Below are 288,358 nucleotides of genomic sequence, written 5' to 3'. Positions count from 1 at the left end.
TTATTTTGCATGTTTTTTCTCCTGTGTCGACTGTCTTGTCCTACTCTCCCAAACTTGTCCCAATTCATTTCTGACTGAAATGTCGTTTTTATTTTCTCTAAGGTTTTAATTCGTTTCCTACTTTGTTGTGTTGATCTCAGGATGCTGCAGAGGAAAATGGAGTCCAGCAGGCTGCTCACATCAGGTACCAACACTGAGCTTTGACGTTCAAAATACAGTTGTGGTGTGAAAACGAATAGATGTCCAATCATTGCTCCATTAGATGCATGTGTGTGGAGGTGTGGAGATCTAATACAGTAATTATGCTCTCCTGCTGCTTATTATTAATGTCTATGGATCAAGAGACTTTAATTGCATGTTGCATAATATATACTTTCATAAGTATAAGCAGGCTTTTAAAATGGTCTGCTAAATATTACACAATATCTGAATTTGTAGTAACAAATTATACACTAGACCCTATGTGTCTGCACTCTGGCACGCAAAATGTCTTTTTCAATAGAACATCTGATGCATGTGAACATAATACTTATATGACTAGATTGCATATTTAGAGATAGAAGGACTCCTGTTTAACTGTTCCTGTATTTCCAAATGCTCCAGCCAAGTCATACGTCTACTGGAAAGGGATACAAGAGAATACAGGAGGGAACAGCACCATCCTGTATTTATTTGGTTACAATCACCATTCCCGATGCAGAAAATGTTATATACTGTTAAGGGTGTATATGTCTGTGTACAAACCAACAGATACTTCACTGTGTTGAAATATATACAAGAAGGATATATCTAGATTACAAACTGTTTAAGGATGATGCTACGAGGAAAGTGCAGCCCTGAGTAGCAATCCTCAGTGTGGTCATAAGACACACTTAAGCAATATCATGTAAAATGCACATGCACATGTTTTTGGCTATATTCATAGATGCAGGTGTTTGAATCCACCGATATATTGTTTATCACACAAAGTGGCGTTATGTGTGTCCTTCAGCTGGAAAACAAAAAGGACAACTAGTATTTTTATTTTTCAAACAAAAAAAGCTTTAAAAAATGGGCTTTTAGGTGCCACAAAGGATCATCTGCCCTCTGACTAAACAGACAATCTGAAAGAAAATGTCTTCCTTTTACATTTTAGCATCTCCTCTTTGTCTGGCTATCTTTCTTGATACTTGTTTTATAAGAAATCACATAGGCCTCTGTGAAAGAAACTGAATTTCTCTTTCCTCCTCCATAAAAAACGTACTCGGACAGATGGACAGAACAAGACAGAAAGAACCCTTTCCCCTGTGTTTTTGCTTTCATTGACATTCTTTTTTATGAGGGCAGCCTAAGTGTCAGAGAGACAAAGAGACAGTATTTTCTCTACTTTCTTGAATTTGACATTTCTTTTTTTTCTCATGAGGGCAGCAGGCGGGAAGTGAGAGATAGAGAGAAACAAAGACAGTATTTCACTGGTGCTGCTCAGTCAAGCTCAGCTGGCACTCAGTATTTACAACCTACTGCAATGCAGCAGGGAGTGAGTGTGTGTGTGTGTGTGTGTGTGTGTGTGTGTGTGTGTGTGTGTGTGTGTGTGTGTTTATGGGCCAATGTGTGTGAGAGAAAGAAACAAAAGAAAGAGACAAAAGCAGACAGTGACGCAGAGAATGAGACAAACATTAGATTAAACCCAGAGACAGACAGAAAGACATAAGACAGACAGAGCCTGAGAAAGAGACAGAAAGACACAAACCTACATAGAGATAGATGCATTTGTGTGTCAGTAAATTACAAAAAAATGCCCGCTCTCTGTCCCTGCAGGATGGTGCAAAGACTTGATATGCAGCCGCACATTTACAAAGAAGAAAACAACTTGCAGGTTTGTCCTGAGAGCCTGATTTCACTGTTTTTTCCTGAACAAACCAGATCATTGATAATAATCATTTTCAGTAAAGGGGCCTTTCTGTCACGGCTTGTCTTTGATGTTTGTCCACGGACATTTCACTTTTTCTTTCTTCTTTTTTTTTCCAGAACTCACGCAGCTGGAGCAGTTTATCTGAAGTGAAGCAGTTGATGCAGGTAACAAAAAAAGGATACGGGCAAACAATAACCAAAAGCTATTTAATGTTTTAGTCAACAGTGATTCCAATTGGTAATGACTTTTGTAGCATATAAAAAGACACATGTTTAACATATAGTCAAGTCATTTTCTATTGGATTAAACACTAAGATTATAACAAATGTAGCTGTTTGAGATATGTTGTGTCACATAGTACCATTTTTTTTGCGTGGCTTTGGTTAAACTGTTGATGGACGTCCACTTACTTGTATCCTATTTAAAATTGTTGCCACAAGTGCTATTATTATAATGAGCCACCAGAGGGAGGCAACAGTGAAGAATGAGATGATACACAGAGCAGTGGTACATGCTGGCAAAGGAAACAAAAGGCACTAACCTCCATTAAAGCGGCACACTTCTCTTAATTTGCTACATGAACTTTAAAAAAAATGATTACAGTTTGTTTTTTTGGAAACATGCATCATGAATGCAGATCTTCATGAAATAAATTATAAAAACAAAACAAAAAAACATGCATCATGAATGCAGATTTTCATGAAACAGATTAAATCAAAAACTATGGATCAATCAGACGAATACCTGCTGAAAGCTCCTCGTACTAATGCTGCTACATCATCCTTATCCATCACTAAAATCTTAATAAGTAGTAGGCCTACAAACGTCTTTAGATCTGCTGCTGCAGCAGCCTTCCTTGGCTCCCCACAGGCTGGAGCTGGCGCTGCTGCTGCTGCGTCTTTTAAACACTAGATGGCGCTACAGATTGTGTTTGCTCCAACAGCATCAGTATTCAGTGTTCACACTCGGCGATAACGTCACCATCTCCCCCTCACCCTCCGCTTCATTCAACCCGGAGGTCATGAGAATTCTCTTCTCCCAGTTACCTTGAATGCACCTCGATGGGGGCGACTTCATCCGCTCTGCTGTCCCGGGACATTTTTTGGCTTGGCCTGGACGCGATTTTATTCATGCTACAGCTGCTAGGAGGCGTTATTAGGCAGGACGCCAAGCCGAGGCGCTATAAATCAGGGACACAAGTGGGCTGTGGTCTAAAAACGGCGCTGACACTTTGTCAATTAAAGTAAACGGGTTCTTTTCCACTGCACTTCTTCAATCACTGAACATCTTGTGCACTGTGTCGTAACCTGTGCATTATTAATAATGTAATCCAGTGTTACAGGCCACGGTTGCTGAACGTTTTTGGGTATATTTTTTAAAATTTACTGAAAACGACACGAATAAATATATAGCCTAACAAAATAAAAAAATAAAATAAAACGATTTGGAAAAGATAATAAATGATTTGAATGTTTTTTTCGCTGCACATGATTAGACAGCGTTAATAAAATGTGCGTTACTTTCCAGACAGATGGCTTTTCCAATTTAGTTTGGCATTATTGTTATTATTATTATTATTATTATTATTAGGCTACTGTGCCTTTTATTTTAAACTTATCATTAAGTAGGTCTAATTATTTTTAAGATATTTATATGTAACTTTTGGTTTAATGTATTGTTTTGACACTTGAGCAGCCGCAGAGGTGCTGAGGACACACAGCCACACACACAGACACGCGGAGTGTTTTCACAGAGCCAGTTTATGGCTTTATTGCTCCCCATTTACGGAAATCAAAGCAGGAAACAAATGCTCCAAACAGCATTCCAGGAACATCCGGAAAAATGCAAACAGCGTTTAGTGTCTGCTTGTTTTGGAGGAAAGGACTGCAGTGGGGGTCTCAACAAAGGTTTACGCACACGAAATATAATACGTACGCACGGATTTTTACACCATTCACAAATGTCCAACATTATTTCTTCGAGGAACATGGGTTGCCTTCCAGTATTATAGCAACAAAAAGCCCCAGTTACACCAAAGAAGGCAAATAATTCGATTTTAAACACCAGAAACACAAAGAATAATTATTTTCTTTGGTATCTTAAAAAAAAAGAGAGAGAAGAGAACCCGTATTCAGAAATAGGCTAAAAATAGAATTGGAAAGAGGAAACAAATACATTGAAACCACTCAAACTACTCTCTGCAAGTTCAAAAGACCACAAAACCTAGGATTGCTTTATCTCTAATAGCACAACACAACCCCAGAGATTAAAGCGGGTTTTTTTTTAAGCGCCATTATCGAATAAAGAGGCTCTCTGTGCAGGGCCTAATAATTTATGAACCCGCGTGGGAGCAGCAAAAAAGAAAAGAAAAAAAAAAGAAGCTGAGCACGTGACGGTAATAAAGTGTGTTTTATTGCCGGCGGTTTGACAAGCCCCAAAATATAACTCAGAGAGAATAGCCGACAGGCGGCCAGATGGGATTGGTAGCCGATATTTGTCCGAAATCAACAGAATGCTCTTTGTGTCGCAGAGAGAAACTACGGAGACGGTTCCAATAATCAGTTTCGATGCGCTCCGACGGGATTTTGCAGAAACGAACATCGTGTTTTAGCGCGAGATTAGAACAGAACAAGTAAGTGGGGTTTTGTTTTCATATTTGGCATAGATATGAAGTTATGACTGTATGGGGCAGGGGGCAGATGGAGGTGTGTGTGTGTGTGTGTGTGTGTGTGTGTGTGTGTGTGTGTGTGTGTGGGGGGGGTGTTCCCCGAATTAAAGCTGTGGTCCAGGGACCCCCCAAAGGCCCAAGTGAGTGAGGGGGGTCCAAAGATCCACCTGTAGTCAACATATAATCTAATTATCTCACTCCAGAGGTGATAGTTTGGGCAGAAAGGGCACTCATATTCTCTCGGACATTCGGACATCAAATTCGATCTCTTTCAAGGCCTCGTTTGGGTGTAATTCAAGACGTGTTTCAGTGGTAAGACCGGACATTGGTTCACATGAGATATTTTGTTGATGCTGTTTTTTTTTTTAATTCATTTGTAATCTTGAGCTTTTAAAGTCAAATGATAATTTCAAATAATGCTGCTACATCAAAACAACTAAATACAAGATACAACTCTCAGGGAAGCGGGGGTATTACATCATTTTAGTGCTATTTTAAGATGCTTAAATATCCACACCTGAGGTCCATCATTCCGTTTTCAAACGCGTTCTAAAATATTTAAATATAACAAAAAAAGATTTCCCTTTTTTTTAAGGAGGACTGATCAGGATCATAGTTTAATATTGCTGTGTGCCCTCACAGTGAAGAAAACTGATCCTATTTGTTTAAACATATATATTTGTTTAAACATATATATATATTTAAACATATATATATATATATATATATATATATATATATATATATATATATATATATATATATATATTTTTTTTTTTTTTTTAAGTCAACAGAGGTCTGTGTTTTAACACATTTTGTAGGAAGACCTGAGCATTAAACAGCATATGTATGTGTGTGTGTGTGTGTGTGTGTGTGTGTGTGTGCGCACAATTTCCGCAGCATGTGTGTTCTTGAGTGGGCAGTACATCCTTTACTTTCTGTTGCGGCAAAACCTTATTCCATATGTAGAGGATTATCAGGTTTAGGATTTTGACATCATGATCTCCCATTTAGGGACAACAAAGGCTAATAATAAAGATGATTGTAAATAAGGCTGAATGGTTACTAATCGCCATTGAAACGAAGCTTTAACTATATTAAGCCCATTTTAGATTTTGTTTATGTCTGCAGGCTGGATGATTGGAAGTTTGAGGAACTTCAGCAATATGTAACCAGCCGTTAGACTGAAGGCAGTGCAAAAATGATTTCTTATTCTGCTCGCATTGGTGTTTGTGTGTGTATGTAAACACAGCTTGAGTTATGGCACTTTAAGATGTTAACATTTTACGACTATCTCTGCTCACACCATGCCTCATAAAAACAGGAGCGAAAAGAAAACTCTACACCAGCAGTTTATATGGAGAACATTTTGGGGGACTTGGTTCCATGAGCGCGAGACAGGCAAAAACACAGTGACGTTAGTCTTTGAAATAACATTTAACTAAATAAGGTTCAGGATTGTAGAATACGTTTGGTACTAGTAGTATACAGTTACATTAGTATACAGGATAATTTTATCTTATAGATTGTACACAAACAGCTACATATTCTGTAGACTGGCGGTTGAAAGATTTGTATTTTACTTTACACAACCAATTTTATTTAATGTATTATAATGGCAGAAAACGGTAACCAATTGTATTTAGTAATATAATATTCAGCAGCCTTCAGCAGGCTCTGTGATACAGACAGTCCAGACTTTTTCTTCATAACATGTGCTACTGCTTTTGGTATTTGTAGTTATCTAGCTTATATGATTTGTGCAATGTAGTCCACAATGTGTTGGAAATTAGGCCTAATAAATAAATAATTCAACGTCTAATTTAAGACTACTTCCTAACTCGATTATATTCATTTTAAGATTTCTAAATGTAGGCCTATATTAGTGTATGAAACTAATTTGGATTATCATTTGCAGTTATGTTATTTGGCTAATTCCTTTTAATTTCAGAGCCATTACATTATTATGATTAAATTGTAATCACAATTCACTTGTGCGTAAAGAAACGACGATTCCCACAGATTGCGTTGGCATAACAAATTCTAAAATTCTGCAATCTTGAGTCTTAACACAATGCGGTCAGCGTGTGTGTGTGTGTGTGTGTGTGTGTGTGTGTGTGTGTGTGTGTGTGCTGTGTCTTAATTTACAGTCATAATCTGCGGCTACTACTTGTTGGCTGGTCAGTCCGAGACGGTGCATGTGTTCCCACCAGGGCTGGAGGTCGCAGTTAATGTCTAAACCGGGTTAAAGCTGCTCTCAGCTCGGCTTTGACCCGGCAGCGGGCCGGGGGCGGAGGGGTGAGCCGGCGGTCAGCCTGTCTAAGATGAAAAAGTGAAACGACCCCAAGAAAGAAAAGCCACATCTGAATGGCTTTATATCACAGACCCAACTCATAGTTGGAATATATACAAGAAATTGTCTAAAAGGCTGTTTATGTGATAATCTGCTTTAGACTGAGCCGTTTGTGGTTAGGCCTCGGCTATTTGACCCGTTGAAATCAGAACTGTGGTCTGTATGTAACATTATACATTAAAAAAAAATAATATATAAAGTAAAAAATCAGGCCAGTCATAACAGAAATGCTGTAAGACAGCATATTCGGCTATAGGCTAACATACAGTGAATAGAGAACCATTCGTCAGCCTAGGCTACAAGCTCACGTTAATCAATACGTTACCAATAATTGAAAAAGGATAATTAAACGGCAGCTACAGGCTACACTACAGGGTTAATTATATATGTTGCAGACAAAAAATCTTTAAAAATGTAATTTCTGATCATCCCATCTGTTAAAATGAAATGCGGGGACAATGTTTTGATATATATTTCTCACACTTTAACCCTTCGATTTCCAACTGCCTTTGCACAACAATAATCCATCCAGAGAGAGAGAGAGAGAGAGAGACCAGTGAAACAATGGGCTCGCGACTCCCGCAGGCCGCGTGAACTCTGGATGGTCCCCAGCTAGCGCGAGCCCCTGCCTGCATGGCCCTGTCCAGCGCGAGGACTAATGAAACGGTGAACCAGCGGTCAACGCTTCTGATTGACCCTCTCGCGACCTGATGGCAGCTAGGCTACATTCTTAAAGAAGAATGCGCTTTCAAAAACCGAAACATCACTCCGTTGTTGTTGTTGCCTCTAAAAGGAGTCCGCCAAAGTTCAGAGCTAGGGAACGCCATTCAAAAGGTGTAAGCTAATGATTCCAGTATTCAAGCCCCTATTCAGCAGGAGAGCTTGGGCTGGAATCATTGTGAAAAATGAAAGTTTTAGGTCAAAGTCCTTTTTTTAGTCAAGGCATGGATTAATAGTTCTAAACTGAATGGATTTTTTAAACCATTTGTAGGCCTACTTTTATCTGCAAATAGGTGCTCTGAACTCAACATTTCATACTTTTCCTATGGTTTAATATGAAACCGATCTTGCTTTACATTATACGTTTTGCTGATCTTCTCATTTCATGTAACCCAAGCTTTTTGCTTGGCAACAAATGGTTCAGGCCAGATTTTTTACCAGCCCCTCACTCAAACGGCCATGGGAATTTAGTAAATGTAAACAGCACAAATGAGTCCCTGCCAGAGCACAGAAAAATGCCCAAAGCAAGAACTGGAAACAGACAATCTCTGTGGCATCGAGACCAAAACATACAGTAAATACACACGCTCAGCACCTCATTTTGAGAAGTAAATGCAAGTAAATGTCAGTGATACTTCTAATAATATATTACCATGTGTGAATAAAGACATAGGGAATAGATGATGATGTTGCCGTTGAGCCTGGGCATTGATATGTACAAAGTGGGATAAAGATCAATACATAATGTTTATATTTTTACCCTTAATTTAATATTTAACAAAGATAAACAGCGTACAAAAGACAAGAACGATAACAACACCAACTATGTCTGTGATATCAGTCATGTTGGTGAATGTGCCTTTCATTGCAGATTGCCTAATTTAAACTCAATCATCCTTGGATATATAAAGCTTTTGGTGCTTCCAGTGGCCAGCAGATGACAGATGTTGATTATAAAACATCTATAGGGGCTGAGGCATCATAAATGTATTTCAGCTGCATATCAATGAGAAATTTAGACTTGCCCTCAGGGCCATGTTCTTCCAAAGATTGTCATTTTTTATTTTAGTCCAATCTGAGGTCCAGGCCAAGTTCGTAAATTGCCATTAGCCACCACCTCAATGCTGGACACGTTTGCACTGCGGCTGCTAGCTTGTAAACAAGCTGGTGGCTTGTTGACCAACTTTGGCAGGTGACCAATTATTCTGTCCTCAAAACCGAGGTGGCTTGTGAAGTCGTGAAAAAGGTGGATTTACCAACTGCCGTGGCCTTGACTGTTTTCCTGGTTGTTATCAAATGTTGAAAATTAAAAAACGAAATATATACAAGGCTTGTTCAAACAAAATGAGGGGATCAGTAACACACTGTATTTTAATGCATGTTTCTCTTCTATGGAAGCAAATCATTAATTTCCACAGTTTTTACAGGTCTATTAATATTCACGTCACTTTTTCCAATCCAGTATACCTCAATGAAAGAGCTATAGGTGCTTAGATACCACCAAGGTCACACATACTTAGAAATGCTCTTGCAATGCTGAACTGAATGATGTATTATGATGGAGAGTGTTCAAGATACTGTCATTCAGCAAAACACAGAAACCTAAAGCATGAACGAAATTACAAGCATGGCTCCTTTTAAAAACAGATTCAAACAGGGTAATAGATAGAGCTCTATGAATAGATATAAAAACAGAATACATAATTTCCTGCAGAATATTTGTCCGTACGACTATGTGATGTATTGCACTTGTAAATGAATAAAGAGTATTGCACATTTGCATAGTAAAGCACATTTTAGTGGTGTTTGAACATCAAAGTATATCTGATACCTCTCTATAAATACAAAGACGTGAGACTGTGGCTGGGACAAACTTATCCATTGGTGTTTATCAAAGGTAAATACCTTATTCTTTCATTGGCATTTCACTTGTTACACCATGTGCCATTACTATAAACCTTTAACTTCCTTTCCAGTGGAAGAGCAGCCATTTCTCCTGCTAATTTAGTTCTGTAAATCTCTCTTCCACTGAGCTACAAGACCGATTTCATGCACATATCCCAACCCAATGTCCGCCTCGTCCACAGTGCACTGTCGCAGGCGGTTCTCATGAATCATTGGTACATATCGCTAGAAAAGCAATGCACTGTAATTTGTATGTATTCCACGTATTTATCGCTGTATGCACCACAGTAACTGTTTGATGTATAAGACTGCTGTGGTCCGTGTAGGGAGGAGGTCGGTGTGGATGGTTGGGTCATAAAACACTGCGTTTTCAAGCAGGGGGAGCGGATTTCGTGTCCCGGGGAAAACACAAGACGTTCACCCAGGAAACGTGGGTTCATGTCCCGGGAGTATACTACCCACAATCTTTTGTTTCTAATGTTAACTAGTCGTTTTGGTGGCTAAACTTAACCGTCGTCACCGCATGACTGTAACTTTTTGTCGGCTAAACTTAACTGCATCAGCCGTTGAAAGGACCGTCTGTACCCGGCTGACAGCCACCTTTTGTCGGCTAAATGTAACTGTAAACTCAACTGTCATGTGACCGGTCGTCACGTGACGTGACGGTCACCTATTTCATAGGATATCATACAAATTTTTGCGCATAACCTTTCGTACATATATCATACGAACCTGTTCATGAGAATGCATTGACTATTGAGGCTGCCAGTCCTCTAGATAACGGACTTTCTTCCTTACAGTAATTGCACTTATGTATCAGAATTAATGTGGTGTACCTTAAGGAGTTATTGATGTCAAAAAGCTACATGCTACAAGCCCCATTAATGGTTTCAATAAATTATACAATGACACTGACACATCATGTGCAACAGTGAAAACATGCACATCGTAAAAATGAAGGGACGCGTTGAATGATGAGTCACGGCAAATACAACTACAGAAATCTCTGTGGGAACATGTGAGTGTAAATCTCTGTCAGCAACAAAAAGAAGTCATCAGCAGCCAGCTGTGAAGTGAACCTTCGCCTATACATACCCTGTAGAACCGAATGTGTGTGGAGCTGCCTCAGTCACAGATTGGGTTCTAGGGGAGTCTATGGGTGATGACTAACCATCTATCAAAATCGAAGGAAGAGAAATGAAAAACTGACGACTGTTAACGGTGCTTTTGCTTTTGTGGTCCTGCTCTCTTTCACATTCTAATTCACATCTTCCCAGAGGCTGTGGCAGTTGTCTAAGCATCAAGTAACTCCAATGAGGTGATGGGGAAGTACGGTCATGTCATCCTTTGCTATTTGCATCCAAACTGATCACCACATTGAGTGCGATGGTTTGCACATGCCAGGTTTACAAAGGATACGATGTGATTACACCACTGGATCTCATTCCCTGGTAGCATTAATGTCCGCTCAGTTGAGTTTTGATTAAGAAATCGATTAGGTCGCAGCACAAAGCTTTGAACACAGAAAAAAGTAAACAACATGGCTTGCTGCCTCAATGATGTATGTATAAATGGGTGTAGCTAAGTATTTAGTCACTCTTTGTTTAATTTTTCACTAGACACACACATCCACATTTACACGACTGATGACACTGACAACACACCTAAAACCCAAAGTTACCTTTCAGTTTATTTTCTTACAATACATTTTTTTTGCCATTTGCGTGTCTGTTTCCCAATTGTTGTCATTGACAGCTCACAGTTGGTTTATCTTGCTGCCATATGTCTGATAATGACGCTTTAAATAATATATAAGTGGCTGAAAATCCTCCTGTGAAATGAAAAAAGTATTTTTTTCTTCTAATACAAGCAGTCATTGGCGATTTTAGAACCCCTAAAAATTAAAATAATAAAAAACATTTAAAAATCAATTTTAGTGCTTCAAGTTAGAGTTTGTGAACTCGTCTGTTAGTGACAGAGGACAAACAATTACAGGTCCAAAGGGCTTGAAACAGGTTTAATATCCTGTGTCGCTGTCGCCAATGCTACGCACCTGTAACCCAGTCAATGAAAGGCTTAACAGAAACGTGGTGTTGGCCAATCGGAGGTGGTTGTGCCAGACTCCCGCCTTTGGCTGAGTCTCTATCTAATCTGTCAGAGGGAGAGCAGGAGACGGTTGTAAAGTTTAACGTTGGTAGTCCCCAGAGAAGAAGTTGGTAACTTCATGGCGCAGATTAGAACCCGAATTGAAACGTAAACAACTAAAATTGCTGAATGTTAGAACATTGTGTCAAATTGGTCGTTATTACTGTGACTTATAAAGTGTCAGGTTTAGTTCTATCATAGTGTTAATAGTGTCAAAAAAACGTTAGCTGACGTTATTGTTCAGTAGCTGAAATTACTGATTTAGCATGGGGGTGCGAACACTTTTGCAAGGCACTGTATCCGTGTCACATTCTCATTAGGGGCTGAGCCCCCCTAAAGGTCTAAACCTAGAATCGCCCCTGCAAGCAGTTAATGTGCACTCAGACTTCCCATTGCAGCATTGCAAATGGTGCTTTGCTCAGTTGCATCTCAGTGGAAGTTAGTAAGGAGGAGCAAGGGACTCACTCATAACCTAGGTTGTAATGTTAAAAGGCTTTGTGCCTATGAAACAGAAGGACATTTTTCTTGACATATAAGTGAGATTTAGCCACTTTATCGCCTATCTGGTAGCATATCAGTCATTTTATGTGATTCATTATGAGCTTTTCGGAACAAATGACTCATTAGATTAGATAGATTAAGCCCAGATAATCTTTAGTTAACTTGTACTGTACGCTGTCGGCCATGCCAACATCTTCAAACCATTTACACCCTCCGCCTGAGCTCCTTTAATGCCTCAGCCAAGCAAAAACATTTTCTTCCTCCTCTCTTTATTCGAGTTTTATTACAGGGTATATTAGGCAGAAGTAATACATCGCAGAGCTTATTAAGAGTTTTTGGCTGCGTATCAGAGCTCCATCATCCTTAGAGTGCAGCTGCAGCCAAAGCAGAAATCCTCATGAAATCCTGAAGGCTATAAAACGGTTTTATGGTCTACTCTTCACTGCAAAGTTTATTTTTTTTAGACCATGGTGGTTGTGATTCAGCATAAACGATTTCATTTTAGAGAAAGACCAGATATTTACGCATGAGCTGCGCACAGAATACAAAACACCCTCATTTAACTTTGTCTCAGTGGGATGGCCTAAATTTAGCATATTCTCACTTATCTCTTTCACGTTTTTGGTTTTTGGCTTCAGCTTAATTCGCTTTCATTTTTCAGCCCTGTCGCATTACTCTCTCGTTCGGCTGACTTTCGCATCATTTTTTAAGCCAAGCAATGCATTTAAAAGCCGAGTACGTGGTGGTGAACGGGACACCTCGGGCTGACCCCGGCCTAACAAAGCCAACTACTAGTCACTGTCTGGGAACCTTTTATCTCATTCTTTTATTGGAGACCTTTCTGACCGGCTATGTTTTGTTGTCCGTCCTTTGACTCGCCACAAGGCCAAATATGGCCCCGCAGTCCCTCAATATGGGCGAGATTAATTTTTCAGCTCCGGCCATCTGTGTGGGGGTAAAAGTCAGTCAGCTAAAAGTCATAAATCTACAGTCCGTGCGTTTTCAATAGGTGCTGTGTGTGGGAGGGGGTGGGGAGTGCCTGGCAGATAAAGACACACGATTAGATAGGCTAGAAAAATTAGATAGATAGATAGATAGATAGATAGATAGATAGATAGATAGATAGATAGATAATTAGATAGATAGATAAGATAGATAGATAAGATAAGATAAGATAGATAGATAGATAGATAGATAATTAGATAGATAGATAAGATAGATAGATAAGATAAGATAAGATAGATAGATAGATAGATAGATAGATAGATAGATAGATAGATAGATAATCGCTGGAGAATAATCTATCAAATACATTTGAGTGATAATTAGGCCTATCTCATGGCAGATAACGTTATTTTTCCAGTCCACAAACATCTATTCTTAACCATTTTTCCCCGCCAGCAAAACTTCATTAGTCCTATAATGAACAGTCTTTTTCCTTCAAATTATCCCATTACGTCTGACATAAACAACCCCAAGTGTCTCTCATTGGCTGGTCGCAGGGTCACGTGGCCCGCGCGGCCGTCCGTCTATTTGACAGCCGCAGGATGGCTTGATGCCAGAGGGGGAAAAAGAGACAGAGAGAGGGGAGAGAAAGAAAAATTAGTATTCTCCTACCAGCTTCGCTATAAATCAATCATGGAGTCCTACGTGGTGAGCTGTAAATATGCTGAGCCGCAGTTCCCGCCTTGTGAAGAAGATTACAGTAATTTTAGTGACCAAGGGGGGTTTTACAACAACCCCCAGGACAGTGGTAGTTATGGAAGGGGCTATCAGCCCGTGCAGCCCCCTCCGCCTCCATACACACCACAACAAACCGACTATCACTCTTTGCAGGGCCACCACCGGGAGGATGGAGAGGACCACTCGCAGCACCAAGGTACTCCCTTCCCCGGATACAGAGAGACAAATGCCACCGGTAAGGAGTCGAGGTTCTCCGTCGGTGACCTGCAGTGCCAGGCCTGGATGACCTGTGCAAAGCCCGCTCAGGTGCAGAGGAAAACGGCCTGCCAGGGAAAAGACAAGCCGCCTATTGTTGTCTACCCGTGGATGAAGAAAGTGCACATCGCTCATGGTGAGATAGAAAGATAAAAATCTCATCTCGAATTCACACTCTCTCAATTTCATTTCTGCATCATTTCAGTTTGTCTGATTCCCATGTTTACGTTTTCTTGTCTGCTCTTAGGCTACTCTCACTTCTTTCTGTCTTTCTTTCTTTCTTTCTTTCTCTTTCCAGTGTTGTGTCCATTTGTGCGCATCGTTTTTGTTGTCGAGTTATTTATGATCTCAGTGAGAGTCAGGGAGAATTACAACCCCTATAAAGTTTTATGGCCCTGCCATTGTGTGTGTGTGTGTGTGTGTGTGTGTGTGTGTCTGTAGCGTGTGCGTGCATGTGTGTGTGTGTGTGTGTGTGTGTGTGTGTGTGTGAAATTGTTTGTCTCTGGTGTGCAACGCTGCGGTTAAACAAAAATCTGTAAGTAAAAGTAAAGTAAAAATGGTTTATTCGACCTCTTCCCGGTCAACCACAAATGAAGACAACATTAACACTAAAAATGACCAAATGATAACTGCAATCATGTTTCATTACAATTTTAAAATGCAAGTCTGCCGGCTAATTCAATTTCATGTATAGGCTATTATAGGCTCATCCTCGGAATAATACTAATATTAGCCTAATAATTGAAAATAAAACGAGTAAATCGAAATCAAAAGCATAGGCTGAATGTAATTTCTTTTCTTTTTTTGAACAGTTAATCCGAACCACGTGGGCCCGGAGCCAAAGCGACTACGGACGGCCTACACGCGCCAGCAGGTTCTGGAGCTAGAGAAGGAGTTCCATTTTAGCCGCTACCTCACGCGCCGCCGCCGGGTCGAGGTGGCCCACACGCTCTGCCTATCCGAGCGGCAGGTGAAGGTGTGGTTCCAGAACCGACGCATGCGCTGGAAGAAAGACAACAAGCTGCCGAACACCAAAGGAAGGAGCAAAAACAAGAAGGCAACGGACAACAATAACAACAACAGCAGCAGCAGCAGCAGCAGCAGCAGCAGCAGCGATAGTAACGCCGAGGCTGCGATAACTGTCTGAAAACAGAAGAGTTTGGCCGTCAGAGGCAGCCATGTTAGCACCTTCACTCTCCAAATCTGATGGTGCTAAACTGATCCAGGGTGACTGAAACTATTCTAAACTGCTTTAAAATTACAGGCTATCCATCTATAGGCCTAAATAAGGTTTAACATTCGTTAATGTATTTTGCCTTATATTTTAACTTTGAAGTGTTTATAATTGTTTCTGTAAAATGGGAAAATTAGGTAATTCTGGGAAATTAGGTAATTGTTTCACATTTAGACATCGGATATTAAGGGAGCATGCCTATTTGGATGGGCGGATTGTGTGTTTTGGAGAAAAAAAAAACAGGGTTTTATTTCTACAGGGTAAACTTTATACAGGGTTTTATAATAGCTACCTAAAAATTAAATTAGCCTAACTTATGAATATGCACATTACCAAAATGTTGTGTCCACAAACTGGCGCTTAACGGGGCAAAAGAATAAACAGAAGACCAGACACGACGAATTGCTCGGCGGCTGACTTGTTGACGTTTTAGCTTTTATTTTGTACATAGAGGAGCATCCAAAAACAATACGCATTTAGGATAAGTAGCCATCTCCAAAAAGTGAGGAATTTTTCATTAATTTAGGGGAAAGTTTTACATTTTTACACACGAGGAAATAGATAAATAGTAAAAGAATTAAAAAAACAGCCAAATTGGAGGTACAGGTTTTTAATGCACGACGCTGACTGTAAATCCAACGTATTTTCTCAGGGTTACAGGGTTTAAACGAACATAACTTTCTGAAACGTTTGTTGTTTGATTTAGCACCGAGATGTTTAAAATAGCCTCTCTGAAACAGCATATTGTTGCATGTTCAAAGAATATGTTCTCTCTTTGATTCCAGTTTAATATGCTATTGATTTCTATTATAGCCTACGCCAGTACTTATTTTGTATTATTATTTAGAATAAGCATTTTATTCTTTGTAGCAAGCATCTCTTCTTTTGTACGTGTTAATCTTTGAAAAAAAGAAGAACAACTCTTTGTGTAAGAATTTTATATGTGGAAATGTTTTGATAAAATACTTTAAAAAAAAAACTTGTTTCAAACTGCGATTATTCTCACACACACACACACACACACACACACACACACACACACACACACACACAGAACATGTTTTATGAATAAAAGACGATAATTCATAATCTTCATCTTCAAACAAAGAATCAAACAGCTATGCATAAAAGAAGCTCATTTTACTGCTATTATATCAATACATGTGCATGTGTACATTGTTACTATAAACGTTAATAGAGCGATCATCTGTAACATAGACGATCTTTGTTATACACTCGTAATTTAACGGAGCGTCAAGCCACTTGAGGTGAGTCAAGATAAATATCTGGTACGTGATACATGTGAAGATCCCCCCCCCCCCCATGAGGATTAATAATGTTCACTGAATTATTCTGCGGATAAACGGTGATCCTTAACGTTTAATCATTAGAGCGATCATTAGATTTGTTTTAACGGCTCTCTGCCTTTAGCCAAGACAGAGAGCAGCCTAAAAGGGCTTTAAACATGGTAGACATTGTAGCATTTCGCATAGGCTATCAGCCTTTCTATACGTTTTAAAGTCATTATTAGCCAGGCGGAGGATCTTATGCAGTCTTGTGACTTGTATGCGCATTTTACGCATTGATTACGCACAGCGCAGGGCTCAGTTTAAGGTGAAAGAAATCCTGTGTGCGCGCGCACGCGCGCGCGCGTGTGTGTGTTTGTGTGTGTGCGTGTGTGGGATGTGAGGAAATGAGCACTGAGCCATTAATTGGTGGCTTCCGGTCGAGACGCGGTAAAATGTGTAGGAAAGGCACAACGGGGCAAAATGGAATATATCACATGCTGGAGATCCTCCACATAGCTGAGAAGCCAACAAAAGTCAAAATATTCACTCATAAACGAAAAGCTTCGGATGGTCTGCATGTCTGTAATTTGAGACAGCAGCAAAAGGTAACTGAGAGCTACTTCACTTTTGCTCCACTGTGGGAAATTCAGACCTGGCATCAATTCCATGTTGTGCATATATTTGGTTGATCAGGCTATATTTTGTGATAGCCTTTTTATAAAAGTTTCCAGAAACAGTAAAAAAAACATTTATGCCTATTAACAATATGTACATTTTACCATTTATGCCTATTAACAATATGTACATTTTATTTAAATTCAAATGGACAAAAATCATGAAAAATAAACTTGACAACAGTGCATATTGCCAGTGTGCAAAGTAGGCTATATTTCCTTTGAATATAATTCAAACTGTATATTGTATTATTAATTGTGTACCGTTCTTGTACTCTCTGTATTGTAAACATCTCTGATCATATTTTGTAATGGCAGTAATGCATGTGTTTGCGCTTGGTGGACGTTATTCATGTAGGCTGGTGTATATCACACCAACCTTCGTTTCTGCAGTCAGACTGTGGTGAAGCAAGAACGTCCCCGGCTGGTTGCACTACGTACTGCAGCCTGGAAGAGAAATAAACAAAGACCATGTAAGAAAAGCTCTATCTTTCAGACTGACATCTTCTCTGTTAGGGAAAACAAATACACCATTTAGATAGGCTACATAGGCTATTTGGGATTAGTTATAGGCCTACAGTCCCCTGGATTAGGGAAACGTGGGATGTAATTTAGATGATTAACATTAATTGCATTAGTGTCAGGATTGATAATAAAATAACAACCTGTGCATAATTATTCAAACAAACCAGTAATACCCACTACTGTTTCCAAACACTCCATTATGGGGTGTTTCTGTTATTTTTTCTGTTCAACATTGTCACCACACCACAGACTGTTGAGAAATATTATTATAACAGAGAATTGTATTATATATATATATATATATATATATATATATATATATATATATATATATGTATATGTATATATGTACACACACACACACACACACACACACACACACACACACACACACACACACACACACACACACACACACACAGTAACTGTTGTCTCCAGCTCAGGCGTAAAGCGGAACTAAATCGTTGTTACATTTACTTCTCGGGACATTAATCGCGGGCGGACTAGTCGTTGACTGCTGCAGAACAAGCACTTGCCCTTAAACTTCCATGTAGTGGAATTGACCTCATCTGTCATTATAATTAATTATTATTTAGCGATACGGATATATCAACATCACAATGTCTCTTGCGGCAGAGGCTTTCGTGTCGCAGATGGCAGGTAATGTGTTGACTTTACACAGTGCTTCTGTTATTGACTGTTAAGCTAGCTTTAGCCAGCTAACATCAGCTAACGTTTACAGCTTCTAGCTAGCTAAGTTAGCAGTTTACTTGCATTAGTTAATTACATTTAAGTGACCGTTGTCGTTTAACATAGCAGGACTGTTCAACCATTACTGCAAATGTCTTCTCTTGTCCACCGTTATCTGTTTATGAAGCAAAGACTAACGTTAGCTCGGTTAGCCTTGCTCCCATACAGGACTGTAACGTTAACGATACATTAACTAACGTTACGCGTCCTGTATGGCTAACCGAGTGTAGCACTTTAGGAATATAATGCGAATAAAGTCGTTTATTGGATTAATGTGAAAAATACAAACCCAATGGAGGACTGAGAATTTAGGCACGAACAATTCAGGGGGGGTTCACGTCATTGACAGCCTTGTGTCGAGTTACAAAAACACGACCCACTCCAATGAAGTGCGACCATAGACCGTAAAAGAATGGACACAATTGGCTAGTTCGAGATGAGCTGCGCCTCGCCTGTAAAGTGGACGAGAGCAGGCGTCAGCAGCCGGGGGCGGTGACAAAAATCCGCTGTCAAGGCTGAACAGGAAGTGACAGAAACACTGTGGTCCAATTCCGATTTATTAAAATGTTATCAGACCCATATATCAGCTTTTACACAGTCTCCAGTTGTTTTAATTATGACAGAGTAGCTCTCAAAATGCTCTACATGTGATCTGTTGCCGATGTTAATAAACAACAGACTGTAGATGATCTGTAATCTGAACAGATTTAGTCTCTCTGACTTCTAAACGTCACTATCAGCCACACAACATGTGGTTTGTACAGAATAAACTTTTAAATCAGACAAATAGAAGTTAAAATCCCTCCAATTCAAAATCAATAAAAAGTTTATATAAAACGTCATCATGTTGAGTCGATTTTGAACCAATCAGCTGTTAGATTAGCTGAGAGGCCGGCGTTTCCCAACATGCCCTGTGTCTCCCTGGGTCTTGCAGTCGGTGAAAAGCGTTTTTCCGAGTGAAAACGTCATCATTCACGTCCCTTCCTGTGGGAATCAGAGGTGGGAAACTCGGGCCAGATTTTGCTAACCGAGTTTCCCTGTTGGTGATGCGTTGTTGACAACTGACGTTTGATGTAGGCGAATTTGGTTCACTGAACATATTTCAATGACAATAAACTTATTTAGTGTGGACAAACGCCTCTGCTGAGAAACATACACAGACATAACATGTTTCAAATTATTCATAAATAGGCCTATATATAAAAAAAACCCCCAACACCTTATCCGTGTCCTTTCCCGTTCGTTGTCCTGCAGATAACACAAACACCTGACGATGTGCTGTTTGTATGCTCGCATAAGAAAACAGCAGCAAATTATTGTGGCCTCCATGTTTTCACCAGGTTTTCACACACCTGATGCTCTAGGCTACGGCCAACAGTTGGTGGCAGTCATGCAACAAGTTGTTATGCCAAACGGCAATATAATAGAAGAAGAAGAACACGCATCCTGACCATCCTAACCATGTGAACGCTGGTAGTCGGAAAAACAACGTAATCACAGGGGCGGTCCCTGTTATTCCGAGGTGGCATGAACGTGCCATTAGTCTTCTGGTAGCTGTGCCAAGAGAAATCTCAATCATACCCCCCCGTTAGCATTCCAGTGACTGCCATTCATTTTGACGTCACTTTGACAGCGAATAACTTTACATCTGAAGCGTTTAAAAACTCTATTTGTCCATTGTTTATTTCTAAAGAAACACGACAATGTATAAAAGGCTCCATTACCTTGTACCTCACGTTATGGCTCCGTAGCAGACGTTTTTGTAAAAATAGGCTAACGATTGTGTCATAACCACGGGACTTACTGTCGCATAGTAGAGGAATTACCGTATAGTACAGGAGAAGCTCACAAGCAGTTTCGACTTACATTAGCTGTTTAAGTTTAATTACTAATGTTAACTAGCATTTTAGTTAGCAATAATTAGCCTGTGCCCATGTTATCTCCTTACATATACCTACGCTCTCCGTCTCTGCAAGATTGGGAATGATTGAGATTTCTCTTGGCACAGCTACCAGAAGACTTCCAACTTTCAGACAGGTTGCTCACGTCACGCTCAGTTGGAGGCTGCGCAGTAACGCTCAGCCATCACCGGAAAAGTGCTTCTAATATCCTTCACTGGTCTCCGTCCAGAGCAACGGGATCTGTTGGTCCAGTTTATATACTGTCTATGGGATCAAGTCGGACACAAATCTAACCGCCATGCATTGGGCGGCGATCGCCGGTGATCGATTCTGCGCAGACCTGGCTCATCTCGAACGAGCCTAGCGACGCCATATATTTCGACGTAGACCAGTGAAGTCCCTTTTCTGGTGATGGCTGAGCGTACTGCGCAACCTCAAACTGAGCTTGACGACATAGATGTGACGTGAGCAACCTGTCTGAAAGCTGTAAGTCTTCTGGTAGTTGTGCCAAGAGAAATCTAAATCATTCCCAATCTTGCAGAGACAGAGAGCGTAGGTATATGTAAGGAGATAACATGGACACAGGCTAATTACTGCTAACTAATGCTAGTTAACATTAGTAATTAAACTTAAACCGCTAATGTAAGTCGAAACTGCCTGCGAGCTTCTCATGTACTATACGGTAATTTATCTACTGTGCGACAGAAAGTCAGAAAGTCGCGTGGTTATGACACAATCGTTAGCTTATTTTTACAAGGACGTCGGCTATGGGGGCATAACATGAGGTACAAGGTAATGGAGCCTTTTATACATTGTTGTCTTTCTTTAGAAATAAACAATGGACAAATAGTCTTTAACGCTTCAGATGTAAAGTTTTTCGCTGTCAAAGTGACGCCAAAATGAATGGCAGTCAATGGGATTCTAACGGGAGGTGATGGCTTGTTAGCCTACAATCTCCCAATAGGAGGTACGCTTTGCAGATGCTCGCTTACCCCCTTGAGTGCGGCTAAATTATTAATTTCAACCACTAACGTGAGATCCAAGATGGCAATAACTTCTTCCTCGCTCTACCTGGAGCGGTGCTCGGCACTGGTGTGCTCAGTGCTGCCACTGGTGGCTGGAAGCTACACTGCAACAACAATGATTTAGAATCACAAAACAATAGGCTGTTTTAATGTTATTTCCCAGCTGTCAGCTGCAGCAGTGAGCGCAGTGCTGCATTGCAGTGCAATCCATTTGGGGTGAAAAGAAATAATGTGCTGTCTTGGATTTTTACATTGGTTGTATAGAGTTAAATGAAATTTGCCTGCACTCCATTGGTGTAAATCGTGTTTTTGTAACTATATACACGCCCGGCCCCTCCTGAACTGTTGCTGAGAAGACAACCTGCTGTCGGAAGGATTTGCATCATCAACATTCGTCCGATGAGCATGTTTATTAACGTTGAAAGACTGAAATGCACCGGCATCTAAGCAGAGCTAAACATGGGGATATGCACTATTGTCTGTGTGTCTATGGGGGCGTGTCTGTTATCGTAGGGCTAGATTTTAATCAACGTGACATAGCTTTAACTTAGAATGCATTACAAAATTAAATATACAAATGCTAACTGTTAAACTCATCCGCAAAACAGTTAAACCAACTTAGCACCTTATAATTGTGTGTATGTCTTTCTCTCTTTGTGTGTGTGTGTGTGTGTGTGTGTGTGTGTGTGTGTGTGTGTGTGTGTGTGTGCATTGACATTGACAGCTGCTGAGCCTTGGCCTGAATCTGCCACCTTGTACCAACCGCTGAAGGGTGAGTCAGAGTTTGTCTGAAATGAAGAAACAACAGTTTTATTATTTTAACAACAACTGTTGCTATAGAGGCTATTAGTCTAGTTGTTTACATTACTTTGGTGTCGTTTTTTCCAGAGGATCAGATTTTGCTGTCAGACTGCGCCTCATCTCTTGCAGTTCAGGTGACGTTCTGTTCCGTTTGTGTGTTCTCAACAAATATATCAGAACATATGTGTATCATATTTTGCAGGGATTTTTGTTTCTGCATGGAAAAAAAAATCTAAGTTCCAGCGCACACCAGGATACTAGGATTGACACATTAATTGACCCTTTCGTGTTTTTCTTCTGTACAGACCTACCTCAGGATGTGCGGTCTACCAGTGCAGGTGGTTTGCAGAGCAAATGCTGAATACATGTCACCCTCTGGTTAGTACACATGCTGCTGCAGAGGTGAATTTACTCTTGCCATGCTGTGATTGTCAGCATGCAATCTTTGTGGTATAATCTATCTTACTGAAAAGTTGACAATATTAACTTTGTATCTTCCAGTTCAGAGCAATCAGGACATTTTCAAATCCAGTATCATGTATCCACATATAACCAGAAGTTGAAACAGATCTTATCCTTGTTTTGGTTTTATTTGGTACTTATTAGCTGTGATATCACATAGGCTAATATGTCAAAATCTCTATACTGTAGCTGGTTAAAACATGGTCGGCTACTCAGCTTGTTTTTTTTTTTGGAAGTTCAGTAATATAACCTCTATATGCCTCTCATGTCTTTGTAGCCTGGTTTGTCCCGCTACTTTGTATCCAGGTTGTGTCTAGATGCAGATGTAAGGTAGTAGCCTTAGGTAGGCCACTAGGCGGCGCTGTTGCCATTGCTATAACAGATGCAGTTCAGCAATTTTTACTTTTTTGTACCTTACGATACGCCGTAGTTTACACTTGATCTGTGTAGGCCGCCATGTTCGTTGAAAATTGTATGTCCTACGTTAAGGGAGACGAAACCAGCCTTCTCTGCGACAATAAATCCTGATGGTCTCAGCCACAATCTTCAACCCAGCATCCTGTGCCTCCTTCTCTCTGCACTTCACCCCTAACATCTAACACAACACAACGCAGAGTATCGCAGCAGTGCCGAGGGGTACCTTCAGGCGGCAGACGCACAGAGGGAGTGGGTGCCGAGCTCTTGGCCTTTTGGGTTTTGTGGTTATAGGCGTTGGGGTTGCTCCTTTTTAAAAGTGACTTGTAATGATTTTTTTACGGTCTGCCTTTCTCTCCCTCTCTCTGTTTTCTATGTGTGTCTCTGTAGGTAAGATTCCCTTTATCCACGTCGGGAACCAGGTGGTGTCAGAACTGGGGCCGATAGTGCAGTTCACCAAAGCTAAGGTGTGTAACACAGATGCTGAAGTTTTATCACAGCTTGTTTTACTCACAGAGACACGCTAAGAGATTTTATCACCGGAAGTTGTCATTGATGTCATTTTTAGAGCCCGACCGATAAAGGATTTTTAAGGCCGATATCGATACATATATTTGGTGATTTAAAAATCTGATATTCCGATATATCGGCCAATATATATATATATATATATATATAGATATATAGATATATAGATTTTTTAAAATCCAGAAACGCGTAACAAAACAAACAGATTTCCCTAACATTAGTTATTTGTAGTTATTCTCCAGTCCTCACTAAAATAATGTGATAATGCAGTTTAAAAATATTATTGTCACAACAGAACAGAGGAACATCAAAAAGTTCTGATAAATAAAATGTATAAAAGTCCTTTGAACAAAAACACAATAACAACAAAAAAATCAAAGAGTGTTGCCAACAGGGACGTTGTAAAGCGCCCCCTGGTGGACAAACTATGCAACTCCAACACTCAGAACATGGTTGAAGGCTGTTTCATCCGTTTTTATTTTATTTTTTAAATATTCATTTATATTATACATGCCGATACCGATAGTTTGGAAAATACCTAATATCGGCCTGCCGATATATCGGTCAGGCTCTAGTAATCTTCTAGGAATATTACTCATGTCAGGAGATCACTTGTAGTTTCCTAAACTGTTTTATGTGTTCGTAAAATGAGAAGAAACATAATTTTTTTGGCTTCCCAGGGTAATTCTCTGAGCGAAGGCTTAGACGATGTTCAGAGAGCTGAAATGAAAGCGTACATGGAGCTGGTCAACAACATGCTGCTTACTGCTGAGGTACACACATGCGTACACTCGCTGCCATGCAACAAAACATACACAGCCGAAATAATATGCTGATATTATTTGTTGTATTTATCAATATTACTGGATAATATCTTCTCATTCAAGTCTCCTCTCCTCCCTACAGTTGTACATCCAGTGGTGTGATGACCCTACAGCTGCTGAGGTGTGTATAATTGTCTTTAGATAAAAAAAAAATCAGATGCGGCAGTTATTATTCATTGCCTGATAATCCCACGTGTGTGTTTTGTGTAGATCACACGTCCCAGATACAGCAGTCCTTACTCGTGGCCTCTCAGTAACATCCTCGCCTATCAGAAGCAGTGGGAGGTTCGCAGGAAGATGAACGCCATCGGCTGGGGAGGGAAAACCCTGGAGCAGGTTAGCAACCACACAACAATGAATGTCTGATGTTGTACATGTTTCACAATTGTTTTAATTCAATTAAGGCTTTGGTAGTCACATATAAAAACACAAATAGTATCTTGACATGATTAAAACACTTTTTGTCTTCTCCTGTGTTTCAAGGTTTATGAGGACGTGAGTCAGTGCTGCCAGGCTCTCTCCCAGAGGCTGGGAACTCAAGCATACTTTTTTAATAAACAGTATGTATCTCTCTGTCTCTGTATGTCTGTCTGTCTGTCTGTCGGATGTCTCTTGTTTTTCTCTGTTAGTCATAGCAGCTAGATAACAGATCATGGCATACGCCCATGCAGATAATGCTCTTTAGCTGACTTTATAGTGGTCAAAGCCAAAAAGAAAAGAGTTTGAAGCATCTTACAGCTTTTTGGTTAGCACCACCCTGTGGTGTAATATTGTAATGACCTCCCAATTCCTTTTTTCTAAACCATGTATTAATGCCTTTAAAACAGATACAAATTCTGCCACTTTTTGTAATGTACAGTATGTCAACATCATGGCTTCTTTTAACCCTTCAATTCAGAATTCTCATCACATTTCTTGATTGTTAGAAGCAAGGAAGTCACAGTAGAAGCAGAGATGCTATGGTGCATCACTGGTACAGGTTTTAACTGTATACATTTTAAATATAAATAATGACCAGACTTGGCTTACCACATAACTCAAAGTTGAATTAAAAGCTTTGTTTCAGCAATAACTAACAAACTGTGCGTGTCTGTGTTGCAGGCCTACGGAACTGGATGCGTTGGTGTTTGGTCACCTCTTCACCATACTGACCACCAGACTGACCAGCACTGAGCTGGCAGAGCGGATCAAGAGCTACAGCAACCTGTTGTCCTTCTGCAGACGCATCGAACAGACCTACTTTGAAGACAAGAGCTCTTGAAGGAATGAAACCTCTCCGTATTATCTCATCTTGTACATTCGGCCCATCCTTCTCTCATTCCCTCACTGTAGCACCAAGAAGCTAAAAACTGCTTATATTCACATACCCTTCCCTTTGTGATTCTTGCTTTCCTTTTCCCTTTTGCTTGGTACCTGTACATAGTTGCATGCTGCTGATAGGAGTAAAGAGGAACCAGTATTAGGATTAGTCCACTGCACATAGATAAGAATACGTGAAAGTACCCTAAAATCACAGTAAAGATCATTCTTAAGGGTATTACTAACCCAGGTATACCATCTAAAAAGATGTTTCCAAGTTAAACACAGAATATAGTATAATGACGTTCACAAGAAAACACTGTCTGATCTGCCCAACTCTTTTAGTTGAAGGGCTTCAGAAAGCCACTAAATGAGTTTTCAACAGACCATGGAGCCTTTACATTTCCAGCATTATGGGAATTAAATAAGAATACTTATGACAGTAATGCAGCTCTTCACGGATCCCAGGAGGTCAGAAGTCAGGGTTAGCTGCAGATGATCTGACAGAGATTCAGTGTCAGACTCACGGACACCTGAGTAGTAAGGATGCTTCCCAAAACGGGCCTAATTTATATGCTCTTATTGTTGTCGTTGATGCTCTCTGTTACACAGAAACTCTGTCTACTATGACATGTATCATAGTACATTTACAAATACCAACAGACTCAGAGCGGTTGGATTTCACAGCTGTGTGACATGGCTGCCTTTCAGAAGGCAGACTGAGACTTGAACTGGGTTTGAGATCAAACGGCTTGTTTTTTTTTTTCCTTCCAAGAAATTTAGAAGCTTGTAAGAAATGTGAGGCAGCGTTGGCATACTTGTTTTTCTTCTGTACAAAAAAGACATGAACATAATGATGAAGATGTGACTTAATCCTTCGTTTTTCCACCATTTGTTTTCTTTGTGTGAATTGAAAGTGCCTACAGAATAAAAGTCATCTCAAAATCATTTAACATACTGAGTTTCTTGTTTATTTCCCCAATATAAAGCGTTGACTTGAGCATGGAGTTTCATTTTTGTTTCATGTTTTAATGTTTATAAGTTAAAAAAAAAATTACACCAATTGAAAAGCGACACATTCTATCCTGTGTTTGACATTTGTATGTGTAATAATCTTTTATTGATTTTATTGAAAGAGAAATGCCAGAAGCATACTGTTATTAAATAATCCTTACTTAAAAGGCAGTCACACGCTCGGCTCTTTTCATTTATCATTGAACCGTTGCTGAAACTTTCTCACCATCTGAAATATTTTACTCGTTAAAAAAATATTTTACTCGTTAAAAAAGGCTGCAAAATGAAAGACACGGAAAACATACCAAATAAGTTTTAATTAAGGAAAGAGCACAGCTTCAGTCTATAGGGAAATCTCTTAAAGTCCAGTTTTTGTCCTAATATGTGGCTAGGTTCACACACTCGACTGCATGTTTCTGCCTCCAGGTCTCAGACAAGCTCAATGGTAATGTCTGATCACCTCTGATTGCCCTCTAGTTGAGCAGTTTGTGTGTGTGTGTGTGTGTGTGTGTGTGGGTGTGACAGACGGAGCGAGTGTCTGTCTTCCAGGTTTCCTGTGAGGTCAGAGTGTGACCTATGAACTTCCGGGAGCTGTGACATCATGAGTGATGTCCTGCAGTGGCTGACCACTGCACAGTTAGAGGTCATCAGACAGCTGGCGGACAGACGGAGAGAAATAAACGGAGATGGAAAGGTGCATCTTATTGAAGAAGTTCAGTTAAGTCCACAACCATTTGTGGATATTAAGTTATAGATACATTTTTAATTTTGACTCTCAAAAACACGTATTCTTAAAAACATGCTTGAGGATTTATCATATTTTTCATATTCTGGAAGATAAACATAGATGATGTGGAGTCATGCTGAGATATTGTCAATGCAGCTACAATGTGTTTTGGTCAGTGGAAGAAGTATTCAGATCTTCTACTTAAGTAAAAGCAGCAATACTACAGTGTAAAAATGATCTGTTACAAGTCCTACATTCAAAATCACATAATTACTGGCATCAAAATATACTTCAAATACCAAAGTAAAAGGACTCATTATGCAGATTTGCTCATTTTAGAGTCATACGTATTATATTACTGGATAATAAATAGTGATGCATTCATGTGTTCATCAATTTAATGCAGTGTTGTAATGTAACGAAGTACAAATACTTCACTACTGTACTTAAGGTGGCTGGTGGGAACTCTCCTGGTTCCCACCAGCTAAGTAGGGGCATTTACACTTTTTGTTAAACCAATCAGATTCAGTTACTGTCTCTTTCAGCCAGTCATATTCATGCTGTCGATATTTAAACATGCTCACAAGCCCTCTTCTTATCCATCTTCCAGAATTCAGCATCATCTTCATTCAAACTCAAGGCCCGAGGGCCAAATCCGGCCCTTTGCAGATTTTGGTCCGGCCGGCATTTCAATATAGGTTCACAATAAAAATGTGTATGATGCAGAACTAGAGACTGGCAGTGCGACATTGGCTTAGCAGCCATATGTAGCAGCCAGTCAAAGCATTCGAGCAGGATCTTTCCCTGATTGCCCTCATCTCAGCTCTCCTGCAGGGAGAGACCACAGGAAGCAGGGACGCCTGCAGACAGAGAGCCATGACAACTCATCCGGTGGTCCTCTGACCTTTTCTGTTATCTTAGTCATGCAGCTACTACATGTCCCTTCTTTCAGGAGAGATAGCTGCAATGCCCTTCATGTTCTCTCCAAACTCTTGTTTTGATAGACCTCCTTCTTTTATCAAGGCTAGATTACAGGTAACGGTCCCGGGGCCTCAGGCCATCAGGGGACTGAAGATTCTAGGTTCAACATGTGGCGATTACTTTGAGGTATTTTTATTAAATGCATTTGCTTCTTAATACTGTATCCATGACTTATAGATTATAAAAAACTGAAATGATTAGATTTTGTGGCTAAAACAGTATTATTACCTAATCTTTAAAGGACTTTATTATTACAGTATGTATTGTATTTAAAAGGTGCATTTCACAAAAACACCTTTGTACTTAATACAGTTTACAAAAAGTAATTACTAAGACAAAAGCAGAGAAATTGTAACGAGAAACTTATATTTATTTTTGAAACAAAGTACTGGGCACAGATTGACTCAGCCTCAGATTGTAATGACAGACTCTTCTCCAGGAGGGGGCAGCATGGGGATAGAAAATGAACCTGCTGCTGCAGAGAGTTTAGTGGCCTGCTGATTGAGGCAAAATTGCACAAGGAAAAACTAAAAAGAATTAAACAAATCAACATGCATAGGCTATAGAACATTCATTTATTTTTAAATTGCGTTGCAGTTTTGGGAAAATCTCACCTGACAACATTTGTACACAGTGACAGAAGCTGCGACAGTAAACATTTAAACTGTTGTTGGTTTAATTTCTTTCATTATTTGCTTTAAATGTCGCTTATTTTATGGGAGCAGCCTATGTAATGGGCAGATTGGCTTCTGCTCTATTTTCATTGCACCACGCACCAGTATGGAACACAGGTTGCAAAAAAGAACATTGACTAGTTCAAATGTTTGTAACTGAAGAGCCTGAATGCACTCACATTTCAATTACTCATTAGTCAGTGTTAGGTAACAACAAATGGAATGTGCAGATGTGCTTTCTTTCCATTTGACAGTTCAGCCTTTTTCATTATAGAGAAAAGGCTAAATTAAAATTTGTAAATCATAATCAAAAGTGGTGTTGGAACAAAGCCCAAGATATAGTGAAATAATTCTGTAATAAAAGGAAATTCAATGTGTGATAAGAAAGACATAATACTTAATACTATTTCCAGCTATACATTCTGACAGAGATTTAGACTTTAGTTTCATTATCCCTCTCAGGTACGTGTTCAGAGAAGGCTTGTAGTCGATGAAAAATCCTTGTAAGAGGATGTTTGTGTGTGAGAGAAAGAGGGGGAGGTGGGTGCTAAAATGCATTAAAAAAAAAGAATTTCTGTGTTCATGAGTGTGATTGTGCATATGCGTATGCTGTGATGTGAAGTGTCAGATTAGACAGTACGACTGGAGGTTGATAATTACACAGCTTGATTATCAAAGTGAGTCATGATACATAATCTGGACTTTCTGGGAGACAGAGAGAGAGAGAGAGAGAGAGAGAGAGAGAGAAAGTGTTTTGAGATAATTTATGTTCGCGTTGTAGTGTAGCCTATATTTTTTTATTTGATATTAGAAATTCAATATATCATCTCTGGTGCTGTGACCCAGTATATCTCTAATCTTGTTCACATAAACAGGATCAGCATGGTGTCTCAGGTGTCGAAACACAGGGACGGTTTAAGTGATTTGGAGGCCGCAGGCAGGCGGAGACTGAGCTGACGGCCTGCATAAGATTTAGGCTTTTTAACCTAGAAAAAAGTATTTCATCAAGGTTGAGCGGCTGACATGACACAATCCCCCACATTCACTGTGATTTACTGCCACCCTGCCAAGGCTCGGCGCAGCGACAGCGCTGCAGGAAACCCCTGCCCTTCCCCACCTCGCATTACACACTACGCAAGAAAACAAAAACTATTTGCAGGCAACTTTCAGTAAAAAAAGCCAAATGAGTCGTCTCACTGAAGGGGTTTGAATGCTTGCTAAATGCCCTTCACTCAGTTAGACGAAGACAATGAGGCAAGAACATGAATGCAAATTAAGCATCTTAAAAATGACACACATTTATAATTTTGTGAATCTAAAGCCAAGCACAATCGTTATAGCAGACTAAATGTCTTCATTAGAAGAATTACTGCATTATTCATTTGTTCCAACACAAAAACCTGTTATAATGTTTTCCAGACATGCAGCCTCTTGTGATTGCGCGAATAATTACTGACTTGTAAAATTAGCAACAACAGAATTAGCATGATGTCGTTATAGCGTTGCAAAATCCTCTTAAGTTGTGTTCAAACTGAATGTGAGGTAAAATTAAATTTTTAGTCTCATATTCTTTGCATATAAAGCTAAAGGGGCAGTCCGCTGATTTTACACATGAAGTTCAGTTTATTTGTAATGAGGAGCACCACTCATCCTTTGGAAGCCGTTGCAAAATGTCTGCTGTGGCTCTGGTGGGAGCTGAGAAAACAACCCTGATGCCATCAGGAAATGAAAGATGCTATAGAGCTGCATTATTAATAATACATTATTATGGGAAATCTTAACCCATTCTAAGCACTAAAAGTCAGGTCACCTCCATCTCTTAAGATCTGTCTCTTGTAAGTCCCCCAACTGTATGAAAGTGCAACACTAAATCCCTTTGGATTTGACTTGGACATGTATGATGCTAGTAGCTTAGTTTCTACAGCCAACCTGAATGCACCTTTGGGTGTCAGTAAAACATGCTATTGACTTCAGAGAACACAGTTCATGTCTCATCTCCTAAAAACTTTTCTTGTATCCATGACAGCGAACAACCTTAACCATACAGGTAAGGTAAGCAGACAGATTTGTGCCAAAATAACAAAGCAGCACACAACAGGAGCACAAACAGCGAGGAGAAAGAAGCCATGCTAATGCATCTGTCGGTTCTGTGTAGCTTGCAGTAGAAGTTTGCAAATAATCATCATCATCCAAACCGCCGAACTATGGTCCACTTATATCAAGGCATGTATGTTTGTGTTTGTTTCTTTGCCTTTGTGGTTTGCTTGTGTGTGTAAGTAGCCATTTGTACCTGTAAGCATGTGTTTCCTTCATCATGGACTTGTGTGTGCATGTGTCGGCACTCTAAGGGTGTTAGGAAGTGTTTTTTTTTTTTTTAAAGGCGATGTAGATTTGAGTGGAATAAAGAGATTAGCTGTGTGTTGATAATCCTTTCCCCTTGTCACGCACACACGCACGCACGCACGCACGCACGCACGCACGCACACACACACACACACACACACACACACACACACACACACACACACACATACATTTCAACATATTGCTACTTCCCTCCTTCATGATTTTCACTTCTTTTCTAATGGGCCGTGTTGTTTCCTGTAGTCGTGTTCAGCCTCATCCTTCACAGTTTACGCTGATAAACTTGCTTTGCTGCAGCACACTTACTTTACATGTTGAAAAAACACAAGTCAGATTTGTCTCAGGAAAGGTTGCTGTTTACTCTAAAATGCTTAGAAATTCAAAGGTTTTAGACTCTCATTTTCTCCTACTTAATTTACAGCAATTCACAGTTTAACATACAGATCACCTGGTAGTTTATTCTCACTCTGGTGTTGTAGGCGTCATCCATTTAGAAGAAATACTAAATGTTCTCTGCTCCCACACAAGTAGCTGTCAAGGAGTTCTTAGGCAAAGCATGTTAAAGGAACGTGCATCTCAGTGCTCTTAATGTGCATTCAGCTAGATAGGAATGTAGCAACTAATCAGGTGTAGGAAGGGTTCATATTGATGCCTTAGAGAGAGAGGGAGAGAAAGAGAGACGGAGAGGGACAGAAGGAGAGAGATAGAGAGAGTGTAAAGTACACATTTAAATGTTTATTTAATAAAGTAAAACAAGATTGGAAGCCATCCAGGCTGCACGTGCCAGCCCTCACTTACCTGAATATAAATGTGTCTGTTCAAATTAGGTACAAAAAAAAGACAAACATGTTGGATCTGAGCCCAGACTCTGTGTTGGAAATAGCCATAACCATAGCTGAAGGGCTTCATTCCAAAACCCTTCAAATCCATTTTGTAAGTAAGCTTTTATCTGATGATTTCTGCCAGTGCTTAACAAACTATAATGTTACTGTTTTGTAAATCAGTCAGTAACTCCAGGGATGATTTAAGATGAGTTTTGTGGTCAAGACAAGCAATTATTTTGCTTGTTTCAAAGAAGAATCTTGTTGTCATTTAGAGTCAGTATGGCCCATTTACATCTGTCTGTGTGTAGTTTACAGTACAATCAGTGACGGAGCTGCAGGGTCATGCATGTAAACCAAGATGAATGCATGCATTTAGCCAAATTCCAGCAAAAATGTACAAAAACATGCGGATAACTGGCGGAGGAGTGGATTATGCTGTATGAGTGGTTTTGATACTTTCTCCAGTATGGAAGTTTGTCATTATTGGAATCCATTTTAACCACTGTCATCTAAAACTGATCCCAGGCAGGGTGGAGCATCATTTTAAATGAAAAGTCAATGTTGTAGTACTCTGTAAAGTATGTAGAAATCTTTTATATTTTTTCCCAACCTGTGTGCCATAAGTTCTGTCTGCATACCACCACAAATTGATGAATATTAAGAATGTTAGTATCCTATCAGATTCAGATCTTTCATTTTTTCTTTCTTACAAGCCCATAGAGGAGGCACACAGGTGCTGCTCTTCTCCCATTGTTTGCGATGTGATGTGTGACTTTATTTAGCCGCACAGAGAGAAACTTTGATTTTGGAGAGACAATATCTGCTGACATGATCAGCGGTGAGAGTCGTCTTGCCTACTCCTTTTAAAGTCCACATGATACAAGCCTTCCATGATCGCGCGTCACCCCCATCCCTCCTCCACGCAGTTGCAAGTAACCAAGGAGGACACGGAGGATTAAAAAAACATGATGGACTCTTCAGAAAAGGTAATTATCTTCACTCAATGTTTTGCGCGTGAAAACGACACCAGTTTCTGAACATAGCCAAACTGAGAAATACAGAGAGAGTTTTGGGGAGCTGGTAGTCTTAATTAGCTTTGTAGAAACTCATTTGGCAACGGCTTGAATGTAACGGACGTTCATTAATATCAAAAAGTTATGCACTAAAGCTTTAAGGCTGTATGCTGTGCACACACCTTTTTCAGTTCAAACACTGCATTGATGTAACAATACAGATTGTGAGGCAAAATCCATTTTTTAAAGATGATTTCCTGGTGGAGAACTCCTTTTGTAATGTTGAGTGATTGACAGAAAGCACAGAGCAACTCGATGCATGTAAACACTCAACAGAAACTTCTGTGTTTACTATGGTGGTTTACTTAACTCTGAAACTTTTTAATGACTTTAATATTAAACAGCAACAGATGGCTTCTTCTGAAGGGAGGAAAAAAAGTCTTGATATGCTGAGTGTGTGCAGACAATAACCTCTTCACAAGGAATGTGAAGAGGTAAAACTACAGAAACTGCACAAATAATGATAAAGAATTGTAGAATTAAACCCGGAGAGAAAGTCCTGGGTGTTCTCCGAGAGACATTTTCACACTCTGCTGTTTGTGTTTAAAGCGACCGAGAGAAGAAGGAAAGGTTTCAATCGAGAAACACACGCTCTGATGGAGAGAGGGCGAGTCATGCGAAGCCACATGTTTTAAATGTAATGTAAATGTAATCTGAGGTGTGTTTCATTTCCTGAAGCTGTCACTCTTTCTCCAATGACCTCACTCCAAGTGTGTGTGTGTGTGTGGAGGCCCCTATATGACCATGGGGCTTTAGTGGCCTCAGAGACCCCTGCACCATGTAATCACACACACATATGTGCCTTGAAATTGAATGATCCTGTGAAACATGAAGAATGTGTGTGTGTGTCATACTACATACATGTGTGTGTAGACTAAACACTGACCTACATTGCTATTTTTACTGATTAGAGGTTGTTTATAATGAGACCTATTAACATCAGACCTTAAATACACACACACAATACACACACACACATGCACTCACGCATGCACGCACACACACACACACACACACACACACACACACACACACACACACACACACACACACACATACACATATACACACACACACACACACACACACACACTCACACACACACACACACACACACACACACACACACACATACACACACACGCACACACACCTCAATGGTCCATGTATAACTCAGATCCAGTCTGCACAACGACACAGAACATTCTCTTTGTTTGGTAAAAAGCTGTGGGTGAAACTGTGTTTATTAGAAAGTTAAGTGAGTTTCCTTTCATTCACTTTTACTTTCTTTCACCTTTCCTTAGTCTCTTCTACTTGTTCACCTGAGACACACACACACACACACACACACACACACACACACACACACACACACACACACACCAACCCAGTCTCACGGCAGTTCGTGTAAACGTCACGTTATTTTTAATCTATTGATACGTGTTCACGGGCACATTTTTCTCGTTTTTTACATGTAAATGTCACGTTATTTTTACGTGTTCACGGGGGCTGCACACACACACACACACACACACACACACACACACACACACACACACACACACACACACACACAGTATGAACACAAAAGCACAGACTAAGTATTTGATTCTCACACACACACACACACACACACACACACACACACACACACACACACACACACACACACACACACACACACACACACACTGCATTGAATTAGCCTACTGTGATATCGTAATTGTGATATGAAATTACCCATATCGGGATAGAAGATTTTTGCCATATAGCCCAGCCCTATTTTACATCTTGATACATCAGACACTTTATCTGGTCTTCTTTAATTTCTAGTTTCTGGCTTTTGGATGCATGCACACAAATATGAAAATTACAAAGGGATTACCCTGTATTTTAGAGGAAACGGACGCTGTGCCTTCTTTTAGTGGTATGCATGTGCGTGTGCTGTGTGTGTTTTTCTTTATGTTATACGGCACAGCTGGAACAACATTGTGTGTGTGACACACAGAGAGAGTGATGTTTACTGGAAACATGAGAGCATAAAGTGAAAGTGTGTGTACTCGGGTGTGGACAAATGTGTTTCTCATGTACTTGTCATGACCATATACTTTACAGCACACTGACATCTGCATTTAAGTGGTCCTCTGTTTTACTTTTTATTTTTCTCTTTCTTTTTGTTCAATCTTCTCTTCCTCTTCACTGCTTCTATCTCAGTGTTTCAAGCTAAAACATCTTTGCTGTCAGTGATGTGGATCATTTATGGTGGTGTGTGCATTTCTTATTTCCACACATAACTGGCCAAAATAATAATAATGTAATGTTATATTGAGGTACATCCAGTGCATCTACACTGGAGTCTTATAGTTTTATTTTTTATTTTATTTAGTCATCTAAAAGAACAATGACAACTGTCAGGTTAAGTGTCAGTGACTCAACATCAAAGAGCAGAGCCTTTTCCTAGAGCTGCTATTTTGCATGAATGTGTTCAACTCACACAGAAAGAGTCATGCTCCAGAGATCTGGATTAACTCATGTGCAAACGTTTGTTAGAAAAAAGTCTACACCCAGTGGGCTGGCCATCGTTAACTAAAACCATACATTGTGCAGAGAACTTGTTTGTAACCTGAACAGAAAACCAAACATTGGAGCTGCACACAAACCATTAGGGATTTTGTCAACCTTAACTTTTAACAAATCTGGTAGGTACTGTATGGGCCTGAAAGTAGGACATAGAGGCAGGTAAGGTGAACAGGTAAGGTAAAAAGAGCAGTTTACTTAATTCAGAAAAACGGTCGGCAAAAGGTCAGCAGTCAGTGAAAGTCCAAAAACAAAGTGGGAAGGTCATCAAAACCAAAAATCATCTGGCATCATTAGCAGGAAGACATGCAAACATTGGACACAAAGGGTGAGAAACACAATAAACAATGTGAGCTACTGGTGGATCGGTATATAAATTATATTAGCTGGCTGATTGGGTTATTAGGGGCAGGTGTGCACTGCAGGCAGGTGATAAGAACTGGGACTACTGGTGGCTGGTGAGGGAGTAACAGTGCAGTGACAGAAAATGTTAGAGCAGAAAGGTATGGGAAATGGTAGACAGGATACAAAAATAGTCATCATAACCTTAAAACTGAGTTCTATCCCCCAAATAAATGATTTATCTTCTGGTGGCAGAACATTTTGTTAGGAGGTAAGGTCCAGGTTCCCACAATGTGACTGTGTTTTGGGTTAACACGTTTGTCTCCCTAGTATGATTTCACACACATACTACACATAGATTTTTATTGACACAATGCATTTGGCGGGCCTTATCCTAACCTTTAGCAAAACCTAATTCTAATTCTAAACCTAGACGTCAAACTTACCTTTAGAGAAGTGAGGGGGAAAGAATTCCTAAGCCTTGAGGTAAAAAATTCAAATTAGTCCTCACAAAGAAACAACACAAACAATAATTGACATTAAACAACTCTGGCTAGAAATAGATGTCAAAGAAAATGATGCTTGTATCAAATTTTATACCAGACATTAAACACATTTATTTGTCAGCGGGTTTGAAATGATCCATGAAAGATCATTAAAACCGACGTTGAACCAGCAATTACGGACTAATTGTGATGCCTCGATCGAACATACAGTAGTTAACATTTTCAGCAACACTTTCAACAGACTTCAAACACTCAACTATCACAGGCGTTCTTGCCAATGCCTTGTGGCTGATCTGAGAAACTTCTCTCTCTCTCACACACACACACACACACACACACACACACAAAGTGGGCAGTGGTCTAGAAAAACCCAAATGATGCTAACTACCGAGATCCTCTTAATGATGCTAATGTCATTATTTCTATGGAAGATTAATGAGAGCTATTTATAGCTCATTAATCCATATTGAGTAGGACTGCAGATTAATTTGTAAATCACACATCAAATACAACAGCTGCCCCCAGCCACTGACTAAAGCCTTATCCCTCTGGGCGTGTGTGTGTGTGTCTATGTGTTACTGCTAGTGCCCATGTGCACCAGATATCCCTACCTCCAGCTCTTGTTTCTCTCTCTTTGACTTTTAATTTTTTTTAACTGTCTACCTTCTCATCATGCCTGACTGATTGTCTCCTGTGCCCGATTAGCCTTTAGCCCAGAGCCACTAGCCCCGAGACACTAGGCCTGGGCGCTGAAATCCAATCCTTCCGCCTCTGTTGTGAGCCGCTTTGCCAAAAATAGCGACTAGGTGAACTCGTCGTCAGGCTTTTGTATGCTAAGTGAACGTTGCCTTTTGGCATTGGTGCTTCTCCTCGTTCTAGTAGCTCTGTTTCATTTGTTGCTAACCTTTATTTATGTGACCGAGCAGCAGTCAGGCTCTTTTTCAGCATCGAAAAACACTTTGTATTGTGACAGAATGTACACGGTTGTGTCTGTATCTGCTAAAGAGTGAATAGAGTAGTTTTTTAGTGCTGTACTTTCTATGGTTGGAGGATAAAGTGGGGGAATTTGGCATACCGTACAAAGCTCTTTCTTATGGTATCTCTTATCCTCTGAGTCAGTGTTTGTTTTATTTGATGACAGTAGAGAGGCAGACAGGAAACAAGGGGTATGACATGCAACAAATGTTCCCGGTTAGAAATTAACTGCCACATTTACTTTATTATTGGTATTGATTATTATTGATTGGATGTTGAATTAAAATATCTGCAGGTCATCAGGTGCCTAAACACAGAAGCAAGAACATTTGGATTAAGGAAGCACCAGCGCATTCAAGTGTTGTTTTGTCAGAAAAATTAACCTGGAAGATAAATGATGCATTTCACCAACATGTGAAAGCACCTCTTCTTACAAATGATCGTCCATGATGTTAATGTTGTGGAAAAAAACGGAAATGTAACATTAATGTAACGCTGAGTAGAAAACCAAAGTCTGGGAGTGTATATCTCTGATGGATCACTGACCTCAAAAATGTTCATACCATACATATTGCATGGTATGCTTTGGGAGTAAAGTACATGTTGGTTCTAGTATTTGGGCTGAAATATTACTAAAAAATGGCTTGCAAGAATTTGTTTTTGCCAAACTTACTTTCACTGTTTAACACACATTACTTTGAAAAGTCTGCAGGTCTCTGATTTGTTTAAAAGTATAGGGTGACCTATACCTGCAGTATAAAGTATCTTTGACAAAAAATAAAATTGAGCACAGCACTACAGATTTTCAGAAATTTTCAAGTTGTATTATAAAAATATGATGTGATACACACTGTAAGCTTGAACAAAAATAAAAGCTGGAATTGTCCTTTAAAATCTCTTTACTCTTGTAGTTTTATGAATCCCTTGTCTATAGATGATGAAAAACAGAGCGCAGGTCTTACGGCTCGTGCAGCACTTTATTATAATCCCATTCCTTTGGATGGGGAGGGTTTTTTGTGTGCTTGGACATTAGCACTGGTTTAACCCTATCACAATAATTTTTCTGTTGCTTTCTGGAAAACGCTGCTTATGCTGCAATATTAGGAGGGGTGGAGGAAGATAGATGGGGTGAGTGGGAGCACGGATTCCAAATCCAGAGAGAGACATTGAGAGACAATCATGGAGACAGAGAGGGATTTCCCGTCCCTTTCCAGAAAATCTGACTGGTGTTCCTAACAACAAGCTTAAACCCACCCCCTTCACTCCTCTCTCCTTGTGGTGGATATGAGGACAGATCATCCCATGGCGCTTTAAACACACACTCTGCTCAGATTAACACACACACACACACACACACACACACACACACACACACACACCAGATGCTGTTGTTGCCTGGGGTAAAGCCGATGTCAGCCCCCCCACCGTCTCCTTTGTTTTTGACTGGACATCATTGTCTTCTACCTGCAGGCTTTTTCTGACCTTTTCATGGTGGTGGTGACTGAGGATGGTGACACTCTCTGCACAGGCTTTGAATTAATGCAGCAACATGGATAACAAAAAAAAAACTACCTGAGAAACTTTAGGAAATGTCACTTGAGGGCCAAAAAGCGTGAACACTGTAAACCTGAAACCACAACAGTAAAGGTCTACAGCATACTAGCAGCTCTGGGAGACTGTACCTAGGCACAGTAAGGCTTTGCGCTAAATGCTAACATCAGCATGCTAACATGCTGACAGTAACAGTGCTAACATGCTGATGTTTGGCAGGTATAATGCTCACCATGTTCACCATCTTTGTTTAGCTGTTAGCACTCGTTCAACATTTACTAATTAGAACTAAACACAATGAATGTCATTAGTTAATTAGGGGCAGCGGTAGCTCAGTCTGTTGGGGCTTAGCTCGGGAACCAGAGGGTTGCTGGTTCAAGTCCCCATACAGACCAAGGAGTGGAATGGCAGCTGAAGAGGTGCCAGTTTGCCTCCTGAACAAGGCACCGAAGCCCCAGACTGCGTCCATGGGTGTATAAAGATAAGTAAGATACATTTCAACTGCTTACTACATGTACCGTGGATTGACAAATAATGCTCTCTCTAGTTTGCAAGTATTATAAGTCATAAGCCAAAGACAAATTGTGCTAGATAGAAAGTTAATCAATTCATCATCAACAGAACTAGTATTTTCATGTTAACAGCATCAACTGAAACATTGATTTATAAAACGGCAAACAGAACAATACAAAATCAAAATTTTAGAGGTAACCCGCCTAAGGTATTTAATTTTCTGCCATCTCCATGTTTCTGTTTGCTTTTGGAAAGTGAAACTCGAGTGAGGTGGGTGGTTCAGAGGTGACTCTTGACCTGTGCCAATCACTTGCTAAATGCCCTTTGGGACACACTAAGCCCACCCACTGTCAAAACCAAAAGGAAAAGAAAAAAAAATGCTACTGAAAATAATGTTAAAGAAACAAAGCACAGAATTTAAGAACAAAACTACTTTCTTAATGCACCAAATTCTATCACTCTTGCCTATAGTCAGTTTGGCCTAAATTCATTATTAAATAGGCCTACATTGAAGGCGTGTGATGCTTTCTTTGCATCGTATCAGCAAAACATTTTACTTCTGTGGAATCCAGCAAACCTTGACAAGCACACATGAACACAAGACGACCTTTCACCTCTCACACCTCCATCTGGACGCACCCTTTGGACACAAATAGAATCGTGCCTGCTCGGTCAGCGTCGTGGCCAGAATGCGTAGTTGTCATAACAGAACTCTGCTGTTGGTGATGGGACTCTCGGGTTGTTGTTTTGCTGTTTTTCACACACACAGATGTGAGGAGGAGGAAGGATTGTTCGCTCTGACTGAAACTTTGTGGACTTTTTTATTTTTTATTTTTTTTACTTTGTACAACTGGGGCAGTTCACAAGATATTAGTTCAGTTTTCTTCTTTCAGAATGCAGTAATCCCTGTGGTGCACCAGATAAACATTTGAGTATATTATTTATATACAAGATTCTGAGAACTTTCCACTTCATATTTTATATCACTAGATCACAGCCTGTAAACCTGCCTGCTGGCTACTTATCTAACAAAAAATACAAAAAGCCCACTGAACTGACTTTAACCAAAGCTACAACTCTGACTGCTTCATACTTTTATGGCTGGTTTGTTATATATTTACAATTGTTTGTGCAACAAATTCCCCAGTGGATTGTCATGACTGCATAAATGCAAAGCCTCTTTAAAGTATAATAAAAGTATTAACTGTGGGGGGACAAAGAGCAAAAAAGGAGATAGAGGAAGAGGATTTGTAGAATGTAAAAGTTTGGCTTGAAAGCTGTATCGCCCCTCTCAGCTCTTAGTGAATCTGTTCAGAGAATCAAAATCAGATAATCTGTTTTGGGACAGAAAGTCCACATAATGGAGTCTCACTGCTGAATATCAGGAGAGGAAAGAGAGCAGAGGAGTTCAACGTGTGTGGGCAGTGTCCATCATTATTTATTAGTTTTGGAGAATCACAATACAACAGAATGATCCACTGATACCAAAGCAGCAAACTGAGCTGAGCTGAACAAATAAAGGAAGGGTCAGCCAAAATTAATAATGTGAACATGAGAGTATACAATTAACTGAAATAAAAAAAATAAATCATGAAAGCTGAAGAGAATTTGTAACACAATCAGACAGTCTTAAGGAAGAACCCTCCCTACAGTCACGAGGGACAGAAAGTCAGGAAATGTGCATCTCGGCTTGGCATATCAGGAAAAGGTGTAACATGCAGTAGGTGTAACTAATAACATTAACGACAGCTCTGTTCCATTAGAGGGGGCAGGAAGCCATGTCAGTAAAGCTAATGTGTTTACTTTGACAGTGATTATTAGGACATTATTTACATTATTTGAGCATCCTATAGTGGAATCGCCTGACAAGCCAGACCCACATGAAGATGTTGGGTCTGGGAACTCACCATTGGCAGGGCTCAATCCGAGGGGCGGGATAAACAGTTGTCTTTCAAATTCCCTCTGCACGCAATAGGATAGCACTACAACCAACCAGAGCAACGAAGAAGGTAGCGGAGCTAGTTGATAGATTAAACTTTTGCTGTATCCGGTCGGCAAAACTCCGAACACATCTTCCTTTTTTAAGAATGACTTCAGTGCCGTTCTTTGTTCTTTTCTCAAAGAAAAGATTAACTCCAAGTCTTCCAGAGTCGCGGCCAAAGCTGACTCGAAAGACAGCTGTTTGCCAGCAGCAGCAGCCATCGTCTTTGTTTTCAAGTAGCAGGGAATTCACACGGAACCGTCGCAACTCTGCCGTCATTTGCTGCCGCTAGGGTGCTCTAGATTTCTAGGCTAATAGTGGAACAGAACACATCTACATCTATTGAAACTTGACCTGATGATGGTGCTAGATGAAACGTCAGGAGATAAAGTTTTATTACAGTTCACCCTGAGGGGAACATGAGTGTATGTACTAAATTTCATGACAATCCTTCTAATAGCTGTTGAGATATTTCATTATAAAAAAAGTCAACCTAAATGGTGGCACTAGAGGAAAACTAAGGACTACAAAAGTCAGAAGGATTCATCCTCTGGGGAACATGTATTTCTGTAGAAAATGTCATGGCAATCCATCCAACAGCTGTTTTCAGTCTGGATCAAAGTGGTGGACTTAACAACAGACTGACGATCATGCAGCCATGACACTAACTATGGCCTAAAAATAAACATTAGGTGCAGAATTTAACAAAAGGAGAGAAAAGAAGAATGGGATTAAGAGAGAAATGTGCATCTGACTTCAGACAGATCAGAGATGTTCTTAATAGATTTTGCAGTGTGAAACTGAAAGGAGCTTCCAAATCTACTGTCTGTGTAATCCTGTTGGTCCACTGGTCAGTCATGCATGGCTGGCTCTGTTCCTCTGGCTGAATTACATTACGGAATAACCTGTACATGAAAATACATTGAGAGAGATTTTATTAGAGAAAGCTGCCATCCACTTAATGGATTTCGGTTTTATCCATTAAAGTCTAGTCTTCTATTGTATTCTGTTGTATTCTGTTGAATTCAATTCTATTTCATCCTGTTTTATCAGGTGATTTGGGAGAGTGTGGGAATACAGTCACTGAAAGAGAAAACTCAGCGTTTCTGGTTATATTCATCAAGTTCACTGAATAAAGAAGAGAAACTGCAAGCGATATGAAACCGACATGTGGAGAGAGAGAAAGCGAGAGAGTAACAAGAGGGATAATGCATGTCACAAGGCCACTGAAGGACAATGGAGAGAGACAGATAGAGAGAAAGTGAGATAAGAAATTAGTTTTTTATTCAGACTCACTCACAGCATTTTGTTCCTCACTCAATTTGTGTATTAGGGCCATTTCTTTTTTATCATTTTCATGGTAATTTTATTTAATCATAAAATAATTATACTACTGGATCACATCTTAGTAATTCAATTCTAAATTTATATTAGTAACACTTACTTAATATTTGACTTAATACAAAGCAGCAGCAGCCCTGTTATATGCTCTCTTTTCCTCTCTGTTCATCTCGTCCCCGCGCCTTACAATAGAAACACACAGGGCTCTCCTTAGATCCCCAACCCTCCCTAAACTTCCTGTCTGCACTAGGCCTACTGGACAAATTTTTAGATGGAAAACCAGGAACACTCAAACCTTCTCTAAACCGGTTATCACTAACCCGATTTTGCGCAACAAATCTCTCACCAAACACAGATTTATGAGTGAGAACATACTCATCAGCAAGAGCTGCAGCATCAGACAACTTTACAGGTTTCTGCTCATTCAAATAAGTGGTGACTCTCTCTGGTTAGCAGTTTTTAAATTCCTCTATCAGCATCAAAGCTTTAAGATCACCTAAAGTTTTCACTCCTTGCGCTACACACCATTGATCAAATAACAACTCCTTTTCACGAGCAAACTCTACATACGTTAAAGACTCCGGCTTCCTATACCCGCGAAACTTCTGGCGATAAGCCTCCGGCACAAGCTCATATGCCCTCAAAATACCAGCTTTGACCTGCTCATAATCAAGGCTACTTTCAGGAGACAGCGCTGCGTAAACCTCCTGAGCTTTACCAGTAAGTACGCACTGCAATAACAGTGTCCACACATTTACAGGCCACTTTAAAGTTGTTGCTACACGCTCGAAAAGAATGAAATACTTATCGACATCTTCCTCTCGAAATATTGGAACAAGGCGAATGCATTTACTCAGAAATGTTAAACAAGCTTGATTCTCACTTAGCTCACTTGCCTGACACTGATATTGTGGACCTGATTTTGTCACATAGGTCATTGTTTTCGGACGTACCTTCATGCACGACTATCTTGCAACATGACATTGATATAGGTGATTCAGCACCGATTAAGCAACATGCATATCGTGTTAATCCTGATAAGCGTAGACGTTTTAAGAGAGAGGTTGAGTACATGCTTGACCATGGTATTGTTGAGCCCAGTTTGAGCTCGTGGAGTTCTCCCTGCTTGTTGGTTGACAAATCTGATAAATCTGACTGCTTTTGCACAGATTTTCGAAAAGTGAATGCCGTGACAAAAACCTGATTGCTATCCTTTGCCTAGGATGGAGGATTGTGTTGACCATGTTGACGGTGCTTCAAATGTAACTAAGCTTGATCTACTAAAAGGGTACTGGCAAGTTCCACTAACTGACCAAGCTAAAGAGATTTCCGCTTTTGTAACACCTGATGATTTTTTGCCGTATGCCAGTGATGGCTTTCGGGATGCGTAATGCGCCCGCGACTTTTCAGAGGCTGGTTAATACTGTATTGTCTGGTCTCTCTGGCTGTGAAGCTTATTTGGATGACTTGATAATATACTCAAATTCTTGGCAAAGTCATATTCATCAACTAGAGAAAGTGTTTGAGAGGCTAAACAAAGCGAACCTGACGCTTAACCTGGCAAAGTGTGACTTTGGTCAAGCAACTGTGGTCTGTCTGGGAAAAATTGTGGGCCGAGGTGAAATGCGTCCGGTCCAGTCCAAGGTGGAGTCGATTTTGGCTTTTCCAGTTCCTGGTTCCAGATGAGACCTGAGACGTTTCCTTGGGATGGCTGGATATTACAGGGGGTTCTGTAAAAACTTTTATGCTGTAGCTGCACCATTAACTGACCTGCTGAGCCCAAAAGTTCGATTTGTGTGGTCTGACAGATGTAACTATGCTTTTCAACAGATTAAAGCCCTGATGACTGATGCTCCTGCGCTTGCGGCGCCTAATTTTGATCAGCGATTTAAACTGGCAATTGATGCGAGCGAATTGGGGGCGGGAGCTGTGCTGCTCCAAGATAGTGCTGATGGAGTGGAACATCCAGTGTCCTACTTCTCCAAAAAGGTCAATCGTCATCAGCGCGTGTACTCTACGATCGAGAAAGAGGCTCTTGCGATGGTTCTGGCTTTAAACCATTTTGAGGTGTATGTTGGGTCATCTAATGTTCCCGTCACCGTTTTTACTGATCATAATCCTCTCGTGTTTTTGCAGACAATGCGTAACACAAATCAAAGGCTGGAGCTTTTTCATGCAAGCCTTCAATGTAGACGTTAAACACATCCGTGGCAGGGATAATGTTGTGGCTGACGCATTGTCCAACCCAGTCTCACGGCAGTTTGTGTAAATGCCACGTTATTTTTAATCTATTAATACGTGTTCACAAGGACGTTTTTCTCGTTTTTTTATGTGGTGGCCAGCACGAAATACCCTACGGGGAAAGGACGCCTCACATGCCGGGAGACGGCCGAAAAGGACGCCTCACACGCCCGGGAGACGGCCGCGGGGGACGCGCGACAATAACGGGTTGGCGGAGGTTGGGTTTAGGAAAAACACTACGGGGAAAGGGCGCCTCACACGCCGGGAGACGGCCGCTGGGGACGCGCGACAATAACGGGACGGTTGTGATTAGGAAGACTACGGGAAACAAAACGCCACACGCCACATTTTTCTTACAAAAAATAAATAAAAGTAATAGTCACTAATTTATGGTGGGGGTGTTATGTGCTCCCCGCCCTGCTCTCTTTTCCTCTCTGTTCATCTCAGGTATTCCTGATCTCTGATTGAGGGTGGCCCCGCCCCTGGATATAAGAGGCTGGGAGACAGGAATGCCTGAGGCAGTGACTGAAGCAGCTTGGATCGCCCTTGTTCCTTTTGTTATCTACTTTTGTCTTTCTTTTGTGTTTTGATTGCTTTGAGGATGGAGGTCTGGTAGTCTAGTTTTCGCGGCTTTGTTTCTGTTAGTTAGTTACTACTTTTTAGTTAAGGGGTTCTGGGTCCGACGGCACTTGATGGCTTGGCTCGGGCTTTTTCTGTTCTTTTGTTCTTTTTAGCCAGACCTCCAGACTCCCATAGTTTTGGTTTAATTAACTGTAGTTAAGTTGTAAATAAACTTTGATTTACTTTAATTATTCCTCGGGTTTAGTGTTGTTCAATATGTTGACGGTCACATTTAGCCTAAGTTGTGTTTGTTTGCTCTAGCCGTAACAGCCCCTATATAATATAAAATTAAACTTTACTTACTAACTTACTTACTATGAAAGTTAAATCAACAAGTGAGGTTTATTGGGGAAAAATGGAAAAAGCCTCAGGAGGGATCCCTCTCCCAGGACGGACAGACATTCAATAGATGTCGTGAGTACTGTACAGTGACAAACAATGTGTACCAAGCTGCTATAGAGAGAGCGTTATAAGGTCGAACTTAGTGGCAAAAAAAGAGCGAGAGAGATGTGCACGGATCTCTGCTACAGAAATACATTAAATATGTGAGCTTGTAACATCTGATGGATATTGTCTTTGCATGTTTCCCTCCCCGTTTCTAATGCTTCTGCTTTCCCACCATATCTGCGTGGGTCCCTTGTTTGGTCTGTGAAAGTTTGATCTCCTCCAGCTCTTTGCTTTAAGGCAGCATTCTTCTCACCTAGAATCAAGTGGAATGAATCACTCGCTCATTTTTCTCTTATGAATCACACACAATGGCCTACAGGACAGTAAGTGTGAGTACATCACAACTCAACAAAGTGAGCAGGGTGAAAATTTTTTTTTTTTTGCAGCTGTGCAGGGTCACACTGACTTCCTCCTATTGAAACAGTAGCAGCATGTAATACACACACATACACAGAGCACTGTGAAACCCTGTAACCTCTGCCTTCCTGTTGAGCCAATGGAAACTTGTGACCTGTCCACAGCTGGACAACAATGATTTAAACTCTACAATGTCGCAAGTACTTCGCTTCAGTACTCTGGCTGTTGCAGAAACAAGTTGGATGACCAACTCTACTCAAGTGTTAAAGTTAGAATAGATCAGTTGATTATTGTTTTTATTTACACTCAACAGTTACAAAATCAGCTGCAGATATGTGTGATCCACAGAGGATGAAGCTTCACGTTTTTAGAAATCCCACACTCTCTCTCTCTCACACACACACACACACACACACACACACACACACACACACACACACACACACACACGCACACATACACACGAGCAGGAGGAAATCCTCAGTGGAACTAACGTTGTGTGCTAAAGATAACTGAAGGCCAGCTGACCAGTCTATGAACGTGTTCAGGTCTGCATCAGATGTGTGACCCATTTCCTTTTGTCAACAATGAAGTGACCTCACTTGTAAGCTCAAAGTGTAATTTGAACAACCAAAGCTTCCAGCTAAGCTTTCAAGTAAGTTTTTTTTTCAGTTAGTGGCCATGGATTGAGAGATGTTTGTCTGTCAGTGTCAGTCTGACGCTTCAGAAACTCAACCTGCCTTACACGAAATCTGCTGTAGATAGAAATTGTTCGCAGAAGATAACTCCTGATGTTTTTAGAGATGACCTGCCCTTTCCTCAAGGTCCTCAAACTACCCATTTTGTACAAAACAAACGCCAAACGTTGAAGTGCAGATTGCACAAAACTACTGAGTACATTTATGCTCCCAAGAGGATAAACCCTTCTTGTTAGTACTACCACTGGGTTAAAACATCACATTTGCACACTAGCGATATCTAATATTCTTAAGAGGCAGATTGCCACAAAAGTCATATTCACACATACATTGTAATTCAACTGATTTGCTGATTGTTTTATGTGAGATATATTTCTGTTTTGTGATATAAAAAGCCCCCCCCAAAAAACTAAAATGAAATAATAATAATATTGTCCTTCACTATTTAGTTCATTCCAAAAATACTGGTGCAACTAGTGGAATAATAGTCATGATGTGTGCCTGGCTTGTAATTTGACAATGACTAATGGCACAGATACCTGTATAATTGTCTAAAATAAAACATTTTGGCATTGCATCCACAGAGTTGAGACTTGAATATTGTCCACCAGGAGATCCAGATTGTTCTGTGCATAAAAACTGGAGTGAAAGGACTCATTTAGCCACAGATATGACTGCTCATGGTAACTCTGATCTTCTGTTTAAACAACCCACTTTTGGAGGTGTAACACTCAACACAAGGATTTTTCACTGGAAAGACCTGCCAGTTGATGAGATCTGGCAAACGGATGAATCAAAGTTGTGCTAGAATTAGTCAAAGCAAGAAGTGACTAAAGATAGATTTGTATTTCAATGAAATATATTTCTTTACTTGCATTTGGCTAGTGAAATAAGAATGAATGGGTGTGATATTTTGAAATACTATTCTGAAACCCAGAGGACCATCCAGGAGTATTTAGTGATGGTACCTGCATGTCAATTTGGTTGAATATATGCATGTTTGGGTGAAGTATTTAGTTGCAGCCGGAGGGAGAACACTGAGCTCGAAACACATTACCTGCCTATTTGAATGTTCTTTTGCAGTCATTTTTATCTCCCTCCTGTGCTCTGTGCACTTTTGTGGATTTCTGTGCATCAGGCGCTTCAATAAATATTTTCTTCGCTCTTAGCAAACAAGAAACTTCCAATTTTCTTTTTGTTGTTTCTCTTTCAGAGCCCCTTTTTCTCTAACCGTTTTTGACATGGGTGTGTTGATAGAAACCCTGAATAATAAGGTTCTGGTGGCATGTTAGCATGAGCTTGCGTGTGTGCTAGCATATCTCTGTGTGTTTGGCAGGAGGCAACAAGGGCAGTAGGAGCAGAGTGGGGTTTCATGATGAAATTCAGTGGCAATTTGAAGTCTCCAATCATTGAACCAGAAAGTGAGAAACATAGGGGAAAGGGAGAGAGGAGGAACAAGGGAAATAGATGGAAACAGAGAGAGAAAGAAAGAAGGGTAAGAGATTGCAAGAAAGAGGCATAAAGTAAAGAGAGAGAAAGATAGAGAGAGAATTAATGGCTTCATCATACAGTAAACTGAGAGACAACATGAAAGCATCGCCTCGGTCTATTTATCATAAAAAAAACACTGTGTGTGTGTTTGTGTCTCTGATTGCGCTGTTGCATCTCTTGCAAGCTTTTTGTTTGTGTTTATGTCTGTCAGTCTGTGTAATTACTCTCATTCCTCCCCTCACAACAGCTATAGCTGCAGGTTTTGCCAAGTTGACATTCAAGCGCTTGTGATAAACAACTCAGTCAGATTTGTTTGGCCCACTCAGCACTCCACGTGCTTCTAGGGAGGGCATTTGAATTGCATGCAGAGGAGAAAAAACACTCATAAAGAAGAAGAAAAAACAAGAAAAGGCATGTGGGAGGCGGTCCCAGAGTCTGGGTACTAGTTAGCACCGTTTGGCAAGGAGTGAGGAGAGGTTGCATCACCAGAGAGACGGAAAGACGGAGATCACCTACTGAAAACATAAAAAACAGTTTAACCTTGATGCTCTCCGTATCATAGCTGCATAACGGTGTCAAAGAAAACCTCACAGTATGGTGATCTTGGAAATGAAATTATTTACATTTAAGTTACAGTTTTAACACATTTCGAAGATGTTCTAATTAAAAGGGACATACCGTGATCCCAACAGCACGGTTCCTAGATAGTGGAAACTACAATATTCCTGTGCCTGTAGACAAATGATTAAAAAGAGAATAAATACGTTAAGCAGTAAGTTAGAAGGGAGCGCACACAAAGCATCTCTGAATATAAAATGAGACAAAGCAATCATTGCGTTTCAAATTTGGGTGTGGATGTTAAATAATACAATGCTGTATCTGAAACAATGAAGACATACTTCATTTATATTGGTTTCTCTATAAATCTAAAATGTCCCAGTGATGTAGAATTCCTCTAAAGATGCTCCATTTTCAAACCAAAAGAGAGGGAGGAATAACAAAAGGAAGCGTGCAGAGCATGTTTATTTCTCCCTTTCTGCCTCAGGCAGTTTAAACTGAACACATTTTTCTGTTTCTGCTCTGTGAGTTCATTTGAATTTCAGTCATTTGAAAAGATAAAGACTTTTTGTCACTTTTTTTCTGTATTTAAAGTCGGGAGCTCATTCTTTTCACCTTGTTTGCTGAGCGCGGCCCGAAATACAAACAAGGGGGAATAAAACGCATGCCAGTTTCACGGTTTTGCATTTTAATGGTATTTGCTGCAATGTGAGTTGGTTTTCTATTGCCTCATTTTAGAAGTCAGGCATTACTGCCTTTGCCTGTAAACAAAGTGTTGAACTGCGCTGCTTACTGGTGCAGCTGTAAGATGCTGAAAGTGCCACGTAGAGAATTTAAACATCTGTACATTGATAGTAGAAATGATTGGCATCTAACATCATTGTTAGTACTTGTGATTTAAAAAAAAAAATATGACCACATTTCCTATAAACTGTGGTTTTCTGTTACACAGATAATGTTTTCATTAGGAAAACCTCTGAAAGGCACTGGTGTATTATGGGAGTTGATACCGGAATCCAAGGAGGCGGCCATTCATTCCAAGAAAAATAACTCATACAGTACATATGCTGAACAAGCTCATTTCTCCACCTGATTTACTTCTAAATTGTGTTGCCAACTGGACACATAGCCAAATAGTGGGCCATGGGCTTTATGATTAATGTCAAGGCAAGATTTGACCCTTCCTGATTTATAAATGATTTATACAGAGTAATAACTGACCATGTTTGTCATTCAAGGTGTCTAGTTAACGGGAGGTCTATAGGTAAAAAGTTTTTGGGCCATGTTTTTGTTGCAGTACCATAGTTGGCCACTGGTAGAAAATGACTCACTTCGTCAAATTCACCTCTCTTGATAAAGCCATGCTCTTTTCTCCATTTGCACCACAGTTTGTTTTGGTGTCGTAAAGTCATCCTGCAGATTCACGTGTCTGTAGTTCGTATCTGATTTGTTGGCACTGTTTGAGGATGGGAAGTCAGTGAGGGATCACATCCTTGTAACTACTGCAGGTTGGTGGGATCTTGGATCTCCACTCATTGTCATGACCTCTTGGGGAATCTCAGCAGTGGCAGGTGAAGAGCAGTGGCTGACACCATTGTGTGTATCAGAGGAAGCACATCTGGTTCCTCCCCCCGCCAAAAGTGGAGTTACACTGCTCAGGAAATTGGACAGCCTGCTTCTTTAGCTGCAATTTGAAGACCTTCCGGATCACATGCGCAGCTCTTCTAACCTCTTTGATAGCCAGTCAGCTAGTTTATTTTTTCTTTTATTTAACAGGAAAGTCTCTTGTGTATCAGTGTATCTTTTTTTAGCTAGTCCTGGCAAACATACATGCTACCAACAATTAAAAATGGCACAGCAGAAACAGAGAAAACAGCGAAGAGACCATTTGATTAGATGGTATGGACTAATAAATAAAAAAAAAGATCAAAAGCTCTGCTCTTCTGCACCTCTTTCTTATCCAGCTTATATGTTTGCATGTATCTGTCAGTATATGTTTCTGTGAGTATCTTTGCATGTCTTTGTCTCTCTATGTATGCGCTGTGGTTTGGTACAAGTCTGTCTATGTGGTTCTGCCTCTGCCCAAATTTGTGTATACTGTATGTGCGAGCCTCTCCAACCCTGCTATTTTCTCCAGTTTGATGTGAATGAGGAGTGACTGTGTTAAAAGCATTAACATTATCAAACCCTGAATCACTAATGGGGATGTTGTTGGGGAGGAGAGGCATTCGGCAGAACGCTGCATTATTTAGCATCCACTAGTTAGCATCCTCAAAGAAACACACACACACACACACACACACACACACACACACACGTGTTTTTTCACACTTTTTGATGTATGAAATACTGAGATGAGAGCAAGGCAGAGCACATTAAACCACACAATCACAAAATGTCTGCATAATGAGGAAGAAATACATATAGGTACATATGTGCAAACACACACATTTTATCTCCATCCAAAGACACGCAGAGATACCCTCAGACGTCTCGTCATTGATTCAACCTCTGACAGGTTCTGGCCACAGAGTGGAGGGAGTGATGAAAGACAGAAGCAATAAGAGACAGACAGGTGGGAGAGACAAGGAGAGAAGGGGGAGTGAAACAAGACGAGGCAGCAGGGAGGACAGTCAGTTTGGCAGAATTTTGTAGGTCGTTTCGTATCTCTGGATTTTAATCGGGGCGTTGCATATTAATTGTGTGTGTATGTGTGTGTGTGTGTGTGTGTGTGTGTGTGTGTGAGCGTGCATGACTAACAGAGTTTCCTCTATCCTTCAGCGCCTCCCTCCTTTTCTTACCCCCCCTACTTACTTCTTCTCTACCTTCATATTTCTCTGGAATGTTCTACACCTACTATACTCCTTTCTAATAAAAGCTTAAAACTGCCTTTTAGACTACATTCATCTGCCTAAGTGTAATACAACCTGATTTTTAGCCATGCTAATGGAATGGATGGCAAATCTCGATCTGTCAGTCCACCACTTTGGTCTAGACTTAAATATCTCAATAACTATTTGATGTATTGCCATGCAATTTTGAACGCTCATTCATGGTTCCCAGAGGGTGAAGCCTGCTGATTTTGGTGATGCCCTAACCTTTCCTCTAGCGCCAATATGAGGTTGACGTTTGTGTTTATTTGTAAAATGTCACAACTATTGAATGCATTGCCATATTTCATATGCACATCCATTGTCCCCTCAGGATTAATTGTATTAATGTAGCTGTTCTCTTAACTTAACTTTTCATCTAGCGCCACCATCAAGTCAAATGTTTCCAATACAATTTTTCATCCAGCCAAAGCAGTAGCTTCTTTTCATACCTCTGAATCAATGCCCACTTCTCAAACACTTCGATATGTCTTAGCATTTGAAGTAAAGGTGTTTATTTGCAAGCATGCATGATACCAGGGCACTGGAACTAGATCATCTAAATGAAATGCAGCCATCGTCAGTGTTATTAATTACACCTGTGTGCTATATGTTGAAAGAGCCGCTGTGAAAATGCTTAATCTTATTTAAACACAGCCTGATGTGGAAATCTTTGAGTTTACCTAATCTATTCTTTTCCTTTATCATGACACCTTGTTGTGGATTTTTTACAAAAGGTACATTTTCTGAAAACAGCCTTGCGTTTAAAGAATGCAAGGGGTTTGAAAGTTTATCAGAAACCCAAAACATTGCACAGCTGTTTATAATGCTCACAAACAGGATTTTGCTGTTCTGGAAAGTTGTCATGGCGGCAATCATTTTATCTTTATTAAACAGTTAACAAAAGTTGAGCCAGGTTCGACCGGACTCAACTGTGTTTTTTTTTTTTTTGATTGTCAAAATTGTGTGTTTCAGAAAGTTAAAAAAATTGTGGGAACTTCAACTCTCTTTATTTGAACATTGATAAGGGATTCCCAGAAACTGTAAGAGCCCCCAAAAGTCCAGAAAAGCACTTTGCTATAGCAAAATGAGGCCTTTAGTGTTGACATTATATGAGAGCCGTTGAATCCATCAGTCAGTAGTGACATGTGAGGGCAAAATCATCTCCTGCATCCACAAAATGTAGCAAACAAGAACACTGAATAAAGATGGGGTAACTAAATGGCCATTCAGTCTGAATATTAGGTCAGCAAAACATGCATGTTTACTTAGTTCCCGAAAATACAAGATCATAATATGGTAATAGTGAAATGGTTAATGTTAAATACTGTAAATGTTGATATTTGTTTTATACTGCTCCTTTGTTTCATCATCTTCCTCTTGTATTACCCCCAACCCCCTCTTTCTCTTTCTCTCTCTCTTTTTCTGTGTGTCACCCTGAGGCGGTATTTCACATTACCATGTTCTGTCATAGGAGCTCTGGTTAAATGCACCTCATACCTCTATGCAGACACACATTTATTTGTACACACACACACACACACACACACACACACACACACACACACACACACACACACACACACACACACGCACACACACAGACAGGTCATGTAGAGCTCAGTCATGCAGACGACAGATCCTAATAGCTGTTACTTGTCTACGCAAACACACACACACATAGTGGAGGAAGGGTTGTGCTCCAAACACACACAATAGTGCACACATAGATCATGGTGGCATGTAGGGGCGTACACGCACACACATAAACACACACACACACACACACACACACACACACACACACACACACACACACACACACACACACACACAGAAACAGAAAGCTCATCCAAAGCTGAGTAAAGTTGACAGCGACCCTGCTATTTTTAAAGGGCACACTTCACAAGATATCATCTCCTCATCATTTGTCCTCAGGGATCTTTGTCTATTTACACACACACACACACACACACACACACACACACACACACACACACACACACAAAGTATAGTCACACAAAAGTATTCACACACATATGCACACAGTAGGGGTTAATGTCCCATCTCTCCGGATCTGTGTGTCGTAATAATTGAAGCTAGTAAAAACTGAAATTACGTTCTTTTTTAGCCAAGGTCATGGGAGAGTTAGGCGTTTTTCTTTGTTCGCGATGACTCGATTTTCACAACAGTTTTAGAGCGCAAAGTGCTCTGAATGTGTCAGAATTTAGTTACTAGGACAAAAAACAACATACTGTGTTAAATCAGCCACCAGCATCAGAACATTTGGTTTATTTTTGCTGTTATTTATAGACTTTGATGCAATAAATAAGACCAACCAGTGGACAGATATACTCTTACTTATAATAAATTGTACAAGCGCAGGTAAACAGGTGCTGAATAGCAACAGCAGAGACAGGCTTTAGCTGCATCGTTGATTCTTAGCTGAAACTATTCATTAGATCATATTTGTTATACAGGCTTTGACAAATATACTTTAGCAAACTATACTTACATGTGTCACTCCATTACTCTTGATTACAGCTTATCAAAAGCAGAAGGAACCAATGACTTTGGAGAGCTTTAGAACTCACAGTGAACTTCTAGATTTAGCTGACTGACAGCATAAGGGAAAGCAAAAGCAAACACTAAATCACCTGCAACTCAGTCTGATCTGTTGTAAATTGTTTGTTGTGATGAAGCAGGGTAGCCACAGCTTGCCTGAGGCAGCAAGGCTTCTGTTAGGCTCTCTTTTAGTAGCTGATACACCAGAGATCTTTCCCTCCTGTGGATGGTGCATCCTTGGCCAAAACATTTTAAAGGTATTTTGTTGATCTTTCAAGTCTTACAAGTAAGCTGTAAGCTGGTTTCTGACTCTTTATTGTGGTCTGTGCATTTTTAACTGAGAAAAAGATCTCGACCAAATCTATATTAGACTGATGTTGTTAGCTGTTGCTTAGTCCCAATTGTTTGGACGCTCCCAGCAAAACTCTGACTACATTACTCTGCATCGTTTCTCAAATCATGATGCAGCTCACAGTGTTGCTTATGGAGGACTACCTTTTGCTGTGAGTCAGTTGTCTGTTCCGTCAAAAACGTTACAAATCACTGTAAAAACAAAAACATTATGATGTAACAACTCTATGGGTAAGGTTTTGTTAGGATAAGGCACAAAATACACATACATAGTTAGGGAAAGTTTGAGTTAAAGAGACTACTTCCCTAAGTTTAGGAGAGCTTTGTCATCATGGTTACAATAGTAAACACTTGGTTAAGGTTTGGGAACGATTATGGTCATGATTAAAAGAAACCAACGTTGACTGTTGGTTGGAACAACCCGGTCTCACGCCAGTTTGTAAAATGGTCACGTTATTTTAATTTATTGATTCCTGTACAGGTCACGATTTTCTCGTTTATTTTGTGTACAGGTCACGATTTTCGACAACAACGACAGCGACAACAACGGGACGGACCGCCACACACGGGACGCGATCCCTGGCGCAGGGACACGATCCGCGGTCTCTGAGGCACGCAACAACGGGGACATGAAATGCCACACGCCGGCCACAACAACGGGACAGCTGCGGTTAGGAAAAGAAGAACAGGGAAAGGTTGTGGTTAGGAAAAGAATAACGGGGAAAGGAACCGTCACACGCAGGAGATGCCGACAACAACGGGACGGTTGTGGTTAGGAAGAGAATAACGCGGAAAGGAACTGCAACACGTGGGACGCGATCCCCGATCTCCGGGAGGAAAGTCCTGTGTTGTTTGACCCATCCACCACCCCGACCAACCTCCCTGCACGGATTTTCGCCTTATCAATACTACTCGTTACCATAACCGTTCTGTGATCACGAAATATGCTTCCCATTGAAATACATTACTTTAAAATTCGTGAAAATAACATTAACGTGTTCAGTACACAAATCAATAGATTCAATAACGTGACCATTTCACGAACTGCCATGAGACTGGGCTGGGTCGGAAACGAGAAACGAACAGCAGCCTCCTGTGTTAAAGTACAAGGCTTTGTTGTCTGATCATTTTCCATCACCACAATTGGACCCATGAAGATGAGACAACTAACGCCAGCTTAGTCTATATCCTTAACGTTCCACTTCCGGGATTGCCCCGTTGCCGCCGGAAAATCCGCCGGATTTCACCCATTTAGGCCGGATATCCGTTGCCTTGGGCTTCCTTTGTGTTTGCATTTTAAACTCCGGACGATTTATGAGGACTATGGTTAACTGCTCCTCAGATCTCTGCAGGGTAAATCCAGACAGCTAGCTAGACTATCTGTCCAATCTGAGTTTTCTGTTGCACGACTAAAACAACTTTTAAACGTACACATGTTCCACCAAAACAAGTTCCTTCCGAGCCTATTTTGCAGCGCACTGCGGCTTTTCTCCGGTGCTTAGCACCGTCCAAGACAATTGTGATTGGTTTAAAGAAATGCCAATAAACCTGAGCACGTTTTCCTCCCATCCCCAAATGCTATATGGAGCAGCCAGACCGTCCTGCAGCACGCTTTGGAGGAAGTCTGGCAAAGCGAGACTAACGCGAGCTAGATCCCCCTTTGTGAGTTTCAATGTGGGACATAAAGTAACGCCTAACTGAAATCACTCGGAAAGTGGAAGCTAATAAGTCTTACTTGCTAGCATTCATTTCCCGAGTGGAATATAAAAGTTAAAGCGTTAAGAGTCCTCTAATCACATGCATGATATTGGATATTTTAATACATCTGCTCAAATGTATACATTTAATTTGATATATAATCCCATGTTTGACACAAATGTACAACAACTGCTAAGGATGAGGTAAAACTAAAGAAACGCAGCTCTTCACTGGAAATGAATGATGCGTCTGATGCATCAACACAGTGAGGAAGTCTGTAAAAACCATTAAACCATTGAAATCACTGTGCCTGAAATTTACTGACTGACATTTACATAAAGCTTTTCTAACAGCCTTTTATGTGATAGTGAGGCGATTAACAAATGTGCTGCAGCGCGACTAATGAATCATGACTTAAAATACATGCTGAATTTATTCACTGATTGGCTTGTACACTAAAAAGCTTTGAAAGATTGTTTATAGGCATATGAGGTGGGTGTAGAGTATTCTAAAGTTAAGCTTCTTCTGTCTGTTAATGTAACAGTTCAGCAGAGTCTTTCATGCAGAAAGTGTAATATGTGAAATAATAATTCTGAAAGTCTGGATATAGTGCATTTTAAAGGCTAATGGTTTTAAAGCAGCCATATTATGCTCATTTTCAGGTTCATAATTGTATTTTAAGGTTGTACCAGAATAGGTTTACATGGTTTAATTTTCAAAAAACACCATATTTTTGTACCGCACCGCTCTCTCTCACTGCTGCAGATCCTCTTTTCAGCTGGTCTCTGTTTTAGCTACAGAGTGAGACCTCTTTTCTTCTTCCTCTTCTGTACTATCTTTGATTGCACTTGCACATGCGCAGTAGCTCAGATGTAGATCATATCAGCTAGCTAGCTCCATAGACAGTAAAAGAAAGGCTGTTTCTACAACTTCGGTCAGTTACAAGGCAGGATTAGCTGGGAGACTTCTAAATGAGGGCGCACATGTAAGTAGTTCTTTTGTAGATTATGGTGAACTTGTGTGTGTTGTAGCAGTGCTTTGCTATTGAGAACGAGGTATCATGCTAGCGTTAGTATTAGCGTTAGCATGCTAACGCTAATGGTACGAGCTAATGGTTCCGGTTAGCCTGCTCGTTTCGGCTTGTGACGTCACAAGCCGTGCCGATTTTGAACAGCTCACCCAGAGACTGAAGGCAGGACACATTCAGAAACCGTATCTCATTCTAAACACCATGGATGGATTTTTTTCAAAGTTTGTATGTGTGTGGAAGCACCAGAGACACAACATAACACCCCAAATCCCAGAAAAAGTGTTTTTTTCATAATATGGGCACTTTAAGGTGAAAACATTTACAAACCCATTTATCCAGTTTGTAATAAGAGGTTTAACCTTGGATTCAAGATGTAGAATCCAAGCAGGGCAAGTTTCTTTGTAGGTTATAGCACCTTTCAACAGCAAGGGAAATAAAAGTGCTTTACATATGACATGAAAGGCATTCAGAAATAAACACAATATCAAAAGACACATTTAAACAGGATTTAAAATAAAACAAAAAATGAAATAGAATATAAAAAATATAACAGATAAAACAAGAGAGTAAAAGATATGAAATTTGATTTGTCAGTGGCAAACAGAAAAGTTTTAAACACTGATTTAAAAGAGCTGAAAGTTGAAGCAGAAGCAAGTTTTCTGGGAGTTTGTTCCAGCTACTTGCTGCTTCTCTGTGTTTAGTTTTTACTCCGGGGACAGTAAGCAGACCTGTCCCAGAGGACCTGAAAGGTCTGGATAGTTCATAATGTAGAAGCAGATCAGAAACCCCCTTACATAACCAGTTATTTTCCTAATAATAATAGGTTTATCCTTGGATTCATGAAGTAGCATCTAGACACGGCGAGTGCCGTTGTATAGTACCTTTCAACAACAAGGGAATTCAAAGCTTCACATATGCAAAGTCTCATTTTTTTGATGTCATAATGAAGCTGGAGATTTGTCTTTAGCCACCTGTGTTCAGCTTTTCTGCACTCTCTTTTTTCAATATTTACCAGTGTGGCATTTCTCCATGGTGCTTTACACAGAATTTCCACAAGACATCTGTTTGCATTGGAAAAAATGATTAAACTAAAGTTGAAAGGGGTTGACTCAAAAAGAACTGCTGCACTGCTGTATTTCTCTAATTAAGTTTCAATTCAGTTTTCAATCTGGTCATCTTTATCTTTTTCAATAACAAAATAGTTTCTACCTTCCTTTTGATTTGTGTAATTCCAATTTTGAATTTGCTAAGGACACATGGAGAAAAGGTGCCTCTTCTCATCATTTAAGGAACTACTTCACAGTTTTTCAACCATATATTTGCTTTTGTCATATTATGACATGCCTTTATACTCCACTGCACTACTTGCAATACTCTGTATTTCATTGGCAGGCTCTGTTAACCACCCAAAGTCCTACAACTGATGATGCAAGCACTCGCCAAACAGCAGCAAGAAAGACTCATTTTAGCCCCGAGACCTGTAATCGTTCTCTTTACCAGATAAGTAAAAAAGGAGATAAAGAAAGATTTTAAAACCAGGAAAGCTTTTTTCTTTACTATTCCTCATCCTCCGACTGTCTGATCAGATAAAGGCTTATGGGGAAAGAAATATATGACAATAGTCGCTAATTTTACTGGTGTATGTTGTCTTTTATTAGTCAATGGGAAATTGATTGAGATACAGTAAAACTGCGCCGTGGTCCTTTAACATGTAGGTTGACCAGCCCGTCTGTGTTTCTTTAAAGCTCTTTGTGATAATTAGGGATAATACCAATGTCCATCCATGCACTGGATGGACAGAAGGTCAGATTTCACAACTGCAGTCTGTTGCTCTTCTTGATTACACAAGTAGGCCTATGTGTTGTCTGGTGCTTGCAGATAACAATGTGTGGAATGGTAATCGTTGCAATTAAAGGTAGCATGGAGTTAGCATGTTGTGACCAAAGGTTAAAGGGGATGAAACATAATGCTGGCCTCAAGACCTAAGGACAACAGGCAGCCATTTATTTCCAATCTCCAAAAAATTATGAGAAAAGGAAAAAACATGGAGGGAAAAACTTTCAATATAATTAGAAAAAGAAGAAACTCGCCTAATGAAAGTCAATTCAGCACTGTGTTGGTGCTGCTTTTTAAACCAGTCTAACCAATTTACGAAGAGGCTTTGGAGCCCATGCATAGCTGCAGTAGGTAGAAGTAACTACAATTTCCTGACAGTTCTAAAGGATTTTCAATTAGGGTTAATGCTTTGTTACATCCTGCAGACATCAATTATAATACTTGTGTGATGGCCCAGAGCCTGTTGCCTTGTGCCTGTGTACTGTTGTTTTTCTTGTGCACTTGCAGGTCTGTGGCTGAGGTGCGGTTTGTTAATATTAAGTTTGCTGTGCATGTCCCTCTTTTATTGTGGCCAGTGAGCCGGTCATAACATGTTGGGGGCTCGTCCGGGATCCCATATGACCGGCTCACAGGCCACAACAAAAGAGGGGGATGCACAGCAAACTTAATATTAACAAACTGCCATTTATTAAATGAAAATGCAAACAATAAACAATGTGTGGTGCATGTTGTCAGTGTCTAACAAAGGAAATAACCAAACAAAGGTGAACTCATACTGGTGCTGGGTGAAGGGATTGCTGCACACTGGCCTCTGAGCAGGTGGCATTAAGTAGACTGGGAGGACTGGCTAGGTGCTCCCAGTTACGTTGTTAGCACCTCAGCCACAGAGCTGCAAGTGCACAAGAAAAAGAACAGTACACAGGCACAAGGCAACAGGCTCTGGGCCGTCACAACTTGTAAAACTAAAAAGACAATATTTTACTTTAAATAAGTAATCAAACATAGATTTAAATAAAATTTGTGACCACTGTTTGGAAAGTGGGAAAATATGTGTTGTTGTTTTTTGGGTGAACTTGCCCTTTAAAATCAGAAACTCTGCTTTATATATAGACAAAATAAGCTTGTGGGAAAGGACTTTATATATTATTGTCTATAAAATAGCTCCGTCAATCAATCACTTTGATATGTGGGTTTTCAGAGCAATGTAAACATTGCTCCAACCCAATATCACCCACCTCTGTAGCAGTGCTTGCGGTGGTGATTTGGGTGTTCCATGTTTTTTTTTGTCAACCGTCTAAATATGCTTATAAAAAATATAAAAGCACTTCAGATGTTAATGATGAAAGCGGCCTCTTTAGGCAGATATAGCACCGTTAAAAAAGATCTGGCATGTCAGACATTTTCCTCTCTCTCTCTCTCTCTCTCTATCTCTCTCTCTCAGTCCTCCAGTCCTTGATGTTCGACTCCCAGAGGTCTTCTTCCAGTCAAACCACCAGTGTGGGATATCACCCGTTTCCTTACATGTCATGAGCTGAGCGAGGATGCAATTTTTAGTGCCAAAGTGATTTTTTCTCTAGGAAAGTAGGCCAAGAGCATGAGGATTTTTGAAAAGACAGAATGACAGAGAGACGCAGAGGAGGAGAGGAAAAGAGATGTGTAAAACAAGAGAGTTTCCATCATATTTGTGACGTTTTGTTTGCTTGCTTGTGGGACAACCATCACTCGTGTACATGTCAAAAGAAAACAGACAGCCGGCATGAGGAAAAACTCTTTCTGTTTGTTATTTCCTCTCTTGTTCTTTTCTCTACATACATAGGCTACATCACTGTCTCTGCCCAATTCAGTTTGATCACATTTAACTACATTTAAAGGTGATTTAAAGGCATGGTTTTCAAAAATGATCAATACTTACAAAGCTGTTTATGTTAAGTAACATGTACATAACATTACATTACATGACATTACATTACAAATGCAGATACATAAACCACATAAACTAGATTAGAATAAAGTTGGTTGATAGATTTAAAAAATATATTTTCAGACACTTTCCTCCAGGCCTTTTCTTTCTCTCTGGTGTGTAACTGTCATCAAAGTCACTAGTCTCTCCCTTATCTGTCTAAATTGACAGTCACACACACACACACACACACACACACACACACACACACACACACACACACACACACACACACACACACACACACACACACACACACAGAGTGAAGTTAGATGTTAGTTCTTCTTTGTAAAAAACAAGACACTTAGAAAAGTGTATTTCATCGGGGAAACAAAAAGAAAGAGGGGTTATATAAATTATCCAAATTTTATTTGAATACAAGCTAATGCAGAAAGCTGCAAACACAAGTGAAAGAGTCATAGCATGTTGCTGTAACATTGCAAGCAGATGCTCAGACGATACAGTGACAATGTGTTGCTTCGGGTACCATAAGATGATAAAATACAATCCAAGAAGAATGGTTTTACTAAAAGATCCATGAGTTTGAAGATGGGTAAACAAAGGATGTGACTTTGACACTGTACAATGCTTGTCGTGTCCCGTTACATTCCACTAGTCACCATTGGTTTCTTTTAATCTTGTTTGGTTTATCATCAGCAAAAGTTGGGGATTGTACCTGGTACCTTTTTGGTACCATCTTGGTCCAGGTTCCAAGCGTGCTGAGCAGATACTAGAAGGTGGAGTTAGAACACTACAGACCACTGATTGGGCAGTGCAGGTCCATGTCATTAGCGCGACAAGGGACATCCTGCATAAACCCGCCAATTTTAAATAGCCAAGACACCGTCAGTAGCGACTGCAGTTTTTTCATTTACTTGCCCCAGATTGAAAAAGGTGGCAGCCCGTAAAACTGCGCTGTTTAATGCGTACACTACGCTGTACAATTGACGAAGTGCAGACATTCCTCTTCACTTGACATCTAACTTCACTCGCTTCACTCTTTCAGACTCTGTCAAGTCAAGCAGAGCTGCACCATACGGTGGAAACACGGCATTAGTGGCTAAAACTGTTCCCTAAAGGTGGCTGATTTGTAACAGTTTTGTGACAAACAATCTTTTTTGTCCTTCAGTATGTAGAACTTGTTGAAAAAACACACATACATTTACTATTAGAGAGATACTTTACATGAACAGCTACTGCAATAAAGGAAGAGGATTCAGAGTAAATGTTGAGTTTTGTGATGTTGATAATCGACAGTACTGCTCCCAGTTGTAATGAAAATATTGTATGTAGAGTGGAACTGAAACTCCAAACAGGAGAGCGAGCAAACAGAGAGAGTGAGAAAGAGAGGGAGAGGGATGGAAGTGAAAAAGAAAGAGGACTGCTGTTGCCACGGGAGAGGTTTCAAGTAAAAACACACAGCCGGCTTTCCTGTCCAATCCACCAAATTACTGACGACCAACTCCCCCCTGAAGAGAAGATGAGGGGAGTGAAATAGATGGCGATGGTGTGTGTGTGTGTGTGTGTGTGTGTGTGTGTGTGTGGCGGGGAATCCGACTCATCTCATTAACCGGCTTAGACAAGATCTCTCTGTCAGATACACTAACACACACACTCACCCGCCGAAGTCAGCCCCGTGAAATATTTACTAGCCTCATGTGGGGAAATCTCTAAGGATTATCCCCAATAACCTGTTTAACTTAATCCTTATCTCACACACATGAATAATAAATTTCTCCCCCACTCTCCGTCTCTCTCTTTCTTTCTGAGAAAGACTGAGAAGTAACGCCTCTCCCACCTTATTCTCCCTCCCTTCTTTCTCTCTCACACACTCTCTCACTCCATCTGCTTCATGAACATGAGCCGGCTGCTTTCTGTGGCTCTGCGAGCGTCTTTGAGCTGCTTTGACATATGCGCTCCCTCTCTGCTTCTCTCTTTTTTTCTGTCTTTCCAACACTCCCATACCTCTCCATACCTCTCTCTCTCACTGTTTCCCCCTCCAGGACAGGAAAAGGAGCGGTAGCAGGGAGCTCTAGCAAAGAAGACTGACCACAATAACAGGAAGAGGAAGTGGGCAGTGACCTGTATGAGACGGGACTGTGGTCAGACAGCTGTGGTTCAACACTTTTGGCCGCTGGATGAGAAAACCACATCAGAGGCGGCAGGAGGAAAAAAAAAAAGAGCAAGAGAGCCTCAAAACCTGTTGGACTCCTGCGGAAAAACCTTGTGAACTCTGTTTTTTTTTCCTAAACATTTGTTGGTCCAATAATGTTGGTATTTGGAAATCCAACTCTGGAATTCATTCTCATTTAAGAGGAATCCACCCATACTTCATCACAGACTTATCTTATTATCTGGTTCACAGTCCAGACAAGGATTTGTACAGAAACCTGGTGAAAATCTAGCCGAGAGAGAAATCCCTGCCTGAACAACAACACCTGCTGCTCTCTTTCAACATCAGAAAAACCAGAAGACGGAGAGAAGAGAGCGAGGAAAAGACGTAGTGGAGGTGGTATTACTCCCTGTTGAGAATACGACCACCTACCAGCCACTATTTTCAACAACCTGCCACATCAATAAAGCATAATCCCAGTTTGATTGAGGAAGAGAGCACCTTAAAGGATTTGGGCTTCATTTTGTACCAACGTAAAGCTCTGATCAACAGTTCTTGGCTTGGACCTTCAGTCTGTGTGGTAAGGTTGTTTTTTTTTATATCTTGGTTTGGAAAAAATTGAAAAGGAAATATTGATTACACAGGTGTCTTATGTGTGTGTGTATGTACCTTAGATAACAAGTACTGTATGTGAGAAAGGTGCTAAACTAAAGACGAAACAAATGTACAGGTAGGTGCATCCAGAGCTTTCCTGTTCAGCAAATGGGAGTGTGAATTACATTTCCTTCTGATTGAAAAGCAGTGTAAAGCAGCATTGCCCTAAAATGTAACCCAGATCCTTTGAAAAACGCTCCGGGCTACTTTCCCAGTCACACCAGGGTGAAACGTTCATGAATGCTGGTCAAATTGTCGAAAAGAAGGTACCAAAATAACTTGATATGATGGTTATAACCCCTTTAAGGACAGGCTGTCGGCCACCGTCACTGTTCACATATGGTATGCCTATGATCTCGGACAGCTCGGTGTGGATTTGAATGCTGTAATTGAGCGCTGTTTCCCCCCAGAAGCTGGACTGTCATACCCGAAGACAGACGGCTGTGACCATTAAGGCGATACAGGATGATCTGTGGACAGAGCAGGATTTTTTTTTTTTTTAAAGCAAACTAAATCCACTAGGAGGTCTTCAGCTGTTAATTTCAAGGAGTTCTACTGTAGAAAAAACTTCAACTTCAACTTGATGTCAAGTTGGTGTGGCTATAAAGTATTAATAAAACCATTTAATATTCCCAAAGCTGCAAAGCTCTTGTCAGTTGAGTGATGTCATTTTGTCAGCTGTAGCATTCCCTGCTATACAACTTGTGTAATATATCACCCTTCAACAATTTATGCCAAGCAGTTACTTGAAGAGGTGGACAAAATAACATGGACTCTCATTAAAAGCACTTATTTTTGTTGAGACGCTGTTTGAGAAGCTATTTCTGATGCTGTAGTTGGTGGTGTAGTTGTCCTGGATTCCAATACAAGGTGAACTGTTTCTGTTATTCTGTTATTTTGTCTACCCTGTGTGTGTGAGAATAGCTCCTCAGTAGTGATGTTTTTTCTTTGTGGATCTGGATCCATGGCCCAGAGGGACAGAGGTGATTTGATTTGGTTGTTAGGTCGAAAGCCATTGATGCAACTAAACCCAGTGGTCTAATTCCTGGAGGGGGAACTATCAGTGAAAATCCTTTGGGTGCCATCTGGGAGACTTCACCCTCACACACACACACACACACACACACACACACACACACACACACACACACACACACACACACACAATTCATGATTAGAGCCATTCATTCAGATATATGTCAGAGTGGTTGACAAGCTGTCCAGCTGTGGCGATGTTAGCTCAGCTGAAGTCGCTGATTACAACTGAAAGACCCAGTTACGGTTTTATTTTCAGTGACTGACCTGTATTCTGCATTGTACATAATAAAACCACATGTTACCGGCACCAGACCTAGGGGAAATCTGGACCGGCAGCAATGGCTACACAGGCTAGGAAGCACTGCATAGCTTAAGAAAACTGGGAACTGTGAATCAATAGATAGAGAGCACAATGTTAGCGTGTTGCTCACGGCAAAGCTCATTTGTTTCTGAACAATTGCATACAGTTCCCATACATTCAAATTGTCTCTACTGTATTCGCTCTCTGATAAAAGTGCATGTAAAATGATAATAAAACATTAAAAAAATAAAATTGATGTAACCAAACTGATGATAAATAATATGAAACTAAATAATAAAATAAATGCACATAAACTAAAACGATTTAACACATAATACACACACAAGACTTAATTTAAAATACTAAAAGATACCAAAATAATATAACTTCACTTCACATTCACTGGACTTGGACACCTACAGTCTTTCACATATAACCAATGATATCCTGCTAACACAAATGTAACCGTAGCATAATACACACCCATACATACAACATTCTTACACATCATGTTCTCTCATACACGTGCACTTAATATTAGCGCTTGACAAGATGGCGTCGCCATGTTACTGAATGAATGTAAAACTAGCTCAAAACAGTATTTCTCATCACCATTTCCTCACTGCTGGCTGGCTAATACTCTGAACAAAATATAGAACATGTTTTCTTATGTTACAGGATGCTAATGTCAGTAACTTACACTTACAAACTACTATGAAAAACTACATTGTAAAACCGAAGTTTATAAGAACTACTCAGCATGCTGACACTGGTCGGAACAACTAGCTTCAAAGTTACGCTTTTTACTCTTAACACGAACACCTCAAAGTCAGCTCACAACATCACACGATTTCTATAACATGTAGATAATCTGCTGATACAAGCAGTATGAGAATACAATATACAATACAATATGAAAAAGTGAGTTTTTCAATACCTCTGAATCAATAGATAGAGAGCACAATGTTAGCGTGTTGGTCACGGCAAAGCTCGTTTATTTCTGAGATGCGCATGAGCAGAGCTAAGAGCTACGGTCTCCCTAATGGATCCACAGCAGTGCCATCTACTGACTGGAAGTGTAATAGCTTCAATAAGTCTGTGTAAGGATTAGTTAAAATGGTTCAAACATTAACAAAAATTTGGATCAATAGGGACATACAATCGAAAAAATGTCTGACATCAGACATTACATATGGCAGTGCATTTAACAAGATGAAAATGTTTCAAAACATGTTCCAGTAATAGGAACATTGAATTAAACATACTAAAAATGTATGGGAAATCATCGAATGTACTTTAAGGTTGACTGATTAGTTCATAGCTCCAGCTCAGTTCAATATGGAGAATGTGAGGCTTTCAAATGCTGCAAACTGACCTGATTGGACAGATTTTTCACCACCTGCAGTTGTGATGTGATGGTTAAAGATGGAGGCTATAACAAAAGACAATCGGCTTCAAATGTAACAACTTTTAAGAACATGAATTATATGATTGTTTAGGTTCAGATCATTCAGTATGTGCAGTTTGGACAGGAACATTTTAGTCCCTTGTGGTTGGGCTCCTTCAACATTTTACTTCTAGGAGGTGCCATAGTTGGGAAATTTCGCCTTCAGCAGAGACAGGGGCTGACAGCTGAGCCAAAACCAATATGGATAACACGCTAGGCTCTAAATTATTTTCAGATGACTGTTGGTCATTACTGGCAGTTTTAAAGCTGGCCCACATCATTCGTAACAGGCTCGCTGTAATAACATCTGATTTGTCTGATTGTGAAAGAAAATAGAATTAACTAGAAGGCGCTTCAACACCAATCAGAGCATGAATATACTCTGTGACGTGACAGTGTCAGGACACCGTGTGTGTGTGTGTGTGTGTGTGTGTGAGTGAGTGAGTGAGTGAGTGAGTGAGTGAGTGAGTGAGTGTGTGTGTGTGTGTGTGTGTGTGTGTAGTAGCGGTTCCTGGTGGGACTTGCTGGCAGACAGATTGTTAGAGGCTGCTCTGTGATTAAACCTGTTTTAATCTCAAACACACTACAGTATTTAGCAATTGGAAATCACAGATTTAAGGCTGTGAAATCATTTCCTGTGCCACATACACACAAATAAAAAGAAAATCCTGATTTTAGGGTGGTAGTAAGCCACACTGTGTCAAAGACATCATTTTGATTCAGATTTCTACAGTATGTAACACGACTTTTAGACTGGAGCTCCTCTAGTGCTCATACAGGCTGATGTGCTCAAAAGAAATCATTATGATGTTGAGCCTTACTACTGTAGCAGCAGGCTAAAATAAGTCCAATTTGACCCCAGGATGGCTCTATAGAACAGGTTCTTCCACTGGGGAGTATAAGCAAATGTCATGGCAGTCAGCCTGTTCCATTATGCAGCAGGCTATCTTGTGTGCATAGTACAAATTTCCATGTAAGGGTGGTTCTAGAGAAAAGGTAATGTGATCATCAATGTCAACAGGGTTCATCCTCTGGGGACCACGAGAAGCCTTAACAAACTTCATGGCAATCCAGTGATTTTACTCTATTCAGTCAGTAGCGAGTGATGTATGTTTCTCATCAACGACATTTTCAATCAACACTTGGAACCCATTTTTTATTTCAATCAAAGAAATATGTCCATTTAAGAGTTTGTATTTCTGTAAGTCAACTTACAACAACAATTATAGATGCATCAATCAATTCATGCTTGTTGCCATATTTCTGGCTCTGGTGTGGGAAGATGAGGACCCCAATCTTTATTTTTGTCTACAAAACTCTTATCGACTTGTTTTCAAATTTGATTTGAGCACAACACCAGACCTATTTACGATGGAGGCAGCAGGTCTGGAGTCAGGCTCTTCTTGTACACTCAAACTCTTATTATTTTGGAGTCGGCTATTGCCACTGCTTGGGGTTCGGATTAGGGAATGTCAGATGATAATATGACCCACTGGGCAGAGGTGCCACCTGTATTTGAATGTCATATATTTATCATTTAAGAAAATAAAGAAATACATTGGATATCTCACTTTCTGTAAAAGTTGTACTGGAGCAGTAAAGAGAAAATCATGTCTGTTACTCCAGTTTATAGGTGCCATTCACCAGTGTCCAAGATATGATTAATGCCTTACAGACAATCACAGATGGACAAAAGACACATACATCCCTTGTCCCTGCTCAGATTTCATCATTGAGGACAGAGCTGAATTGTATTTCTTTGCATGAACTTCAACAACCCCTCAGCGACCGCCAGGATTATGAAGTCTTGTTGACTCGTTTCTATGCTTTAGCCTTTGGTTGAGTGAAACTAGGTCAGACCTGTCTGCCAGTCACAAAACATCCCGGAGAATGACAACTGTATCTCTGCGTCTGTCTGTTTCTGCTCCTCCTTTCTGCTAGTCAATCTCACGCACACTCCCTTGCCTGCGGACAATGTACAGATGTAATTACAGATATTCCTGGGTGTTATTTATTCTTCATACCTCAGAAACATACCTTTGATAAACGATGCCATAAATAACTTTGTATAATCCTGAAGTGAGATTTGCATGCATGGCACTCACAGTTGGAGGAAAATTAAAAAGGTGGTTATCATTATTTACAACTAACAGCATAAATAGATAATGACAGGTACAAACAACTGTATGAACAAAAATCTAAACTTTATGTAAATCTTCTTGCTCATATTCCAGACTCCTCTCACATTTCATACATCAGTCTGTATCGATCTACTGTTTTAGTAACAGTAAGGGATTTGAAAGTGAACTGGACTTTTAATTGTGACTAAAAAGTTGCTAAATTGGTGTGTTTGTCCTCCATACCATCTTTTAAGGTGCTAAATCTGCTTTTAAGGTGAGGTAAAAAAGAGTGATGGGGTGAAAAAAAAGGTGAGGAAGAAAAGGTGAGAAAAGGAAAAAGGTGGAATGATAGACAGGACACAGAAATAGACTGTGTGAAAAACAAGATGCAGTTTTCACCTTGAGAGATTCAACCGGAGAGAATAGGAGCCATTTAAGAGGAAAGAAATGATTGAAAGAATGGGCAAGAAAGAACAAGTGGAAGGAAGACAGAAGTGTGACACAGCGAGAGGCAGTGACGCAGAGAAACTAACACCATGAATGAGAAAAAGACAAAGTGTGACACAGACAGAAACAAAGTGAGACAGCAGAACCAAGAGAGAGAGAGACAGACATGCAGTCATCAGCAGCAGATGAATACCAGGAAGGGTGTGTCCACTCACTAATGATGACCCTTCATTAACAGACCCTACATCATTTCCCAGAAGGCATTGTGTTTATACTTCCTGCTGCTGATAAAAGAGAAGGAGTAATACACCGCCCTCTGAAGACGGAAATGCAGTTTAAAAAAAAATGCCTTTTTAGGGAAAATGCCCCCAATGGATTTGTCATCACAGAAATAACTGTGTTTGTGTGTGTGTGTGTGTGTGTGTGTGTGTGTGTGTATAGGATGTTGTTGTATATGTGTGAGCAACATGTTAAATGTGATGGCGAGGAAAAGTCTAGTTGGGTTTTAAGTCAAGCAAGTGTTTAGTATCCCAGGACAGCTAAAGCTCCAATTTGTTAAAACATTATGTACTTTTATCCAATAAAATTAATATTATAGCAACCTAAAAGTTCTGGTTTGGAAATGTTATTTTTTGTTAACATTATGTTGTCGATACAATCTCAAATTTTCAGTGTCCAGTGGTGTTACGTAAAATCAATACAGTTTAGTTGAGTTTTTTCGACTTATAGTTTGAACATCCCATTGGCTTTAGTCAACAACCAACAACATGAACAGCAGTACAGCTAAAGACAGACACACAGCAAAGCTCACTCACTAATTCACTTCAAAGTACTGATCAAATGAACAACTGATCCATGAATGTATCCATCATTCACACACTCACAACATTCATGTTTGAGTTCTGAGTTTGATAAACCTCTCATCCTTTGTTGTTCTTATGTGGTTAAGCAAGTAATCTTAAATACACCTAAATGGGTTAACCAATTCTAAAAAAAATATATATATATATAAAATAAAATCTATTTGACAAAATCATATCTTTGAGACAAAATGTTTATATTTGATGATTTAAAAAGTTCTTCATGCTCAAGTTTAGTCAGCTAAACAAGCTTCAGTTGTTACAGTAAACTTTGTTACTTATTTATCCACAGTTTGCATTCTTACATTCTTCATTTTAAAGCAACACTATGTAACTTTTAGCTGCAGCTGTAGTTCCAATGAGACAACCTATAGGGGGATCGAAGCGGGAAAAGTTGCATAGTGTTCCGTTATAGGTCACATACTCTGCTTGTTTGATTTTTTTTTTTCCCTGAGAGTCATTTCAGGACTCCTGTGCTCATGTTTGTGGAAGCTGCGTGAGAACATACATGTGCCGTGCATGGTGTGATTGCTTAGTTTGTCCAGAACATGTTGAGAGGAAGGATATGGGGTGACGCACAGTAAAAGCTAAGAGATAAGTCTAAGAGACTGCAGGACACAGTCAGGAAACATGCTTGGTCTTTAACAGTAGCCAAAAACATATTCACTCTTTTGCTATCAATGTCTGTAATGTGGGCAAATGTTTTTGAAAAAATGTATGCACTGAACCTAACTGAACAAAAGTTAAAGCAGCATGAGAGCTAAACTGAACTCAACTGAACTTGAGCAAACCACACTAATCAAAAGCAACACAAACAGAAGATATGGTCATGAAAGATATCTTCATTTGAGGAAGTATTAGGGGAGATTAAAGACAGTAAACTGAGCTTTCGAAGAAAATGATTTATCAGTTTTATTTATGTGAAATGTAATATTTTATTTATATAAGTTACAAAGGGAAAACCAGCTTTTCATTGCCCTCCTCCTTTCTTACATCCTAATTTTCCTCTTGGTGTGATGGTTAAGACTTTTTCATTTTTCCATTAATGGTGGTTGATGGTAGAGGCAACTCAGCAACACATCTCTCACTCCATCAAAAAGCATTGCTTGGTCAGATGCCTTTGGCATTTGTTACTGACGCAAAAAGTCTCCTTTAGCATCTTAGTCAGACGCAGTGTGGCTTTCAACCAATACACGCTTGGTCGGAACTCTTGGCGGGACTTTTTGACACTCTGGGTTGGGACCGATTTAACTGACATGCGGCACAAGAACGGGACAGTTAGGTTTAGGATAAGATTGTGGGTGGGGTTACAAATGGGTTAGGGTTAGGGGTTGGGGTTTGGTGATGGGTTAGGGTCACTCTTAATACAATGCCATCTTACAGCGCAGCAGTGGAGCTACTGCAATGCCCGGTGCGTCCCATCCAGACGCTAAAGGATGATTTTTGCGTCGCTATCTGACGCTGAGAGCCACTGACCAAGCGACAGTATTTGACGAGTTGGTTGGACATAGACAAGTACCCAAGGTTGTCAGTACATTGGGAACGCACAGAGAATGGGAACAAAATCACTTGGCAGGCCCTTGTTCTCAGAGTCATGTCACAAATATGAACACACACACACACACACACACACACACACACACACACACACACACACACACACACACACACACACACACACACACACAAATCCGTTTTGAAATGATTCTGACCTCATCTCACATTCATTGTTCAGATGTTTTCTACAGTATTGACAGTCATCCAGTCAGTCATATTTTTTCATACACTCATCAGATTTTCCCATCAAAATGGTTAAATAAGAGTTCACCTAAGGCACCAAAACCCCTTACCGCTACTGTTTTAATAGCATTTTAGGTTCAAGCGGTGTTTCTGAGGTGTTTTATATGATAGTAGAAAAGATAGATGGGATGGCAAGATTGAGACATGCATTAACATATTAGGAGCTCAGAGCGAACTGATAAATGGCATCAATTTGTTGAGTTAATTAGGTGTATGCCAGAAGAATTGCTTTAAAAATATTGAAACTCTAAATTTTAACTACATATAAAATGGAAAAACATCAGTGCTTTTGAAGTTATTAAGTAAGAAGAAGTGTTAAGTGAGCATGTTAGTGGCAAGTGAGATTATGCATTAAAAGGCTAAGTACTTTGGATTCAGTAGACGCTTATTGGCACTGCACATACATGCACACTTCTATTCAGTCCACATTAAATTGCATTAAAAGATGATGCACTTCTGTTTAATTAATTTAGTCCTGAAAGGAAACTAAACAAAGAAAAACACAAGAGGAAAAATAAAACCCAAACAAAAGGATGTGAACTAAAGTCCAAAAACCACTGTTGAGTTTTTGTTTGAGCTGATTTGTGGGGAGCCGTGTGAAGAGGTCAGCGGAGGTCAGCAGAATGCGAGATTAGGCCATTAGAGGGAGAAGACTTTGTGCCGATATAATCCCCTCATCATAATCTCCCTCCATGCTGCTAATGGCTGGAAGACAATAAGATGCACTAATCTGTCTACTGGGATGGCACAGGGCTACGCTGAGATATCTACTGGAGTGCAGAGTACATACAGACTGAAATGTTTTGAAGATTATTTCCCTGGCATTTCTGCTTTACTAGATAGAGCCTAGTGGTGGGAGGAAGGGACCATGGGGAGACAGAGAGGCAGACAGAGAGGTTGAGATCGTAAGAAAGAATGAGAGGAACAGCTAAAGTTTACTAGACTGCTGGTGTTTGTGTGCCCTATACATTTTGATTTTGATTAAATAGTGCTAAAATGACTTGCAGGCAGGAACAAGTGATACAAGTCAGTGAAACATCTTACTCGTTATCAGTCAAAAGCCATACATCAGATGAGCTGCCAGTTTGGTTTGGATTTTAAAGGTGATTCCACCAAATTTCAGCTTCAATATTAGTTCTCAAGTTGGTTTGAAACATACAGTATTTTTGGCTTGTCATTGTTGGGTTCCAAGATTGTGCGAACAAATACAGTTGAGTACATTTCTGTCATGACATCGCTTTTATTTTGTGTGTTGGTCAGTGGGATGACCACTTCAGTCCAGATTGAAATATCTTAACAAGTACGAGGTGGATTGCCATGGAAGTTTGTACATACATACATTCTGTTCTCCAGATGATGAAACCTAATGACTTTGGTGATTCTGTGACTCTTCCTATAGCGCCAACAGCTCGTTGAAATTTGTGATTTTTTTTATTTGGGCATTTCTGCCTTTATTGGACAGGAAAGCTGAGATATGAAAGGGAAGAGAGAGGGGGGGAAGACATGCAGGAAAACCATCACAGGTCGGATTTGAACCCGAGGAACAAACCTCTGCACATGTGTGCCTGCTCTACCAACTGAGCTAAACGGCCACGAAATTTGTGATTTTGAGTGTTTGTCTCTACAACAGTTACTCTTGTTCTTTGTTCAAAATTCAAAATTCTATTTGTTGAATACTTTGGTTCATCTCTGTAACAGTTTGGATTTCTTTATAGCTTCACAGAGATGCTAAAGTGGCTCAATTATTTCGCTGCACGCCATTCAGACCAGAAATAGCCTTAAAAAAACAAACGGTCTGTGTTAATTCAGACAATTTGCTGTAGGGGAAGGAGACAAAATACACTTTAAATACAAATCCATGAGTTTGAAGGATTATCTGATGCCAAAACACTGCACAGCGGTTTATAGTACGATAAGGACTTTATAACTAAATTCCTTCTCGATGATCTCAAGGTAAACAGTAGAATTGGGGCGTTTCTGTAATGAACTACCAGGAATGCATGCTGCTTGTTTATTTGTTTTGGCCAATGCAGTGCAATCTGTAGCCAGATGAATTTGCATTACCCCACGGCAATGTTTGCGGAACAGCAGCATGTGTTTGATTTGCCGGAGCCCTCTGTGTTAACCCCCTTGACCTTGTAGCTAATGTCTGACTCATAACACACTCGTATTTGACTGAAAATGAATGTGCAAATTTGATTCATCCTTCTCTTATAATCCTAGTTTTGAATCAAGAACTGGTGTCAGCAACAAAGCACACAGTGGGCCCTATTTTAACGATCTGAAACGCGAAACGCAAGTAGCTTTGTGGGCGGATCTAGGACGCTGTTGCTATTATACCGGCGGGATAAGTGACTCTTGCGCCCGACGCAAATCTAAAATGGGTTGGTCTGAAGTAGCTACATTACTCATAGGTGTGGTTTGGGCGTAACATGCAATAAACCAATCAGAGTGTCATCTCACATTCCCTTTAAAAGCAGGCGCGCTTGTTCCATGGCGGATTGCTATTATAATGGCGGATTTTCCAGGTGCACGCCAGGAGCGGGTCACAGCCGAGGAGACCGACGTTCTCGTCAGGGCTGGAGCAGGAGCTGTCCGGGATGCGGCAAAGTATAAATGCCCGTCTTGACCGGGTGGCGATGTTGCTGTTTAAATCTTTTTAACTTTTCATTTTCCGTTTGTATTTTTTTTTGTTCAGTTACAGTTTGCTATTGATTTTTCTTTTTGACAAAATGTAAATAAAGAAATGTCACAAAGACATACTTTCCGATGTTTTGGGCTCACCCTCACTGAATCTCGAGGTTATGAATGCATGGTGGTATTTTTGTGTGTGTAGTGTAACATTAGACCGAGATTACTTTGCTTACCTCACTATGACGATGCAGCTCTTCTGTCTCCCTCTCCCGTGCTGCTGCTGGGGCATTTGGGTTAAGTGGCATTGGCACATGCAGTTCAACATCACGTCTCCTTAAGTCCTTTAACATTTCCTCATTTATATCATCAACACATCCATGATTCATGGAAATGTTGTGTGAAACACAACAAGCCACAAAGAATGCTGCGACTTTTTGAGCACTGTACTGTAAAGTGCCTCTTGACCTATCCAAACACCTGAAGCGCATTTTCAGTAATATTTTCCTTGTAATTATGTATGGTTTGCAAAAATGGGAACTGCTGCATCCATGTAGATGAGAGAAGCAAAGTGTATGCGCGTTGTTCACACGCTACGTTACGGCCAAGCATGCGCCTCTAAAATAGCATCTGAATAACGCGCCACTGACTTTAGACTAGGTTTTTCCTGGTCTGTGGCAAAATAGCACTAGGGAACGTTTGCGCCTGGACACTCCTCTTTTCGCTGAACCGCCCCCGGGAGAGGAGTTCATTCCCTAATTTACCGACGTGCGTCTGTAGAGGAGATAAGTCCGCTGTGCGTCGGGTGCAAAACAGGAATGATACATGCGTCGGTGTACAAAGTCAATTGCGCTGGGTGCAAGATAGGGCCCAGTGTGTTGTAATGAAACTCTTTCTTTCCCCCACAATTTGATGTATTTGTGCTGTGAAAAAAAGAAATACCCATCAAAAATTTAAAATGTCAAACTCCCTTTATGGAAAATGGCCTTTCTAATGGCTGATAAAGACAGACATCCTAAGTGATTTTAATATCAGCTCCTCTCCTTCTGTCTGTCTGTCTAGCTATCGCTTTCTGTTCCTGTCTCTCTCTCGTGCTACACCAGTGGGTCAGGACCTAAAATGGGTCACAAGCCTATGTTTAATAGATCCCCATACGACCACATTAGTGATATGCCTCAGCCCAGGTCCCATGATGAGAGGCTAAATGTTTCATTTGGGTCCCAAGCTGAAAAGGTTTAAGAGCCCTGGTCTTAAATGATAGCTAGACCTCGGGCTCTGCGGCAAACTGTAAGGGGACAGCGAGTCCTTGGCCTTCACTCTGAGTCTCACCCTGGCACAGTGAAGGGGTCTGTCCACAGCTGATAAGTGGTTTAAATGCAATCTCCTCTCTCTTCTTTTTTACTCCCCCTCTCCTCTCACATTTCCTCTGCCTCCATATTCCTCTTTGCATCCTCACATCACTCTTATTCATTATTGTACGCCTCTCTACTCCCTCTTTTCCCTCATCCCTCCTTCCTCTTGTCCCTATCCCTTTCTGTCCTAGATGATGGCTTTGCTCCAGCTGAGGACTATGGGGCTTGTGGCCATGATGGCCTTGTCCGTCTCTCTCGCTGAAGATTCTGTCCTACCAGTGGTGGAAGCAGAGCAGCGAGGCCCTGTCGAGATTGTAAAAAAGGAGTCCCATCCTGTCCTGTTCAGGCAGAAGAGAGAGTGGATCTGGAACTCTCTCTACGTGGTAGAGGAGCAACCTGCACCCATCGCCTACAAGATAGGACAGGTAGCTCAGAACTAAAACAAGAATCCTGGTCATGTTTCTGGTCTACTTCCTACTGCTCTACAGTTTAGGCTTTAAACGTTCAGTAATGTACTTGCCATGGCAAATGTGTATTTCTGTCACATCCATTCAGTTTTAATGCTGTAGCATGCCAAGAATCTGGGGCATTTACTTGTTGCTAACCAGCACTTTGATGAATATCTGAGTGATTTTGCTAGAATACTCAGTTTATTTGAAGATCATTTGCTTGAAGGTTGTTGAATTGAGTCCTCACTCCAGCTGGGGAAAAAACTGAATGCTGACAACTACGAGACAGTCAACCGTATTATTTATCTTTTCTTTCACAGCTAAAGTCGAGCCAGAGGGCAGAGGTGAAGAAATTTAAAATAGACGGTGAAGGAGCAAACACCATCTTCACTGTGGATCATAAAGGAGACCTGTTTGTCACCAGAATTCTGGACAGAGAGGAGAAGAACGCGTACCATTTGACCGCCAGGATGTATGATGGGAACAACAAGTTGATAGAGGATTCTGGAGACTTTGTTGTCCAGGTGACGGATATCAATGACAACACCCCAGTTTTCCCCAAAACATATAATGGATCCATTATGGAAAGGTCCACCATAGGTGAGTAGAGTTACTGTCAAAAAAGATCATCAGCAGGTGATAGTAGGTTAAAAAATTAATCACAGTTTTTGTTTTTCAACGTGTGATGGAAGAGGGAGATGAGAGTCAAATGAGGTTTATTTGTGCTCTATATTATGATGCTTTAAATCGGCTTTAGATGTAGAATGTATATATTTTGTTCGGGATTACATTTGTTTTTGATGTATCACAAATACTAATCAAAGCCTGCGTTCATAGTCTACGTAGGGAGGAGGTCAGGGTGGATGGATGGGTCAAACAAACACGGGACTTTCACAAGGAGTCCGCTGTTTGTGTCCCGTGTGAAACCAGAAGTCAACGTTGACTTATTTTAACGTCACATACATAACTAACTAACTTAAGTTACATAACAAATGCACTTATATTAACCCAAAACATGATCTTTTCCAAAACCTAACCAAGTAGTTTTGTTACGTTAACCACATCTTCACAGTTTCACAACGTGCACCTGTCGCTGGTACAAGGACGTGTAATCCAGGAGAAAATATGTTTCCTTCAAAATGTAGTTGAAAATGCAGTTTAAATCTATGGAAACCTAATTCTTTAGAAGGAGACAGGTTGGCCGACAACATCAATGTATTCCAACCAGTCCAATATGATGCAGACTATGTCTCCAGACCATACATGAAGCAAGTTTTAGCAGGACAATATTTCTATTGCAGCAAGTATGTTTTTGACATTTATCATCCAGTGATAGTTTAGATTGAAAATAGACTGGACTGTGAAAAGTCTGGGGAAAATAATTAAACATAATGTCAATACCTGTCACAATCATTAGCACATCCTTCTGTGCTAAAAGGCACATTGGTGACTTCTATAACACAATCTTAGCACATAATCATAATGTATTAATCAGTTCAACAGCAATGATGCTCAATGCAAGAACATTTGGGTTGGACATTTTTGCAAAACAGCACGATGCCTTATTGATGATACATTTGTGTTCTTCATCTAGGAACTAAAGTAGTTGAAGTGAGAGCAACCGATGCTGACGACCCTACCACTGCTAACGGAGAGCTCAGGTACTCTTTAGCCCAAGATCAAGACCTGTCTATCCTTTCTGGCTTTGAAATCGACAGCATCACAGGTAGGTTCGCTTCACTGACGTCCAACATGATTGTTTTCGTGCATTACTGTCTTTTTCTTCCTTAATAAGTCAATGAAGGGGAGGTGCAGATGTACAAGCTATTTTTACTTGAATATGAGTCAGAGCTGACCTCAAAGATAACACCCTCTGTGTCCGTCTGTCTCTCTCTCACACCGTCTCTCTGCAGGTATGATCAGCTGCAAGACAAACACTCTGGACCGGGAAACCAAGAGTCAGTATGTAGTGGTGGTAAAAGCTCAGGACATGAGAGGAATGGCCACTGGCAGCACGTCCACCACCTCTGTCACCATCACCATCACCGACACCAACGACAACATAGCTTCTTTCACCCGAAGTAAGGAATATTTTAGAAGAGAAAGGTTCTAATCAGTTGCTCTTCTGAAAACTTTGTTCTTGTTTTTTTCAAATCAGGGTTATTCATATGATCATTTTTACTGTAACTGTTATATTCACAGCGATGTCTGTTTTCTGTCTGCAGACACATATGAACTGCACGTTCCAGAGGATCACAAGTTGAATGAGAAGATAGGCACTCTAGAGTTGGAGGACAGAGATCAGATTCAGAACAAAGAGCCAATCTTCAACATTCTAAATGGAAACAGCAAAGTTTTTAACATTGAACTCAGCCCGAACAAGGATGGCAACCTCATGCTCAAACAGGTAGGAGGCTCATGTAGAATCAAGTTAATATGATATTATGTAAATCAGCTTATATTCCTTGTTTTTGGTGAGTCAAGTGGATTTTTTTTCAATGTTTGCCATCTGCAATTTGTGATTAAGTTGAGCAGCGGTTGCCACAGTGCCATGACTTCAAGTATGCATGTATTGACATTATTGGTTTTTGGTTATGACTCCCTACACACGGCCACCAATTACATAAAAAAAATTGATATTTTTGCACGACAATGATGTATACCACAGACTTCAAACCCTAAAGTGCTGGCCTCTTTCTGCTTAGGAGAGCTATTTATGTGTGCAGGAATTCTTGCAGGTTTACTTCACTGGATTCTGCTGTTCAGATAAAGTATTAAGGACATCAGAGAGCTGAAAATGTATTCTAATGAAATGAGCTCTGTTATAGCTTGTACCAACACTGGAATCGAATGGCACCAACATCTTCTCTCTGCTTAACTCGCCCCTCAGCTCTGTAGCCCTTCTCATCTTTCTCACCGGGCTGTGTTTACACGTACATTATAAGCCAGCTATCGGCCACACTGCGGTTAAGGTCTTATTTGTGTTAAGCTGTTTACACATGTCTTTGATACCCTGCGACTGAGTATCCCTTTTACCATGAATAATCCAGTTAACAGAATATTCCTGCCTACCTGTGGTGTCCCATCCACAGATAAAACAGCCCGCCAGAAACAACATTTAACTGAACAGTAGGCTGTTGCTTATACAGGGGAAAGAAATGCTAAGCAGAAATGTGACAGTAAGCAGTGCTTGCTGCTATATTTGTTGACATGAAAGTGTATTTGTGACACTATAGTTTGTGCAGACGGTCAAAAAGTGAAAGGAATAAGGTATTTTCATGCATGATAACATGTTTAACATGAAGGAAATAGATGGCACTTTACTGTGTTTCTTAAATCCAAAGTATGAGCGTAACAAGGTTATTTCAGATGAGTTGTGACATTTAGAACCTTTTTACACCTGGCATCGACAGTGTGAATGCACTGAGGATGAAGATAGGGGAGGCATTTGAGAACGTAAAAAATAAAGTGCAAATGGACTTTATTGCGTCCTCAGTCTAAAAATAAGAGCAATACATGTGAGAATATATACATCTGAGGATGAATCCAAATATGGAGCGCCTTAACCTGCATTTAAGTAAAAGAAAAGAGCAATTTAAGATTTCCAGCTTTAGCATCAATGGGGGTTCATTTTTGTCACCATAGGAACAACACTTCTTGGCCAATCATAGCCAATATAAGGTTGAGAAGAGCTCATAATAGGATGTGCTCAATATTAACTCAAATCCTGATTTAATAAGTGTTTATTTTTTTACTCTTTCTGGGATCCCCATCAGGCTCTGGACTACGAGACAACAAACAGCTACACTTTCACTGTCCAAGTGCGAGAAAACCTGAGAAACCTGCATTTTCCCGCTGACAACGATGGCAGTGCCGTCACCACAGCCAAGGTAAATATCAGACAGGCCATCTGTAGACTCTAAGCCGCCCTTCAGGTGATGTTATCACCCCGCTTTTCATTAATTTTCTGTTAAAAAAGGAGAGAAGGCAAAGTAGTAGGTCTCAGTTACTTCAGTCCAACAATTCTACTCCATTTAAATCTTTAACCAAATGTGCACATATACAAGTCAAGGATGTCTTTCAACTGTTCTGAATGAATATAAATTGACAGGTAAACATCAAGGTGCAGGATGTAGACGAGGCACCGGTCTTCTCCCAGCCCATCTACACTTTCAATGTGACGGAAGAACGTATTGTGAGCAACATAGGAACAGTCATAGCCAGAGATCCTGACAGAGCCAACAAGAGAATACGGTACGATGCTGTGCAAACCTCTAAAAAAGAACAAATTACTAACTACTAAGTTACTAATTCTGCATAGTGGCTGTTACACCCATCTCTTGCTCGTTCTGTTTAGGTACTCCATCTTAGACAAGGACTGTCCTATTAGTATCAACCCGCTCACAGGTCAGCTGTCCACCCTGAGGATGCTGGACAGAGAGCTGGAGCCCACCCACATGTTTCAAGTAAAAGCACAGGAGGAGCCAAGTGGTACGTGTCTCTCTCTCTCTCACACACACACACACACACACACACACACACACACACACACACACACACACACATTTTATTAATCCTTTTTCCTTTAAAACAATAGAACCTCAGCTAAAGAATTAAAACCATGTGTTTTCTCTAACAACGGTAATGTGTATACAGGGAGGGAGTTCTCTTGTTGTTCACTGAGCTGCTCTTCTGGATTTATTGAGGGATGGGAACACATTAACAGGGAATTTTATAGATTCAACATATTGCCTCAACACCTGGTCGACCCACACGGGAAGGAGAGAGTAGGCAGGAAAATCACATCAGTGGGTATCTTTGTTCACTTGCAGCTTCCAAACTAAACTATATATTTTTAGAACCAGCAATGAATGAAATACAGACATCTATTTTAGTGGCTTGTCACGATGTTTAAGAAACACAATGGTCCCCTGAGCTTGACAAGGTCCTCGATATATAGTACATGTACTGTACTAAAGATAGTTTCAAAATCTCAGTACAAGGGGCCCACATTTATCAAAAGACGAATATTCAAAACAAGTGTAAAAGCCGCTTTAATGTGACAAAATACAACAACCTGCCAAACAAAAAGCTCACAAATAGAAATCCTTTTTCAGGCACTTGACCTTAATCAGTTCAATCAAAGACAGAGATACACACACCTGATCAGTATCATGGGTAATCACTGTCAGATCTGGCTGTTAAGGTAAATGACAAATAAGTGTGAAGTGAGCTGAGACAAAGAAGTCAAGTAAACAAAAATCCTACAAAACACTTTAAAGCTGAAAGTTTCGGAGACTTGTAATGTAGATGGATTTTTAAATATATTTCACATGTGATCTTCTCTGTGGGATGTTTAAAAAAAAAAGAAGAAAAAAAAGGAAATGGAGCGACCACCAAAAAAAAAAAAAACTAATGAAGAATTGATTATTTCAAGTGTAATTGTTTTTCCTGTTGGCACACCTGTTTCCTACAACCTCTGTGCTAACAAGATGATTTATTTTCCCTCCACGTTAAATGAGATTATATTACATCATAAGAGTTACATGAAAGGATTTTTTTTTATCCTCCTGCATACGTTTGCTCTGAAGAATCCCTGCAGGCAGCTCAATGAAATGTCTATTTCCATTTCTATGTCATCACACTGTGAGATAGTTAAGACAGGCTAAGTCAGTGCTACAAATGACGAAATAAGCCAATGCAACAAACATCCATTATTACACTGCAGTTAATCACGTGCTGTTGTCTGTCCTCTGTAGGTTTGGAGTCATTTGTGAAAGTCAACATCATAGTTAAGGACATCAATGACAACAAGCCTGAACTGACTGTGGATGAGATCTTCGTATGTGAGAACGACCTCACTAATATGGTAAGAAAAAGACGGTATTTACAGCAGGTTTTCACTTGATTTGAATAATTCTACAAGAGTGATGTTCACAAAATGTCTTTGTTTGTCTACAGACTCCTGTATCAGCCTCAGATCTGATAGTCACTTAATAAAACATTGGGTTTAGTCTTTTTTAATACCTGACCTTATTTGTTTTAAGTTGCGTTTTTCTTGTAACAGGAGCCTCACTAACATTTGTGTCACAACCTGTTGACCACGGTGGCAAAAAAAAAAAAAAAAAAGACAGTATTGAGCCCTGTTTTATGAAATTTTGTGAAATCACACACAAACACAAATTCATGCCAGGTCTACCTGCCATTCAAAGTACTGGCCTCCTCAGTTTGGTGTTTAGAGTCTTAAGATGCTGCAATGTATTTCTCCTATTTTTACAGCATGAAAGATGCAACTAGAGTAGGTGGAAGTTAAAGGTGTGAATGATGCAGCTCACATTGCATAGAACTGCATTCAATTTCATACATATATCTATCTATCTATCTAGTGAAGTGTTCATTTTATGTAAAAGGTTCAAACCCAGCCTCAAAGTCTAACCCCAATCTATACCTAACCTAATGTTTTATAACTTGCCAATACTTAACAGTTAGCTGCATGATAAATTACCTCTAAATCTCATATGCAATGTAATCTACGCCCGATCTTTAAAAGATGGAGAAATGTAATTAGAATATATATGTCAACAATACGTGCCTGAAACTGCATTTAAGTAATCGTGCTAATTTCCCAAAGGCCATATATGCTGCAAACATTTAGACTGCATTGGGTATAAAAAAAGTTTGTGTCCAGGATAGATTAATTCGATAGTTTCGTCTTTCCTCAGGTAATTGGAACCTTGAGAGCCACAGATAAAGACGACCAGCCAGCTTCCTTCAGTTTCAGCCTGGCCAGTGAGAGCTCCAACTTCTCCATCAAAGACTATGGCAGTGAGTATTTGTGTGCACTGAGCATATATTTACCTTTATCTTCCTGCTTGTTGCTCTAAACAGTGCTCGCAAGAAGCGCTGGCCCTGGCACTTGTTGCTATGCAACGATTGAAAACTCCATTTGAGGCTCAGTGCTTCGTTGCTGAAAGTTGAAATTATTCTAACTTCGCAAAGTATGCTTTGGTTCTCGCAGCCATATGGGGGATTTAAAAAGCCTGTCTGGGACCATAAGTGCTGTCTGGAATGCACAACAGCAGCAAATATTGAAAATAATGAGTGAAAGTGGCCCAGTGGACTTGTAGATGACTCTCTATGTATTCTAAACTCATCGCAGCTAAGGATGGTAAAGAAACATGCCACACACAGTGCTACTGTGGTGCATTTTACAGTAAAATCATGGAGAAAAGAGTACAGGAGAAACTACACCAAGAGGCATGAGAGGATGCATGTTTTGATTATATTATTTTAATAATTATAGGGCTTTTCAAAAAATATTCTAAGACAAAATAGAACTTTAATCAGCTTAAATGTATTCAAGCTTTATTGATCAAAGAAACACCACAGTCAGTCATCTGGGAACCACGAATGAGCCAATCCATCTGGTAGGTGTTGAAATATTACTAAATATCACTGAATAATAGAATTAAATAATTGATTTTGACCTGCTTGGTGTGATAGATGAAAAGTCAGAGGATCACAAAGTCATAGTAATCTTCTGGGCACCATGGACATCTCTGTCAAGTTTCATGGCAATCCACTTTAAAAATACAATTATTTCACAATTATTTCGGACCAAAGCGGTGGACTGACGGACAGTCAGACAGACAGACAGAAATTATGACCACATTTTCATAATTTCATATAATGTGATGTGATTTTAAAAGAATGCTAAGGGACCTGCTATTACACCACTCAATGTAGTTAGTTATATTACAGTTGACCCACTTGTATTCTACTCTTTGCCACAGTAGCTGCTCCTTCATACTCAACATAAAAAGAGAGCTTTTTGTTACCAAAAGATTATTTTAAATTCAAAGCAGCATCTACAGTCAGTAATCCGGTGCCATTTGTGAGTATAAATGGGTAGTATAAATGAAAATGTCAGCTTGAAAAAACATATCTATGACTGTGACATAGATGATGGTGAAGCTCTACGGAGACATTTGCTTTGATCCAGACATTGATATTTAGGCAAAGGTTGGTACTCTGTTACGTCAGATTTCCAATGCCTATTTGGGTTATTCAGCTTAGGACACAAATGGCACAAGTAAAACAGTTTTCATCATTTTTAATCATCACATACACATATAAAACATGAAAGCCCGAGGAAAAGTGGTACCAACTGTTCCAGTCAAATATTAAAAGTCTGAATAGATGAAAGCCTTAGGTAGTCAGATGAAAGATTTAAGTGTTACTGTTTAATTTAAGTGAAACTTCACATACTGAAAGGAAGATAAACAGAGGGAAAAAAGGCATGAACTTGCCTCATCCAATTCTTCTCCGCTTGTGCCTAGAGGGGTTGACGTGTTGAACTGATTGAGAAAGGGAAGTGGAAGATGGAGGAGAGCAAAAGGAAAGACAGATGAGGCAGAGGTGGAGGAAAAGATGAAAGGAGGTGAGAGGAAGGGATCGGGATTAAGGGAGGCGGGTAATATCAAAGTGAGAGCGTGTAAAAATGAGGAAAGGAGGCAAATATAAAAGAGGAGAAAACAATAAAGAGGGACAAACAAGAGGATAACTAGTTAGGGAAACAGAAGAAAGATGATATGAATGAGTGGAAAGTGGAGTATAATGAAAACTATTTAATAAGGAGAAAACAGGACAATCAAAAACGAAAGGAAAGATGGAAGGATGGAAAGAAAGGACCGTAGAAGATGAGAAAGGGGGAGGGAAAAAAAGAACAAAACAGGGTTAGGAGAACAAATGGGAGAAAACAAATGAGGGGAGAGGGAAAAACTAGGCTAAAGTGAAAAGGAGTTAATGAAGAATTGAGGATAACGAGGAGGAGCTGAGGACATGATAAAAAAGGAAAGATGACATCAAAAACATCAAATGTTTAAATGAAAAGGGGTAAGAGGAGTGCAGGAGTCAATAGATGAGAAGAGGAATGTGAACTACCAAGAATGAGGGAAAAATGATGAGAGGAAAAAGACAGAAAGGACAAGAGAGGAGAGGAGGTGGATAGTTGTTTGATAAGTGGTTGTCAGTGTAAACCTCTGTTCTCCCCTGTGCCCCCCAAAAAAGCATCTGACAGCACCTCACCTCACGCCACTTAACACTGCTAACACAAAAAACACACACACACACACACACACACACACACACGCAACAAGAGCTGCAAAGGGAAGGCTTTTAAAATATTTATCGACTACCAGCTCTTTAAAACTTGCAGAAAACAACCGTGCTTTGATTACGGGACTGTGCAGCTACACTGACTCCGACAGTCAGTGTAGCTGCACAGTGAAGTGACAGCAATCGGTGTTAAAACCAGGCGGCTACACCAGGCTCACTGCATTAATACCAGGCAGACAAGAGAGAAGAGCAGGAAAGGAAAACAAAGAGATGAAGAGAGCGTAATGAGATGCAGGAAGAGAGAGATGGAGAGAACAAACGAAATATAGAGAGGACAGTGAGAAGTATACAGAAATCCAGAGGGACAGGGAAGAGACAAATTCAAACAAAGAAGGAGCAGGAGACGAGACGGAGAAGAGGGATGAGATGAGAGGGAGGACAGAAGCTGTTTTCATCTTTTATTCAGTTTGTTAGAGATTCTTCTGTACCCATGTCCTCCCGCACACACACCTTCAGTGACTACATGTTAGACAACAATGGAAACTTGATCACATGAGGGGGTTGTATAAACTGTATTTTAATGGGTAAGTTTACTTACATTAAGTATAATGTTGCCATGCAACTAGGTTGAGAAGAGGATTTGAGATATACATCTGGGAACATTTTTGGCATAGTATGACCGAGCTAATGAGCTTGCTGACTGGCAGAGTTCATTTTAAAAATATCTCAGGTGGGATAAAATTCTTTAGCCAAGTGATTTACTTACTCCTTTCACAAGACCGACATAATTTGTATTCAACATCCAATATGTGCAAATGTCAGCAACACCCAGGTTGTTTTTATTTAAGCTTGCCCTTAAACCAGAGATATACTGTAGGTTACTTTGTCTGATAGTTAAACAGTGTGTGTCTAGGTATATTTAAGTGGGTTGCAAGGGTCTTTCCTGCCATTGTGTTCGCTGAAATTCCTCCAGTGAAGGGATATTGTGGAGAAAAGCTCTCCCCATCGTCTCAGCAGGAAACTTCAGCCTGCCGGGTATTTGACTAATGGCTGTATTGTTGGTCAGGCCTGCAGAGGAGACCTTAAACTCTTCTCAACATGTTCTGTTCTATTCTTTTTTTTTTTCTATTCCCTTTTGGTGCTTTTAAACTTTTAGTTCATTGTTTTTTTTTACTTTCAGAACCTGTCTGGCCACCAATTCACCACATTACATTCAAATGATTAGAGTCTATATTGTCACAACATCTGCAAACAAGATAACAGTACGTTGATGCATGTATTTGAGAAGTTACAAAATGTTTAGCCTCATATAGGGCTCGGTTTTAGGTTTTTAAGGTGCTGTCACTATCTATAATCCTAAATGACTCAAATCCTAAATGCACCAAACTGACACATAATCACAAATGATCTGTCTGCCTTTATGTAACGACTCTCTTCTTGTTCTTATATCTCTGCGGAACAGACGCTAGCTGTATAAATAGACTTTAAAGACTCCATGTACAGAGCAGGTGAACATTAGATCCGCTTTAGTGAGACAAAGTGATGACTCAGACAAATTAGATATGGAGTTTGCAAAAAAGGAAAGGTAAATTTGTGTAGAAGGTGAAGGTGGTTGTCATTTTGTACACTCACTGTGTGTATTTATATGTTTCTTTTTTAAGACAACACAGCAGACGTCATGGTGAAACAGGGGCCGTTCAGCCTGGATGACCCCAAGGATTACAGCATGGATGTGCGCATCAGTGACGGAGGGCGACCCATCCAGACCAGCATCACCAAACTGGCAATCAAGGTCTGTGTGTGTGTGTGTGTGTGTGTGTGTGTGTGTGGGGTTGTGATGTACTAAACTGTTTAGGATTATTTCAGAAACATTTAAATAATTGCACGGCTGAATTCAAAAAAATGTAATCATCTTTTGATTAGTCAAAATCACCAGATTTAATACAGTAAAACTCAGAATATCTTATCACATCCAGTGTATATAGCCATATACAGTTAATGAACACTGCAAGAAAATCAATTCATTTCAGTACTGTACTGATTGAGTGTTTGTCGTGCCTGTAGTTGTGTAGGTGTGATGCCAGGCGGATTCCTACGCAGTGCAAAGCCGGTGCTCGGAGGATGGGAGTGAGTGTTCATGCCCTGATAGCCATTCTGCTCTGCATACTGACCATACTGGGTAAGTTTAAGTTTTTTTCTTTTCTTCTCTTTCTTTCTCTCCTTTCATACTCTTCATCTTTGGTGGAAACGCTCATCGCTGCACTGCACAGCACTTCTCAGAGATCATCTGTCAAGGTTTTCATCAGGGTGGAGATAATCCTTTTTTCTTGCCATTTCCTAGAGTGCCTGAAGAACTTTTCTTTTCGGTGACCATCTTTTCATCTTCAAGAGAACCTTAAAGGGGAACTCTAACAATTGTACACATCAAAGTCTCTTTACAGGTGTTGAAGGGAGTAATATTGCGTATGTGAAAAAAAAAAATGTTTTATGAAGCCTTTTTGTGTTAAAGCTTATAATTGCCTCAAGTGATGTCACTTGAGTCCACGTCAGTTGGGGCTGAAGACTACCAGTTTGAAAAAGAAGAAAATCTGGGAGTTAAAAAGAAGTGAGCAGATGGGAGCCCTCTGTAGCCTGCTCTTAATCTCAGCTTGAGGCTGTATTAGTCGGTACTAGCATAACACGTACACACCTGAATCTCAGACAGGCATGTCAGTGGTCGAGTTGCATTGTGGGTGATGCAGGCGCCAGGTTTTGACAAGGAATAAGAGTGCACGGAATAAGAAACACGGTATCTCTGGTTATTCTTCATCATATTTTTAAACTGTCCATTGTAGTCTATAGGACTGCAATGCTAAATCGGTGCAGTAATCTTTTATTGGTCCCAGGATTTACTGCATGTGAAACTGTTTGAAGAATTGGCCTTTTTGAAGAATTGGATTTTTTTGTATGCTAAGCATCAGAGTCTCTGATCATTGAGCACAGCTTCACATCCTGTCTTACAGAAGGGATACTCCTTGTTTTTTTTTTCACACCAAACCAACCAAGACCAAACTGTTTTTGCTGTGTAAACATAGCCAAACCATAACAATAATGCTGAGTTGTAACAGTATGTTGACTAATTCAGAAGGCTCAAAATTAAACTTAACAAGCAGCTGAAAATCCCCTCATTCCCACCTTCAGTGAGAAGGTGATGGGTGTCCACACCTGGCATGGTTTTAAGTTACTGTTGCCCAATTGAAAGTGTTTTTAAGTATTATTTCCTGTTTATTGTGTGGATGAACATCTTTATTTAATCTCATGTGTAATTGGGGTTTGAGACCTTCTCTGAGCTTGGACTGTCTTATATTTTTGTAGTTGGAAGTAGGAATGCAGTGGCTCGATGTTTGTTTAAGTTTTATCAAACACTAATATGCGGCCATTTGTAAAATTGTAGTTTGAATCAGTGATAGAGAGCCGAAAAACAGACGTTTCTGAGAAAATGTTGCAAAAGTACCTTCCTAAACCCACACAGATGTATTCTCTGAGAGGAATTAGATGGCATCAACGATGGATGCAATACGCCAGCACCAGAGTGATTGGGGCATGTGCACAGATTCACTTGCCCTTGCTTTGCGATAAATAAGGTTGGTGTTTTTGTGGGGAGCTTTCTCCCCTCCCTTTTGTTGTTGGTTTTATGAATAATGCAGCGACGGATGTGGGAATAATGCCTGTGGTTGTGAGCTCAATATTCTCTTTGATACCTTCGCCCCCTGCTCCTTTTTTTCTGGGGAAAAAGAGACACTTGTCATGTTTGATGAGAGGCACGTCAGAGATAGTTGGCCAAACAAGAGGGATCTAGGATGAAAAGTGCTGAGGAAGAAAGGCAAGAAGAACTTAAGATTGAGGGAAGAAGGAGGAGTGACAGATGGAATAAAAAAAACTTATATCTAGACTTAGATATGGGAGGTGGGGAGGGGTGAAACGGCAGACAGACGAGAGGCGAGTGAGACAGGGAACTGATGTGGAATGAGACGGACTGAATGACAGAGCGAGACAGAAAGGGGTTAGAGAAGAGAGATGCCGAAGAGAATTGTGGGAAAAGCAGCAGAAGAATAGGAGTGGTAATGAGGAGAGTTTATCAGCTCTTTAGGTGCCGTCTGCTTATCAAACACCGCCAAACACTCAACCTATTAACTATTAATACACTCCTTCACTATCGCGCCTTTTCCCCTCCATTTTTTTTCTTCATCTCTCTCTTCCTCTTTCCCTTTCCCTCTGGGTCTCTCTGTCTCTCTCTTTGCCTCCCTCTCTTCCCCTTTCTGTCTCTCTTTCTCTTTATCAAACACACCCAACGCAGGCCAGATTAACTATTTAATGCACTTGTCATTATCTGCCAGGGCCCAAAGTAATTTACCGCGCTCCCTTTTCACAGACGCTTTTTCTCACAAGAAGTCTGGTTTGACACACGGAAAGAAATTTTTCACAGTCATTTTTTTGTAAAAAGAAAGGGCTTCTTATTCTTTTTTTGTCTCTTTCGTCTCCCCTCTAAGTCTGATATCTCCTGAGCTTATTAAACTGCAGAGCATGTGTTGTAAAAGATTAATCTGTTGGTTTCCCAGGCAATCTTAAATTAGTCCCGCTCGCGCTCAACTAAAAGGCATGGCTAATGCTGCCCGTCCGCTGAGAAAGAAAGAGGTTCATATCGGGACCGAGGCTCTGGGCCTAATCTAATGTCAAATGTATCCTTCTTCTCCTCATCTGTCCTCACTCTTGATTTCCTTAGCCACAACTTCTCCCATTTATTCCACTTCCTCCTTCCCTCATTCATTGATGCTCTCCGTATTTGTTTCTCTTTTCCTTTAATTCTTTCTCTTCCTCTTTCTCCTGCTTCGTTGTCCCGATTCTCTTATTTCAATGGCAACTGAAATTCAGGGTGTAAGCAAGACAAAACAAAAAAATTACTTTGTTTCTTTTACCCTTATTTCTTAACTTGGTCAGTAAGTTTAGACAAAATAAATGTACAAATTAACAAAGGCATTGCCATCAACTGTTTGAACCAGGTTTACTGTCTTCACATAACCTGTAAAAGTCTATATTCTATGCCCCTGTTAGTTTCAAAATCTCTGGTGTTCCTTTGACTTTGTCTTTTGGTGCAATGTCACAATTTTCTTTAAGCTTTAAATTGATTGCTGGGCCTATTATAGCTAGCATTGTGGCATTACGACTGATCCGACCAAAGGCAGACAGAATTCCAGTGTGTTGACAACCAGGAGATAAATTCAGACAGAGTCTGGTGTTCAAGGGTTGCTGCCTGTCTTTCTCAATAAGATTCATTTAAACACGTTTAACCTTTATAACTTTGACTGTTCATATGCACAGTGGGAGAAGGTTTTAAACTTGAAAGTCCTTGATGCCAACATCACTTTATGTCTCACCTTTTTATGCAAGAACGTCAACATGTTCTCCACATGTTATGACCGCATACATCATTTGTAACTGCCAACAGCTGACACAACACACGTTTTCTGATCTATCGACAGGACTCACTTTTACAGTACTAATACAAAAGTTTAGTTTTCTGATCTGACATGGTTAAGGTATGGTTAGCCTTAGGCACAAACTAACTTGATTAGAGTTAGGGAAAGATCACGTTTTGGGTTAGAAACCACTGTCGACTGGAAACAGGAGGCGAACAGTGGTCTCCGTTGACCCGTCCAACTACCAAGACCTTTTTCCTCTGCAGTCTTTGCAGCTACACGGACAAGAGTCATAATTCCTGCAGCTGCTTGTCACTTGAACATGAGCAAATGTCGGTGTTGGGCATTTACATTTTTTTTAAACTCTTATCCTTCTATTCTTGTCTACTCTTTTACTTCCTTTCCTCTGTTTCCCCTCTCTTCACCCCCTTTTCTCTCTTTCTCAATTGTTTATTTCTTCATCATCTGCCAGGTCCAACTTTCCTTCCTTTTCCTTTCTTTCTCATCCCCCTTCACTTTGTTTTCTCAAACTCATTTCCACTTCCCCTCTTGTATTTACTGAATCTCTTTTTCTGTTTCTAACGCTCCCCTCTCTTTTCTTCCCTTCTGTTTGTCTCTGGCTGAGTAGATTCATCTAAGGTTTTCATGCTCGAGGCGAACGTCTCAGACACCTAAAACCATCCGCTCCTCATTTACTCCCCGCATTCTTGCTCTGTTTTCTAGACTCAATCCCTCGTTAGTGTTCCACTTTCCCCACTTGTTTCTTGCCCCCATTCTTTTTCATATTTCGGTTTTCCGGGCATAATTTTCTCTCATGTTGTCATATTCATAGAACGGTTGGTCCGCCAGGAAAGATGGCAGGACAATCTGTGTTCTACTGTGGATGTCTTTCATTTTGTTACCAATATAGACTCATATCTTTAACAGAGGAGACATCTTTTATATATGGCCCACATACATTTATTTATTTTCATGTTCATTTCATGTTCTAAAAGACGTTTTCCTCTGCTGCTTTTCAGTCATAGTGATTCTGTTTGTGATGAGGAAGCGCTACCAGAAGGATTCTCTGGCCAGTATGAAGAACAGCGGGGAGATTCACGAGCAGCTGGTCACGTACGATGAGGAGGGAGGAGGAGAGATGGACACTAATGGGTATGTAGATGAAAAAAAAACAAAAAAAACACACTTTTATCCTAAAGGCTGAAATGTGCTGACACAGTTTATCAGTACCCTTTCTCCACATGTTCCCATTCTTTTTCTTTCTTGGACTTCTCACAAAATACTGAAAGTTTCAAAGATTTTTAACCTTTTAAACAAAACAATCAACTACAGTATAATCAATAAATGAAATATCTGATGATGAAACAAGGACGTGATTTGTTGTACAGTAGATCGAAATATTGTTCACCTTCATATTTCTGTTCAAACTGCATGCATCTTGATAGTTATATTTAAAATAATTAACAAATATATTCATTTTATACCTTCCTGTATAAATGTTTTTTTTTATACTGTATTAATGTTCCTATTGATGTTTTACTTTTTATTATTTTGCTCTTTAAACATCATACACTCTATCAACTCTCTCCATTTGCAATATTTATTTTCTTTGATGTATCTGTCAATTTGATGACCCAGTTTGCCCGAAAGAAATTATTAAAGTTTAATCAATTGGAATCTAATCTACATTTTAAAAGTATTAAACCCATACATAATCCCTAAACGCTATCCATAATATCTGTACCATGCCGTATGCTGTCAAAAAGACATTTTGGCTTGGGCAAAGTAGAGAACATAAGCACATTGCAGGAGGTAGAACTGAGTCAAGAATGGATAAGACAAGCAGAGGGAAATTATTATATGACATTTCTCCCCTCATACTATACTAGAAATTCATGCTAGATTGAAGACTTTCTGAATGACCTATGTTTTGAAAAGATGAAATATTATACTTCCTAGTTGTGAAATAGGATTGAATTTTATATCATATAATCTTAGGTTATGTTTTTATTCCCTCTAATAGCACTTTTTCACTGTGTTTTTGACAATGGACATTACATGGTTGATATGACTTTAACTCCCATGATCCCATTCTTAAATTAGTTAACCAGCTCTTAGTAAGTTAACAAGTATTCATCTTTCTTTTAGCTACGATGTTTCAATCCTCACTTCCGCTTGCCATGATGGCTCCCTGCTCCGTCACCCGGACCACCCCCCCCACCCCTCTCTCTATGCCATGGTGCAGAAACCCCCCCACCACACACAACCCACCGCATGTAAGGGCGACATGGCTGTGATGATCGAGGTGAAGAAAGACGAGGCGGATCACGACAGAGACGGCTTCCCGTACGACACTCTCCACATCTACGGCTATGAGGGACCGGAGTCTTTAGCCGGAAGCCTTAGCTCGCTGCAAAGTTCTTCCACCGGTTCCAATTTGGATTACGACTTCCTGAATGACTGGGGGCCGAGGTTCAGGACCCTGGCCGAGCTGTACGGTGTGGATGCACCTGACTACTACCATCAATACTGATGGAAATCGTCCGCTAATAAGCATATATTAAGCCAAAACATACGTTAAAAACAGCCATAAAAATACACTCATACACACGTAGCCATAAGCATGCAGAAAAAATATACACATTCACACACTCATAGAACCAGGCTTTGATGCTGTCCATTTTGTTTCTTTCTAAGAGCTTCAGTATTATTTTTTGTTTTTGATGACATGCTGCCCTTTGCCTCCTCCGAGGAAATGTTGGAAAGATTTTTAAAGTGACACCAGGACATGATGCCATTTACAAAACGAAGGTGACAGTGTGAGGTTCACACCGTGAGGATGCTTTTTATTTCCGTCACAGTTTTGTGTTGTTTGACGTCATAACCCTTATATTCTACCTGAAAAGATCTGTAAGTCCAATCAGATGATGCTCCAAGGCAGGCCAACAACAGTTTATCTTGGATAATTGATGGGTTAATCAGGTCACTGCTGGCCAACAATGTTGTGCAGTTATCCAAATTATTTGCCCTTTTGCATTCAATTCATGTCGCTGCTCCTTTACGCAGCACCATTTTGCATCCCCTTTTAACCATCACTGACTTTTTTGCAGATTAATATTTGCATCCTATCTTTTTTTTAAATGGGTTCATTCTAAGCACCTATATTCATCTACATATACAGCTACCCATGATGCATATTTCTAACTAAATACTAACTATAAATGGACACGAGGCCTACATTGACCAAAAAAACAATATTCTAAAACTATGCATTATTAAATTAGCTATAAAATATTAGAATGAATGACATTTTAATAAATGGAAGTTTTAATGCTATTTCTGGCGTCAACATGATACAAGCCTTGCGTGATCGCTCACAAACCCCACCCCTCCTCCACACAGTTGCTAGTAGCCAAGGAGGACATGGAGGATTAAAAAAACATGATGGACTCTTCAGAAGAAGTAATTATCTTCACTCGAGTTTCTGCGAGCGAAAGTCACCGGACGACACCAGTTTCTGAACATAGCCATACTGAGAAATACAGAGAGAGTTTTGTGAAGCTGATAGTCTTAATTAGCTTTGTAGCAACTCATTTGGCAACGGCTTAATGTAACGGACATTCATTAATATCAAAAAGCTTTACATATCTTTATTTTCGTCCTACTGGGGATGCAAAATGGTGCATGTAAAAACAACTCCTTGTTGATTTGCGATTTTCGCCACTTTTTTGTCTTACTCTTCTCTTTGGTATCAATGACCTGTAATCTCTTCGATCTTTGATGTTTTTTTTATATTTGACAAAAGGGCCGTAAACACGGCAAGAACGAGGTGATTTTATTTTTGATCTGAAGCTAAGGATTTGATTTGCAAATATGATCGCTTGAGGGGTTTATTGTTTGAACTGAAAAACTGAGCAGCCACAAGAGTTTTGACTCAAAGAGTTTTGAAGTGTTTGATCACAGCGAGATGCCAGTTGTGTTTGCTTTATCTGAAATACTAAAAAGGGTCATCTTTGAGAAAGTTCTAGGCAGGAAAACTCACGCCATTTATTGAGGTGTTTTGTAATATGCATTTCCCTTAATGCAATTTTGCAGCAAATCTTGACACAACATCAATTGTAAGTAAAAACTGCACCGAAAGTTCCTGATATTGATCACTCTTGCAGTTTTCCAAGGTAGAAATCTAAAAAACAATTCCCTCTTTTTGTTTTCTGAAACCAACCATCCGATATGAATGAGTCATGAGTCATTTTGTCCATTTTCTCTCTTATCTTCTGCTCTGAGGAGAGAAAAGACAACAGACAGACAGACTGAAAGGAAATGGCACTACTGCTGCTCAGACAGAATTACAGCATGCTCCCAGGTTTTATTTGACAGAACCTATCATCACAGTTATTGTTGAGATGAAAGCCCAATTCTCAGAGGCCTCCTAGAACAAAAGTCATTCCGATAACTCCGGAAACACCGAGTGACCAAAGCAGCCAATTGGGCCGTTGTGATGGCTCTGAGGTGGCTTGAATAACTTTAACCTTGCATCCTTTTTGGCTACTGTCAGGTCACAAACTCTCTGATCTTGACAATCTTAATATGATGTTTAGCATATTTACAGAAACAATTATTTTTTGATAACTATGACTTTTTTTAGATTAGGGCTGCAACTTACTGGTTATTTTCTTGAATATTTGATTGAATTGTTTTATCTATGAAATGTCCAAACATGTGAAAAACCCCATAACTATTTCCAAGGTGAGGCCATAGCGCTTAAGATGCTGGCTTTCCTTGTGTATACAAATATATAAAAATGTAAAAATCCAAAGTATTCAATTTACAATTACAAAATAGAGAAAGAAAGCAGCACACCTCAAATGTAAGAAGCTGGAGCCTGTTAAATGTTGCAAAAATTGTTAATAGTAATTCATCTTGTTGGTTGACTAATCGTTTGTAGCTCTATCATGGTGTTATCCCTTACATAGATCATTTTTGTAATTCACTTGGGTTGCCAGGTTGTTGGTGCCCTTTACGTAAGAGTTCCCTTTTGTGGGTGTGTGGTATATCCTCTGAATCAGATGATATACCCTACATTATCAGCGGCTCTGATAATGTAGGATATACTGTATATTCACAAAGAACTATTTATCAGTGAATCAGTAGCATACAAACAATGACTCCATTAAGGTTGGCTTATTGTCTAAATGAAGGCTCTGGAGATAAATCCATAGACAGTATATAAACTAGACCAACAGATCCCGTTGCTCTGGACGGAGACCAGTGAAGGATATTAGAAGCACTTTTGATGGCTGAGCGTTACTGCGCAGCCTCCAACTGAGAGAGATGACGTAAATGTGACATGAGCAACCTGTCTGAAAGTTGTAAGTCTTCTGGTAGCTGTGCCAAGAGAAATCTCAATCATTCCCAATCTTACAGAGATGGAGAGCGTAGGTATATGTAAGGAGATAACATAGGCACAGGCTAATTATTGCTAACTAATATGCTAGTTAACATTAGTAATTAAACTTAAACAGCGAATGTAAGTCGAAACTGCCTGTGAGCTTCTCCTGTACTATACGGTAATTCCTCTACTATGCGACAGTAAGTCGTGTGGTTATGACACAATCGTTACCCTATTTTTTACAAAAACGTCTATTACGGAGCCATAACGTGAGGTACAAGGTAATGGAGCCTTTTATACATTGTCGTGTTTCTTTAGAAATAAACAATGGACAAATAGAGTCTTTAAACGCTTCAGATGTAAAGTTATTCGCTGTCAAAGTGGCGCCAAAATGAATGGCAGTCAATGGAATGCTAACGGGAGGTGATGGCTTGATAACATCAAAATGGCGCCATAGGAGCTACGCGTTCTGGGGAGAGGCTTACCCCCTTAGATAAATCAAGAAGTCATTTATAAAAAGTCATAAAGGTAAAAGGTCACTCATTGTCAGTAGTGACAACTTATAAATCAGTTTGCGTTACTGTAAAGTGTTGCCCATTCTCTTTAAAACCAGATGACAATGCAATACACAGATACATTGTGCTAAAGACACCGCCACGTGTACTCAAGACAGTCCCTTTGTTTTGTTTTTTGGTAATTTCATTCCAGTTTAGAGAATATAGTTTATTTATTCTCCTGTTTATTCTGTTTTGTTTGGACTTGAAGTTGCTTCTTTAAATCTCTGGCCTCCTTGGAATGCCATTTCATAAACGGAGAATACAATAGCTGGAAGCCTTCTCAATGCTTTCCTGTTGGGTTCATATATATACTTAGAGCAGCTAGTTCCTCCACATCACTCTCAGTCTCTCTCTCGTTCTCCGGCTCCCCTTTGTTTGCTGCCCCGTATCTCTCCCACACCGCCTCTCTCGCTCTGTCCTCTAATCAGCTAAACCAAACAGTGGAGTCAACTTCCTGTCCATCTGGGGGGTTGCTCCCGCCCCTTCCTGTCTGTGTTATCTCTCCTGTGAGGCAACACATTGTGCTCACTTTCCGTTAGCCCGGCCTGGGAAACAACCTTGGAGAGGAAAAGGGAGCGAGGCAAGGAGAAACATGGGAGGACAAGAAACAAGAACGATGAAGAGAACAATGTAGAGCAGTAATGTTTTCCAGCTGGGCAGAAACACTTGAGAGCAAAGATGTGTGTGTGATTGAACGTTGAGACACATCACACACGCAAGCGGTATTCTGAAGCAACCTTAAATGCATTGTTCAGAAATCAATAAAGATTGCCCATTGTTGAATCTTTAAATTCATAATAGGCAGCTCCTCACTTTCATAATTTATACGTTTTCAAAGTTTGCACTGATGACTACATTCAAAATCAAAAGTGGACCATTGTTTTTGTAAGACAAAAACAATTGAAGACAACTTTTGAAAAACTTGGAAAGTCTCCTTTTACTGTTGAAGACATTTCCAAAATCCAATCCAAGATAAAGATGATTTTAAACTGGTTTTAAAGCCATGTTTAACATTCATTGGACACTTTTCTGGCTGCCATCTTTGTTTTTGTTTTTAATTTGTCCTTTATTTAACCAGAAATGTCCCATTGAGATACAATATCTATTCTGTCAGGAGTACTGGTCAAAATGGGCAGCAAAATAAAAGGTTTCACAAGTACAAACAGGGACAGAAACCATACTGAAACACAACGGACACAAAACATACAGCTAAAAAGAATCATGGCAAATACTGGCACCTGTTACAAGCAATATTGTTCTGTAAAAACTGACTTTAAAGTATTTTTAAACGTGTCTAGAGAGGGTAAAGATTCCAAGTTAAGTATGTCTTGCAGTTTATTCCGAGCTTGCTGGCCATGAAATGAAAAGGCAGATCTGTTTGGGTCAAAGAATGGAGACCCACATTGTGAATCTTTTTTTGCATTTGTCCGTACGGTATCACCATTATTGAAATTGCAAGTTTTATTTTTTTTATTACTGGGTATGTGAACAAAAAAAATGGGTGTTGTTGAAATCAGCACCTGTAGCAGAAAGAGATGCTCCATTATACTTTCCTAACAGCAATAAGTGTTGTGTGTACTTAGGGTGAGAACAGCTGAGACATTTGGAGAGATAGATGGGTACATTTTCCAACAATTTTGGCCAGCAGTGTTTTCACTTTCTAGTTCTGTTCCAAAAAAATGTCTAGGTCTAAAAGAGTCATTAATAGAAAACTCCAATCAAACTCATCCAAAATATGAAGCATGTGGTCAGACAAGGACTATTGTTGCATTATTCCTTTAAAAAAGTGTTGTATTTGTTTTTATTTTGTAATGACTTGGAAATGTGTTCCTTACAGTTCAACATGTAAAACACAGTGATTTCAGGCTGCCATTTTCATCTACTAATTACCTCCGCCCAGGAATTTGTTGGATTGTTTGTCTGTCAGCAGGAACATGGAAACAACTACTGGCCGGATTTTCATGAAACTTGGTGGAAGGGTATAGCATGTGCAGATCCGAATCACGGGGCAGATACACAAATTATTTTTAACTTTCGTTAACATTTCTAGTGTTTGTGCTGCATTCATGTGAATAATCAAAAACATGAGTTCCCGTCTGCATGAACATTGTGAGATAGGGCATGCCTTGGCCGAAGTCTGCACTCTCTGAGTGCCCTACTATTTTCTAGTAATTTATGGTCATCAGATATTGAAAACATTACTAAATTCATGAGGATTCCTGTTTTCTCTTTGCCATCATCATTGTGCATCTGCAAAATCCACCATGTAACAGTGATGCCATTTTGTCAGGTTGAGTTATTTAAATCCTAAAAAGTGCAATTTTATTTTTATTTTTATTTGTTGTCCATCAATGGTTGTGTGAGAGCATCTGTCTCCTCTATCAAACACTGAATCATGTTGGATCCAGACAGTGAAAATAAATCTCTCAGGTTGGGATCCAGGAAGAAAATAAAGTTTTTCACCTTTTATGTCAAAAAACAAACACCCCGTACTGTATGTATTATTATACTAGCTTCAAAAACCAGACCTTTAAGTGATTTAGCTTTATCTGTATATCCCATATGTTATTGAGGGAGTGTTCTTTGAGTGAAATGTATGTAGAAAAAAAAATGTGCCTAAGTGATTTTTCTCTGGCCTCACCTTGTTTTCTTTTTTAGCCTATGTTACTGTTTTAGAAGACGTCAAACTTGACACAATCTGTTTTTATTGCTGTAAAAAGTAACAATAGATTTTTTTCTACAAATGAAATATTTGTGTGTGAGTGGCTGCCTGAGTGAATATGTGATTTTCTGTTTGTGTGTCCACTTGTGTGTTTCTCTGTGTGCGTGCTTGGGATTGTGCACATGTACATACAAACAAATGGGTGTCAAACCAATAAAAAAAGAGAAACCACATAGAAATACAATGTTTGTGTAAATACATTAAGGGTCTTCAAGGGAGCAACATGTGCCTTTATTCTTTAAAAAAAATACTGTAATTCATTTTTTTTTTATTGCAACCACAACGTTTTATATATTGTTTTTATGGTGTACTGTATAGCAACTACTTTTTATTACCTGACATTTTTGTAAGTGTAGAATTAAAATAAAACACTCAAATCTGTTTTTGTTGTCTTGTGTTTGCTGTGTTTTAAGTTCTACCATGACTACAACATCAGTTTGATTTTTTTTATGAATCAAACCAAATAATAGCCAGAAAGTGAGCTCCTATTTATTGAAAAACAAACATTTATGGAGGTTTTACTTTCACGGCCATGAGACTAGTATGAAGAAGGAACGTTTTCTTTTTTTTCCCCCTTCATCAAGCTCAGGAGGACAAATATTATATACAAGATATTCATTTACAGAAACCTCTGCTTCAGAGTTGTTATAAAAGTTGTCCTACTTTCAGTGCTTTGGATTTTTTAAAGTTGATTGTGAAACAACGATATTATGGGTTTTTATGATAACAATCATCCTTCATGCCCAAAAAAGGAGAAGGGGGGATTTGTTGATAATAACCCAACAATAAGTTGGGTCAGGTATATATGTAGCAGATTTTCACTAAGCAACTTTAAAGTTTGAGTGTTGACTTGGATCTGAAAAACAACAAAAAATGTATATATAAAGAGCCAGTTTTTACAAAGTCAGTGTGTTTTATATATAAGATTCCATGTGGTGAAGATCAGCTCTGTTCTTTTCTGTAAAATGATCCAATATGTCAAATGTTACACATTGTGAGGCGGTGTGAGGGAAAGCTCTGATCTCCTCCACCTTGATCTTTGACATGTGAGTCGAAGGATATCCTCCTTTTTTCTTCTTTTTCAAACCAAGTGTAAATTCACTATAGGTTCATGCTGTTTTATTATTGTAGGGGTGGATTGAGGACCTCCATATATGGATGTGATCATATCCATATAGTATAGAGACATAAAAACTTGATCTGACTGTCTGTACAAGATCACAGGGGTAATAATGAGAGAGAGACCATGAGAGGGAAATGCCAAAGTGGTGTACGCCTTGGGTTAACACCCTGCTGGGACTACACACACTTCTTATGATCAACATCTGATATTTTGTGATTTTGATCTAGTTGACACATCTTTTAAGTTGAACCAGGGGCCTCATTACAGAAAAATATCTTAACTGCTTGTCCTATCTTAACAAAGATAGGAAAAATCTAATTTTCCTAATACAGAAGCAATACCCAAACTCATGGCTTTGTCCTATTATGTCTTTTCTAGAACATTTGATCATCCACTTTAGTGCAATATCACACTGCCAGACTATAAAAGTATACATGAGTGCTGTCAAAGCATACACTTAAAGTTGACTAAGGAGTTGTGAGGGCATGGAGGCTGCCCAGGAAAAAAGTGAAACCTGGGTGAAAACAGGCCTTAAATATCCAAAGCCACTCCCATCTCTCAGGTGCAGCCAGTTACTATGACGACCCACCCAGGCTGCTGCAAACGAGGTAGTCTATATGGACAAGCTTTAATTTCCGTGATTGTTCTGGTCCCGCTGGAAATTCCACCGGATGTCCCTCATTTTCAACCGGATGTGTAGTAGGCAGTGCTGTGGAGGAAGGTCTGGCAAAGCGTGACTACAAACGAGGAGAACGAGCTCAGCACAGGTGGACAGGAGAAAGAAATACTGCATTTTTTTCTCCAAAAAACTACCTTACCTTTGAGCATTGTAAACGACCTCAGAAAACGCATATGCATTCAGATGACACTTTAAAGTAGTGTGTTGACTTTCATAACATCCAAAACTTTACATGATATATTTCTAAATAAGAAACCAGCAGATTTCTGACTCATCATCATATCTCCATGGACAGTATGACCACAACACAACTCTTAATGATTCCATGTATTCCACCATCCAACCCTTGCTATTTTCTCATATTTCCTTTATGATAACACTCTAATACCATCTAATCAGGAATAGGGAATGCTTTTAAAAAGCTTTCACTGAGTCTTGTGCGCTGCACAGACACCAAATGTACTCGTTCATCAGTTATTCAGGCGAGGAGGATGGCTGGAAGATGTGACGGATGTCTGCAGGAAGGAGCTAGACTCAAAGGAAAGAAAGACGGTGAGCGAGAGAGGAGAGAGGCATACTTCCATCTCATCTTCCCTCCTCACTCAACCTCAAGCTCAACTTTGGTCTACTTGTGGCGAGGATGGGGCAGGAGCAGCTGGCGGCAACATGCTAAACATTGCGTTATGGTCAAACTACAAAACCAGACTATTAAACTGAGGCAGGCTTTATCCTTGAATATGATTACACGGAGACTGCGAATGGATAATCCTTTGAAGCCTGATCAAAGAAAGTCTGAATTTTGAAGTGGGCTGCAGTATGTGTTTACATGCAAAAGGAGTTGATACGTGTAGCTGTTTACATGACTAGAGCATGTAATCCAGTTAGAGAATACTCCACGTCTTGTCACGAGGAGCTATGTTTGTGTCTGTTAGCATGAAAAAACAGCACAGATGGATGTAAGAGTAGCAGCTACCTTCACACATTGCAACAACAGAAATGTAATCTATTACATGTACATCAGGGGAGTTTTTGTACTAGGCGTTTTGATATGAGCAAGTTTTTCAGGGGTATTTTTTCCAACCTGGTATTCTCTTTTGATATCTCATTACCTAATTTAAACATAATGATATCATCTTAATACAGGAATGTGCCTTAACTGGGGTCATATCAAAGTACAAACCTCAACATGTCTTCATCAGGGATGGAAAGATTACTAGAATATTATACGCCAGTAAAGTTACTAATTATATTTACATAGGTTAAAGTAAGTAAAATTACTTTGCTATCAATTTACTTAGATTAAAGTATAAAGTATGTAAGTTAAAATCAGTTTCTGTACAAGCCCTTTTAAAATTTAGGGGGGAAAAAAAAAAATCACACCGTGAACCCGTGAAAGGAGTCAGGAATCACCCTAATTTTTAATGCATCCCAAAAAAGATAATCTCAATTAAAAGCTGTTTAAAGGGAACTTTGAAAGAAACAAAAGTATAATTTTGCACACTAGATATCACTTAAGAGTGAAATATAAACACTTTAGACACCATTTCAGTGAATGCAAAAATATTTTAATTTGATGCACATTTCCCGATCATTACACCTGGAGCACTTTGGGATCTTTGGAAATGTAATCTAAACAAGAAAGTCAGAATACATTTCAACGAGTTTTTAAACAAGACGCCATGCTTCGAAAACAAATTGTATGTCTCTGTGTCCAGTTCAACATGAGAAATGTCTTCCATTGTCAGAGACAAGCTAGTGTTGTTTCTAAGACCTGCCAACTTGTCTCCTTGCCCACATCTGTCGATAAAATCTCATAAATAAAATACTCTGTCTCTATTGTTATTGCAGGAGGAGACAAACTGTTTTCTTTGGGTTGTCTGTACAAATATTTCACTGTGGTTTAACACAAACATCTACCGACTAGACACTGTGGCACACAGTTTCTGGCCTCATGCTGTGGATCAGGATTTGCCTTTGGGTCTCTTTTGTTTCATGTCCTCTGTTGGTCTGTAAAGCAGATGTGTTTTGTCTTTGTCAAAGGCAGAAATAAAGCTGTGGCATGTAGTACACGGCATTTCTAGATTTAGGGGTTCGGTTCCCTATGTGTAAGTCACGGTAGAGCAGGATTACTCAAATACACCCCTCCCATATGGATGCCCACTGGAAACAGGCCTGGTCCTCATTTCTAGTTTAAAAAGCACTGCAGTCAACCATCACAAAAGCACAGCTGCATCAAACATTCCACTGACATGCTGGCAAACAAACCTGGGTTCAAAACAACCGCTAGAAAAGCAGAGGCTGCTGCACATGTAGACAGTGTTTAATGGAACCTGTTTTGGAAAAGAAAGACATGCTCTGGTAACTAATCACCTGGGAGATGTTGGCATTTTGCGCTACAACACTAAAGACTGATTTATCAGCTGCTGTAATGTAAAGGAAAACATACACGAAGGGTGATATAAACAATGACTGCCAATGCTGTTTGACTAACGTCCTGTCTGTGAACGGTGAATACTTCACAACAATGTGGATAGGAGGATATCCCCTTTCCCCATCCTCTCATCCTCTTTGATTGTCCCTTTTCGAGTAGTAGTAAGTTGTATCCATATCCAGTTTAAAGAGTCTTGGATAGTACTTGGATAGTTTAGAACAACTAGTCTCGCTTTGCCAGACCCTCCTCCAAGGTGGAGATATCCGGCCTAAATGAGTGAAATGCGGCAGATTTTCCGGTGGCAACGGAGCAATCCCGGAAGTGGAACGTCAAGGATGTAGACTAAGAACAACTGACCTGGAGCCATATTACTTTTATTAAAGCCAAAATAATGCAATCAATTGTGTATTTACACAGGCTATCCTGCTATACCTGAATACAAATCATGTATTTGAACCGATATCCCATAGTGGTACCTCTTTGCACCATTGAGCAATTAGATATATGGTTAAATGATTCAAAATTGATATTTATGCTTAGGAAATTACGAATCCAATATAAAAAAGGTCTTTAAATTAAAGACAAAAGGCAGACATGTCACAACAGAGTTTTCTGGCCAAAAGGGAACACTTTGCCGAGAGTCTCCAAGAGTCTATGTGTGACGGTTCTGTTTGTTTTATATACTATATAAAACAAATATATATATATAATACTCATTACGTGCATGGGAAATGAGATAACAGATCATTTATTAATCACCAAAACGAGAAAACAGCACAACCTAAAGAAAAGCCAAACTGACAACTGGCTTAAAACTGGCAGTGCTCTGTCGCCACACTGTGGTTTAAAGCACAACATACACCCTGGGTCATTTCCATTCATACAAGTTTTTGTCTGGTTTTGTGGCAAATTACAAAAATACACTGTAAATCTGTAAAAAAAATAAGTAAATTGTAATCTATTCAAGAAAGCTGTCCTACAAAAAATGTTCCCTGATGCCTACTCAAACATGTCAGAGCAGGAAATGCCTTTCTTATGCTTTTTCAAATGTTATATTTAAAATCAATCTGTATTGATACAATATATGTTGTCCTTTTACAGAACGCTATACAGCTGTGATAAAAGAAGCACTCAAATCATCTTGGTTAATTTCACATTTCATTCCAAGAAGGAAACAAATATCAAAAATGATCTCAAGTATCAAAAGTAAAATTATTACATTTGAAGAATAGCCCCTAATAAAGTGTTATGCTGTGTTCCAGACACAATTTTTTGCCCATAAGTTATGACTTCAAGTCACGACTCCTGACTTGGTAGCGTTCCAGGCAAAGTCACAACAAACCCTTCTAGCTAGTGTTAGCGTTAGCTAGCGGCTACCTACCGTTGACATTAGGTAGCGCTAGCTGATACTAGCGATTTCTAGTCAGCAACATATTTTGGGCTTCATTTAATAAACATAACCTGTAGTAGTACACAATCGTATGTGTATTGTTTTGATTACAATGTGCGGAATTACTTTACGTTGCCTATTTATGTATATTTATTTCTATTTCTCACTGTTAATCACCGGCGTCTGTACAACATCAACAGGGGTCGCCATTGTTGTTTATGTGTGTGTGACCTCAGAACTGTAACTGGGAGAACAACGATCTGGTACGAGTTCATGGGTAGTAAGTTACGGGTTTGACTGCTGTTCCAGGGCACTTTCACGGGTAGAAGGTTGTGAAAACACGAGTTACGGGTTGCCTGGAACGCTACATTATTCAAAATGAAAAACAAAAAAGTTTAAACTTGAGATCAATTGAAGCATTAGAGATTAGGATATTTCTGCTGCCCCTTTCTAAAAAAAAACTTTAGATAAGAAGAAGTCAGTGTGTGCTAATGGTGCAACTTCCTAAAAATGTAACATTTTACATTAAACAGCAACATATTAGGATATCATGTTTAAATTAAATCTTAGTAAACAATACCTGAATTTTCCTAGGTATAAACTCTTTCAAAATGAAGATACTCAATTAAAATACCAGTACAGCTAAAAACATGACAGTACATGACTTAAGTAGATTTAGTTTTGTACAGGAATTTTTTTTACCCCAAAAGCAAAAACAGGAAACTTGATGCAGACAATGACTGAAGCATTTGCATTTACTTCTTTTTAAAGGCTCTGTACACCTAAACAGGTGTTTTTAATTTTGGCTGATTGGACCTCTGCTCAGGGGACCATCGTAGGAAAAGCACAGGTGTTACTAAGAACGGTAATCATAGCTCTGTTCTGTTCCAGTGTCTTTGTATCAAAATATCTGGTCTTTTATAAAAGTGAAATTTGTCCTGCAAGCATTATTGATGTGAGTCAATGGAGTTATTATAACTGAGGTTCAGGAACAAGACCACGGCCACATTCAGCCCAGATAAAACGCAGCAACGTGTAGTTTTTTTTAAAACAGAAAAGGAGGTGACAACTCCCTGTTGTGTGCGCAAGCGCTCTGCCTTTTTATTACCATGTTTACAGACAGGACTCTGCTGATTGGGGATCACCTGGGACACAGCCAATAAACGAGAGAAAACATATCTCAAAGCCTGTTGCACACCATTTCACACCGTACCGAGGAAAAATGGCGTTAAACCAGGAAACCGTGGGAAAACGGTGCACACCGTTTTGAGATTGAACGTGCCCCAGCTCTTTCTTCCCCACTAATCCAAATCACCTGCGTCTCACTAATTGACCCACCTGTGACTCATTTATAAAATCACCTGTTCAGACCTATATATATATATATATATATATATATATATATATGTCTATCCCTCTCTCTCAGGATCATCTCAAGAGACCTTTTTCATGGCAGACATGTTGACATGTCATAGTAGGAAAAGCACAGGTGTATTCAAAACCACTAATGATGGCTGCATTCCACTTAGGAGAGGCCCTGGTATTGTGCATGCTGACTATCTGAAATAGCTTACTGGGACACTTGATGGAATTGAGCCATCGTTTGGTTCGTTGGTTATCAATTTCAGCTGTGCTTGTCCTACTATGACAAGTCAAAATGTCTGCCGTGAAAAAGGTCCATTCCCTCTCTCCCAAACCCTTTTCTTCTCCTCTCTCCCCTCTTAGTAGGCCACCATGGTAGCTCAGCGCTATCGTCTTACAACAAGAAGACCCTGGACTTAAACCTTGGGGGATGATGAAGCCAGACGCTCATCGACACCCCAAGTCTCAAAACCACAGTTTCCGAGACGTCCCAGCCACACCAGAGTGTGTCCAACCCTGCATCCCTCACCTCGACCCTTTTAACCCTCTTGTAAACCCTAATCATCCCAACGTACACGGGCCTTCCAAATAAAAACTACTTTTATACTGAACAGTGATGTGGTTTTGTTGGTGTATTGATGTTGGGTGATAAGGCCTGGCTCACAGTCGGTGTTCTAGTTCATCCCAAAGGTGTTGGATGGGGTTGAGCTCAGGGCTCTGTGCACGGCAGTTCTTCAACACCAAACTGGAAAACCATTTATTTGTATCTCACTTTGTTTACAGGGCACTGTCATGTTGAAACAGGAGAGAGCCTTCCCCAAAGGAAAGGAAAAACCTCACTATTGTCTAAAATGTTTATGTTGATGGGGCCCAAACCATGAAAAACACAACAAAAGTACACAAAAGTGTGTGGACAGGTGTGGACTTTAATGTATATTTTAAGGGTGCACCTTGATTCTTTGTAAATAAAATACCTTATCATACCTAATATTATATCTGGCGTAATATTCAATATAACATCCCCAATGACTTTTTTGACATATATTTACAGTTTAAAATATGTAAATGTTGTATACATGCATACTGTACCCACTTCATGTATTTGTGTGTGGACAGGTGTGTACTGTAATGTACTTTAAGGGTGCACTTTGATGTACTATGAGTATTTAAAAGACCTTATCATACCTACCATTATATCTGTCTGTCACTATAATATTTAATATGAAATCCCAAATGATACTTATAAGTAATCTATTACATTACCCATTCAATATGTATTTCTTTTCACTATTTGTATTTGTTTAAAATGTATACAGTAACACTTGTATATAGACATTGTACTGTATGTTGTTGGTCATTGTTGCTTTTTTATAAATTATATAGGCCTACATATTGTACCTACTTGTACATGTAGCCTGCATAACAGCTTTATGTTTATTTTTTTAACTTATCTTTGTTGAGCTTGGTTGTCCTTGTCCATATCTTTATTACCTGTGTACACATACATCACTTTATTTTGTGGCATCGCTATAGTTTTAAAATGTATCTGTGTTATTGGGGCTAAACTGTAGCCCAGCCAGATAATCCCTGTGGGATTTTGTTGGGAGTTTAATGTCATTTGCACAGTTCAGTAACATTGTGACTTGTAGCTCTGGGGTGATTTCAATCATTGCACTCGTTTCTCAGAGCATCACGTTTTTTGTGTGTTTGGTGAGGCATTTCCTGGCTGGCTGTCTCACCATCGGAATATGCCTGTCCTGAATGATGCGCTTCTCTCCCCAAGCATGACACACTTACTGGGCTAAGGAGCTGAGCCACGGGACGAGGCACGGGACAGAGACAGGACAGAGTCGGACGAACATGATGATGAGGATGCGGGGAACAAAAAGGCAGATAAGAGCTAATGGCGATGCCTTTATATCGACAGAGAAATGTTTATAGAGAAAGAAGACAAATAAATAAAAGATCTGCGGATTGGAGGGTGGTGACAGTGATGATGATGAGGATGTTGTAGGCTAAGGACGGGACCGCTCGGAGGAGGATGCTCGGACGATCGGAGCGCTTCTCTGCTCAGTGTTGATCATCGTGCGAGTAAATCTCGGGTATCACCGAGAGTTTAACGAAGCGCTATTCTAAGGAGGTGAGGCCAAGTCCCGAGAGAGAGAGAGAGAGAGAGAGAGAGAGAGAGAGAGAGAGAGAGAGAGAGAGAGAGAGGGAGGGAGAAAGAGAGAGAGAGAGAGAGAGAGAGAGAGAGAGAGAGAGAGAGAGAGAGAGAGGACTGGGGGATCATTGTGTTGCTGCTGTTGTCAGTGATGTGAAGCGACATTAAGGAGCTGATGAAAGGACTTCTAGTTGTGCGTGGACACATTTCTACATCTTCTTTGCAGGTAAGCAGCTTCTGTAATCTCGCTTTCCATCTCTCCTACTGTTTCTCTTTCCCCATCTCTATCTAAACTCTTTCTCTCTCTCTCATAAAACTACAAATATATACAAGTGTAGCTTACACCACTAGAATAGGGAGTTATAGGGAGGTATGGTTGCAGTTAATATCTTTGGTACTTAAGAGTGACTTTATGCTGACATTATCCTATTAATTTTTTGTTTTACCTCCTACAGTATCACAATGCTATTATGTAATATCCCAGTAGGTGCACCAACGGGATATTAATAAAACACTTTAGGTGGCGTGTAATTACAGGCTACATTTACTCAAGTACGCTTTTGAGGTATTTGTACATTTTATGCAACTTCCACTCCACTAAATCTACTTTTGACTCCACTAAATGTAGGCTATCTGACTGACATAATTTCTGGTTACTTTTTAGATTCTTTTTAAACATGATCAGCTCAGTAATAGATAATGCATTCTTACAGATTTAACTATCTAACTGTAAATAAAGCAGTTAAAATGGCCTCGATCTTGACCTGCCACAACAATGCATGAAAATGCTGCTTATGCATTAATGCATGTGTTAATAATCCAATACTTGATACTGGCAAGAGCCAATCTACTGCTTATTGAGGTCTTTTACTTTTTACAGATATTGTGAGTACATTTAGCTGACTATACTTTAGTACTGTTACTTAAGAAACTTAAGTATTTAACTTGTAAATGTGTACTTTTTAGATTTCTGCACTACTACTTTTACCTAAAGGATTATTAAATATGTCTTCCACCACTGGAGCAACCTGAATAAATGAGTGCAGAAGCATGACGGATGCATATGCATACACGACATGAGGGGGTCAGTGAATGCTTTGAGGAGTATTGAATGTCCTTTGCAGTCATCAGATCCCATCACCTACGGGCAATATTTGATGGACAATCATGATGGATGTCAACATTAATACAAAGAAACACACTCACAACTGTGTTTTACAGACACAGTATCCAACAAGAACTCCCTATAGCTTACATTGTGTTGTTCATCTAAGAATTTCACAGTTGTACCATTACAGGCAATTACTGTAAAATAAACATGAAGCAAATTTACTATTGCTAACCACAAACACACTGTAGGTCCCTAAAGGGCTTTTGTAGGCGAGTTATAGTGATTTTTAGATCTTTCTCTCTCGCTCAGCTTTCCTCCCAGGCTTCCCTCCTACACACTTAAACTCTCTTGTTTTAGCAGTGAAGTACAAAAGCTTTACAATCCTACAGTAACAGCAACAGTGCAGGCCAAATGTTGTCATACAGTAGGTCACTTTATCAGTGATCAGCATGCATGTGTTATATAAAAGTTGTTTAGGCCTATAAAAGAGAGGAAATCCAAACAGGTGCAGGTGACGTAATGAAACCATATGGGCCAAGATAAAAACAGAATACATGAACTGGATTGAAGAAACTAGATGGAAAAGATAAAATGCATAGGACAGCCACTAGGAAAAATATACAGTTCCCTTGAAAATGTGGTCATCTGTGTTGTTATGTTAAAAGCCACATTTACAGTTTTAATACGTGTGACTTTTTCCAGTGACATCTGATGACAGTTTGATCTAAAGAGCCTCACAGCATCAGGACTGCATGCAGTCTTAGTTCTCGGCTCCCCAGAGGATATCAAAGCCCTTCCATGTGTTATCTGAGTGGCTTTCCCTCTCCACTCAACTGTGAAGGTCAACGCTACAAAAAGCCCTTTGACTTCAGTCTACTCTGACACTTACAGATTTATTCAACATGTTTGACTCTTTAAATTGTAACAAATGGAATAACTAAGGAGGCACTTGGAGAGAGCATGACCTGCGCCAAGGCCATGCCCTATCTCGCAATGTTACCAAAAGAGGTAAAAAACAATTTGTGTATCCGCCCCGTGAGTCGAATCCGCTTCAAAAGTTAATGGGTTCTTCCTTGGCCCATATTGCATCCTTCCATCAATTTTCATTAAAATCGGGCCAGGGTTTTTTCCATAATCTTGCTGACAGACAAACCAACCTCTGGGCGGAGGTACAAAAAACTAAGACTGGATATATGAAGCTTAAACTGGATATATGAGATCTTTAGTGCAGATTATATCTGTCAATGGAAACAGTGAACTGTAAGGAGTGCATGTAGCAGGCTTTAGCTTAGTTAACATTCAACAAAATGTACTGTATGTATACACTAAATAAATATTGTTGTGTTTACATTCAAATAAATTAGGGAGGATAAAGCAACAGCCATGCTCTCTAAGAAATTACAGGTAGAAAAGTACACAGGATGTGACTAAATGAAATGAAAGTGAAGTGAATATCCAAAATGTTTTTTGTTAACATTTTTATTTCGCAGAGCCACTTCTAAATTCACATTTGAACTGTACTTATGGTAGTTGTGCACACATACTGTAAATGCAACTGACAATAGAAATGGACATACAGTATTAAATGGATCCACATATTTTCACTTCCAAATATATTCGTTTCCTTGGCAACTTGTTTAAACTTGTACTGATCACCTCGTCCACTCTGTTTCAAAGCCGGGCCCCCACATCTCACTGAGCTTAGCTGCTGAGTAAAATGATTTTAACACTGAGGGCCTCATGTACTAACGCTTTTGCGCCCATTTCAGGCGTATTTGTTTCACAATGTGCACGTAAAAGCATGGCGACGTATGTACAAACATGCTGCACTGAGGTAAAAGCGCAGACTGCCTGTCGTGGGAACTGAAAATGGCAAATTGTGCTTTTCCGTGTCATGCATATGCATTCACGGGAAGGTCAAGGGGAAAGTGGGAGTTTTCCATGAAGAGATGGGAGGGGAAGCGTAAAGTGCGCCTAATTATGTATTCTGCGGTATGTACAAAAAACGCCCGTGACAGCGCGCCTCTATTTTGCGGTGAAAATTCTCCGCCTCTTAAAAGCAGGTGTAAACCAGCCGCAAGCGGGTTTCCTCACATATGCCTCCTGGTGAAATGGCAGCAGTAATCCGAGCAAGACGAAGACATAGGTCAAGGAGAGGAGCTGAAAAGATTTTTGCCACAAGGATCTTTTTCAGTTGAGTGAACACAAAATCATTAAGCGTTACAGATAAAGCAGCCATGCAATATTACAGTTACTGGAAGAAATCAAAGATGACATTGAATCTCCGACTCAGCGTTCACATTTCATTCCAGCAGTTGTTAAACTCCTCGCTACATTACAAATATTGGCATCAGGATCATTTCAAACATTCATAGCATCAGCAGTGGGAATATCGCAGTCTGCAGTCAGCTGTATCATAGCACAAGTAGGCCTACTTAACGCTTTGCTACAGCGCAATTTACGGTATAGTGGGCGGAGAAAGGCGCTAATTACCCAATGAACTGCAGGTCTGGTAAATACGACGTAAGCTGAAGTATCACAGCGTGCGCTTTCTGCGGGTTGGCCATGCCGCTGATAAAAATGTACATACGTGAGGGCCTGAGAGTCATAATAACCAAAACCATAAGAAAAGATCAAGATTGTAAAAGAAATGACTTGTATAAAAAAATCCAACACATTTAGTTACTCAAACGTACCTTAAATACAGTAAAGAATAATTGCTTGATAAAATCTTGCACCGAGCGATGAGCAGTGGTGGAAGAAGTATTCAGATTGTTTACTTAAAGTTATACTAATACCACACTGCAAAAATACTATATTATAAGTAGAAGTCCTGCATTTAAAATGTTAGTTAAGTAAAACCATGTAAGTATCATCAGGAAAATGTATTTAAAGTATTAAAAGTACTCAGTACGCAAAAGTATGCAGAATAATTGTCACGTTTTAGAAACTTGAAATGATCAAAACAGTTCTGTCAATCAACTAAGTGTTTAATCGGTAATCATTTCAGCTGGACTTCAGGTTTTATGCACCACATATCTGGAACAAAGTCCCAGAAAACTGCAGGTCCGCTGCAACAACCTGTTCTCACTCCGAACTCGTAAAATACGGACGTTTGGACAGTGGCTGTCAGCAGTAACTACACAGGGTTTAGCGAGTAGTATGTAAGGGGGAAATTTAGCGTAGGGAGGTTGGTCAGGGTGGTGGATGACACAGGACTTTCACCCAGGAGACCGGGCTTCGTGTCCCGCATGTGTCTTTAACTGTCCCGTTATTGCCGTGTACAATCACTAGTCAGTGTGAAATTGGCGTCGTCGCCGGGACTGACATGTTGAATGGATGACAGGGCTGTGTGGGCCAAATAGACTGTCAGAGAGAGCTGTGAGGAGATGGATGACAGGAGGGAGAGAGGGGCAAAGAGAGAGAAACGACAGAGAGAGGAAATACCAGAAAGAAAGATGAAGAAATGATAGAGTGCTGCTGGGGCTACAGGCAATACCTGACTCCCTCAGTTTCTCTATCTCTGACTGGTCCTGTCCCCCAGGCTCTCCTTTTCACCTGCCTGCCTTTGTCTTATCTGTAGAGTATTACAAGCTCTGCACTGTATCTAAAGCGGTTTTGCTAGCAGCGCTGGTATAACAGCTCAGAAATGTGTTACCGTTTTGTCACAACTTGACAAGTTAGTTATAAAATAATGTCCTTGTTTTTTTATAGCATTCTTTCCCATTTCATCACATCTGTCCAACAAGTCCTCATGACAAAATTACCTTCACAGTTAAGCTTTGATTAAGTTTAGGCAACTAAAACTACTTGGTAATGGTCAGGTAAAGATCACCTGCATTGATAAAAGAAACAAAAAGAAAAGATTGACTGTTTGTACAAAAATGGGGGTGTAAACTGCATTCTGGCCAACTCGTACAGTTTAGCAATGTCAGGCTACTTCTGCTATTTGCTACTTAGAGAGACCTGTAATACACTCATCTGTTTGTCATCATGTGTGTGCAGTCTGATCCAGAAATGTTTTGCATGTAGACTAGTAGCAGTTTCTGTGATTACATCATGTGCAATTTGTATGTACAGTATTTACTCTGCTCTTCCTGTCCAGTTAGGATTTTTAGAAGCCTTTCATCTCCAACCAAACTCCCTCTAAGGACATTCATATGTGAGAAATTGGCAGTAGCCTCCAGTTTGGCAACTATAAGCAAGTCTGTAGAGAGATGACATCATTCCTATTTTGAAACTGCAGTCGTCTATAAAAATCTAAATCCTTCAGAACAAACCATCTCTTATTCTTCCTGGAAATGCATTATGCATTATGCAGTATTTTTTTTTTAATTTTAAAGCAGCCATATTATGCTCATTTTCAGGTTCATAATTGTATTTTAAGGTTGTACCAGAATAGGTTTACATGGTTTAATTTTCAAAAAACACCATATTTTTGTTGTACTGCACCGCTCTCTCTCACTGCTGCAGATCCTCTTTTCAGCTGGTCTCTGTTTTAGCTACAGAGTGAGACCTCTTTTCTTCTTCTTCTTCTGTACTATCTTTGATTGCACTTGCACATGTGCAGTAGCTCAGATGTAGATCATGTCAGCAAGCTAGCTCCATAGACAGTAAAAGAAAGGCTGTTTCTACAACTTCGGTCAGTTACAAGGCAGGATTAGCTGGGAGACTTCTAAATGAGGGCGCACATGTAAGTAGTTCTTTTGTAGATTATGGTGAACTTGTGTGTGTTGTAGCAGTGCTTTGCTATTGAGAACGAGGTAGCATGCTAGCGTTAGCATGCTAGCATTAGCATTAGCATTAGCATGCTAACGCTAACTACGAGTTAATGGTTAGCCTGCTCGTTTCGGCTTGTGATGTCACAAGCCGTGCAGATTTTGAACAGCTCACCCAGAGACTGAAGGCAGGACACATTCAGAAACCGTATCTCACTCTAAACAGCATGGATGGATTTTTTTCAAAGTTTGTATGTGTGTGGAAGCACCAGAGACACAACAGAACACCCCAAATCCCAGAAAAAGTGATTTTTTCATAATATGGGCACTTTAAATGTCTTTGTAGCTGTCATGTGTTGTCCAGTTTGCTTTTTTGTATTGTGTTCATCATTTGTCCTCACCTCCCCATCATGACATATATTGCCAAGATGTTTATAAGTAAGATTTAAAAATGTCATTTGCCAAAAAACCAACCATCAGATAAGAAAAGGTATCAAGGAAGCAAAGTTTAAAATCCAAAAAACCAAATTCAAGTTGACAATGAAAGAAATGAATCTGAGAATTACAGTATTTTTTTTTTTCTCATATTATTAAAGACTAACAACCTATTAGCCTATTAGACTATTAAGGGGTCAAACCCTTGAGTATTGTACACAAAACAGAGGCCAGAAACAGTGACATTAATGTATTTTCTGTTTATTACCGCTCATTTAGCCTACTGTAATTTAGAAGTAATTTAATTTAATTTAATTTAATTTAGAAGAACAGTTCAAGACTGGGGTGAGAACAACCCACTGTGTGTGTGTGTGTGTGTGTGTGTGTGTGTGTGAGTGTGAGTGTGAGTGTGAGTGTGAGTGTGTGAGGGAGAGAAAAGAGATACTGTAGTTCAGTCTAGCTGCCAAAGTGTGTTGTCTGTAATATCTGTCGGAGCAGTGAGCAGGGACAGTTATGTAACTACAAAGCAGAATGCATCGTAAGTTCACATGAGTCACACACACGCACTCACGCACACACGCACACACGCAGACACACACAGGAAGTAAGGGATTAGATCTTACACAGCATTCATGACTTATCAGAATTAGAGGAAGTGCAGCATTACATCTCTTCGCCATGACTTGACATGTGACAGAGTGTTTGACAACCTAACCCTTGGAACAGGTTTAATAAACTCAATTCCAGAGGCAGCTACCTACGTATACAATGTCTCAATATGTCTTTTTAAAGACCCACATGTGCATTTGTTCCCCATCGAAGGGGATGATCTCTAATAAGACACTTTCTATAGAAAACATGAAAAAAACACCACAAAAAAGCCAGGAAGTTGTAAAAGATACCCTTCATCTCTTCCTACAGAAGAGAGCCTGAAAATAAATACATACAGCAATATGATTATAATCCAACAATGTGATTGTAGTGGATTCTAATACTATTGTAGTAAAAGTCCAATCAAATAATTCCATGAATAAGTATCAGTTGTGAGCATCGTTAACAGGTGCCTGTAGGTGAGTCAGGGATACGGGGTACGATCAGAGAACAGGACAGCATAGAAGATATCAGGGCAGACAACTTGATAGTGGAAGGGCAACTAAGACTTGTTAGACTCAGCCTATAAACTGCACAACCACTTCCATGCATCATAGAAACTACAAGTTAAGCTGTGGAAAAAGCAATAACAGGAATAAACAGGTTTTATTCAACATTATATGTTTTTTTCCCCTCATAAGGTTTTTTTGTGTGTGTTGTACTTCTTTTCTACCTCCATGTAGTATTTGCATATATGTATTCATGTGTTGCGTATATGTATTTATGTGTGTGTGTTTCAGGTATTGATTGGAACATTTGAACCCTGTGGCAATGTTCCAGAAAGAGCAATGAGCGCGCACACGCACACGCACACGCACACGCACACGCACACGCAAACACGCACACGCACACGCACACGCACACGCACACACACACACACACACACACACACACACACACACACACACACACACACACACACACCCTGGGGCTTTATAAACAGCCAGGCATGGAGGTTGTGACTCGCACATCAGTCTCTCCTCCCTTCTGCTCTCTCTCTCTTACTCTCTCTCGGTAAAACAACACATCTTCTCTCACTCTCTTCATTTATTTCTCTTTCATTCTCCATCTATCTGCCTGCTGTTTGTTTTCTTTTCCTGCTCTCTTTAGGCCTGCTCCCCACATTGTCTTCTCACTAAAGTGCGGATCTCACTCTCTTTCTCTCTCTCTCTCTTTGTTGTTACACATATAGCAGCACTGTGTGGTAGAGACCAGTTGAAGTTGGCTTCCTGCCTGTTGAGATGTGCCAATAGGAAACACTGTGAACAGGGGTTCATGCTGATGAAATTGATCTGCTCAGGTATGGAACAAGACTTCCTTCTTTTTTCATGTTATTTTTATGGCTTAATTAGTCTCCTGGTATTACATGTAAGTGTCATTTGTTCTGTAGATACTAAGAGGGGAGTACAAAGCGTGATTTTTTTACATTGTAATGTACTGTGTGATGAGAAAAATCTTTATCTGGAAATCATGTGGAAAACAAAAATACAAGACAGCAAAAAAGAATGACGTGTATATGTTGTATGTCAGTAATTCAATATTAAAATGTGATATCAGATGAAACCTGATCTTTAAAATGAAAGCGCAAAGTTGTAAGTGTAAATAAATCTTAAGGGGCATATACAGTGTGAAAAGGGGAGTACCTATCTATACTCGGATACTCTACATTTATACAATATAAACTAATGTTTTTGTGGGGTTACATATAAAATCACTTAGAATAGATGTCCTTTAACGATAAACCAACATTATTACGGTCATATTAGTATGACCGTAATAATGTTGGTTTATCGTTGTTCGTTGGTACATTTTCAACTTTTTTTTTTGTCCAAAGTTTTAAAGTACTTTACTTCTAACCCTTGTGTTGTCCTCAGGTGAAATTTGACCCGTTTTCAAAGTTTTATTATCAGAAATATGGGTTTCTTTGAACCAAAATGCCCAAAAATAACATGGATGCATGGATGTATGTTGTATGGACCCCATACAACGATCTTTGCACGTAAAATTAATGATTACTTTTATTGAATTTTGGGTGTTTTATTCAATTTTATAAACATGTATCGTGACTAAACTTTGACATAAACCAGTCTGTGATCCACTCAACATCCTTTGATGTTAACTATTAGTCAAAATAATTCATAATTTCAGCTTTTTTAACTCAAAAATTAGGTATAATGTCATATAAATTAGGTTTATTGACCATGAATTTAAAAATAAAACGTTGAAAAAAGTGACAAAAACATTTTAAAAAGTGTATAAAAAAAAGCCAAAAAATGCTGGAAAAAGCACCAACAATTCAAATTCACTTTTGACCTGGATGGACAACAAGTTCATGGTAGACGGGAAGACAACACAAGGGTTAAAAAAAGAAAAGTCAGAGTAAATGACGCTTTTCAGAAGAATTCCGAAAACAGAAGAGACGTAAACATAGCAATGCGATAAAGGTAAGAGTGAAACCACAAGGATTCAACACTTGAAACTCAAACTGTTATAGACTATATTACATGTTGAATATTAGGCCGCCGTACACTATATTGACATTGATATAAAACCTACAGTGAATTGTTATTCTCTTGATTAATCAGTCTGGCTATTGGACAGTTTTTGAGTCCCTAACGGTCTGAAAAACAAACGCATACAGTATATGTAATTCAAATTGTTACATAAAAGATGAATTAATATCAGTAAATATGGGTATCTGGCAGTATCGGAACAAAACAAAAAAAAACATCATTGGCCTTTAAAAGCATCTGTCAACCTTTAAATTCTAGATAATATAGGTTGTGTTCGACATTTGTCAGTCAGCAGTTAAAAGGAAATCTGAAAATATAATTGTTAACAAAAATCAGCGTTGTGTCGTGTGTGCACAGTATAATTTGATTGGTTGTTGTGGGCATCCTTTGTTTATTTTTAGCTGGATTACAGGTTGAGCTTTTAAATTCCAGAGAACAAGGTAGATATATTTATGGAAGCTTCCCATCTCAATAAAAGATGAATCGCTGTCTTACGCAACAACTCCTGACCACACTGGAGGCAGGGAAGAGGCGGAAGGAGGGAGGAACAGATGGATGGATGGACAGATGCATGACTTTTATGGATGTGTTTTCCTGTCACGGTTGCCCTCCAAGAAAACTCAATCCTACTGTACTTCCTCTTTCTCGCTCCAATGCATCTCCCAGACTTCTTCCGTATCTGACTCTCAGTCCTTTTGACACCCTCTTTATATCTCTTTTTCTCCATCTCCCACTTTTTACGCCTCCCTCCTCTCATTCTCTCGTCTCGACTCTTTTCCATTTCTCTTCCCCTCTCTGATCTATTATTCACATCCCTCTCTGACTCTCTCTCCCTCCCCTGACACCTGAAATCCCTCTGTTCGCTCCAGGGCGTTTAGACCTCCACCAACAGTGCTTCCCTCCTAGGAAAAGAAATAGAATGATGAATAAAAGCAAAGATACAGATAAAAAGCATTGGGATAGGGCGGCTCTATAGATTTGTCAATTTATTCCTCCATGTGGCTTATTGTATAGGTTGACATTTTACACAGTTCTGTGTAATCCTTTAAAAAGGCTGGTTCCCGAGTCCAACCATGTAAGACTCAGGACTGCACGTTACACCATAGAAACAAATCATACATACTTAACAGGAGCAGAGAAAGGGACAGTTTTAAAGTTTGACATCAACAACATGATTGGCTTGCTGTGCAAAATGTGATTGGTTGAACTTAAAAGTGTGAATCTCCTCAGTCAGCTGATTGAGTTAGAAGTAGAAGAAGAGCAAGTAGTAGAGTAGAAGAGCAAGATAAAAAAGGTATGCATGAATATAGTCTTGGTGTCAGTCAGCTGGGTCATTTTAAAGGGCACAAAAACCTATTATGTGTGACATTGAGGTATGAGGAGTTGTTGAAATGTAAAAGTGCAAGTGGAAAGAGAACAAGAAAGTGATTACCCCTGTGGAGATAACTTAAAATCCCTTTACTGTAATGAAATCTTGCATTAAGTTATTTATTTTCCTTTAAATGTGTTTTTCATAGTGATGTCCAGGGTGAAATCAGAGACAAAGTTTTTCTTTTCTGTCTTTCAGAGAAAGACTTTAAAGTTTTTTTGTTTAGTTTTTTACATTTTGAGCTCCATAACACATTAATACTTCCAATGCCACTCAAACCCAAAATATTGATTATGCTGGTTACCACCAGTAGGAGGACATGATTGCAGCCCCACCTGAAGCAAGGTTGTATTAAAAAAATCACTCAACTTTTCCCGGATAAACAAGGGTTCTATAAACTTACCCACCTTTGGGTGCTTTTGCAGTGTGTAAAAGAGGCTGACATGTACCACATGGCAGCTGTTTGTGCCCGAGGGTGGCTTCAGCTGTGGCCCAGAGAAGGGTATGCAGTACCAACTGCCAGCATAAACATCCACATCTGTCTTCATATTTGGAAAGACAGGGAAAGTCACTTAGTAAATGTATCAAAAAAGTCTAAAAACTCAGTCATAACCTTGACCAAAGAAAGATGTGACAGTGTCATAAAAAGTTAAATAAATATGAGTATTTGCATGCATGCCATGTCATGCATACATTATCTGAAAGGCCCTATGGGTGTTGGTGTGTGTGAGTGGGTGCTCATAACCCATCCTCTCACATGACTGCAAAAGATAAAGGCTAAACACAATCTACATATTAGAGCACTGACATGTGCGTGCATCAGATGAGGGCATATCTGAAATGGATTCTCCTTCCGTTCCCCCTCGCTGCACACATCTTCTATCCATCTATCAGAGCTGCGCCACGACGCCTCGCCTTCCCGCCACCGAGCCATCAATCATCACATTCCCATGCTTTATGGAAATGGGAGGAAAAACTTCATTTAAACAGCATTTTACCTTCTATCCCTACCACCTATTTCTCTTTGTCCATCCGTCCATCCATCTGTCTCTGCTCTAGTCCAATCAAGTCACAGTGGAAGGTCGTTTATTTAAATCTATTTAAATGGATATGAGGCACGTGCATATGCAGGGAGATTTCACGGCCCAGCAGGTCAGCAAATACCAAGGCTGTTCCACCTCACTAACCCCCCATCAGGGCCCATGGACAATTAATACACACCACAGGTGGTGAAGTTTGCGTATATGTGTGTGTGCCTGTGTAAGAGAGAGGGGAAAAAAAGCATCCATCCATCCATCTAGTAAAAAAAACACCTGAAGATTCAGGGTAGAGGGGCGATGAAGCATGGGTGAAATAAAAAGAGGAAGGTTGAGATATAGATGTAAAAAGGGAAGCAGTGGACAGGAGCAAGGGACAGTATCGGAAGTGAAATAGGTGCCAGTGGGGAACACAGCATCGCTCTTGAGGGGAAGTAGGGGAAAGGAGAGGAGCAGAGAGGGAAATTGAGGGAGGTGGCTTGGAACGTTTGAAAGAATAAGGAAAGGGGGAGAGTGGGAGGGAGGGGAGAGGAAGGAGAAGTGAAGGGTAAATGTCTTTGCTAATGTCTTTAGTGCCAGTATTGACTAACCCTGGCTCCCTTTGACTTCAGCAGCACACTTGCTGCATCCTCCTCTTCAGTTCATTAACTCTGTCATTTGGAAATGGACGTATTGGCTCGGCTGTTCAATGTCACCATGGATGGATGGATATGTAGTAGTATCAACCATTAAAGGATCATACCGCTTTAGCTTATTTACTACAAAACTGTATGTAATACTTACATACAGTATTACCAAAGCATACCACAGTTACTCTATTTAGATTGATAAAGGTGTTTTCATTCCTTGCAGGTAGCTCGAGTTTAAGTTTAAAAATCAAGTTGCAGAGAACTGAAATTTCCTTGTAGATATCTAGGGTTTTTTGTAAAGTCTTTTTTGTTGTTGTGTAATAGTACAGTTAAAAGGACAGCCTTTGTGGTACATTCAAATACTGGTGGGAAGCTTATTGTTTTGAGGTCTGCTGCCAATAGGAGTTGCAACCTACTATATTGTAACAGGACCAAATGTGGAGGACAATAAGAAAACATGGACATTGTGAAATGGACAACAGAAGATAGTTTTTGCAACATGTTGTTTAAAGCTGACTCCGTCTCTCTGGTGTTAAATGCCCAAGCTTCCCACCGTTTTTCATAATAATGAGCTGCTGCACCTTAGGATTTACTTTCATGTAGGAGACCAGTAAGTACGTAAAAATGTTAGCATTGGTTGTAAAAAGAAAAATGTTGGCATTAAACATAATTCGGGGTCTTGCATCCAATATCAACATGGGGTTTCATTGGGTAGTGACTGTTTGCACACCTGCTCCGAGGCAGGTTGATTGGCCTATAAGCATGGCTAGTTCTCAACATTAAAGGGCCGTCCACACCAAGAACAATAACTATAACCATAACCATAACTATAACTATAACTATAACGATGTGAGCATACACACTGCTGAGCGATAACGTTCTGCAAACAGCTAATTCAAGCTCGCACTGCACGCTCCAGCTGATAATAATACATAATACACAACAGACGTTGCAATGTAAGATTACAGAAATGTCTTTAGTAATATTCTACATATTCGTGAATTTAGGTACATTTTATGAACCAAAAAAGTCTACCGGCGGTCCCTGGGGCGCCGACACCGCTGCCTTCTCCAGGCAACAGTGGGCACACAGAGCTCCAGAGAACCGGGGATCCGAGCAGATCTGTGCAGAGCACCGGAACAAAAACACAGACAGTATGACAATAAGATCCGGAACACAAGATTCACACTCAGTGCTTTCTGTGACATGTCTGACATGTTCTTGAAAGTACTAATGTTTAAAAATACACAGAGGTTAAGGATCGTAGCCCCACCGAGTGTTAAAGTCATGCCACTAACCACCTGGGTGAAACAAATATCTCCGCCGTGTCTCTCTCCATCGCATCGTCATGTTGTAAATTCAGATGGATTTTGATTGGCTGTCCGTTTTTCTATCGTTCATCAAATCACTCTGAAAGTGATCCCAACGATATCGTTCCCACTGTCGTCGTTATAGTTGTGGTGTGGACTCTGCCATCCACTTGAGTTAGAACGATCTTTAAAACTATATATTTATAGTTCTCCTTATAGTTGTCGTTCTTGGTGTGGACGGCCCTTTAGGCTGTCCCAAGCCATGTCCCAACCTCACTCGGAACAGGTGTGCCAACATCCGCAGATTAAGGGAATATCTGCAGCTGGTGCACAGGTGACTCCTCCAATTCCATAGTGATTAAAAAATTCAAAATAAAAGTGATTATATGATCACTTTGATGAATTATGTCAAGCTAGTTTCAAATTTGTGGAAACTGATTTTCATTCTAAACAGAAGCAAACACAAGTGATTGCCTGGAGGTAAATCAAGACAAAATGTGCATGCTTTCAAAAATGGTCTGTATGATGTAAGGTATATAGAAACTAAGCTAAAGCATGGATAAAGTTTGGTATGATCTTTTTGAATAATAATAATAAAATAAATATACATTATAAATAAATAATAAAGTAATTTGATGGATGGCAAATTAATAGATAGAAGTGGAAGAATAAACAGATAACTTAAATATTTAATCAGCTCTAAAATGGGATTAAGTTGGAAACAAATGAATGGACAGATTAAGAATAGAGGACAGATAGATGCATTTTTACAAATCAAAGGGAAGAATGAATATACAAAGGAGAGACGATAACATGTGCAATCCATAAATGTGTGTGTTTGTGTCCCGAGGGAAAAAGGCAGAGGGGTGTGTGCTGTTTTAACATGATTAAATATCGCTTCTTCCTTCCCTATCCACCTCTTTCATCATCTCCTCTGCCTCTCCACCTTTTTCTTCACCCGTCGTTTTCCCCCACACAGCACTTCTGAGAGAGAGGGAGGGTGAAAGAAAGAGAGAGAGAGAGGGATGAGCAAAAGGCCAAAAGCCACAAAGGGACTCACACACAAAAAGACAAAGAAAGAGAGACTCAGACAACGTGAGGCGAAGAGGGAGAGAAAGACATCACAGTCGTATAATTCAAAACGAGATGGCTGTCTGAAATGGGCTTTTGTGATATGATGGTATGACTATTTAGGCTTTTATGAGCCACAGGCACTCACTGGATTGGGCGAAATCCTCCTTCAGCGACCAGACAGACCAGAACAGATAGAAACACTTTTAGACAGATTGTCTGCAGAAACAGACAGATTTTCAACATATCACTCTGAGACCCTGTGTGTGGGGGATCCTGCACATTTAGTTTATTTGTTACTAGACAAATTGACAGACCACAATTCACTGATTTGAAACAGACACCATACAAATTCAGTTTAGTTTATTCTGAACAACATACAAGACACAATAGTATTTCACAATGAAAAAAGAAAAAGCAAGAATAAGCAAATAAATAAATACTCTTAAAAAGAAAATAGTCTTGTCAGAAAGAGAGTAGGAGAAAGCAAAATGCTTTTTGGGTCCTACCCTTTTTGAAATGTCCATAACCCTTATCAAAGTGTTTTCAATCTTTTTCAATCGTTTCTCAATATGCAACCATACAACCCTATAACAGAAAACATCGTCAAAATCCAAAAACATTTGGCAATTTATCAATTGATCAAGTTTCTATTGCATCATTTTCATTGATTAAATAACATTTTGTATATGTAAAAGAAATAAACCAGCAAAATATTTTCATATCTTTCAGAATTGTTTCTGAAGCTGCTCTAAGATGAATTTTCGCCATGCCATGATGTCTTATGTGAAATTGTTGTGTAGGTTTGCTGAGGTTAAACTTGCCCAGTTGGGCATGTGGCTGCCTGTCAAACTCTCAGTGGACACCTCTGCCTCTACGTCTTTAATCTTTGAAATGTCAAAACAATTTCACAGCTTTTAACTGTCTAGTCAGGCCAGACATGTGATAATGTCGTGATAGAGATTATTGTGTAACAGGAAAGGAATAAGGCAGTTGTCATAAGGGTTGTTTGTCACACGAGAAACATGACAAAACGGAGCAGACAGCATACATACTAATGAATACGGTTGTTTTTTGATTGTGTGTTGATGCACTTTTCTTCCACAATGCAACGCCCAAAGAAAATAGAGAAGCTATACACAAAGCAGGGGAAAATGTGTGTGTTGGTGAAACATCTCCAAAAAACACAAGTACTAAATCTCAGAAAAAATATTTTGCCTTTCTTTATGAAGTTTAAGTCACATTTGGACTGGCAACTGATGTCACACATATTGTATCATTTCCTGTTAGCATGAAATAGTAAAACAGTACACTGTGATTATTAGTATGTAGAACATACTGTGTAGAATTAGTATGTAGTGTGGATTTGGGACACAGCTGAAGTAATTTCACCTTGTCTACTAACTAAGGCATTTGTATATATGCTGGTGTTTATCCCAGCATGCATTTAGGAGCAGCTCTGCCTTTTCAAGTAGCGCAGAAACGGTTTAAAACAGACGCATTGTCTGTGATGCTACTGAAGTCTGGAGTTACTGCTTTCTGCCTTCTTGTCAGTTGTTTTGGCCGAGAAAACAAAAAGTAACAAGGTGAACCGCAGGGGAGATGAAAGGACAAGCAAGTCCAACCACTTCAGCTGAATGTGACAGATTGAGACAGCTGTCAATCAGGATAAAACATGTCCCCAATAGAAAAGACAGGCAGGAGGTGGCAGTGTGAACAGTTTCCACATTTACTCAAAATTCACTTTTTCCAGCTTTTCCGCCCTTTGTCTCACCGTCTGTGTTTTTCCCGACAACGGCAGCTGCACATTGTTACATCCCGGTGTTGAATCCTCTATAGTAAAACACAGTCAAACTTTACACCGTTTAGCGTTAGCTGTCAGCATTGTAACCGTGTTTAATCCAGCTACTAGCTAGCGGTAGGCTAACGTTAGCTGCTGTTGAGTATAGTGTTAACTAGCATCACGTGCAGCGATGTTTTTGTTGCCTGTAACGTCTGTTTCAGAGCATCAGAGAGAAGCGCAGGCATATCAGTGGCACCGGAATGAGGCGCCGAAATCCGCATTGCTATTCGGTCTGGTAGATACTGGTCGTGAAGGCACCTGTGCCGTATTAGCACCAGATTTTTGTAGTAAATGTAAAGTAAATGTTCCAATTAATGATCCAGGCAGCACATTCTCGTCTCCCTCCTTCATTTTACAGTCGAATGGTGGCTAGAACGGCTCCGGGGCAAAGTTCAGTATGGAATGGATTAATCTGCGTTATTTTTTTTTAACACATTATTTTTTCTCAGATTAATTAATCTAAATTAACGCGTTATTTTGACAGCACTAATATATATAGAAAATATATCTATTCTGATTTATTAGCCCAGCGGTTCTCTCTGAGGTGAAACAAAGGAGAGGAGCAGGGGACAGGTGTTGTGTTGTGACATGTTACGAGGTGAGATGGCAACAGGAAATTGGTCACATTGTCCCCAAATACATCTGAGCCACACACTCTCTAGTGAAATAAGTAATCACAGCTTATTTCCTGAATTTCAGCAGATGACCTCAGTGGAAATGGTCAAGTGTGTACATGTATGTTTACACACAGCTTACTGTACAGTGTGTGTGTGTGTGTGTACAGTTTGTGTGGTGTGTGTGTGTGTGTGTGTGTGTGTATACACTGTGTGTGTGTGTGTGTGTGTGTGTGTGTGTGTGTGTGTGTGTGTGTGTGTGTGTGTGTGTGTGTGTGTGTGTCTGCACAGTTGAAGTCTTGATTAACCAATCATAGCTGGATTTACAGTACTCCCAGACCATTTGTGGTTGAATCTATGAGGCTCATTCCGATCACCATCATACCAATCACCATTGATGTTTCATGGGCATTGACCAATAATAGCTTGATCTGCAGAGTTTATTGATCAATCACAGCTGGATTTACAAAGATTGCTGACCAATCACGGAAGGATATACTGCAGTCATTGCCAGGATTTATTTTCAGTGTGGTTTGCCACTGAGTTACTGTGATCTATAGTTGCAATTTTTAGGCATAATTTATTAATACAGGTTTTTCTGTAACTCGGTACATTGACACAATCAGACCATAGGACACCCATTAAACTATCCAGGCCTTCAATGCACCTGCTCATTAAAACATTCTTCTCTATATTTAATATAGAGGTAGCTCTGTGACATGTTTTGAGTAGCTGAGCACAAACACTGGAAGTAGGGGGAAATTGCTAGCCTATATTTCTACCTGAGGTAAAGCTTAGATCGGGCCCAAAAAATCAAGCCTGACCCTACCCGAGCCTGTGCACGTTGCATCCGAGCCCGGCCTGGCCCGACACATTAACTGTAATTATGAGCCAGAGCCCGATTTAAACCCGACAATTTTTTAATACGTGGGCCGTTATAACTGACGTTCTCAACTACAATTCTGACTTGTTTGAACTACAGAAATCTGATTAGAATTATCTTAATAAATACAGGTAATGCAACAAGGATGAAGCACCACTTGAGGCCACTCTTATCTCAACAATGAATACAAAGAGATTTATTTTGATTCAGCCTGTTCTCATGAACCATTCCTTCAAAACGCTACGAGAAGTTAAGCACTGTAATTCGTAAGCATTCCACATTTTTTGCTGTATACATTGACGGCCGCTGTATTAGAACGGAGCTGGCCGCGCTGGGAGGAGGTTTGGGGTGGATGAGTGGGCGTTAACATACAGGTCTTTTAAGCCAGAGAGCGGAGTTCACTTCCTGGGGGAAACTGAAGCCTTTCACCCAGGAAATGCGTGTTCCTTAGGAGTGTTTTAATCCAAGCCACCAGATATTTTTCCTAATCTTAACTAACTAGTCGTTTTGGTGCCTAATGTTAATTTTCGCCGCGGCAAAATGCTCATATTTTGTGGACTAAATTTAACCGCAATGTCTGCCGAAACGACAGCAGCTCACGGTGCTTTGTACCTGGCTCAAAATCACCTATTTTCGGGTAATTGAACCACCAACTACCGCTGATACAACAAAGGTCTGTAGCCGGTGTCACAAAGCTCTGTAGCGGCTTAAACAACTAGCAACTGCCGCTCTGCGTCATGGAGCTCGTAGCCAGCCGGCGTCACGTGACCAGCCGGCGGTCTCCTAATTTTGTAGGATATCATACATATTGGTGTGCATACATTTTCATACGATATCATAAAAACAGCAGACAAGCGCATTTCTTTCAGGATTATTTTAAGGATCCAATTGCTCAGGCCCCTGATGCAAATGTCTCCCTGTCTGGATTGACGGACATTATAGTTAACTTTGCAGAAATTGTTTACCACAACAAACTGCCCAAAAGCAATTTATTTAATAATGTCGGAAAAAAACTAAATAGGACAGGTATTTGATATTCGAACCCAAGGTGCTTTCTGGAACTTCTTTCTTCCCCATTAAAGGAGATTCCAGATGTTTTTTTCTCACACTGGTTATACAAGTAGAAACGTGAAAATGCTTATGCTGCAGGCTCTATTAAAGTAAAGCAGTAAGTAGTAAATGTAAGGGACATATTACAATACAATAACAAAGTAACTAACACATCTAAGAGGCTACAAATAAAAATGAAAAAAGATGTATATATATATATATATATATATATATATATATATATATATATATATATATATATATATATATATATATATAAATTCCAGGCATAAATATATACATGCATACAAAGGTTTTTTTGTGGGGAGTTTTCATATGCTGAACAGATTGTAAAGCCCCTTTAGGCAAATTTGTGATCTGTGATACTGGGCTGTTTCCCACATACAGTATAAAGCACATAATACAGTACAAGCAAGAAAGCAGAATCCCATCACTCAAATTTGAGACTGAAGCCTCCTTCCTCTTCAATTCATGAGCGTTGACGTCATTAGAATTAGAGTCAGCGGTTGTTTTATGGAGATAAACTATCCGAATAAGCAACCACAACAATAACAACAAGGGAGGGTGGGAGCTGAACGAGTGAGGAAAGGGTTGGATGATTAAATGAGAGGAAGGCAGGAATGTGGGCCAGCAGGGTGTGATAATCTGTCTCTCTGCCATCTATCCCACATGGGAGAGAGAGAGAGAGAGAGAGAGAGATTGAGGGGATGTATGATGTATTCTGACCCATATTCACACACACACACACAGTGATGTTTTGTGACCCACATACTACCTCATCTAAACAGACATCCCAATTTAATAATAATATGTGTGGGTGAGTTAGTGTGTGTGTGTGTCACATTAGGAATGTATGCACCATTGTACCTAGAATACCACTGCAATATTGACATCTACATAAATGCAGTCCACATTGCAGTGGTGTTCTTTTCTAGTCTTAACGGCCACTCCGACGCCATTCAAACACATTTATGGTGGCCTCAGCATGGCCTCGGCCACCATAAATGTGTTTCTGATTGGCAGACGACCGTTCTACCCCCTGAGCCACAGTCGGCCAATGATATCCTAAATACCACCCTATCTCTTTTCAGCTTTTCTTTGCACAGTGTGACACAAGTACAGTGTAATTTTCAAATGTCGGTGAGATGTGTTTAATATCTGGATCGAATCCAACACCTTAACCACTCGGGACATCACAGCTAGCTGATAATGTTGATCACTACATTGTGGATGGAGGCCAGTATACTTTGAGGTTTTGCTGTCTGATGATCCTGGCAGCTTAGTGGAGGACATTGAATATCGTATTTATTCACTGATTGTGAGAACTGTTTATTTACACCTACAAGTGTGCAGTGAAAATCTGGGGCAACAACTTTAAGTATTCTATTATGAATATCAGTAAATACCTGCTATTTGTAACTCTAGGCTATATAGCCTACAGCCATGGATGGACTATGAGAAAATGGTCCCCTAGACACAGACATGTAAAATTTTCCTTACCCCTCCTACATAGGCAGCCAGATTTTGTGGTCTTTTTTTGTCTCTTTGTAGTCATTCAGCATCTCTTTGTCTCTCATTTTGGTCACACGGCATCTCTCGTCATTTTGTCTGTTTTTGTGGTAGCTTTTCGTCTCTTTGTGCTCATTTAGCATATTGTGGTTCTTGTTGTTGTGTGATTGACTTGCCAACAAGAAATGTTAAGTCACATCATACTGGGCCCCTGGGCTTGTACTGGGAAGACCTGGGAAGAAATTAATTCATGATGCTAATAAGCCAACAACCGATCACCAGGGGGGCATCAAGGGGGGCACTCAGATTTCAGGGGGGTCCTCTGCCCCTGGATAAAATACATTATATATTCTCAGTACAGTATAACCCCCTTCCTCTAGAAATAAAATAGAGCAGTTCCTGAATATCCAACAGCAGAATACGTGATGACTATGATCATGAATGCAATCTTTAAAACTGAAAGAGAAAAGAAAAAATGTACAGTGAGCTCCATTTGTAGTTGTTGTATGTAAGATGTCGTGCTTTGCTCACATTTACACATTTTGTATGTAATTGCTGTCAACACATTAAATATAACCTATGATTTAAATACACTGTATGCAACTTTTATGCCGGGAGTCAGCAAAGTGTGTGGCTCGTCTCGCCCTCTCCATTGTCACTCGGTTCATACCACTGCACCTGTCACTCATCTTGAAGAGTTGTCAACCTTGAAAGAGCATCGAGCCTGAGGTTGAGGGAACCAACGTGTGCAAAGCTTCCACAGGCCTCGCAGAAACAACCAATTACAAGGTCTTCTAAATATGTCTTAGGTTTACCTTGCTAAAGGCCCCCGATTTTATTTTATGCTTTGCAATATTATTGTTGCTCTGACTCCACTGTGATGTTGCTGGCCACATACAGTATATAGCCACAACAAGCCCTGCTGGCCAGTCCACAGTAAATGATAGACTACATACAGGGGGGAGTGACTTGATACATACTTAATAGTCCATTCACTTTAAATGAATACTGTCTTCTGGCACTGCTATTTAATGACGCCCTAAAATCAATCACATACTTAAGTAGATGTTAAAGGCAGGAATTACAGAGCAGCCTATAGAGCCATTTTCATACATGGAATACTTAACATAGCTGGCTTAATCTATATGTTAAAGTAATGGCTTATTGTCATTCAGGCATGTAAATGCATGTACATTTTGATGTGTATTCAAGATTGTGAAGTATTTCAGATCTCTGCAGGGTAAATCCAGACAGCTAGCTAGACTATCTGTCCAATCTGAGTTTTCTGTTGCACGACTAAAACAACTTTTAAACGTACACACGTAAACAAGTTCCTTCCTGAGGCTATTTTGCAGCGGCACCGTGGCTCTGTCCGGCGCTTAGCACCGCCCAAGACGATTATGATTGGTTTAAAGAAATGCCAATAAATCAGAGCACGTTTTTCTCCCATCCCGGAATGCTGTGTGGACTAGCCAGACTACCGGCTAGGCTAACCTATAGTAGCAGTGGTCTTGATGATTTTAACGAGCCCGGTTAGTTTAGCCCATTTGAAACAGTAGGCGAGCCCAAAGAGTCGTTCATGACTCAGTTCGCTAGCGGCGGGGGAACGACACAAACGGGGTTACGTAAAAGAACCGGTCTTCTCATGACGAGTACAGGTGTACTCCAGGACCCGGAGACATTACTGTTGGGTGTGGTTAAACAATGATTTTCAGCCTGGCTTACTCCTAAAAGCAGAGGAGAATATTTAACATTGGTGTGAGGGTTTTTACTGTGTGTTTAGGTCCTCGTCTTTTTCTCCTCCTAGTTTCCCTGCTCCAGTGGTAATGCGACATGAAGGTTTAATGGGCAATATCCTCCCTCCTCCAAACATGAAAGCCCTCCTGGCATCGGTTCAATACAACAACAGGAAGGATCAGAGAGAGTAAAGGAAGGGGAACAGCAAGACATCAGTGAAAGACAGAGGAAGCGGTAGACGGGAGGATGTGCGTGTGACAGAGAGTCATGTCCTCTTTCAGCCCCCTGTTGTCCTTTGACCAGGCTGTAGGAAGGTTGTTGCTTTTCTAGCACAAGTGAGGAGATAGCATCTGTCACTTTATGTCACAGCCACAACTACATCTGCTGCAAATATAGATGCCTTGGATCTTTCACTTGAAAACCTTCTAAAACCCAAGTCTTAGTGTAAAACATTTTAGCTAAAGTTATAATTAGTACAACTTTGAAAAATGGTGGTATTTAGGAAAACTCTATTTTTCTCTTTATCATTCGTTATTCAAACCATGAGTGTGTAGTAGTGCCTTCCTCCGTATCCCTGCATATTCAATAGAAACAGTCATGGTTTTACAAGAGACTTTCTGAAAGGGATATTTTTAGTGTTAGACCAGCTCATGTGTCAGAAAAGGAGGGACAACATTGTTTCTGCAGGCAGTGGAATATCTCTGGCATCCTGAGGGGTTCAGATACTGGAGGCTGCTGCTGCTGCTGAACACACACCCTTTAAAAAACACATATTGAGGAGTTTATTCTCATCAACACACTCATAACCGGAAGAACATTCATGGATTTAATTGTTTGTTCTTATTGAGCCATCATTTGATCATTATAGACAACTTAAACATTTAGCAGATGGAATTACTCAGAGCAACTTACAAAATAGTAAAGGACCAGACCCACCATTTATTTTTTAAAAGTTTAGAAAAAAACTGAAAAAACAAAAGACAAAATGAAAACACTCTCCTTCTGGAGGCTCACGTCATCTCTTACAACCACCAATTAGTAATCTAAACTACCACTTATTATTTTCGTTGTAATGTCTAAGTATGATATTGTAATGGGACAATAAAAACACCAGCTGAGAGGTTAATTAGTGCCTGTGTTGGCTGATGCAAATCCAGCTTAGGCCCAGTTCAGTTGCAATCTGAGGTTTTTTTCTTTCTCCAGAAAACCAGCAGTGTCCTTATACAGTGCTGCAGTAGTGCACACATTAAATCATCTCAAGTCTACCAAACAATGAAGAACATTTGGCGCATGTAAAGACGTTCACTGCCAACTTTGCATACTTTAATGCAGAGATAAATCCGCTCCTCACAGCAGTTTATTGATTCATGGCCTTCTGTCCAGCTTATTGCGATTAGCAAAGAAACAATGTGTGGTATACAAAAGTTCTTGGCCTCATGACAGACAAAACAAACCAGCCAACCAGTCCTACAGGCCAACCAGCCACAGAGCCTGGGCCTTGAATCAAACATATTCACACAAAATCACTCTCAAGAAACTTCAAACATACACCATGCAGTAAGAAATCCCTCTATCATCATTATTTCATATTTGGTGCGAGTAGACAGTCCTGAGGACAACGAAATATACAGAAATCAAATGGAAAGATGTTGAGAGGACACCAACTGTCAAGTGCCAAGAAGAGAGAAACAAATAAAAAGATGCTGATCTTATGTGTTATGGTAAAGAAAGGTAATGATACAGCTCCTTTAAATGTATTGTGGCACCTTTGCATAGCCTGGTTTCAGAGCAACAATTAAACATATTATCACATATTTAAATCTTACTGAGAGGTTAATATAAAAGTGATGCACCAGTAAGAATCTAATGTGTGCCCATAGCATAGTCAAATGTCTCTTTTATAAAAACCCCATTTTCAAAGACACCACATATCTTTTAAGAAGAATAGTTTTGTTGCAGTAACATTGCTCAGGGCCCTCAGAGTCCACCACAAGATAAAGAGTCTAGAAATGAAATATTGAACTATTGGGTGCAAGACATCTTGTCTTTAAAAAAAAAAAAAAACACATCAGTTTTCCTTTTTTTCAGGAATGAATGCATTGTAACATTTTGAGACATGACTGCATGCTGTGGCGGAGATGTTTTCAATATCACGTTGGCTGATTGGCTCAGAAATCCAGCTGTGTGGTCAGACATTTGCAATGATGTTAATGCATCCTAATGAGCATCCCTGGCCTGCATTGATACGGATTGTTATGTGCAACTGGCTTGATTAGCCTTTAATGTCAAACCTGATGAATGTTTTCCATTAGCTAATTAGTGTTTTAGAATTGGATTTGGTCCACTTTAAACATCTTTCTTTAACAAACAGAGAAATTAAATGAGCTACTTCTTATCTTTTTATATAAATATCTGTTTTGCACCATCATTTGCATATAGTGTTTTTATAGCATGATTGTGGGTGAAGGTTACTTTCTGTAAAATCAGGATCCACAGTATGTTACTGTACATTACAGTTGGTTAATAAATAAACAAAAAGCAAAATATCAAAGGCGACCTTAATGTTGGCAATAATTACAAAATAATATACAAATCTTACTCACTGCTTAATGGACAATAGGTCCATGAGGCAGTCCCCAATTGTAACGACAATTAGTTGTAGTTTGAAGGTATGGTTTAGACATTTTATCCTAATAAAGATCAAATTAAAACAGCCTAATATGTAAATATAAACCAAAGTTGGCATGAATTGGAATGTAAATGTGTCGTACAATGAAGCCAATGTTTTTGGTTCTACAGTCAATATTCTAATTTAGTTTGTATTTTTTTACACATAATAGCAACATAACAGTTTATTGTTTTCATTTCTACTATGCAGATCATTCTTAATGACTAGGCTGGTGTACAAACAGAACCTGAAGAGTGTCCTGACCCTGAAGAAGAAGCTGAAGTCTCAGGAGGGATGCGTGTGTGTGTGTGTGTGTGTGTGTGTGTGTGTGTGTGTGTGTGTGTGTGTGTGTGTGTGTGTGTGTGTGTGTGTGTGTGTGTGTGTGTGTGTGTGAGGCTTGCAGTCCAGCTGTCAGCTATCAAAAGAGGAAAGTCTGTAGTGGTTTGTTGGGTTGCTCTGAATGGTCCGTGACTACTGAAGCACAGCACAAAGGAATGCAGAGATGGAAGGATGAAGGGTTATAATGACAATCGTTTTTCAAGACATTCCTGCCTTTTTCTATGTTGGAGCATTGTCACTGTGCTGCATGCAAATGTAAGCGCCATTGTGTTTTTCATGGATCAATCATGGCTCATCACCATGCGGTCATAATTCGCCAAAACATAAAACCCAGGGTACACTTTCATTTGTTCTTCTTATCAAATCTACCCCAAGTATGTACAGTGATTTTTATACAATACTGAAGTTAAAAGAAATTGATGCATTTAAAAACATAAACTGATAGAATTGTACATAATTGGAGATAAACAGACTAAAATTTAGAAAACAGTGTTATGGTCCTTATTCAGGGTTTCTACAGGTTTGACCAAGTCAAATTTAAGACCTTTTTAAGACTATTATGAATGAAATTTAGGACCTGTATCACGACATCAAAAACAAAGTAAGATGTCAGAGTTCGGAAACATTGTCTGAAACAATTCCCCGATTTCCTCATTGGCATTATAGGACTGGTGTCTAGATTGGCTGCAATATACAGTACAGTAAATTGCATGTTGGTCTCATTTGTAGTCGTAATACAGCGAATTATATTTGGACTATAGCGACAGAAAGAACTACAACACCACAGAATAAAAAAAAAAAAAAAACATTCTAAAGCTCTGCGGGAACATTTCAATGAGCATTAGAGGTAGCGTTACATTAAATTAATGTAAGTTAAGACCCGTTTAAAATTATTTAAGACCTAGAACACAATACTTCAGCGAATTTAAGAGTTTTTAAGGCTTAAAATTATGGTTGACTTTTTGTTAGACTTTTTAAGACCCAGTGTTAACCCTGTTATTTCATTTTTTATCCCTCGCTAAAAATCAACATTGATGCCGCTGTTGCTTAAGTTGAGTTTGTTGTCGTCCCTTATTGAGCGTCCTGCCCGGAAGAACTCTTTCTGCCTCAATGTCCGTGGTTGTACAAGTCAGCCAGTGCTATGGTATGTTTCATATCGAAGAGAATGTGGTTGTAACTCAGAATGACAAGCTGTCAGATTGAATCTGGGTGAGTGGTTGCTTGATGCTTCTGTATAATGTATGCAGCTAATGTACAAAGTGTAGCAGCGTACGCAGCAGCAGTCAATATCACAGGCTCTTAACCTTTATAGCTTATGACACCCAAAAATAAATGACTGCTAGTGACTCACACAATCAACACACACTTCCCCCGTTCGTCTGTCTCTCTTGATTTATTATTGCAGGACGACTACCAGATGTAACTTTTAATGACAAAACATACCATAAAGATTAATTCCTCAACATGACACACTATATATTTATATTTACACTGTATTTACATCCCTTTACTACTTTACCACTCCCTTTAATGCAATTACATTTTTTGTTGGACAAATGTTTCTTAAATGTCCTTTGTATGCTTCTACTGCAGTCTACTTCAGTTACTTTGAGTTGACACAACAGGAGTTCTGACACAGAGGTTCTGGCAAAAAACGCAGTGCTGTCTGGTAAAACAGTTGATTCTTGCTAAACTTTTACTGTGACGCACTGCATTGGTGTCAACACTGGGATTATGAACTGGCTTTTTGTGCACACTTGAGTATACAGTGTAGGAGGTGGGTGCGTGTTGAACTGTAAGCGTTAGTGACAAGCTGTCAAAGTGAGTTACCGCTCTTGCTGTTTCATTATATATGAACATATACCATATACATATATATATATATATATATATATAAATGCTGGCTTCAAAAAATGTCTTTGTTGAAGTAAATTCACAACTTCCTTTTAGAAATAGTTCATTTCCAGTAGCTTGTCAATGTGTGTTTTTGGGTAACGATCTGGCATCTCAGCAAATACGCTCACCAAGATGGTGGCAAGCAATAAACCAAAAAATCCATTGAGGATCATGAGTGTAATGTCACAGGCCGTACTGCATGTCAATGATTTCCATCGCCCCTCCAGCTTTATACTCTAGGTGCCGTTCTGTCAATTACCTTGTTTACCTTTGTTACATAATTACTACGTTGACGACGTGCTACACTATAGTCCACAAAAGATGTCTTAAGATTTATAGGTTTCTTGTTAACATGCTTCTCGCTGTTAATTTACACTGATTTATTTCATGAGGCATGTAGGGTTGATACGCTCAGAGACTCATACTACCCACAGTCACCAACACACACACACACACACACACACACACACACACACACACACACACACACACACACACACACACACACACACACAGGCTTCCAGCTGGTCTGTCTTTAGGGCTGGGCTACGATGGGATTAAACAGTACTTGTCCTTTGTGTGATTCTTGTATGGAAGGAGAGCAGCCATGAACTCTCAACATAAGAGAGAGAGAGACATAGAGAAAGAAAGAAGAGAGAACAGGATGAAGAGACAAATCTTTCAACCTAAAGTATTCATTTGAAGAAAATGTGTCTGCGATAAACAGACAAATTAATTGGATTTAAGGTTCAAACAACAATGAAGTCCTGCAGAAAGAAATGAAACCTCTTTTCATCCCATCCTCTCTCAGCTGTGTGTGTGTCTGTCAGATAAGGGGCATTACCAGTGCGTGTTCGGGGAGTATTTGGAAACTGCTGGCACCGGGACACATGTGCACGACTCAGCACTTTATCATCGCCATGGTAACCTGACGGGTTCACACAGGGAGGGTTCCTTTAATGTTACCAACTCAGCTGTCTGCTGTGTAGATGTTAACGGCGTTACTGTATGTGTGTGTGTGTTTGTTTGTGTGTGAGATGTGTGTGCCGGACATCTGTTGCACCAGCGCCTGCTGAGTTGTACACATGTATAAGCACACACACACACACACACACACACACACACACACACACACACACACACACACACACAAAATGTCTCTCCTCTTTCTCTGCTTTCTCTCTGCAGCTGGGTCCTGTTCCCTCAGGGTTTTGAAATATAACACTATCACCAATTCTCTCCGTCTCTCTATCTATCTCCAAATCATTGTGTGGCCGACTCCTCTCTCTACCATCACTCCACTCTTTGTATCTCTCCTCCTCTGTCTTAAATCACACTGAAGTGGAGGGAACAAAAGATATTTGCTGGCCAGTTTTGTCCATTGGCCTTACAGGACAGTGAGTTCATACAGCCACACTAACAAGAAGTGAGTAGCCGTGGCAGTAAGAAAGTAGAAAGTAGCAGTAAGGTTAAATCATGCTTGCATTGTGACTGGCGGATATCTCCTTATAGCAGTTTGTAGTTTCCAAAATACTTTATTTAAAAACTACAAATGTGAGCCTCACGGTGGCGCTAGAAGAAAAGTCAGAGGTCCCTCAAAGTCAATAGAATTCATCCTGTGGGGAACATGAATGACTGTACAACATTTCGGGATCCATCTGATAGTTGTTAAGATATTTCAGTCTGGACCGATGTGGTGGACTGACTGACATCGCCATCCCTAGAGCTGCTAGCATGATGAGCAAAGCTACCAAGATTATTATGAGTCTGTCTGTTGCGTGTGTGTGTGTGTGTGTGTGTGTGTGTGTGTGTGTGTGTGTGTCTTAGTGTTACAAAGGGAGCGAGGTTTATGTGAATTTGAATTTATATCATTATAGATTTCCTTCTGATGTCTCTCTGGAGAGGACTGGAAAAAAATGTGTGGAGTTTATCAGGAAGACACGAGAAGCAAAATGAAGACAAATCATGTTAGGGGAGCGAGAAAGAGGAGACGTGTGTTAGAGAGGAGACGTTACTGAGAGAGGAGAGAGGTCTGCTGGGAATCGTTTGGGTCGAGAGAACATTTTCCTCTTCTCGGGAATCTGCGTGAAACCAAATTACTGTAAACAACAGAATTACAGATGCAGACGTTCACGGGGGGAAAGAGACGAGAAATGAGCAATAAAGAAGCACTAAAAGACTGAAATGAAAATGATATTGGGTATGATTTGATTGTTTCCTGCTTTATATTCAGAGCAGTGATAGACAAAAAGAGAGACAGCAAAAAACATGTCTTCCAACTTAAAGGACGCAGTCTCCCTTTGGGTCAGTCAGCAGCAAAAATGACAGGTTTTGTCGCACTGTTGCTGCACCCCCTGTAGTTACGTTGGTGTATTTAAAAACATGCTGGAATTTAGAGACACAATTTCTTGAAACCCGTGAGAGTTTGAGCATTCCATTTCATTGTGTAAATGCTAACCATCTTTTTAAACGTGCTGATTAGCTATCTTTTCAATATTTATTCTTAGCAACTATTTTTATTCATTTCATCTCTTATTATGTTTTGCACTACGCGGCTCAGGTAGATGCTTCACTGTCTTGTTGTTTTATTCAATGACAATAAAGATACTTGCATTCTCCAAGAAAATTATGGCCAAACTGGATCTATAGTGTCTTAGTTATTAAGACAGATAAAGACATACATTAATTAGTTCAACTGTGTTACATAAAGTACATTAATGAAATACAAAGGCAGATTTTGCATATTGTACCTCCATATATTTTTTGTTTTGCTGTAATGCAGCACCAAGAACCCTGTCTGTTTATAGTAAAAACAACATTTTTTTAGTTCTTAATTTTAGTTGTGACTGCAAATTCATTGAGACAATACTTGAATGCAGTGGATGCACTGCACATTTCAGGAAAACAACATGATACATACATGCAGTAAATGAAGGAATGCTGTAGCTTCTCTTCAATTCAAGGGTATAAGTGTACAACTCTGTTCACACTGCAGGCATCCGTGAAGCCCGCAGTGTGAATGTTTGAAACCAAAATAAGTCCTCCAAATTAAATGTAAAAATATGTCTTTGCTCCATGCCCTCTAGAACAAGTGCTGATCTAACTACGATTGACACAGCAAGTAAATCATGGCAACAAAAGGACTCAAATGCAGACAAACACACACAAGGCAAGGCAAAAAACCAAAAAAGAAGAAGCATAATTGACAATTTGGCAGGAAGAGTGAAAATGGGCGGGTTATACTGCAGGGGGGGATGAGGGGAAAGTGGAAACAGGTGAGCAGGTGAATGAGAGTCATCTGGCGGATGAATGGAGAACATGGAGGCGGCTGGAGAAGTGAGAATGTGGCTGAAGGGAGGGACAAACACGACTGAGGAAGACTGTGTGACAACTAATTAACTTTTTGCTACGTTAATGATGCACCTTCTGATTTGTGCTCTTCATAGTTATGAGTAAACATCAGGTTTGTGTCACAAGCAATAGGCCTATATACAGTAGAGGGCATTAAGAACAGCATGAGAAAACAACTCAGCTGTGATGTGAATGAAGACAGACGGGTCCAGAGTGATTGGCAGTGAGACGGATAAAGAAGTAGACAGACACACAGGGAGAGGGTGGGCAGGCAGAGCAAACAGACAGATGAGACATTAAACAGAAATGGAGAGGAACAGGATCGTTCTGTAATCTAATGCTGATGATGAAGAGTGTGTGTGTGTGTGTGTGTGTGTGTGTGTTGACTCTAGCTCTAATTATCTGTCACACACTGAAATGGAATAAGTCCTTAGGGAAAGAGAGCAAGGAAGACGTGCGAAGAAGACGGAGGGGATACGGATTGTGCAGGGCAATACAGCAGTTATGTAACGCGACCCCCTGCTGCACTACTGTCATAAGGCCAGACAGAGAGACAGATGGATGGTTCATTTGTTTATTAATACGTTTGATTTGTATTGATTTATCTATGGATAAGTCACTTCATGTCCTCCATAAATTAAAAAAAAAATTTTAAATAATTTTTTGCAAATTATATTTGTGTTGATTAACGTGTGTAAAATAACTACAAACAGACTGTTAAGATTTATTTTGTATATTTCTTATTTTTTTTATGTTTATTTCAGGGGTGTCAAACTCATTTTAGTTCATGGGCCACATACCCTTAATTTGATCTCAAGTGGGCCACACCAGTAAACCACTCCAGAAAGATCAGAAACTTTATCTGCCACAGAGTTTCTTGTCAGCTTCATGTTGGCAAACGCAAGTTGCTTCTGCTACAACAGCATTCTAAGGCCATTGTAGGAAAAAAATATAATGTTACAGACCCGGGAGAGAGGGGTAATATTCTGCGTAAAAACTCAGAATTTCGAAGATTAAAGTAAATTTACAGAAAAATAACTTGGATATTCTCTTAGATTAAAGTGGTGGATTTGGAATTGGAATTAATTACTTCTTTGCAATTTTCACACTTTTTCTCACGTCATCCAGTGGGCCTGATTGGACCCGGGCCGGTTTTGGCCCATGGACCGTATGTTTAACACCCCTGGTTTATTGAGTTAATTTCCATCATTCAATTAATGGTAACTACATGTATATATTATATTCCTTATTTTGGATGGGGAACTACATAACATGGTGCACCTGGCCTGTTATGGTATTTATGATTGAGATTGGCGGCGTGATGCAATGCAAGACAGTGTATCATGTTTGTTGTCAGTCTTCAGTTGTGCTACTGTTAAAGCAGACATTAAAGTGAACCACGTTACATAGAGGAAGCTGTTCAAAAATTAGCTTTAATTAATCAACTATCAAGTTGTATAGTTAACTTAAAGCTGAGTGTAATCAGCATTACAGCAGCTCAAGAAAAGATATTTCCATCAGGATTTGGTGGTGGACTGAAACAGAGTTTAACCCTCTGAGGACAGAAGACGCACCGGCGTGCCCAAACGATGTTTTACAGAACTCCAACTCAAAAAGCGATATTACAAAATTACATTTCAGACATTTATCCACTATTTTAATCATATATTCACACTACTTTATGAACCTAAAGACTTTAGTAAACTCATTTCAAGCACCAAAACAATTCGTACAACACATCATAAGTCAAGGTTTGTTTTCAAAAGAGATTCGAGGAATTTCAAAAAGCGAACATCAACGTTTAAGCTTTAGCGCCAAATTATCTCTTTACACATTGCTCTGGGACAGATTTGGCTGTCAATATACGGAAAGCTGAATTTGTTCTGAACATTTTGATGTTAAACACATGGGGATCCGTTTTATGCAAATACCTTAAAAAGGTACATTTAAGAAGATATGTGAAAATGCCCTTAGACCTTTGACTTATGGACATCAACGTTCACACACACAGAAACAAACAAACACACACTCAAGCCTAACCTACTAACTAACCTTGTCTAACCGTGACCTCCTCCATCTCTGTCCCAGCAGTGAGCTCCAACCAGAGCCATGGGGAGTACCCAGACTGCCGGAGTGAGAGGGAGTCGGGAGGGGAGGCGTCTCTCCTGGTGTCTCCGCTGGTGGTGGCGGGGATCGTTATAGGTCTGGTCCTCTTCCTCTCCTGCATCACCATCATCGTCGGCAGCCTGCGCAAAGACAGTCGACTCCGAAACCCACACCTCCGAGCTAGCTACGGTCAGTCTGCATCTGAACTTTTGACTTTCTGACTAACCGCGATGGAGCATTGAGGCGTCTAAGGACGTAGGTGATATAGTAACACACTTAATGAAGTCCATAAATGAACCACAAATTGAAGTCATCAGAAAATGAAGTCATTTGCAGAAGGATCTGTTAGGTTAAGACATTTCAGGCCCAATTATTTAGGATCTTTCTTATGTGGGGGCTTCAAATAACTGATATAATACCCCTACACATTGTTTTTGCTCATGTTAGTCTGAAATTCCCTACACACCAACACATTTTCATCCACATAATTTGCTTCCAAAATTTTCCGTAGATTTTCAATTATTATATACGCTCACCTTGAAGATTATTAGGAACACCTGTTCAATTTTTCGTTAATGCAATTATCTAATCAACCAATCATTTGGAAGCTGCTTCAATGCATTTAGGGGTGTGGTCCAGGTCTAGACAATCTCCTGAACTCCAAACTGAATGTCAGAATGGGAAAGAAAGATGATCTAAGCAACTTTGAGCGTGGCATGGTTGTTGATGCCAGATGGACTGGTTTGAGTATTTTCCAATCTGCTCAGTTACTGGGATTTTCACCCACAACCATTTCTAGGATTTACAAAGAATGATCTGAAAAAGGAAAAACATCTAGTATGCGGCAGTCCTGTGGGCGAAAACACCTTGTTGATGCTAGAGGTCAGAGGAGAATGGGCCGACTGATTCCAGCTGATAGAAGATCAACTTTGACTCAAATAACCACTCGCTACAACCGAGGTATGCAGCCAAGCATTTGTGAAGCCACAACACACACAACCTTGAGGCGGATGGGCTACACCAGCAGAAGACCCCACCGGGTACCACTCATCTCCACTAAAAATAGGAAAATGAGGCTACAATTTGCACAAGCTCACCAAAATTGGACCTTTCAAGACTGGAAAAATGTTGCCTGGTCTGATGAGTCTCGATTTCTGTTGAGACATTCAGATGGTAGAGTCAGAATTTGGCGTAAACAGAATGAGAACATGGATCTGTCATGCCTTGTTACCACTGGGCAGGCTGGTGGTGGTGGTGTAATGGTGTGGGGGATGTTTTCTTAGCACACTTTAGGCCCCTTAGTACCAATTGGGCATCATTTAAATGCCACAGCCTACCTGAGCATTGTTTCTGACCATGTCCATCCCTTTATGACCACCATGTACCCATCCTCTGATGGCTACTTCCAGCAGGATAATACACCATGTCACAAAGCTCAAATTATTTCAAATTGGTTTCTTGTGAACATGACAATGAGTTCACTGTACTAAAATGGTCCCCACAGTCACCAGATATCAACCCAATAGAACATCTTTGGGATGTGGTGGAACGGGAGCTTCGTGCCCTGGATGTGCATCCCACAAATCTCCATCAACTGCAAGATGCTATCCTATCAATATGGGCCAACATTTCTAGAGAATGCTTCCAGCACCTTGTTGAATCAATGCCACAAAGAATTAAGGCAGTTCTGAAGGCAAAAGGGGGTCAAACACGCTATTAGTAGGGTGTTCCTAATAATCTTCAAGGTGAGTGTATTTTAAGACAGTAAGTGAATATTAAACTATGATGCTGCCAGAAAGAAAAAAAAAAAAAAAAAAAAACTAATGACCTAATACATTTATTGTCTGTTGAATTGTCTTGAATATACATACATGAAATGTGTAAAATTGCATCCATCATATCAGTTATTGCACTGCTACTGGATGTCACCAAATGATTAATTCTCCATTTAAATGTGGCTTCAGCATAATGTCTCTGTCTCTGCAGGTCTGGATGGTTTTTCCTACGGAGGTTCAGTAGGAGAACTGAGATCTACCTGCTTAGAAGACTTTCCTCCTGGTTTAGACTTTGATTCATACAGAGAGACTCTGTCACAGGTCAACAACCTGTACCCCGACTCACCGCCACGGTAAGTACTATAATATATCTATATAATATAATAATGGTTGTATTCATGTATTCAGACACAAAATCCTGTTTTTAAAGGAAAAAGTTTGACATCTGTTCGCTTTCTTGCTGAGACTTAAATGAGCAAGCCGTTCTTACTACTAACTTGTCACATACCGAACGCTTGAGCCGTGGCCCTCAGCGTCAGATACCGAAGCACAGGGCTCCCTTAATATCCTGTGTCGCTGTCGCCAATGCTACGCACCTGTAACGCAGTCAAGGAAAGGCTTAACAGAAACGTGGTGTTGGCCAATCGGAGGTGGTTGTGCCAGACTCCCGCCTTTGGCTGAGTCTCTATCTAATCTGTCAGAGGGAGAGCAGGAGACGGTTGTAAAGTTTAACGTTGGTAGTCCCCAGAGAAGAAGTTGGTCATTTCATGGCGCAGATTAGAACCTGATTTGAAACATAAGCAACTAAAATTGCTGAATGTTAGAACATTGTGTCAAATTGGTCGTTATTACTGCGACTTATAAAGTGTCAGGTTTAGTTCTATCATAATGTTAATAGTGTCAAAAAAACGTTAGCTGACGTTGTTGTTCAGTAGCTAGCTCAGAGATTATCGGCTAATGAAATGAATGATTTAGCATCGGGGGGTTAACACTTTTGCAAGGCACTGTATCCATGTCACATTCTAGTTAGGGGCTGAGCCCCCCTAAAGGTCTAAACCTAGAATCGCCCCTGTGCTTGACCACAGCACAGGACTTTCACCCAGGAGATCGGGTTTCTGTCCCGTGTGTGTCACTTAAACGTGGGCTACATCTTTTAACCTCACAATCTACTCCTAACCCCAAGTGGTTTTACCCTGCATGTTATACAAACAATACTAAGAGGTCTTGACTAAGCATGTTTAAAAAATTAAGCCAAATGCATACACAGAGCGTAAAAAAGTGACGCCAAGAGGTCCTGACCAAGCGTCAGTTTTTGACGAGTTTGGAGTGAGAATGTGTTGGAATGAGAGTCTTTGGGCTAAGCTAAGTTGCTGGCTGCTGGCATAGCTTCATAATTAGCGTACAGACATGAGAAAAAAAGTTTCAGTTTAGTTTATTTTGAACATGTTAAAAATTAAATAAAAAAATAACAGATAAATAATATGTCAGCACAATCTTCCAAAATTATTGTAAATGATTCAAATAAGGAATTCCAATGTTCAAAAAGGAGTAGGAAGAAGTAAAAAAAAAAACTTTTTCTATTTATATACTTTAATTAAATACAAAACAATTTGATGCTTCACTTATTTATATATATATACACATTCATGTACAATATATCTAACTACCTACACGCACATATATACACATAGACACACATGCACACATACATATACACATTATTTCTTTTCCATCTATCTACTTCTTCTCCTTCTTTCTACACCAAACCGAATAATAACCCATCCAAACTAGACATAGTAAATAAGCCCAGGAACCACACAGTCAGTACACGATACAATCACCTCAAATCCATTCAATATATTCATTTTAAATAGTCTCTTGAACTTGCTCATGATTGCTCGTGATTATATCTCTTCACTGCAGCTGTTCTAGATCCAGTTCCACTTGTAGTTTCCTTGCACGTATATATATTTTTACTTCATGTGAGCTAAAATATTCAGAAAAGGAATTAAAATCAAAAGAACATATCAAGCCTGGGCTGTTCTCAACCACTGCTAGCTACAGTGTGTTTAAACAAGCAAGTAGACCACTCCTCCTTTTGCCAATTAGCCTATGTCAAATGTCAAATCTAAAACCTAACTGACCATTCAGCCCGTGTCCCCCACTGTTCTCTGTCCACTTGGCTTGACCCTTCCTCGGTGGTAATTCATTTATTAGGGAGCACTGCTACCTTTGGTGCCCTTTGTGAGGCTGCAGAATTGAGCGTTTTTGCGCGCACGTGTGTGTGTGTGTGTGTGTGTGTGTGTGTGTGTGTGTGTGTGTGTGTGTGTTTGTGTGTGTTTGTGTGTGTGTGTGTGTGTGTGTGTGTGTGTGTGTGTGTCTGTGTGTGTCTGTGTTTGTGTGTGAGAGAGAGAATGAGAGAAAGAAAGAGCTTGCTAAAGGCCAATGTCATGGTGTTTTTGATCTAAATGTCAGCTGGTCTAATTGGCAACTTTAATAATTCACATACATCCCTCCCCTGTGGTGGGTGTGTGTGTGTGCGTGTGTGTGTTTCATCTTCTCCTTGCTCTGCCTTAGAAACATTCACTTACTTAATCCGAATTAATCGATCTGAGGTTGGATAGCATCTTATCTTTTCTATTTGTTCATTAAAAAAGAGAGTTCATTACCAACTTAGACAATTGCATCTGACTTTCCAATGTCCCGGTCACCAGCTGCAACATTTCAAATATAACCAACTTTTTAGCATCAATGTGAATAAAATAAAGTAAATTCCTGATTGAGGAAAAGTTTTCTTATACTGATATCCTCAATTTTCTTCATCATAGAAACGCAAGAATCTGCTGGTTAATTTACCAAAACAATAGGTTTATATTATGGCCCACAGTTTTGATTATTTCAAGTTAGTTCATGATAAACCATGTTTTTCCATCAAGGTATAGCAGATGACTCTAAATGCCATGATACTCCCATAGCATTTAGCATGATAGCCTTAGTTATTACTGCTATGGAGAAGAAGCTATCAAACATGCACATTTAGTGTTTCATCAGCACAATAGGTAACAGAACATTGTGCATTAATTGATGAATTCCTCTGACATTGAGCCACAATCTGGAAGTGACTCAATTACAGTTAATTGTTTAATCAGGTTTCTACAAAGCGTGATCTTTAGATTAACTAACGGTTAGCGGTAGCCTGATGTATCTGCCAGAAAAAATGAAACATGAGCTTGTAGATCACTGGTTCCCAGGCTATGTTAGTGGTGCATTCTCAGAATTTTAAGCTTGAATGTTGTTTCTGAATGTTCGCCTAAACTCAAGTTTCCGTCCAAATGTAGTAAAAATTTTGACTGAATTTCCTAAAAATCGGTAAAAGAAAATGTTAATTTGTGTGTGTTTTCATCAACTACCGTAGAGATAAACAGTTGGTGGTGCTATTTCCCCAATCGGTCGCCGTTAAAGCACTGCAGAAGAAGAGGGTGCAACAAGAGCCAGTCAAACCTAAAATGGAAGATTAGTAGAAAATATGATGGAAATATGGCGTTTATGTTTATTACTGATTCCTTAATCACAGAACCAGACATTTCTTACTGCAGTTGCTCAGTTGGTTAGTTAGTAAGTTATTTTTCTTACTGATTATTAATGACAAATGTTGTTATCATCCAAGCCTCTATCCAAGCACTCCAACTGCCAGTTACCTGTCAATTGTGTCTATGCAGAAACTGAACAAGCCTGGAACAGATATTGATTTTTTTTTTTTATATCAATTATTTTTTTCAATCGATTTTTTTATTTTTATTCTTCACTCTCAAGCCATGTTATAATAGGTACACACAGAACATATTCTTTAAGGCCTCAATGGATTCAACACAGTGTTGTAAATGTTCCATGTAGATTTGAAAATATGGCCTCGCCGGTAGCTGGTTGTTGGCGGCCAGGTGGAAAATATTAACATATCGCCCAACCCTATGTTGCACATTCATCATGTTGAACCTGAGGCTGAAGGTCTGTGCTGGTTGTACTCTGGGGACTGAACCCAAAGCTCCTGTCATGTTTTTGTTGATATATTGTAACACAGACAAAGTGCATTATCATGAAAGATACATCATCTGTGGAAGGGGGGAGGGGGGGGGGTGGATACACCTGGTCAGCAGCAGGCTTTATGTTTGTTGTGGTGTTTAAATAAGGCTTGGTGTTGCAGGGTCTTAATGTGGGCCAAGAAAATGTTCCCATTCATTATTACAGCTCCCACAAGACATTTGATGAATCCATTGCTAATAATGTTTATGAAAAATCCTGAACCTGCTAATTAGCAGTACGGGACAGAAACTGTAACGAGGGAGGGGAGAGGGAAAGTGAAAGGGGAGCTAGCTAGCTACGTCAGTGCTCTGGCAAGAAACCAGAGCGTTCTGGACAGCCTGTGTGAGAGCCGGACTTTCTGGCCCGGACAATGGGACAGCTGCCAACACACACACACACACACACACACACACACACACACACACACACACACAGCAGGATCGTCACATGACTGCAACTACCTGCTTGTTGACAGTGTACTAAACAATGACTTGTCAGCATTATAAGCAAAATATGTGTGTGTGTGTGTGTGTGTGTGTGTGTGTGTGTGTGTGTGTGTGTGTGTGTGTGTGTGTGTGTGTGTGTGTGTGTGTGTGTGCCACAGATGGTTGAGGGAAACTCAGAGAACTCAGATCAACAGCTCACCTACTGAGAATGTGAACGTTAGCTTCCGACCCAAACACACAAACACACACACACACACACACACACACACACACACACACACACACACACACACTCTCTCTCTCTCTCTCTCTCTCTCTCTCTCTCTCTCTCTCCCAGAAAAAAGTCATACTAACGGATCAGCACCTCACCTGTGGAGACTGAAAGCTTCTGCTTCCTCTCAGGGAGAAGCTTGGCAAGCTTTGGCACACATACAGACACACACATTGTTCCATGATAATATCGTAGAGCACGTAAAGGTAAACTGCTGCACAGTTTAGAAAGACGTGTGTTGACAGCTGGTTTTCACTGCTAAATTCTGGTTAGATTATTGTCAATAAGCTGTAAATACAACACTGACATATTATGGCCTTATAAAGTTATTATCGTGAACAGGAGACACAGAGCAATATTAACATTAATTTGGTGTTGTGTTTCTGGGCACCTGATGAACAAAGTCCCATATTTACTCTTGTTTTAGCATTTTCTGTCTCTACCAACTCCTGAGGGCAATGTCTCACTCTTTAGCTGCTAAATTCACCTTTATGTTCACCAGCTAGTTTTTAACATTGTCTGTCTGCCATTTGGTGCTTATTTGGTGGGTTTATCAGAGCTATTTTGCTGATGAGAGCAAGAAGAGTGAACCAAAGCTGTCAAATGCATTCTTTATTACTGGCAGCAGAGGTGTCAAGAATAATTAGCTTGTTGCATGTTGCAACAGTCAGTGTCACTGACAAAGGCAGGAAGAGTGTTTCCAGGTCAGGATGTCTCAAAGCAATTTGTACACTGTGTCGGGGAACAGTGAAAACTGAGCAGAAATGATATCAGACAGAAAGGATGAGGACTTTGCAAGTAACAGAGTGAAGGTGTAAGACAGAGAGAAGGAAGGTGAGAGCAGCGATGGAAGCTCAATGATCGACTCTCAGGAACAAATGAACAAATGTACCATGTTGTCCCGTCATCTTGTAGGATGACAGTAATCTTACCACAGACATGTAATGTCAAGAGATGCAGAGGAGGCAAAACATGATTACAGTGACAGGAGACATGTGACCTAATGTGATCTGATAAAACCTAATTTGTTAAATGTCATGTACAACATTCTTTAAAATGTTAAAGGAGAATTCCGGCCAATTTTTACATTAATCTTGATCGCTATAAATATGCGTGTACTTTTGATTGAAAAAACCCCGACCTGAATCGATGCAGGCAACGCGGAGTAGCTGCAGCTACATGTACGAGCTTCCACTGAGCTAAAACGGCAGTTGTCGGGGCAAGTTTTAGAGTGCCTTTGTGCCTCTTAACAGACACTAAATGCAATTTAAAATGTCTGTGCAACATGAACAGGGCCCTTACGTGAAAACTAGATGCGTTTTCAACTCAGACATTGTTTAAATTCACCTACCCTGTCTTGATCCTGCTGGTAGGTAGCTCGCCCTGTTAGCTGCTAGCTGCTAGCTGCTAGCTGGTAGCTGCCGTCTGTGATAATTATCACGCAGCAGTTTCGTGTGTATTTGTAGCTCATCCATTTTGTGTGTGATCGATCTGGTGTTGGTGAGTAGGAGGTTTGGCAGTGTTGATTTGTGTGGTAGTTCCCTTAGCCACGCTAGCAGGCCCGACCGGGCATCCTTGCTTCTGATTTCTCCCCACCTTCGTTGCCTCCCGCTCCCGAAAACAATCCAGTGAGTGCCCGGTGGTCTGGCTATGTCCTCCAGAGGACAGGCAAGCCTTCGCGACGAAACTTGAATTTTATTCCCCCTCAAAAATAGGTAATTGAGCACTGTAGTGGTTATGACCATATTAGTGACTATGTAACTACATGGAAACTGGCCAAATGATGTCTGTGGCTTGCACAGTGATAGCGTTAGAGAAGGCTAGCTGTAGTCTCGCGCTGAAGTCCCGGTGTAGCAGGAAAAGGTAAACAGTGTGCAGATCGCTTCGAGAAGCAAGGATCCCGGTCGGGCCTGCTAGCGTGGCTAAGGGAACAACCACACAGATCGACACTGCCAAGCCTCCTACTCACCAACACCAGATTGATTACACACAAAATGAGCTATAAATACACACGTAACTGCTGCGTGATAATTATCACAGACAGCAGCTACCAGCTAACAGCTAGCAGCTAGCAGCTAACAGGGCGAGCTACCTACCGGCAGGATCGAGACAGGGTAGGTGAATTTAAACAATGTCTGAGTTGAAAACGCATCTTGTTGTCACGTAAGGGCCCTGTTCATGTTGCACAGACATTTCAGTTGCATTTTGTGTCTGTTAAGAGGCACAAAGGCACTCTAACACCTGCCCCGACAACTGCCGTTTTAGCTCAGTGGAAGCTCGTACACATAGCTGCAGCTACACCCTGTAGCCTGCACCGATTCGGGTTGGGTTTTTTTTTAATCGAAAGTACACGCATATTTATAGCGATCAAGATTAACGTAAAATTGGCCGGAATTCTCCTTTAAGTCTGTAACTGTGGGCTTCATCTTGTGAGCTGCTTTATGCTGAGAAATCAGATGAGCTTTGGCATGATCCACATAATACACACACAGACACCTGTGAATCCAGCATCTATACGTTTCTCTAACTCCACAGGCAAGTACCTCACAGTGGTAACGAGCTGAGACATGCCAGCTTCTCACACACACACACACACACACAGACCATATGCTCTGTGCTGTAGCTAGAGTTGTCTGGTATCCAGCTCTGTAGAGCGTCACAACCAATGCATGAAAACATGCCAGAGGTCCTCCCTTTCTCATGACCTGTGTGTATTTGATTTATACTTTCTTCTCTATCATGACAAATATCTGTTAGGTTAAGCCACATAAAGTACTTGGTTGAGGAAATATTGTGGTCATTGTTAAAAGAAAAAAACACTGGCTGTTTGTAGGAAAAGCAAGCCTGTCTCCTATACCATTACTGTTCTGGTTTATTGGCATTTCTTTAAACCAATCACAATCGTCTTGGGCGGCGCTAAGCACCGGACAGAGCCACGGTGCTGTTGGAAAATAGCCTCGGGAAGGAACTTGTTTTGGTGGAACATGTACGTTCAAAAGATGTTTTAGTCCTGCAACAGTAAACTTAGATTGGACAAATAGTCTAGCTAGCTGTCTGGATTTACCCTGCAGAGATCTGAGGAGCAGTTAACCATAGCCCTCGTAAATCCACCAGAGTTTAAAATGCCAACACAAAGAAAGCGGAAGGTAATGGACATCCGGGCGAAAAGAGCGACATTCAGCGGAATTTCCGGCGGCATCAGAGCAATCTCGGAAGTGGAACGTCGTGGATATAGACTACGTAGTTGACTTGAGACCTGTTGTGTCTCAAGTCACAGCAGACTTTTTCTGTTTTAAACCAGGCCACAATCGTTTCCTTACCTTAACTAAGTGCTGTGAGTGCCTAAACATAACCATAAAAAAGTTAATGACGCTTTAGTCACAACGAACAGATATTGTACTGTAAGTTCGGATATTTTGGTGCAAAACGAGAAATATGTTCAACATTTTCAAGACTTGCCAGATACGAATATTCACTCTTTATGTTAAAGCTATAGTGTGTAATTTCTGTCGCCCCCATGAGGAATTCTAAGCAATGACAACAACACTGTCGCCACGTCCACATGATACAAGCCCTCCGTGATCGCGCACACTGACAGATGAATTTTTGTGATTTTTTTTGATGAAAGTCTTGCTAAAAGAGTTGGTGGGTAATTTATAGGACCATGAGAAACCCAAAAGAAAATAGTTATAATAAAGCCTTATGAAACAACTTCAAAGACTTTCTTATTTTTTATTTATAATGTTGGGGTAGTAGGGGGAAGTATAGCCACTTCATCAACAAAAAAATCCAGCAATCCAACCTTTGTCAAGACATTCAAGAATATTGTTTTGAATCTATTTATCTATTCCCTCATTATTGGATTAAAAAAAATCTCGACTTAATCAGCTCATCAACCTAAGTCAAGAGAGAAGGGTGGGGCCTGAGACAAAGACAGGAGGAAAGAAAAATAAGAGGGTAAAGAATAAGGGGGGAGAGAGAAAAAGGGATTAAAGTATGAGAAAACCTGAATAACCCAATACATTTGATAAACATAAGAACGTAACCTTGTTGAAAAAAATATTTCCTAGGACAGCAGCATAGGACAGCAGCATCAGACTGCAACTGAGCAAAAACATCCTTAACTGACTAACTCTTTAACACTGATTATGTTAAGTGTCATTTCACATGTTGGGTCTGGATCTCAAAGAGAAAACAGGCAGCAGAAAAATAAACAGAAGCAGTTGTGTAACTCTCAGCACTTGTCTCAGAGGAGACAAATTATTTTTTTTACTCAGCAACACCTAGCTAACGAACACACACGTTAGCAGAACACACATACACACAACACCACACTCATTTGTGTGAGGTTTCTGCAGAAACACACACACACACACACACACACACACACACACACACATACACACACAGCAGAAGGCCACATGGGATCTTGTAACTCCTGAGAGACAAAAGACACAGGGATTTTCCAGTGTATTACAACACCTCTGAAACACCCAGCACACACTGTCCCCTGTCTCCAATTTTCACCTCAACATGCCTTTAATTGGCATGAATGGTCAACGTCTGTTTTCCCAAAGCAAAAAAAGATATATATGTAAAGTATAAATATGTTTATAAACTGTAGTTAACCATAATCCTTTGCTTTGTGGGCATGTGTGGAGATGTGTGAGGGTGTAAGGGAATATGTGTTAAGAAAAAGACAAATAAACAAAGTGTCTTACACAAAGACACCACTGCAGTGAGAGAGAGAGAGAGAGAGAGAGAGAGAGAGAGAGAGGACAAACAGTGGACATTCGGTCTTTCTGACTGAGCCTCGTCCTCCCATCGGGGCTAAAATAGCTCTCTCTTACACACAAACAAAAACATTGAGCAGGAAACCACAGGCACTTAAAACGGAAAGTTGGCGCACACACTCTGTGGTGAAGGAGACAGAGAAAGTGCAAAAAGAAAGAAAGAAAGATAAAAGAAAGAAAGAGGGCACGCTTGCAGCACTGGTACCAGACTGATAGAGTTAACCACTGTGCTGATTGAATTATACTTATTTACTGCTTCCTATGCCCATCATCATCTACCATTTGCTACACACACACACACACACACACACACACACACACACACACACACACACAGATTTATAATTCTATTTTCTATTTGCTATTTACTTTTATTCTATTTTATATGTTCCATTCTTTCTCTGCTCTCTCTCTGGTTGGGGGAAGATGTTGCGTTTTGGCACACCAAAATGGCAAGAAGGAGGCTGCAGCCTTTATCAATTCTTGCTTGGTTATACACATGTTGATGGTGAAACATGTAGCATTTTAACATAAATTTTACCAAACAATTCACATAAAATGGATAGTTCGGATTTTTAAAGTGGTGTTGTATGGATACTTGTCCATAGTCAGTTACCTAGCCATCAGACAGCCCTTTAGTTCTCCATCTTCACCACAACTGTACTCATTTTTGTTTTCATCTCCACAGTTACGATGAGTGTGTTGGCCCAGGTTCGACTCAGATCTACCTACCTACAGATGACCCGCCTCCTTACTCCCTATTGGACCCCTTTCAGAGAGGGGCAGAGCAGGAGGAGCAGCCTAACTACAGCAGTCTGGATCCTTCTCCATACTACGGAGAGACCTCGGCCAGTGCTGCCCGGTTCTCCCCCTCCCACTACCCGCTGGGACTACAGGAGCAGGAGCATCAACATGTTGCATCCATCTCCTTCCCGCTGGAGGCGGCGCCGCCTTATGAGTCAGTGTTGGCCGAGCAGGGACAGCCCCTCCCTCTCATGCCATGCGACCTTTATAAACACCAATCAGAGAGGGAGGATGATGGCAACTCCCGGCAGCCAGGGGCGAACCAGATCTTGTAGGACAATTAATTTGTTTCTTTCACTTGCGCTCTTGGTTGTCCCCGGTTGAATTAAACAAACACTTGTGATGTGGGCCACAAAATAGCTGTTAGGAGCAGCTGTGACACCAAACAATGGACACTAATGAGATTTCCCACACAGTTGCAAACACCTACACCTGTAATAAGGCTGAAAATTAGCTTCTCAGTGGACTGAAATTAAGCCGGGATTCCAGTTTTTAACAATGTAACTACAGTTTGTTTCTGGACGAAGTAAAAACTCACCAATTGCGCTGTATTGTAAAGTTTCTGGAAAGACAGCTTCTCTTACACAAAGGTTTGTCGTCCCACTGATGCTCCCTTTGACAAAGACTCTTCTCCATTAACACCATTGTCTTGTTAAGTTTTTGCCATATTTTGACTGTTTTATCTGTCTTTCTTCAACCAGGACTAATTATGAAGAGTTGTGTTTGGAGTTTAGGCCGCTACAAAATGCTAACAATATCAATGTGGTGTTTAGTAGAATAGTTTAAGGTATACACAAGCACACAGAGTACTCCCCCCTCTCATCTTTTTTGGTATGATCCTCACCTTCCAGTCTATTTAAATGATGTTTTGGACAAGAGTATAATTACTACTTAGTTGTGTACGACATCCTCAACTACCAGAACACCACTGCTGATCTGCAGTCTCTGTAGTGTGCAAACATTTAGAGCAGTGTGCTGTTCTGTAGCTTCCAGTGTGGTGGTAGTATCCTCGTGGTTAGAAGAACGACTTTGTGATGAAATGGTTGTGACCATGAAATCCAATCTAATTAGGAAACTATACCTGGACAGGAAGAGTGCATTATCAACACTCAGTTGTGTCATACTGTATACACACCCAGCTTTCCAGTTATAAGTCACCATGATGATGTTGTGTACGTCATTGTTAAATATTTGCAGCATACATCTGTCATCACCAGAATGAGAACCACTATTGTACAAATTGCCATAACTCTTTCTGTCAAGGGCTCTGGTTTGAATATATATTCTGTAAGTGGACCCCAGCAGCAAAATGTAGCCCAGAGCCCGCCTCCTGACGAGGTCAAGGTTGATGTATCAGAGAAGTTACACATTAAACTGTAGACCATAACACACTGTTTACTGGAGAGATGGATGCTTCTGCCTTTGTCTTTTTGTCACACTTTCATGAAGGGAAGCACTTGGCTTGAGCCATCATGGAGGACTTCCTCATACCTAAACAACAGATAAGGTTGATTGCCAACGACTTCCAAAATGACATATACAGTATGGCCATCCTATTTAACGCCCTGATACGGATACATAGTGGTCACTTTAATCAAATGACATTGTGTTACCTCATTCGGCAATAGATAGTGACTTGACAGACATTTATTTCAAGATTGCAAGACTAGATTGCCACTTTAATCAAAGGGTTTCAGTTGCCTAACCCTAACTATAGCTTAAAGGTCCAATGTGTGGGAATTTCTCCCATCTAGCGTTGAGATCAAATATCGCAATCAACTCTCTCGCACCACGCAGTTCAAAGTACGTATTACAGCTACAGTAACCTTCACGCTTTTTTCTGATGACGCCGGTCTCTTGCTCTTTCTGGGCGAAGAAGAAGACTCCTGTTCCTGAAATTTGGATTTTAAATACGTGTGGTCCTCCATGTTTCCTTCTTCAAACTTGCCGGGGCTGGGAAGCAACGACATCCATTAGCAGCATTAGCAGCACATGTGAGTTTATCATGTGACAGCGAAAACACGAAAGGCGGAGCAGTATGTCCTGTATGTCCCTTACTGGCTAACGTATTTCAAGATGGCGCATGAATATGGAGCGTCTACCCCAGTTCATGCAAATGTAAATTTCAAGCCAATAGGAATACTTGGAATTGATGGTGGTGGTAAATATTCATAAAAAGGACAGTTTTGAGTTTTGTGAAAGTAGAGTTTGTGAACGGGCAACACAGATTTTGATAATGAACAACTAAAAACGTTACACACTGGACCTTTAAACATGATTTAGTTTAATTGTGTGCATAATAAGTGAGTGCGTAAATGTCTAACAGCTTGAAAAAAAAGCAGAATCCAGGCCGCGTTATGTGTGGTCATAACAAAAGGAAACCAGCTATTTGCTGCTGTGCCCGAGAGCTGAATACCTCCCCTATGGCCACCAGAGACCCTGTTACATCACCTCAAAGCTCTCTGTATGTTGTATCATTTCCCACATTCGGACAAAGACAGAAGCAACGGAGCGTGTTTGAATATTAGCTGTGTGTTAGTTATCCTGGAGACCTCGAGACAACACATCGCCATGTATCACCAGTTACTGATGCAGGAAGTCATCTGAGGCTGAGCTTTAATAACAATGCAAATGTTAATCATAATTTAAGAATAATCTGTCTAGATTTTTTTTGTTCCTTAATTTAGAAAAAAGGTCCTTGTGTGGCTTTGTATTGTGTTAAAATATGTGCCTAATAGGCCTCAGACTGTTAGCTTGAACATTGTAGCCATAAAATGATAATCTCAATGCAACTAAGCCAGTGCTTTGTACTGTTACGTGTTTGGTTTTGTTATGAAGTATTGGTTACTGATGTGGTATGGAAGATCTTCTCATTAATTGAAGCCCTGTTAGATAAATTGTGATGACAGATTTTATTGAGGGAAACAAATGAGTTTCAAGCTGTTGTTCCAGTGATCAGCTTTGTGTTTGGTTCAGTTTGGCAGCTATAGTTTGCTGTAATTGCTCAGTTCACATTCTTTAGTGTTTAGTGTCCCAGCACTGCTTTTAGCGGTTGAGTCATTCAGAGTCATGAGTTAGTCAACACAACTGTTAACAACTATTTTGGTCATTTTGTGATGGATCAGTCACTCTTTAACCACCATCTCCAATCTGATTGTCTGTTTTTTTTTTGTTTTTTTTTGTCATGCCATGGTTCTTCTCTATCCATGTTTACCTCTTTTTCTGTTTCTCTCTCTCACTCGATTTTTCCCTGCAAGATTCAGAGAATATCAATTAAAAAGAAGAAGCTACTTTCATGTGCAGAGCCATTTACTTTCAATTCGTTCAGTTCAAAACAAGCAAACTGCAATTGATCTGCTACTAATGCATCACTCATTTTCAGCTTCTCACACTGTAACCTTTAAATACATGAAGACCTATTTAAAAAATGATTGGCTGGAAAGAAAATGTAGTTGAGCTCTAGGCCAATTAGTGATTTAGTGATAATTCTGTCAGTGATGAATTATAAAAGCGAGTGTATTAGAGTAGAGTAGATTCATCAGCCAACTAGAATTCAGCAAGTGATTTGATGTGTTTACGCAATTGATGTTATCTTATTATACAAGACGTGAAAGACGTTAATCGACTTCACTTGTCACTTGTGCAGACAGGCTGTATGACAACAGGAGGATGCATTAATAGACAGTCCCTCCAGAAAAACGTGATTATGCGATCACATTATTCAATGCATAATCAGCCAAAGTTCGCATATTTATGCTGGGGCCGCATTTTTTCAAATACGCCGCACTTTTGCCACATAAATTTCCAATTTCCGCGCAAAAATATGCAGGGCTTGCATGATTTCATAATCCCCGCATTTTCATTGCAAAAAAGTCACATATATCTTAGCAGAAAGTTGAAAAACAAGAGCAGCCATTTTCCCCTGTTGCCATGGGAACGTTACGAAGTGACGTAATTACGCGACGTGAACATCATCGAAAAGCTGCAAACCCCGCGATGAAGCCATGATGAAATCGCAGTTTTTGCAAGTTCCCGCAATTTTTGCAAGTTCCCACAATTTCATCGCATAAAATTGCATAAATATCGCGCATGTTCCATTGCATTTTTTAAGAAAATGTGTTGCATAATCAAGGATTTTTGCCCGCAACTATCACAAAAAAACTCCACATTTTTCTGGAAGGACTGAATAGAGCAATAGCAATTGGCAATAGCAATGACCTATTCAGTCCTGCGAAAACATGTCTCCATATGATGCTGCTCGGCGTCATGGAGCCTTGTAGCCGGCATCTGTAGGTGGCGTCATGTGACCAGCCACCGGTCGCCTGTCATAGGATATCATACGTATTGGGGCAGGTGCATACATTTTCGCACTATATCATACGAACCAGTTCATGGGAACATGTTGCATGACGACACAGAAAACAAACCTACAGAATTAGCTATTTGGAAAACTATTATATAATTATTATAAAATTCTAAGTAACCAAAAGGAGAGTAATTGATACATCTAAAACATGTAAAAGTAGGGTTGTGCTATATAAATAAACTTGACTTGAATAGGGTTATTCCAAAAAAGGACAGAGGAAATGTTGCAGTATCAAGCTGTCGGTTTTACTGTAAAAACTGCTCCTGATAATGTTTTTCAAGTACAAACAAAACCTTTTTTGGAGTAACTTTGTTCTTATATTCAAAGTAAGTGATGGACCTTTTATTTAAAGTACTTTGTGTATTAGTTTTTGAAAGTATAGCGGATTTATATTTTAGACACATCAATTGATAAACTAAGGATTAACTACAAATGGCAAAAGGAGGCTTTCCTCTTCCATTGACATTAATGCATTTTTTAAATATATTTTACATTTTTCAGTAAAACATCAGTTATATTTTCTACCCTCCCACCTTGCTCTCCTGTTAGCCAGTATTCATTATTAAATGAGATGGATTTTTGTGTCATATGTATGTACATAAACTCATATTTATGTATGTTTAAAACATACACACATGACACAGCAAAAGAAATCATCTCAACCCATCACAAATGTAGAGGTTTACACAGTGAACACACACTCAGTTTTACCATCACCCACCAGGGGGTGTTGCAGAACTACAATAAAATATTCAGCTTTTTCACTCAACTATTCAATAATAATAATCCCGGATAAGATCACATGGGTCTACTTTGCCACGTGTGCGTAACGTGAGGAGTATTTTAATGCTTGATTAGATTATAGGAAGGTAAAATATAAAGATAATCAGGGTTGTCAGTATTATAGTACTTGTTCATTACTGAGAACTAGAGGGAAGTGTTTTTCAGATCGCTCCGGTCTAGCACATTTGTTTGCGTATCATTACTTTTTCTCAGCTAGGATAGCACTTTTTTGTGGGTGCATTCTCTGTAAGTAAATGGTATGTAAATGTATTACATGTGTATCACTGCCCATCTCTCCTCTCTCTTTTTTTCTTCGTCTGTCAAGACAACAGACTTCATGTATATATTAGGAACTGCGGTCAATAATGTTTCTTTATGTTCTGTATTAGAGATTTTGTCAAATATTTTCTTCTGTAGAGAAGGATGAATAAATCTGAACTCATATGAATCTGAGTGGCTGGTTTTAAGCAAACAATGTGTGTAACAACTGGAGCAACAAGTCCTCCATACGATATATTTGTGATATATTGTTGTTCATTTCCACCCTCTACAACACGTGTCAAACTCGAGGCATGCGGGCCAAATCCGGCCCCTCGCAGATTATGATCTGGCCCGCATATCAATTTAGGTTCACAATACATTTTGGCCCACCTAGTTTTTGTTGTTGTAATTTTTTCTGACGTTTTTGTCACTTTTTCCGACGTTATTGGGCGCTTTTTTTCTATGATGGCTGAGGAACTTTTTCCTGACTTCTTTAGGACTTTATTTCGACCAAACTGTAAGTGAGAAGACTATATGACACATGCAATAATACAAGATATTTGACTTTTTCGATTAAATAAAAGCATATCAATAAACTAAACATGTCTGGCCCTTGATGTGATTCTTATTTTCCATTGTGGCCCGTAATGAAGTTGAGTTTAACCGGAGGGTTTTCCGTCCTCGTATCTAAACCAGAAAACGTAACGGTAAAAATTGTAAACATGTCCTTAACGCTGTGAAACAGTCACAGCTTGGTTAATGTTAGGCACTTAGTGCTAAGTTTAGAAAATAATCACGGTTTGGGTTTAAATCATCTGTTACGTTACTTAACATCCAGTTACACACGTGACGCAGAGCATGACATAGTTTTGTTAGTTCTGTTTGTTCCATAAAGTAAAAAAAAAACCTTGCAGTCTACTTTTATTTTCAAATGGTACACGAACCCCGGTCTCCTGAGTGAACGTCCTCTGTTTGTTTGACACATCCACCCTCCAAACCTGCCTCCTTATGTGGAATTAGGTGTTCTTACATCGTCAACTTACTTTCTGCTTTGCTCCTGTAATATGTACAGTAGGCCACTAGATGGTGCCACCACTATGAACGTAAATATGAGTCATAATTGCTGCTTTAACAAATGACTTATGGCAGCCTTTTTTCAGTGGAGAACAGTTTCAACTGGAGACACAAGACGCACACGTTTTGCATACAGCACGGTTAACACACAATTTTCTTTTTATATATACTGATTCTGTAATGTCTCCAGCAGGGGGCAGAGGTAATACAATAATAATCATACAAATTGACACATTTTTCTTTCTTTTTTGTGTAACTATGATTTTTAAGGTGAAAAACATTTCAGAGTAAATAACAACCATTAGAAAACATGAATAAATCTTAATTTCCTCTTTGCCTGGCTACAATTCTTGCATAATTTACCTTATGTGGATGTAAAACAGCACTTTACCTTCATAATCATTGTTTCAGTTCCGATTCAATGATTTTTACACAATGAAAAGGCGTATTAATACTTTCATGATTGCGGTGTGTCTCTAACACAGTCAATTCAGTTAAGCCACATATCAGTGTGAGCAGGGAGGAGCCATATACCACGCTCTGTGGTTTTGAATACAACTAGTAAGTGAGTGATTTATTTTTAGAATCTCTTTTTCCTAAAACTGAACCGGTTGGATTGTGAAGATGCTTTAGACGCAGACACACCCAGCCTAAGGCCTGCTGGTCTGGTATATACAGTAAGACACACACAACAGAGACATAGAGCCATCAACAGTGACTTCCCTGTTAAAGACCCACGTACAGACTGCTGCTGCTGAGTTTGACAGCAGAGGTGAGTTATTTAAAATATATGTTCAGGCTTTTACTAACAATTAGAAAGGATCATTGATATTTATCGTACAAAGGCAGAGGATTGCACTAACACTGAGTGTTCTCGTTTAGAAAATGAAAGCTCGGATTGTGTTCCTGCTCTTTGCTCTTGTGGCTGTGCTTCAAGTGATGCCAACTGTTCCCAATGAGGACCGTAAAGGTATTCCTGTGTGTCTACCTGTGTGGAAATGTCTTACCTAATTAATTTCAGGAGCACAAATAAAAAACGTTGTGGACTTGTTACTGACATCACCTGTGTTCCGACTTTACAGTTATTCCAGAGGAAGTGGCCATACAGGAAATCATGGAGACTGATTTGACTGACTTGAGGCCAGACACAACAACAATGAAATCTCCGAGGATATGAAAGGTAGTAACTTCAGCAACGCCATTACAGTATTTCATGTTCATGTTACTATCTAAAACATCATACAAACATTTACCTGTCACAAAAAAATGTTGTTCAGACACATTCTCTCCATGTATTTGTGATACTGCTGCACACCTGATATTGTGCAATAGATTGAGGTTCTTTTGCCACTGGTTTGATGTGGGAATATTTTCAGATCAGGTGCTTCCACATGTTTGAGTTTAATGCTGTGTGAACAGGTGATTGTCACCTGGATACACTATACAGAAAATATTCAAATAAAAGTAGAAGTCCTGCATTCAAAATGTCATTAAAGTGAAAGTACAAAAGTATGTATCTCCAAATTGCACTTACTGTAAGTGCACTACTTGAGTATATGTACTTACTTACATTCCACCACTGGTCATATACCAACCTCATATTGTCTTTACTTTTGATATATAAATGTATTTAAAGACCTCATATTATGCTCATTTTCAGGTTCATAATTGTATTTAGAGGTTGTACCAGAATAGGTTTACATGGTTTCATTTTCAAAAAACACCATATTCTTTTTTCAAAAATTAAAAGATTCATTTTTGGGCTTTTTAGGCCATCTGAACACATGAAAGGGGAATGAGAGACGGGTGCAGCAAGCATTATAACGCTTCTTAGAGAATGAACTCCTAAGCCGCAAACACACTCATTACAGCAAAAAGAGAGCTGCACAGTTTTTACACACATCAAAGCGCACACGTTTACTTTCTGCTCTGGAGAGAGTTAGAACCATCGAAGTGTGTTGTTGTACTCACTTTTCCGAACGTTGTTCCCTGCGAGACTTGAGCACCACAAAGTCCTCCACAATCTGCTCCAGGTTCAACTTCTCTGCTTGTTCATTCACAGAGTATAATATAACCAGTCCATTCGGCCTCTCTGTCCCAGAGTAACAGTTTCCTGGTGCTCTGGTCTCAAAACATCTCATAGATTGCATATAGATCGCATAAATTGAAAAAGTAAAAATACAAAGTATTGTCAGGAAAATGTACCTAATGTATCAGAAATATACAAACGGTACGCACTCATGCAGAGAAATGGCCCTTGAGAGTACAGAATATCTAATCAAACACACTGTTGTATAGTATATTACATCATTATTAATCCAAAATGAATTCCACTAATCCTCACAGAGTAGCTGATCTTTGCACTTCAACATGTGAAAATACATGTCCAGTAAATGCCATTTACATGGATTCATATCACGTTTATGAAACTATAGAATCTTCTCAGTGTCTCCACAGCAGAGTTTCCAGCTGACTCAAGAAACTTTTGTGGTTGCATACGGTTCCCTGTAAATATTTGTAACAAAATGTTCTAAATTTACTTTGCAGGAAAGATGGCCATCCATAAGAGGGAAGGGGAACAAACTGTTTCAGCCAAAAGATGATGAATAAATAAACACTACAATAAAAAAACATGTCTTTGTGTTTATTTTGTTTTATATTTGCATTTTAAGAGGATAATGTATGTGATTCAGTTTTAGGGAAAAGCTTTATTAGGAGATAAAAAAGATTAAAATGAGGCAATATGGACCTGTGAAAATCTGATAGTTTATTGTGTCTCTATATAAATAGCTAGATGAATAAAATAAAGCCACACAAAAAAGTGTGGTTGTTTTTTAATGCACATGGACACCAACTATACCATTGCAGTGGTTACATATAACATTACACTGCAACAAACTTTGCCTCCTGTACAAATAAAATCTAAAGGACATGTTACTAAAAAGATGCCATACATAATTCAATGACTAATACAACTTGAAATTTACCTTTTTCTCGGTCTCACCTAAATCCCAAGAAAAAGACTTTCACTTCATGGAAACCACATATGAGTTTCCTATGATTATGTTGTCCAGTCTCACTCGTACCTGTTACTGTTTTTGGAAATTTATTTCACTTTGTTTATTGCTTTATTTCCCCTCCACAGAAAAGAAAATATAGGCCTAAATACATACACATATATAGAAATGTATACAACAAAACCATTAAAAAAACATGAAGGTACAGAGGCTCGAGAAATTGTACTTTGCAAAAACGGGTTGCCATTTGATTACATTATTATTTTTATTTTTTTAAATTGCAAATAATAACTTAGTGGTGCATAAGAAGGATCCTGAGCTATAAATAGCCTATTACTACTGCATAATATAAATTAACACATGGCTGTCACCATATCGCCCTCTACTGGTCATTACGTGCAAATACATGTTTAGAGCCCTCACAAACAGCAGCTGCCTACTCACAAAGTTCAGTTAAATCAGCTAAACCTGTTCAATGTCCGTCTTTTGAGGCAAATTGTTGAAGACATAAAAGTTACAGGAGAAAATTACAATAAACGAGGAGGATACGAGGTAAAACGTGCTGTGTGGTAGGGTTACACAAATGTCAACATTTCCCCTCGACATTAAGAGAGTTGTAAGAGAGTCGCCGGCTGCCATGTGATCCGTCTGCCGATCTCAGCCAGAATGTCACCCGTCATTTGTAGCATGTTGCCCGGTAAGCGACACCCCCCTTCCTCGGTGTCGTCCAACTGAACTGCAACACGTCGACTTTGTTTCACCAGCGGTTCTTCTTCCCGTCCTTTTTAAATTCAGATTTCAGCGAAGTTTGCCAGTGAACAGGGTAGCCTCAGCAGGGAGCAACATGCGCTCCTTAGCGGGACTTGGTGCCATTGTGGCGGCGGCAAGTGTCCTCCTCTACCTGCTGTCGACTCATCTTCCCCCGGGAACGACGCACGCCCAGCCGGACTCAGAGGGGGAGGAAGAGGGGGTCAAGGAGTACAGGTAGGGGGCTATGGAAAGAGACAATTTACCAAACCACATTTTTTTTATGTTCAATTATTCCTACTGTAATCCAGTTGGGGAATATCCTAATTTAGATCAGGCCTATTTGAATCTCTCAAAATATAATAAAGTGGTTCATCCTTTTTTTAATTGTTGCTTTTAGCAATGTTTACATGCAACAATTAGATTTCCAGTCCAAAGAAGTACTGTGCAATATAAATGCTTACAGAAAGGGAATAGGTATTGTTGTTACAGCAGTAATTATGGTGAATCTGCCCATGTTTTGCCTATAGAGTTTGCTTGTTCTCCTGTATTAATGTGGGGTTCCCCTTTATTACAGTAAGGTGAACATTAGCTGGCTTCGAAACTAAATTGCCCGCAGCAATGATCGTGGAACTTTTTTCCAGTCTCTGTGTCTCTGACCCCCTATAATGAATCTGTTTGTGACCTGTCATCACAGATTACGTGGCCTTGATGTGGATGTTCATTGTAGAAAAATAAATAAATAAAATAAGAGGAAAGTCAAAAAGATAAACATTATGAAGCAGAAATTCATGCTTTTGCTAATTAATTACCCCTTTAATCATCTTGTAACCCCTCATATTTATCTTGAAATTAAATTGATTCACCTTGGTTTACCTTCCTCTTTCCCAGTGCATGCTGGGATAGGATCCCTGTAAGTAAAGGCAATCAATGAAGAAATAAATAACCTCTCCAAATACCAGTCAGCTGTACTTACTGTTGTCTGTTATGTATTTTTATAGTATATTTTCTATGTTGAAATAGGGAACATATATTTGTTAATAGACTCCAAGCCACACATTTTTTTCTGCTTATATTGGTCATCAGATCTGTGTCACAAATGATGAGAATAATATCGGTCAGTAAAGCACTGAAATATTAAATGTGTTTGATATTCACATCTTCTCTCCTTTCTTTCTCTCTCCTCTCAGTACATATTGGACTGATAGCATTACTCAGAACGTGTGTGTGAGTGTAAGTGGTATGTTGCAATGTGCCAGACAGTCAAGTTTGAGGTTGTCTTGGGATGATAGAATAACGCCGACCAAGAAAGTCTGAAGCCAAGAGCAGGACCCATCTGTGTGAGTGTGTGTGTGTGTGTGTGTGTGTGTGTGTGTGTGTGTGTGTGTGTGTGTGTGTGTGTGAGTGTGTGTGTTTGCACCCATTAGATGGCATTACTCATATTCTACAGTTACTTATCAAGTCATATAAACATTGCATGAGTATACCCAACAAAGATTTGTTGGCATCCTGTCTGCCCAGTCGTGTGTGTGTGTGTGTGTGTGTGTGTGTGTGTGTTTGTGTAGCCATGATACATGTTGACTTAATGACACTTAATGACATTATTAGCCAAGTCAAGAAAACAAGTATGTTTGAAAAAGTATTATTAGTATTAGAACAGTATTTTGGCCAACATCTTTTGGCTTAAAAGCAACAAAAACAGAAGAAAACAAAACCAAATACAACAAGAAACAACTTACAATACTTATAAATACATGGAATTAAAGTGAGCGCAAAGTTTACACAGGGTGGTCCTTAAATCAAATGCTACAGCGTCAATTAAAAAAAGTCTGTAAAGGAGCAAAGTAAAAGACAAGACATGAACACCACATATTAAAGTTATTTTCAAATTTTTTTTTATGAAATGTTACTTAATGCCATGAAATGACCCATGATGCCTACTTTTTGTGATCATTGAGAGTTTCATACTGCTTTTAAAGCTGAAATGATTACCGGTAGTGAAATGTCAGAAAATTAATTGACAACTATGTGAATAATCAATAATCGTTAATGTAATTTACTGTATTTTATTATGTATTATATATTATGTACTATATTTATATATGTACTATTATTGGGTTGGAAAAAGTGGTTATGGTTGGTGATTTTAATATTCATGTCGATGACAATTCTTGCACCTTTGCTGCGGATTTTCTTAATGTCACTGAATATTTTAATTAGTGCTGTCAAACGATTAAAATCGTGTTAATGTCATAGTTAACTCACAATTAATCGCAATTAATCGCACATGTTTATCTATTCTAAATGTCCCTAGATTTCCTTTTGTCCCATTATTTTTTTTCTCATTTTAATGCTCTAAAACATGGAAAAGTGGATCGGCTTGCTTTGTGCTTTTGTCGCCTGGCTTTGACGAGGGGGCGGAGAAGAGCTGTGTGCTTGGCCATCAAGTGGTATTTCAGACTGGACGTGCTGCGATGATAGCTCAGTTCACAACGACAAAACACACAGATCACTTTGGTCTTGTCAATGGAACCATTTGGCAACTTTTTAAAAGTAAACTTTCCATTCAGAATCTTATTGGCATCCATTTCGGCGTCTCGTGCTCGCCATCCACTCAAAACGTAACGTTAGCCTACTACTCTTTGGCCGGCTCACAAGCCCAAATAAGTGTGTGCGGCGTGTCTGTTGTTATGTTTCCGGTCTAGCTAGATCCGGTGTGGTGTTGTAGTTTTTCTAACGTTACTAGTTGTTGCAACAGCATGTGAAAAAAACTACAAAGTTTGCTATGCCAAAAAGAACGTTAATCTCGCGATAAAAAAATCTGACGCCGTTAAAATGGGTTTGCGTTAACGCCGTTAATAACGCGTTTAACTGACAGGACTACTTTTAATTTTATCCAACATGTGTCTGTGACCCCCAACACATGTTGGGGGTCATACTTTGGACCTTGTTTTTACACTTGGTCCTAATCTTGACTCTATTTGCTCTGAGGAGCTGTATGTTACTGACCATGACTGCATTTTATTCAGTCTTTTAATTTAGATTTACAGCCCAGTAAACGTATAAGCTGTTCTCGCATCTTAAACCGCTTCTCAGCTGAAAGGTTCTCTGCAGCGTTTGACCAAAGTGCAGTGTTGTCTTCTGATGCTGACATTAATTGTCTGGTCCACACCTTCAATACGTACTGCTCATCAGTTTTGGATAAAGTGGCTCCGAGTAAAATGCGACTTGTTCCCTCTGTTAATTCATCCCGATGGTTAAATGACTCCACTCGCTGTTTTCGACGTTTATGTCGGAGGGCTGAAGGAGAGTGGAAAACCACCAAGCTTCAGGTGCACTGGATCCATCACAAAGAACTACTATCTGAATATAATAACATGGTTAAGGAGGCGAGGACATCCTACTTTTCTAACCTTATTGCTTCCAGCAAGCGTAACCCCAAAATCCTTTTTGACACCGTTAACAACATTGTAAATCCTTCTCCTCCTGAAGTGCCAGTCTTTTCAAATAAAGACTGCAGTGACTTTCTATTTTTCTTTGAAAATAAGATCAGAGATGGCAGGAATAGAACATCATCTCCACTGCTACTGTATGTTCGTTTCAGTCCACTCAGTCATCAATTTTAAATCGTTTTGCTCCTATTTCTCTGCTAGAACTCACTGACTTGGTGAGCAGTATGAAATCTTCCTCGAGCCTGGTAGATGTTAAACCAACTTCCCTATTTAAAAATGTCCTTGGTTCTGTAAGTACTTGTGTACTCTCTATAATCAACTGCTCTCTGCAAACTGGCTGTGTCCCATTGTATTTTAAACATGCAGTTGTTCAGCCACTTTTAAAGAAAACACATCTGGATCCATCAATTCCTGCAAACTATAGGCCAATCTCCAAGATGCCTTTTATTTCCAAAATTTTAGAAAAAGTTGTTGCGAAACAGCTCTCTGCTGTTTTGGCCACGCACAACATACTAGACAAATTTCAATCTGGCTTCCGTCAGAAACATTCTACAGAAACCACTCTTCTTAGAGTGTCCAGTGATTCAGTGATGTCTTCTGATGCGGGTAAATGTTCTGTTTTGGTGCTGTTGGACCTTAGCGCAGCTTTCGATACTGTGGATCTCGCCATCTTGCTGGAAAGACTTAAGCACTGGGTTGGTATCTCTGGGAGTGCCCTGGACTGGTATCTTTCAGATAGAAGGTATTCTGTGTCACTGGGTCCCTATTTCTCTGAAACCGCTGCTCTTTCTTGTGGGGTGCCGCAGGGCTCTGTCCGATTTTATTTACATTGTATACGCTTCTCCTAGGCCACATAATTAGGCAATTTGGAGATATACGTTATCATTTCTATGCTGATGACATCCAGCTATATGTTTCTTTTAATCCGGAAGAGACTAACAAAGTATCAGTGCTGCTCAAATGTTTGTCCTCCATTAAGGATTGGTTGGCGAACAATTTCTTGCAGCATAATGAAAATGAAAAGTCCTTATTGTTGCTCCGGATACTACAGCCTCCAAGGTTGTTCAGCTTTTGGGGTCCCTTTCTTCAGCAGTATAGCCCAATCTTAGAAACCTTGGTGTTATATTTGATCTGAATATGTTTCTTGACCAACATATCAAATCACTAACCCACACATTTCTTTCAACTGAGAAACATTGCTAAACTTAGAGCCGTGGTTTTTCATATCATCCCGGCTTGATTACTGCAACTCCGTTTTCACTTGTCTCAGCAAGGTGTCCCAGGACCGTCTACAACTAGTCCAGAAATCTGCTGCTAGGCTGTTGACCAGGTCCAGCAGAATGTCGCACATCACTCCTGTTTTATCCATGTTACATTGGCTTCCAATAAAGTTCAGGATCCAATTTAAAGTTCTTGTTCTTACATTTAAAGCATTGCATGGACAGGCGCCTGTTTATATCTCTGACCTGCTCCATCCGTACATTACTAACAGGTCACTCAGGTCTTCTAACCAGGGATTACTGGGGGTCCCACGCACTCGTTTGAAAACTAAAGGTGACCGTTCCTTTTTTTCGGTAGCTCCGACTCTGTGGAACGCCCTTCCTGTTAACTTACGTTCTGCAGTCTCGGTTGATGCTTTTAGAAAGCAGCTGAATACATACATGTTTCAACTCGCTTTTGTCTCATGTTTGTAATTTTGGGTTTTTAGTCTTTTAATCTTCATTGAAATTGTATTGCTTTTGCTTTATTTTCTGTTTTAGATCCTATTATATTTTAATCAAATGTCTTTTGTGTGAAGCACTTTGTGACTCTGTCTGTAAAATATGCTATATCAAATAAAATTATTATTATTATTATTATTATTTTTAAGCAAAAATGCTAAATATTCATGGGTTCCAGCTCCTGAAATGTGAGGATGTGCTGCCTTTCTCTATTTGATATATCTGTAAATCTCTCTATTAGACTGCTAGTTTAAAACATTAGACTGCTAGTTTGAAACCCTAAAAACATAATTTGGGCTCTGGGAAATTGTGATTGGCTATTTTTCACTACTTTATGACTTTTTATAGTCTTACCAGTTTATCACATAATCAAAAAGTAATTGAAATATTAATCAATAGTGATAACAATCATTAATTGCAGCCCTAGTTGCTTTAAAAAGTCTCTCACCATTAAACCTGATACGACCAAGCTTCATACAAAACCCCCTCTCTGTATATGAATATGTGCGTCGGTCCATGTGCAGACACAAAATGTTTCTCATGGGATTATCCGTAAACGAAATTAAAAGTGCCCACGATGACACATTTCCCTCCTTAAATACTGTACATACATCTATTCAGTTTCTGAGCGCCTACGCATCATCAACCTGCTAACCAATGACAGAACAGAATGTTTATCCACTGACCAGTAGAAACAACTAATGCTGAATGTCAGAGCAGGTGGTAGAGGAAGCCGGCATCTTGGGTTTCAAAGGTGGGGATTTTGGTGTGTGCGTGTGTGTGTGTGTGCATGTTTTGAGAAGTGTCTTTCTACCCTCTGCTTAAGTCTACAGGCAGCGACACTATTTTTGTCCCTCAATCATATATATCCTGTTACCCTCTCACTCACTTCTCCCGTCTTTCTAATGTGATCTTTCCTCTTCTTTTTCTATGAAGTTTTATAAAAACCTGTAGCATGTTTTGTTGTATGAAGCTTATGTTTGTTTCACTCAAATTGAAAACAGACATTTCTCTTATAACTAGTGGTATCTCATGCAAGTCTTTGTTTTCTTTGGAATTATTGTCCACCAAAGAAATAGTCCCTAGGAAAACTGTCTGTGAGATCTGTGGGTTATTAACTGGGCCATTTAAAAGTTTCTCAACAAATGCAAATATTCTGCTCCATGATGAAAGGTAGAGCTCGACCAATAATTAAGATGATGTTAGCTTATTGCAGATATAATTTATGTGTATTGGTGCATACGTCCGTCAAAAAGTAACAAGAAATTGCAGCACAGAAATGCCAAACTATTATAAAAATGTATTAAAAAATAATAATCTAATGGATCTGTATCAAGATAATTTCTTTACATTATGTATTAATGTAATATTTTTCCAAATCCGTACGTGTATGTAAGTATCGGATCTAAAAAAAAAAAATCTGTATTGTTGGGGCTATAACGAAAGGCACTCTGGGATATGTAGGAAATCAATAACCAAAGGAGAAGTAGATAAAGCAGGTTGTGGGAAAGAGGACTGAACAAAAAGTACACTTTAAGACTTATAAGACACAAAATACTGTAGCTAATGAACACGAGACATCACAGACTGGTGTGTAAGGGCTTCTAAAGGCTGAAGGAAAGTTTTGTTGTGTTGTGTCTTTCCATCCAGGCTGAAGTTCCCGTCGGACCTGGATGAGCTGCGGGAGCTTGCAGAGATGCTCAAGTTTTATAAAAGAGAACATCACGGTTACGTTCTGCTGCTTTTCTGCAGCGCCTACCTCTACAAACAGTCCTTCGCCATACCTGGCTCCTCCTTTCTGGTGAGACATACTGAACATTCTTACACAAACATTACATGAAGAGATGACCATTTCAGATCATCTCTGTCTTAACAAGTCATATTGCTTTTGATTTCTGAAGAAAATATTTATGGCATATGTAGGCATTCCAATAATTCTCTAGAATGAAGTGCCATTTTCTTGATCTGCCCCACTCTGTCTTGTTTCCAAATACTCTCACATGAATTTTAACAAACACAGGGAGGAATGATGCACAGTGTTTGTTTGACACAAATGACTGTAATCCATCTATCCATCCATCCACCCCTCCCTCCTTCAGAACATGCTAGCTGGTGCAATATTTGGACCCTGGGAGGGTCTGGTGTTGGCCTGCCTGCTCACCACTGTTGGCTCCACATTCTGCTTCCTGCTCTCCTCTGCGTTTGGAAAGCAGCACGTGGTTCAGTTCTTCCCGGAGAAGGTGGCCCTGCTGCAGCGGAAGGTAGGCGCCTCGATCCAGTGGTTAACAAGAATAACAGTGTACAGCCATGTGGGCAGGGATGGGCCTCGAGACTCGGTTTTATTAAGGACCCGGTTCCAAATTTCTCGAAACCCGAAAATCAATAAGGTCCGAGCTTATCAATACTGCTATCGAGACTATTGGATCATATAACATTATGTCTAAAAATAGATACGTGCGCGAACCATAAAAATGATTCACGAGCACAGTGTGTGCGTAAAGACTAGCCTCCCCACCGCAAATCATTCAAAACATAGTCGGACTGGCTACCGCTTAATCAGCTCGTTAAAACAAATCAATCAGAAGAAATCAATCAGTCACAGACTCACAGTTGTTTGCAATAATAGTTCTGTTAAGATTTAGAATTTGTCGTCTCTTCTTTCCACCAAATAATAGAAAAGTATCGATAATGGTATTGATAAAGACTCAGACCGTTAAGCACTCTCGAAAATGGTATCAATATCAATCAAAAGGAACGATCCCCATCCCTACATGTTGTGCGCAGATTTGCGTTTCGTAAGATAGCAAAGCCATGACCAGCCCAACTCTGCCTGTGATTGGCTAGTACTCGTTGCCTTCGTTGGTTGGATTGATTAGGTTAAGGCATGTGGAGTGAGATTGGTTAGGGTAAGAATGTCAAGGTAAGCCAATCAGAGGCATAACATTGGCTAACTCGCACAGGATGTTTGTACCACATTTTAAGTATTTTATAAACATTATGAAACAATCATTTTCACTGCTCAAGTATCTGAACTAAAAACTGTTTTTTAACCTCCTAACCTCTGCAACTTTGGCCTTTAGAAACAACCAATATATATATATATATATATATATATATATTTTTTTTAAAACAAAAGCTTCCCTACGTTTTTATAGCAGTGGAAACAACTCTTTAGTGTAAGTTTGGTTGTACATTATTGCAGCACTGACTTATGATAATAATAAAAACTATGTATGCAGGAAAGGCAAAAAAGTGATGGAAGGTTTTTTTCAATCGGAATTATTTTACTTTCCTGCAGTCTTGTCCGTACCTCTATGTAGAATTTTAAGCAGACAAGAAGGAACCTGGAAACGCTCTATTACTGCTTTTGTCTACTCTCCTCTTATTTTCTCACCTTTTTTGTCCTTTTCACTTATCTTACTTCTTCCCATCTCTTTTCCCTCCGTCTGTCAGGTGGAGGAAAATCGTAGCAGTTTGTTCTTCTTCCTCCTTTTCCTTCGTTTCTTCCCTATGACTCCTAACTGGTTCCTTAACATCACCTGTCCCGTCCTCAACATCCCTATGCCCATTTTCTTCTTCTCTGTATTCATAGGTGAGACTACACACACATTAAAAAAAACACACGCCCAACACAAGCGGCCAAAAACACTGATGACTCAGCCGCTGCTTTCTCCTCCAGGTCTGATCCCGTACAACTTCATCTGTGTTCGCACGGGCTCCATCCTCTCAGAGATCTCCTCCCTGGATGATATCTTCTCCTGGGGGACGCTGGCCCAGCTCCTGGCCATCGCTCTCATGGCTCTCCTCCCTGGAGCGCTGATCAAACAATACAGCAAAGCTCACCTTGAGGTGGGCGGCATGGACTGTAACGGACCCAGCCAGGATGATACCAGGCAGGATCGGAAGAGACGATGATTCTGGGATAAATGGGGAATCGTAGGGTTTAGGATTCCCAAACACGACATTGTGTCTGAAGAACTGAAAAACCTCTCTCCACTGGTAGGCCTGTGACCTGTTGTCCACTTCAGCCTCGTGATTTCTGTAAGGTCCCAGCAAAGGCTCATCATACTTCTAGTACGATCTGTTCTGAAAGTTTGGAAGTGTCTGCAGGTCATGTTACACCAGGCTGTAAGACTACAGTTTGCCAAAGATCTCTCAATGCCACTATATAGAGTTAGAGTTTTAGGGAAATCTTCTGAGATGGGCCCTAAAATTCCTTAGATTCACAATAAAACAATGTCTTAAAAGTTGAGACTGATTGGTTGCTCTTGAAAGTGCCCAATAGTTCACATCCTAGGAAAGAATTCTGTGATGATTAGTGATATAGTGATACAGCAGCTTTAAAAATAATGAAATCATTTTGGTCGTCTTGACATCGTCTTTTTTGGTGTTTTAAAAAAACTGAGCAATGCTCCCAAAACGCACACTTGATTGTTTTTTGAATTTCTCCAAACTATATCTTCAATTTCGGTGAATTGTTGAGATGATGTGGAAAGTTCATAATCTCTCACTGACATGATCACTCTGATCTCAGTTGGAATTCATCTCAGGGCCAACCAAAGGCTGACCTATGATGCAATAACGTGTTAGTGATATGTTGTGCGTCATTACGTTGTTTTGCATTTCTTTATCGGTCGACCATGACTGCAGTTGTAAATTCGGACCTTCTGTCCAGTGCGTTGCCATTGTGCCAAGATATTACTAGAGCTTTAAAAGTAATTTGCTCTGTGTAATGAATATAAGAGCTGACCTTGCTGTGGAAAAATCTGTTCTGGCTTAAACACACTGATACACTTAGGAGTTTGGAGATCAGACAAATAACCAGCTAGACAATAATATCTTTTCTCACATATGTTTACTCAGTGACTCAGTTTGCAGCTGTTACGGTTCCAGGAATTGCATGGAAAAAACATTTTAGCACATTTGGACTTTTAAATGTCTCACGATTGAGTGCGTCTCTTGTCTTTTCCTTAAGCACTTACTCATGTCTTAATGTAGCTCTGTGCACATCAGGTGTGATCTTCTCTACAAAGTGAAGACATACTGTAATTTGGGCACATGGCTTTTACTGTAGCCTTCTGTGGAGGTCTAATAACAGATAAGGCTAGTTGCCTTGCTCAAAAGCACCTTGACATCACCTTAGGGAATTTACTACTTCTTTTCTTCACTAGACTCAGATAGTGCAGGGTTTTACAGTGTAGATTCTAGATGTATGTGTTAAGCAAGTGGAAGTTAGCATACAGTGAGGCCTGATCTGTTCATCTTACAAAATTCAAAATAAGTTACTCTTTAATAGTATTTCATTTGGAGACTGTCATGAGAAGATTACCTCTTGTGCTCCTGTGAATATGTGGCATTTAGTGGGGTGTTGCACTTTATGTCTGTTCCTGTCGTTGTAACTGATTTACTGTTTAAGTTTGGAATTGTACTATTTAATCTTAAATCAGTATATTGCAGAGCAAAGAATTTATAGAGAATGGTCTCAAATTGTTAGCCTCGTGAGACCGTCCTGATCTCGCGAGCTCCAGTTTTCCACTTGTAGATCAGTCTGGCATCTTGAGACAGAGAAAATTTGGAGCCGTTCGCCAAACGACCGACCAATCAGCGTTGGTTTTGAGGCGGGTTTAGGTGTGACGCAACGAGAAGCGACTGTTCAGTCTAAACAACATGGCGGCTTCCACGGATGAGATGAGCGTAGCTATCGCGCAAGTTTTATCTGAATTAGAAAGTATTCCTTCATTGAAAGAAGAGCAAAACACGGCACTGGAGGCTTTTCTCGGAGGAAAAGATGTTTTTGCTCTTCTCCCGACTGGTTTCGGCAAGAGTTTGATATATCGTTGATCTGATGGGTTGATTTGGCCCGTCTATCACCAACATAGGTGGTGATAGACAGATGGTTTATCCAATCAGCTAACCAGTATTTTCACCCCTTCCCAAAACTTCTCCAACGGAAAGTTCCCAGATGGATATGCCGAGCAAATGCGAAGTAATCCATCTGGCGGAGTCAGGTTATCAAATTGTAGCTTATTATCAAAAAACTTAAAGGTCCAATGTGTGGGAATTTCTCCCATCTAGCGTTGAGATTACATATCGCAATCAACTCTCTCGCGCCACGCAGTTCAAAGTATTACAGCTACGGTAGCCTTCACGCTTTTTTCTGATGACGCCGGTCTCTTGCGCTTTTCAATATCCTTTTTCTTTTTCTGGGCGAAGAAGAAGACTCCTGTTCCTGAAATTTGGATTTTGAATACGTGTGGTCCTCCATGTTTCCTTCTTCAAACTTGCTGGGGCCGGGAAGCGACAATACCCATTAGCAGCATTAGCAGCACCTGTGAGTTTATCATGTGACAGCGAAAACACGAAAGACGGAGCAGTATGTCCTGTATGTCCCTTACTGCTAACGTATTTCAAGATGGCGCATGAATATGGAGCGTCTGTCACTACCCGATGTGAGTCGAGTGCAGATGTGAGTTGCACATGTTCAGATTTAAACGGTTTACGGCATAACGCCAAGGAATCTGGATCCGGCAAACTTATTATTTATTTTTTTTTACTGACAAAAAAACAGCAACATACAAAACTCTCATAGGGGAAAGAGAATATACATGCGTATATACAAATGTTGTCCCGGCTCCGGCAAACGTTCTATGATTGTTTGATTGCTAACGTTAGCTCAAAACGCCATTCAATTAACAGCCTTTGTTGTGTTTGATTGCTAACTTGTAGCCAGCCGTGAACGAACTTCATTATGTAGGTTCATTTCTATTGTATTATCATTACAGAAGTCTCTCGTCAGTAGGTTCTTGTAGGCTACTTCAGCCTCTAATCTAGAACTGACATCAGGGATCATGCCGTGAAAATGTGATGCCTTACATTAAATAATAAATTACTATGTAATGTACCTATCTCATTATTCTGTGGCTAACTGCAAAACAGATCTGCGTGAAATCTGGTCATTGTCAACACAGATTTTGATAATGAACAACTAAAAACGTTACACACTGGACCTTTAAACATAAGGAACAACTTACTAGTTTGCTCTGAATTCTGGTGTGACTGTGGCCCTGTTCACATCTGGCATTAACATGCGTCTGGGGTGATCCCATTACAAGTGGACAGCTCTAAGTATGTCTGTTCACACCTGGCATTAGATAAATAGTTTGCAACCAATGTCTTTTTACAGATCTGCATTATCTACTGTATTATTTAGAGCAGTGGTTCTCAAACTTTTTAATTTAATTTTAAATAATGTACCGACTTTGAATTTGTTCTATATAAGTACCCCCTGAACAGCACAAACCAATTTTGTTAGAAAAAAAGACTAGCTTTATAAAAAGGCACTTTAAAAATACAGCGCTGCGCCATCAGTGTCTTATATACTAAACAATATTGTAACTTAAAAACACTTAAATGCTACATTTCAAATGTTTACAGTCACTAAATTCATTCATAATTATAGTGTATAATTTTAGGAATTACACATTGCTGATATTTTTTAAATTAACATTAAAAGAAAAGTTCTTACATACCCCCTGCAGTACTCCAAAGTACCCCTAGGGGTACACATACCCCATTTGAGAAACACTGATTTAGAGGTATTTCATGATTTACCAAATTTCAAGATGATCTTTTGTAAAGATGTATAGTATTTTGGATACAGATTATTATACTGTAGCCTGTTTTTACAGTTATGGAGTGGAGTCACGTTTTTATCCATCAGTCTAGCTGCTTTCGGGCAAAAACAATAAAAAGCTTCTCGCTCTGTGAGCTTGTTGGTTCATCTGTTGAGTGTGAATGTCAAAAAGACCGAAAGTGCCAAAAAAAAAAAAATCAATTCAAGAGTTTTTTTTTGATTTTTCATCAACACAGTCCAGAGGCAGGCTTGTCAATAGTGTGGAATTTGAAAAAAAACAAAACGTTTTTTGTTGTTGAAATGTTGCTTCAAGTTTTAAAGGGCTACGTGTAGGTCTCATCAATTGTGTTCTCCTCTTCTTTGACCAAAAGAAGTTAAAGAAAAAACTACTCCAATCTTTTTTAGGGGAGACACACTTTTTTTTAATCCAACATGTCATGCACAATACATTTTTTTGTGGAATGTGTAAACATGTAATACAGTCCTTCCAGAAAAATGCAGGTTTTTTTTGTGATAGTTGCGGGCAAAAATCCTTGATTATGCGGCAAGTTTTCTTAAAAAATGTGTGTGTATATATATATATATATATATATATATATATATATACACACGGGATATGTATGCAATTTTATGCGATGAAATTGCGGGAACTTGCAAAAACTGCGGTTTCATCATGGCTTCATCGCGGGGTTTGCAGCTTTTCGATGATGTTCACGTCGCGTAATTACGTGACTTCATAACGTTCCCATGGCAACAGGGGAAAATGGCTGCTCTTGCGTGAAGTAAACGCAACATTTTTCAACTTTCTGCTAAGATATGTGACTTTTTTGCAACGGAAATGCGGGGATTATGAAATCATGCAAGCCCCACATATTTTGCGCGGAAATCGGCAATTTATGCGGCGAAAGTGCGGCGTATTTGAAAAAATGCGGCCCCCGCATAAATATGCAGACTTTGGCTGATTATGCATTGAATTATGCGATCGCATAATCACGTTTTTCTGGAGGGACTGGTAATAAAATCTGTAATGTCTGTTTACAGTTGCATCTTTCAGTTTTGGATGTAAATCAAAATCAGTAATTGCTTGTGTAGTGACTAAGTCAAACGTGGGATTTTGGATGCATACATTACTTTATTTGTGACTTTACTGTCACACAGTCAGTGAACCTGATTGATTTACAGCAACACACTTACAACATCCAGTTACACTGATCTTGTTTAGCAACAACACACTATCACACCTCATGTTACAATCTCTCTCAGTACTTTAGTACACACACATCACATAGAAACTCAAAGACATTTTTGTTCATGCACACAAACACTCACACACCTTCACATTGGCATAGGCAGGCACTCAACTCCTGGACCTGATGTGAATTGCATGAAGTTAAATGTGGTGTCAGTTTCACAGAAGACACAAAGATAGACATATATGCACATAGATAGTTTCTGGTGAGGGTTGTGACGAAGAGGGATCAAGAGTAACAAAGGAATCTCTTTTCTTTGGACATTATGCTTCAGGGTTCACGTTCGGCTCTCACTACTGGCAAGGCAACAAAAATATCACATCACAGCATCAGTTTGACATTAGTGTGGTCTTTTTTCCTGCTCATATGTGCATATATCACACTATCCCTCTATCTTCTACAACCCTGCCAACACACGGTTTACTTCATGTTATATCACAAATCAGCAGCAACTTAATAGGAAAATAGTAGCTGGAGAGGAGAACAATCTGTAAACAGTTTAGTAGTGGTTATGACTTGCAGCCTATACTTTAAGTCAGTTTTGTGTACAATACGAGTTAGTTTAGGACTTTAATCGTATCAGTTGGTATCTGTGTCTTTTCAAAGTGTACAAGATAAAATAAAAAAGATAGATAAAATGTTTTAGATAAAGGGCTCTGTTGAATTTCTAATGTTTCTCTCTTAATGTGTTTTAAGAAACTTAAAAGGTGCTCTAAGCGATGTCATGCGTTTTTTAGGCTGCAACATGTTTTGTCACATACAGCAAACATCTCCTCACTATCTGCGAGCTGCCTGTCCCCTGAACGCACTGTAAAAAAAAACGCAGTCTCTGTAGACAGCCCAGGCTCCACAAACGGCAACAAAAACAAACTGCGCCAACTTGCACCACGAAACATAACAAACCGTGTTCCAGCCAATAACCGACAAGAAGGATTTCAGGGTGGGGGTTGGGGGGTTAGTGCGCGGAAGGGAGGGGCAGGGGACGGCATGAGGAGGAAGTAAGGGCGAGCTAGCCTCAGTTTTGTTTGACAATACTTCGAACGTCAACAAGAAGTGACGTCACCCAACATCGCTTAGAGCACCTTTAACAGGTTTATTTGGGATCAGTCTCCTAAAAAAATAAAATAAAAATCATGTCTAGCCTTGTCTGAATTCTTCAAACAAGCTAGTGCCAGATTTGGCATCTGTGCGAATTGGCCTCCCTGGCTGAATGAATCCATGTAGTGGCGTGATCACAATCAGTCCCAAACAAATGTTTCAAACTGACAGCGGCAACCAGATTACACAATGCAAAGATAACAAACATCTTCCGCAGCATCATCACAAGACAAATATCCAGTGAGTTCCATATTATATAAAAATCGTGAAGAATGTTAATTGAATTCAGTCGGTGCAAAAGGCTCAGTGCTAAGCAGATGTCTGTACTGCTCTGAGTCATGCAAGTAGTCAACGTAGACCAGAGTGGTTCAAAGACACAACGAGAAAAAATATCAAATACTCAAATAACAGGCAGATTCAAAATGATTTTATGTCATCTGAACGAAAACATGAAAACATAAAACAGAACGAGCGGGCAAGAATGCCATTGGCTTTCAGTGAACAGCCTTGCAGCTCATTGGCAAACACTACACTACTATCAGTTTTACTGGTCTGCTCACCACTTGCACGCAAATGCCACATGAATAATATGATATTTAAGGATAACAGGCTGATGGATGGCAACCGGTCCTTAAAACCATGTTTATTTGTCCTTCACACACTGAACATGTAAATTTCACTGGCTCACAGGAATCCAGTAAAAAGAAAAATCACTTTTTAAATCTCAAGATGACTAAAAATAAAACACCTATGATCAAAGCCAGCTCAGTTGAGAGCAGTGGACATTTTAACCAAAAGATATTTTATATATATATATATATAAATAAAATATATATATATATATATATATATATATATATATATATATATATATATATATATATATATATATAAAATATATATATATATATATATATATATGAGATATAATATATATATATGAGATATAATATATGAGATATGATATATATATATGAGATATAATATATGAGATATGATATATATATATATATATATATATGAGAGATAATATATAAATATATATATATATATATATATATATATATATATATATATATATATATATATATATATATATATATATATATATATATATATGATAGATAGATAGATAGATAGATAGATAGATAGATATATATATATATATATATATGAGATATGTATATATATATATATATGAGATATAATTATATATATATGAGATATGTATATATATATATGAGATATAATTATATATATATATATATATATATATATAAAATATAATATAAATATATATAAAAAAAATAATAAGGCAAGAAGACTTGGTCTAAAGCCAGGAGAAGTACACAGCAGGGAGTGCTCGTTTCCTCTTCTTTCTCATCTTATTCTTTCTTAACTGTCCACAACCCCAAACATCACTTCCCCAGTGTCAGTTTGTTCAAATTGGCATTTATTGGCATTAAAGCTATAGTGCGTTGTTTCTATCGCCCCCATGATGAATTCTAAGTAATGACAACACTGTCGGCGCGTCCACATGATACAGCCTTCTGTGATCACGCACGCGCCCCCGCCCCTCCTCCACGCAGTTGCTAGTAGCCAAGGAGGAAACGGAGGATTAAAAAAACATGGACTCTTCAGAAGAGGTAATTATCTTCACTCAAACTTCTGCGCGGGAAAGTCGCCAGACGACACAATCTTCTGAACACAGTCATACTGAGAAATACGGAGAGAGTTGTGTGGAGCTGATAGTCTTAATTAGCTTTGTAGCAACTCATTTGGCAACGGCTTGAATGTAACGGACGTTCAAAAAGTTACGCACTAAAGCTTTAAAGTTTCAATCACAATATTGCCAAAGCATTAATCATCATGTGTATAATGGCTCTCATGTTACCAGTCATTTTTACCTTCATTGTTTTTCAACGAACGGCACCTGAAGCCTCTGGAGCTAGATACTTTCAAATTTTGGCGACAGGGTGAAGTCAATGTGGACAAGCAGGCAGCAACCACCATAAATAGCCTAAGACACCTGTCAATCAAAGCAAACACACCTTCAAATATACCACTTCCCTCGCCTCCTATCTACTCACTTCCTCTCACACGATCTGGGACCATCCCTCCCCTCTCCCCCTCTCTCTCCCGTGTGAAGTGGTACAGCAGGGAGGGTTCATCCCTGAAGCTGTGCTGGCCTGTCAGGTGAGCTAATATTCCTCCCTGCTGAAGTCGAACGCCGTACTGTCGGGCCTCAGCTCGCCCAGCACACAGTCCTCGGATAACCAGCCAGTCCACCAAGTCACTGCCCCGAAACACATCATCATCACGGGACTGGGGATGTGGATGGAGATGGGGTGGGCTCGAAGCAAGACCATGCTGGTGTAGGTGATGAGGATTAGCTGGGTCATCAGCTTGGTCAGACCGGAGCTGGGGAATCTGCTCCTCTGGAATATCAGAGTTGGAAATATGTGCTGGGTTTTTATTCTCTGGCTCAAGCCGGGGTCGGGATGGAAGCAAAGACTGACCGCAGGATTCAGCTGGATCATGAGCTGGGGGAATCTGGTGCAGATTCTGCGGCTCGTAGTTTAGTTGCTCCTGAAGATCCTGATGCGGGTGTAGGTACTGGGGCTGATGGGAGGAGGAATGTCTCAAGGCGCCATTCTCCTCCTGTAGTCCTCCTCCTGCTCCAAACCTGTCATTATCAGAGGAAGGATTCACCTGTTGAAGCGCTCACACTCTCTCCTGAGCCACTTTGGTGTGAGAAGAAAGAAAAGGGGAAAAAGGGCAGGCAAAGGGAAGCAGGGAGAAATAAATTAAATATGAGGGGAAGAAAGTAAAGGACAAGAATTAATAAAGATAAGAAAGGAATAGCAGAAATAATTGAATGTGTTAGAATAAAGGAAAAGCACCCAAGACTCATTAGCGTCCAGAAATATTTTTTAGTCTGTAGAAATTTCATATTCAACATTCAAAACATTCTAAGATTTCACATTGCTTACTGCTAAAAACTAAACAAGGGAAACAATCAAAATAGTTAATAGCTAATTTAGGTATTTTCTGTTCTTAAGAATTAGACTATTACTAGTTCTGGAGTTGTGTGCCAGTAACAGCTGTTACAGCTAATGCTTCTTGGAAATATGTATATCTGCAAAATTAAGCATGTACTGCAAACCATGGTGCAAGGCACAACATACAATATGAATGTCTAATGATTCAAATTGAATTTGGTCCAAGCGGAACAACTACTTGGTGTTAAAAGAACCTACTACCTACTTACTACAGCAAAACAAATCAACCGATAGAAAACACGCAAAGAGGATGCAGAGAAAAATCAAAAGGGAAATAAAATAATAACACAACAGTAATAATGTGGAAATTAACAGGGCCAGAATTCATCTGGCAGGGACACAGCCAAGCAGCTCAGACCCAAAAGAGAACAAAATCAAAGCTGGAATAAAATCTCCTTTCCACAGGTATAACTCAGCTGCATTTCCCCTTCAACAGAAAAATATAAAACAATAAGCAGAAGATGTACAGAAAGAAGGAATTTCAAATCAAAGCAATTTGATTACATGTTGAACAAATATTTACATGTGCTTTCCAAAGAGAAGACAAAATGTATTGTATGATACATAAGGCACACAAACCCGTGCTCGTACCTGCGCGTGTGCACTATGTCTTGTACACACTGGTCTTTGTGGTAGCGGACAAACTGGGTACAGGTGAGTCTGACCTCCTCTGGTACGGCGGAGGGACTCACATCCTCACTGTCCCTGCCCTGCCACAGCCCAGGCAACCTGACACAGACACAAACATTGCTGTAGTTCAGTGTTTCTCATTTAATCTCAAATAAATCTAGAAACCATTATGAACGAGATAGATAATCTGCTGAAGTCTCCCTCACCTCTTCTTGAATGGCAGCATGATGAGGTGTCTGTCCAGACCAAAGATCCCAAAGGACAGGAAACCCTGGGACAAAGGAACAGAAGAATAATAGTTACTGTTGGGGCTGGCCGATATGGAGAAAATCAAATATCACGATATTCTGGACCAAAATACCAATATAATATATCGTAGGGGTTGACAATGACATGTTTGATAAATAATCATCAGAAATGTCAATTTAATGACTAAGTGGGTAAAGGCAAATAATAGAACAGTCTGGTAAGTTCATAAAAATTCATTCAGTCATCACTTTACTCTAATGCAGCCTTTAAAACCAGTAAAGGACAACACTTATTAGTTATATTAGGATATTACGATATCCAAAATCTAGGACGATATCTAGTGTCATATTACGATATCGATATAATGTTGATATATTGCGCAGCCCTAGTTACTGTACAGTCTGACATATTATGTCTGCAATTTGTAACAGTTCATCTTTACACATTTAACGCACACACTACACTCAGTGGTACCTGTCCATAGTTTGCCACGGCACAGAAGAACTGTAGTTCGAGGTAAAGTCTTCCTGGATCTTTGTTGAACAGCCACCATAGACAGCTGGACAGGTTCTGTTCATACATGTACAGACAGAGACATTCACCGATCAGACATTTATCTTAACAGTACTGAGCTCAGCTACCCATATTTAGTTCAGGCAAGTCAGCCAGATAAAATAGAAGTATTTTATCCTCACCGCTAGCAGGCTGACAAAGAGCAGCAGACAGAGCAGAACATGTCGGACTGTCTGTGTATCATCAGTGGTTTGAAGCCCAGGTGGCGGCAGGTTCAGCGGCTGCTCAGAGGAGTAGGAACCCTGCTGCCCGTCACACAGCGCCCCACTGTGGCCTGGAGAGGAAAAGAAACAAAACTTTAAAAAAATTCCAGGGTGATTTTTCTCACGTCCCGATATTTTCATGATGTTACAAATGACTGCATAACACGTGATATTTTGTTTTCCTTTGTTTTTTTCTCTAGAAGTAAATGTCTTAACATCCCAATGCTCACACTAACAAAGGCGAGGATGCCAATTCTAATTTATGACTGTAAAATGTATCTCAATTTTCTATTTTATTATACAGACTATTGCTGGTATCTTGCTTTGGTTTCTGTGTTAGCTTGGCTTGATTTAGATACAATACTGAATGGAATGTAGAATATCTCTACCAACAGCTCATGCAAACAAAATGTCCAGGGTTTCCCGCAGCACTTTGCAGCTCGGGCAGCCGCCTAAGCTGGGGAACCCTACCGCCTTAACTAGGTCATCAAAAAAAAAAAAAAAAAAAAATCCGCTGCGCAAAAGGCCGTCAAGTGCATCTCGGACAATAGCGCGGACGCTCTTCACACCGCGAGCGGGCACGCGCGCCACACAGCCGAAATGAGAGAAAGAAAAAGAGACGTGGTCCGTCGCTGTCTGGAGGATAACTAGCCAGTTGACAATCGCCATTTCAGTGTTGCGTGTGCGTCGTAGTTTGTCAACAAATGTGCGGCAGCTGGGGCATGCCCGGGCAGAGACGGGGTGAGTGGACTTACAAGAGTGTTGGCATCATCACCTCTCGCGCGTGGATTCTCAACGTCCCGGCTGCTGCTGCCGGTCTTTGAGACACAGCTGTTGTCCGTTTGTTTTTAATCACTACACGCGGTTCACAATACACGGTTAGTTAGCATAGTTACACACAGTGAAATGACGTGTCCTGTTTTTATTTCACGCATACTATCTGCTGGAGTGAGTGAAGCTATGGGCTGATCTCTGTTATCTCAGCGCTGTTTTGGAGAAGAGTTGTCGGGCAAAGTGGAAGAGAGCGTGTCACGGAGGATAATGGGAGCAATGCCAGTAAAATTGTTATAGCACTTTTTTTGAAAATAGTTTAATGAGCTTAAAATTGCACATTGCAACTGTTATTTTGAAAAGCTGGTTATTTATTTATTATTATTTAAATTTTATATTTGGTGTAGTTTGTAGTACACTAACACAGATGTGTTAGTGTACCCCCCCCAACCTACCACCTTAACTAACACATTTTCTGCGGGAAACCCTGATGTCACAATTTACATTCGATAGACGGAAAAGTAAATTATTAAATTTGTGTTTGTTACTTGTGCTGTTTGTGTGCTCCCTTTGCGTAGAGGCTATCATGTCAGGTATGGGCTGGAGAGGAGAGAAACCGTGGAGGCCTGGCAACACAACAAAGACAGTACAAACATTTATATGTACATCGGATGGTGAGTATTGTTTGGTTTAAGTTATGGACTCATTTCAACTGTGCTTATATTTGTCTACTAAAACCCTGTCACCATTTTTAACACAATCGGCTTACAATCAGTCCAGATTTATGTTTTATGCAGGCAAATGTTATTGGGATTTCATCTGTATTAACACAGATTAGAGCTACCTGAGTTGATGCTGTCGGCAGGGGAATGTGCCATCTGCGGCTGTGACGGTTGTTGTGAATCCTCCAGGCCGTGAGGGGCCCTCAGCTCATCACTGATGCCTGTTACTGCAGCTCTGTTCAGGGCCTGATAGCCGCTCTGCTCCCTGTCCCCCTGGCTGAGGCCCATCAGAGATATCGCACCAAGCACCAGGCTGACTGCAAGCACCACTGCTGTGCTGATTATCTGGAGAAAGAGAGAACAGAATATGAATGAAACTTACTGGTCTACTTCATTTTGAGTTATACATTTGATTTCAATATTATAACATTCCTAATTATACGTAAAAGTAGAGATCTCCTTGACAGATTTAAATGGGAGCTAAACAGACTCGAGCAGAAGAAAGAGAGAAGACAGTCGAAAATACATCATGTAAATGTAACGACAAAATGTAACGCAGAATAGCAGCTGGTGTTTTTCTGACCTGAGCTCTACCATAGAAGAAGGCAGAGTCTATGGTATCAGTCCTCTCTCCTAATATCAGAAGACCTCCAACCATCAGGAAGGGAACCCTACACACACACACACACACACACACACACACACACACACACACACACACACACTATATGCAATCCCAGTCTAGTAATTTAACTGTGGCAAAGTCAATTTTGTTTTTAAATAGATTTTGGATGCAATGATCTACAAAGCAGACCTGTTGCTTTGTACAGTAACACAGTTAACATCAAACCAATAAAGATTTTAAAGTTTTCAAAGAAAATCTTGAGGTGTTTGGGTGTGCTGACCTACCCCCAACCCAAAATCATGAATATTCCTGGTCGGAGTCTCAGCAGATCATCTCTGTTAGTCAGAGCCAGACAGAGAGGGATTAAACCTAAAAAAAAAAACACAGGACAAAACACTTACACGCAAGCACCAGTGTGTACATGCTAAACACAATTCATTTTAGTATTGAGGCAAATGTAGCCAAATCGATGGAAACTGATGTGTTCCTTACCGCTCACAAATGCACACACTTACCTGTCCAAATGTAGGTGCTGTACAGAGACCCATAGAGCAGAGTGAAGGTGAGAATCTTGCTGAGCAGATTATTTTCTTGTTTCACCAAGAAGTTCCACAAGACCATACTGACACACACTAAAAACTAGAGTACAGTAGGTTAAGGTAGAATAGGAAAGTGAATATGAGGAGCCAATGTAAAAACATTAAATAAACAAACATTTAAATGAACAGAGAAGCACATGCTCTACGACACTCACAATCAACACAATCAATAAGATGTTTTCAGCTTTAGATCACTCGAGTTGTGACTGACCTGAGCCAGGAAAAGGTTTAAGGCAAAAAGGTGAGGTAGTCTCTTAAATTTCCTGCTTAGCAACATCACCGCTATGGTCCACACCTGAGAGAAGACACAGACACATGATCATACAATTTGTATTTCTGAATTTGGGAAATCAGTGTTGAATTATTCATCATGTGCCCCACACACACACGTCAGTAACAACTTTCTGCCCTTAAAAGGGATGGTTCGGAGTAATTTCACCCTAGGGTCCTTTGCACCATGACCTCGAGCCAAACACCCCACCAGAAGCTTTTTTCCCTTGGTCTAACATTGGGCGAGTTAGCGCTATCAGCCGAATGGCTTAATGCAGGGGCTAATGGATCCAAAGGTCTATCTCATAAATGATCCCCACTAATAATGTCCGGAATGGTACCAAACTTCTACAGTAGTACAAATGTGTGTAATGTATTCATAAAACAAGGCATTGGAAAGTTTCTAAGTACACTAGGAGTTTATTTAAATAACACTTGCCTAATGGCTTTGGTCTCTACGAGCAGCTGGCAGTGAGACAGCAGTAAGACGAATGCTTAGGGATCGTCTACAAACTACAACACCGAAAAGAGATACAACAAAAATATTGACTCAAGGTCATGGTGCAAAGTAGCCTGAGAAGCCAGACCCACATCAAGATGTTGGGTCTGGGAACTCACCATTGACGGAGCTCAATCCGAGGGGCGGGATAAACGGTCGTCTTTCAAATTCTCTCTGCACGCAATAGGATAGCACTACAACCACGCAGAGCAACGAAGAAGGTAGCGAAGCTAGTTGATAGATTAAACTTTTGCTGTATCCGGTCGGCAAAACTCCGAACACATCTTCCTTTTTTAAGAATGATTTCAGTGCCGTTCTTTGTTCTTTTCTCAAAGAAAAGTCCAAGTCTTCCAGAAGACCGCTGTTCCCAGCAGCAGCAGCCATAAGCCCGCCTACCAACTCTATACACGATGTGATTGGCCTGACCAGAGTTTGTTTTTTCCAGCTCGCAAGCCAACGGAGAGTGCCTAGACCCCCTTGGCTGCAAATTAAATTTGCTGCCGCTAGGGTGCGTCTAGATTTCTAGGCTAGGTGCAAAGGACCCTAGGGTGAAATTACTCTGAACCATCCCTTTAAACTCTAACTGCTGCTTACCTGTTACCTAACCTAATGAAGTCTGAAAAAAAAAGTTCTTGCTGTTTTCATTCTTAATCATATTGCCCAAGATATGCCTGCAAACATACTTACCAGTGCTACGAGGCTGACAATGCTGATGTTGAAGCTAACGTTTTCAAGTTCTTTCACCAGGGGGGTCGGGTCCATTAGAGGGATTGTTAATAACCAGGCTGACACGTACATGATCGGTGCAGACAGAAACGTACTGATTACCATCCCTGATGTTACCTAAAGAGAGGACAAAGAGAAAGACAAAACACACTAAAATAGAAATAATGACCTTCAGAGGATTCAAAAAATGTATCTGGTGCTTTTTAATTAAAAGAAATAAACATATGTTCTTCTCTTCCACATTTTTCCAGATAAAACTAATGACTATCTAAATTCTAATAATAAATATTTAAATATCGCTAATACAGTTAAAGGTGCCGTAGGTAGGATTGTGAAGATCCAGGACTTTTTTTTTTACAGAAAAATTTCGACAACTTCTCAGTCCCTCCCCCCTTTCCGCTAAAGCCCAAAACGGTCTCCTAAGCCCCTCCCCCCACAAGGGAGAATGAATGCGTGTGCATGAGCAGTTAGACACCCCCCCTGGCCCTGATTGGTGCATCTGAACAGGGAGCTTTGGATTTTTGCAAATCTCACTACAAGCTGTAGGTGGTGCCAGTGGAGCCAGATTGTTTTTTTAATTACCTGCTTCATGTAGTTCTATTGGAACATAGGGTCAGTTTCAGCAAATATGACAGTAAGTTATTTTTATAAGGCTTACCTACTGCATCTTTAAGTAAACACAAATATTAGTCAGCAATTAGCAAACAAAGCTATCTTGTGTTTCTACTACACAATTTTCAAACTTAAAAACGTAACTTCTCTTAATTTATAAGAGGGTTCTGATGTCCATGTCGACAGTGCTTCTTTTCCTCATTGGCGAATGCCATACAATCGTATTCATTTACAATTACATGTAACTGGAGTAGAAGAATGTGACTGGGTGGTGTCCTGGCGTGGGGAATGAATACAGAGTATTGTAGACTAAGTTGAAACCGTTAAATAGCAGACTACTAGCAAATAATTGGAATTTTCTTGGCTTGTTTATATGCGACAGTGTTCCTTTAATGGCTTATTCTTTTCATGTGACCTGACCAGGAGATAGGTATTTGCCTCGTAATTTTGCCACACCATGATGGCGCCTTGTTTTTAAGTCAAAACGCTTCCAGCCATGCTTCAAAGCTTGTTTTAAAGTGTGCATTACACAAAGAGTGCTTGAACTGTCTCTTAACCTCTTCTATTTTATTATGTTTTAAATATTGTGTTGTTGCGTCAGTATTGTATAAACTAATTTCTTGCTAATTGCTGTTTAAAATAGGATTACTACATCAATGGTACCTACCACCTCTAGTTCGATGTTGTAGTGTGCAGCATAGATTGCCACACTAGGTGCGGTTGGAAAGACTCCATATAGGAAAGCAAAGTTAGACAAACTAGTGTGGTTGGCACTCGTGCTGTTCACTCCTACATCAAGAATATCCACCATGTCTTTACAGACCAGTGGCATCACCAGGCTGGAGAGAGAGAAGGTAGAGAGACAGAAAAAAAAATCCATAAAACTTAATCAAAGACCAGTTGTTCAACAGTCGTAGTTATCGAAGATAACACAGGGATGTTATTAAATTCTTAATACAATAGCCCTGCAAAAAATACTTCCTTTGAGAAGCTTATCATTTTCTGCTTTTGTTGACTATGTGTCACGGAGGAGGTATATAATATCTATGGTCACTATATAAAGAAACTAAATATGTAGTTATATACAGTAGAGCTGCACAATATGAGGAAAATATGCGATAACGTTGTTGAATATCGTGATATTCAAGGATATTACTTGCAGTAAACAGATATTAAAGTGTACTCAGTTCTGCTTTTCTGCTGCTTTCAGTATTCTGCTAAAAAACAACAAATTGCTTGTTGAATTTAAAACAATGAAAGGAAATAATTTCCAACATTCTTTTATTGAATATATTGAACATTGAATTGAATATAAAAAGGCAACAATTAAAAAATAAAGTGCCGTTTTCTACTTATATTTTCTTTTAACTAACAAAACATCTTTTAGCGTATTTCGCGATATGTCACAGCCTTTCGCGATGTTTTTATAGCGCCAGCTGATATTGCGATAAAAAAAAACAAGACATTGTGCAGCCCTAATATACAGTATACTGCAAGTAAGGCCACCCCTACATTATATCACACACCATCCCAGTTTGTTGTTTCTTACAGTTTGGCTGTGATGAGGAGAATCAAGGCAACTCCAGTGTCTCTGGTTAGTTTTCTAAGCTGGCCGACCTGCCACAGACACAGAGAGGTTACTTAATTCTGATTATATCCTTAATGTTAACACATGGCTCAAACAATAAATTATACTTGGCTAAAAAAAACTGAATTTTGTAGTCATTTAAAATGAAATACGATTAAGCTAAATGTACAGTAAGGCTTAAAACAAGACTGAACAAAACAGAAAGAAAACTACCATAGTGAGGCCGAGGTAAAACAAGGCAGCCCCTCCAAAAGAGTTAGCCAAGCCATCTATGAACTGTGATAGCACAGCAGGAATCTGCTGGCCCAGGGCAAAGTGGGAGATGATTCCTACTATCACCATGAATACTATTGGGTTCTTCAACACCTGCGAGGCGACAGAAAGAGGGTTAAATAAAATAACTTCAAGTGTTACATCTAAAGTGTATAAAGGTGTCTTACACATGTTATGGTTTGTTATTCTCAAACACCTAGATATACAATACCTGTAGGACTACAACTCCCAGGATGCCAAGAGTGCTGTGTGAATGGCTGGCCTGCTTCCACTTCTGCACCTCACAAAGAGCAAAGCCGATAGGATTGAGGAGCATGAGGGAGACCGGGGCAACAAGATAGATGTACTGGAGGTACTCTGGATATGTGCTCCGATACAAAGCATCAACTACAAATACAGAGAGAGAGAGAGAGAGAGGATGCATACTCTTTGGGTCTTAAATACAACATTTCTCATCACTGACATTTGTAGATTACATTGGTGTTTAGTGTTTTCTGTCTGCCTCACCTATAGGGTATCCTAAGGCAAAGTCATTGCTCTGAGTAGCGAAGATGGCGTACAAGCCAGCCTTGCTGTATCTGCATTCTGGACTGGCCACCATCAGAGTCAGCACACATACCAGCACAAACACTGTCACCTACACACAGGATGGGAGCACCAAAGTCGGGTCATGTTGTTAGGTTCTTTAAGGATCTTCTCAAACCACCATGATATAAAATAGAAAGTACAGACACATATTGTAAACGTTTTACCACACACATGCAGATGCACAGACACCAACCTTAGCGACCAGGACACTCCAGAGAAACGCCCAGATGACGTCTCCAAAGTCCAACAGCACCATGTTTTTAAAGAGAAGAGCTGGAAGAGCAAACTTAGACACAAAGTTCCCCAAACCCTTCGCCTGGCTCTGTGTGATGATATCTGCCCTACAGGTAGGAATGTAAGAAGTAGACATAAACATACATAAAAGCCACAGAGGTTGTTCACTTTCATATTTTCATTGGGTATCTCTAAAATTCCTGCATACAGCAGAACCAAGACATGCTGGCTGCATACGTGTAAAACTGAAGGAGTCTTTATGTAACTCGGACATTTGATTGGGGGCTTCTTTTTAATTTGACGTACTATGAGCAATGCCATTTTAGGGGGTCAACTGAAGCCACACACACACACACACACACACACACACACACACACACACACACACACACACACACACACACACACTTACTTTCTGGCAAACTGGGGCAAAAACATCAATTCAAACGGATCATTAACAAGTGTGTAACTGTTCTTGCACAGCCCTACCTGCCAGCTATGTAGCCACACAATATGATGCCAAAGCACTCAAGGAGAGCCGGGAAAAGCTTGTCGATGGACATGTGGGGCCCCATAGCAGAACCCGCGAGGGTATTGTGGGATATGTTCTTCCCGTGGATCAGTATGTAGCTGTTGGTGGTCTCCATGGTGATGATGGGATGGGGGTCAGAGTGGTGAGATGATAGTGGGGAGTATCAGCACTCTGGAGGATAGCAATGGAGGATAGCAAGGATGGAAAAACAATCAGTTGCAGGAGTAGGTGAAAACAGGCAAAATTAGAACGCAGCAGCTAGGCTTCTCACTGGTTTTAACAAACTACATCACATAATCCCAATCCTGGCTTCTCTCCATTGGCTCCCTGTTGGATTTAGAATTAATTTTAAGCTTTTACTGATCATGTAATGCTCCTCTGGGTCTGGCTCCAAGCTATATAGCAGAGATGTTGACCCCAGATGAACCAGTTCACAGCCTTAGATCCTCAGATGGAGCCCTATTGGCCATTCCAATATTTAGGCTTAAACTGTGCTTTTGCCATCAGGACCTCTTTACTTTGGAATGACCTGCCTGAGGAGATAAGTGAACTCTTTTATATCACTTTACAAAACACATTGTTTTGTCTCTTTTTCTTTCTTTCTTTCTTTCTTTCTTTCTTTCTTATTGCTCTTTATTTATATTTGTTTATTTTATTTCAGGGTTTTTCTGCACAGAGGAATTTGGCACCCCCCCAAAGAGGTTTTAGCCAGCCCCAACGGAAAATCACCAGAACCAAAATGACAAGAATTGAGAATAATAATAGCAATTCAAATCCTCTCTGAAGGTGTTTAAGAGCAATTTACAACCGTTGAATAAGCAGAACATAAACTTGAATATGAGAGCTAATTAGTTTTATCGCAGAGTCAGGCTGTACCAGACTCTCCTGGTGATTTATTTAAATATTAATAATTTTTTTTTAACCAGTTTTGTTAATTGGGGTTTTATTTACTTAAGCATAATATATATTTTTGTTTATCAAATTGTCAGAAATAACAGGAAAATGCATAGATTTCTGTTAAATAAGGTAACACAGACTCATTACTCATTTACTGAGTAACTCATTTACTGACATGCAGCAGGTCAGAATTGAACCTGCAGCTGCTGCGGCAAGGACTGAGCCTCTGTACATGGGGTGCACACTCTACCAGGTGAGCTACCCTCTTAAAAGCTTTTGCTTTTGTCATTTTTATTTGCACATTTTCATTTGTTATTGCTTTTTTGTTTGTTTTTGTCTTCTCTGTACCATGTTTTGCGTCTTTTGTCTTCTTGTTTTTAGTTACCCACATTTTGTTTGGCTATTATTTGGCGCCACTGATAAGCTCTCTGTTGTTATATTGACCTCTGAAAATCCTTCTTTTGCCTTGCTTTGTCTGTCACAGCATTTTGTAAACTCTGTTTTTAAGCTGCTATAAATAAAGTTATTATTATTATTAATAAGATATAAATATACAGTCTAATAATAGAAAGCAAAGTAACTGAAGGCTTAAGTTGTAATGTATTCCTATTGGAGGGAACCCAAAAGAAGGCGGATTATTTTAAATATTTAAGGGGAAGGAACGAAAAGAAGAAAAGGAGGTTGTTGGTTCAGTCACGTAGGGGGTCCCTAACCGCTAGCTAGCTAGTTACGCCCCTGTGCATGAGCGTAGCGTTAGCTAAAGCACATTCAAAGCAACGCGCTTAACTCAATGACAGCAGATTTCTACTATCTAACGACACTCTAGCAAAGTTAATTAAAATGAATGTTATATCACGTTAAACAGCCTAAGAATCGAACTGCTTTCCATGACAGCACCATTGTCACTGCCAGAGGACCGTTGGCTCTGGCAAGGTGCATGCTAAAAACATCGGGGAGCATAACGGATGGGAAAGCTATTCTTGAACATCTGGCATTAATATATTATTAGAAATGACTTGCTTAGAAATGGTGTGCTCACCTCTGTTAGAAGACCATCTCTGCTCAGAAATGTACGACATTTATCTGTCTTGCTGTTTAAACAAGCCCGTGTTTTGCCGTTTAGAGGGAGAAGCTCTGCTCCAGTGCTCCTGACCTGAATCTGACTAGAATGGCAACGCCCTAGAGAAATGACTGACAGGCAATTCAGCCAATTATCGCCGAGATACGCTTCAAACTCCAACTGTGATTGGATAAAAACGTGCGGTGTGATGCTGCATTCATGTGATAAGGACAATGATTAAATCTTTGGTACTCAAAGCTCATTATGTGTTTAATAGCATGAATTCCAACAAAGGTTAAGTGGTCCATCGTGGTGTTGTTATTCATCGGTTAAATAGGGTCATAATATCCCTTCAGTTAAGAAGCAACATAAATAAAAAAAATAAATTAAAGAAATAAAGAAAAGGTGAAGGTTTTAATACTCTATTTATCTGCCTATAATACATTGTTAATAATATTCTAAAAAACCTTCCTGTCATTTTGGCATGTGTTGTGACGAGGGTATTGTAACATTTTCTCTACAGTGACATGGTTTTAATATGAGGCTTTTACTATTGTAGATGTCTTTACTTGATATTAACCAAAGAGACGCTGTGAGCAGGATTTGAACCTGCGCGGGGAAACCCCATTGGATTTCGAATCCAACGCCTTAACCACTCGGCCATCACAGCTACCTTTACCAAATGCATATCAATAATCCACCGAAAGTCCAAATAGATCTGAATTACCTTCGTCTGAACTTTACTTACTGACATGTAATTCTAAACCAGTACACCAGCCAGGAGCTTCTTAAGGTAGTTTTCTGGAAACACTTATCCCTTTTAGTGTCATACTGCAAATAATAGAGCTTCAGTTTTAGCTCTGTTGGGACAATTTTGCTGGATAGATGCAGCAAAACTGACAAACCATCACAAACTGACAGATAAAAGAACGACTGACCATACACCTTAATTTTTACACTTATAGGACCTGCAGGTCAAACAAAGCACACTTATATCTATTTATGATAAGTAACATACACTGGTGCGAGACAAAGAATATATGGTCAAAGAGACAAAACTAATAATTTTCCACTTTAAAGTTCCTAAGAGTTTTTAGGAGATTAGCATGAGAATATTGCCACCAAAATCATGCCTGCACTCCATAGATCATTTCCACCAGTGTCCCACTAGCTAACATAATGAACTTAATTAATGAAATTAAATATTGATGAATAGCAATACTACAAAAACACAATATATCTAAATTTGTTGGTCCACAGGTATTTGAGTCTCTGAAAAGATAGATATTTGGATTTTTGTTTATGGGCAAATCCTACTAACCAGCTGTTTTAAGGAATGATGTCTTGTCAACTCCACTACTCCAACAACTTCAGGCATGAGGCAGTTTAATTATGGGAGAACAGTACAATGTCAAAAATGTAGGTAAACACCTCTGCATATTTGTATGTCAGCAAAGAAAAATGTCAGATAGTTGAGTTGTTGTAACTGCTAGTACAACTGCATGAAAGGGCTGCAAAGAACCTTGTGGCCTTTGAAAGAGTGTAAAGTCCCTCATTACCTGAGCAGGAGCCTCCAACCAGTTACGACAGTAAACAGTAAAACACACTGAGAAATTCATGATTGCACAAAGTTGCTGAATGACAACGACAAAATACCACCATGTTTTTTTTTTCTCGATTGCCAAACGACAGTGGGCACAACTGGAGCCACATGTGGAAAACTCTAACCACAGTCTGCACAGCAGCAGATCATGTGGACCAAACTCTAGTTAGTTTTTCATTGCTTGAACACAGTTTTCAAAAGTCTACACACTTATCTCATGGCTTTAACCACAACCTTCACAACTCTGTGGCTTTAAAGCCCTTTGTTCAAATGCTAACACACGGCTGTCAAAATTGTTAACCACACATTCAAAACAGATTGGATTTCAGCCTGGTGCATAGAAAAACACTGCTGATTGCAATTTCAGATGAAAGCCTAAGCAGGTGTATTGTTTTAGACTTGTTAGTGAAAATATACTGTATATATATAGGAAAAGCTCAGAAAGACTTATTTTGGAAGGCCACAACTTTTCATCAACATCACATCGGATGTCCTCTCTTGCCATGCACCTGGGGAAAAACCTTCTGAAATGCCTTATCCATCCCTGGCAGTCCTCTGGACTTGTGTCCCCACATCCAGCACTCATAGTTTCCAATAGCAACAATTGGTCATGTTGGTGGTGATCATACACTTTCCACCTCCAGGCAGAGAAAAATCTCCTCTTTTGGGTTCAGGAAGGGGGACTATGGAGGCAGGTACAACACCATACGTCTACGATTTGCTGCAAACCCCTGTGACAGCTGCAGAGTGGTGAAAAGCCACAATATCGCAGACTATCACAAAAAACATAGGGGTTTCTTACTGGTTCCCCTTCTTCTGCTGGCACTAGCTCAGCGTAGAGCTGTTCTAGGAATGCTACAAGTCTTTCTTATATGTTGTATGGGCCAATGACTGGTGTGTTGAGAAGCAAACCATCATTGGCCCTTGCAGCACACATGGTGGCTTCAGTTGTGACCACTGTTGTTTAGCAATCGAATAAAAATCCCTGTAATACCTTAAAAACAGCAATGTCACAGTATGCTTGGAATGATAAGTATAGATTGTTGACTAGTGAAAGTTCTACAAATGACAGCAGTTGAACAGTTGAGACTGGTGAAGAGGGCTAGCTCTGTTCTGGTCTGCCCTCTGGATACCACAGAGGAGGTGGGGGAGGGGAGGATGTTAGCCAAGCTGGCATCAATCATCAGCAACACCTCTCACCCCCCCACACGAGACTGTGAGTTCCCTGAGCAGCAGCAGATTGTTGCACCCTCAGTGCAAGAAGGAGCGCTACCGCAGGTCCTTTATTCCAGCAGCAGTCAGACTCTTTAATACAACATTATAATGTAGCACTGCTAGCTGGTTCTGCTACATGAGCCACACTTGACAATAATCTGCCCATGCATATTTATATATTTATTACTCTGTCACCTCCTACTGTGCAATATCTCATTTCTATTTATCCACACCTTACTCATCTGTATATCTGTTTATATAAGGGTGTTTATAGTGTACATATTACTATTATAACTCTTATTCTATTTTTTTCTATTTCGTTTACTCTTACTTTTTGTATATTTTTCCTATGTCTATTTATTGTGTATTTGTGTTATTCTGATGTGTGTGAATTTTTCTTTTGAGCTGCTGTAACAAGGGAATTTCCCCAGTGTGGGATTATTAAAATCTATTTTATCTTATGCTATATCAAACATAATACCTCAATGTCCTATATATCATGACACACTGTTGAATCAATGTATTGTCCAAGCTTTATTGCTATTTTTTAAATCTGATAATACATAATAAATCACTTTATCTGCTTGCTGGTGATGAAATGATCATCCTTTGTGCACAAGTATCTGTATCGTCCTATAAAAGCACATTTTACCCCAGGTAAAGCACATAAAGAATTTTATTTATTGATGTAAATAGGTTTACTTCCATATGATTGTCTTTAAGAAAAGATTTCTTTGACCAACACATGATAATACATCACACGTATACAAAAGACCATTCAAAGAAGTGCTGGGTGAAGCAAAAAAACTAACTATAATACTGCACAGTTCTGAAACATAACTTAAAATATTACACTCCTTCAATACCACTTGATACAGATACATACATGCCCTTCATAGTAAGTCAATGCAGCTTTAACAAAACAGCAAAATAAGAATCACTTATATTGTAAACCAATGCTGCCGTAACACCACACAATGTCCTTTAAAAAAATCTCAATCAAAAACATTACATGCATGCTCACGTTAACATTTAACAATCAAATGAAAAGTACCGTTCAGTGGTTCCAACAAAAACAAACAGATGTAAATATACATACTGTGAAGGCACGTGTGGCTTTGGCAAATTAAACACGTGCGTTTCCCCTGATTTTTTATGCAGCGGTGGCAAAAGGTTGTGGCCATTTATAGTTTGGTTCCATGTCTTTCTATGTGTTGATGTTGTATTTAAGACATTTTGCTATTCTAAGTATTCTAGATGTTGTGGCAATCAAGTTGCTGTATTGCTTCGGTTTTTACATTTACATCAGCAGAGGTGATCCAATCCACCTGAACAAACATACATATATAATTTAAGGCACACAAGGCTAATTCCCTTAACTCTTTTAAGCAAGCCTGAAGATACAATCCTGAATAGAAAAAGGCACAAGGGAAAACACTGGAACAAAAAGAGACAAACAGCTTGTCAACACAAGCTGATTGGTTGCATTATAAGCCCTGCACTGTAACCCTGGGACTCCAATGTTGACAATAATATTGCAATAACATGATGATTTACATTTATCTAATGCTGTCTGTGCTGTGTAAACAGGCTGGGAAAGTCACACATGCTACATGCCAAATGCTGGTTTATTTGTCAAGTAAGAGTTTGTATTCTTTTATAAATGTGTAGCTGGTTGGTAAAATATATTATCTAGCAAGCAATGTAGGGAATCTATCAACCACTGTAAGCAAAGGATGAAAAGGTTAGTCAATGGAATAAAGTCAATGTGGATCAAGGTTCATGAAAATACTGTTGTTCATAAGTGATCTCTGTCTCACAGCAACCAGGTCAACAAAGCCCAGCAAAGGTGCTAAAGAGGGACAACCTTTATTTCTTTTAATCTGAACAGAGTGTGCCGGAGTATAAACAGGCTTTGGTCTTTCAATGCGGCCACTCTGCTGCTACAGAGGCACATAATGTAAACTCCACATTGTGAGTTTGTATTTTAACTTGGTCAACCATACTTCAGGTCCATTTTACATTTTGCAGTCCACAGATGAAACCACATGCCGCAGGTAAAAGCACAAAGAGCGCAACTGAGAGACAGAGAGAGAGAGGCAGGTAGGGGAACAGCGAAAGTAGTTCCAGGGGTTGTGTTTGCTGCCACCTCTTCTTCACCTGGGTATAGGAGGAAGAGGGGGAGCTCCTCTCTCCTTTTTACCAGGTCCTGGAAAGAAACAAAGACACAGAGGAGTTAATATTTTCCTTAGCGTCCCAGAGTAGATTCAATGTTCTTCCACCAGGTGGCACTGTGTCCCAGTCCACCGGGACTGTAGCTGTATTTACCTCGGACAGTACTATTACATTTGTTTGTCTGTATTAACTAATTTAAACCTGTATATCAATATTGTGTAATGGTCAAATTGTGTAACTTCAGCTGTAATGATTTTCATGTTTAAACAAAAATATTGTGATTTTTATGGCTAATTTTACTGGTTGAGAAAACTCAGTGACTGTTGTCAAGCTAAAATCCAGGCTCTTTTTCTTAGTTCCTGGCAAACAATTTGGAGATATGAGATACAAGTTTTGTGTGTGTGTGTGTGTGCGTGTGTATGTGTGTGTGTGTGTGTGTGTGTGTATGTGTGTGTGTGTGTGTGTGTGTGTGTGTGTGTGTGTGTGTGTGTGTGTGTGTGTGTGTGTGTGTGTGTGTGTGTGTGTGTCGGTCTGACCTCTGCCGTCAGTCTTGCCAATCATGCTGGGGTAGGTCTTCTGGAAGGGCACATAGGGCTCAGGTGGAGGAAGGTCCGACACTGGATGGAAAGTGAACCGACTCTCCCACTCATCTGTTAATTGAGAGAAATAATTTTTCTCTTTTGACACAATGCAAAGACAGATAAGCAACATAATGAGAGCTCAAAGGGTTATTCTAGAATGCAGTAACAGGAGTCAGCAGGTGCAGGGCAATTTGAAGAGAACTTAATACAAGAAAGAAAATTAAGTAAGAACCTAAAATTGTTCTTTTGGTGCCTATATCAGTTCCAAATTTATCAAAATGAGAAGTGTTACCTGATTTCAACCAAAATTTCAACTTGTATTACTACATTTACAGATTTCAGTCAGTAATTTAAAAGTTTGATACCCAGTACAACAAAGAGTGTTTGTGTCTAAAATGTGTTTAAAAGCACTGCAACGTCACAAAATATGGTGACTTCAGGAAATACGATTAAAACCTGTCAGATTTTTCTGGAGCAGGACTTTTGGGACCCATTGTCACTTCTTGTCCGTACTGCCTTCCAAATCAAACTCACTCCCTTGCTTCAATGGGATAAAAACAACACAAACGGGAGGTGACTGGGTTTCTCTGCCATAGCTGAACACATTGGAACTCATGTTGTAAAAACAACTCTGAGGCCAACGGATTTCTCTTCTAGAGACTGGGACAGAACAGTCTTTGAAAACGACATTCAATCCTTTACAAGGCATAGAGTTTATTATCTTCATACAAAGTTACCACCAGAAACATGTATTTATATATTAGACCCCTGTTTGGTTAAATTATAGGGTTTTTCTTTTCTTAAATGTACTTTATATGTACTTTTGCTGCATCCCGCTCCTCCTCCATGTCACTCTCATACAGTATTTACAAGGCATTTTTGCCCCACAAATGACATTGTGTACTCTTCATTCCCCCACAGATACTATAATATTTGACTCACCCTGTATCTGGTTGTGGTGAGAGTTTTGGAAGCCGTTACCCATGGGTGGTGGAGGAGGAGGGGCCCCTCCAATACCCGGCCTGTCTGGAGGGAGGGGAGGTCTACCGCCGGGTCCCCCACGTGGGGGCTCCGGGCCTGGCCGACCAATAGGAGAAGGAGCTGGTGACGACCTCACACTGCCCCCTCCCACACTACGACCTGAGGGAGGAGGTGGAGGAAGAGGCCCTTTGGAGATAGAAATAAAAATTGACATTAAAATTACCTTCCATCACAGATCCTGCATTCCCGTACAATATTTAGAGCGACTCCTGATGTGGATGGTAAACGTTTAAAAAAAACAAAATCTTTTTCACATGGTTTGTATGCCACGGTAACCCATAGTTCAATTAATCAATCAAGGCTGTTCACCTGTGCGTGTGGAGGACGGGTTCCTTCCAAGAGATGGCGGTCTCTCGTTTGGTGGAGGTGGGAGAGGTCCTGTCCGACCAGGTGGTGGAGCTGGGCCATTGCTGACAAGGAGAAACAGAACTTTGTACTATACAACATTTGTGGTAAAAAAAAAAAAGAAGAATATCACTACAGAAAGAGCCACTCATTTCACTGTTGCTTCTAAAATGTCATTACAGCTTTGAAGAACAAACTGCTATATTTGAAATCAAATATACAGAATGAAATCTGAGGTGGGACACACCTCACCTGCCTCAACTCCACAATGGGCAGCTCCCCCCAAAAAGTAACTTTATTTTACCTGTGTCCAAACAACTTAAGTTTTTTTAAAAAGGGCACTGTTCTTTTTTTTAGAGAAGCTACAAGAAGAAGTTTGCATAATGTGTGAACTGCAGCAACACACAAGAGCTACTGAATGATCTATGCAAACGTTGACACAGCCGCCAAAGTAGTTGGCTATCAAGAACATGCAGCATCCGATGCCTGATAGCAAATGCTGTGTACACGCCTGGGTTTAATGCAACTCATCCATTAACAGCAGAAACGAATAAAACTTTACCCGTACCTGTTGAGTGATAGGTTCCTTTGGGGCAGACGAGGGGTGCTGTGGTCGTCCCCTCCAGCTGGGGAGGGCGGGAGAGGAGGGGGGCCCGGTCGGCCTGGCGGGAGCGGAGGCGCACCCCCACCCACTGAGGAACGAGGGGCAGGGGAGGAAGAGACAGAGGAGGAAGGCTTGGAGTTGACAGAGGGAGGAGGAGGGGGCACATCGCGGGGCATAGATGGCCGACGACTCCCCAGAGGAGCTGGTGGTGGGGGGGGTCGGTCGTCAGGAAGTGGAGGCCTCCCTCCAGGAGTGGGCGGTAAGGAGGGTCGGCTGCTGTTTGGGGGTGGAGGAGCAGGTGCAGAGAATCCTGCTCTTGGCCCAGTTGCGGAGCCTCCTGGTGGGGGAGGGAGAGGTCCATGCCTCCCTGGTGAAACACTAGGAGGTGGAGGTCCGGAAGCTGGGCTGGGCCTGGGTCCTCCAGGAAGTGACGGTGGAGGTGGGCCCCCACGAGACTGGAAGCCCTGGCTTGGTCGAGGTGTGTTGGGTACAGGAGGAGGGGGGCCTCCTGGAGTGTCTTGTCTGGAGAAACTTGGCCGGCCCTTGGGAAGATCAGGGACATTGCTACGGACAGCAGCAGGGGCCCCTGGGAGTTTAGGGGGGCCGGCGGAGCCTCCACCACCACCGAAGGGGGTGGGGCCACAAGAGCGGACTCCTGGTGGGAGCACGGGACCTCGGCTGGGTCCTGAGTCTGGAGGAGAGAAAAGTTACAAAAATTACAAAAAATTATATTTTAAAGATGTTACTATCTGTGGTGCTTTCTGTGTTGTTCATCATCATCATTATTAACCACCCATCCATTAGCTATACCCACTTATCATTGAGGGTCACAAAGGGGGGATGGAGCCATTAACAGCTGACATTGGGCGAGAGGCGGGGTACACCCTGGACAGGTCGCCAGTCAATCACAGGGTTGACACACAGAGACAGACAACCATTCAAACCTATGGGCAACTTAAAGTCACCAATTAACCTAACAACCAATCTTTGGACTGTGGAAGGAAACTGGAGCACCTGGTGGAAACCCACGCAGGCACGAGGAGAAAATGCAAACAACATTTTAAAAGAATTGTTCTTTACCATTTTTACCACTGTTTGCAGATCTCAGTTTTGGCATCCCTCCTGCAAACAGACCTCCTAAACCAGCAGGAGCCCCGCAACCTCCTCCTCCACCTCCTCCACCTCCTCCACCGCCGCCTCCCCCGCCTCCACCACCTCCACCGCCTCCTCCTTTGGGTTCTAAGGGGATGAACAAAAATGTTGAATGAACTGTTCATTTACAGGATACATTTTCTACATTTAATATATCCTGTCTTGCTGCACATTTGGATAAAGATGTGATTTGAGTATCCTGGCCAGTTGGGGTGCATTAATCATTGCTAGTCCTTTAACCATCCCTCCATGAGTTTTTTTTTCCCAGTAAACTATTATTATTTGCCTTAGGACAGTTTCATATTGTCTGTGTCTGGAGTTGTACTGGTTCATAGTGACTTATTGTTTTATTTCCTTGCTGTTGTTTTAATCTTAGCCATATGACTAAGTATGTGTGACCAACCTGGCTGCAAACTTAACTTTCCTTTCTTGGGACAGTAAAGATAGCAGTAATGAGTGTTGTTAAAGAGGTCTTGACTTACTGTCCAGTAAAGGTCCACTGCGGTCATTGGTAACAGCTTTTTTTAGTCTGGCGCCTTTAGAGATGTCAGACAACAGAGCATTCCTTCCAAGCTGCTCTGAACGTTTTAGATTTGGCTTCTCTGTGTTGGCCTGAAACACAAACACGCGTAGACAGTCACTATGACAGCGTAGAGCTGCAGAAAACACCCAGGAATAGGGAAAACATATCATCACTTTGTGTGTTAAATCAATTTAAACTCTAATAGGGTTAGGGATGACAGAGTGTGTAGGTAAAACTGTGAATGAAAGAGAACAGGAAGAGAGCGGAGAACACTTACAGTGCTCATATTATACTCACTTTCAGGTTCATAATTGTATTTAGATGTTATATCAGAATAAGTTTACATGGTTTAATTATCGAAAAACACCATATTTTTGTTGTACTGCACATTGCTGCAGCTCCTCTTTTCACCCTGTGTGTTGAGCTCTCTGTTTTAGCTACAGAGTGAGGCATCACACTTCTGTTCCATCTTTGTTGGGAGTCGCACATGCGCAGTAGCTAGGTAAGGACTACTAGCCAGTCAGAAGCAGAGTATGAGGGCGTGCCACGCTAGCAGCTAGGCGAGCATTATAACGGGTGTTATAAAGTGACGCACGTTTGTCTCTGAAGTAAAGGCTGGACTACAATAGAGCTGTTTGGAGCAGTTTGTGAACAGTGTTTTCTGTTGGAGATGGTAAGTCCCTTTGGGGTGGACTTTGGGCTTTTTCACTTTGTAAACCTATTACGTGCACAAAAAAGATATATGACACAATAAAGGAAAGGGAAAAAGCCAAAAAGCATAATAAGAGCACTTTAAGATCACACAGTCAAAACAGGTAAAGACATGTTATAAGATGATTTATCCACAAGGTGTCTCTGCTGAGCAGGGTCAAGAGGACAGCATCTGTCTGGGAGCGGAAAGACAGACAGCTAGGATGACTTACAACAGCAAAGGTGGGAGGAGGTGGAGGCCCTGGGGGTGGTGGGGGAGGAGGGCCTGGCATCTTCCTCTCTCCAGTTTACTCTATCTGCACTGGACGCCGCACCCTGGAGGAAAGATCACACACACATACACACACACTTAATAAAATAGAGCAATAGAAATTAAAAACTGGTATTGGGAGATGTTTTGGCAGATGCAGTGCTGACTGGGGTCCTTGTTGAGACAGTTACAGGGTGTCCCCACAGTACAGACAGACAACAAAAATATTCTCAGATGGACATTTGTCATGCAAAACCTGCAGTGGTTCTCATGCTGTGTAGTGTGCACATTGATTGACACATTTTGTTCACAGGAAGCAGTGGTCATAATTGTTCATTTCACTTCCTTAAATACACGTTGGCTGTTTAAAAAACAAAACCACCACAAAGCAGCCCGACCAGACTCTGTCTCTCCCTCCACCCTGAAGCTCTGCACTGATCAGTTGTCTCTGGTGTTCACAGACATCTTTAAACCTCACTGTAGACAGTCCACGTACCAGCCTGCTTCAAGTCCTCCACCATCATCCCGGTCCCAAGGAAAACAAGGATCACAGGACTGAATGACCCGTCGCCCTGACCTCTGTGGTTATGAAGTCTTTTGAGTGCCTTGTTTTGTCACACCTCCAAACCCTCACCGACCCACTCCTGGACCCCCTGAAATTCACCTACAAATCCAACAGGTCTGTAGACGACGTAGTCAACATGGCCCGTTTGTGGACTTCAGCTCTGCCTTCAACACCATCCTCCCGACCCTGCTACAGGACAAGCTCTCCCAGCTGCACGTGCCTGACTCCACCTGCAGGTGGATCACACACTTCCTGTCTGACAGGAAGCAGTGTGTGAAGCTGGGGAAACACGTCTCTGACTCTCTGACCATAAGCACCGGTTCCCCTCAAGGTTGCGCCCTTTCCCCTCTGCTCTTCTCCCTGTACACCAACAGCTGTCCCTCCAGTCACCAGTCCGTCAAGCTCCTGAAGTTCGTGGACGACACCACCCTCCATTGGACTCATCTCTGGTGGGGATGAGTCCGGCCTACAGGTGGGAGATTGACCACATGGTGACCTGGTGCAGTCAGAACAACCTGGAGCTAAACGCTCTAAAGTCAGTGGAGATGGTTGTGGACGCAGCCCCACGTGCCCTCATCACCCTGGGTGACTCCTCAGTCAACACTGTGGACAGTCAACACTGTGAGTCATTCTGCTTCTGGGGTTCCATCATCTCCCAGGACCTTTTTCATTTCATTTATTTTATTTATAAAAGGACAACGCACATTGAGAGGATGAACTTCCTGCGGCAGCTGAAGAAGTGCAACCTGCCAATGACTAGGTGCACTTCTACACTGCAATCATTGAGTCCATTCTCACCTGTACCATCACTATCTGGTACACTGCTGCCACGCCAAGGACAAGGGCAGACTGCAGCGTATCATCTCCTCTGCTAAGAAGGTGATTGGCTGCAATCCCCCGTTTCTCCAGGACCCTGAGGCGGGTTGGAAGGATTGTAGCCGATTCCCTCTCACCCCAAACACAAACAGTTTGAACCCCTCCCCTCTGGCAGGAGGTTGAGGTCCAACAGGACTAAAACCTTATGCCACAAAAACAGTTTCTTCCCCTCTGCAGTCAGCCTCATTAACAAGGCCCCGGACCTCCACTGACATGGACTCTTAATCCTACATCCTGGACTATATACACCTGGCCTCTGCACATTCTATATATCCTGAACTTTTGCACATCCCGCACTAATCCATACAGCCTATTTTTTCTTAATGTTAAACAGTTATACAGTACATATTTGTTTCTGTATTTATTGTTAGTTTATTTCACGTGCATGTTTAATATGTTTATGTATGCACCAACAACCAAGGCAAATTTCTTGTAAGTGTAACTTACTTGACAATACATATTTTTCTGATTCTGATTCATTTGAGAACTGTTTTGCTGAATACAGATGATCACACTGAGCTATGGTGGTTGATCATCACACCTCCGCTATGCAACAAATCAGGACTTTCTAGCTCCTGTAACAGCCTAGACACATCTTTAGGGTTCAAAACAACCCTTCAGAAAATGTATAGGGGAGTGTCAGAGATGGTATGCCTCTTTCCCACTGTTGAGATTGTGGCTTGTTTTTATGCTTCATAAATTGTTTATTTGTATAAATATAATAAAACAGCAGTCGTTGATACAACAGGCAAAGCATTCTACCAATTTGATCATTATTCATGGAGAAATTTCAGGGATTAAAATAAAAATTGCAGCTTCTTACAATATTACAGGGTGTGTTCACAACACTGGAGGGACTAATAGTACAGATACAGTATAGTCAGAGCATAAACAAACGATTTGTGCAGAGCAGGAAAGATGCTGAGTTGACTTTTTTGTGTTAATGCCCTTGGGAATTGGTGCTTTTCTGATAATTGTTAATAAGAATTAGTATTGTTAAAGGTGCCCTGCCACACGTATTTCATTACTTTGTGGTAATGTCTGAAGTTCTACCATGGACTCTGTAACATGTTTTATGGAAAAAATGCCTTGGTTACCTTTAGGGGTGTGTAAAAAAAATCGATTCACATTCGTATTGCGATTCAAGCTCTACCGATTCAAAATCAATTAATAGAATTCCAAAAATCGATTCATATTTATTTTTATTTTTTTTTAAATTGTATGTCTACTGCAATCACATGGGAAAAGTAACTACATTTACATACTGTGAATTGTTTTTTTTAAATCGAGAATCGTCTTTAAATCGAAAATCGATTTTGAATCGAATCTTGAGCCTAAAAATCAATATCGAATCGTGACATTTTCTGAATCGTGCACCACTTGTTTCAAGCCATTCTAGCATGGTATAGAAAGCCTAGAAGACTCAGCTTGGTTTGTGCCAGTTCTCATTAATATTCTTCCCCAACTGCAGGGTCTGGTACACAGACCAATACACAAGAATTCAGAGTACATATTTAGGTAGTTTTCTGTCAACCCCCAAAGGGTTTAGATCGAAAAGCATCAAAGAAACACACACACACACACACACACACACACAAACACACACACACACACACACACACACACGGTGGAATAGTGACTACTGTAACTGGCATAGACACATATAGTATATTATATCAACGATGCCATGCTTATTGTTAAAGCCAAATTCATTGACACTGTTCACAGATATTTGTAAAGATAAACCTAACATGGAAAGATAAACCTAACCTGTTAATCTGAATTATTTCACCTGCAGGCCAATAGTTTCAGTTCTATAGCATTCACTGAACATGTTTTATCTTTGGGGACAAGAACTAACTGCACTAAGACCACAGAGGTTAGTTCAGGTAAAATGCCATGAAACGTATATGAAGCATATTAAAAACGCACACGCGCACGCGCACGCACACACACACACACACACACACACACACACACACACACACACACACACACACACACACACACACACACACACACACACACACACACACACACACAATCCTTTAGGGGCCTCTTACTTCCTGTATGCTGCTGACAAACAGGAAGTCGCCACGCAGCTCCAACACCGCAGTCATCCGGCTGCCAGGATGATAATACCTCTACATCTGAGCTGCGCATCATTTTCACTTTCTATCTCTCAACCGTGCAGCACCCCCCCGGTTCTCCTTCACACTGGATTTGTTTATCGCCTTTTTCTTCCTTCCTCCTTGTGCTCGCTCTCCTCATCTGTTTAGTGAATACATTTTGTAATTTTGTGTACACCGTCTTGACGTTCATCCTTGCATCCCCTATCAGCCGTCTTTTCTCAGTCTCTGCCAGTTTCACCTGGTGACCTTTCATTGTCATCTAATCTCAACTGTTCCTGCAACAACAAACTGATGTTAAGATTTTAATCTCTCTTTCTTCAGTAGTTTCTAGTTTCCACTGGTTACAACATGCTGTATTCACCTCTACTGCTATACTCCAAAGTGTAGGCTTTGTGTATCAAAACATTAAACATTAGCATTTTATCATTTTTATTGCCAGCATGTTCTCATGCTAGTGATAGCATTTAGTTCAAGGTACTGCTGTGCACACAGAGCCGCGAGCATGGCTTTAAGTAGTAGTCTCAAAAGGCGTCAATATAATTCATATATAATATTTTTAGCTGAAATTGTGTATAGTATATATAAATGTGAACTTATGTAGATATCGCATGATGCTGCTGACTCTGTGATGCTGTTAAGTTAAACAACCTTATCTCCATTACACCAGCAGTGTCCTACACAGACTAATATGCATTTTTTGTATAGCAATATCGAAACACTTTAACCTAACCCTAATACAGAATGTCCCACATACTAATAATTCATGGGCCAGTTAAGGTCTTATTACAGTAAAGACAAGCTGTCTACATTCATCGTTAATATGACCGTCAATCATTTCCCAATATGAACCATGATGGAAAAAAGCCACAAAAAATAAGCTTGAACACTGAGTGAGAGCCAATAAACAGGACAAGATGCACACAATGCCTCAGTGTTAGAGCTAAGACATGCTATTTTTCAGGGGTTAGAGTTAGGCTATGGACGTGGGATGTCTGTGTGTGCCAACACTAAAGTAGAATACATAAGAAGCTGAAGAACATGGAAAATAAGTCTGTGATTCCTACGTTACAGATTTGTAAAGGTGACATTTCAATTGACAGATCAGTGGGGATTGAAACAGCAAGACTGAAGATTAAAGTCTGGCTTCACTCATTTACAAAAATCATGTACAAAATAATGTGCCTAAAGTAATTTAATAATACACAGGCCCTGTAATTAAAACCCTCAGTTTTGAAATATTATAATTCAATTAGAAACATAAGCATACTCTACAGGATATAATATGAGAAGCCGCCAAGGCCAGAAATGAATACTTCACTTGCACATTCATATACTGGTACTAAACACTTGCACATATACATACATATATACTTCACTTGCACATACATATATACTGGTACTAAACACATGCACATACATATATACTGGTACTAAACACTTGCACATACATATATACTTCACTTGCACACACACATATATATATATACATATATATACATATATATATATATATATATATATATATACATATATATATATATATATATATATATACATATATATATATATATATACATATATATATATATATATATATATATATACATATATATATATATATATACATATATATATATATATACATATATATATACATATATACACATATATATATATATATATATATATATATATATATATATATATATATATATATATATATATATATATATATATATATATATACACACACACACACACACACTGGTACTAACCACATGCACATACATATATACTGGTACTAAACAATTGCACAGTGTTGAGCAAGTTACTTTTAAAAAGTAATTAGTTACAGTTACTAGTTACTTCTTCCAAAAAGTAACTAAATTAGTTATTCAGTTACAAATTATGAAAGTAACTAGTTAAAACTATTGCGTTACTTTCAAGTACATTTTTAAATGCTCAAATATGACCCCACCTCTACCTACCCCTCTTTAATGGAACTTAAAATACATGTGCATGTTCAATTATTTATGATAAATCTGAATATTATAATGAAATGGACACTTAATACAATACATTATTAACAGAAACAATGTACACAAATCTAAACTATTTTAATGTTGCTGTGGGACAAAGTGAGACTAGCCTCCAATCAATGTATGTAGATATTATGTTTATATAGTGGATCGATACAAATAACACAACACCTCAACAGGCCACAACTGGGCAAAATTAAATTATGCTTGTTAAGCACTATACCAAAAATAAATAACAAAAATATATAGTCTTTGTAGTGCAAATAAAGTAAGTGGCCTGATCTTTATACTTGTGCGCTGGTGTGTGCGTCGAGCCGGCATGTGTGTGTGTGTGTGTGTGTGTGTGTGTGTATGTGTGTGCGGCGATTAGCTTTCGAGCGAGTACCGACTCTAGAGTCATAGTGAGAGAAACCAAGTGTCTCCCCTGTTCTTTCTGACCACGGTGGAAAATCTGTAGCAGGAAAAGTTAACCCTCTCCTTGATTTCATAACGCCATACCTGTCTCTCTCTCGTCGACTGACTCGCTTGTGTTGTTCGTTGTGTGTCTGACTACGCGTGCTTTCGAACACCCACCCAACTCTACCTCTGAATGGCTAACCATGACATTTTACTCAACCTCAGCCAATCGTCAGCATTTATGTGCTTGTGTCGTGCACTGCCCACTAACCAAGGAAGAACAGTAAAAAAAAGTATTTGCCTCTCAGCTCAGACTCAGAGATCTAGTTGGTCTGATGAAAAAAACAGCTTCAAATATAGTAACGCGCCGCACTTTTTGGCAGTAACGGTAACAGCGTTATTAAGATGGGAAGAGTAATCAAATAGATTACTAGTAAAAGACGTTGACAAGTAGCTAATGCTTCTTATATACTGTCTATGTGCTTAGTGTTAGCTAATTCTTGGTGGGTAACATAAGATTACGACATCGTTCAACACACTCAGTTATTTTTAGTATGATTGTTTTGACCACGGTTAACAACTCTGGGCTAACCCACAAATTCATCAGTAACGTTAACTGTACAGATAGACGACTAATCTAATGGTAATTTAGCCAGCTAGCACACCCCTGTCTGTCTGCCTCACTCTCCCGGCGCTGCAAGGATTCAGTCGGGATGAGAGCTGACAACAGGTTTACTGAAGCGTCGGGAAACAGATCCAGTCACCCGAGTAAGAACAGCGGCCATTTGTAATGTTACACCTCCGTTAGCGTTACCGGTGTTACCCCCCCGCCCCTTTGCTTTTAGCCTTCTTTACAGTTAGCTAAATTTACCCGACAAAAGGGGGATAAGGCACCAAAACGACTAATACTAATAGTAATTTAAAGATTTGGTAGCACTGGATCTGGACGGGAAGGATAACTCTGGGAGTTGGAAGGGGTGTGTCGCGATTCTGCCTTCTCACTCCGCGACACAGGTTTGGGGATCTGAGTGTCGCGATTTCGGTTTCATATCGCATATCGTTACAGCCCTATTGACTACTATTGTTTTCCACAGCTGCTGCAATGGATTTATTGATTACTTAACTTAACTTTCGTAAAAAACATACTTACTTATCCCAACTCTGTGACATTAACTTGAAGTTTCTACAACAAGGTGGGACGCCAACCGCCAATAACATAAATGAAGAGGTTAAGACAGGCGGAGGCAAAATGCATTATGGCAGTCAATAATGCAGCTCAGGTAAAGCTGTCTCTTTGCTTACTCATAACTCCTTCTGTGATCAATCCATTGCAACAGCTGTGGAAAACAATAGAAGTCGAGTATCAAAAACTGCCAGATGTAAAGTGCTGAGATGAAGTTGGGAAAAATAAGTATGTTTGTCACGAAAGTTAAGTAAGCAATAAATAAGTCAGTAGGTTAGCAAATTGACATTTGGTTTTGGACTGGACTTGAACCCTGACCTCATGAGTGAAAGTCCTGTGTTTATGCACTCCACCATCCTCCCCAACCACTAACCTCATGCACATACATACATACTTATGCACACATACATACATACATACTCACACATTCACTGCAAGTGAAGTATATATGTATGTGCAAGTGAAGTATGTATGTATGTGCAAGTAAAGTATCCATGTATGCGCAAGTGAAGTATATATGTATGTGCAAGTGAAGTATATATGTATGCGCAAGCGAAGTATGCATGCATGTGCAAGTGAAGTATATATGTATGTGCAAGTAAAGTATATATGTATGCGCAAGTGAAGTATACATGTATGTGCAAGTGAAGTATACATGTATGTGCAAGTGAAGTATATATGTATGCGCGAGTGAAGTATGCATGTATGTGCAAGTAAAGTACATATATATATGCAAGTAAAGTATTCAATTTTGGCCTAGGTGGCTTCTCATAATATAATGATGAATTTCTACAGATTGAGGCTGGAATTTCTCAGGATACATGCCGAAGCTTTATGAATGGTTTGATGCCTACTCAACAGGCATCAAACCATTCATATACTAATCTTAAATTCAAGTAAGTCCAAACATCACAATTTTATGTATAAAGCAGAGAAAAGTAGCCAGTTATTTTCATTTGTCAATCAGAAAGTATTACTCTTGTAACGACAATCACTAAGACACAATCCGTCAATATTTTTTAAGTCATATTTCAGTTAAGGCAAATGAAACAAACCTTGGTCAGGGTGAGGTTTTGGCTAATTAAGATAAATATTACCTGAACAGGAAAACGTCACAACAGAGAAGTTCTCCACAAAAGCTTGCAGTTGAAGCCGCGCCGGCAGATTTTAAGATTTAAAGCCAAATGCACATGTGCATGTTTCCACTGTGCTGACAACTATAGATATTTCTATTTGGCCTCCTCCATGACTGAAACCTCTGTGGCAGGAACTTTTATCTCCATCACTTTATGCTGAGGTACTCTATTGCATTTTAAAATATACTGACTATACTGAAAATATAATCTTAAAGGGTAGTCGGATCGTCATGAGGGCTGAGACTGAAAACTGTCAAGTCTTCCTTTAGTCTATGAGGAAGTTTGTTTAAATATAACTGAGTTGCTTTCACAGTTTTGATCAGGATATAGAGAGCAGCACATCGACTCATTTCCTGCAGCAGTAATGAAATGACTCTGACACAACTGCAGATGTAAGACCAGTAATGGAAAAAAACCCTCCAAGCTGACAGTTGTCACCCTCTGTAACAAAATATGTACAATGTTCTTCAAAATACAACCAAATGTAATGACTAAAAAACTGCAAACTGAGTCCATTTATGAGCCAACTGTCAGTTGGTGAGAGATTTGCTGATGATACTAAAGGAGCTTGGCGTGAATGCAGAAAGGAATAAACGTCTCTGGGCTGAGTTTTCCTAGTAACCTTACCAAAAAGGCTCAGGGTGCTGCAAATATTGGTATAATATGAAAATGGCTGGTGGATTTAAGACAAAACAATAATAATTTATTGAATGAATCAAATCTGAACATATGTGTCAGTGGCTTGTTGATCTTTACATTGTTAGTTAATTTCCTATCCTGGCCTGGGACACACATTCATACCATTTGATAAAGTAACGTTACTTATTGGACTTTAACTCATCATTGCACTTACAATAACGAGCATAGCTGTCCTCAATTTAGGTCATCTTGTCGTCTCATCTCCGGTTTTTCCTGCATCCACCGTGTGTGATTGTGTGTGTTTGTGTGTGTGTGCGCACGTCATTCGCTGGGGGAACTGAGCAGCCCCGCCCACTGCAGAGAGCCGACAGGATTGAAACAGCAGCGTACATTAATGTTAAAATGTATACAGGTTGGCAAGACGGTCTGAAATGTTTTGCAGGGTCTTTCGCTGTACGTTTTGTTGGTAAATGTGAGATGTTCGAGTCAGTCACACACGTCTCGTCTTCATCAGAAACAAGAAAATTATCAACCGGCTGTTCTCACTCCCGCTTTGTCATTGGCTCTCAGAGTCACATACTGATGGCACGTGGGACTGCTGGGATTGGTTGAAGTCGCGGGAAACTTCAGGTTATTGGTCAAATTTGCGGAAAAGTTGTGGTGATTAGTCAAATTTGCGAGTCGCACCAAATTCGCGGTGATTGGTTGAATTTGCGCGACCGCGACATCGCCAAATCCTGGAGGGACTGTTAACTGGCATGTCAAAAAAATACATCTGTGTTGCCAAAGCATAAGAACAAACATACATATAAACAACAACAAGGGGTAAATACATCAGATATAATAATACAAGTGAACAGGATAATTATATAACTCTCTCTCTCTCTCTCTCTCTGAGCATTCACAATGACCCCTTTGACAGACAAAGAGAGATAGAGGGGGAGAAAGAGAAGGCAATATGAGGGTGTGGATCCTTTGAAGAGACCGTCATGAGACACACACACACACACACACACACACACACACACACACACGTTTCAGTTTAAAATGGTCATAAAAAGGCTTCTTCATCCTGCCACTATACCTGCTGTGCTCCTCAACCTCATTAGAGTTACTGCACACACACGCAAGCACACACTCACACATTCACTCATGCATGCACGCACTTGACATTTTGGAGGCTATTTCGAGTAAAATATCACAGTTTCAATATCACAGCTTGACCACAGACATTGTCCGTGTGTCTCCGTCATTGTTGGCTTATTTGAGGAACGCTGATCTTAAATCCAAATTGCCGTGTTTACACTGGCAAAATGCTCACTTTATGACAAAAGCCATATGTCATATTGACTTAGGCTGCTGTGGTATGTGGTGGGAAAAGCCTTGTTCACTCCCAATACCATCCCTCCACCAGGTTAGAGAGCACCAGGTTTTAGATTACTGTGCAAAACTGGGTTAAAGAGATATTAAAGACGGTCTGACTTTCAAGAGTGGGGGAAAAAAAAAAAAAAATCACAGGTAAAATTATAAAATAAACATTCAAAATCAGCAGCTGAAGCGTAACTATAAAAAATGATCTTAGGAAAGTAGCTTAGAATAACTAAAAAAAGATTCAATGGTTCAATGTAGAAACATGTGGTTTTTACAGGGGTGATGGTGGGTGGTAGTGGGTATATCATTAAGTGGAAAACCTGCCATCACTTTTAATTCAACTCCACCCAAGCTCTCAGACAGCTCAATAGTTAACGGTTTACAGTTTCAGGTTCCAGAAACGAGACAAATCAAACCCACCTTGTGTAATTCAACAATTAACAACATTTAAATACAGTATATCTATGTCTGTCTCCTCTGGAGATTATCAAGAAAAATTCATAGTGCTGCTCGTCATTACAAAGTTCCAAATCTGAGTTGATCGTGAACATGAGATAGTGCTAAAAGGTAATTTTAGCCACTTTGAATGTAGCCCAGTGTAGTAATAAATGTGTCGGCTGTGCAGGAACAGTGCTGAGTGGCTAAGCTAACATCCTGTGATGTGTGCGCATGCGCGCGCGCGCACACACACACACACACACACACACACACACACACACACACACACACACACACACACACACACACACACACACACACACACACACACACACACACACACACACACACACATGCTGTATCAGGCAACAGATGTGGTTCTATTGCTGTTGTTTTAGACTTCGACTCAGCAGGTTATTTTTACCTTTCTTCAAATAAAGAAGTTAATGCTGAATACATTTTGTAACGGAAACGTTCCCAGATGAGTGTCTTCTGTAGAAAAGCCCCTGTGTATTTGTTTTATTACGTAACTGAGGGATTTTTGAAAAGGATTGTGTGTGTGTTTCCTTGATATGTGTGCTGTGTGACCAGATGTGACTTAAGTATGTTTAAATATGGACAAAGTTTCAGCAGACTAGAAGAGGTCCCCTGCACACATTTATTACAGATGCTTCTAAAAGTTATCAGACCTGCAGCCCTGGCAGATCAAATCACTGAGCAATATGTCATTTAACCACCTTCCACGTTTCTCTCTGGTTTCCCTCAATTGCATAAACTGTCTACCTCTAAACAAGACAACAATGCTGATCTTCAGGAAGGAAATGTTGATTAACATCTGTGGAGCGGGGCGTTAGTTAAGAACGGTCTCTTTAAGGACTGCTAATCAGGGTTCAAAATTTACTTTTCGTCCACCAGCCAAATGTCTAGTGAATGTTCAAATGTTACCAGCCACTCAATAAATTACCATTGTTTTTCTTTGGCAGGTAAGTGAAGCACAGCTACCAGACACTTGCATGTTTCACCAGCATTTGGCTGGTGGATAATGCCCATTTTGAACCCTGTTGATAATTTATCACCAGACCTTCCCATAATCACACTTTTTTATTTAGCTTGACAGACACATTCACAGGCTGTTTATGAACAGCTCTGTAATGGAATAGGAAGCTTGAATAGGCAAAGCAATATTCCCATTTCTCACCTTATAATAGAGTTGATGGAGCTAGTAAGTGTATTGTGTCTGGTCTGAATAAAGTTTCCCACTCCATACTCACTTCAAACTTTTGTCATGTTAGCATTTGAAAAAACAACAACCGACTGCATCATAGAAATAGCTGCAGATACATTTTCCTTCTATCAACTAAATGATTAATCACCTTATCCTTTCAGCTTTACACACAGGAAACAAATTCACTTGGTTTTAAACAAGGCTGGGCTGCAGTCCTCTAATACACTTCAGCAATACATCAGCAATCTGTTTCAACACATCATTTCATCATAACCACATCGCAAAAGGGAAAATAAGTTTTTGGTCACCAAAAGACACCTCTCCAAAATGTTTTTGTTCTACTTCTACAACATGGTAAAAAAAAAAATCTCTCAGTGGCAAAAAAAAATATACTTACTCAATCTGTGTCCATAGAAGAATCAGCAGTATGTTCAGAAGACAGTAGAAGAAGCACCTTAGTTCATTCCTCATAAAAATGCAAAATTTGAAGAGCAGCCACATACAGCTGTAAACAGAAAAAAGCGGAAGATTAGCATTATCTAAAAATCTTTAAAAAAAAACATTTGCTCCGAGTACAACTTCTTGATTCCTCTTCCTCTAAAGTCACATTCAGAGAAGTTCCACTTCAACACACACAAACCTTATATACAGCCACTTCCTCTTTTTCAGTTCCCCACCTGGGGAGGTTTTACAACATGGGGAAATATAAATCCACCCCATGTCAGGTATCATTATGTGGAGATCATTTCAGTCATTCAAGTAGCAGTCCAACAAAATATATACCCAGAATGCTGTGTACAAAGCTGAACAATGCCCTAAATTATATCCGCTTATAATTAATAAAAAAGCTTTACATTTACATTGTAAATGTGCATCGTTTTTTTATTTTAATAGATTTACAGCACATATTTACATAAAATACAAATAAAATATATACAAAAATAGGCGTAATCAGTGACAAATGCATTAAATCAAAGACAACAACTGATTGCAAACTTGATTGTTGTTTTATTCATTATTATAAATAATGACAATTTTTTTTAAACTTTAACACACTAATGCACCAGTATTGCCATGGATGACAAAACTACAGCCAATGCATGTTTTCATGTCAAATTCATAGACATTCTTCTCAAAAACGTTATTTGCTTTGAAAGGTGCAGACATCCGCTGGGCAAACAGCAACGAGATGATCCGTGGTCATCGTCTTCATCATTTACTTTCAATTTAATCAAAATCCGATAGAAGGTTGCTTTTTTTTTTGGGACATTTTGACATTGACTATACACGTCAGATAAACCATGCATCACCTAATCAAACGTCAGTGGTGTCTGAGATCATGATTGATTACACACTCTACTACACAGGAAAGAAAAAGAGAGCCCATAATGTTAAAATAGAAGAAGTGACTGTTCACTCATCTGTTTTTTTTTTTACCATGAGAAACAGTGACCATTGATTATCATTTCACGACTGTGTATGAAAACATGCACACACTGACGACCACAATGGAGAAGTAAAAGACGAATAGAAAGAGGCAGAGTGTTTCAGTATTCTGTATTATGTACTTCTAAATTGCATTGGTTTCTAATCAAATTTCTCATTTAGTTGGAATTCATCAACGTCAGAAAGTGGATTTCATTGCATGCATTCTGAAATATATTAGACATGACAAGGCCTTCAAACATCACGTTAAAAGAAATACTAAACTTTAAAAAAAGGAAAAAAGCCATCCCCTCTGGTTTACTGATAGAAAATAAAGAACGGCTTATGTTTAACTGAAAGTGAATTGATCCCAGCCCCTAAAGCTGCTGGACGAAAGGGTTAGCATAGCTCCACAGCAGCCACTTCCTGTGCTCTCCGTGTCACATTTCCTGCCTCGCAACACAGTCAGCGGCAGCCTGCCAACCCACCATCGGCTGCACTTCAATACTCTCTCTCGTCTCCTCTCTCTAGCCAACGGCGGCACCAGAGCTGCGTCTTAAAAAGACACCTTGGCTTTCTCCCCTGTACTCAGCTGTTTTTCTTTACCAGGCTCTAGTCTCCAGGGAGGGAGGGGAAAAACGTGTCTGAGCTGGTACTTCAGTTAACCATAAAAAGGGCCAGTGTTCCCCACAGAGGCCATTAAAATTGGCTACTGCATCAAGAAAAACATGCTCACACTGTTAAGTCAGCACCTAGCCTCGGCACAAAACAAATGTGCACCAGGAACTTAATGTAAGCTACAAGAGCCTTTTGAGTCATTGCACGTACTGGAACTGATACTGGTAAAAATGACTGAGAATGAAATGAACATCCAAAAGCAAAACATAATTCCACATCCGCCTAAAAAGGTTAAAAAAAATTAAAGTTTATTTCTCGGAAATCAGTTGTTCCCAAAAATCACAGCACTTACCATTATTGTATTGTTAAAAATATAGAACGAGACAGCCCAAATGTCAAATCTTCAATCGATTAAGAGTCATAATGTTCCGTTTTTGTTGATTGAACTAGAGCTGCAACAATAAGTCCATTAGTGGATCGTCGGAAAAAGAATCGGCAAATATTTTGATAATCGATTTTTCATGCAAATTGACAGAAAAGTCTGTTTTCAGCCTCCTAAAATATGGAGATTTGCTTTTCTTTTTTTGATATATTAAAACAAAATATCTTTGGGTTTTGGACTGACAAAACAAGACATTTGAAGACATCAACCATTCACTTTGAGAAACTGGGATGGACATTTTCTGACATTTTAGAGGCCAAACGATTCATCCAGAAAATAATCGTCAGATTAATTGATAACGAAAATAATTGTTAGTTGCAGCCCTACTGTAGATTGAATCAATTCAATCAATTTTGAGATGGCAGAAGCAGGGATGTCAAGCAGTCATTATTGTATTCAGTGTCTGTGACTTTTTGCTGAAATGTAGTTTTCATAGGTGTGATTGGCAAAGGACAAAAAAGCAGGAAAATATGCCGCACCCATGACGCTGCGACAGCACCTCCCCCCCCCATTTTTTTTCAAATGCTATAAAATTGAATGAAACACCCCAAATTCAATGAAAGTAATCATTAATATTATTTGCATAGAACATTGTATGCAGGGGTTAAATTGGGATTTGTTATGTGGGGGGGCTCTCCCTAGGGGGGTCCGGGGGTATGCCCCCCCGGGACATTTTTTTGAAAAATAAACCATTATATGGCACTTTCTAGAGAGTTTTGTGCAAAGAAATGGAGAAATTGAGTCTTACATGATATGTGCAAAACTGCAAGGTTAAGAGCCTATACTTTGCATTATTGTAGTATCAACAGGTATTAGGGCATTTAGCATTTACATTACTGTTAATCAGTCATCACTTGATTACACATTGCATTACCTTGTTATAATATAAATAATGTGCCACATGAAGACACAGTGCAGCATATGACAGTAGCAACAGCTGAGAAGATTTGGGTCTGTGGTGACCAGGTCCACCTCACACAAACTTCTTTCTCCCATTCTCTCTCCTTACTACCACACCCACACACACACCCCCACACCCATTACCACGCCCATGCAGCCCCACCCACGGACATGTGCATTCACTAATTACATTTGTGTACAGATAGTGAAATAATATAAGCAATACCTTATGTAACAAATTTTTTAAACATTTAATGTAACTGGCAAACAATGCTTTCTACTTTTTAAAGAGCACACGTTTATAACAAATTTGTATTTATGCTGTTACTGTCATTCTCTACAGTATGTTGTTCTTTGTTGTCACTGTCTGTTCGATTGTCCATGTTTCTCTCTGTTGACACTGTACATATTGTCTGTCTGGTTCTCCATCTTTTCATCCGTTTTAACTCTAACTCTGCAATTTAAATGTTTTTTATGGCTGTCTGTGATTATACTTCAGGGTTTTTCCTTGCTCAGAATTTGTCTTTGCAGGAACACACAAAGCAGGGGGGGAGGGGTCTGGGGTTTTGAGGGTAAAATACTTCAATTCCTGCATTCTGATACATTTTTAGGCACCAATTTATGGTAAAAATGTCAATATTTATTGCAAGAAAATCACAAAATTCTGGTGGCAGGTAACAATTCAAAATACAAAATATAATGGAATATTATTATATTCAGTAGTCCAGTAAGGGGGCTTTCACATCCGGGACATGGGCCGGATACGACAACACTTGACCCTAAAGTCCAGTTGTTTAATTAGCATGAACAGGGCTTTATGGTCACTTTTTTTCCCCAAGGAGCATGTTTTGCTCCCAAGTTGAAAAATGTAGGATTGACTTAGGTTACTTAATCAGTGATGTTGAATATAGCCTACAGTGTAATGGACCACCACAGTTCATTTATACATGTGAACCGCGGATTAATTGCAGAGTTTAACCTACATAGTATAAAACTACTACGTGAATGGGGCACAGCAGAAAGACGAAGCAGAGCGACGCTGCTTGTTCAGGGTTGTCATGTGTACTCCTATAGGCCTACACTTCGCATCAGGCGTTAAAACCAACTGTATCGAATTAGACTACTATTTAACGAGATAACGAGACGTTTTTAACCGGTAATAAAACTGTAACAATTTAATACTGATGCTGTCAGACGGCCGCGCAGACAGACAGCAGTCGGAGTTCCGGCAGAGCTCTGCACCCGTCAGCAGCGGCTTCTCACTGTGCAGCTGGTCCCCCAGAGCAGCATGATCACCGGGAGGGTCCGGTACAGCCTGAACCCTGCAAACGGAGATCCCGTTTGAAGGTGACATGCTTGATTTTGACTGAATGTCCCAATTTAAGTAACCTCTGATCGGGTGGTAGTAAATAAAGTACCCTAAGTTTAAGATTAGGTGTTGGTCATTCTTAACACCTTTCTACCCCCCCACACATTTATCAACTCTGGACTCTGTGCCACAACTGCCAGCCTCTGTGCCACAACTGCCATCGACAGACTGTTAGCTTCAGCTGGCTAACGTTAGCTGTCAACCTCCTGACTAACGGTTACCGCTAGCTAGTGATCTAGCGAGGATTAGCCCTTCAGACCACAGTGGACTTCAGTGGACTCTCCATCCAAACTCCCGACTGGACCTTCGTCAGCCACAACTGCCAGACTCTTTCAAATACATGTACTCCCTGTCTCCGCCGATCACCTGGTAGCGTTGGACAGCAGTGACCGGTCATTATGTTTACCAATACCCCCGACCCGTGCCTTGTACCAGTCACTTTCTGGCAGAGAGTTGTATAAGAAGACTACACTCACAACTTCACACTTTGGTTTTTGTATGGAAAAAACTGACGAGATATAACTAATAATCTGTGAGCTTTAAAAGGTGCTGGAAGGCAGATTTTGTTACATTTTGACAAAGCCAGCCCAGTTCCAGTCTTTGTGCTAAGCTAACCGTCTGCTGGCTGTAGCTTCATTAACTGACAGATATGAGATTGGAATTGATAGCAGAGGCAACTTTTCAAAAATATCAAACTACTTCTTTAACACAAGTATGACATCACAATTTGTATTTTCAGGCCAACAAAAGGACACTTGCAAAGGTACACATAAGGTTGTTGACTGAAATGTTGAAGCATCGGTTACTTGCAAACACTGAATCATTATGTAATGTGGAAAGGGCAAAAATATCAAATATCCTTCCATCTCAGGTCTATATGTTTCTACACTTTCCACCATATCAAAACTACAGCCTGATGTCCAACAGGGTTGCCAGGTTGTGTCTCAATATTTTCAATACTTCCTCTTTGTTATCCATTGACATCACCATCAGTCCCTGTGTCTCAACAGACTATGGAGTGATGTCATCGGCTTTAAAGGTTTCTTGGCGTTTTCTCAATACTGAACCTGGACTGGGGCAGTCTGACTCCACATCATAAACACAGATCTAAAAGGGCAACATTCATTAGTTTCGTTATCCTAATCAACTCCAAAAAGGAGACTAAAGACAAGAGAAGAGAACTGATATGTCTCCCATCCTGTCATCATGTCATAGTCACATGAATATTAGTGCAGCTATCCTACAGGCTAGTCAGTCACTTAAGATGCTTTGTGATCACACATCACACCACATATGACTCATATACTGTAGGCCAAAGCAGAGATGCAACAAAGCGTCCTTCAAGTGCTTGGACTGTGTGAAAACTACAAAAAAGTTGAATTCAAATGCCAAGAAACAGTCATTTTACTGTGTTAATATATCAGCTTCTCTCTGGCTGTGCTTAAAGCTTTCAAACTGAGAATTCATTAGACTATATTCACTATAGTCATTTTACTTGTATATTTAAATAACGAGATGTTATAATTCAAAGGGTGGGGCAAAATTAATTAAAAAAAAAATAGTTATATAGTATGAAGCTCAGTGCAAATTCTTTCAGGAAGTCTTCTAAAGTACTTCAATCACCACTATCTCTCCCTAAAACTATTCAGCTGTTAATGGACAATTCCGGAGCAAAACGAACCTAGGGATTATTAACTGTTGTGTACCTACTCTAGTCGAACGCCGTGCAACGTGGAATCTCCATAGACAGTATGGGAATTCCACGTTGCACGGCGTTCGACTAGTCATGACTGGTTTTCAAGATGGCTCCCGCAAGTAAACATAAACGCAACTGTCTTTATAATCTATCTTTTTAATAAACTCTCTTTTAATCTGTACACTTACAACATTGTCAATGCTTCGGTTCACATTTAGGGACCCTAATTATGCTAACGTTAAAGTGTGGTGATGTTTCGAGCCTTTTTAGTGGTATTAAATAGCGATTTAATTTGAGTGTCCCCATGCCCTACATACTAGCATTGTAAGCTAACCAGCGGTCCGCGGTAGCCTCATTAAAGCTCCAAACTCATTCGATTAGCATGAAAACATGTCCCAGAGAGCGACAGAGTAGGTACACAACAGTTAATAACCCCTAGGTTCGTTTTGCGCCGGAATTGTCCTTTAAGAGGCGTTCACTTTTCAGTAAACCAACCAGAATTGGCCAAGAAATTCATGATCCAATCACAGCATGACATCCTGCTTTAAATGTCTTCTCTCCTTGCTATCAGCTGTGTTTTCAGGCAAACATGCAACCCTCCTCCTCCCCTTCCACCTCCGGGCATCTGCAACCACGGCAACTTGAACCCCTTTCCGGCAGACAGGTCCTCCGTTCGGTCTCCAGGTTCCCTCTCCACCATCAACAGTGTCTAGGCTCCATCGGGGAGAATATGTCTGGCTTCTCTACCCTTTTAAAATATTTTTAATGATGGAGTCTAATCCCCAAAGACTCTGTACATTTCATATTATGCTTATGTACAATAAATCTTTGCATATCTGCAACAAAGTCTCTCCTGATTGAAATGGTAACTTAACCTTCTTTTTCAGTTTCTGAAGGTTTCACCAAGTCAAATTTAAGACTTTTTAAGACCATTATGAATTAAATTTAACACTTTTATCACATCAGCTAAGCCCTGAATTCAGTTTTTTCAAGCCAAGTATCGCTAAACTTACACTTCCCCATAGCTGAAGAATAAAATCTATTTTATGTCTGTGGTACGATCCCGAAGAGACTCAATAACACGAAAGCTGATTGGCTGCAATAGAAGTTGCATGTTGGTCTCATTTGTAGTCGTAATACAGTGAAATTATATTTGCACTAGTGAAAGAAAGAACTACAACACCACGGAATTAAAAAAAAAAAAGAAAAAAAAAAGAGCATTAGAGGTAGCGTTACATGGACGTAGGTAAATTAAGACCGGTTTAAAATTATTTAAGACCTAGAACACAATACTGCAGCGAATTTAAGGCCTAACATTTTGACATTTTTGATTTTTTAACACTTTTTAAGACCCTGTGGAAACCCTGTTTTTACATGTTTACTCATGTAGTTAAAATGTAGTGGTGGTATAGGGAAAAATTAAAATGAGCAACAACCACATTCTTCTTCTTTTTAAATGTAAATCCAATATCATTTTTTTCGACTTTCAGAAATACTGGCCACATACATTATTTGTGTTTAAATTATGGCTGTGGCTGTTGGTGACTTTGACCTGTTGCATTCACAACACATAAGGCACATGGTCATGAGTTTCAGTGTTGGATGGACAGAGAGATGTCAGGATCACATGCTTTACACAGGAAACTGCTGAGGACAAAGAGGGAGCACAGTGTTGCATTATGTTTCTACTACTACTACCCACGCGCGCTAAACAAATGCACATGCTATCCTCTGACCGCAAAACATGCTTTAGTAGTGTTGCAATTCTCTTTACGTGTTACCTGTTCAATTCAAGAGAAGACACAAGATATCAGGGCTGCAACTAACGATTATTTAACGAGAACTAGAAAATATTCACATTTAAGAAGCTGGAATCAGAGATTTGACTCAAAATTACTCAAATCGATTATCAAAATAGTTGGCGATTAATTTAATAGTTGACAGCTAATTGATTAATCGATTAATCTCTGCAGCTCTGCAGGATATATGTGAATAAAGAAGAATAATGAAGAGCGGGGAGACGTGGCTGAGATTCACCCAGCCCCCTCACTTCCTAACCAACACAGGGTTCGTCCCACTGAGCTCCCGAGGAATGCCAAGAACTCACAGCTTCAAAAAACCAAAACTAGTTCTGTGACAAAGCCCATGAAGAGAGAACACAACCAGAGGCAACATGATCACGTAAACAAGGCTCTCCTCTGCTGTGCAATTTCCAAAACTTCTCATGAAACCCTAACATAAACTGATGAGATCCAAGAACAGAATCTGCACAGAGCCTCTGCTGGGTGGCAGCCAGCACAGGAACCAGCTCAGTCCAAAATATGAAGAAACACACACAGACCACAAGTCTATACATAGATTCCTTATTATTGCATGTTATTCCTCTAAAAGAGCTAGATAAGGTCAACTCACAGCACAGGATGTGGAGAAACATGAACATAGCATTAGTTGTGTCACCCATAGGTTTCTATAGGGACTTTTTTGTGGCCTGATATAAGGTTTAGGTCAAAGCACCACTATGCAACCACCATGGCTGAGCATAAGCTGAAAAACCTATCAACCAGGGAAAACACATGGTTGTTCCTGCATAGAGGAATTTTTGGCACCCCCCCAAAGAGATTTTAGCCAGCGCCAAAGGAAGATCACAAGCTCCTAAACGTCTTTGACTTCCAGCAGTCAACTCCCCTCCCCTCTCTCTGATATATGGCATCAGTAATACATTTAGACAGTTTCATAACTGGTTGAGAACTTCTTGTAGTCCCAGTAAATAGTTGTCCACTTCCGTGTTTTGGTGCAGTTGATCCTTTTCCTTTTACATTTGAAATGTTTCACATTTTATGTATATATATATATATATATATATATATATATATATATATATATATATATATATATATATATATATATATATATAAAAAGACATTTTCACCATAAATTGGTGCGTAAAAATGCATCAGTATGCAAGAAATGAAGTCACTGACGCTCAAAATTTCCTGGAGAGAGACCCCCAGACCCAACGCTTAATATGTGTCTCCCCCTCCCAATGGCCCATTCTGAGCCAGGAGAAAGCCTGAAACACAACCCAAAACATTCCCATCTTTTGCTTTAAGATCCTCTTACAGTAAGTTTCAACATTGTCACAAAGACATATGATGAAGTGAAATTAGTTGCTAACTTCTTGTGGGGAAAAAATGAAGTGACTTTATGAAAATAGTAGTAGTTGGGGGTGGCAGTATCTCCTCCTGGTTCCTCATGTCACAATGAACTTAAAACCCAAACTTCTCCTGTTGAGCAGACCAGAACCCCACATAGCAATAAAAACAGCATCTTTTAGTGGCTGTTGGTGCTGAACATGGCTCAGTGAGACCTCCAGAGAATTTATGGCAGTACACAACAACATCTTTGTTCATTTTTAAAGGGATACATCTATTTAATTGAACGAAGCATATTAGCATTAAGTGAACACGAAACATACTGACAAACTAACAGTGACTAACTGTACTGAACATGTAACACAAATGTCAATTAAGTCAAAACTCCACTTAAGCCTATTTATGACCAAACACATACTTAAAGTACAATTCCGGCGCAAAACGAACCTAGGGGTTATTAACAGATGTGTACCGACCCTTTCGCTCTCTGGGACATGTTTTCATGCTAATCAAATTAGTTTTTAGCTTGCAAGACGCTAGCGCGGACCGCCGATTAACTTACAATGCTAGTATAGCATTGAGAACTTTGTAACTGTCTGTACACTTACAAAGTTCTCAATGCTTCGGTTAACATTTAGGGACCCTCATTATGCTACTGTTGAAGTTTGGTGATGTTTTGAGCCTTTTTAGTGGTACAAATAGCGATTCGTTTTTACGTTCCCTGTGCCCCGAATACTAGTGTTGTAAGCTAATCGGCGGTCCGTGCTAGCGTCTTTCAAGCTAAAAACTCATTTGATTAGCATGAAAACATGTCCCAGAGAGCGACAGAGTGGGTACACATCTGTTAATAACCCCTAGGTTCGTTTTGCGCCGGAATTGTCCTTTAAAGTCCAATGTGTGGGAATTTCTCCCATCTACGTTGAGATCATATATCGCAATCAACTCTCTCGCGCCATGCAGTTCAAAGTACGTATTACAGCTACGGTAGCCTTCACGCTTCAAAAACCCAGTCTCTTGCCTCTCTCTTTTTCTGGGTGAAGAAGAAGACTCCTGTTCCTGAAATTTGGATTTTGAATATGTGTGGTCCTCAATGTTTCCTTCTTCAAACTTGCTGGGGCTGGGAAGCTACGATACCCATTAGCAGCATTAGCAGCACCTGTGAGTTTATCATGTGACAGCGAAAACACGAAAGGCGGAGCAGTATGTCCTGTATGTCCCTTACTGCTAACGTATTTCAAGATGGCGCATGAATATGGAGCGTCTACCCCAGTTCATGCGAATGCAAACGTAACATTTCAAGCCAAAAGGAATACTTGGAATTGATGGTGGTGGTAAATATTCATGAAAAAGGACAAGTTTGTGAACGGGCAACACAGATTTTGATAATGAACAACTAAACACGTTACACACTGGACCTTTAACTTGTGTAAATCAATTTTAGTCATCATGATTCTTCTGTCTATTCTATCTGCTCTGTAAGAAGATGAGTGGACAGGCCTCCGAAGAGGAAAGCAGTTGCATTATTCTGTTGCCTATCTTAGTGCCATATTGGCATATGTGTAAACTCTGAATTCCTCCATTCAAAGCAAGCAGTTGTCTATAAACTTAATGTTTACAGAAGTAGCTCAGCCTTGGAGTGTTAGTCTATGCAAGTGCATGGACTGAGAGTGAGTGCTTAGAGCCAAATGGCATACACACACACACGCACACAAAGAAATTACTTTTCCTTAACTTTCTGACTTTATGTCATTAATGATGTGAATGAAATGTCCAGCTGAAGTCAAGAGCATGTCTTAGTGTGTGCATATGTGTGTGTGTGTGTGTGTGTGTGTGTGTGTGTGTGTGTGTGTGTGTGTGTGTGTGTGTGTGTGTGTGTAACCACCAGTGGTCCCTACTCCCTACAAAGCTCTTTGAAAAGAAACCCCAAATATGTGAAAACACAGTCTGTTTCCCCAGCTATTTCTCTACTCTCTCCTTTTGGAAAAAACACACAACTCAAAACACATGCCTTATTATGTTCATCTTGACAACATGTGACAAGCTACATCCTCACAACAGAGTAGTTTATGAAAACACAGGGAGTTAAAAAACAAAAAAAAACGTTAATACAAGACTCACCACTGACCATCATTTGTGGGTGGAAGAAAGGACAAACCTTGGCCTGTTGCCAAAACCCCTGCCAGAGCCCTGTACCAGTTTGCAAGACGTTTGTAACCGACTAAACGCCTCTGTAGACGGCGAAGTAAACAGTTCGTCTCAATTCGTTCGCCATCACTGCTGGACTCAGTCCCAGCTGCTTTCTGGAAGATGACAACTTCTCTTTTTGCTTGTAAAACCGAACTCGGGTGTCACGGTTTCCGCTTCACTGAAGCTATTTCCCACACACGCACACAAACCCAAAACTTAGACCTTAGAACTTCAGATAACGTTTTGCTTGACGTACCTCTGTAAGTATGAAATGCCGTGCACGGCTAATATTCTTCCATCGAGCGTGAATATGCTGTGGTTGGTGTTGATGAGCCCTGTGCAGCCAATCCTGAAGTCTGCAGAGGACTGGCAGGCAGACAGACCGGCCAGCTAAACTGGCCTCATCCAGAGCCGTACATACACGGGGTTGGGATAAGTCTCCATGTCAGGAAATATAATGTTACATTCAGATGTACGAAGACATCCTGAGTAATATACAATATCAGTTCTCTACGTACAATATAAAACAACAAAACTGTTTTATATCTATGGGTGAAACTAACTTTTTATAGGCCTAATATTGTAACAAATGGATACATATGTATCAAATTATTTGAGGTTTAATTTTTATAAGAACTTTATCTATTTCTATGTCCTAGTTTTTAGAAGCTCTTTGCATAGCAACAGATCAGATTTCTTTTTACATGTTGCTTAGCAACAGTATCATCTAACGTTATCGTCAGAACTTGCCCCCCTGAAAACAACTCAACCTTCTAACCATAGATATAGAATATCTATGCTTCTAACAATCATCTATAATTTGTCCCTGTCCAGCCCTAAATCATGGCCACCTCCCATTCCAGATAGCTAAATGTACTGCTGTAATAAAAAAGTAGGCTACAGATTATTGTAGGTATATATTGTATGTATGCTAAGTATAAGTAACCTGTATTTTGTGTTGTTTGTCAGTGCCATACATTTTGAAAAGTTTCACTCTGTTGCTGTCCTGAGCTGGCTTCTTGTTCCTTTTCCCCCTGTGGTGACATGTTTGGTTGACTAAACCCTGTGTATGTACGGCTCTGGCTTCGGCTAATGCAGCTGTGCCGGCTGGGTCTTTTATCCGGGGTTTTAGCAGTGATGCAATGTTTCCAGATGTGGAACAAGAAAAAAAAAAAAAGTCTAGCCTAAGGAACAACAAATTTTCCCACCTAAAAACCTAAAAATAATATGTATATATTTATAACTGGGTTACAAATTAATGTATTTATGCCCACAATCACTAAACTGGGGCATTTGGACAAGAGTGGCCCCAAATAGCTCCCAGAGTCAAGATTAACAGTGGGATTACATAACCATCTTGTATTGTATTTCCTACAATAAAGGCTACATAATAAACCGCGTGCCAGTGTGTTTATTGTGAGTTATCATAATTCATATTAAAATTATATTTATTTGGCAGACATTTAACCTCAATAGGAACAAGAGCTAAATATTAAATATGTTTTCCTATAATTTGTTTAGAGTGCTAGGCTTCTGTGAGTAAACCTGTCTGAGTAAAAGTGACATTTTAGAGTGAGTAATCACTTTCACTATCTCCTATTGTGTGTATAACTTACATACACAACCCGCTATGTTATCCAAGTAATGAAAGATTTGTGGCAGTAATACTTTCTTCATTTGTGTAGACTAAGTTCTTAATGAGCTTGTCTGGTTGAATAAGATTAAAAGAAAGCCTAGGTGCTTGGTGAGGTGGGAGTGGGTGGACAAGCATGTTGGACGACTCTTTGCTGTGGTTTGTTGTGCCAGATTGCCTCCTCAGATCTGATGAACAGAGACTTCTCATTATCAGCGCCCTCTACTGAATTTGCAGGGACAGGATAAGAGCGCCTCCTGCTGGATGAAAGCAAACATTAAAATAAGCTAATAGGTTACTGCATTTTTCACAATACCACCACTATCTACAGCCTTGAAAATAACCATACAGTTGACTCAACTCCTCTCTGACAGGGTCTACTTCTTTGAACCGATTTCACAATATATTACAAATTAGTCTAAATTCCCCTCTTTCAGCTGCAGCTGATTCAGAATGCTGCTGCTCGAGTCCTCACTAACACCAAGAAAGTGGATCACATCACTCCAGTTCTTAAGTCCTTACACTGGCTTCCAGTGCCTCAAAGAATTGATTTCAAAATACTTTTGCTGGTTTATAAATCACTAAACGGTTTAGGGCCAAAATACATTTCTGATCTGCTACTACACTATGACCCACCCAGACCTCTCAGGTCGTCTGGGACAGGTCTGCTTGTCCCCAGAGTCAGAACTAAACAAGGGGAAGCAGCGTTTAGTTTTTATGCTCCACATATCTGGAACAAACTCCCAGAAAACTGCAGGTCTGCTGCAACTCTCAGTTCTTTTAAATCAAGGCTGAAGACCTCTCTTATTGATGTTGCCTTTCTTTAAATAACTGTTCATTTCTTATACTGAAGTTGCATTGTTGACACAGTATGACAATCTATATAAGCATATAAAGAGAAATTCTATTTTATCGGCTTTTATATATTTAACTGTTTTAACTGCTCTTTTATGTTTAATTTCTTATACTGCACTGTAACTTTTATTCTCGTATTTTATCTGTTTTTCATTTTTTAATCTGTTTTCATGTAAAGCACTTTGAATTGCCCTGTTGCTGAAATGTGCTATACAAATAAAGCTGCCTTGCCTTGCCTAAAACAGCTCTGGGCCTGTGCAGATAAATCAGACTTTTAATATATATATATATATATATATATATATACAGTACTGTGCAAAAGTCTTAGGCAGGTGTGAAAAAATGCTGTAAACTAAGAATGCTTTCAAAAATATAAATAATGATTGTTTATTTTGATCAATTTACAAAATGCAAAGTGGTGTTATTACCCTTTGCCTTCAAACCAGCATCAATTCTTATAGGTACTTGCAAAACGTCAGGGATTTTGTAGGATTGTAGTCAGGTGTATGATCAACCAATTATAGTATATAGGTAGTAATACTGCATCAGCAAGGTCTCTCCCAGACAAATATTTCAAAGCAGACTGGTGTTTCAAGATGTGCTGTTCAAGCTCTTTTGAAAAAGCACAAAGGAACGGGCAACGTTGAGGATCGTAGACGCAGTGGTCGGCCAAGGAAACTTAGTGCAGCAGATGAAAAACACATCAAGCTTATTTCCCTTCAGCTCAGAACTGGCAGAAACCAGTGGGACCCAGGTACACCCATCTACTGTCCGGAGAAGTCTGGCCAGAAGTGGTCTTCATGGAAGAGTTGCAGCCAAAAAGCCATACCTCCGACATAGAAACAAGGCCAAGCGACTCAACTATGCACGAAAACATAGGAACTGGGGTGCAGAAAAATGGCAGCAGGTGCTCTGGACTGATGAGTCAAAATTTGAAATATTTGGCTGTAGCAGAAGGCAGGTTGTTCGCTGAAGGGCTGGAGAGCGGTACAATGAGTGTCTGCAGGCAACAGTGAAGCATGGTGGAGGTTCCTTGCAAGTTTGGGGCTGCATTTCTGCAAATGGAGTTGGAGATTTGGTCAGGATTAATGGTGTCCTCAATGCTGAGAAATACAGGCAGATACTTATCCATCATGCAATACCATCATCGTATGATTGGCCCCAAATTTATTCTGCAGCAGGACAACGACCCCAAACATACAGCCAAGGTCATTAAGAACTATCTTCAGCGTAAAGAAGAACAAGAAGTCCTGGAAGTGATGGCATGGCCCCCACAGAGCCCTGATCTCAGCACCATCGAGTCTGTCTGGGATAACATGAAGAGACAGAAGGATTTGAGGAAGCCTACATCCTCAGAAGATCTGTGGTTTGTTCACCTAGATGTATGGAACAACCTACCAGCAGAGTTCCTTCAAAAACTTTGTGCAAGTGTACCTAGAAGAATTGATGCTGTCTTGAAGGCAAAGGGTGGTCACACCAAATATTGATTTGATTTAGATTTCTCTTCTGTTCATTCACTGCATTTTGTTAATTGATGAAAATAAACTATTAACACTTCCATTTTTTAAAGCATTTTTAGTTTACAGCATTTTTTCATACCTGCCTAAAACTTTTGCACAGTACTGTATATATATTTATTACGGGTCGTATATACAGTATATTGTCTGCATTCAGATTTTCAATTTATATGTATCTCCAGAAGATGTGTGTATTGCCATAAATTAGGTAGTCAAAACCACCAAATCTAATGACATATTTTTTTGGATTCCTTGAAGAAATAAATCTTGAAAACACACACATATTATCTTCATTAAATTTTAATTTCTGATCTGTACATTTTTAATAAAAAGTCAAAAGCATTAATATTGTATAAAGGTGGGGCTTGTTGCTGCAAATGTTGAGTCCAAATATTCTAAATTGATTCATTGCATATGTTAGAATACACAGTTAATAATATTAAACAGGAATTATACTTTATGACCTGATGGGCAGAGTTTCTCAACTTTTTACAAACGTATGACCCCTACATTCACAGATGGAAGTACAATTTCTCTACTTTGTCAAACTATTGTACTTGATGAGTAACAGTTTCTATTACTCTTTTTAGGTTAACACATTCAACAATTGTGTTTTCCTGTACTTTTCTCCAGGAAACCTTTGAACAGACTGTATGAACTCTGTATGATCCTGACTGTTTTTCTGCATCAGTGTCCATCATCTGCACTTATACCCATCTGGATTGGTGATGGGTGGGTAGAGAGCTTGGCAGATACATCTCAGTTGTCAAAGACAGAGCCAAACATGATTGGCTGCTCAGTGGACGCAAGCAAGAAGACGGCAAAGCTGATTGGCTGCTCAGATGCCCCTGGTGGTCAGGCACTGGTTGACCACCTCCAGCAGCGAGGAGTTCTCCAGAGCTGCTGCAACTCTCTCTTTGTCTGCCAGCTGTTTGTTCACTGCCCAATATAAACCATATGAGAAAGAAAACATTTACACAACACACAATCAAGCCCTTACACTTAATAATGAGCAGTAGCTACAGTGTTATGACTAGTGGAAAATACAATCTAATATCCCATCATGCCTGCTGTCTCTGTATGCTATTTACCTGCTTCCTCTGAGGCGTGAGACCCGGGAGTGATGTGGACATCAATCTGAGCAAAAACAGAAAAACACATGTTGTTCATATTAACTAACACTCAATCAAAAGAGCTGATGTTAAATGTGCATCTCTAGTACCAACACACACACACACACACACACACACACACACACACACACAGTCACACTCTCACACCTGGTGCGTTTCACTATCTTTGTGGGGACCCATCATTGACATAATGCATTCCCTAGACCCTTACCCTACCTTTAACCATCACAACTACATGCCTAAACTTAACCCTTACCCTCACTCTAACCATAACCTAATTCTAACCCTAATCCTAAAACCAAGTCTTAACCCTCAAACAGTCCTTTGAAGTTGTGGGGTCCAGCATTTTGGCCCCACAAAGCTGTCTGCACCCCACACGTATACTGTATTCCCGGTTTTTGGACCCCATGAATATAGTTAAACAAAAACACACACACACACACACACACACACACACACACACACTCACACTCACACTTACTTTGAACCTGTCTGGCAGGGATCGTAGCAGCTTTACTTTGATTGACAGACCAATGAGTGTTGCCATGCTGCAATGGGGAATGGTGGGTGTGAACTCAATACCCACAGTGCTCTCTGCATCATTAACCTAAGAAAAAGACAATGAATGAAATGATTCTTTCTATAAAATGTCCTTTTACTCGTTAGCGATGAAGGGTGATTTGCAGTGACGAAGGCTGTGTACTGTGAAAGTTGGTTTACTTGTTTTTAAAGGAACACGCCGACTTATTGGGACTTCAGCGTATTCACCGTAACCCCCAGAGTTAGATAAGTCCATACATACCTTTCTCATCTCCGTGCGTGCTGTAACGCTGTCTGACGCCCCCAGCATTAGCTTAGCCTAGCACGGATCCTGAAGGTAATTGGTTCCAACTAGCCTACTGCTCCGAATAAGTGACAAAATAACGCCAACATGTTCCTATTTACATGTTGTGATTTGTATAGTCACAGAAGTAGCAATGCTTCGTCTTTCTGAGAATATAGTTCCCAGTTTATATACGGTTAGAAGATGGCTGTATCTCATGTGACCTTGTTATTTGTACACACTGTGACTATACAAATCACAACATAGAAATAGAAACATGTTGCCGTTATTTTGTCACTTATTTGGAGCAGTAGGCTAGTTGGAACCGATTACCTTCAGGATCTGTGCTAGGCTAGGCTACCGGTGGAGCCGTCGGACAGAGTTACAACACGCACGGAGATGAGAAGGGTATGTATGGACTTATCTAACTCTGGGGGTTACGGTGAATAAGCTAAAGTCCCAATAAGTCGGCGTGTTCCTTTAAGAAAAACACTTATTTTGTTAGTGCAGTTAAAGGCTCTGTAAAGTCAGGTCAATTAGAGACAGAAGGATGGAGAAAAGGGATGAATGGTGGTCAAGTTTAACTTTTTCTTCACTAAGTTAGGATATCGGTAAATCCATTACATAATATCTTGCTTTTTTTCCCCCATTCCCTTTAGTAAACCTAAAGACACTCACCAAAACACACAAATAAAGGTGCATACCTTGACTCGGACTTGCTCCACGACATTGAGTTCCTCCAGAGACAGAGGATGCTCTGGGTCGTTGATGGATCTGATCAGATGTAACTTGAGTTAAAGAATTTAAAACAACACAATAAAAACACAAGTTCTGCCTATGTGTGCTGCACTCTAATGTAGTCATTATCTTATTATGGAAGACAGTCATAATAATATTGGGCTTTTTTTTGTTAAAACACAAGTTATGCAATTGTACATTTGCTGTAAATAACCTAAACTCACAAAGCAAAGTGAATAAAGAAATGTTTCTCACTTTTTGATTGTAAATTAAGCTATTTTGTTTTACTGATCCATCGGCTGTCTGCATATTTGTTACACACGTATATTCTGCCTTTAGTCAAGCATTAATTCAACATCTCATTAGGCAGTCATCATGGGCATCAGAATAACCATGAAAACCACGTATCTCCAGGTTTGGTGATTTTGAATTTTTATGTCAAACTGAAGGATGAAGTGTGCCTTTATGTGATGAGGAATTTCTCCTACTTCTTGAGCTAAATAAAGTCGTTAAAAAGCCTCTTGGATCACAAAGTATAGGCTACTGTATATGAAGGAGTAAAAATCTGCACAACCTTAAACATTTACAGCAATAAAATGCAAAATACACTTTAATGGAGCAGTAATATTAATCCAGAAAGATCATATATAATAACATTTTACTGCACAATCAATACTTTTCATACTTTAGCTAAGCAACTTTAGGCTACATTTTGCTGATGATACCTAGCATGCATACCATAGACTGTAGCTATATACTTTCACTTAATTAAGGTTTTAAATGCAGGACTTTTACATGTAATGTTAGTGTAGTATTTTCAGTGTGGTGTTTGTACTTTTACTTAGCTAAGTAACGTTAGCCTAAAGGATCTAAGTACTTCCACCACTGTCAGTTAAAATTACCGTACAAAAACACTGTTATCTTTACGTTACGTCATCTAAAAATGATGCAACAGCTAGTCATGTCATAAAAGAAAAGAATTATGACTTGTGTCCACAGTATCAGTTAAATAGCAGTTTAACAAGCACACATATTATTCTTCAGGCGTTAAACCTGAAGTTAAAAACAGGATATCGAATATTTCTCTGTCGTCGATGGGGTCATGGACGTCTTCATCCTCGTCCGTCGCGGTCAGCAGCCTCTCCCCAGACCGCTCAAAAATCACAGGGTTTGCGTTCTCCAAACTAGTTCCCCCAGACATTTTTAGACGTTAATATAGTCCACGTTAAGCAAAAAAAATCTCTTGATGTGAACCAGTTGCGCAGTACAACACACTACACCAACCATGGGATGCTTTCTGAAACAACGGAAAGCGACAGAGTCCAAAAGAGCTAGAGAGAAAGTCTTAAAGGTACAGTCACCCAACAAGTAAGGTAGCTGCCATGCACAGTGGTGGAAGTACACCGATCCTATCCTCAATTCAATATGTTACTTAAATAAAAGTATTATCAGCTAAATGTAATTGAAATATCAAAAGTAAGCATACCCTTTATACAGAATAACTAATTCCACAGTGGTATATAACTGTAGAATATAACTGTATATAACTAATACTATTCGTTTTTATTACTAACAAATACATTTCAGAGCATTTTAATGTTGTCAATGTGGAGCCCATTTAAGATACTGTGTAAACTATAGAGTAGATTACTAGTATAGTAGGCTACTGCATTATATTATAAAAAGCACATTCTATATTTTTTTCACACTATTTTTAACTAGTACGTCTAACTGTACTTGTCAAATAAATGTAGCAGAGTAGAAGTAGAAAGTTGCATAAAAAAATAGTACAAGTATGTCAAACTTGTACTTGAGTAAATGCACTGATTACATTCCACCACTGGCCATGCATATATGTACAGGAGGTGGAAGACCTTTGAAATAAAACTACTTACAACAAGATGGATTATTGTGTGACATAGTGTCCTCCTTATATTTAGGAGTGTATATTTTTTTAGCTGTATACTATGTGCTTGTTTTTGAAACATGCTTTTTCTTTTCCTTTGTTTCCAAATGCCTTTTTAGTGTTTATATGTTTCAGTTGTCTTAAAAATGTAATGTCTTTTAAGAACACCTGAGTGCTTGTGGCTGGTTGTGATTTCCTGTTTGTCCTGCAGATGGCAGAAACTGCTCATTTTAACCCTGAACAGCAACACCATTTAAAGTTTGTCTATAGCCTGCAATATACTGACAATATACTAAAAAAAAAAGTTAAAACTAGCTCCCAGAAGCCACAAGTTGTAGTTCAAAAAGCAAAGTTTATTTACAGGTAAAGGCCGTGCTGTGATTAATTTAGCCTCAATGTCATAGCACTTTGTGATGAAAATGTTCAGTGTTTTGTAAAACACAAATAACTTAACCTGGAGTAGCTTTGTAGTTTAAAGCTTGCAAGCAGAAAACGATTGCTCACTGTATGAGCCATTTATGCATTCGTCCATTCAATAGTTTGTTCATTTTTGTGCACCAGCCACAATCACATCTAACGTACAAGTCCTTTCTTTTGAACACATTCCCATTGTACCTGCATCTTAAGGGATAGGGACCCCTTTTTCCATCTACGGTATGATGATGACAAATCAGAGAAATCAGAGCCTTTTGAACGAGTGGAGTAAACTTAAAAATGAGAGAAAACATTATATCATAAATTCAAGCTAAATTTCAAGCAGCACTGATGTGTCTCTCCTGCCAGTGATTTATATATATTATATGTATATATATTTTCATAGGTGGGTAGGTGGATTAGCTATACTAAACAGTATGAAAAGACACTATGTAACTAAAAAATAAAACATAAAAAGTGACTGCGTTGATTTAAATTCTTAAGCCTTAAGTTTTCAATGTGTTTCCCAATAATTAACAACACTCTCGAAAGCTTAAACATGATACAAAGATTTTCTGTATGTATTCAAAGCTAAATTGATGTCCACAAGTGTACTGGATGATAATTTCAACAACTTTATGTTTAGACATTCAGGAATAAGTATCGTAAAATATTCTTAATTTGTTTGCTACAGAGAAAAGATCATCCCCAGCAGCGCATGCGACCGTATCTAAAGTGCTGATTTCATCAAGACAGAATCTTAATGAGCTGCTGATGTCAGTGGAAATGCAGGAAAAACGGTCTATATGAAAGACTTCATCTCAGTGTGTGCACCTTTTGAAAAAATGTGCATGCAATATAACGAGTCTGCATATGGCTGCTGACACCTACATGACACTTTGCTATATAAATGTCATGCAGAAGGGCAGCGGAGGGGAAAAGGGCAAAATATCTTCCTAATTGTGGCAATCTGGACTAGCAACCTTAAGATTTGCAAATGTTTTTTGATATCAATCTCTCTGACAATTACAAATTTCGCTAACCATATATCAAATCTGTTTAAGGAAGAATAGCGTGTGGTCATTATTTCTCTTGGTTCCTTGAATGATTGCAGTTATTAATAATAATGTGCAGCCATCACGCTATGACCAGAATCGCAGGTGGTCACATCAAATAGTTATTTGACAAAGACAGAATCTTAATAAGCTCCTGATATGAAAAACCAGACATCATTAAAAATCAAAACCACATCACATCTTAGATTTTTTAATTTACTGTAACTTTATGAAGAAATCTATAGCCTAAATCACATAATGTGGTAAGACCTGATCCTAAAACTTTAAGCATTCTGGGGTGAAAACATTACAATTTGAAGCAAGATGTTCCCATGCTGCAGAAACAAACCGCAAGAGTGAAAGACCTCAGATTAATGCTGAACACAACCAGAATAACAAATAAGAGTTTGCTGCTGCAGGCTGTCGAGTGTTCTGATGAGCTTGTCATAGTTTGACATTGCGTCCTGTAGAAAAACAATACAATATCCAGTTTGAATTCAAAACTTTTTTGCTACATAGCTGCAGGGCAGTACATGTGTGGAGACTGCCCAGCAGCTGTGTATTAGATGATTCATTCTGGTTTGTTCTAAGTGTTTTGGTACATATTTACATAGTCCCATATTTATTTAGAACCAGATCGTAATCTTCAACTACTGCTGCTGCTGGGCCCAGAGCAGTACACCTGATGTGCATATAATGAGACCGTGAAGCTGTTGGCAATCAGTACACACCTTGTAATATAAATAAATAGTATGCAAAAGGGCAGCAATATATTAAATAGTACGGATTTATTCACAAAGATCAGACTGGTCGATCAGTATGCTTCAAAACAGCTATACATGTTTAAATGCTTCATATGCGGTCAGACAACACATTGTATGTTTCAGACAACCTGGCCTTCAGACTTGTCTAATCCAAGTTAGATGACATGAAAATAAAGACACATTTCAAAGCTTTAAATGTTAACCATCTATCTCAAAATGTTGCAGTCACACCAGAGCTAAAGCACTGGTGCTTGACCTGGGCATTGTACGTGGAGTTTGCTGCTAAAATAAAAGAACCTGAAACCCAGAACCTAATCTCGCTTTGCCAGACTTTCCTCCACAGCCCTGCGAAGGAAGGTCTGTCCAGTCCACACAGCAATCCGGGATGGGAAAAAAATGTGCTCTCATTTATTGACATTTCTTTAAACCAATCACAATCGTCTTCGGCGGAGTTAAGTGCCGAGAGGAGACACGGTGCTGCTGCAAAATAGCCTCGGGAAGGAACTTGTTTTGGTGGAACGTGCTTGTTCAAAAGTTGTTTTAGTCGTGCAACAGAAAACTCAGATTGGACAGATAGTCTAGCTAGCTGTCTGGATTTACCCTGCAGAGATCTGAGCAGCAGTTAACCATAGTCTGCATAAATCAACAACATTACAACAAAGAAAGCGGAAGGTAACGGGACATCCAAAAATGGACATCCGAAAAGAGTGATATCCGACAGAATTTCCAGCAGACCGAGAGCAATCCCAGAACCTGACTCCGGCAGATCATTTGCCCCCCAAGTGCTCTCTAAATGCCCCTCTGATCAACAAAAGGGCCTTTCTGGTAGGCCCAAATTCTCATCTGATCATCCCAGATGTGTTACGGTTAGCTCAAGCGCTGACCTGGTCTTCAGAAGCACAGTTTGTACACACTAACCAGTGGGGTATTTTGACTTCTTTATTAGACTCTTCCCACGTTTTGCAGAACACACCAGTGATTTTGTTGCCTGTCACAGCTCTGTTCACAATCACGGTTCTTGAGAACTGCACATTTTTGGACCTTGTGTAAAATATCTCCTGTTTTGATGATCAGAATGAAAGAGCTCCCACTGCTGTAACATACACGTTTGAGACCTTGTAGATCGTACGACTCTGATGGTGCTTTAATGTAAGAAGAAGAGTTTTCAAGACAATAACACACATGCATTAACTTGCATGTGTAGCTCTAAGATTTTAGTATAAATGCACTTTAACTGATTTTCAATGTTGTTATGTGACCAACCTGTAGGCTGGCAGCTGTCTAATAATGAATAAAGTAAGATATTTCAAACTGACAGGTTTAGATTATTTTAGATTTGCTACCAGGTGTATAATTAAGTCCACAGAGACCACAGCCTTTTGTACAACATAGCAGTTGGCCAGTCGAGAAGTACACATAATGTATTATACATAATAAGTATTATATTAATGCTGTTCCATAGAGAGCTTCTGTGTTTTCTTAGAAGGTGAGATGCTCTCCATCATTTATGATGTACTGAATTAAATTTACAATCGCAAGTTCAAAGTTAAAATGATGGCTGCGAAATTCAAACCAGATCGAAACTTTTATGTTTTTTCAAAGCAAGAGATCCGAGCTGAAGAGTGGCAGTGCAGTTTAGAATATGTTGTATATAAAACAGTTTAGTAAGCGTTAACTCACAGCTACTGTCCATCATTTGTGGTTCACTAAATTAAACATACGTATTCAATTGCAAGGTCAGGTCAAATTCTGTCTCAGAAAACACAAAGAAAATGCTCAATGATGGGGTGTCCACTCCCAACAAACTCTCCAACTCTCCTCTTATGAAAAATATAGTGACATCAGGTCACATCTTTCTCACTTGAAGAGGAATGTATTAAAATATAAATTGCAGCGAACTTTTCTGACGACTCACTATTCAGTCAATGAAGACAATGTTGCAGTTGTTTTTGCAACATTGAGCACATCAGAAACCTTTACATTTTACATTTGAGGTGTTTGTTCATTGTTTCATATTAATGTGCACATTCAGAAACACTGCAACAAACGAGAAGAGACAGCAGAGGATATCTTACTTTTACAAACAAATTAGAGTTTCTAATTCAATCAAATTCGAGAACAAACACCAAATACATGAAATTTGTCATGCAAGTTTGGTAGATAATATTCTTTCATTTGTGTCAAAATATGTCTACTTGCCAGTTGGTACATCCTCATGTAAACCTGATTTTAGTGTACTGCTGTATTTGCTCAAAGAAACAAGGAAAACTATTAATATATACTAAATTATATATGGAACGGTCCATGCGTGAAGCTATTGAGGAAGTTATAAACACAGTTCTTACATTTGTAATGTTGATGATCTGGTTTAACCTCAGGCATATTTTCCCCCATAGAAACAACCACTGGAATAGTTATTTATTAACATTAAGTCTTTCAAAGGTATAATTAAGCTCCCAATTTGTAACCGTATCTCCACAATTTTGAGTGCTGCTTTCATCCGTGTTTTTTCACTGCTGTTTAACTGTTTTTCATGTGGTGTTTTAGTAATGTGAGCTCAGCGCTGTCGTGCTGGTTCAATGGGACTCAGCCGGATGGGGTTTCTTCCCCGAGCCAATTAATGATGTTAATTAATGATGCCATTATTTTTCTCAGGTGAGGAGCAGCAGCATCTGCAGGGAGACACAGAGAGTAACAGAGAGATCTGAATGCAGAGGGGGGGAGGAAACAGTTTTGTTTGTTTAAACACTTGTCATCTCTCGTGATGGTTGGGGTCGTCATCATCACTCACTCTCCTTCAGGCAGCGCTGCATGTCAAGAGATCTGATAATGAGACCCACTTCACTTCAGTCGCTGAGAAAATCAGCTTCAATTCAGAAACACTGAGAGGAGGTCAGCTTAAGTTTAGCAATGCAAAGACATAAACTCCACTTCAGAAACATGTAAATGTACTGTATTTACATAGCGCTTTTCTAGTCTACTACTACTACAACTACTCAAAGCGCTTTAATGTAGAGTTTTTACTTCGGCAATTCTGTCATTTTTCTAATATACATTCTATAAAGTAAACACGACTCATTCACTTTTTACATGCCCACATTTTACCCTCAAGCCAAAAATATAGGGTGGTTTAAAGTAAAAGGAAACCGAATTACAAAAATAAGTGGATTTCACATTGTCTATTGTGTGCAGGTAGAACTGAAACATGAAAAGGAATGCAGTTTTTGAAATGTCATCAACTGTAAGATAGTACAGGAACCATTCACACACACATTCATACACTGGTGGCCAAGGATGCCATACAAGGTGCCACCTGCCCATCAGATAAACATTCGCACACATTTACACTCTGATGGCGCAGCATCGGGAGCAATTTGAGGTTCAGTGTCTTGCCCAAGGACACTTTGACATGCAGGGCCAGGGATCAACCCACCAACCTTTCGATTGGAAGGTGACCGCTCTACCACCTGAGCCACAGCGCCTGGGGAGGAAAACACAATGGGAGTCACATTTAGCTGAGTTGAGGAGATGTATACATTTAGTAAAACTCTGTTCAGAAATACAACTGCAAATTCGTTGAATGACCTGGAAACCTGAAGTCAACCTGCTGTGCAGAAAGAAAAACACTCAGATAAATGCCCTGGACCTTAGCTATTTCATTACATCTTCAACAGTGGCGTGGCTCTCAGGAGCTCCCAGTCAATTTGAATCTCTGCCAGAGTTTTTCTTCTCCTGACATCCTTAAACTATTACTGAGAAAGTGAGTTTGCGTTCTGTCAAAACTCTGTATAACTGAGACAGCTCGTCCTTGGACACCTGAAGCTGCAACACAAAAAAGAGCCTCCGGTGTGTTTTCTTTTAAGAACAGACCGGGAACTGTGATGGATTTGGGCATGTGTGCAATTGATGGATGAATGTGTTTGTTGTCTTTTTTTAACTGTTGTTTTGTTACTGTGATTGTGCTGCAGACACTGTGATGTCCAATACAATTTTCCCACTGGGGCAATAATGTCTATCTTATCTGAACTGTTCTTGCATTTTATTCAAATTTGTAAATGTCTACTTGCTCCACTTCCTGTCTATAAATGACACACAACGTTATATGACTCAAATCCCTGTTACAGTCTGTATAGTCTCATTTAGCTCCACAGACACCAGACCTGAGTCCTACAGGCAGCTTCACAAAACATCATACCCACCAAGGTGGTATGGAGCTTGACACTAACCAACATATGGGGCTCTCTTCCAGCTGATTGGTGTCTCTGTTTTCACAGCTTCACTCTCACTTTATTTAATGACAGTCACACCATAGACTCTGGCCCCCCAGCTATCTATATGATCCTATCCTTGCAGTGTTTTCTGGCTATTTGTTGGCTTCCGGATGACGCTGAGGGGAAATGAGCCTTCACAAAGGGGGGAGCAACATGACAGCTCCCTGATAGCGACATTAAATAGTTTATTGCCACAGATCTCTGCTCTCCAGCAGTGGCAACATTATCCATCAATCACACACACACACACACACACACACACACACACACACACACGCACACACACACACACACACACACACACACACACACACGCGCACGCGCACACGCGCGCACACACACACACACACACACACACACACACACACGCACGCACGCACGCACGCACGCACGCACACACACACACACACACGCACGCACGCACGCACGCACGCATGCACGCACACACACACACACACACACACACACACACAAACACTTACTTTGAACCTGTCTGGCAGGGATCGTAGCAGCTTTTGATTTAGCTGAAGTACACTATCAATATAATAAGTGATGGCACACTGCCAATGCAGAATGTGCATGGAAGAAGATCAGATCATTGACTTACCTATTACTGTATGCTTTTCCGTGTTTCTGTCATATCCATAATGTAACATTGTTGGATGTTCATATTACATAAACATGGCCATAGCTTCAAAAGATGAGGTAAACATAACATATTTAAAAAAAAAAATAGTGAGCCAAAACCTCAGATTTCACACTGTTCAATGTTGCTTTATGCTATTGCTTTCTAAACCATTTGGACCTGTACCCCGTAACCTGAACCTGGCCTGATCCACGGACTAATGATTCTCTGCCTAGCCCATTGGAGTCTGGATTTTTTGATAGATGGATGGATAAATGGATAGATGTTTAATGCAATATCTACTGTACATTGCCCATTATCAGCAACCATTCATCCAATGTTCCAAAGGCACATTCTGTTTACTAATCTGATATCATTTTAAAAGGCTAACTGAGAAAACATTGGAGAATCCGTTTGCAATTATGTAAGCACATAATGTGATCTGAAAACTGCTTCCCTGGTTAAAAAACAATACAACTGATCTCAGCTAGTATTCTGTCTGTAATGGAGTGGAATGGAAATTTCTAGATAGAGAAGAGAGAGAGAGAGAGAGAGAGAGAGAGAGAGGGGGGGGGGGGGGGACAGGGGGCATCAAATAGAAATTAATTAAAGAAAAACTGTCCTGTAGTACAATAAATATAGTAAAAATAAAGTTTTGAAGAGAGAACAAAAGCTTTTCTATCATGTTTGGTCCGCCTAACCAAATCCAGAATCCATAATTGCTCATTAAATTCTCTGCACAATCTGCAAAGCTTAGTCTGATCATAGTTCTGAAGTTTGGTGTGGGCTAAGCTCTTGGAGGTCAAACATTTGTTTGAGTTAATGTCCGAATTCACGCTGGCAAGAACGGAGGATGAGTAGGTTTTATCTTCCTGTGGAAATATTTCAGATGTTGGAGAGATAGATCAATGCTTTGACTTTCCACCAGTTGCCTTGTTCCCTTGTGTTTTCTTAGAACGACTGCTAAACATTTCGACTGCTCTTGTGCGTGGGCTTTACAAAACAGAAAATATCTGCTTTTGGGAGATTTCCCAACGGATCCTTCTTTTTCTTCCTGCAGTTACATTTCAGAGGCCTTTACTTTGACTAGACCCTTGATTTCTCTTTCTCTCTGCAGGGCATTTTGGGTTAGTTTTATATTTTGAAATCTCTTTAAAAGACCTAAAAAAACAGGAAACAGCCACGGCTCTGAGGATTTCTATTTTAAAAAGAAAAAACAGTCACCTCCTGTCAGAGCTACCAGTGTGACAGTGGTGAAAGAGAGTGAATTGTGAGGACATCGGTTGAAACCCTGATTCGAGCAACACATTCAGACTCTAAAGCCACCACAGTGTGTGATTATGGCATATTTCAAATATCATCTTGCAGGTTTTTGTTTGAAAAGGTAGAATGAAGAAAAAGAAAACAGCATGTTGTGAGTTGCCAGGTGTCTGTTTAATTTTCTAATATAGTAGAGAAACAACAGAGATAGATTATGAAAAACAGGCTGACAGGCAACCAGACAGACATGCCTGCTTACTCAGCAGCCAGCCAGTGAACCACAGGACAGCTGAGGGTGGTGGTTGTTTTTCTCTATTTCAATCGAATTTATATGAGAAAGACATGATGGATGTACCTGCTGTCTGAGGGAGAATCAGAGAGAGAGGGCTTCAGAGGCAGAGTTCAGTATTACTGTAAAGGATCGTTGTGGCAGACAGGTACAGACAGTGACACATGAGAGTGTAAAGGTAGAATGGATTTCATATTGATTCAACCAAACAAAAAAATAAACCAAATGTATAAACACCAGAATCAAACCTGTGTGTTTATTGTAAATCCACATGTGATTTTGTCATCTCATAATGATTCACTCGTGACTCATCAGATTAATAATTACCTCATATCTGGTTGAAAATGTCACAACCAAACAACCAACCTCTTTTTTTAAGAGCTTTTTGAGAACTTTCAGACTGGATTTTTATCTCTCCCAATGACAAATGATATTTTAGTTATTGATGACTCAGCCAACTCCTTACTGAACCTTCAATACTGCTGATCACAGCTTATTATCACACTTTCTCCACATCCAGGCCCGGATTGGCTAATCGGGAGCACTGGGAGAATTCCCTATGGGCCGGTCCGTTTTTTGGTTGCGAGGGCCATGGTTCTCCGTCATGGTACTTGGTTGAAACATATATTTTAAATATATCATTGATGCTGTACCCTAGACTGTCAGAACTCTTCTTATTTATTTATTCTTGCAGCCCACTGGTCTCTAACATGCAGCCCACTACAATATGGAGCTAGAACAATGACAGTAACCTGCGGTATTGAAAATAAAATTTGGCATTGAAACAACAAATATTGGCACTGAAAAATGTTGAACTGAAATATAAAACACAAACATCAAAAAGTTAGAATCTCCCAATCCTATTATATTATTTCAATTTGACATTTTCTTGCATTATGATAGATTTTTCAATTTCAATCTACATTTTTTCTGTCTGTCTGTCTGTCTTTCTTCAGTGACAGTTTATTTTTTTACGCGGTCAGAATTTTTACAATGTCACTGGTTTTCAGTTTCAACTTTCTGTCATCGTAGAGAGGAGGGGCTTGAGGGGAGGGACAACGATGGAGCGGTTTACCGGTAATTTGCATAATTTGCATACCGGCAAGAGACCGCACCTCTACAGGCATCCTCACAGATGCGTTATAACCGCATATCTGCAATGCCTTCCACAAGTTCACCTGGAACCTCCAAATCTCAGGTAAGTCTGTTTATCTCTGCCATTCTTTTTCACGTAGAAGTGGGCTGGTTTAGTGTTAACTTTTAATGTAAGCTGTGATATTTTGGCAGAGGTTAGCTGAACAAGTGCTAACGCTAGCTAGTACCACATCAGCTAGCCCACTTGGGGGTTTAAAGTGATATTAATAGTGCACTGATTGAGTTTTTGTAATTATCCTGTAGGGTGGAGCGCTTGCCGTGATGTGTCTGTCTTTAAGAGGATTGCCTGCTAGATCCCTCCAAGAGTCTATAGTATTTATACCACGCCTCCAGAGGGATCTTGGCACGCAGCTAAAAATGTTCAATTTTTCAACCTTTTTTAAATTTTGTTTTGGATATCAGTTGAAAATTTGTCAGTGCCAATATTTGTTGTTTCAATGTCAATTTTTATTTTTCAATACCACAGGTTACTGTCACTGTTCTAGTGTGCCGTGTTTTGACTCCTCCGACGACACCTTGCTTAAAAGTAAACAAACCGTCACCTCGTACACTTCAGTCAGTGGTGCTTGTTAGGATGCGACAGCGACATGCGAGCAAAAAGAAGCTATAAAAATGGATAACAGAAAGCGCAAAGGCAACGCTAAAAAGGCGAGAAGCTCCAGAAACTGACGCAGACACAGAAGACTGAGCAACTTTTTCATTAAAACCAACTGTGGAAGCCAAATGAAGACAATGAGACGGGTACGCTAGTTATGAGCAGTGCAGGATGCTAGCGGCCGTGCAAAACATAATACAACGTTGCCTGCAAACCACTGTTCATGTTTATTAATCAAACTTTTTCTTGTAGCTCCTCAGCAGCAGCCACTAGTCCATTCTGCTGCTAACAGTGAAGAGCCAAGCAGCAGCCATGAGCTCATAACTCTAGAGTGGGCAGGTAGGGTTGCTTATTGAATAAATATTATAAGAACTAGAATGAATATTAATGAAGAGTATGGTGTAGACCTGCTCAGGGCCGGAGTGGGACTCATTTTCAGCCCTGGAATTTAATGCCTTAGACCGGCCCACTTTACTTCACGACTGACTATATTAAAATAATGTAATTATAACCTTAGTACATAAGTCTGCAGCACACTGTTCTCTACAGCCTTGTCATTCAGTGTATTTTTGTAAAATATAATTTCTAATTCAGTGCAAACACAGTAAGTGATGCTTCATAATGTAGATTTATAAGAACAGTTAACAACTTTACAACAACACAATGATGTTCAACAACGTCAGAATCAGATATCCAAACCTTTGTAACATTTGTTGCGTTACTTCACTTTCGTGCCTGTGTATATGACGTACTTATGCAGATGGAGAATGTGACGTAGTTTTGTTCGCTCCGTAAAGTTAAAATGACTCGCCACTTACTTTTATTTTCAAACGAGACACAAACACCGGTCTAGTGGGTAAAAGTCCTGTGTTTGTTTGACAAATGCTGTATTTCCTTTAAGATTATCGACAATCTACTTTTTCTGTGCATATTGATCTTGAGCCATCTTATTATGTAAGAAATACAAGAGCACACACGCAGTATTCAAATGCATTTATTATGGCAGCCTTAAGACACATCATCACTTTGTTGTTTACAAGCTGCCAGCTGATGTGGATTTCAACAAGAGAAAACAACCCTCTTGCCAAATAAATCATTGGTGCTTCTTTGCATGTGTGTGCGTGTGTGTGTGTGTGTGTGTGTGTGTGTGTGTGTGTGTGTGTGTGTGTGTGTGTGTTTTGTTCTGTACTGCATGCTTGTGAAGATGGGCCTCATGATGTTTTATTGCTTATTACTATTAAAATGACAATTATTGGTATGTTCTCATGATGTGATTTAACACAACAGGGATTCCACTTACACCCAACCTATAAAAGTTTTACAAATAGCCTACTGTTTCAACCCCCCATGGTGTCTGTCTTCACAGAGAAGAATCATAATGTGAGTACACTTTACATTCCCTGCAGCAGCAGCAACAGCAGTAGTATGTTTGACATTTGTTTGATATCCAGCATGGTTAATCAGACAAAAAGGCTGTCTCACAATATCAATTCTAAACAGGTTTTGAGTACGTAATGCATTCATATTGTAAAAAATAAATAAAATAAGTGTATTCAAAAAGTGGCAGCATGCATAGATGTGTTTGGTTTTAGAGTGTGCTGTTGATGTTCACAATGGCTCCACAATCCAGTTCAGTTCAGTTCAGTTCAGTTCAGATCTCCACGCTATCACAAGAGGAAATTTGCAGGAAGTAAAACTGTGAAAAACAAACAAACAATTAAAACACAATAAAACAGTGAGACAATAGAGGGCATTGAATACAAAATGCAACAGAATCATTCCACAACGGAAACATTGGATCTATACACAGTTGCAAAAAATCTAAATTCATTGCAAATGTGTTTGTTTAGTTTAACATGGCATCCTTTGGCGCAAGTATTACATAATTTAAGTTAGTCTACAACAGTAAAGTGACAGATTTCTTGCATACTAAAAGGGTTTAAAACCAATACAAAAACAGTGTTACATTATGTTGTTCATTATTATGTTATAGAACTCGGACACAGCGGAGTAAGAGCACCACCACCAGAAACTCATTTATCAAAAGGACCATGTAGCTGCAACAAATATCAGCCAATAAAAATATATTTAGATTGTATACTAGAATAGTAGAGCATCAGCAGTAATGTATTACAGTAACACAGGTGCATCTGCTCTTCTGTAAAACAGCAATGGTTCTGAAGTGTAAATGCTCTGGTTTTAACAGCTTGGTAATGACCAGCACTGCCAGACCAACACTTCCCATCCTGTCATCAGAGCAGATTGGGTCTCTGTTGACCTTTTACTCTAATTATGTTCTGTCAGTGCGGCCTGTCTGCGACTCCCTGTCTAATTCATATTTGGCTCTACAGAAGGAACTGGCCGCTGAATTAAGTCTGCAGTGATGGGCCAGAGCAATGATAGATGGCAGAGAGCTAAGACTGTTATATAACTAACTCCACAAAGAAAGTAAAATCTATCTATCTATCTATCTATCTATCTATCTATCTATCTATCTATCCATCTATCCATCCATCCATCCATCCATCCATCAATCCATCAATCAATCAATCAATCAATCAATCAATCAATCAATCAATCAATCAATCAATCAATCAATCAATCTGTCTGTCTATCTATTTATCTCTCTATCCATCCATCATCTATCTATCTATCTATCTATCTATCTATCCATCCATCCATCCATCCATCCATCCATCCATCCACCAATCAATCAATCAATCAATCAATCAATCAATCAATCAATCTGTCTGTCTATCTATTTATCTCTCTATCCATCCATCATCTATCTATCTATCTATCTATCTATCTATCTATCTATCTATCTATCCATCCATCCATCCATCAATCAATCAATCTGTCTGTCTATCTATTTATCTCTCCATCCATCCATCCATCCATCCATCCATCCATCCATCAATCAATCAATCAATCAATTAATCAATTGATCAATCAGTCTATCTATCTATCTATCTAGCTATCCGTCTGTCCGTCCATCTGTCCGTCTGTCCGTCCGTCCGTCCGTCCGTCCATCTATCTATCTATCTATCTATCTATCTATCTATCTATCTCTTGGTTTTAAACCTTTATTGCGAGCCTCCAGTTGTCCAGGGCAGAGGAAACTTCCAGCTGAGTGCCGACCTATTTTACTCTGAAATGAGACGCCGTTAGGAAAAGGCTGTTTTCAGGATACGCTGATGCCGCTGTGTGATCGATGAGGGTTTCAGGGTTTAGCACCCTGAGGCTGAGGAGAGAAGTAACAGGGCAGCACACAGGGGTTTAGAACAAAATCACCCCTGTGTGATGCTATACTTTGCTATTTCTCTAATAGCAACTGAAGGTTGGGCCTCCGAAATTAAAAATAAATGGCATTTCTTTGAATAAAAGCAAATCAAGTGATTACAATTTTCAAAGGAGAATAGAAAGTGGAAAAGTAGTCGTAATCATTTTATAGATGAGCTCCCATATTTGAGTAATACATGGATATATTGAGGAGTGAACTGGTCTTTGGATTTTCAGTTGATTTAAAGTGTGTCACCATTTTAAAAGAAGAGAACTCAGCTGCAATGTGTGATTGATAGTGTCAAATTACAGTAATATTGTACGAATCGTGATCTGGATAGTTTGAGCTGGAGGCCTTCACTGTTAAAAAGTACTATTCATGTACAGCACAGTTCCTTGCATTTCTGCATCCATTACTGTAATGGCTACATGTAATTACTGTAATCAAGTGAAGAGAAAGGCGCTATATATTTCATAGCTGTGAACGACATTATCAAGAATCAGCCATTAAGACAGCACAGATGCAATCACATTTCAGTAAAGAAAATATGTTGATCTTTAAAATTATCTCAAGGTGGATAAAATGATATGAAAATGAAAGAGGCAAAAATGATGCATCAATGTTAAATTGTAGTAATAACTTAAATAACCGAAATTCTACTTTAGCAAAGTTTCCTGATTTACATCAAATGAAGGTAAACAAGCATTTAGTGGCAACTTACTGATCACTTTTTAAACCTACATAAAAAAAAAACGTGTTAAGGTTAGATACCCAGTCTAACTCAACATACACAAAAGGGCTTTTGTGATTTTTGTGTGTGTTGACAGTACTAGTTGATTTTGCACAGACAAACATGTATTTGTACTTGATTGTACAGTAATGCATTCCCTGCTCTTTAACCTTAACTTTAGCCTGTTCTACCCTCTGTGCATCTACTGAATCTGCAATACACATGTGCTATTACCGTAATTTATATCTTCTAATTAATCAACACTGATATTCTGAGAGTGGATTAAAACGTCATGACAAATTTAAATTTAATAAAAAATATCGATTTTCTTACAGTAAAACTGGTTTGAGTGGATTGAATGAGTTAAAGAAAAAAACTCACTTCAAATGCAACATGAAATCTATGAACTTTCCATCCATGCTATAAAATGAAATCTTTATTTTGTGTATCTAAACAACGCAGCATGACTTCCCCCTGTCACACTACAGGTATTGCTGTAACTCTTAACCATCTTTTGTTTTCAGTTGGCATTCACTGCTAAAGTGATGAGTTCCAATACACTGTTTGGTCTCAGAGGGAGATCTCTATTAAGATAGGTCTGATGACTGCAGGCTAAAGAGCTGAGCAGCCTCTCTCCAGCCAATAATGGGGAGCAATTCAAACCAGAAACAGGACTGGGAGGAAGACGAGCACCAGCCGAATAAAACCCCTGGGAAGCTGTTCTGCTTCACAGAGCACTATTCTGTATTTATGTGCTCTTTTGTCCTAATATGGACTACATTAGAACAAAGGGCAGGACATTTTGTTTTATTTTTCACCCCTGTTTACAGGGAAGGATGGCTCTGCATGCATCCTCTCACAGTGCAGAGAAGATCATGAGAATGTTAAAGTAAGTAAGTATTTTTGGACTTTTTTTTTCTCATACTGCATACATTTGCTGTGCCAATTAAGATTATACTACAAAATATATTGTAGACAGAAAGCAATATTTAAAGCAATAGTTGTCTGTCTCAGGCAGCATCAACAACAGCAACAAAAGGCTAATTGAAATAAACAGAGAAGGACCTGGGTGCTAAGCATGAACAGCAGCGTTCATCATAAATGATTACTGAATGTGTTCCTAATCAACTTCAACTCTTCAGGTTAATCCTGCATTTCCAGAACAAAATAATACCTCTGTGCCAGTGTAGGCTCTGACAAGACTGAACATTATTTTTCCATTGGTGAAAAAACTTGGTTGGGTTTGTTACATTTGTTTAGCATCATCATCAGTGGTGACTTTAACATTGCTAATCTTGCTTAAGACAACGCATTCTCATGAACAGGTCCGTATGATATCGTACAAAAATGTGTGGACACCAAAACGTATGATATCCTACAAAATTAGAAGACCACCCGCTGGTCACGTGACGCCGGGCGGTCACGTGATGCCGACTGGCTACAAGCTTCATGGCGCCGAGCGGCAGTTGGTAGTTGTTTAAGCTGCTACAGAGCTTTGTGACGCCGGCTACAGACCTCCGTTCTATCAGCGGTAGTTGGTGGTTACCTGAAAATAGGTGACTTTGAGCCGGGTACAAAGCACCGCGAGCGGTTGTGTTTAAATTTAGTCCACAAAATATGAGTGTTTTGACCCGACAAAAGTTAAGATTAGGCATCAAAACGACTAGTCAAGATTAGGAAAAAGATCGTGGTTTGGATTAAAACACTCCTAAGGAACACGCATTTCCTGGGTGAAAGACTTTAGAACTCCATCTCTGGCTTGAAAGTCCTGTATGTTAACGACCACCCATCCCCCCCGACCTCCTCCCTTCGCGGCCAGCCGCGTTCTAATACAGCTGCGTCAACGTAATGAATACAGCAAAAAAAGTGGAATGCTTATGAATTAAAGTGCTTAACTTTTCGTAGCTTTTTGAGTGAAATAGAGAAACTGAACCAGTCTGCAGGCATGCATGTTACAGGGACAGGCCCTTTGAGAATGGAGTGGAGGAAGCAGTATGCAACAGTAGGTTTACAGCATCAATCCACATGCAACGAGTCAGACAGGCATCCTCCTCCTGTCGGTTTCCCGAGACAGAAACTCATCATAAATTTGTGCAAAACGTGCATTTATTTCAGTAAACTCTGAGAAAATGTTTTGCTTCCTGTGATCTGAGTTTGCAATCACAGCATTAATCAAACAGTGAAGAACTAGAAGATGATGATCCAACGGCTTTGTAGTTTGAGACGGCCCCACTCATGTACACGTTTATAGTGGCGACGCCCTCTAGCGGCCGTGGTAACATACGACTGTAGCAAAGCAGAAAGTAAGGTGACGAGCTAACAGGACTTTCACCCATTAGACTGGAGTACGTTTCCCGTTTGACAATAAAAGTAGACGGTGAGTTATTTTTTTTTTACTTTATGGAACAAACAGAGCTACGTCACGTTCTGTGTCATGTGTGTAACCGGAAGTGAAGTAACGTCTGATTTTTATTTATTTTTTAAGATTATTTTTTTTTGCCATTTTTAGGCCTTTATTTGTATAGGACAGCTGAAGATGTGAAAGGGGTGAGAGAGGGCGAATGACATGCAGCAAAGGGCCGCAGGTCAGGGTCTAACCCGCTGCCGCTGAGTCGAGGAGAAAACCTCTATATATGGGCGCGCGCTCTACCAGGTGAGCTACCCAGGCACCCAGTAACATCTGATTTGAACCCAAACCACATCTTTTCTAAACTTAACTAAGTAGTTTTGGTGCCTAAACGTAACTAAATTGCGACACAACTTTAACAATGTATTTAGAAACGCGACTGTTACGCTCTCTGGTTTAGATACGAGGACGGAATACCCTCCTGTGGGTTGTATTTCATGCCACCTCTAGGGCGATAATTTATGAAACGCTCCACATGTGTGTTGTATTAAACAGTAGGAATAAACAACCTATATCATCGTATGGTTTGGAGGTTTTGTTGGGTAGTTTATTCAGTACACCACAAATATTATTCTTATTAATCATCATAATCCTGCCAGGGTTCAGGTATGGGAGGAAAACATTGATAACATCCCAGTGGATTTAGCTCTTAAATGTGAACCAGCACTCTTTCTCAGTCACCCTCACTCCACTGTCATATACCCTGACCTCTGCAGTCTGCAGTGTAAATCCCAGTGCATAGAAGTGAATTTTCGCCCATCTCCGATATTGTCTAAGGTATTTCAAAATACTTTAATTTTCCTTTTCTCTTTCCTCTCTGTGGACATTTCTCACTATACTATACTATCTTCTATCACTATACTATACTATACTATACTATACTCTTTTTCCTGAGGAGGCTGAGGTCCTTTAACATCTGCCGGACGATGCTGAGGATGTTCTATCAGTCTGTCGTGGCCAGTGCTATCTTCTTCGCTGTCATATGCTGGGGCAGTGGGATGAAGGTCGCTGACACCAACAGACTGAACAAACTGATCAGGAGGGCTGGTGATGTCGTGGGGGAGGAGCTGGACACATTGACGGCCGTGGCTGAGAGGAGGATGCTGTCCAGGCTTCAGTCCATCTTGGATAATGTCTCACACCCTCTCTACGACACACTGGCCCAGCAGAGGAGCACCTTCAGCAGAAGACTCCTCTCACCCAGATGCACCGCAGAGCGCCACAGGAAGTCGTTCCTGCCTGTGGTCATTAAACTCTACAACACCTCCCTCAGAGAGTCACACACCCCCTCTCTGTAATCATCTCATCTCAAACATAGACAATTCACTTCTTTTTTTTATTGCACTATAATCATCTCAACATAGACAATCATTTTCTCTTTTTATTGCACTATTTGCACATTAACATTAACACTGTACATTTCATATTTTATTTATTATTACTGTATATTTCTTTTTATTATATATGTTAAAAGTCTGGATAATATATGTTGTTTGTATACCTGGAGTGGTAACAAAAATAATTTCCCCCTGGGATTATTAAAGTATTTCTGATTCTGATTCTGATATCTTCTCCTTGTGGGAGGTGTCACAGAGGTCACATCACAGATTGTGGGGTAATAAATGGTCATTTTTCACTCTGTGTGAGCTGTGTGTGACATGTGGTCAGTGGAACGTGTCCATGATTTCATTTGAACCACCTGTGAAGAGGCAGTGGGCCTGCATTTCTGTCGATTCTGTTGGCAGTTGTGCTTCCTGACACTGGGCTGCATCCAGAGAGTAGGCCGTGGAAATGACAGTGTTGGGCAGACCAAATAAAGCATAGCATCCAACTGTTTCTCTAATAATTCCCTGTTTTGTTGGTTTTTGAGAGCGGCTGCCTTACAATCCCAGATGCCTTTAAAGCATCCTGTGTTAGCTCTTGTATTCTGGAAATGTTTCAAAGCTTTTGCAAGATTTTTATCTTTGAAACTTTCATTCCCTCCCTGAAGGTACAAACACAAAGACTCGTTTTCAAGCTTAAAAGCAAAACCACCCTGAGGATCAACACAAAGCATCCTTACTCTCACTTTATGTCAGCCAGTTTTGCTTGTTTGGTCCCTTTCTTGTCTTTCTTGTCTTTTTCTTTTATATTTTCAACAAACTGCAAAGTGCCCTACTGTCGTTTTTATCCTTGTCTTCTGAAAGTATTCTCAGCTGAGTTTCCTCTAAATCAGCATCAGTCAGATGATCAGGATGCGACCCAGGGCGGTGAATACACGTGTGAGACATGTTCACGTATCACAGGTTGCCTTCTGCCCTGGCGAAGATATCTGACTTTGTGGTTGGAGAGTAGGGAAAGTGATCTTCTCTGGCTCTTTTAACCTCGCTTCAACACCTTTCAGCTGAACATGAAAGCAGATCTGCAGCCATTATTCTCTGTATATGAATATATATATATATATATATATATATATATATATATATATATATATATATATATATATATATATATATATTCTCTGCATATAGCTCAAAGCATTATCCTACATATTTCCAATGTGAACATGTAACCCATTTTGTAGCTACACTTTCTTTTACACTTTAATCTTTTGTTACACAGATATAAAAACAGCTGTTAAGATTGAAAACATTAATGAAAAGATCATCACAAAACATCACAAAGTAAATGTCCACGTTGTGTATTTTCCTCGAGACAGGCGTAATTTCTGGCAAGGCTGGACAGATGATAAATGATAAATGAGTGCTTTCCTTCACTCAAAACAGCGTGAACCCTTCTTACATCTGATTGGGCAAACACACAACCCGCTGAACTAGTCTTTTTTCCAAATACTCACAGATTCTGTTTAAAACCCTTTTTATTTATTTTTTTTTTTTTCCACATTGGATGAATTTGAGACTGCATGCTTACACATGTGCATGTCACGTTACATGACAGATCATCAGGTCTGATGTGATATATTACGAGCTTCCTCTCCTTTATTGTTCAGATGAGACATCCAGACCATCTTGCAAGACCAGGTAAAGCTGAGATGGACGTGCATGCAATTACAATCTAATGTCCCAGCCATTCAAGATGTTGAACAGGAGGTTCCTTGGTGCTGAACCCTTTCATAGGCTCATATGAATTCTCTCTGCACCTGGCGCAAAGGTGCCAATTTTCAGTGACATTTTGGCTTGATGAGTGACAGGGGAATGGCATGTTCCTGAGTTAATGAGATTTATCCAGAAAGGCCAATCTGCTGATCAAATGCCATTTCTTCCCCCTTTCAAATGTATCATTTAGTTGCCGGAACAGCAGACTTCCCACACAGGCTAAACAAGAGGATAAGACTCCAATCCAACTTTACACCATTAAATCGATTACTGGAACCCTTCAGGAATGAGGGTTATTCATAATATAGCTACCGTAAAGAGCTGTTTCTGCTGGGAGCTGCAAACATGAGAGCTGACAACATGAGGAAAGAGGCACAGGCACGTATGCATCCCATTACCTCGAGCGAGCCTGACAAATGACACATACAACAGATAAAAGCAGGCAGGAGGAAAAAAAGGGAGAATTCACCAATGTCAAACTTTATTTTCCATCAGCACAGAGCGTTTTGATTTGTGGGCAAATTTGAAGGAAAAAGGTTTTTTTTTAAACTGTGCAGTAGTTTTTAAGCCACCTCCACATTTGAATGTTGAAATCATGTTACATACAAATAAGTCAGATATGGGGCACCTGGTTAGCTCACCTGGTAGAACAGGTGCCCATATATAGAGGTTTATTCCTCGACGCAGCAGCCGTGGGTATGACTCCGCCCTGCGGCCCTTTGCTGCATGTCATTCCCCCTCTCTCTCCCCTTTCATGTCTTCAGCTGTCCTGTCAAAATAAAGGCCTATAAAAAAAAAAATAATCTTAAAAAAGAAGTGAGATATGTAGATTCATATCCTCTTCCTTTTTTTCACAAAACTTAGCCTGGTTTTAACGACGGTGTCTAAACATCTTTTCACCTGTAATGAAACAAAATAAAAGTCCCGTGGATCTAACATTACTTACAGTAAGTGTGTGCAGACAGTTAAAGTGGGGATTATAGTTTTTTACAACTTTAAACTTACACACATTTACAAAACTGTCTCCTTTTTTCAAAACTCTACACGCAATTCCCAAAACTGCGCACACAAAAAGCAAATGCCTCACATCTTTAAAATGAAACACTGCATTCAAAATACTGTAAAAACATCACAAAATGGAGCATCAAACGGCAAACACTTTTTTCATAATGGTACATTTTAAGATATACCATGTACACACTGTTGTTGTAAATCTAAAGCTCTTTTGTCTTTCATAGGCTTATATCTACATGTACAATGTTCTAGAGTGAAAGCAATCTGCTGAGAGTGGTTAAAAAGTGCACTGTAAACAACGCAATGTAACAGCAAAACAGAAAATATTTATTGGGCAAAACATTACGTTTGTAATTTGAGTAGCACAGTGTTGTATACAGTAGCATGAAACAAGCAAACTACAAACATATGTCAAGCAAAGGTATCATTTTTAGAATAAAGAATACATATATATGTGTGTGTGTGTGTGTGTGTGTGTGTGTGTGTGTGTGTGTGTGTGTGTGTGTGTATGTGTGTTGTGTGTGTTTGTGCGTGCTTGTGTGTAGGGGCAAAACAAACCAAAGTCTGATTGCTTTACAATGCTGAAATAGTCATTACATAGTTACATGCCTGTTCTCATTTCTGAAGGTTTGAAGTACGGACGCCACTGTAAAGCTACTCAAGATGGGCTTCTCTCATGGTCAATCTGTGGTTGGTCACATGATGAATAAGTGTGGCCCTGATCACATCAGAGATGGCTCTCCTCCTCCTCCACCACCTCCTCGTTGTCTCTCCCTCCTCCTCCCCTTGCTCTCTGTCTGTTGTTGGCATCCATTGTTCAAAACAGGTAATCTGACCGTTGACTAGGGATGTCCCCGACTAAGGATTTACACATTCGAATCAGAATTGTCGAATCTTTCTATAGTCGACTGATAGTCGAATCATCTATGTGTGTGTGTGAATGGGTTGGGAGGGGCACGACACTAGTCAGCAGGAGGGTAAAACAATTTTTTTATTTTCTTTTTCAGACTGACGACGGCAGTTCATCTACTAGATGTCAGTCTGATACTGTGGGTGGATCTAGAAAAAAGACAAACATATTTTAAGTCCCAACATATGATATTGCTATTCGTAAATTAAAAGCGCCATTATATATAAAAGAGTGAACCGTCTTTATTGGTAAAAAACATACCCGTTTTAAGTGGAAAGCCATGTTTGTTGTTGACGAGTGGTAGGACATGAGCTGTTGGCACAACTTGCATTTTACTTTTTTTGGATCATCTTTTACCATTTTAAAGTGCTTCCACACTTCAGATTTTCTTTTTCCAGACATTGCTAAGTAATGTTAATCCCTGCCGCCAGGATGCTCCTCGTCTGTCACGGATCAGGGAAAGTGAAACTTAAATCTGTCACAAGGGTGGTTGGATTTACACACACACACACACACGTAAAAAATATTTATTGAACGCTTCTTTCTTTTCACGTTTTTTTTTTTTTTTTTTACAGCATTATCATAATTAAAGGCTGTATATAACTTAGTATAACTGTACAAAACCAGTAGTTCTGTGTGAAATTAGACATTGAGCACCCCCATATTGCCAAAATGGTATGATCCTCCTCGTTTCATAACACCCGCGAAGATTCGATTGTGACATTGGTGGTCGAATCAGGCTCCGCATATCGATGCATCGAATCTTCGACTATTCGGGGTCACCCCTACCGTTGACCTATTTATACATGCCTATAATAAATCAGTGGTTGGTTAGTGTTCAGTTAAGCAATTAGTATTTGCACATATGAGGAGTGTGTGTGTGACCTGGTGAATAAGTGTAGCATTTTTATTGGTTGTGTTTGAAAAAGGAAACCATGTCACTTTCTGTGTCTTAGGTAGAGAATTGTGTGTAGTGTTTTGAAAAAAAGTGTTTTATGCAATTGAACACTGAGTGAAAGGCTGAAAATAGGTTATTGTTTTGGAGATTTGGTGTGTAGTTTTGCTCTTCGAGTAAGAGGTTTCAAAAATCGTGGGACTCCCGTTAACCTCTTACATCAAGTATAAATCCTGCTTTAGGCATTTAGCTTTGGTTGTTAGGAGGCTAAGAAATGGTTTATGTCAATGAGGGTCATTACAAGTACAGAATAGGAGTTAACTGTGTGTGAGTGATGGTATGTGTGTATGAGATTGTGTGTTTTATTTATCCATGTGTGAGCTGTATTTGAGTTTTCTGCAATCATAATCAGTGTGTGTGTGTGTGTGTGTGTTACCCCCTGATGGCAGACGGTAATCCTTTCACTCTATTACCAACAGGCTTGAGGGTTCACTGGTCTCCACCAAGGACAAATGCTAATCAGATATTAGAGCAGATTAGCATATCAGCGTCAAGAATCTGTTTTCACACATTTTATATTTTCCAAAAACTAACACTGTGGGCTATATATTTACCATCCCTAAGCCTCAATCTAGTAGAAGGTCAGCAAGTGAAGTTGAACTGACTATGGTCAGTTTTACTTTTATTTTCAGCATTCCGTCATTTTCATGTACAATCTGCATGTGTGTATAAAGTATATGCAATGTTTAAATAAATTAATAAAAAACTGTGAAAGAAAGGCTAAATGTAAATTTAGAAGCATAAATAATCACTGATCTCTGATAATGACTACTTCATCTCGTGAGTAAATGACAAAAACATAAAAATGTATTTGTGTGTGCACTGTCACTTAGGGACTGTTCGTTATTTATTTCAGGGGCCACCGGAGAAGTTTTTGGATCTTTAATCAAAAAAGACCTGACCCTCCCTTCACCAGCAATACATTTTGGATGACCCTCCAAAATGATATGGAAAAAAAGGATGACCCTCCCCAGTAATGTATTGATGCATTCTGTACTGGTTTGTGCTTGGCAAAGATATACAGATAGCCATTGACTTTAACAGCCATGACATATGTGATAAAATCTCTGCATTCTCATCTTACCCATCACACTCCTCTGTTATGGTGTGGTGGCCATTTCAGTAGATTTACTCACTAACATAGTTGTGGAAACACAATAAGCAGGGAAACTAAAGGCACACTTCCTGCATTACTGTATTACTTCAAATACTAAGTTACTCATCTAGTAAACTAGTATTCACATGAAATAAAACAATAAAACATTGAGACCATTCAGCAAAGGACACTGGGAAATAAGAAATCCAACACTGGTTGCTATGGACTCGTCACTATGCTTCCTCAGTCATTGTATATTTTAGCATATAGGCAAAGCTGCCAAAGCTGAACATTATCCAATGTGTCAATTTGGGGGCTTGCATGCTACCACTCCTTCCTTCTCAAATGCCTTGAAAAGGCTGTCGTTTGCACAATATCACAAATAATTACGGGGACCGAAAGGATATTTGAATCGGGTATGGCTGCGTTTGGTATGTTTTCGTACGGTGTTTTGGATGTTTTTGAACTAAACAGTATGGCAATCATGCTAATGAATGAAATTATTTTTTCATCAGATGTCTTAGTTACAACACGATGGAGCTAGCAAAGCAGTTTTGTGTTTATATATGCGAGCGGGATTTATTCAGTTTGGGAAATTCCACGGTCTCTAAAGCTACAGTTCAAATTGTCTGATTGACTAAATAGGGAAGGACCCATCTGCTAGCGATAGGGGCCGAGACTGAGAGAGCTACATGGAGCTACATGGATAAATGTGCACCAAACAAGCCACTTTGAAATGTTGCTGTTCTCATGAATACAAAAGTTGGGTGACCCTCCCCCCTAGACTAAAAAAAATTGGATGACCCTCCCCTCAACAAAGAATAAAAAGACATGAGCCTCCCCTATTTTCCTCCGGTGGGTCATTCCATAAATACCCGAATGGTCCCTTATCTGCATGAACAAAACTCATCCTTGTAACCCGAACTAGACTGAAGGTAAAGTTTAATGTGCTATCAGCTGTCCTCGAGGTGGAGATTTAATTTAGGAAAAGAAAACAAAGGTGAAAGCAAGCTGCAAAACACAATCCATTAAATCTATTTCTTGCATGAGATTCAACAAAAAAATGTATCTACTGTACAGCACATCCTCGCGATGAATTTCTTTTAAGTATTCTTTTGCTTCCCAGGAAATTGGGGTTGTGATTAACTGGAGAGTAGAACCTGTTAAAACTAAAACTTATGGGACTGAATTAATATCACAAATCCCCACAGCATCTGCCATCTGTTACTCTGTGTGTGTGTGTGTGTGTGTGTGTGTGTGTGTGTGTGTGTCTGAGGTTGAGGATGTGTAGTGATTTTACACCTTCACAGACACTTGTTCACATGTCAGCGCTGAGTTTCTGCCTCCTCTGGTAATTATTTCGACAAGTTCCCCACCTCCAGTCATCGGTCTCAACAAGTTCCACAGGAAAGAGCAGATGTGTTTTCTCCATAATCATTGCACAGCATCAACCCCGTCTCTCTCTCTCTTTCTCTTGCTTTCCCTTAATAAGTGTGTGTGTGTGTTCATAAGTACTGTATGTGCATATTCTTCATTTATAAAAAAAAGTGCCATAACAAGGACTTAAGAAAGTGGACTCAGATTTTAGGGTGAGTTAAAGGAACACGCCGACTTATTGTATCCCCCAGAGTTAGATAAGTCCAAACATAACCTTCTCATCTCCGTGCATGTCGTAACTCTGTCTGATGCACCCACCACTAGCCTAGCTTAGCCCAGATCCTGGAGGTAACCGGCTCCATCTAGCCTACTGCTCCCAATAAGTGACAAAATAACGCCAACATTTTCCTATTTACATGTTGTGATTTGTTTAGTCACAGCGTGTACAAATAACAAGGTCACATGAGACACAGCCATCTTCTAACTGTATAGATACTGGGAACTATAGTCTCAGAAGGCTTCAGGATCTGTGCTAACCAGGCTAGCGGTGGGTGCGTCAGACAGAGTTACGACATGCACGGAGATGAGAAGGGTATGTATGGACTTATCTAACTCTGGGGGATACAGTGAATAAGCTAAAGTCCCAATAAGTTGTGTTAAGTTCACACTGCACTGAAATTATTACTGTCATTTTCACACTGAATATGAGGAAGTCCAACTTATTTACAACAGCAAATATGTTTTGAAGCAAACTTAAAGCTGGAAGGATTCAATTTTCCATCAACACAAAGAGGAAATGTTGTTAATTAATGCATTTGGGAAGTAGCAAAAATGTTAATGTTTTAATGTTAAATACTGTTATATGTTCAGTATCAGTATCATACTCCAGCAATATGGGTCACCATGATGTAATTGGGAAAACAATTTAGTATTATATAAACATAATTGGAGACAGGGTGGGAAAGTTTACATGGGGTTTGATTCCACACATTTCTGTGAGATTTCCGTAACAGCCCACTATCCACCAGTTATTGATCATCAGGGTGTTTTGCTATTATAGAAAACAAAAACACGACAAATGGTGGAGGTGGGTTGTCTGCTGAGAAAAACATTCAGTAAATTGGTACTCTGTTTTCCTTTCTTTGGAAGACATGTATTATACTTGCTCCCCTTTACAAATCTGTGTTCAGATGAAGTCTCTGCAAACACAACAGGCCCTGGCAATCACCTCCACCAGAATCAGTCTGGGAAATCACTGAGCAGTCAATCAACAGCACCAATCACAAGCAAGGTGAGATTAATCAGGCTGGAAAAACCAATTTGCTCCAATGTAAGGCATGTTAGCAGCTTTGAGGATAGGCAGCGTTGCTGAAGTGAAGCTATTTTAGAGTAGACTGGTTTAGGACTGATTAGCTGGTTCTGCTTTACCACACTGCTGCTGCCAAGCAGGGCGCTCCTGGCAGCCTGTGCTGCTTTGAATGCTGTGTGTGTGTGTGTGTGTGTGTGTGTGTGTGTGCGTGTGTAATTTAGCTAAAGCTCATTTAATTTCCCTTTGCAAAGACTCTATATGGGGGAAACTCAGGTTATAAGAACAATATTTGCAGTGCCTAGATTTGTACCATTTAGAGGTTTTACTCTTTAAGGGACTGATTAGCAGCACATTCAGCAAATCTTATGGCCTGATTTCCATCATTTTATAAATGCATATTTAGAGTTGTTCTCACCACAAAAGGACCCCTTTATAAACAGAGTGGAACAATGTCTTAAGAAACAACAGCTTTTTGATGTGTGAGAACATGAAATACAATAAAATGTCTAATAATGTGGGCATTTTACCTTGAAAATAAGTACAAAATTAAAATGATGATTCTCAGTTGCAGAGTATGTTGTACACCTATGTATTATTTATGTGCATTCAATGAAGCTATTGACATTAGCATTTAGCTCATGCCTAAGTGCAGCCTCACAGAACTAATAGTGTAGCTGTATATTGTCTAATTAAGAAAAGAGATCAACAGTAACTTAGACCTTGTCCACACATAAATGTTTTTTTTTTAGTTTTTTTTTTTAACGTAGCTTTTTCTTTGCACTTTTTCACTCAGCACTGTAAGCTTTTGGAAAACTCCGGCTAGGGTGAAGACTTTTAGAAGTGTTGTGTGACAGGAAAACAGAGTTTTGGGCTTGTAACGTCAGAGTGTGCGCCATTATCTCCTTTGTGAGGTGTCACAAATGATGTGACATTTCTTGCAACGGCAGACGTGGCCAAAATAGAGCTGGCACTAACATGCTTGCTAGCAGGACTTTTTACATGTATACACATTAAATGTACAGCTACTCTTCCATTGTATTGTGGAACGGAGGCGGTAACAGCTTGTCGTAAAGCTTCTGATTGGTTTGCACAACTGGGGTTATATCGCCTGTTGGCTTGGCATGCTGTTAAAAGCGCTTCAATTGGGTTTTTGCGTTTAAATGTGAACAGAGATTTTTCTAAACAGTGCATGCGTGGATGGAATTTGTACGTGTCGACTAGGCTTATTGTACATACACACAACTCAGCCTGATTCGATTGAATGGTTGTAGGAAATTATTAGTTTACAAAAACTAAAAAAAAACAGAAAAGGAGTTTGTGAAGTAAAATGTTCTCCGTCTATCTCTCTGTTGCCTGGCTGATGCAGATGATCAGAGGAACATCTGAGACTGATGATAATGAGACATGAGATGTGCACACTGAAGCAGGAAAAGATATGGAGTCTTAAAAGTGAACTTGTTCATGACGCATTTCAGAAGCACTTTCACAGTTCTAATATAACGTGGCGTTTCATCCTCGTACATCCTGTTCTGGAAACAGTCACTGACAAACAATTCTTTAACACTTTCGCACACGGAACCACAGTCTCACCTCAGAGTCCTCATGGCTGCCTCCTCTGCTCCTTGTGGGCTTTAAATCCTTTTATAATAAAATGCACCTTCATCAGTGGGATTTAAGCAGAAACATCCTCGGGACAGAATAGCTTCCATTCAGATAGTTCAGGCTTAGTGCAGAGCACAAAGCTGCTTCATGCCTTTGTGACTTTAAGCTGCTGAGAATAAAGAGTTAATAATTACTTCTAAGGACCCTGTTAAAGGTTTTCAATGACCCGAAGCACAATAACCTTTTATTGAGTAACTGTTCAGGCCGAGGGCTAGATGTTAAGACAAAAGCCGGCGCTTCTGCAAAGTACAGGGTGCAATAATAGAGGGCCTGTTAAAACTATAATTTGGGAAATTAACAGCAGCTAATGAAGCCACAGTGGCACTTAAATACTGAATAATATACACAGTGTTTCAAAGGTTCAGCAAACAGAGGAGTGTGGAGTTCCCAGGGTGCAACAACAAGGTCCTCCATTAAACTCCAGCACTCCAGCTAGCAACAGCTTCCTCACGGAGAAAATCTAACTTATTGTGTATATGTTTTTGTGCATGTTATAGGTTTACAAAGTGAAAAAGCCCAAAGTCCACCCCAAAAGGACTTACCATCTTCCAGAGAAAACACTGTTCACAAACTGCTCCAAACAGCTCTACTTCCGTGACGAACGTGCGTCACTTTGTAACACACGTTATAATGCTCACCTAGCTGCTAGCGTGGCACGCCCTCATACTCTGCTTCTGACTAGCTAGCAGTACTTACTGTGCATGTGCGACTCCCAACAAAGATGGAATAGAAGTGAGATACATCAGTCTGTACCTAAAACAGAGAGCTCAACATACAGGGCGAAAAGAGGAGCTGCAGCAATGTGCAGTACAACAAAAATGTGGTGTTTTCTGAAAATTAAACCATGTAAACCTATTCTGGTTAACCTCTAAATACAATTATGAACCTGAAAATGAGCATAATATGAGTGCTTTAAGATTCAGTGAAATGAATGCTATTTGCATGCTTTGTTTCTCCAGCATGTACTATATAACATTGATTGTGCATGCTGTCTTCCCATCTTTAGATTCTGCTCATTGATTCCAGTTCAATTTAGTCAAATTATTCAAGTATGAAAAGAAAAACCAACGGTTTCAGCAAATAGTTTTGCCCTTAACAGTAATTTGTAACATGACACATTCCTTTTAATTACTGATTAGATTCAGTAGAAATGTAAACTAAAAAATGTATCCTATGTCTTTGCATGCAACTTGTTTTACTTGTGTTGAATATTCTAGCATTATCTGGTTCTGGGACATTAATTAGGCACATCAACAACACAGAATTCTTCAAAAACTTTGTGGTTTACTTTGATCAGAAAAACTTTGACAGGCTGTCACTGTCTGTATATAAGATGAAATATACAAAAACAGTATGCAAGTAATTTGTTTTTTAAGTTTATGTCCTTTCACAACACCTTAATGCAAGCTTTTGTTTACAGTGACTAGTTGACAGCAGAGGATGCCAAAATGTGTCTAATGCAGGACGCAGCAGGCGGAGCGCTGTCAGGCTGATGTTTCTGTAAACAAACTCAGCACAGCTGCTCCATTCAGGTCAACTTTCCCTCTGCAACTGTATGCACACATTTTAAAAAATAATGAGAAGATTTAACAGAAATCAAGATGTGCTCGGTCTTTTTACACCAATCGTGACCTTATGCTGTTATTGTCGGAGCATCATCATAATGAGGTGGGACTGGATAATTATTTTGCATATAAGCATCCTAATTTCCTCCTGAGCCTCAGAGACGAAGACCCTCCTGTGGCTGTGGAAGGAGGCTGAGCAGAGATGATGTTTATCTCGGCCACTGATCAAACGGATAAAATAATATCTTTTTGGATATTGAACGTCAAGTTTTTGCCGAAGTTTCTAAATGTGCCATTTTAACACCAATATGTGTGTTGTGATAGATTGGTGCAATTACTGTAAACAATTAAACCATGGTTTAGTACGTTTGTATACATATCTCTATTCCCTCCTGGAAATAGGGTGTCACCTCTAGTTTGCTACTGCAGCTCTCTTCTTGTTCTGTTATATAAATAACGCAACTCATTTTATGTGAGTGAAGCAGGACACAGTGTGTAGGTCAATAGACGCATCCCAGTAGTGGCTATCCGCCAGTTGCCATTTCTTCAGAGGTAAATGGGAAGCCGGTGTGCTGAATTTACAGCACCTTTCAGTGCTCAAGGAATATTCGTCACCACTATCAGACAGAGGTGGAAAAAGTACTAAAATATTGTACTCAAGTAAAAGTACCAATACTTTGATGAGATATTACTGAAGTTACTTAGTTACATTAAAAAAAACTGTAAAACGGGGCAGGGGCATCTCTCCCATGTAGTGAAAATAGGACAAGGGGTCATGAATCCAAAACTATTTTGTTTTTAATTAAAGAAAAATCTATACAAATGTATAAACATCTATACAAATGTATACACATGTAATAACAACATAGCATTCATAACATTCAGCTTAACTAGCAAAGCTTCAGATGTCCGTGTCCACTCTGCATCAGTCAAGTTGTTGTATTTCTCTGCGTGTTTAGTATTGTAGTGGCGATTCAAATCATAATCCTTTAACACAGCAATCTGTTCTCCGCAAACTAAGCACACGGCTTTACCTTTGACTTCAGTAAATAAATACTTAGAAGTCCATGTTTGGTTAAAAACTCGGCACTCTATATCGACCTTTCTTTCTTTCCCATGAGCTGACATTTTTGAGGGATAACAGCTCATTCGAGTCCATGCTCAGTTTGCAGCTCGCCGACACAGGGGTCCGACACATTGCAGTTCTTCTTCTACTTCTTTTTAATTGCGACTTGCAACCAGAGAAGAAGAAGCTGCTATCAGACTCATCGTCGCGGAAAAAACAAGAAGTTGCAAGGCTCAAACCGAAAACTGAAAACAGAAAAGATAAATCAATTGTTGGCAGGTTTAAGGAAACAGCAGTCTATTTTTAGTTGTAGCGGAGAGATTAGCGATGAAGCTGTGAAACAGAGCTACCTTATTGCTAACGAAATAGTATCAGCATCAAAGCCATACTCTGAGGCTGAGTTTGTAAAGACATGTTGAAGGCTGCAGAAATTGTATGCCCCTAAAAGCGACAGGCTTTTGTCAACTTCAGCCTGATGAGAAACTGTCAAATTTCTGGAGTGGTTTAACAAATTGGACTGTATGTGACCCATGAACTAAAATGAGTTTGACACTATTGGCTTAGCTAATTGGTTCAACAAAATGTCCAACAGAATGAGTTCTTGCCAGACCCAGTATATGAGCACATTATCTAGCCTGAACTTGAAACAGAAGCAATCAAAACAGGGACAATGTGGACGCTCTGGCTCTTTTGATCACATTTCTATGCTGAGTTTTCTGAAACAAAAGGAAAAATGAAATAGAACTGGGAATCCTTATTTTTAACAACAATGAACCAGCCAAAGGATGAGCTCTCCTCACAAACAGATGGCTGCTCTTCACACACTGCTAGCCAAACACACAGAGGCAGACAAGGGCAAAGTGTCAAGCAACCAGGCTGACACTTAGACAATTAGGATGGTTTAGGTTTGTACAGTATGTGTGTACTACATGTGTGTGGAAGAGTGTGCTAGCCTATATGTGTCATCGTCTTAATCCATACTGTATGAAACATAAGCCCAGCACCTGGCTCTCAGCCACTAAACAAATGCTAAGCTGGAAACATGCAACAGTGAACCTGTTCCAATGCATATACAGTATAATTGAATAGAATATGAAATATTGAATATAATGAGGAAACCAAGCCAGCACTGAAAAGAGAGTCTCTCTGTGGGCTGTCCTGTTAGTTCAAGGATGAGCGATGCATATTTACATGCTGCAAACATTTAAATAACTTATTATCCTGACCTGGAGAGAAATGCTTTTCTTTTCCTCTTGTTGTTATATCGCTGCAATAACTGTTTCTTCCCCCTCTTCCGCTCAGGAAGAGGAGGAATATTTATATTTACGCTGCGTATTGCAGCAATGTTTCTTATGCATACTTGTCCTGGTATTTCAGTGCATTTTATTTGGCTTCATACTTTCATCAAACATATATTTGGTAGCGTTGTAATTTAACACTCAAGTTACTGGTCGCAGGGGTTTGGAGGCTCTTCCAGCATGCAATGAAATGATCACGAACTGTTAACACCGCATTACGTGGTAGTGGCACGGAATGTGTGAAAATTCTGTGTGGCCACCATGGAAAACAATGCCAATGTAAAGTCAATGAGAAGATGACGTAGCATTAGGAGCGACTACGGTAGTGAGTAGTATGAAAGCCCGAAAATCCGCGTAGGGAGGTTGGTTGGGGTGGTGGATGGGTCAAACACAGGATTTTCACCCAGGAGACCGGGGATCATGTCCCGCGTGTCACGTTTCCTAAACCCAACCGTAACGGTCCGTTCTTCTTTTCCTAAATCCAACCGTAACCGTCCGTTCTTCTTTTCCTAAACCAAACCATCCCGTTGTTGTCCCGTGTCCAGTTATTGTTTTCCTAAACCCAACCTTTTATTGTTTTCCAAAACCCAACCATCCCGTTCTTCTTTTCCTAAACCCAACCATCCCATTCTTCTTTTCTTAAACCCAACTGTCCCGTTGTTGTCCTGCGTGTCATGGAAACGTAAGCCCACCCACCACCTTTTCCTTAACTTAAGGGGCCGTGTTCATTTCACGGAATTCTTCCGTGGGCCCATCACGGAATTTTCAGTGATCCGTGTTCATTTCACAGAATTCTTCTGTGGGCCCATCATGAAATTTTTTGCGATTCCGTGAAACTGCCACAGATTTTGAGTTAAGGGGCCGTGTTCATTTCACGGAATTCTGTGAGATCAGGTTGGCCTATTGTAGGATCCGAGCAGCTAATGTGAAAAAATACAATTATTATGGCGTGAGTCTTGTCTGTTCTTGTGCACTTCCAAGATGATTTGGACACAATATTGACTGGCTGAAGAACACTTCCAAGAGAAATGTGATTTGCAAATGTTACAAATTAAACAGACTAAAATACCCTTATATGTATTTTTAGTTAAAATAATTTAAGAAACACAACATGTTTGGTTTTCATCAACCATCTCAACTCCAACTCTACAGCCATACATGGGAATTTATTTTTACTTCATGTATTGAATAACTTCATGCTTCATGTAACTATGTGTTAGCGATTTGGTCATCTAAAGAGTGAGAAGATCAATTGAAACTGTTCTAACTATGTGTGATATAGGGCTGTTGGAACGAATACCGAAATTCAAATATAATTCGAATAGTAAAAAAATCAATACTATTTGAATGCTGAAATTACTATTTGAATGTGACTTTTTTTTTTTATAAATATATGTTATATATAATAAACGTTAGCTAATCTTCCTCTTCTCGCCTTGGCCTACCCTCATGTGTGATTCATGTCATGTTGTATGAACAATAACTTAGCGGGAGTGAGAAACACAAGGCATTGTGAGGTCTAAGCTAACATTACGTACCAAGTAACGTTAGTACAACATTACGGAGCTAACGTTACGTACCGAGTAACGTTAGTACACAGGGGAGTGACAGGCTGCGGCTGGAAATCGTAAGAAGGACGGGAAATAGTTTTAACATGACTTTAAAATCGACATCCACCAAGCCAAAATGCTTATGTTATCAATAGTTAGCTCGTTCTGGTTTCCTAACTGCGTCACGAGGTATAGTAACGTTAGCTTAGCTGGGAGCTTCATGGAGAAAGCTAAAGTTGATGTTAACTGCCCTACAGCTGTCAGTTAGCTTCCACGTCATATATTACCTTCTTACAGCTGTATTCTCAGTAACGTGACAATCTACTGGAAACAGGTTGCTTATAAATCACTAAAATAGTAGTGACAGCACCGTTTGGCTTGGTTATTAATGCAGTTAGCATCGTTTGTTACTTAACCTAGTTAAATCGTTTCGGCTGTACTACCTAACATGATATCATTGTGTTAACCGAGTACCGTTAGCCTTTACAACAGAGTCGCTTCACTACACTTGTTGATAACGTTTCATTACAGAGTTCTCTGTTGATTTGTGTTTGTCGCTGTGTGCTCGTGGTGGAAAATTAATGTAAACAAAGTTGCGTGCAGGTCGCCTCAAGGCCAGGCTAATGTTCCCTCTAGGGGACATAACGTGTAACAACAACCACATGCTTATAGTGGCATTGACAATGCATGAGCCTGAGTAGTGTTGTACATATTATTTAACAGGCTGCAATTGAGCATTAAATATTTGAATATTATTTGAATATTAAAAAAAATATCAAATGGAATTCAAATAGTATTATAGAGGAAGATTGACAGCTCTAGTGTGATATCACTGTTTTCACCCCCAACAGTGAAAGCCACACATTCTTGTCTTTAACACTCCACACCTGCCCACTGACAAGGTCTGATATGAGATGATTTGGACATAATATTGATTATCTCATGGCTCATGACACATTTACAATTCATTCAGAGGGGGCCATGTATGTCTGAACCAAATTATACAATAATCCATCCAATAGTTGTCAACCTCATGTCAAGTCATGATAATTAATCCTCTAAGCACCATGAATGTACGTACAAAATGTGATGGCAATCTAGATATCAGTCTGCACCAAAGGGTGGGCCCGACAGACAAACTGACATAGAGCCATAGCAGGGCTAAAAAGATTGCAATGTACTTTAAGTAAAGATATCTCCCCAAATCAGCACCATCAGCACCAATGAAAGCCACAATTTGTGCTACAAACCTAAACAAAAGCATATCTCAACCACCAACTATGCATTATGCAAGAGTGGACCTTCATACTTATCCTATTGTGTGTTTATATTGTAATGAAGGTCTTTTCATGCATCGTGTAACTATGTGTTTTTGCCAAGAGTGAGAAGATCAACTTAAACTGTTCTAACTATGTGTGATATTACAACGTCTGCATGCTCCAGGCCTCAGTCAGACACTGTTATCACCTCCAACAGTTGAAAGCCACACATTCTTCGTCTTTAACACTCCACTGATAAGGTCCGATACAACCGACGCAGCCCCACAGTTGGCAATCATCTGACTGTGCAGTGCAGTTTATTCATCCATGTTGACTCACAGATAGTATCGCTGACACTCTGTTGACACTGTCCTGATACAAGTGGAAACACTGCTGCTTTTTAATGAGACAAAATAACTGTTCTCCCCACATCCTTTAGTTTCTACGGTAAAGTGTCTGCAAAGCTCTTAACACATTTCCTACGCATTTTCGTGCCTCCAGCCACTTGAGATTTGTGTGTGTGTGTGTGTGTGTGAATGTGTGTGTGTGTTACAAAGTGAAGGAACAGAAGGGTACACTGAGTGAAACAGTGAGACAGATGGAACACAAAGAAAGCAGGACAGAGACAGAAAACGGAAAATGGAAAAATACAACAAGACACAGAGCATATGGAGAACCAGGTGGAAAGAAATCCTTCATAGCTCTGCTCCCTCTCATTGTCGTATTTCATGCCTGCGCTCCTCTGAACACCTCAACAGTTATCAAATCATTAATTAAACGGCATCAGATCTCCAGGGCTCAGTGAGGTAGAGAGGCAGCAGCCGTCAAACACGATCAGCCAGCTGCTCCCAATGTGATCATAGTAGAATAAGGAAATGATTATATCATGATTATCATTTGTATGTTTGTTTTAATGCCTTCTTGTAAAACATGTGTGTGTGTGTGTGTGTGTGTGTGTGTGTGTGGGGTGAGAAGAAAGATGATCTAAAACATGAAGAAAAACACATCAAAACAAACCCTACGAATTAAATTATTACATTACATTTGTAAGTAAATGACAGTGAACTAGCAAAGGTTACTGACAGAGCAACTCCATGGATTTCTAGACAATAGTGGTGGCTGAGTAAATTAATGATTTCAGTCGAGTCTCCCTGGACATCATGGAGGTCATGGTGGTACAGTACAATAGGTCTAAATAGATAGAATGACAGAATTGCAATGATATTTAAAGAACAGCATGCAGGGAGCGATTGACTCGAGGAATGCGGGCTGAAAGATCATTTCTCAGATATGTACATGTTGTAATTATGAGTGATTTTGACAGTTTGGGAAAGCGGAAGTGATGGAGAAAGATAGAACAGGACGAAATTGCAGACATTCACCCGAAGAGGACTAAAGGCGGAACGTGTGGTAAAGGTCTCACTTATTGAACTCTCACTAAAACTTGGACTTTCACTAAAAATGGACTCACACGCCAATAGTGTTTCTGAGAGATGAATGAACTTACTTTTGTCTCATTACTTAGCTGCAGTGTTGTAGTTGAAACCACCTAAACCGAAACCAAGTCATCACCAAGACCAGAGTGTACAAGACCGAGACAAGACCGAGACTTTGAGGGGTTGAGACCGAGTCAAGACCAAGACCAGATTTGTGTTACAGTTTTTTTTTTTCGATTACTAAACGACAGTGGGCACAACTGAAGCCACATCTCAAACTACAGTCTGCACACCTAGGCTAAACCGTTCACATCACCTGCAAAACTCATTCCAAGCAACACAACTCTTCACACATCCCAAAACAGACTCAGTGCAGCCAAACAATATGAACAATCCTCATCTAGATGACACACACCGTCACTCAGAACACACTAAGAGTAAAAACACTAGCATCAAACACCAATACACAAACTACAAACTTTTTCTTTACTTTGAACAATTTAGAGTTTAGATTCTCTGCCCGAGCCCGAACCGGACCTGACCCTCGGGCCGGGCCGATATTTTCCGCCACTATCTTCGGGCCGGGCCGGGCCAGGCCCTTGATCAAGCATTTGTGTTTTTTTAATCATTACTTTATTAGCCTTATTCGGTGGGGAGCAAGCTATGCCTCTCCAGCTTCTCCCGTAGCTCTGGGTGTATGTCCTGCACTGACTTGAGTGTGAGGTAAACTGTGCTACATCGTGTCTCCCCCATCTGCAGCACTGTTCATGGCCAGTGCGTCAGCATGCAGACAGTGCTGAAGGACAGTATTAATTAGGTGATCGAGACAAGAAAGTCTCCTATATGGTTCCAGGGCCTTGATTATGTTGCTGCCTTGATCTGTTACCCACACTATTTGGCTGAGAGAGCTAGGGTCGAGTTTGTTTTTACGTTTCCAACCAGCCAATTAGATGCTAACAAAATGAGTCAGATGTGCTGGTTCAAATCAGAATCACTCTGCAAATGACATGCTCCATAAACGCATGTCATTGTCTAATACAGTTTAAAATCCAACATAGGCTACGTTATTCCAAAGAAAGACTACATCAAATCTTTCCTCTGTGTGAAAAATGTGACACACATGTTGGTAATTTACTAGAGTGATATCTTTAGTTTCATGTCAAGGTGTTAAATATTCAAATTGTCCCAGATCCAGTTTTAGTAAGATTAGGGATATCCAATGAAGCAAAGAAACTGACACTGCCTCAACGGCGCGTCTTGGCATATGGAATTCTCACTGCAGAGAAGTGTATCCTTTTATTCTGGAAAAAGAAAGAAGTCCCAACACTGAAGTTATGGCTCACGGAGATGATGGACACACTCCACCTTGAGAGGATCCGGTTCATCCTTAAGGACAAACTAAAAAATTTGAGAAAATTTGGACAGCTTTGATATCTTATCTTGCAGGACAAGCCGAATCCTGATCGCAGTCCAGAGTGGGTTGTTGTGGGTAGGGATTAGGGCCATCCATCCATCCATCTTTGTCCGCTTATCCGGTCTCGGGTCGCGGGGGTAGCAGCTCCAGCAGAGGACCCCAAACTTCCCTTTCCCGAGCCACATTAACCAGCTCCGACTGGGGGATCCCGAGGCGTTCCCAGGCCAGGTTGGAGATATAATCCCTCCACCTAGTCCTGGGTCTTCCCCGAGGCCTCCTCCCAGCTGGACGTGCCTGGAACACCTCCCTAGGGAGGCGCCCAGGGGGCATCCTTACCAGATGCCCGAACCACCTCAACTGGCTCCTTTCGACGCGAAGGAGCAGCGGCTCTACTCCGAGCTCCTCACGGATGACTGAGCTTCTCACCCTATCTCTAAGGGAGACACCAGCCACCCTCCTGAGGAAACCCATTTCGGCCGCTTGTACCCTGGATCTCGTTCTTTCGGTCATGACCCAGCCTTCATGACCATAGGTGAGGGTAGGAACGAAAACTGACCAGTAGATCGAGAGCTTTGCCTTCTGGCTCAACTCTCTTTTCGTCACAACGGCGCGATAAATTGAATGTAATACCGCACCCGCTGCGCCGATTCTCCGACCAATCTCAGAGAATAGGGTTAGGGCCTCTTGTTTAAATAAAAAAGAAGCACTGTAATAACAGTTTTGTAACTTGGTTTTTGAAACAAAGCTTCATAATAAAAATATTTGAAACAGTCTCGAGCCCTATACTGTACTTTTAGAAAGCATTCACACTGCTGTGATGTCTTTCAAGAAGACACTGAACATCTCACAGCTCCAGTGGTGCTGTTCTCCTGCTGACCGTTTACGACCGTTTTTAGGTCCGTGACCTTTTAAACATCCTGGTGGAGGACAAGTTTAAATAGATATCTTCCACAGGAAGGAATGAAGCACATTAATATGATTAAAGCCACTTTGTGCCACCCCCTAGCCTTGAACCACTGAATGCGTGACTCCAGTTCAGTCCAGTTAACTCCCTCCTGTCACTCATTTGATGAGCTGTCCTCCTTGAAACAGCATCAGGCCTGAAGCTGACACGCAGCAAAAAGCAGCAGAGTAGCTGAAGAAAGCAGAGAGGAAATATGTGTTTCTGAGCAGCTCCTACCTCTAATAAACACGTGATTGTATGACATAGCTGTGCACACACAACGCCCCAGGCCATGCAATTTATAAAAAAGCTAAATTATTTATTATCTTAATGTAAAACAGTTTCTTCATTCTGGCTTGATGACCCTGCTGCAACTGGTTCATGATTCTGCTACTGTTAAATTATTCCCATTTTTGTCTATCTCTGATTGAGATATGAACAGAAGAAAGGAGCAAATTAGTGCAGATACAGAGCACAAATTGGCGCGAATCAGGCAGCATTTTGACATTCAGTTTGACTGAATAATTTCAGCAGCATTGTGATTAAGCACAGTCTTATCATAGTTGGCCTTTGCTGGCAATATGTCATGGTACGATTCTGTTAACTTCCATTTCATTGTCCACTAATGGAGTAGTGCAGACGGCTGCTCCGACTACTGATTGGTTTGAAGTGTGTGTCAGTGTGTACAGTATGTGTGTGTGTTACACTTGAAAATGAGGCATGCTCCCTCTGCCTGTTTTTCTCTGGTTTTCTTTTTCCCTCCATTTTGCCCTGTGGTTACCATGGTGATAGTCCCATCAATGTACACTCAGTACCTCAGCATCTCTCTGCAGTACAAACAGGACTTAAGGCTCCCTAGTCTGTCCAGATCTCTATCTTTCTCACACATCATCCCTTCCCACTCATGTGTTTGTGTGTCTATGTTCCTTATCAATGGCTTTGCCCGAGTGTGTGTGTGTGTGTGGCTGTGTGTGTGTAAAGCTGATGACTAACTTCCCAATCACAGATTCCTTTGAACAAACAATAGAAGCTAAATCACGATGGGGCAGGGCGACTCGTTCGTTTGATAAAAAGTGTAAGATTTGTTTTTAAAATGTAATCAAAGCGCTTGGATCGGCTTTGATTGTGCAGAGCAGCCAAAATGATAGTCTCTGTTTCCACAGTCATAAACAGAATACCAAATGGCAGCGAAGAGCCGCTGCACTCTGAAAGTAAAAAGGCTTTGAAGAACATTTAGAGGGGTTGTTTTTTCCACTGATTGCAAACCAGAAGGAAATCCTAGAAACTTCCTTCTGATCCTTCACTCTTAAGTGACTGTGATGGTGCAATGATTTCAAAATCAACCTGCTTTTGAAGCTTGCTTGTCATATAATCAAACAAAGAAAATAATATTTTCATTCTACGCTACATGTACAAAGTTTTGTTATCACGTTTACCAGAAGGGACCTTTTGGGTAATTCTCCTTGTGTGCTGAGTTCAGCCTGACATTAGAAATTTGTCAACTACCAACAATAACAGTGTAAGATACTACTAAACCCAAATTATTCCTTTCATGACTTTCCTGCATGTGTATTATTTATTTTCTAAATTTTAGTCCCAGATGCAGTGCTTTTGAATTTCAAAGCAGTTCCCACTCACTATAACAAAAATACTAAGCAAGTGTCAATTTTATGTAAAATATATTTTATACTGAACCAAAATGAAAAAACAAACAGACTGCCTGAGTAATTATTCCAAAACGTTTAGTACGCTTTAGAACAAGACTCAGCAATATGCATTGTTTGTAGTTAAGGGTCTTAAACATCCAAACACCACTATGGTCCCTTAAAGAACCTGTGATGAAGCTCCAATTTTTTAGAGTGTGTGAGACCTTCCAAAATGAAGGATGACAAGAGGGGAAAATCATTTTTAACAACTTGGAGGAGATCCAAGCCTCCCTTTCCCATTTCCCTTATCAGTGTTTGCAAGCGACAAACTGAAATGCAACAAATGACAAATTTACAAAGGGACAGGAATACATTAGACAGGCTGCTCGCTGCATGGCACGGACTGAATGCAGTCCTTTCATCTGCCCGGGCTTTGTCACTACTTGATTATCATTAAATGGACATGAAGGACCCAATTTTAGCTGTTTGTTGATGATTTGATACTTTAATGTCAACACCAAATTTCAGTCGTTTGTGTTTGTCTCTTGTTTCAAGTACATGTTGCTTTTTGGCAGAACAGTTGAGAGATGTAATTAGTGTAAAAGTCCAACTAGAGGAAAACTAATTAAAGGACATGACTACACACACAGATACAAACACACACACACACACACACACACACACACACACACATACTCACAAGGACATGCATCCAGGTGCAAAAAGCAATAAAGCAAACTGGGATAAACTATTCCAATTGGAAGTAATCTGCAGCTTCACCGAGCATTTCTCCTATTTTCATAATGCGAAAATAACTTTAACATCGAAATCAAAATAAATATTCACATAAAAATACAGATTATAAAAGCTTCCCTGGAGAGTTTCTAGTCTAAACATGGCCTCTACCAGTTGTAATCATAAGCACCAAAACCACAATCCAACCACTCAAAACTCTTGCAATAAAAATGCAGTAAAATGTGTCACTGTCTCACTTCAACAAAAATAAAGTTTCCATTCTGACTTCTTTTCTGCAGACCTCCTTGTCCCCGCAGACAAAAGGAAAAGTTAAGTTGTCTGATCAATTGTCCTCTTCTTCCAAAGAGACATAGAGAGAGACAGAGATAGAGGCAGGCAGCTAGAATTCATTTCAGCACAGATGAAAAATTGCCCACATGATGACCTTCAGTGCAACTGTCGGCAAAAAACAACAGACATTGTGAAGTACAATGCTGCCATATGTTTAAATTCAAGCCACAGAACAAAAATTCTGAGCAGTGCAGTCTAATGAAAGAATGAAAGGGTAGAGGTAGCTGAAGGTTTGGATGTTGTTGAGTTTTACACCAATCTTTCCTGCAGGCAGAAATCAAATCTAATTAATTAAGTTTGGCAGTGTTTGGATGTGTTCACACATAAAGATCTGCCTCGACTGTTTCAGTTTAAATTACAGTAACATCTTTTTTCTTTCTTTCTTGGAACTAGACTAAATAATCAAACAACAGGCGTTAAATTTAGCCGACAAAAGGTGACTGTGAGCCGGGTACAGAGCACTGTGAGGCAGAGATGTGGACTGGAGACTTGGACTTGAGTCGACTTGAGTCACCGTGTGATGACTTGGGACTTGACTTGGACTTGTAAGTTAATGACTCAAGACTTGACTTGAGGCGTGATGACTCTGATGACTTGGTGTTTTCATATGTTTGAATGTTAGCTATTAAATATAAAATAATATAATTTAATGTTGTCACTTTTCTGTCTAACTATCAAGTATGCTATGCAGCGGCAGCAGCGCAAACTGTGAATCATGATTGGACGACTCAAAAAGCTCCCCGGTATGTGATTGTCATGATTGGATGACTGGCTGTCAGTCAAACTCCTTGCTATGACAACACGTAACATGAATAACCCTGATGAAGCCTCGTTAGCCGGACCAGACCACCACAATGGCTGCATCTGTGCCACGAGTAACCATTTTTGTTGACCAAGTTGTAGAATGTTGTAGTCTGGCTGTCAGTATTTCACTTTTTTTGGGGGGCATTTTAGGCCTTTATTTTCATAGGACAGATGAAGACATGAAAGGGGAGAGAGAGGGGGAATGACATGCAGCAAAGGGCGCATGCTCCACCAGGTGAGCTACCCAGGCGCAAAGAATTTCACTGTTTTAAAAGTGATTGGGAGGGAATATGAAATAAATAAGAAATCATTTGTTGTTTTGATTCTTCATTTCACTGAATATCAATAATTATAATACAGATTAAATGCATTCTCATACATTTTGTACTAGTTATACAAACTAGCTAATCATTTCATTAGTTGGGCTACTAATACCTTGTTTTTTCTCCTTATAAAGACCAGATACTACAGGTAATAGGGCTTTATCTTGGGTGTAAAAAAAAAGATTTGGAACTTGACTTGCCTAAACTAAGGACTCGACTTGATTTGACTTGACATAACCTGTGACTTGACTTGACTTGACTTGCCTAAAAAAATAATAACTCGAGACTTGCTGGAGACTTGGACCAAATTACTTGAGACTAACTTGGGACTTGAGCAAAGAGGACTTGGTCTCAACGCTGCTGTGAGGTCCCGGCTATTGCAGTTAAGTGTAGCCGATCACCCAGAACCTGCTCTACAACATGGAGATACGTCTGTGACTGTAACATCAAGCTGGAGATACTTCTGTGACCTATAACACCAAGCTGCAATGTATGTAATAAATGATTTAATATGTGAGCGTGAGAGAGAGATCCTTAACATTTTATCGCTGTATCTTGTAGTTGCAGCTCTTGTTCAAATGTGTCTGAGTTTGTTAAAAGTTCATTAATGAGCTGTAATATTTTACAGGCGAGGTCTGTAAGTATTCTGACCAACACAAACACATCATTATCTCACTGCCTTCAGGTACAGCAACAGAGGATCAACAGCATTAACTATTATTAACTATTATTAATTAACTAAGTCTGTGGACTGAAGCTGTCTGAGCAGTCAGTGGGAAACTGTAGGTGTATAACCACTATATTATTATATTTGACCCTAATGAAGTAGCGCTTTGATAATGCCTAATATTTAATAACTTTTAAAATATGAATACCCTTATTAGTGAACTACTAGCCTCGCATTGCAAGATCTACTTGCACAGCGTTGTGGAGGAGGGTCTGGCTAGTCCACACAGCATTCCGGGATGGGAGAAAAACGTGTTCTGGTTTATTGCCATTTCTTTAAAACAATCACAATCGCTAAGCGCCGGACGGAGCCCCGCGGCCTCTGCAAAATAGCCTCAGGAAGGAACTTGTTTTGGTGAAACATGTGTTCGTTCAAATATTGTTTTAGTCGTGCAACAGTAAACTCAGATTGGACAGATAGTCTAGCTAGCTGTCTGGATTTACCCTGCAGAGATCTGAGGAGCAGTCAACCATAGTCCTCATAAATCCACCAGAGTTTAAAATGCCAACACAAAGAAAGCGGAAGGTAATGGACATCCGGCCGAAAAGAGGGACTTCCGGTGGAATTTCTGGCGGCACCAGAGCAATCTCGGAAGTGGAACGTCGTGGATATAGACTAGTGAACTACTAATGTATTTACTTTGCTACATTGCAAAAATATAATGTTTACATTTAAATTACACTGAGGAGGAACAAACAAAACCTAACAGTGTGTGTCTTGTGTTTCAACTGATAAGCTTCTGAATATATAGTATTATATGTTGGGAAAGTAGATGAGCAATAATAGCAAAGTGGTCAAAAGACCGATGGACAGAAGGAAGAAGAAAAGGGGAGGAAATGAGGCATAATAAAGACAAATATTGATGTCAGACTTTCTTTCTCACTTCTTGTCTGTCTGTTTGTGGTTTATACCACTAACTTTGGACAACTTTTAATACATCATTGATATAGGGCAATATCAACCATCACAAAGAATGATTATTTCTTCCTGTTTCTTCTCTTTTCCTGTCTCTTCTCTTCTCCAACTTCGTGTTCCACTTTTTCCTCTCTACATTGCTCTCAGCACTCTATAGCCGATTACGTGCTATCGCGGTTTGAAACGAGTAATACCCCATTAACCCTGTGAACCTGAAGCCACTGATGCACAAAGAGCTCCATTACCATCCTGTATAGTCGTTAGGCTCTGCATTAATTCGTCACCTCCATACTCTGCCGGTTTACCACAATAAACTGCCAGCAGTAGGCATTTCAAACAGCCGAGTGATTAAATGTGCACATCTTCAAGTGATTGAGATGGATCTGGTTGCAGAGGACACATTCAGAGCTCTATAAACGCTGGGCTCGGAGGAAGAAGTGTGCTTCAAGAAGCTGTGCAGCTTTTTAGAGGATCAACATGCAGAAAACTTGAAATGTGTTGACTGAGAGGAAGCAATTTAAGGTGTTTAATCTAGTGCTTCATGTAAAGAGTACAGCTGAGCATCAGTTTGGCAATCTTACATTCAGATCTTGTCATTTACAGTTATACGGGAGTTACAGTTTATTATCACAACCTGAGAAAAAAGGTTAGGGACTGTTCATTATTTATTTTAGGGGCCACCGGAAGAGTTTTGGGACCCTTAGTCAAAATAGACCTGACCCTCCCTTCACCAGCAATAAATTTTGGGTGACCCTCCAAAATGATAAGGAAAAAAGGGATGACCCTCCCCAACTATTTATTGATGCCTTCTGTACTGGTTTGCGCCATAGGGTTTGTGCTTGGCAAAGACATACAGATAGCCATTATTTTTTAATTTTACAGCATACAGCATTACTTCAAATACTAAGTTACTCATCTAGTAAACTAATATCCATATGAAATAAAACAATAAAACATTGAGACCGTTCAGCAAAGCACACTGGGTAATTCAACACTGGTTGCTATGGACTCGTCACTAGGCTTCCTCAGTCATTGTATAGTTTAGCATATAGGTAAAGCTGCCAAAGCTGAACATTATCCAAAACTCCATTTCTCAGACAAGTGTCAATTTGGGAGCTTGCTTGCTACCACTCCTTCCTTCTCAAATGCCTTGAAAAGGCTGTCGTTTATATATATATATATATATATAATATCACCGGGACCGAAAAGATATTTGAATCGGGTATGGCTGCAGCCTGGAGACCTCCCATCTCATGCCGTCCCGGCTTGGTGCAGTCCGCAAGCTTTTACTTTTCAAAATAAAAGCTTGCGTTTGGTCCGTTGTGTTTTCGTACAGTGTTTTGGATGTTTTTGAACCAAACAGTATGGCAATCATGCTAATGAATAAAAATATTTTTTCATCAGATGTCTTAGTTACAACACGATGGAGCTAGCAAAGCAGTTTTGTGTTTATATGTGCAAGCGGGATTTATTCAGTTTGGGAAATCCCACGGTCTCTAAAGCTACAGCTCAAATTGTCTGGCTGACTAAATAGGGAGGGACCCATCTGCTAGCGATAGGGGCCGAGACTGAGAGAGCTACATGGAGCTACATGGATAAATGTGCACCAAACAAGCCACTTTGAAATGTTGCTGTTCTCATGAATACAAAAGCTGGGTGACCCTCCCCCCTAGACTAAAAAAAATTGGATAACCCTCCCCTCAACAAAGAATAAAAAGACATGACCCTCCCATATTTTCCTCCGGTGGTCCATTCCATAAATACCGAACGGTCCCTTACAAAAAGAAAGCTCTGCTGTGTTTTACCTTCCATTTGAGAAGATATCACTTTTGCTGAGATTAACGCTGCTGCTGTCAGCAGGAGATGAAACAAACTGAGAGGAAACAGGTGCTGGTGACAGACAAGAAGGACACTGAGGAAACAACCAAGAAACAGAGAGTGACAACAAAGAATTGAGGCAGACAGAGAGAGAATCGTCAGGCTGGATATGGATGGTGACTGGGTTGGAGAGCGGGAGGTTATCTTTGTCTCTGTTATAAATTTGCCTGTTCCCGATCACAGCGTCCTGAGCTGGGTGGCAGAGATAGGCAGAAATCTGCAGAGCAACTGCAGACAGATTTTCACCCCCTTCATAAATTTGGTGCAGCAATTCACAGAGAAATGAAATAACAGGCAGGCAGAGATGTGGGATATTTATGGTGCTGCTGTATCAGACAATGAGAAGGAAAGGAAAAGAAATCTATTAGGTCAGATTCATCGAATGATTACAGAGAGAACAAAACCACTGCAGAGGTCAGAGGTCACCACTGTGACTGATTTACTGACTGAATGTAATGTTGTTAACAGAGATACAGGTCAGACAGAGCGATATCAATCTTGTTACCAATTTCACCGGTGTTTGTGGAACATGATCACATCTGTTCGACAAGATGTTAACAAGAATGTGACGCTGACACACGGCAGCAGAGTAAAGAGGAAATAGCAGTTTGTTATTGCCCTTGAGCTGGACTGTAAGAGTATGAGAATGCGAGTGTGTTGAAGCTATGTGCTGCTGAAGGCAGTCTGGATTTCCCTGGCTCAAAGGTAGACTTCCAAATTGTAAATATATGTGCTTGTAAAACAGCAAATCAGTCTCATATATACCAAGCAGACTTTGATTACATTTTGTCTGCACATTTTACTCTAGGTATCAATTTGTACAAAAAACTAAACAAAACAAAACAATACGGAAAGTAAAAGACGGCTGGTGATACTTTTACTTTCCATATCTTTTAACTGAAAAACTAATGCATTCAATTATCAGTTTCTATAACATACAAAACTTGAATGCAACCCTAAATACTGCTTTATCGTGGACAATATTACCAGGTATAAGAACTGACTGACTTAGTATTTTATGCAAGCTTGTGTGGTAGGTTTTTAATGATGTATTCTATATTCATGCTCTGTTTATTTCATTATGTGTTATTATGTATCGTATGTTCAAGTGTGTGTGCATTTTATGTTTTGTCTGGCTGCAAATATCCCTTCAGAAATGGTTAAGGTAAAGTTGAAGTTCAATCAGGCAGTCTGAGAGGTCGAAAAAAAAATGGCACCAGCTGCATGTGGTGGAGCCCACAGAAATGTTTCTAGCATGTAGGGCACTTTATCACTTTATGTTTTCTGGCATTTCCTACCACCAAACCTCCTCATTATCTCAGCATCTGATTTGGCTTTATGAAGACACTCATCTATCTGCATAACGACAGCTCAAATCAAAGATGGATCTAGTTAAATCTAATTCAGTCATACCTTTTAATTCTTCATTTTAATAATGTAGCTTAGGTGAAACTAAATCTAAAGCAGATAAACGAGATAAATCATATACTCAACAAAGCTTGAAACAGCATTTTAATTATCATGTCACACTAAATCTTCACTAAAGATTATTTGGGTTATTTGAAGCAGGGTGACTCATCTCATTTCATTATGAGCAAAAACGGACACTGAGTGCTGTGTGTATGGTTGTGTATGTGGTGTGTCCCATGTTGTTCAGTAATCTGTGTTCTGACAGCAGATTTACCCTCTGACTCTCCCCCTGTTGTGGCCAAAAGCAACGTTTTCTTCCAGCTGAGTGACTCCTGTCAGTCACTGCCGACAGGTCAGCGATGCTTCCAGATCGGCTCTGGGGCGTCCCGGCGGGAAGACCTGCACCTAATATCACGCTTCACAACCCTGTCAATACCCCGCAGCACAGTGAAAAAAGCTCAGCTCAGCCTAAACGCTCCCAGAGCAACAAAGGGCACACATTCATTTACCCCACTGCCCACCGAGGTCAAAGCCAGTCGTTTGTCTGGAGGGAAATGTAAGAGTCTGTCAGTAGTAAGACAGCCTGTCAGCTAGTCATGCAGTCAGTTAGCGAAAGTCACAGCTTTTAGAATCAAGTCAAGAGGTTTTGTTGAGTTGATGTCACAAACTGTCACAGTCCACTGTTGTTCATGGCATTAGTCAGCATGATTAGCTGGTTCTGCGTCCAGTTTTACCTAGTCTATATCAACGACGTTTCATTTCCAGGATTGTTCAGATGTCGCCGGAAAGTCTGCCAGACGTCCCTCATTTTCAGCCGGATGTCCATCACCTTCTGCTTTCTTTGTGTTGGCATGCTAAACTCCGGTTGATTTCTGAGGATTATGGTTAACTGCTCCTCAGATCTCTGCAGGGTAAAACCAGATAGCTAGCTAGACTACCTGGCCAATCTGAGTTTTCTGTTGCACAACTTAAACAACCCAACAAGTTCCTTCCTGAGGCTATTTTGCAAAGGCACCGTCATAGAGTCCGGCGCTTAGCGCCGCGCAAGACGATTGTGAAATGCCAATGAACCAGAGCACGTTTTTCTCCCATCCCGGAGACTAGCCAGACCTTCCTCCGCAGCGCTGTGGAGGAAGGTCTGGCAATGCGAGACTAAGTTTTACCCAACTGAAAGTCATGTAAATGATATCTACATATTGATTGGCCACTGCATGAACATTCTTGCAGAAAGCTCAGTTCAAATATGATGCAACTATAATGCATACAATACTGTTCAGTTTATTAAAGAGGTGATACACAGGATCGTTTTGATGAGATTTAGTTGCATACGAGTGTCACATTCTGCCTCTCCCACTAAGTTCTGCCAGATTGACACAGATTTTGATCGCCGTCTCGCTGAGTGCATTGCATGATGGTTAGGGATTTTGTCCGACTTCCTCTGAAGGCTCGACTCCGTGAGACATGGAAATCTCGTGGGACAAAGACACGTTCAGTTTCACGGTTTCACAGTTTCACAAAAGTTTTGTTATAAAATAATGAGAGCAGCACTGTAAATAAAAGATTTTAAGACGTTAAAAGATGCTGTTTGCCTGATCCCAGTGGACAGAGAGTTGCAAAGTTTGGGAACTTTAACTGCAAATGTCTGGTCACCTTCAGTCAGCAGCTAAAACCAAGAAATAACCAGCAGAGCTTCATCCACTGATCCGAGGAAGCGCATGAGGAGTAAATAATTGAGGGATTTTTTTGAACAAGGCCATTCAATGCTTGAAAACCACAGAGATACAGAGATAGCAGCTTCTCCACTGGCAGCAGCCTCAAAAGACGCAGATGCAATTCAGCCGCAGCTTAAATCTCCAGGGATTCACTGTGTTTTGATCAACTTTACCCAACCCACAACTCTGCTGTCTGTTTTTGTAACCTAAAATGCGTACAAGCGTTTTCCTTTCATTTTCAAGGTTGAGGGAGAAACTAAACTACAACACTAACTTCTACTATACACTGAACTTTACAAACGAAGGATTCTTGTAGTAACCATGTTCAGAGTTTCCAGGGTTTTTTCAAACGTTAGAGTGGTGAGTTAGTGAGCGGGAGACTTTCATTAATGTTTCTAAACATTATTCATGAGAAGATAGTATCCAAGGTAACTGTTTGGAGGTCAGCTGTGGCACAAAGAAAACAACCATTTCTTCTGGTCAATAATGGAAAACAGACTGGAGTCGATAATGGAAACGAAGCCACTGCTGTGAAATGAGCAGCACCACGCAGAGCTGCACGGAATCTCTTTATGTAGAGGAGCTCTGTTGTTTATCATACTGTTTCGGAGAGAGAGCTGTGCAATTAGTTGTAAAAAAATAAAAAATAAATAAAATAATGGTCCTACTTCTAAACTGCATGAGGATGCAGTTTTCTAAGAGGGAAATGCTTCAGGCGGCCCAATAAACAGAGCAGAGAATCCTTGCAAGCAAGTCAGTCTGTATGTTGCAGGATAATCTTTCATTCAAATTCAAACGTAGTCTATATCCATGTCCGTTACCTTCGGCTTCCTTTGTGTTGGCATTCTAAACTCCGGTGGATTTCTGAGGACTATGGTTAACTGCTCCTCAGATCTCTGCAGGGTAAATCCAGACAGCTAGCTAGACTATCTGTCCAATCTGAGTTTTCTGTTGCACGACTAAAACAACTTTTGAACGTACACATGTTCCACCAAAACAAGTTCCTTCCAGATGCTATTTTGCAGTGGCACTGTGGCACCATCCGGCGCTTAGCGCCGCCCAAGACGATTGTGATTGGTTTAAAGAAACGCCAATAAACCAGAGCACATTTTTCTCCCATCCTGGAATGCTGTGTGGACTAGCCAGACCCTCCTATGCAGCGCTGTGGAGGAAGGTCTGGCAAAGCGAGACTATATTCAAGGTAACTAAGCATCTAATTTATTTGTAACAGAGTGACAAAGACATGTTGATCATCATCATTATCATCATTAGTGTATTATCATTATGAACCGTAGCAGAATAATGAATAAGAAAAATCACGACTCAAATTCAAACAAAAGCTGGCATCTCTCTTTTTCTTTTTTTCTGGTACAATAGCACTTTAAACTGCCCACTGGCTTGGCAGAAATATATTCCACCACTCTAAATTCACTAACATTGTCTATGCAGAAAACAATAACTAACTCCTACCCCTGCACTACTCAACCAGTCCACCCTTTTATATTAGAAAGCTGTGTTACACGCTCGGTTGTCACTGTGTAGAGAGAATATAGTTCCATACACATTGGTGCTCAGAATGAATTACATGACATGAAAGAAACACCCAATAGTTCTCTCTCTTGCTAATTTGTGCTCATTCTCTCTTATGATTCTCTCCCTCTGTCTCTCTTCATGTTCGTTTTTTTAGAACAGTAAATTAAATGTTTATA

The 288,358-nt window shown here is 39.9% G+C and overlaps 8 protein-coding genes, 1 long non-coding RNA gene and 1 other non-coding gene across 21 annotated transcripts in view; 6 read left to right on the top strand and 4 right to left on the bottom strand.

Moving 5' to 3' along the window:
- Window positions 1–15,941, top strand: part of LOC116061732 (homeobox protein Hox-D4b-like) — a 16,174-nt gene extending 233 nt beyond the window's left edge. The window contains exons 2-6 of one of the 2 annotated variants that reach the window (XM_031316073.2): window positions 141–184; window positions 1,798–1,855; window positions 2,008–2,055; window positions 14,020–14,257; window positions 14,934–15,941. In XM_031316073.2, the coding sequence (XP_031171933.2) occupies window positions 1,799–1,855; window positions 2,008–2,055; window positions 14,020–14,257; window positions 14,934–15,268 (678 nt within the window). In that variant the 5' untranslated portion in view covers window positions 141–184; window position 1,798 and the 3' untranslated portion in view covers window positions 15,269–15,941. Of the gene's footprint in view, window positions 1–140; window positions 185–1,797; window positions 1,856–2,007; window positions 2,056–13,497; window positions 14,258–14,933 lie in introns of those variants that run through there. The other variant, XM_031316072.2, reaches the window with a different exon arrangement.
- Window positions 15,942–18,266: 2,325 nt separating this feature from the next.
- On the top strand, window positions 18,267–26,804 carry mtx2 (metaxin 2). Its single transcript, XM_031316074.2, has 10 exons — window positions 18,267–18,503; window positions 22,244–22,291; window positions 22,408–22,454; window positions 22,626–22,698; window positions 23,587–23,663; window positions 24,405–24,497; window positions 24,631–24,669; window positions 24,759–24,884; window positions 25,032–25,108; window positions 25,650–26,804. Exons 1-10 carry the CDS (start codon window positions 18,464–18,466, stop codon window positions 25,807–25,809), a joined length of 780 nt encoding a protein of 259 aa, XP_031171934.2. The 5' UTR covers window positions 18,267–18,463; the 3' UTR covers window positions 25,810–26,804.
- A 37,039-nt stretch (window positions 26,805–63,843) lies between these two features.
- On the top strand, window positions 63,844–95,154 carry cdh5 (cadherin 5). Of its 2 annotated transcripts, XM_035992296.1 has the most exons (15): window positions 63,844–64,706; window positions 76,968–77,201; window positions 77,546–77,825; window positions 78,820–78,951; window positions 79,139–79,306; window positions 79,451–79,632; window positions 81,002–81,115; window positions 81,337–81,479; window positions 81,583–81,716; window positions 82,985–83,094; window positions 83,948–84,050; window positions 88,004–88,134; window positions 88,407–88,521; window positions 92,818–92,950; window positions 93,947–94,331. In XM_035992296.1, the coding sequence occupies exons 2-15, from the start codon at window positions 76,968–76,970 to the stop codon at window positions 94,329–94,331; spliced, it is 2,364 nt and encodes a 787-aa protein (XP_035848189.1). In that variant the 5' UTR covers window positions 63,844–64,706. The 2 variants fall into 2 exon arrangements, with proteins under 2 accessions (XP_035848189.1, XP_031171880.1); XM_031316020.2 differs by lacking the exon at window positions 63,844–64,706 and having other exon boundaries at window positions 93,947–95,154.
- A 14,020-nt stretch (window positions 95,155–109,174) lies between these two features.
- bean1 (brain expressed, associated with NEDD4, 1) lies at window positions 109,175–156,045 on the top strand. Of its 5 annotated transcripts, none has more exons than XM_035991946.1 (5): window positions 109,175–109,838; window positions 117,723–117,827; window positions 142,459–142,662; window positions 144,460–144,601; window positions 154,527–156,045. In XM_035991946.1, exons 2-5 carry the CDS (start codon window positions 117,803–117,805, stop codon window positions 154,915–154,917), a joined length of 762 nt encoding a protein of 253 aa, XP_035847839.1. In that variant the 5' UTR covers window positions 109,175–109,838; window positions 117,723–117,802; the 3' UTR covers window positions 154,918–156,045. The 5 variants fall into 5 exon arrangements, with proteins under 5 accessions (XP_035847839.1, XP_031171818.1, XP_031171819.1 ...); XM_031315958.2 differs by having other exon boundaries at window positions 109,176–109,591; window positions 117,720–117,827; window positions 142,456–142,662; XM_031315959.2 differs by having other exon boundaries at window positions 109,176–109,838; window positions 142,456–142,662.
- A 5,684-nt stretch (window positions 156,046–161,729) lies between these two features.
- On the top strand, window positions 161,730–163,769 carry LOC116061724. Its single transcript, XR_004107791.1, has 4 exons — window positions 161,730–161,898; window positions 162,009–162,096; window positions 162,209–162,306; window positions 163,674–163,769. It is a non-coding gene; the product is annotated as an uncharacterized LOC116061724 (long non-coding RNA).
- A 781-nt stretch (window positions 163,770–164,550) lies between these two features.
- LOC116061722 (transmembrane protein 41A-B-like) lies at window positions 164,551–175,013 on the top strand. The gene is made up of 6 exons (XM_031316056.2): window positions 164,551–164,840; window positions 164,939–165,127; window positions 171,714–171,864; window positions 172,163–172,324; window positions 173,517–173,655; window positions 173,743–175,013. The coding sequence occupies exons 2-6, from the start codon at window positions 164,988–164,990 to the stop codon at window positions 173,976–173,978; spliced, it is 828 nt and encodes a 275-aa protein (XP_031171916.1). The 5' UTR covers window positions 164,551–164,840; window positions 164,939–164,987; the 3' UTR covers window positions 173,979–175,013.
- Window positions 175,014–181,959: 6,946 nt separating this feature from the next.
- On the bottom strand, window positions 181,960–194,879 carry gpr155b (G protein-coupled receptor 155b). Its single transcript, XM_031315920.2, is given in 21 exon segments — window positions 181,960–182,181; window positions 182,184–182,730; window positions 183,698–183,835; window positions 183,943–184,007; window positions 184,460–184,555; window positions 184,681–184,832; window positions 186,081–186,158; window positions 186,377–186,599; window positions 186,838–186,925; window positions 187,164–187,248; window positions 187,395–187,518; window positions 187,690–187,773; window positions 188,935–189,090; window positions 190,253–190,424; window positions 191,135–191,202; window positions 191,387–191,539; window positions 191,658–191,833; window positions 191,954–192,083; window positions 192,228–192,375; window positions 192,758–192,971; window positions 194,737–194,879. Coding segments are annotated over 20 exon segments (2,892 nt in total). The 5' UTR covers window positions 192,916–192,971; window positions 194,737–194,879; the 3' UTR covers window positions 181,960–182,130.
- A 466-nt stretch (window positions 194,880–195,345) lies between these two features.
- On the bottom strand, window positions 195,346–195,427 carry trnas-cga. Its single transcript has one exon. It is a non-coding gene; the product is annotated as a tRNA-Ser (tRNA).
- A 4,140-nt stretch (window positions 195,428–199,567) lies between these two features.
- On the bottom strand, window positions 199,568–229,247 carry wipf1b (WAS/WASL interacting protein family, member 1b). 5 transcript variants are annotated; one of them, XM_035992044.1, is made up of 11 exons: window positions 228,681–228,697; window positions 227,399–227,400; window positions 217,355–217,462; window positions 204,920–205,022; window positions 203,956–204,085; window positions 203,402–203,560; window positions 202,286–203,012; window positions 201,682–201,782; window positions 201,274–201,498; window positions 200,287–200,400; window positions 199,568–199,784 (listed from the first exon to the last, which is right to left on the bottom strand). In XM_035992044.1, the coding sequence occupies exons 4-11, from the start codon at window positions 204,977–204,979 to the stop codon at window positions 199,732–199,734; spliced, it is 1,569 nt and encodes a 522-aa protein (XP_035847937.1). In that variant the 5' UTR covers window positions 204,980–205,022; window positions 217,355–217,462; window positions 227,399–227,400; window positions 228,681–228,697; the 3' UTR covers window positions 199,568–199,731. The 5 variants fall into 5 exon arrangements, with proteins under 5 accessions (XP_035847937.1, XP_031171782.1, XP_031171783.1 ...); XM_031315922.2 differs by lacking the exons at window positions 227,399–227,400; window positions 228,681–228,697 and adding an exon at window positions 229,003–229,247; XM_031315923.2 differs by lacking the exons at window positions 227,399–227,400; window positions 228,681–228,697 and adding an exon at window positions 228,715–228,930.
- A 2,062-nt stretch (window positions 229,248–231,309) lies between these two features.
- ciao2b (cytosolic iron-sulfur assembly component 2B) lies at window positions 231,310–236,775 on the bottom strand. Of its 2 annotated transcripts, XR_004895172.1 has the most exons (6): window positions 236,520–236,775; window positions 235,412–235,491; window positions 234,366–234,491; window positions 233,843–233,888; window positions 233,402–233,690; window positions 231,310–231,322 (listed from the first exon to the last, which is right to left on the bottom strand). XR_004895172.1 is itself a non-coding variant. In XM_031315926.2 (5 exons), exons 1-5 carry the CDS (start codon window positions 236,644–236,646, stop codon window positions 233,590–233,592), a joined length of 480 nt encoding a protein of 159 aa, XP_031171786.1. In that variant the 5' UTR covers window positions 236,647–236,775; the 3' UTR covers window positions 233,041–233,589. The 2 variants fall into 2 exon arrangements, 1 of the variants encoding a protein (XP_031171786.1); XM_031315926.2 differs by lacking the exon at window positions 231,310–231,322 and having other exon boundaries at window positions 233,041–233,690.
- Window positions 236,776–288,358: the final 51,583 nt, after the last annotated feature.

The sequence above is a fragment of the Sander lucioperca genome, chromosome 15 (assembly GCF_008315115.2).
Source record: "Sander lucioperca isolate FBNREF2018 chromosome 15, SLUC_FBN_1.2, whole genome shotgun sequence".
Classification (NCBI taxonomy): Eukaryota; Metazoa; Chordata; class Actinopteri; order Perciformes; family Percidae; genus Sander; species Sander lucioperca.
The sequence above is the reverse complement of the archived record's forward strand: the minus strand, read 5'-3'. Positions and strand labels throughout refer to the sequence as shown.

Bases quoted from the DNA above. Each gene is read 5' to 3' on its own strand.
- mtx2 (XM_031316074.2), top strand. From the start codon at position 18,464: ATGTCTCTTGCGGCAGAGGCTTTCGTGTCGCAGATGGCAG. The intron at 22,292-22,407 runs GTGAGTCAGAGT...CGTTTTTTCCAG, and splicing joins CTTGTACCAACCGCTGAAGG to AGGATCAGATTTTGCTGTCA. The intron at 24,885-25,031 runs GTTAGCAACCAC...CTGTGTTTCAAG, and splicing joins GAGGGAAAACCCTGGAGCAG to GTTTATGAGGACGTGAGTCA.
- cdh5 (XM_031316020.2), top strand. From the start codon at position 76,968: ATGATGGCTTTGCTCCAGCTGAGGACTATGGGGCTTGTGGCCATGATG. The intron at 79,307-79,450 runs GTAAGGAATATT...TTCTGTCTGCAG, and splicing joins CATAGCTTCTTTCACCCGAA to ACACATATGAACTGCACGTT. The intron at 79,633-81,001 runs GTAGGAGGCTCA...GATCCCCATCAG, and splicing joins GCAACCTCATGCTCAAACAG to GCTCTGGACTACGAGACAAC.
- bean1 (XM_031315958.2), top strand. From the start codon at position 117,803: ATGCTGATGAAATTGATCTGCTCAG. The intron at 117,828-142,455 runs GTATGGAACAAG...TCTCTGTCCCAG, and splicing joins GATGAAATTGATCTGCTCAG to CAGTGAGCTCCAACCAGAGC. The intron at 144,602-154,526 runs GTAAGTACTATA...TCATCTCCACAG, and splicing joins TACCCCGACTCACCGCCACG to TTACGATGAGTGTGTTGGCC.
- LOC116061722 (XM_031316056.2), top strand. From the start codon at position 164,988: ATGCGCTCCTTAGCGGGACTTGGTGCCATTGTGGCGGCGGCAAGTGTC. The intron at 171,865-172,162 runs GTGAGACATACT...TCCCTCCTTCAG, and splicing joins TACCTGGCTCCTCCTTTCTG to AACATGCTAGCTGGTGCAAT. The intron at 173,656-173,742 runs GTGAGACTACAC...TTTCTCCTCCAG, and splicing joins CTTCTTCTCTGTATTCATAG to GTCTGATCCCGTACAACTTC.
- wipf1b (XM_031315922.2), bottom strand. From the start codon at position 204,979: ATGCCAGGCCCTCCTCCCCCACCACCCCCAGGGCCTCCACCTCCTCCC. The intron at 200,401-201,273 runs GTGAGTCAAATA...CTCAATTAACAG, and splicing joins TCACCACAACCAGATACAGG to ATGAGTGGGAGAGTCGGTTC. The intron at 199,785-200,286 runs GTCAGACCGACA...GTTTCTTTCCAG, and splicing joins TGGCAAGACTGACGGCAGAG to GACCTGGTAAAAAGGAGAGA.
- ciao2b (XM_031315926.2), bottom strand. From the start codon at position 236,646: ATGTCTGGGGGAACTAGTTTGGAGAACGCAAACCCTGTGATTTTTGAG. The intron at 233,889-234,365 runs GTAAGTGTGAGT...GTTTTTGCTCAG, and splicing joins CCCTGCCAGACAGGTTCAAA to ATTGATGTCCACATCACTCC. The intron at 233,691-233,842 runs GTAAATAGCATA...TATATTGGGCAG, and splicing joins TCACGCCTCAGAGGAAGCAG to TGAACAAACAGCTGGCAGAC.